Raw genomic sequence first — 288,358 nt, 5'->3', positions numbered from 1 at the left:
ATGGGCGCCTGCTGGCTACCAGTGTCCCTTGCATGGCTCTGTGAATCCAGTGGACTGCAAGATAATGCATTGGGACACCTGAGGGCACACTTCTGCAGGCCACACACATGGTATGTTGGGATCCTACCTGTCATCAAAGGAAAAAGCACGTTTGGAGTGAGGCACAGGAGTTCAGAAACTGTCCAGCCATTCCGGGCAGGAAATCTGTGGCTGGCTGGCCTGAGAAAGACCTTGGATAAGCAAAATGTAACTGCTCACAGTGGCTTGCCAAGATCTGGGTGGGAAAAACCTTCCTTTGAAGAGGATTTCCCATCTTCTCCCAAGGAGTCCCCAGCTGCTGAGCTTGCTTTGTTGCCATGGCCTCGTGTCTGGGATTTACTTTTCTCAGGACCTTGAAACCCATTCCCTTCCCCAACTCCTCGCAGAGTGTGCTGCATCCCATCTCTGATAATGCAGCTGTGTGCTCCTTCTCTGGAATCTGCTTTGCACAGAAAAGATTTCTACTTTATTTTCCTTTTGCTTTGCAGCAACCTCATTAGTTAACTTTCTACTGCAGCCTCTTCCTACGGCACTTGCCAAAGAGCTCATCAAAGCCTCCCTGTCCTGGCGCTGGGGGAGGCAGATTATTAGTCTCTCTGTGTTCAAGGTTAGAGGAGATGTTTCCTCCTCTTGTGGACTAGCAGCTCTTCCAGACAAATCTTTAGCCTCCCTATTCAAGATCAAAACTGCAGGCAGCTGGGAGGGCATTGGAGTAATGCTCATTCAAAGGCGGTGCTTTGTTTCCTTTAAGTGACTATCAGCCCTGCCTCTGATGTGCTGAAGGCAAACTGATTTCACCCTTCTGCCTCACACCTTGGGCAAGAGCAGAGGAGAGCAGCCTCTCTGGGAAGTGGCTGTGGTTACTAGTGATGTGTGGCCTTGTCCTGGGAACCCTGGGACACCCACGTTCCTCCTGCCTCCTGCCCTCCCTAGCAGGAGGTTGGTGAGACCTTTGCTGGGTCATCTCTGCCCGTGCCTGCCCAGATGAGGGGCAGCTCACAGTTCTACCAGAGGGTGTGCTTGTGCCTAGTGTCGTGCAAGTGTCAGCCTTGGCTTTAGGGAGGGCGAATGTCAAAAGGAAAAGGCTTTGCAGCTGAGGTTGGTTTGTTACTTTGAAAGCTCCCTGGGCTGTGACCCTACCTCATGGAAAGTGTCAGCATAGTGAGCTGAGACATGTGGGAATGTCAGAGGCTGAGCATGTACTGTGGGGCTCAGTAACTCTACTGATCTTGTTTCTTTTGCTTTTACCCTTGGCATCTGCTGCTATGAAGGTGTCTGATGGGTGGTAACAGTGAGTGTTTCCACAGAGTGGACTTTACAAATCTGAGATTCCTCCTGGCCCTTGAGGCTGCACTGGAATATCACATACTTAATTCTTGGCATAACTGGATCTGTTCGGTCTTGGGATGATCGAAGGAATGTGTGGTGTCCCTCCTACCTTGACAAAATAAGGCTCATAAATAGCCATATTCCTCCTGTGGCAGGGAGACTGGTGCACATACGGAGTGCCAAAGGCTAACGTAGACAAAATATATCACTGCTGGCTGTGATTTCCCAACTATGTGATGTCCTAGAGATGTGGTAGTGCACTGAGCACAAGGGATATGCAAGAGAGCAGGAGAGCCTGGTTAAATACCCATGTCCTGCACTCAGATTTCATGTGTGTATGCCTGCACTGTCTGTGGACAACAGCTGCTCAGGCCTGACTTTATTGGCATCCTGAGCTGCACAGAGTTCTGCAGCAACAGGAGTGCAGCATCTAGGAACAAGTGTCAGACTGGCCCCAGCCACAGCCTCCCTTCTCTGGAGGGGTTGTATGAGGGCAGAGCTGCATGTGGGACCAGGACCAACAGTGGCTCTAAACCCCCTTGGCCACCCAGTGAATCCACTCCAGGAGATCAGTAAGGAAAGCAAGGGCAGGATTTGCAATGATGAATAAGGAGAGGAAACTAGAAATTGAGCAGGAGATGTTGGAAGGGTGTTGGAAGTTGCTGTCAAAGTCAAGGGAGCTGGATCTTACTGGTGCTGGAAAAGAGATCAGAGGAGATGACTAGGGCAGAAGACAGGTTAGGTGGTTAGAGTCATCCCAGCCCTTCCTTACTTCAGCAGCTCTGCTCACTGCCACTTACTGCCCCAGCCACACCATCCCGGGACCTACATAGCTGTCCCCTGCCAAGGGGCTCATGTACTGTTGCAGTCCTTTGGCTGGAGAGCAGCACACCATGCACTTGTGGGGCTGTGTGTATCCGCTGTTCTGTGGCTACTGGTACCCAGCATGTGCCTCTGCTCCTGGGCAGCAGCTGGTAAATCCATTTTCTCAGCAGGTGTGTTCTTGCATTCTCTGGAAGAATAGGCTTTTCAGAAGAAAGGGGGAAGAGAACAGAGGAAAAACTGGATTGGGGGCAGGAGGAAATAAAGGGAAGTAGAAGACAGAGAGAAAAGGCAGCAAATGACGGGAAGAATTAGAGATGAAGTGTGGAAAGGACTGTGTGTCCCTGGTTGCTGTGAGCACTCAGCAGATCCTGTGGTGTGTCTGCTTTATTACTGACAGAGTTCTCCCTTCTGTCGGCTTGTTTCCTAATTGCTGGTCTTGTAAACTGCTTGATTTATGGCTCTGTTCATCAGTTCTGGCCCTTGGGTATAACATGCTTTTCCTTCCAGGCTTGGAAGTGAATAACGAATTAACAGCCCGCCTTAGGTTCAATAAGAAGCTGAGTATTCAGGGATCTTTATTGTGATGCACGTGCCAAATCTAACTGCTTAATTTTTACTTCTCATTCATGGAGGGTATTCAACGACTCCTTCCCCAGGGCAGCAGCTGCGTTGTGGATGCGTGGTGCCTTTGAAGTGTCCCACAAGAGAAGCCACCAAGGAATGGTTTCGCTGTTGGTTTGTACAGAGAACTCAATCTGTTTCCTTGCAGCTTGCTCTGAAGCTGACATTGTGTGCCATACACGTTTGTCTTGGACAAAGTTCCTTTCTGTACAGCCGAGGGATGAAGATCAAGGCAAAGAACAAACGGCCCTGCTGAGCTGGAGCCGTGACCCCCCGGTGTGCAAGCAGCCATCAAGCCAAACCCTGGCTGTTATCCCCATGTTCAGCCCTGAGAAGAGGTTTGTCCTAGACCCTGGCGTAGGGTCCCTAGCGTCAGTGCAGCTTTAATCTTTTACTGAGAGAATGAAGTACCTCTGCTCCCACAGTCCTTGATGGCAATCCAGTCCCTTCCATGTGGCTCTGATGCATGTGGCTACATGGTCACACCATGACGCACGAGGTTTATGGAGCATCCAGGCCTTGATATGATGAAGTTTGTCCATCCCTGCCACCCTGGAGGGTTGTGAAGATGCAAGCTCCCTTGGGTTCAGAGCATGTGGCTGTTCTCCTTGACCAGTTCACAGGACTACGGCCAGGAAGTAATGTCATGTTAATACAGCAGCTCTGCAGCACCACAGACACCCTTCATGAGAAAGAAAATGCCTGTAAAACAAAACCTTTGTGAAGGAAGAAAACTCTTGTAAAGAACAGAGAAACTACTGTAGAAGTGCAGGAGCTGTTCTGCAAGCATAATGCTCTGCAAGTACTAGCTCAAGGCTTGCAGGTCTCGAGCAGATAAAGTTTAAACTGACAAGTCCCCTCAGGACTCAGCAACTCTCTGCCATCCTGCCCTTGAACAGCGTCTTAGGATGCTGTTGCTATCTGTGAGCTGCTTTGTGGCTGCAGCAGGTAAATCTGATCTGCCTGAAAGGTGGAGTTCAAGAAAATGGCTTTGTGCCCTCTGCATGCTGCTATAGGAACGCGGGGATTCAACTCTGCATCACATGAGGCGGTGAGTGAAGGAGGGAGCTTGGGCAGTCAAATGGAGCATTAATATAAGGCCTGCAGCCCCCAAGGTGCTGGAAAAACACAGTTAGAGGGAGAGTTTTAATACACCTCTTAGTCCTGATCCAGTCCTCACTTGTCTGCAGGAGCTCAGCCTGCTGGGAGCTCAGCTGGATGGAGTGTTTTCTCTTCCAAGAATCCTATGGCAGTGAGACTTGCTGATGTCTGTTTTTTCTCTTAGGGCATATACAGTAAAGCAAAGCAGAAATAAACTACAGGGTACAGCATTTCTTTCCTAGTAGCATTAGCAGTACAGCTTCATTAGATCATTTCGGCCATCCTGTATGCTTTGTCTCTTGCTCTTCCTTCCTTTGACAGGTCTACAGGTGCAGGCAACTGTATCCCTGTCTGTGGAGCAGGGAATTGGTGTCTTTTGGAAGCATCTGCCAGCCCAAGCCTGTCACTGTGGTGCAGCTGTCCCAAGCAGTCTGCATGCCTCCAACTCTTGTATTGTATTCTTCAACTTCTCACAAGGCTTAAGAACTTGTCTAGCCCTTGGTGTAGGCAGGGGCCCCACATGCATGTATGCTATATGCAACAGGACACCTAATGTGATCTTCATTTTTATTTAAAATCCATGAGTTTTCCCCCGACTGCCTCCTTCCAAATAGCCTAGCGAGCCTGTAACAACACAGTAGATCTTGGAGTGCAAAGCGTGAAGACAGGACTGCAGCATTCTTCATGTGCCATGGCTGTAGTCCTTTGGTTCCTTGTGCCATGTAGTCCAGGATCCAAGAGCATGAGGATTGAAGATCAAAAGAGCCTCTTGCTTGCATTTCATGCATCCTATCACTGAGAATGTAGAATCTCTGTTATATTTCCTAAATTGCGTGGCAGGCAAGATGGTTCAGATACAATAAAAACAGCAGGTTCAAGGTCCTGGCCGTATCTTGCATCTGGCTAATTAGCCACCTGAGGCTGCGAGCCAGCAGCTGAGATCAAAGGAGCAATAGTCTGGGATCCATGTTCAGGGTGGGCAGAGGAGAAGCCTACACCCTTCTCCTCTGGTGCAAAGGTTGGAATAGTTTCTAAGCTTGGGACCAAATCACTTCGTTTCTGGATGCTGCTGTGGGTGGCAGCACAGCACAGATAGCTTCTCTTTGGACATGTTCCTACTGCTCACATTGCACAGGGGGCGTTAAATGGGATCAGAGTGAAATATTCCTCTTTAAACTCTATATTCACATAGCAAGATCCTCTCTGTCCCCTGTGACCTGTTCCTGCCTGGCTGCTGGTATGGATCTAAGCGCTACAGCATTCAATCACCTTCTGGACAATTGAACAGGAGCCATTCCAAATACCGTCGTTTTCCCTCTCCCCTGCCCGTGAGTAGGAATTATCTCGAGCAGGTCATAGCAGTGTGTGTAATAATGACTGTATCAGTGAATGTAGTTCCCGTTGCCTGGATGCAGGTAAAAAAAAAAGGCTGCTAGTAGCAAGGAGATATCTTACAGCTGAAGATGTGATCAGATGAGCGTCTGTTCCATCTTTAGAATCTTTTTTTTTTTTAAAGTTACTATATTTCAGAGCTAAAGGTTACTGCCCCTCTGCTGTCAGGTCTCTTCCTCCAGCTCGGGTAAGTAACTATGTTCATGCTTCTGTTCTGTACAGCACAAAGTAAAACACTTCTGTGTGGAAGCCCTGCTGACACGCTGTTCTTGTTCTGAGTATGATGATGTCAGGGATCTGACCTTTTGCAGAAGTCGGCTTCACTGTGCATGCCCTGTGGTTACAACAGTTGCCCCGTGATACTCCCAGCCTCAGCGGGCGCTTCTGTCCATCCAGTTGACTGCAGCTGGTATGAAAGGATAGAGTTGGGGTTTTTTTTGGGGGGTGAGCCCCTGGGTTCATGTATAAACCTCAGGAAGAATTTTGATTTTCAGGTCAGAGGTCACAACCAGGACTGTGTTCTGGACAGAAGAGGCTTCTGGACCCCATACCAGCTGGGCGAAGAGGCTCTATTCCTAGCCGAGTGCTGTATAAATGGCTGGTGTCAGAGCTGTGGGGCTGATCTGACCAGGCCTGTGTCGTCCTAGGGCAGAGAGCAGGCTGCACACATCATTTTGGTGTCTATCAGGCACCGAAGACCTGGGCCAAATGCTCTTCCTCACTTCCAAGGTTCATGATGAGTTTCATGAATCAGAGAGTGAATTCAGCCTTGAGAGCTGCTGGGGTGAGGGAATAAGGATTGTCACAACCTTCCTCATCAAGCTGCAGTCTCCAGCAACTTTATGGGTCCAGGATGCTTTTGCTCTGTGGCTTTGTTGTATCATCTGGAGGTGCAAGACTGCCCTAAAAAGCACAAAGTGCATCCCTCTAAAAATGGCCTTGGCTAAGGTATGTTTGACATAGGTCTGGATTGGGAATGCTCATGAGGAGCAAGCTGGGCTGTGACTGTCTTCTAAAACCTGTGGGGACCATGGATGTGAAATGGGAAACAGCAGCAGTATGCCTGCTAATTACTCATTTACCCCGATACATCCATCCTTCCCACAGAGGGACAAGGAGGCAGAAGCAAAGTGTTTATACATGTTTAGAGTATGGAAAAAGGCAGCTCATCCTGACTGGACCAGATTAGGGAGTGATCACAAGCATACCCTGACTGGCAGATCTGCACAAGGGCGGTCTCATGGAGTGGGATGGTGACAAGGTGTGAGAAGCAGTCTCAGCTACTGCTGGCACAGCTGCAGCTAGCTGTGATTTTTCGCCTTGTTTGCCCCACAGTGCACTTTTCCCTTGGCAGTGGCTTGGAGCCTACATCCTTTCTCCCTGCCTACAGGATTGATTGCAAACTAGAGGGAGAATCTGGTGGCAGCCCCCACAAACATTTGGGTGTTTCCCAGATCGCTCCTACTCTCTGTAGCAGCTCTCAACTTGCTTGAAGTCAAGGACATACATTAACTCACTGTCTGTCTTTCTCTCCCCCACACAGCGCATTAGCTATACTCTGGCTCTGCAGCCTGACAGAGATCTGTTCTGCTTAGGCAGTGGTTACCTGCAGGGTAACGGGAGCCTTCTCTGGCCTTTTTGGTGATAGAAATATTCATCCATTTTTAGTTCTCTTGAGCCAAGTGGGGGATGCTGCACTGCGGAGCTTGCTCTGAGCATCGTGCTGGGAAGGGAGAGCTGCTCTCACTCTGTATGTGCTCAGTTCTCCTCTCTTGCCAGCTAGACCACAGAGAGAGTTGATCAGCTGAAGCTGACTGTTAGCTCAGACAGCCCAGTCTCCTGCTTTTAGATCCGAGACTCGATCCCTAAAGCCAACCAACCCAGCAGTGGTTCTTTCTTGCCCAGAGCAAATGCAAAAGTTGTAGCTCTCCAGCTCCTGGGCTGGCAAGAGCTCTGATGCCTACAGGGCTAGCTAGGGCCATATCACCTCCTCTTCCTGACAAGTCCAGTCTGCAAGGAGACCCAAGGCAGGGAGTGATCTGTAATCATCCCTTCTCTTTGGTGACCATCCACCAGATCCCCAGCTTCTGCTGGAAGACATCACCCTGAGCAAGGCAGAGCCCTGCAAGCTGCAGGTGGGGAGGAGACGATCCCCTTCCCAGCTGGCATTGCTGCTGCAGAGATGTAAAGTTCTGGCAAGGCAGGTGCGTGGAAAGGGAGGCAACCTTTTTCTCTTGGTTGCTTTGTTCATTGGTTAGGTAACGGGTGGAAGAAAGACTTTGCCAGCTATATTAAGGAAGTTATTGTTTCGTTGAGGGCTTATTTGTTCTTTCAGGGAAGAAGATTGTGTTTGCCTTTGGCGGGGGATATTGAGCAACAGCAGTTCATTTTAATTAGTTGCTGTTTCTTTACCTTGGCTTAATTTAACTGGAGAAGATATTTCTGAAAGGAGAATTTTAAAAAGAGAAGGAGAGAAAAAAAGTCACAAAACAAAGCCCAGATTGGGGCTGGGGTCTGGGATCTGTGCTTCCAGCTTATCCCTGACGTGTACCCACTTAAGAAGAAAAGCTTTTACCATAGAGGCAGAGGATGTGCCTCATTGCTTTCCCTCTCTTCCTAGCCCCTCCATTCACTTCAGGGCATGAATGAGGGAAGTCTCTGTATCTCTGTGGTGTGATTAATGGCAATATGGAGATGAGCCTGATGTATAATGGCCCATTTCCCCAGGATAAGTCCTGTACCAGCAGCAGTTTGGCCCAGATGTCTGTGAGGGCTGTGTCTTTTTCTCTTTTATGAGAGCACCCGATAATTTTCTTCTTTCAGTTGTTCTGCCCTTGAGGTTGAGTTGCATCAGATGCTGCCCAAGCTGGGGAACAGGGCAGGCTGCTGAGCAGAGAGATGTGTCATGTAACTGGCTGTTGCTGTGAGGGTATTTAGGCACCTGTTTGACTTTAGTGAGAATTAGGCATTAAATAGGAGTTGAGGCAAGACAGAGGATCTTTCCCTCCCCTCCCTTCATACCCATCCTCTTTTATATCCATTTTTCTCTCTCACAGCCTCATGGGGAGGGAGCAGGGGGAGGATTCCCCTCTCTATTCTCCCACCCATGTCTCCAGGTTGCAGCTGCCCATGAGGTTGGGGTGGCGTTGGGGCCCCTTTCAACTCTGGCTCTGCCTCATCACCACTTCTTCCCCCTGAGCTGGAAGGTGATGGTCATGACAACAGCCGGAGAGCAGGAACAGGCAGATGGGGTTTGGCAAGTTATAGGTCAGGGCAGGGTTTGCTTTTGTGCAGGCCATAAGGAAAGGAACCCTCCTGGTACACAGAGAGTTAAAAATGTCTCCATTAAAGCACTCCCAGCTGCCCAGAGCTCTCCAGACCATATTTTCAGGCTGGCGGCACTTGCTGGCAGCCTGTTGCCCTCAGAGCGGAGCTGGGTGCCTTCTGTCTCCTCTATTCTCTCTGAGGGCACCTCCCTGCTGTTCAGGTCTGAGTGATCTGGGGGTCACTCCCACTTCAAGCCTTTTTTTCCCTTCCCTTTCCGGCTCCTTTTAACAACAAAGGTGTTGAGGGAATTTATACCTCTGCCTGGTAACAAGACATATCAGTGAGACGCTGTCATGGTTTTGTGAGGGCTCCATAGATTTTTATTGCTTTTCAGTCCTTGGGTTCCCAACCTTCCTTTGGCTTGTAAATTGCCCACAAAATGCAGACACAGCTCCTATTCTGTGAGTTCCTTTGATGATTTTATTTATATCTCTTGCTTTGTCTTGTCTTTTATTAACAGGGAGACTGCAATTAATTATTATCCCATCAGCTTCTATTTAGCCTGACAGTACAATGCAACATGCAGTGTCCAACCTTCCCCTGCCTCTGTGTGCACAAGCAGGCAGCTATTCTCGAGAAGAACAAAGGCGCTGGCAGCTTTAGAAAGGGACTGCTGCTAAAGGGCAGCTTAAGAGAGTTCAATAGCACCAGCAGAGCACAGTTGTGATATGGCTAAAGTGACCAGACATCCCAATTTAGTTGTGATGCTCCTGATTTTATCTTCTCATCCAAAGCGTATTTTAGACTGTCACTCTTCGAGTGCATATAGGCTCATGGTTAGAGCAGAGGCAGGGCTCTTGTGTCTTTTTCCCACATCTGTGACTGAGCAGATCTTTTTGCGTCTTACCCACTCTATGAAATAGAAATTGCACCCGTGAGATATGTAAAACAGTCCCTGCTTGTTCAGTGTGGGCAAAGCCTCAGTGGGAAGACAAGGAGGTGCTCATACCAAAGAGAGATGAGCAGCAGACCGGAGCGATCGTAAATCTAGAGAACGCTGGCCTGAGGAGCGGACTGAAGGAACTGGCAGTGTCTGGGCAAGAGACAACTTAGGTGACACCTGGTGATGCTCTGGCAAAGAGGGAGGGATGGATCTGTTATTCACATCCACAAAGTAGCAAGAGGGCAAGAATGGACTTAATGTACAACAAGGGATGTTCAACATAGACACCAGGAATAGTAATGGTGTGAGCAGCTTTCCTGGGCTCGAGAGGGAGAGTCTCCAGTGCTGAACCATCTTAGGAGCAGTTTTGGATACGTGTCTGGTTTGTTCTGTGAGTGTACGTATCAGAAAGAGGTGCTTCCAGGCACAACCCTGTAGAAATAATGACTGAAGACCTCAATAACAAGCATGTGTTAGACAGGCAAATGTTTGATGGTAATTTCAGGACTCATTTCCTACCTTTCCAGTCTTTAATACTAGGTTCTGTCCAAGGAATAGCAGTTTTCTCTACTGGCCATTGTGTCCTTAGAAAACCAGCAAAGCCCTTTTCACTCTTGCCTTTTTCTTCACATCTTGCAAAAAGGTTTATTTGGCCTATAGGCCCATGGATGGCATGATGATGTTGCCGAGAAGTCCTGGTGATGAGATAAAGATGTTTTGACAAGATCCAGTGCTAGGTGAGTGGAAGCTGCTGTTACACCAAATGTTTGTTCACTTCACTCCTGCTTATTTCTTTTATTGTCTCATTTGTTCATTTACAACTGATCTTGGCAGCCTTTGGCAGTGTAGCTCTTGGCCTGACCTCCCCAGATCAGCTAATGACAATGGAGCAGAGCCTCTGGGCCAACATTCTTATGAAAATGTCGGTGTAGACTTTCTACACCAGTGTCCTCTCCTCCCCAGCGGAGTCCACTTCATGCTTCAGAGGAAGCTGCAAGATTGGGCTACGATGCCATAAATTCAGCGAGATGTTTCTTGCTCCTGTCCTCCACAAATGACATGTGCTCACTAGCCTACATGGCTACCAGCCATTAGCTGGTTTAAGTTTTTCAGTCCAAGCGAATGTAGCTGTGGGGCTCTGTGGAAAATGAAGGGCATGTCTGGACGGGGAGGACAGGCAGACTGAGCTGGGTCTGCCATTGCTACTGCTGGAACGAAAGTGGCAGGAACTGCAGGGCTAAGATGCTGAGTTGGCTGGTAGAAAACTGGCTCAGGTTTAGGACTATCTAGGTTCACCCCAATTAATTAGCCTTTCTGAGAGAGCAGATTGACTGGCTTGGGTGCAGTTCTGCTCAGGTGTGCTAACCTGCAACTGAGAGTGAGCTGGGACAGTCTTGCAACCCTGTCTGGCGTTGTGAGAACTTAGCTCAGCTCTGCGTTGCTTCAGGTCTCTCTCTCCCATGCTTCGAAGATGAAGCTAAACGTAAGAGCAGTAACTCGATGTCTCGTTCCAGGTCGCCCATTTGAAAACCTCAATTAGCTGGTGAAGTGAGCTCTACTTCCACCTCCACCCCAGCTGCATGCCAGATTGTTGTGGTTTAGCCCCAGCCAGCAACTAAGCACCACGCAGCTGCTCGCTCACTCCCCCTACCCCGATGGGATGGGGGAGAGAATCAGAAGAGTAAGAGTGAGAAACACTCCTGGGTTGAGATAAGAACAGTTTAATAATTGAAATAAAGTAAAATAGTAATGATAATAATAACAATATAATAATGATAATAATAATGATGATGGTGATAATAATAATAATAATAACAACAATAATAATAATAATGTACAAAGCAAGTGATGCACAATGCAATTGCTCACCACCTGCCAACCAATACCCAGGCAGTTCCCGAGCAGCGATCGCTGCTCCCCAGCCAACACCCCCAGTTTATATACTGAGCATGATGTCACATGGTATGGAATAGCCCTTTGGTCAGTTTGGATCAACTATTCTGGCTGTGCCCCCTCCCAGTTTCTTGTGTACCTGGCAGAGCATGGGAAGCTGAAAAGTCCTTGACTAGCATAAGCAGTACTTAGCAATAACTAAAAACATCAGCATGTTATCAACATTCTTCTCCTACTAAATCCAAAACACAGCACTATGCATGCTACTAGGAAGAAAATTAACTCTATCCCAGCCGAAACCAGGACACAGATGCATTTCTACTGAGTCTGTGATTACTGTGATAAAATTGCAAATAATTCTGTCAGCTCTGAAGCATGAACTATGAGGGTTGGTCTTTACATCAGACATGTAATTACCTGTCTACAAAACTATGAAAATGTACAAGGAAAAAAAGAGGGAAAAGCAAGATCTCAGTCAAATGAAAGAAAAGCTATCATTTTCCCCACTTTTTTTTTGTTTGTTTTCTCCATTCACAGCAGTGCATAGCTGTGCTTTATCCAGCTAGGAACCTGCTCCAGAGATCAGTCTGCCTGATAAGCTGCCTTGTCGCTACTGACCCTCAAATCTATATAAGGACGTAGGACGTTATGTTTGAAAACCCTGGAAAAATTCTCAAATCTGCAAGATCTTAGAAGCAGGAAAATCTGTTTTTCTGCATAAGAAGAAGGTCTTTTTATGGTGACTGAATACTGATTTGCAATCAGAAAGGCAGTACTATTTGTTAAATGCAAGTTACTTAAATAATTCATTTTTCTTACTGATTATACAGTACGTGGTTAGCTTCAATGATCACATGTAATTAAAGGGGAACGTTTTCTGTAGCACTGTCATGACTTTGATGGTGCTGATCGAGAAGAGACTAAGATTTCCTGGAAGTCTACAGGTTATGTGCTAATTTGGGGGTTTAGGTGGAGTGGCATGTGATTCCTGTGTTTGGAGACACACCTTGAATGCAGGCAATATCTCCCAGTTTCCTAGAGGTCCTCAGATTTGACTGAGGTCCCAAGTTATCAAAACCTCTCCTTAATTTTAAATATATCCTTAAAACCTTTTGAAGTCAATGACACTTAAGTATGTGATTTGGCTTTAGGCATACACTTGAGAATTTTGCCAAATGGAGGCCGCTGGCTGGTTAGGGATGAAGCCTCACTGGTTCTTCCCCAAGGAGACATCTTATCCCATTGATTAACTAATCCAACATAACAGGCTTGAAATGCCTTGGTGACTGTCACAGTTAACTAATTTTCTTTTTAAACACAATAGGCAAACCCCTAGGACCTTGAAAAGTATTTTCCCTGAGAAACTAAATGAGAGTATACGCAGGAGGAAAAAAATATCATCTCTGGCTATATTATTTTACCATGCCAACCAGTGGGGAAGCCTTACAGAGGATTACTATGTACTGTGTAGTGGAAAAGGCTTGGTTTTCCATGCATGCTTTAATGACTGGACCTTTGTTCTACCTTTTAACTGTGACCACTTAATAACTACTTGACTCACTTTGCCCTCAGCAGGATGTTGCATGTAGCTTTACTGTGTTGAAGAACACAGTCGAAATTAAAAACGTAATTTAATGATTCAGTTGGTAACAGACAGATTACCCAATAGCCTGCCTGTGGAGTGGACCTTCATAAGCATCCTGCTATACAAGAACGCTTCCCTAGACAAAAATTAACTTACCGGCATTATGTGGTAAGTTCCCAAGTCATCTCCTCTGCAGTCTTTAAATCCCGTGTGAAAAATCTCTACTGAATGTTTAGCCAACAGCAAAATGAAAGAAAGTTCTCTCCTTTAACAAAAAGAGTTGGGAAGTGGGTTTAGATATCTTTGCACAGTGGACCCTAGGAAATACGTAAGTTGGTCTCTTCTCTGAAGAGTTCAGGATGTAAACATACAAGTCAAGACTCGAGGTGGGAGGAGAAGCCGGCTCTGAGAGGAAGGTGACATGCCTAAAGGTGGCACAAGAGGACAGTAGCAGAGCTGGAATTATACCCTAGGCCCCCAGTGTAGCGCCTGTGCACTGTGTCAGAAGCAATCCTTGCAGGCTTTAGCTGCTGCTTGAGGTTTGACACCTGCATTGAGATGTGGGCAAACCCTATGTGGAGGGACATTATTATCTACAAGCCATCATGGCGGGTAAAGAAACTGTAAGAAGAAATTTTGTGTACCCAGAATAATTGAGGAGGCCTCCTGAGCTTCTCTTCAGCTCAGGAGAGGAGGTACCCAGAGGAGGCAGGTAGCTGACAGCCATGGGCTGGGGCAAAGCAGTCAAGAAAAAGAAGAGAAAGCATGTTTTGACTGAGTATATCAGTGGACTTTAGTTCTCTGGACTTCAGCTCAGTTCTTGCAAGGAAATCTTTCCTGCCAAAAACCCCAAGCTAGCAAATACCCCCAAAGCCCTTTTTCATTGGAGAGAGATCTCTCAACATGATTGTAATGTCCATCTAGTCTACAGGTCACAACCAGACAGTGGAGCAAGGGAAACGGAGGTTTCAGTTTGAGAGAAAATTCTCAGTTGCCCTGAGGGTAGAACAACAGGTCTTTTTGCCTGGTCTCCGAAAACAGATTCATTGGACCTGACTCTCCTGTCAGGCAGGGATAGGACAAGAAATAATGGATTTGGATTGTGGTGGGAAAGATTTAGGTTACATGTCAGGCAGTTCTTCCTGTAGTGAGGATAGTTTAGCCATGCAATATCTTTTGGGGGTTGTTGTTTTTTTTAGTAGTTTTATTAGATGTAGAAGGCGATGATGCTGTCTATGGTTGGAAGCTACCAAGGTAGACCTTACTGTTGTTCCTGCTCCACACTCTCTCTTACCCAACGTGCTTTGTCAGGGTCCATAGAAAATCAGATCAGATTAAATCCTATTCTGAGTGTCTCATGCCAGGCTTAATTCCTTGTGCTGTGTCTCTCTGTGAAGGGAGTCAAGTGTCCTTGACTGTAGCAGCCCTCTCCAGAGAGATGATTCTTTTGTACCTCTACTTGTACCTGTACCCTCTGGCTCTCTCTTAGTTTGGCCCATTCCCAAAATGATGCAAAAATGTGTATGCGCCATCACAACGGAAATAACAACAGGAGGCAAAGATTCAAGATGACCATTGTTCTTATGAAATCTTCATTTACAGTTAGTTTGCAGCTGTTTTTTTAGAAAGAATAAATTTACTGTAATAGGAGTGAGTCAGCATGGATATATTGCAGGTAAATCATGTTGGACTAATTTGATCACTTATGCTAATGAAATAACTATCAGTCTATAAATCTATCTGGTTGACCAGAAGGTTTTAAGAAAACTTTGCATGGTGGATTGTAGTACAAACTCCCTAAATGTAGGTTAAAATAATCTGTTATTGAAAAGGGTAAAATACTGGCAAGATGGCAGAGTCTTGAAGGCTTGAAGCTAAGGGTGAGTGTCAATGAGGAGGTGGCTGAGGAGCAGATCCTCTGCTGGGGCTCTTCAATATTTTTATTAAAGATCTACGCAACACCGCAGCATCCTACGATCATTAAATTTGCAGATGATACAGAGCTAAAGGGATCAGACAAGACTTTCTTTGCAGAGAAATTGCTTTTTGGCAGTATGATCTTGCTAAATTGTATAAGGACGCTCAAAACTGCAATATGATCTTGACTGGACCAAGGTGCTCCATGGCAATTACAGTACCTTTAACAGAGAACTGGAGGCACCAACTGGAGTCTTTCCAGTGGAGATGGGGAGGTTTATATTGTAAGGTGTGGTGGAGATATGGGGGTGAGAGGAATCACCAGCAGGAGGACAGAGAGATAGTTCTCCTTCTTTTTTTAATCTTTTCAATCCTTAATACACTCTTGCCATAAACATTTGCACAGCAGTGATTGATAGAAAGTACTGGCGGTGGTCATGTTTTATTATAGTATATAAAATATATATTCTGTGTGTGGCTGATGTAGTAATTGTATCTGAGAGAGCTTGTATTTATGTCTCTGAGTAAGGACTCACCTGTTCCTGACTACCTGCAGTGGAAGGAGTGCGGAACCGGATAGGAACAAAACATTCTTGTTCTCATATGGCCACACACTAAAGAGTTAACTGGGAGCAGATATGCACTTCTAGTTCCTATCCTATTACAGCACACAGCAATGTTGAAGTGTAGCCATATCCCAGCCACATTTAGCTGTGTAAATATTACTTTTACCATACCTGTCATCTGAGTTACCGAACTTCATGTTCATCTGGGTTTCTGGTTTTCGGTGCTCTTCATTACATGACGTCTGGGCAACATCTTGCCAGTCCAGGCAAGAAAGGCACTTCCTCGGCTTCAGCCTGCTCCCATCGAGTGCAAGACAGCTGAGCTGTCCAGCAGGCAACACTTGATGCTTCCTAGCAGCTTTTCTACCAATTTTTAAGAGTGATGTGATGACTGTGCTACTCCAGTGACAGTGTTACATACACTCCTCTTTCTGCCACTCTGTGAAAAAAATGTTCAATCTTTGGAAGATGTACTGTAACTAGCGGCTGTTTTGTCATGTGAGACTCTGAGTAGGGGAAGAGTCAAAATAACAGGAGAGTGGTTTTTCCTCTATTTTGGTCTCTGGTTTAAATCAGCTTCTGAGGCAGCATTCATTTCTGGGAGAAGAGTGATGCTTTTGGATTGAGATTTCTGCAATGGGAGCAATCTTCTCGGGTAGCAAACACCTGTATTTCAGAGTTAGTATAGATGTTTAAAGGTGGCCAGTTACACTTACAGCATACCCAGATGCCACACTCCTAATATCTTCACCATTGAGAAGCTGAACTGCAAATGTTCAGACAGTTGTTATCATTAACAGAAGGGCAAAAATATTAAAAGTAAACCACAAAATAAATCTGTTAAATAAATCAAAGATAGAACCAAAGAAGAAATATGAAATCCCTGTGTAGTAGGTATAGCTCATTCTTACTGCCAGTTCAAAATCAACCATACAGGAGAATTTAATGATACCATTGTTTAGTGAAATTAGACTTGACACTAGTCAGTTACCTTTTATTTTGGTTGGTTAGGATTTGCAATTGTTTGACACTCATTAGAAATCACAGTAACCTGCTTTAAGGGCAGGCAAATTAAGATTCCCTCTCTCTGTACAAGATTACTCATCACACCACAGCTACATGCTAATTGGAAAATAACTAGTGAATGAACATGTCTTACACAACCTGTCATCTGAGCATGTCAGGTAACGTACCAGAGGTGATCTTGCAAAGAATTTGGTCATACACACAACAGCTAAGAAAAAACTGTTGCAGGAAATTAATGCTACAATAACTTATCAGATGCAAAAATAATTGTTAATCCTTAACGATCCTGGTAATTTCTTTATGGGAATTCACCTGACCTTCTGTTTCCTTCAGTGCCTCCAGCATGAGTACACATGGCTCCCTACCTGAACCTCAGCCCTGGCTTTTTATTCAGAGCCTGCCAGTGAGTTAGAAAAGCCCTAGGGTTTGCTGGGCCAAGCTAGGCTTCCAGAGAAAAGACCTCTGAAGGCTAGACTCACAAGACAACAGGGTAAGCTGCAAGCTCCAAGCATACCACCTTCTGTCTCCTGCTAGAGGAAATCTTGTTTAGCTAAACCAGAACAGAGTGGAATGGGCAAAAAATTTAGCTAATTCTTGCAAAGGGGCTGTGTACTGCAAAGGGCTGTCTGGGAAGCATCGTGAGGTTTTGCAGGGAGATAAGCAGATGCAGAGAGAGGCTTCTTAGCGGTTATGGCTGCATCAGCAAGCAGCAAGGTGCAGAAGGAGCAGATCCAGGGAGTGAAATGTTTGGTGCGGGTCCACTATGTGTGTTTAGGGGGATTTACTTGGGATAGGTCGGATCTGGCCCCATGGCTTGGAATATTCAATAACAGCTGGGACATGTTGGGCGGGTCTCTGGACCTCATTGTTTAGTTTTGTCTGAAAGGAATCTAATTCTGCAGTGTGGACCTAAATGTAGTAAGTGGGGAAGGTCAGGAGAGTCACCTCAGAAGGGCTGTCCAGCTCCAAAATAAAACAAATGCCAACACACCTGTAGAAGAGTCTGTAGGAAGCTGGTCAAACCAGCCTCTCATTGCTGGAAATAGCTAATGAAAGTTAATCTGAACATGCACAGCCTCTTTTATTGTTTTTGTAACATGTTCACTCTGAAATGCTTTTTTTCCAGGGAAGCAATACTTTGCAATCAGGAAGTTGCTTGTTTTGTGATTAGCATTGCTATTGCAATGAGGGAAGGGATGGCACTGTCTGGGCAGACTTCGGATCCTCCAGGGAAACTTGCATCTGATACTCCACCCGAGATCCAGTCTACAAGTGGAAAAGTTGCCTGGTTCCCACTGATGACTTTGGATTTAGGAGCCAAGAGATGGTGTGCTGTGTGGGGCACTGCATCAAATGAGAGTGGTGAGAAGTATAGTTCACCCTAGCTGTGACGTGAGTTTCCAGCCTCAGTTTGGCAGGAAGATGTACAGGTAAGATTAGCTTTATCAGTTTATTCTCTGCAATGCATTCATTTTTTTATCTAGAAAATACAACCCTTGTATCACGCTGCCCAAGTCTATGCGTTCCCTGCATATTCAAACAGAAGATGAATTTTCACTTCTGACAGATCAGCTTGGAAAACCAAGGGAGAGATGGAAAAAGGACCCTTCTGCATCAGTGTGATGATTGATAACTTTTTATTTTTGCTCAGATGCCAGGTCTGGATTTGAAATAGAAAAGTAACGTACTATTACTTCAGGAGGGGGCCCTGAAGGAGGAATGTAGAGTGCTGTGAGATGGGGCTGGAGAGATCAGACAGGAACCAGGAGAACAAAAGCCGCCACTGTTAGAGATCTGGGAGTTGGTGTTGGATGAAGCGGGGCCTCCCGCTGTTCGCTGCTCACTGTTGCTGTGGCCAGGCTGGCATCACTGTGCAAGGGGAAAGGCAGGCGAAGAGCTAATCTATCAAAACAGAAGGACAGACTTAGCTTGAGAAGATGAGCATGCTGAGCTGGTTTCTGCTCTGTTACACCCTGAAACCTCACTGATATCTGTACAACTCCCCAGCTGTAACTAGGAGCAGACAGGGATTCTTTATGCATTTTCTCCAGAGCCAGACTGGTGAGGATTTGGTAAGGACTGGAGAAACTGATACTGAGATTTTCAGTTCGGCGGGAGGGAATCTGTGTTTGCTTAATTTGGGAAGAGACAGTCATGTAACTTACAGTATGTAAAGCTTAAGCAGTGGAAGTATCCCCCTGAGCCAAGTGTAGCATTCAACGCAGCTAGGAAGAGTCTTTCAGGCTGCCTGAGCCTTTCCACAGTGCTTCCTCCATTCCTTGAAATATAAAGAAATGCCTGCTCCAAACAGTTTGTGCAAGAATTAGACTCCAGTCTAGTAATCTAGGTATTACGACAGCCATGTTTAGTCTAACCGCCTATATAATTTCTCCCAGAAGGTGAGTTAAAGAATGCCTTCTGAAAAACAGCTAATCTCATAATTTCACCTAGTTCTCTGGCGAGCTTTTCCAGTACTGAAGGGCCTTCATTACTGTTTCTGTTATGTTTTATTTCAAGGTTAAATTTCTAATTGCCAGCTTTTGCAGTTGTCTTGGAACAGGCATCGTGGTACCCAAAAGCCCCCTCTCACAATTGCCTTCCCCCATATAAGTGCCCATAACAGTAATCAGATCCTGTCTCAGTCACGTCTTTGATAAGCTGACAGGCCTGGGCTCCTTCAGAAGCATGCTGGACAGCTTCTGTTTCCCAGCTGCAGGGTCATTTTTTGGCTTTGCCTGAACTGCTTTTGTATTTTCTCTTTCTCCATGAAGGAAGGAACATAGCCTGAACATGGCTTTCCAGCACATTTTTGCTGGAGCTGCATACAAGAAGGAATGCTTCCTGCTGGGGTCTGTGATTGCCCTTTCTAAACACTGAGGGAACGCAGGAGTCCCTTTACGGCAGCTTTAGGGCTATAGCAGATCTCTGTGATGTCCTCTAAGGCCTTTTCAAAGCAAGTCCTTTCTGAGGCAGCAGCCTGTAAGCGTAACTTGCATTTCTGGTTTCAGATGTCTTACCTTGCATTTGACTTTTTAAATCATGTTTCACTGGAGTGTGGCCAACTCTCAGTTATTTCAGATCACTGTATATTGATAGTCCAGTCCTGCTTGTTGTTTCCCTACCGCCAGTCTTGTTGGCATCTGCAAACTTTGCCACAACAAGGATTTTTATAGCGTCATTTAGATCATTGATAAAAATACTGAATAAAACAGTAATGGGATTTTCACGCTTCTTTTATCCCAGATATTTTTACCCACTGTAATATTGCTGTACGTTTATTGAATCATGGCTATTGGAACATCCAGTAAATATGCCTTTGAAGAATAGCCAGTTTCCAGGAATGCTTTCCACCTTAAATGTATATTCCCAGTCTATCATGCCGCCAACTGAGGTTAAGGCTTGGGAAAATAGAAATGTTAAATGCACAGGTGTGTGTGTCACTGCCTGGTGCCAGATTGTTTGCCCAAGTGTAACCAGATCATGCCCTGTGGTATCTAGGCAACTTGCTGGTTTTTAGATCAGCAATTAACTCTTCTTTGGCCTTCAGAGGTCCAGCAGAAGGTTTTCCCATGCAGATTGCTGCAGTTTCTGGGCTGAAGGCACTATTGTTTCAGAAGAACTTTTGTTCCTGGCTTTATGAGATGTCTAGCACCTAGCTTCTGGGTTGAAGCTCACCACAATAATGCAACTTTGCTTCATGCCATCATCTGGAGAGAAAGTGACAGCCATGCTGGACATTCCTCTTGTGGTGGTGCCCACCTCAGAAAACAGTGTTAATACACATTTTGAATGTTTCTTTTCAGTTACCAACCTGGATCTCAGCAGGGAACAGGGTAGCTCTGATTGCCATGGAGTGAGCTGAATCTGCAAGCTTATCCAGAGCCAGCTGACGTGTCTGCAAGTAGGTGCCAGCGTTCCCCACACAGCAGTGCAGGCCCTGTTCTGTAGTGCTCAGGCTGCCTCTGAAACTAAGGGAGTTTCAGACTCTGTAACAGCTGTGAATGGGGAAGGCACCAATGTGGAAGAGAGATACCTTTGTCCTCCCTCAAGTTTTGTGGGTTGTTCAGGACCTCTAATGGATGCAGCCCAGGAGCTCATTTAGATTCCAGGTTATGAGGGTTGCAAACTGAGGAAATTGTTTATAAATATCCGCTTCACCCTCTTAATCTAGACTCAGAGCAGCTATCACATGACTTTGGGAGGTGTTGGCATGGTAGGACCTGCACCTTTTGCAGAGCTTCCTGAGAGGTGTTACTGTTGCAGGTAGTGACAAAGGCAGCTCTTCTGACAGCAGCTGTGCAGCAGATCTCTTTACAGAAATGCATCTCAAAATCTCAGAACTGCTTAGAGCACCCTAGCCAAATATCCCCAGGCTGGTACAGCAGAGCACGAAGGAAATTGTTGATATTCAGAACTTGGTCTTTAGCTACACAGGACCTGAAAACACGGGCATATTTGTACCTCTGGGAGAGAGGTACGAGGAAGCAGGACAGCCTTTGACATGGTAACAGGAGCTGTCCCTCACAGAGCTAGAGGCGGAATAGTCATTATTAAATGAAGGTGACTTGGCCTTCATGTTGCTCTGGTTTGCAGATCCCTGGGTCTTGAGTCCTGAACTCACGGCAGGGTTGGCTCAAGGCAACAGACTCTGAAGGATGGTTATGGCTGGGGAGCTCTGGCACTACCAGAGGGAAAAGGTCATGCAAAATAAAAGAGAGTCCCTTTGACAGGAATTGAGGAATACTTCTGACTGTACACAAATATCATCCAACTGCTTAATTTCAGGCCTATCGCTCATGGCTTACAGACAGAAAATAAGAAGGGAAGGCAACCAAAGGTAGTTCCTTCTACATTCAGCTCAGTGCAACCTAGGAAAGCTTTGGGCAGCCTATTCCCCATCTCTGTCTGCTTTTCATTATTATTTTTTATAGCCAGGAATAAGAACTTTATTGGCTTTATTCATCTCCTGTCAGATGCCCAGTCAACATCTGGCAATAGAGCAATTCCCAGAAAGTGCTGACCTAGTGAAACCCAGTGGAGCAGGAGGTGCTGAGGAAGGTCTCCATCCCCCCTCCCATCCATGACTGCCCTTTTAATTACCTTCCCAGCCAAAGTAGGATGGGTATCCCCATCTCACCCTTGCTACCTGCCAGCATCTCAGAGCACCAGGGTCGTGGGAGCTCCTGTGGTTAGAAGGCACCTGAGGAAACATCTAGGGAATGGAGGATAGGGGCAGGAGGAGCTGAGCAGGGGACAGTGCATCCTTAAAACTGTTCCTGGATCCATAGAACTGATAGTGAGGGACTGCATCCTTTCCCAGGGCTGGGGTAGGCCACTGCATGGGAAGGAGATTCAACAAATGGATCAGAAAGGAGCTGTGGACCATGTGCAGTACCTGGCCAGTGTAAGAGAGATGCATACAGCAGGGCAGAGGAGCTCAGCTCTCCCGCCTCCCATATGCCTTTGTTTGGATTTGCACAGGACTCGGAACCTATGCATAAAAAAGCAGGAACCCTTCCTGAAGGGTTTTTGATAGAGTTTCCTGCAGGTTAGAGGATTTTAAGATCTAGCAGAAGATTGAATTGAGGAACACATTTTTATTTACTTTGGTGCATACTGGACTCATAATAAAATTCAAGTGTAACAAGCCAGAGGCAAGTTCTGTTCTATTCGGAGATTAGCCTGTGTGCAGCTGCTCCAGCAGGTCCAGCAGGTTCCCTGTCAGATCCCTGGGCTCCCACAGTGGATCTCTTGAGCCCCCTTTTCCCACATGGTCCCACCCTGACTTCTCCCTCAGGTGTGGGTGGCTTGTTTGTGCTGAATTGTGGTACCTGCCTTTCCACATCTTGTGTTTTCTTTGCTCCCTATCTCCTAGATACAGGCTCCAGCCAGTCAGTCAGGGCAGTTCCCCCCTCTTCTCTGCTAGAGTCTTCTCCCCACATTTTGGTCTTTTTTTGCTGATCACCTCCACGGGAAGTGCCCTCCTGTTCCTGTGGCACTCTTGTCCCTCTGGTTGCTTTCCTCTCACAGTCTAGCTGCTGCCCAGCTGTGTCACGTGCCCTTCTGCCCACACATCCTCCTCGGCCTTGTGGCCCCTCTATGGGCTCTTCCACACCTCTACCCTGAGACAGCATCTAACCAATGCCACTTTGTGGCTTCAACTGTTTTTGTCACCTAGTGCCTGAGGGGCCTTTGCACTTCGGTGCTCATGAAGAGAGCAGAGTGGGTTCCCCTTTCCTCCTGCCCAGAAGTGGAGCTTCTCAGGGAGAAAGTAGCCAGGTACAGCTTTTCCCTCCTGGTGCCAGAGGCCAGCTGGGCCAACTGCCCTCCTGGCCTTGGCTATTCTTGTTGGGTAGGAACCTTGCCATGAAAGAAGGACACAAATGGTTGGAGTAGGAACCTTGCCATGAAAGAAGGACACAAACCCTTGTAGCCCTCAATGATATCAGGTGCCTGCAGCCCAGTCCCATCCTTGCCATTTCTATCACCCTATCAGGTCCCCAGAGCTGGCTATCTTTTGCTGTACTCTGCCTAATCAGATGCCCACTCATGTGAGTAAATGCCACCACTGGGAGCTGAGGCATCATAATCCAGGCCATAATGCTCCTTTAAAGACATTTCAGCAGCCCAATTAAGTTTCCACTTCTGTGTTTTCTTTTTCTCCCCTTTGCTTTCATGGTCATTTAAAACAAATAAAGTGAGCAGAACACAGCAGTGTGATAACCACCATTTAATTCCCTTCCCACGGGTCTCCAGATTATTTGGTGATTTTGCGGCAGCAGGGGGAACATTTACGGAAAGGGAGGTGGGAGCTTCCCACAGGGACAACAGCTCACAAACCAGGGCCCCGAGCATCTCAGAGGAAATAACGTGCCTTGGGTTTTCCTTTTAAATACCATGGATAAGGTGAATGCAGCGCCAGAGTCCACGCCTTGGAACAGAAGTGGCCACCCGCTCCCCCACTTTTGTGGCATCCCCATTCTCATTGCATGTCTCACTGCCCTCGTTGTTCTTGCATTGTGAAGTGTGGATGAAGACCAATGTTGAGGATACATTTCATGCTTCTGTGCAAACACAACATGAGATGAAGAATTCATACCCTTAGACAAGGAGATGAGAGTGTATTTTCTCATAATGAGGAAAAGCAGCCAGATTGGAGCCTGCCAATTTCTCTTCAATGCTCCCAACTTCCCTAGGAAGTTCAAACAAGCCTATGCTTTTAAACAGGCAGAGAGAAGTATATTATACTTTTTTAAAAAAAAACAACAAACCACAAATCCTTTTGGATCTTTTTTGCATTATTCTCCCAACCTCTATCTTGGTAGGTGACTTTTCCAGCTCTCCCCCATTTGATCTGCTGGGACTGCACTGGTGGTGAAGGAGAATACCATGTGTTTTATGTGTTTGCGAACAATTAATAGTGGTACTGCGTTTCACTAGAACAGCATGTGAAACGCACCCCAGGAGGGGAAAAAATAACAACTAACCACACTGTTAAGCAGGCCAGAGCTTCTGCTGTCCTGTAGGAAAACACAATGTGGGGGTTTGCTTATTCATCATCAGCAGTAAATAATGGGCACTCACCTTGAGCTCTCCTTCAGCCACTTCTTCTTCTCTCCAGCCTCTGTGCTAGCAAAGAAAGGAAATATTTACTGTAGTGTGGATGACAAATTGTGTTTTTATAGCTGTTCAAATTTTAGCTTTTGTTTTCTCCCTAAAAAGCTCTGTTTTCGTAGCTTTGGCTTTGTCTTGCCCAGCATCAAAAGCCTCTGCCTGGAGTGCATTCTGCCAGTCTGACACTGAAAATTAGTCCTGAACCATTTGCCTGAACCTGTCAACCCCACATCATAGCCATGCATTGTATATGCAGGTGGTTTGGCCTGGGAAGGATGCATAATGCACGTTAGTCATTTAATACACTTATCATCTAATCTCTCAGAACAGCACTGTCAGCAGTTTTTCTTACCCCCTGTGCAGTACATTGAGAAGAGTTTCCATCCCTCTGCCCATGCCAGGAGGAGGTATTGACTCACCCAGCACTGGGGTGGATGGCTCCGAATTCCCTTCAGCAAAGGCTACAGTAGCATCAGCTCCCCCATGCTGCTTCCCTTGTGCCTCTGTCTGCCCTGACGAGGCAGGACCCACGTCTTGAAGAGTGACTGTCTGTCCTGTGAGCCCCTGGATCCCACAGCCTCTTCACTGGGGTCAGACCCAAGAGTGTCCGCTTGACAGCTCCAACCGCACCGTGAGTCCCCAGCATCGAAGGTTCCCTTGCCGTTGAAGGTTCACAGCATCCCTTCTTTTCATCCAGATGTCAAGACTTTCCATCGATCTTGCTCAAGCTGAGTCTGAGCCTAGAGGCACAGAGGTTACAGAGCTTCTTCCCCCAGCCATCTGCACTCAAGAGTCATCCTGTCTTGTGTAATTTTCCAGTGGGGAAGAGACAGGCTGGGCAGCATGAACTGGAGACTGCCGTGTGCCTTGGAAGTCCTGACAAGTCATGAGTGGCCAAGACCTGCCGAAGCACGTTGACCAGGAGAGCTGCAGACACTGGATTCCTAAAACCTGTGCTTTACCTAACACCTTCATAAAGTTTCCTGAATTAAAATGATTCAGGAAACACATTTTCAGACTGTCAGTGAGATGCATTCATCACTCCCCTGAATATGCACCAGATTGTTAATGCTTCGGGCCAAATACCATGTCTTTTTTAATGCCTGCAAAATGTAGTGCATGTTGCTGGCTTTATATTTATAATAATTATAAAAGTAACGGGAGTAGCTGCATTCCTATAGGCTAGAAATGGCCAGGCACAGACAAAAAAAAAATGATTCATTGTTGCAATTAATGCTTGAGCTTGCACCTGTGATTAATTAGCCTGGCGATAGCGCTATGCAAAAGATCAGGGTGAGAATTAATAGCGAGACAAGTGCTGACTTTTAAGATGGTTAGACTACTATTTAGTGCTCCTTCCTTGGGCTGCCTCGGCCCATTTAATTAAAGGCAATGGCACATGCTTGCTATGCACCAATAGACCCATAGGCAGGTGGTACAGAATATTTATATAACAGCGTTCAGTAGAAAACTTCAAAATTAAATTCCCATCCAGGTCTCTAAATATAATTTTGAAATGTCAGAGATGCTAAGAAGAATGCTGGCACCGGATGAGATTGCTGTCAGGAAGAGGCAATAGCATGCCAGATTTATACTGGTCTAAATATGCAGGTGACTTTTCAGCTCTTGTGTTGAAGGGAGCCTAAAATGCTCTGATGGACATACTTCATCTGGTGGGAGGCAGAGAAACTAGCAGGAACACGTGCTACAGAATTGTACACTTGTAGGTGTCTATTGCTGATCCCTGTGGACAGCCACACACTTTGATTGAAGTTCTTTTAACTGTGATCCAGCGCTGCTGACAGGGTGGGCAAGCGCCAGGGTTTAGGTGTGATGGCTACAGGGAGCCAGAGTGGGAACTGCGGGGCTTTAAGCAGAAGCCAGTATGTCGTTCCCCCGTGATGATGTGTCTGTCCATCCACAGCCTGGCACACTGCGAATGACATCAGCATACAAATGTCACCTTGATGTTTCCTCCTCAGAGGTACCACCAAGTGTGAATGAGGAGGGAGAGAGTACGGAGAGCGTTGACAGATGCAGCCTGGTCAGATGCTAATGGAGAGAAGAAGGACGAGAGATGTTCCACTGAGATCTGCCTAGCGATAAGCTCTCTGTGGAAGGGGCTTTAGCACCTTTCCTGGAGCATCATGTCAGTGACAGGGTGACAGTTTGCCTCTCTTAAATGACCTTTTGCTGACTTTCATTTTACAAGGTATTTCTCTCTTCTTCTCCCACCCTCCTTTTCTTCCAAGTGTACCCCTTGGTGAGGAACAGCTTTGCTCTTTTTTAATAGCTGACCTTGATGGGTGAGATGGAGCAGGGGCAACTCCTAAGAGCCTGCAAGTTCCCATGAAGCACAAACTACTCTGAAGCACCAACCTTTTAAGGTGAGCCCTGCTGGCAAAGTTTCTCCTCCAGGTTTTATCCATCACTGCTTCTGCTGGCTCATTATCTTTCCATTCTGCATATTTGTGCCTCCCACCACCCCAATTTTTTTTTTCCCGGTTACAGAAGCTATTGACTGGTTTATATAGATGGGATTTAACCAGTCCTCCCCCCTGGCTGCTCCTGAATCGCTGACAAGGCCAGTTTGTCTGTTCGCACATCAATCTGGAAGCACATGCAAAGTTGTATCTTGGCTGACTTAATTGTTAGGAGCTGCAACCCAATGTCTTCGTAAATAAAATGGTTTAATCTCATGGGGCATGCCTGGTGGAGAGAGTCGAATAAATGCATCAATATGTAAATAGACCCATAAGAGGAGGATGAATTGGGACTTTGCAAAACTGATAAAGCATCTTAGGAGACATGTTGTTACTACACTTCTTGCATATTCTGATGAAGCAGACAGTAATGCTGGATCTCAGCCCTGGGTTGCAGGAGAGGAAGGGAGGGAGGGAGAAGTGTGGGCACAAGCGCACCGTGACTGAAATTCTTGTATGGATTGATTTGACTTAAATATATTCCAAGGCTGATCTAATTGCTAGTTTAGTCTCAGGCTTTGATTTTCCTGTTGCTTTCATATCTCTGCTGCCAAGTCTTTCCTGCATTTCAAGCAGCCTTATTGGGGGCAGCGTCCAGACCAAACCGAACCTCTGTTAGACCAAAAGAGATGATACCTGTCCTTACTGAACCCTTCCACAAAGCATTTGCAGCAAAGTGGGCTTGCATTAAAGGCAGTGAAGGTCAGAGTTTTGCTGCGTGGGTGTTTTGCCTGTGTAACAGCATTGGGGCTTCTTTTGGAAAACAAAGTCTGAAGCTTTTGGGACACTGTGTTCATGATGGGCCCGTGGTGGTGTGACCCTCATCAGAGATCTTCTTAGCGAATTGGGGGAGACCAGTTAGACGAAGCATAAACAGGAGAAGGTCCTGTGGCCAATTTGCTCACGCTGACACACATCCTGCAAGATCCTGCCTGCTGCAGGACTGTCTCTGTAGGTGACAGCCCTTACTTTTTCCTGCTGTGTGTCATGTGCTGCGGTGCCCACCCACGGAAGATGCTGCTCTGTGGCAGCACTGTTGCACTTCTCCCACACAGGTGGAAAAACAGAGGTTCAGTTCACAAGCAGCAGCTCTGCCTGCTGTGAGTCAGGCAAGAGGAAACCTGTCACCCACCTGGGGCACTCGAGTGCTTCTGTGCCAATTTTCAGGGAAAGGAGAGGAGGAGAAAACTCCCACTGCATTGTCTGGGGCACTGCCTCCCTTTCTGCGGGCTGAGCTCCAGCCCTTGTTTTGCAACGTGCCACATGGAATTTTATCACCTTCAACAATGAAATCTGTCACCTTCAAGCTGCTTTATTGTAATCTGGGGACTTTTGCCCTGTCTGCTGTAACCCGGCACCGGGCTCCTGCCACATAGCACTGCATTCCTCCCCGTGCCATCGCTAACATATATTGATCGGGCTCCTCACTGTAGCCAACGGTGTTAACTTTAGGGACCACATTTGTACTTGTTTTCTCACCAGGATCAGATCATTAATTGATCTTCCTTCTTTCTCTTTGCCTTCCTTCTGTTTCATGTGCATCTCAATCTCCTTCTTCCGATGGCTGCTTCACCTCCCTTCCCAGCCCCTCTCCAGTTTGGAGAATAGAAGACATGCAGTACAGCCAGTATTCCGGAGGTGATCTGATATTTTAAAGAATGTGATGTACAAATACGTGTTTTAAATGACAATGCCTTCATGTTGCATCAGTTATAAAAATACACGTTTGAGTCAGATTAACTGGCATATCTTCTCTTTGAGAAAGCAATTTAATAATAAATTCAGGGAGTGGTACGTCTTCAGGAAACACGGCTTGGATGTCACAGCTCTTGAAGTGTGGTGTTGTGGGAGGCTTTTTTCTGGACAGTTTGGGAACTGTGGCAGGATGAGATAAATTGAACTTATTAATTGGCTGTTATTATATGCTGGAATCAGAATACTTTTGATTGCTGCTTTTCTGTAGCTTCTGTTGTAGGTGTGTTTGTGTTTTAGGGGATAAGTCGGTTTCATCTGACATGCAGTTATGGACATTTGCATCCACATTTGTATGGGCTAAATAAAAACTAACCATCAGAGTTGCTTTTCTGCTAACAATCACTATACAGCAAAATGTTTGTCACTTTTTGAAAATGTCTGTTTTGTTGCAGAAATCTGAACTTTTTGTAAAATCATTTGGTCAAATCTTTGGGGTTTAGATTTGCAGTGAATAATCAATATTTGCAACAAAAGATTTAAACAAAAAAGGGTGTTTATTGAAGTTTTTCCACAGGAAAAAATCTATAACATAGAATCATGTATTATTAAATATAAAGAGGCTTATGTCTTGAGTTTCATCATGCCACAGATTATAATAGCCCTTCAGAAGCTTGAAGCAGGTTTTTTTCTCATTAAACAAAATGGTGCGTTCCCCCTGCTGCATTCATTACAGGCAGCATATTGGAAGGTGCCTGTGCCCAGCAGTTCTGGCCTGGAGGGCTGCTCTGATCCATCTCTGTCAATGCTGTGACTTATTGCATAAGCAATGGAAATATTTATTTCAAAAGTAGATGGAGAGGGATGACAGCAACATCAGAAGTGTGAGGAACAGCAAAGAGGGAAGCACATTTTCTTGGCGGCTTTTTTATACATCTGCCTCCTGAGCATCTAAGCAGGGAGATGGTGACTTTGAGAGAGGTCCTTGGTGATTAAGGGTGTACCTGATGATGGGTGCAGCCCTTCCCCCAAGTCTCCCTCTAGCCAGTGGTCTTAACCCTGACCTGTGAGAAGTCCCCCCTCTCTCTCAACTGCCTCTGCGCAGTTGCTTACGCACTTGGACATTTTAGGAAATGATAGTGGTCTCTAGGTCTGGGAATACAAGGATTTCCAGCACCACCAGCAAGGATTTTTGGGAAAAATCTCATTACTCTGTGTCCCTTCAATTGTTGGTTTTGCCAAAAGTGGGACTTGCAGGCCAGTGCTCCAAAGCATTGCTTTGGCAGCCAAGCAGACTTGGAATGAAGAAATGCTTCAGTCATGTTTTCATTCCCCATGGCCAAGTTCCAATATACAAAATGGGATTACCAGAAGTGAAATGCAGTTGAGTTTCGCCTCTGCCGACCTTCAGCAGCTGCTGTTCCAGCCCTGGGTCCCTGGAGAGCTTTGGGGATGTGCCTCCATACTGATGTGTCAGTCAGATATGCCTGCCGTAAGCCTGTCCTAAGATGAGACAGCCAACTACCAGACAACTGCAGAGATTTTGTGACAAGCTGATGGAAACCTTTCCTCCAGCAAATACAAATGTTTTGCAAAGCAAAAATAAGCAGTAATGCAAACATCATACTCTTTCCCCCCACCCCCACCCCCGTCTTTTTTTCCCTTTGCTTCAGGAAAGCAGGAAGAGGTGAGAAAGGATTGACACTTTATCCCACCAAGGACTTTTTCTAAGATGCCTGCTGGGAACACTCACTGTATGTTTCTCTTTAGGTAGTAGCTCTTTTGATTTTCTCACTGCCTTGCAATTCACACTGAGGTGCCTGGAGAAGGATTTGTTGATTGCTTATGAAATCCATTCTCCCTTGAGGATCTGCTCTTTCCATCTTGATAAACTTTTAATTCTTGCTTTCTAATAACACTGATGGACTGCATTTTATGCTTTTATGACGGTTTTGTGACTGATGTTCTTCTGCACTTGCAGGAGACCAGTAACATTTCATTTTTGACAGAACATTGGGATAAGTGCTCTGTATCCTTCTCCCTTCTTGGTCACGTATAAAGAAAGAGAAAATAAAGCGGATATAATCTGTCCGGATCTGTCAGTCTGGCTCACTTGTACTCTCTCACCATATTGCTAAACTTCTGACACTGTTTCTGTCCAGTGTGGCATATGGGCATGTGTTTAAAGGACATGGTTGGCTTACTTCTGATATCGTTCTGTTATCTTGTTTTTATTCTTGGTTCTGTACACTAATATCTGGGATGTTTGGAAGTAGCTGCTGTAACTTGGTGTGGGAGTAGATTGCTTAAATATTACCTCAGAGTCAATGTAAATTTATAGCAGATAAGACTTGGACCCCAAATGCCTTTTTTAAGCTGTTACTGTCTTTTTTCCAATTCTATTCCCTCTGCTCTTTCTGATCTATTTCCAGCAGTTTTGAGATGGACAGGACTCCTGGTTTATGCTTAGACCAACCTCATCTGTGATGATACCTGAACAATTTCTACGTGGCCAGTAGAGAGATCTTGTGCTTGCACACATGCATATATGCATGCACACAGCTACTCACCACTGGTGAAGGATTTGGCAGCGTAAGAAATTCTGTATGAAAAATGCCTACAATGATGAATTCACAGAAAATACACAAAATACTATACCCAGATAGCCAGGTAATATCATTCACCAAACTGTGACACTGTTTTCATACAGTAAATATGATTTCCCTTTAAAAATCCATTTTCTTTCCTTAGGAGAAAGGACGTTTAGAGCACCTGTACTGAAAGGGAGAAGGTGGAAGAGCCTGTGAGCATGCCCTGCTTCCTGTCCTGTTATGCAGGTTCTAAACACAGGTTTGGTTATTTTTTATATGTATTTACTTTTCCTTTCTGCTTTTTTGCTTTGAAATGTCTGCTTGTATTCTCAATGAAGAAGAGCTGAGAAATCAGGAAAATGGCTTAATAATTCAGCAGGTCATAAGCTATTTGGATTTAAAACAGTGCCTGGGAGAGAGCTTTTTACACTGCCTTGCTAAACAATCCTCCTTCTGTCACCATCTGAGGTTGCCGTCCTTTGTTCCTCACGATGTCGCCTTCCCTCTAACTCTCCAAAGCCTTCAAGGAAAGGAAAAGAATGATGAATGAGGCTGCTTTTCTTTTTCTTTTTTAAATCCCCCCAAGTCCTTCTTTAAGAAAAAACCCGCCACAACCCTTACGGGCCATCTGCCTTTGTTTTAGTTGTGCTCCTTGGGTTTGTTTCTTTATCATTTCCAGCTCCTTGCCCCTTTGCAGGGCACCGCTAAGCACTCGGGGAGGCAGCTCAGCATCCCTGGTCTTGGCTGCAGCACTTGTAGCATCAGGGCCTGCTCGTTTGACTACGGCCAGAACGATCTCTGCCACCTACAGAGTCTTTTTTCTTCCCTCTCCCAGGATCTGCAAAAGCAAAGCTGCGGCTGGTGTGCTGGGGGAGTGCGATTCTGGAAGCGAGGCAGAACAAGCCAGGCACCCTGTTGCTTGCCCATGCTGCTCCCCGGCAAAGGCGGGCAGGTGGGGGGATCACTGTCCTACCGCGTGGTGAGGCCTCCCACGCCTCCTTCACGCTCACTGCCGAGCAGGCAGGTGGCAGAGGGAGGGTCCCATCACGCTTGGGTTCCCACTTATTCCCTCTGCAGATGCAGAGGCAGGCGGGAGGGAGCGCAGGGGAGTCCCATGGTACAGGCTGACAGCTCATCCTTTCCCCTTGATTTGCAGTAAATCGAGGAGAGGGCTGCACCAAATGGACGGGTCTCCCAGACAGGCTCAGCGCCGCACACCCTGGGGACAGGCAAGGCGGCTGAGGGCCCTGAACACCTTTTTGTCACAAACCCTGGATCCATGCGAGCTGTGAGCAGGACCCACATGCCACCCTTAGCTGCAGCTCACCCTTTGTGTCCTGCCAGTGAGAATCTACCCACAGGACATGCAGGGATGGCTTCTGGAGCATTTCTAAAGCCATTTTTGTTCAGAAATTCCTGTTGTTGGTGGTTTTGCTGACCTAAGCGGGCTGTATCTTTTCCAAATGTTTCTGACATTTTTCACAGAGTAATCTATTAATGTCGCAGACAAGGATTCTGCTGACTTCAGTTTGGCTTCTGTTTCCCATTGGATGGGCTCCTGTCTTTATGGGGGAACGCCTCAAGCCAAAAAGAGAGGAAAAAAACCCCAGCCCCTGAGCTAACTGAAAACAGGCCCAAAGGGAAGCGCTTTCCAGCCACATTGCCTCTCACTGGCTGGCTTCTGTGTTCTGTGCTTGGGGACGTGCCAGACTTCAGTGCCTCCATGCTTTTGATTCCTGTTTATCCCCGGCAACATGATTGTCTATAATTGTATATAATCTCCCCCTTGTTTACTCTTCTTCCTCCAGGTCTGAACACAAGCTCGATGGTAACTGCTCCGTCTGCCAAGGCTCCAGCTCCAAACTGCTTCTCGGCATCCTCCACCTTCTTTTTCAAAAGTAACAAAGACATTTGATTTCCTCCCACCCCTTCTCCACGCGCCCCTTCGCTCTCCCCTCCCCCTTGCTGGCACTGGGGTTATTTATACAGAATGTGGAAACAATTTGCAGGAAAGTGAACAATGTAACCCAGAGTGAGGGAAGGGAAACAAGTTTATTGTGCACACTTACAGCCCCAGAAGTGAAATGCTGCTTTTTGGGGGGAAAGAGGGAGTGGACTGTTTTCCTTTCTCTCTGCTCCTTTCTTTCAACATCTCGCTGAACCACTTTCCATCTTGCCAGAGTCGGATCCAAACCAGAGCAACCAGATCTGACTGCGTGTTTTGGAGGAAGTTCAGGTTGGATTTCTCCCTGCATCAGAGCTTGATGAGGCAGTATCTGTGTACTTAATCCTCTCCGAGATTTTGCTCTTGGATCATTTCTGCGCCTGGATTAGCACTAATAAAGAGCATGTGTGCTTGAGAAGTCCTGATCCAGGCCCTGAGAGTTGTGGTGTTGCTAAAGGCATTGTTTTCTGCCTGGGTGCCATACATAGCTATTCTGAGGAACAGTTAGGCTGAAAGAGAAGATTCCTTGGGAGTGAATGAGACAGGAACTTTTTGCAAAGTGTAATTTCAGTCTTTCTCCCCTCACCCACTTAGCATTACATTTGCAGAACATCCCAGCACCATGCTAGCATCAATCTGAGTGTCTTTGTAAATCAAGCAGTTTGCTTTAGTGCCCACTGAAGAGCTGAGCTCTGCTGGAGCTTGGAAACGAAGCACTTGCAGTTCTTGGAATTGCAGGTGCCCTTTATCCATGGGTGTAAGCAATGGGAAGCTCATCCAGCATTTGATTTGGTACCACTGAGCAGGTCTGGGATCTTCAGATCTCCCTCTGCACTGGACTCAGTTACCATGAAGTCCTCAAAAAGAAGTAGTCCAAGCCCACTCATCTTCTGAGGAAGGGATATTGGTGTTGCAGAAGCAAGGAAATGTTCTCCACAGGTTACACATCCAAGGAGAGTGGCTGCCTTGGCAGGCTCCTCCCCAGGAGCTTGCAGCCTCCTTTCTCAATAGCCTCAAGACACGGGACGTGATTTGTGCAAGTTCTGCTGAGCTGGTAGGGCAGGGCCAGGAAGCTGCCAACTGGGGCATCATGTTCCTCTGTAAACCAGGCAAATTTCTGGCCCTGAACTGGTGCAGCAGATGAACTGTGATCTGATGGTACAGAGGGACAGTTAGAAGGAACCTGTAGTGGGCTATTCCTCCCTGAGATCTTGCATCCCCTCCGCCTTCCAGTACTTACTCCTCAGTCTTTGTCCATACACAAAGTGTAAAATTCCAGTGTATGTTTGTTCTGTAAAATGCCACATCAGCTCTGCCACACAGAATGGCAAATGTCTCTGTGGACAGGGTGACCCTCCTAAAGCTAACAGCACAGCACAGAGACCATCCCAAATGCTGCTGCTGCTCCCTTCCTTTAGCCAGTTCTTGGCCTGAATTAGCAACTCTAAGTGTAAAACACGGCAAGCGCCAGAGCAAGATACTTCGGTCACCTTGTGTTTTCTGATGTGATCTGGTCAGGGGCAGTTCAGCTCCTCTCTTTGGGCATTTCTAATTTTCCCTAATTCTTAGAAGGGCCAGGAGCAGCAACAATTTCTGTTTTCTCTTCCAAGCCAGGCACCAACACTGTGGACTGGAAGCCTGCAGCTGGGAGCAAAGAGTGACTGCTGCAGTCTGCTGATTCCTGTCAGCTGAGGTACCCCCAGACATGGCAGTGCAGCCCCTTTCCACCAGCTAAGCCACGCACAGGGGCTGTGGCACAACGGAGGCATGGGTCTCATAGGTATTCACTCCATCTACACCAGTGTCTGTGAGCACAGCGTGCTCCTCAACCTGGCTGCCTCCTGTCCATGCAGCTGCCTCTTGCAGAGCCTGTGGATGTCTGCAGCAGCCTGCCCAGGCATGTCACCCAGTATGCTTAGCTGACTAGAAGCGTACTGGGCTACACAGAGTGTTCAAATGCATAAGACCCTGGAGAGCCCCCTCTGGTCCCTCCTGCAGCCATGCTTGCAGGCTCAGGCTGTAAGGACAGCAGCTCTGGTTTTGGGGTTAGTCTCTGGTCACCCCACTGAAGGCATTAGGGGCAGACAGGCATTTCCAATTCCTTTCTGACTCCCAAGGGTCCCTCCTTACTCCTGGAAACATGTAGCCTTGAGTTAAACTACACAGAGAACTCTCAACTAAACAACTCACAGCAGCAGTACAGGTTTGGGCAAAGTAGAGTCTTGTAGCTCTACCTATAGAGACTTTAAAATGCAGAAACCAGAAGGATCAGTGTAATTTCAGGGAAACAGTCATTGGAGCACTTGTGTTTTTTCACTTCTGGTTCTAAATGTTCAAATTCTCATCAAAATATGGGGAAAACTCTCCTTGGAATGATTGTGCTGCTGAAACCATCGTTGGCTTTTTGGCATTTCCTCTTTCATCTTATTCTTTTTTTAAAAAATTATTTTTAGGGCTATTTAGATGAGAACAGATTTGTATTCTTCTCTTCGTGCTGCTTGCTTACCACCTGAAATCCTCATCTGCTCTTTGCAGTTCCCAACACAACCACAACCAATATCCTGAACAGAGCATTCTAACTTCAGGTGAAGAAAAGCAACAGAAGCAGATGGACTTGTAAACAGCAGAGATCTGGCTCTCCCACAGAGGTCCTTGGGTAGTGGAAAGGAGCAGGATGGTTAGTAAACACTGAGCAACTTTCATTTTCTAGGCTGAAATGTGATAATCTGGGGAGGGGAGGACAGCGTAGGAACAGCAACTATCATATTCTGGCACAGTCAGCTATTCCCAGCAGAAGCTGTTCATGTTAGAACTTGTAGCAAATGGGAGACTATGGGAAAGGGGGTATGTTTTCCAGCATCAGGGAATTTATGGGTGATGAAAACAAGATTTCCAGCAGCCCTTTTCCGATAGCATTTTAGTCTTGGTTTCTAAAGAAGTATCCTACTGTTTTTTCTGTCATTCCTCCCTCCCCGTGAATTACTTCTGAAACTGTCAGTCAATCAGAGTTGTGATTAACTTCATTCATAACCAAATTCCTATAAGTTACCTGAAAGTTTGCAGCTGGATGGAGGAAAAAGAAACCCAAAGTAGAGTCCCCACTGGTGGAAGAAAACTCAGCCACGCATTCATTCGGAGAAGCAGCAGCAGCCAGCTGGCCAGGCAGCACACGTGATGCTCCGAACTAGCATGCGCTGCCCTTTGTCCAGCCATGTGCATACAGGACGCGGAAGTGAGCAGGAACGTGGTGGGGAAGGGCAGGGGGGAAGATGATCTGTGGGATCTAATTCCCTAATAATCCGGCTTGGGTACTTCAGCTTCTCAGGGATACGCTTGTTGCTCCACGTGTTCCACTAGCGGAGCGACAGTGAAGAGAACCAGGGTGCATCAGCCTCATGGGTGAAATGTGGGTAACTGATCTGTCTGTCCTGCTGTGTCTACTCCCGCAGGTGCACCAAGGGGACAGTCACAAGGGCAATGGGCAGAAAAGCCTAGTGCTGACATAACCTGTCAGGGCCTTTAGGCTGGGTGTTGACAAACCTCCAAGTCCATCTAGCTGCCCCCAAGAAGCAGTACGTAAACTTTCTTGAAGGGACACAGATCCCTGGCTATATAAATTCTGTTTTTTCTTGTCCTTTCCTTACCCTCTGTGTAATAGAGCCTAAGAGTGAAGCAAGCAGGCAGGTGTCTTCCCCCATTAGAGGGCTGGGGACTCCTCCTTACTATTCTTTCATGCTTGGGCAGGACACATTTTCCTGCCATTTGTAGCCATCCTTTGCTTAGCAGTGAACCCAGGGGGATTTGGTTGCTTAGCTTTAGAGCCAGGAAATGAATGAAGAGGGGCAGGAAAAGAAAGAAAACCAAATAAGGAGTCTCACTTCCATAGTTTATTGAGCCTAGAGAGATTTTATAAATCACATGGTATCAGGTGTAAAAGAAATGACAGATGATAACCAACATAGAAGAATGGAGCAGCCCAAAACTCCCACAGCCCAGTGAGTCCCCAGAAATGTTGGAGAGGCTTAAACAGCAATTTAATGTGTACCTGCTGGCAAAAAGCAGCACCTCCACCTTGTTCCTGTCAAGAAGAGGTGCTGATTCATGTGATGCATTTTCTTTCCTTGGACAGGGAGGCTACTGCAGATCCTGTTGGGTGCAAGAGTCACGGAGAAAACAGACCTATGAAAGATGGTTCCAGGCTGGGATTTTAGAGAGGTTTGTGCTTGATCTAGGATTGTAGAATTGGTGTTTCTATTTTTCTTGGGGATCAGGAGGGGAGAGATTGCCAAGTCCTTGAGTCTTAATGTAAAATGATTAGAATCCTGAACAGATTCCCAGAAAGACATTTAGGGACAACTAAATGCACAAAGCAGCTTGAATATACCTACCACCACAGTTCATCCAGTCCTGGATAAAGCCTCTGGAATGGGCAGTGCTTTAATAAAGTACATCTGTATGGGGACTCAAAATACAAGAAAGAAATATCTGAGGAGGAAGAGATAACACTTTCGCCATTTCCTAGAAAGGAGGGAGAAAATGCCAAAAAGTTACTAATTTTTTTCCTGAGAATGTCTCAGCTGGAGAAGGACCACTGCAGGTTAAGATGATCCCTACAACCCGACACATGCAGAACAAGTGGTCTCACTTTATCCTGGCACAAGCAGTTCTGGCATTTCTAGGGAGATCTGTAATTCCAAGTAATAACCTCAGAGGTTAATTGAAGTCTGAAAATAAGTTTATTTGGTAGGTGGGCTAGAGGAAGGGTTAATTATGTGTTTAGATCTGTGTTGCTTTAAGCACTAATTTTGCCTGGGAAAGGAAGCTGTAGTATTGGGAATGACACCTTCACAAAGCTTAGATTTGGAGACAGAAAATCAGGGGGGACTGGTGAAAGCCCATTGTCTGTTACAGCAGATGGAAATGAGCTCTGAATTAAAAGAGTCTCTTTTGTTTATTTTGGGCCAAAGATAACTGGACTCTGCATAAGGCCTGATTTCCTCAAAACTGATGCTCAGCAGTTTTTTGACAGTCAGGCTGTCAGAAGGAAGCTATCTGAAATGCAGACTATATATGTCTGAAATTTTTTTTGCCTTACTTCTCTTTTCTGCTTTGTGTGTCATATTCTCCTTGCAGCTTTCCAGAGCAGAGTTACTCTTCCACTTGTTCCCCTTTGCCTCCTGCTGAGTCAATTCCTTTATTTTCTACCATTATTTTTACTGTAGTCACTCCCAGAATCTGGGAGATCTTCCTCAGAAGTCTCCTTGTCTCCTGAGCTTACTGCCAACTCTCCCACTAAAGCTTTTCATTCTTCATTATAAAGAAATAAAAAAGACCAGAAAAGTGTGCTCTGATGCCCATTCAGGTGCCATTACCCTGTAATTCTTTAAAAACTCTGTATGCATTTGTAGTCGCTGAGAAGTGCTAGAGTGGGAAGCCTATGGGCTAAATTGCTGTTAGCACATGAAAGAGAAGCAAGTGCTGTGGCCTGGTATCAGGCACCAGGTTCTGGTTTTGTTTTGGACACTGACTCACTCTGTGAGCTTGGGGAAATAATTTACCTTCTCTGTGCACCTGTTTCCCCACCTCTAATTGTTTCCCTGTTTAGACTAGGAGCTCTTCAGGACACAGCCCGTCTCTCGCTGCGTGTACGTACAATGCCTCAGCACAATGGAGCCTTGTCTTGGTTGAGGCCTTAGGTGTTCAAGTAATACAAACAAGAATAAAAGGTATGCCCAGACAGCAAGGCAAGCTTCCCAGACATGCTGCCCTGCAAGCGTGTCTGAAACCTGATGTGCTGGGAGCTGTCTCTGTTCCCAGTCCTTGGCTTCTCTCAGTCGGCCAGCAAAGCATTAACCAGTTCCAATTACAATGGTGAGGTGAACTGGCACGTTCCCAGTTCCACTGGGAACCGGTGTGAAATCACTAAACTCATTTTGCAAACTCAAGCAGCGCCTGATAGGAACCTCCATTCAGCACAGCTACAGACCTGCCTGGAGCTGTGCCACCTCCCTGCAGGTGAAAAGCTCCTTACGTCAGCCCTGAAGCTCAGAGCCATCTCATCCCGCTCCCAGCCCACACTGTGCACGCTTGAGCCTGCTCCAATTTGCCAGCAGAGAAACGAGTAAAAACATTTTCTCGTTTCCTTCCTTGTCTGAGGAGGTCTCTGGCTTTTCTTCTTGTCCGCTGGCTTTTGCATAGCCCCTTCCTCTGGTTGTTTGCTCATTCCCTGTATTCCATCCCATCTTTTCCATTCCTCCCTGGTTTGATACAGCATCTCGCTGGTCCTGCTTCACACTAAGAGAAGGGGTATTAGATGGATTCCCCATAGAGTATAAATTGAATGGAGGGAAGTGGCTGGTTTCCCAGCAATAATTTATCTGATTAAAAAAATACTCCCCAAACTCCCCCTCCTCCAATGGTCCTACGCCCCCTCCAAAAAGAACATTGGCACTCGGGCTAGTGTTTGAACTGTATTATTCAAATTGCTGGAAGGGGGATTTAGATGGGAAAATAACTGTCAAAAGATGGCTCTCTGGGGATTTTCTCCAGAGCGTGAGCTCTGAAATTTGGAACATGCATTGTTGTATGGATGAGGCAGAGAGAGTAAATAATTCTGAGTCAAGTACCTCCGTGATTTCTTGCTTTGCCCTCATCTAACACGTATCTTAACACAGATACGCACAGAGGCACACACACATGCTCACACACGTGTGCCCCCACACACGCATTTCATAGAAGAAGCCATTACCAGTAACTCCAAAGTACCACAAGCTGTTCCTGCTGTTCCCTTTCTCCTCTCTTTTTTTTGCCTTACTTCAGGGCTGATTCCAAATAAAAGAAGAAATCTGCTTCATAAAATGCCTGTCTCCTTGTTTGTTACCTGTACAGGTTTTATTCCTTTCAAATCAGCACTATCCAAGGCTGGTAATTTTCTTCTCCTGCCGAAGCCAACATTCCTTTACTCTCATGGACTGTTGTAATTGGGGAACAGAAAAGTCACCCTGACACCCCTCTTCATCACAGCAATGAAGCGTAGGTGGCCTGAACTATGTATTTCTGGTCCATCTGTATTTCACTGTTGCTTTTTTCTTTGCAGGAGAGAGGCAGGTATTTTACATTTCATACTGCTCCCACAGTATGCAGTGATTTATAACAGGAGCTACCTTATTAATGTCAAGGGCAGAATTGCTACTGATGTTCAAGCTGCAAGAGCGTATGAAAATCATTCAGTTAGCTATGGCATGGTCCCAGCACTGAGGGCTGTTAGCTGATGTACATTCCCCTCTCTGCTCGCAGCCTCCGCCAAGTCTGCGTGCTGGTTTCTGGGCCAGTGGGTGAAACGTGAACACGCCTATTCTGAGCCAGAGGTTTTCAACCTCGAATCAACCTTAAGCTAGTCGCCAGGTCTCAGGTTTCCTTGCTTTTTGACAGGAGTACTGTTCAGATGAAACCTCTCTCTGCTCCTTCTGGAGGATTTACACTGCCACAAGTCTTCATTTTTTCCAGATGTTTTACCTAATAAATCAAGGAGTCTCATCAGAGGATTTGAATCCAAAAGCTGTTACCATGACTTCAAAGGCACAGGCTGAAATGCAAAGAAGCAGTGCAGACATTTTATACTGCTCTGTAGTCACTGATCATGAAAATACACTCTGGTTCCAGGATTTTTTCCTCTGGATACCAAAACTCCACTGTGATTAAATAAAATGGTGCTGTGCTCCTTCAGCCAGCCTTTACTTAAAAGAATTGAGCTGCAGCACTTGCAGGCTGTATGGTTGGCCATAAGTGAGGATGGGGCTGGTCCTGAGAGGACGTGAGCACTGCCAACCCCTGTCCAAGATCAGGGACTGTTAACTCAGGTTCGAACTCACTCTGTCTTTACAGATCAATACGTGGCTGCATATTTTCTCTCACTGCTAGTTTAAGCTATTCTCACGTAAAGGATTCAGATGGCCATTCATAGTCTTCAGATGTTTGGGAGAGAAAAAGATAAAAACAGTTACATGGCTGCAAAATGGGGTTGTGATTATTCATACTGGTTTGTTCCTTGATCAAGAATGTAACTTTTTTTTTTTTTTTTAATATAGTCAACCCTTTCTTTTTACAGTGTCTACATGGTGTCATTTTCTTTTGCTGTTACATTTCTAAAGATAAATGCTCCGGCATTTTGAGAAACTGTTATGTATGTGGTTCTAATTACTTGATAGCACACTGTACTCTAGGATAATGTAATGAAGAAAAGCAGCTGAAGAAAGAAAAGATGTTCCTGTGGGTAGGTGAGCTGAAGACCTACAAGACTGTGGTTTAGTTCCCTGCTTTCCCAAAGAGTGCTGGCATGGCTCCAGAGATGCCCAAGTTAGGCTGTGTTCTGCAGCAGCTTCTTCTGGCAGCAGTGCCAAGGTAACCCGCTGTTCTTCACCCCTTGCCTTGTCTTCCCTGCCTGTGCACATAGCTGTGGGGCCACCTGCTAAACAGTTTCTCAGTTGAATTTGCCTCACTACTCCACAAACAACTGTATGAGCAGGACTGAGTGGATGGTGCCAGGTGAGGAACAGGCTGCTGGTGGCAGGAGGGAGAAGGTGGTGTGGCTGTGGGGAGCGCCTTCAGCCACGAAGAGAGGTGCCCAGGTTGAGTGTTGAGTTTCAAGAGAGGATTTGGACTGTCTCCTTCACAGGGCTGCCCTGCACTGTCTCCCTGCAAAGCCATGAAGAGGGGAGGCTGTGACAACCTCCTGAGGGTACCTACAGCAGGTGCTGTGAGCAGAGACTTTGGCTTGCGCTGTCTGAGGATTGTGGTACGTGAATAAGTTGTCACTGGGGGGCTAGCGAGGGAGGGCTTAAGCTAAACCTCTCTTATGCTGGTTGCAGCAGATATGTGGTAAACTGCTTGCGGGCCGGATCTCTAAGGGAAGTGGAGACTGTAGCACTTGGAGTACTGTGAAAATACTGTGCAACCCCCAGTAAAGAGTGTAGTTATGTAAAACAGACTTGGGATGTGAATTTTCTCCAGTTAGACCATATTCTATGTGTCCCAGGCAGCAGGAAGTAAGAGGGCATTTGGTCCTGCAACATGCTTGACCAGATCTTAAAATATCACTGTGGTTGCCCAACAGGTTTTCATATAGGATGTTTCAGAGAAGGGGATGTCCTGCTGCATTCTGGTGGAGGGTTGTCAGAGAGAGAGGAGCCAGGTACGTATCTCCTGTGTTGTAATGATACGTTCAGACTGAAAAATAACCTCATCTAAATATGAATAATAAAATAACAGTTACCATGATACAGTTTGTTGCTGCCACGGACTTCAGAAAAATTGCTGCTTATCTTCCCTCCCCCAAGATGCTGAAGCCCAGCACCCCAAACTGTCCTGACTGCCTGGGATTGGTGATACCTAGAAGGATACGTGTTGGATCATCAGAACAGAGTGGGAGCAGCACAGCTTGGCTTTGGGAGCCAAAAATAGGTACTATCATTTCGGAGCTGAAGCCTCCCTTCTTTTTCCCCACCCAGCCCTGCCTATTTGGCACATGCAGCACATAATTGTAGTGTTCACATCGTACCAAAGAAAAACCACATTCCTAAAGCAAGCAATGCGTTAAGTAGTGGACATGCTTTGGAAACGGGGTATGTTATGACATGGATCCTAAATTAGTGAGCATCAATGACAATGGTTTGCAGATTTTCTACAGGCAATGGGTATAGAAAGGAGTACAGCTCATCTGCTGCATTGCCATGTGGAAAAGCATCGGAGATGTTCACAGACGTACCGTAAAATAGGGAGCTTGAATTCCTTTCACTGGACAGCTGCTCAAATACTTGTAATTGAATGACTGAGTGATGAATGTAGCACATTAGATTTTTCTCTGGATCTTCTCTCTCTTTTATTCTGTAGCTCTGTGTGAATCTCAGTCATGCTTTCACCTTTAAGTCTACTCACTGGAGTATGTGTCTGCTTCTGCCAAACCCCCAAAGCTACATTTCATTAAAACCCCCTGATTATTCAGGAAGGGTGAAGTTTGATCTACAAAGATAATGCTCTTTGAACATGTGTGCTCCTTTGGTAGTGACTGATTTAAATGGGTTCCATTTTAGTATGCCTGTTATGCTGTTCTCAAGGCCACACAAAGAAGGAGGAATTGTGTGAGGCCATATAAATCAGGGCTTGTTATAGGGATGTCAAACACAGCTGCACCATGAGGTGTTAATAGTGAGCAGGCAAGTAGTCAGAAGCAAGTTAGAACCAACTAACAAAAGCCACAAAGCTAATCTGTCTGGTTCTTGATGCTTCCCAAAAGTGGAGTGTCTGCACACTCACGTTGTGTTCTGAGAGAAGCTTGGGGTGTTAGACTGATCCATATCACATTTTCAAAGTGCTCCAGTAATTGGATGAATAGGTTTGGTGGAACGTCTTTAGTTCTCAGTTTCTCCCATCAGGAAACATCTGAAAATGAAGCTATGTGAGCACATCACTAGTCCAGGTCTCTTCCTACTTCCAACACCAAGCTCACTCCACTGAATTCATGCTCAGCTAAAGCAGTGGAGAGGACAAACAGGCCACTGCACACACAGTAAGGCCCTGTTGGATTAAATGTCCATTGAATAGTTCATCATTGTGTGGAGGAAGAAAACTCCCAATCTTTGTGAATGCAAATAAGAGTTTACTCCTTTTCCAGCAGCACTTTGTGGGCAGAGTGGAGGGTAGCCAAGAAAATTTAACCAGATTGACAAATATAAAAAACCTTTTACTGCACACTTGAAGTGAAAGCTCTCAAGCAGTGTTTCCTGTAGACTTGATCACAGATACTGCACGCACCAGACTGTTTCTCTAGAAATGTTTACCCTCGACACGGCTGCCACAGTGGGCCCCGTGTTGCACCTCATAGTCAGGTTCTTGCAGATCCCGGTGGCCTCTCCTTACATGCGGATCATTTATGTGTAGGTTCATTGCAAGTTAAATCCTAAGGCTCTGATTCCCCTGAGTTCCTGAGTGCTGGAGTGAGAAGTGATTGGAGATCATGGTGTGCAGTCTTTGGAGAAGGTGTCAGTGCATGTGCTTTCCCCCTTCCTCAATCCCATAGTATAGGAAGCCTTGAGCACATCAGGTTTTTCGAGGTTTCCACTCACTTTCCATCACCTGCTCTTGTCTTTAAGACTTAAGGTTGCATGATGGACTATGAGACTGGAAGGCAGGTTTGTGGGCATCATCATACACAGAGTATATGATGGAGGGGGACAGTTTTCTCTCCTAGAATGATCACGCAGTCTCTGCAGCTTTCCAAATACCTGATAGTCCAGAAGAAAAACTGATCTCAAACCTCCTGAAAAATAGTGTGCTTTCTGGCCAAAATGAAGCTGTTAGAGCTTTAACATGGGCAACGAGGCTTCCTTTGTACAGAAGGAATTCAAGACAGTGGAAAGTTTCAGGGACTGAATGTAGCTTGTGAGCCAGGAACTTGGATGATCACATGAGTCCATTGGACAGACTGCACACACATGCATGCACATGTGCCTGCAAGCACATACCATTGTGGTTTCTGTATTAGTTTTTGTTATTTCTCAATATTTCCATTAATATTTAATGTATTTATCTTGGTTGCTGGTAATGACAGCAGTGAAAGTGCTGACTCTGATGTCCCTCTGGGACATGACATTGGCTTGGGACAACCCAACATTTTTGTGTGGGCCTGCAAAAAATGTTTTGCCCACTACCCTCCAACCCCAAGAACATTCCTGGCTTCTCTGATAACATCCTTAAGTACAGCACTGATATAAAGACTTCTGTGTGGATGAATGACCTGACACTTCCAAATAATATTTATTTTCCAGGACTTCTGGGACACTAGAAGCTATTTGAGTTCTACCTGGTTCTATTAAGAAGGACTTCAGCTGTCTTAGTTCTATACCCACAGTGTCCCTCCATTTCACTGATAATATTTTGGAAATAAACAAATTTGGCAAGACTAACAAGGGAATGGGAGTCCAGACCAGGACAGTCTAGCAAAATGGTGGTGCCATGGCAGCTTTTCGGAAGACAATAAATGGAATGGGAAAGGAATAGTCCTGGTAGGGAGGGCGAGCTGGGTGAACTCCAGGAAGGGAACAACAGAGGGTGCTGCAGGTCACAGCTGAGCTGAGTTGACAGCTGTGGAAAGGGTGGCTCATGCTTCAGTTAAGGTGCAGGGATGCAGTTGTGATCCTCGAGGGTGTCGGGTTGTATTGCGATGGTGACGGAAATGATTGTGGGGGAGTGATGGGTCAGGAAAGACTGAGATGCAGCTGGATAATGCCAGGTACTAGCCAGCGGGGTTCATGTCTCACTTTAAAATCAGGTCAGAGTCCTGCTTCTCATCCTAAGCAAAACGGCTGTGTTTAGGAAGTTGCAGCTCTCAAACAGCCAGCTTGTCTGTGGGAGCTGGGAGTGCTGTAGGGCAAAGGAGAGGATGCACTGACAGACTCTGTGTGCACACAGGTACCCTCCAGCTTGATGCACAAAGCTGGATTTTGCCTTTGTGAACATTTGCCAATTATAACATATCATGTGCATCAGTAGTGCCTCTAACTTGCCTTACTACCTTTTTATGAGAATAAAATTTGTTCTTATATGGTGCTTTTCATGCTTGAGGCAGTTCAAAGCGCTTCGCTAAGCACAGTAATGAGTTAGATCTGGGGAGCACAGTGGTTGTGTAGGCAAATACAGGGACTATTATGTGCTCTGCAGTAATTCACAGAGCCGCCTATGCTAGAAACTGTTTTATTTATTGAAGGGAGGAATGTTGGCTGGATCTCATGGTTGTCTTCTGGAAGTTTTTAATGATCTTTAGCTTCCGTATAGAAAGGCACTTCAGAGAAATTGGAGCCAAGAGACCTTGCTCAAGGAACACCACATGTAGCTGTGCAGCACCAAGGCAGCCATGTCTGCTGAGGCGAGGAGCCCAAGATCAGCTGCAGCCCTTGAGCCTGAGATTTACCTTTCTCAAGCATATTACATCTCTGTGAATCCTCTCAGTGCCTTCAGGCTGACTCTGTGATTTGATGTCCTCTTTTACCTTACTTTTAGTTATAAACTTTTTTATGCAGGACGTTCCACCCCTATGTCTTGAAGAGGGATTGCTGAGTTTAACAGTGACAGTGTGAAACACCATGGAAGTATTGCTGTTCTCCACAGGAATAAAGGGAGATTTAAGGCTAGATCCAAGCAGATGTCTGAAGTGAAATTTGCACAGAACTTAGGCACCTTAGTCCAAAGTCATAGTCCTGAAAAACCTGCTCTCAGCTTTCCCTGCTGCAGGAGCTACCTGTGCACTGCAGACTCTTCATTTTTAGTGTTTAACTTCTTCCTGTGCCTTCTCAAAGACATTTGGGGGTATGTCTTGCCAGACAGACCTTTCCTGCTAACCTGCTGGCCAGCCTGTGTCTGGGATTTCTCCATAGAATATTTAGGTCAAAATGAACTGGTCTGGTGGAGGAGGGCAGTATCTGCTTCCACTGGCCTGCCCGTCTGTGCTTGTGGATCCCCTGTGTATGACTGCAAAACACCATGTGCAGTCCAGTCCTCAAAGTAAATTCATGTCTTTTTACCTTTTCTAGAAAAGGCCAAATGACCCTTAGTACATTGCCCTAAGTTTTGTGGGTATATACTCATGGTTGGGGTGCCCTTCCTACTATTATATAGGCCTTGATGGAAAATATACATTATCCACTTCTGCTCTGCAGCAGTATTTCTTCAAAGGGAGCCAGCTTTTTCCTATTGCTGTGTGATGATTCTATGATTCTATGATTACAGAAGCCTAATTAAAAAAGTGAGTGGAGTCAAACAGGAAGATGCTGCCCCTCTAGGTGTTGTCTCAATGTACACATTTTCAGAGACTCATTACTTACACACTGACCTGGCATGTGCATCTTGACTCTTTTGGGCTGTTTAGTGTATTCAGCTTACTGAAGTGTTTGTCTTCATGGCAGAGGCTCTACCCTTTGGTGTCCCCTTTGCACACCACAGCAGTGGTAATTAGCAAAACAGTTAAAGAAAGAAGTATTTGGCATTTGTGATGCCCCAGGAAGCATCCCATGTTCAAGGATGGCCTTGAAACTCCTCCTTAAGCTCCTGTGAGGCCACTTATGCTGTGCCTCCTGGGAACAAAGAGAATTTGCCTGACTTTTCAACATCTCCCGCCTGCCCAGTGATTTGTGTGTTAATCTGAATAACAGCCACTACCTCTCTGGAGTTCAGGGCACCAGTGGGTTTCAAACTGCTTTGCAAACAGGGCAACCCTGCTGACATGAATAGAGCTGGTCTATTTGGAGTATAAACAGAGTCTGACTTATTATTGAATTCACTTCCTAGCAATCATAGCAGTAAGGATAGAAAGGTGTCACTTCAGGCTACTCTGGAATGGGACAGGGGAGGGCAAAACTACACCCAACTAAGACTGTAAGTAAAGACTAAATCTATCTCTAATTGAAACCAGATGAAACATTCAAGTAGAGAGTCTACAAGTGCTTTACAGAAAGTGGAAAGCAAATGCTTTTTGTGTAAGCATTAATTTTGTGCCTCACTAGGGTCATAAGCACTAGTGAGAGTGCGAGGAGAGAATTCAGCTCAGTCAGCACCGGTCTGTAAAGATCTATGTCCAGTTTTGCACTTAGTTCTGTTTATCTGGGGCTATTAATTAGCTCCTTTCAGTTTCCCTGTGAAGATCCATATGTTAGGTCAACTGAACACTCTTGCACACAAAGACCTGCCATTGATTGCTTGGGCAGCTAAATTGGGTAGGCAGTTCACTACTCAAAGGTATCTTAGCTTTGCATCCTTTTCTGCTGGGGCAGGAATACTGGGGATGACTTCAATCTTATTGTAATCTGCTTGTACACATTGCTTTTCTAATTTCATGCCTAGGTATGGCATTTCCATTACAAAGGAGTTTTGTTGGTTGAGCTCTGCTGATCTGGGTCTTTCAAAAGCTGCTCAGAGCTTCTGGTCTTGTGCTTCTACTCTTTTCCCTCAGAACATCATCTACACAGATCCTGGGCTATCAAAGCCCATGAAACAGTTCAAGTGCCAAACGCAACCCAAACGGCAGCCTGAGAAAATTATGTCTCCCATAGGGCCTGTTGAATATGCACAAACGTATGGTCTGTTTTCCTAATGTGCCTGTCAGAACCCTGCTGATGCCTCCAGCAGAGAATAATATTTGGCATAGGCCATTTTCCCCCCAACCTTTACTCCTTGCAGGAAATAGAAAATGTTCTTTTCCTACATATTTATTTGTGCTTAACTGTAATCACAAAGGGTTGCATTTTTTCCTCTTTCTGTTCTGACCCATGAGTGTCCACTTGCTGTCAGTTCTGCATTTCCTCTTATCTTTTACAGAGCTGTGAGCCTTTTCACCCCTTCCTCTAGTGTCTGCTATATTCCACGTAAAAATTTGATACAGGGGATGAGCTTTAAGATGGGTATGCTCTATTCAGGTTTACTTAGCACCCTGTGCAGGCTTCCCCTTTTTTTTTAAATCCTCATTCCCTTGTTCAGGTACCCTGGTGAAGGTGTTCTTCTAATGTGAACGAGGCTTTTCAACACAAGTATATATGCTGCTAATTTTTCAGACCATCTCTTTTGCCGTCTGTTATTTCCCCATACATTTAACAATGGATTCCTTTGGTCAGAGAGAAGATCCCCACTATAAATGCTGACTTAGAGCAGTTTCACTCACTGCCTAATTTCAAGAGCCTGCTTGTAGCTTTTGGGGGGGTGTTAAGTTCCTAGCACTGCATAAGTTGGTGTACAACTTACAATTAATGAATATCCATTTATCTTTTAGGCTGTGGTTTGCTCACCTTCTGCTGCAGTGTCACCCCACCCGCCCCGGGGCCGTAAAGTACTCCAAATGGGGATTTTGTCCACACTGACAGCTGCGTTGACATTCACGCATTCTTGATATCATCACTTGAGTTACCCCATCTTTTCCCAAAGGTGGGGACTGGGTTCTGTTGCTCACTCCACTGTTCAGTTCCATTGTGCAGGGTTTTTTTGTGCTCTACAGACCTCTACCCTATTCCCTTCTGTTGTAGAGTTTTGGATTATTGGATCTCTCTTCTCTCAGTCAGCTTTAGTATAGACATGGTGACTTTCCAGTGCCGTTTTAAAACAGATTGGTTCACTGACCTCAGACCCACAGTTTGAAAGGTTGTCTCCAAGTCAGCTGCTGCGGTGCAGCAGATCCACTACTGGACTCATTGATGCCTATGCTAATTGTGAGTAAAAAATCTACTTTTGAGTGGTTTGTTCCAAAACACAGTCAGGATCTGATCTCTTATCTGAGTTCAGTTAGCCTTTCAACACTGCAAATAAGCAGGTTAGAGAATCACAGAGCTTTCTGTGCTTAGTCCTTCTTTACATACATCATATCTGTCATTTTTAGGTGAAGCGCAAGATTTCTTAGATTTGTCACTTCTGGCATGGTAGGCATCGTCCACCTGCATCAACTGAAAATTAGTAAAAACTTTCATGCATCAGAACTGACTGTAGCCAGGAACAAGACTAAATTCTTCATCTTTCTGGTTTGGAAATTGCTCACAGTGAGGTATTTGCCTTGCTTAGTGTCAGAGTTCTCACTGCTAACTTCCTGCAGCAGGAGCCTGTGCACAGCAGGTGCTTCTTCAGGAGTCTTCTGAAGGCACCATACCCCACGGACTACTACATTTGCCAGAAACTGGATGCAATACTGAGGGGAAAAAAAAAAAAGAGAATAAGAGAATAGGAGTGTTATGTGAGGTTTTTCTTCCTGATGTCTTTCACTGGTACTTTTTTAACAGCTTTCTTTTTAAGCTAAGCATAATACATGAGCTCTGCTCTTTAGTAAAAACACACATTAACAGCATTAATAGCGGTAAACATCAAAAGCATGTTAGTAATACTGTTCCTTGTCTTCCCCTACGCTGCCTTCTCCATAAGTAGTACTTCCTAGGATGACCTGGCAGCATGAGAAGTAGTGGCTCACTGCAGATACTGCAATGACAACCCCAGAAGAACCAGATCAGTGCTACCTGGTATCTGGTGAGTGGGATAGAGGTCAGAAGGAAAAAGCTGGACTAGCATTTCAGATGATAGTTTAGACAAAACTAATGGATTGTGAAGCATCAGCCTGGAAGAGGGTTTTAGAGGCAGAATGCAGCCATTTGGGGCTAGAAAAACATTAGATTTGTGAGAAAGCTTTTTTCCCTCTGTCAAATATATCTTGTTACCTGCCTGAGAGGGCTCACATCCAAAAAGTGCCATTTCTTTTCCTCATAGAATGTAAATGTTCATTCCAGATTATATAGACATAAACCTCAATCTCTTCTCAGCCCTCACTGTAAGTTTTTGAACATGGAATGTGAGTCTTTTTGAGAAATGGATTTCTTGTTGAATATACACACTTCAATACTTTCAGAAATGAAGGGTACTTTTGATAGCCTTAACCTCTTTGTCTACAAATTCCCCATTTTAGCAATGAAAATTTGTCCCAAACATCTAAATTCTCTCCAGTTTTTGGTAGTGATCCTTTTTAGCTGAATTCCTTTGGGAATGAGAATGCATCTTGCCTTTATGCAAAATGTCCATTGCCTATATAGCATAAGAGTATCTTCCTCCCAGATTTCCCTGCCAGCACATACCTCCCACTACACTGAAGGAGGATATGCCATTTCAACCTTTGGTCCTTTAAGAGCACCCCCCCAAAAAAATGTGTATTAGTGGAGGGGGAAGTAGGTGGAGCAACAGCCTGGACAACATTTACAATGTGGTCGTACCTGTTCACTAGAAGGTGGATTAGCACCTTCACCTCTTTTTGGGCTAGGCTGCTCAATGGGCAGTGATGTTCAGAAAACCACTGATCTCTGTCAGTATGAACTAGCAACCTTTAGTTTTCTGCAGCTCCCTCTGCTCCATTTAGTATCTCTGAATGTCTCTGTGTCTCACTTGGACACAAAGTCACATTCTGACCTCTTTGAAACTCATTTCATATTTCTTAGAATCAATAAACTTCAAATTTAGTAGCAGAAATACCAAGCAGTCAATAAGTCCAGTCAAGTTATGTTAGAAGTAAAAGCTGTGTGTTGTAAGGGCAACATTTTCTTAAGGAACTGCTATTCAGGCATATTTGCTGTTTCAATTAGTCTGATTTAGTGGCTCAGTCAGGGGGCTGCAGCCTGTAGCACTCAGACTGTAATTTGATTTCTAAAGCTGCCATTCAGGTACTAAGGAAATAAAAATGTGCGGTAAAACCACATCATGACAGGAGATGTATAGATCCTGATGTGCTTAATGTGCAGCATACCTGTCAGGAAGATACAAGGGTTCATGGCATGATCACCCGCATTTCATATCCCATTGGAGTTGCATGTTTTGCTCTCCTGGCTTTGATCGCCAGTCCCCTGGGAGGAGCATGGAAAGGTGGCAGAATGGTGGTGTTTTTCCAGAACTGTTGCCCTGAAGGGATGTTTAAACAAAAAAAGAAAGTAAAATTAATGTGTGTGAAAAAGTGCCAGATTGACAGCTTTAGTGAGTAAAACACTTTACCTATTTGAAGGCTACCCACGTTTTATCTGCTAGAGCTGTCAGCATAGTACCATTCCTCAGCACAAAATATATTATTTTCTTTTTAAACTGTCCTTGTGTCTCCAAATTGCTCAGTCCTGCATCTGAGAAAGATTCAGACAGCACTAATGGGGATAAGAAGTTGGACTGCTGAAAACGAGGACGAAATCTTGGCAAATTTGTCCTGTTTTCAGAGATGCTTAAAATTTGCAAGAGGCTAGAAATGATTTAAAAATAAAATTTGTGCAGAATGATTCAAGGCATAGCTCTGCTTTCAAACTAGAAACTGCTGGGAACAGAAGCTTGTTTCTCTCAGCAAATCAGAGCTGTATCGCTGTTGTTGCTCTCTGGAAAGAGAATTCCATGCTCTCCTCTGAGAACTACATAACCAGGGTCTTGTCTGGACTTTTGCAGCATGCCCAGGCACTGCAGCATGACCCCCTGCCTTTCTTGGCAGGAAGGTGCTTTGAAAGACACCATGATCATGGTGCACAGATCATGTGGCAGGAAGTCACTGGCAAAAGACAAGTTCCCCAGGACTCCAGGCATCCTTCAGTGGCACCTTATGCACCTGGGGAGCGGAAACCGTGTCTAAACGAGGTCTTGGATCTGTTGCTTTATGGCATTGGTATCAAGATGTTTAACTTACTGGATAGAGTCAAATTAGGTCTCTGCACTTTTATGCATAGATAAATTTACGGCTAAAACTGCACAGTAAGGTCTGCAAAGCATGTGATACATGAATCTGAAGATCTGTTCTGAAAGGTTGAATTTTACAACTGTTTGAGCTTGTTTCTTTTTCAGATGACATAGTAAAAATGAAGAAGTCCAGCATCTCTTCCATGAAGAATCCATTACATTTATAGGAAATTCCTTCACAGCATTTGAAAGGGTGATGAGGTTTTGAGGAGCATTCCAGTAGGAGGAAACAGACCCAAACCTCTAAGGGCTGCCTGAGAATTGTATGAACAAGATAGTTGCTCATTACAGCAAACAGGACTCGGTCTGTATCCTGACCTATTGTCTCATGTCAGTATTCTTTCCCATTTCTGCAGAACATCATCCCTGTCTTCACTACATCATAGTAATGACAGGTGCCACTGTTTTTAAACTGTTAAATTAGTGGACTGAGGTAATTTAGTTCATATTTACTTTCTGTCACAAGGTTCTAAAACTTCCCTGTGCCTCCAGTTTCTGCCATTTAAACAGGGGGATACTTAAGCCACTATTTTCAAACAGGGGCTCCTGGAATCATTATATATGTATACTCAGTTTTAAACACCTAAAGTAGTACTCTGAGATACAAGCCAGCCATGGCCAACTGCCAGCAGCACAGGGCACTTATGGGAGTTGCAGATGTTGACATAGCAGTTGAATCTATCTAGTCTCAAATTTTATGCATGAGACCTGCTTGTCCTCCAGCTGATCCATTTGTATCTCATGCAGGTAACATGGCTTTTTCTTTCCACTTCCAGGACTGCACAAACGCTGCTGATCAGCCCCCTGACCAGTGAATGGGTCCCAGAGCTGGAGAGAGACGACAGTGCTGCGTAGCCACCAGGAAGCGTGCCTTAGCCTATTCTATCATGTGAGTGCAGGGTGTATGGGCTGTGTGTGTCAGTAGGCAGGAAATGGGGAGCAACTGTCATGTGCCAAGAATGAGGGGAACGAAGGATTCCAGCCATATGACCCAACACATCAGCTGTATCTATCAGGTAATAAAAAAGAAGTGACAGGGTGATGCTGCTGTTAGTAACTTTCCACACTGGGCAGAGGTGAGGTTTAATTCATATCTGTAAAGTGTGCTGAGATCACTAGGAGCAATGGACTGTATATTTTCCAGGCATCTCCTGTTGCTGGCCTACGATTGTTTCTTTGATTTCCCAAGCCCAGAGGCAAATTACTGTTTCTATGTGCTAAGTATCACTTATCTTCCTTTTGTTTTCAGCCTTTCTCCTCTCCACTCTTTTCCTCTCTGTTTTGAGTTGCTCTCAGACTGCTGCCATCTCACTGCCCTGCCTTTGCTGGCACAGACACCAGGAGAAAATGTGATGGTGTTTACATAGCACTGAAGCACTGACTCAAGAGATGTGAGATGTGGACCTGCTGCACTACCTTGTTGACTCACAACACCTTTCCGTGGTTCTTCTTTCCTTCTAATTTCCTGCCAGGCTAACCTTCTAGACTATCACCTCTCTGGGGAAAGGACTTGCTTTTATTTAGTGATTGTAAGGTGTCTAATACAATAGGACCCAACCTCAGGTAAGACCTTTAGGCACTCCCATTATATGAATGAGAACAAGATTGCTGGTGTCAGTAATTAACATTCTTGTGGGATTGTTGGAAATGCTTTGGGATAAACACCACCTGGAATCCTCGTCTGGCTTATGTGGTTTTTAAGCTGCAGAGGAGGCTGATCCTGTTCACACGGGAGGGCATGGACCATCTGTCTCTTCTCTTACTGGTTGTGCAAAAAGTCTTTCAGTCCAAAGAGGAGTGAAAAGTAAGAAGTGGGACACTGGAAAAGTGAGGGCATTGCCAGTGGGGAAGAATAATGGAGACTCAATTTTCAGTGTGTCTCCAGTAAGGGTCTGAGAACAAAGACTATAGGACAACCACCAAAACAGAGAGAAAAATACCAAACTAAGTGTCACTGATAACATTGTGAATGCCTGTGGCACAGTGTCATCCCATGACAGGCTTCCAGAGATGAAATCTCACTTTGGTTAAATGGATGGCCAAAATCCCGTGGACTGCATTAACACCAGGCTTTCCCCTTGGGGATTACCTGGATTTCTCTCCTTCTGAATGCCCAGACAGCCACATCCCACATCATTATGCACATTCTGATAACAAATAAATTATTTTTTTCCTTTAAAGTGTGGATTGGATCCTGTAAACCCTGCATTTTGGATTCTAGGTTCCCTCTATCTACATCTGAAATCCCTGAATAAACAAACATTGAATTAGACTTCAACAGCTCCCTCTGCTCAGCAACTGAAGCCGTTAAAAGCATTTCACACCAACTGCTCCACTTGTATTTCAGACTCTGTTAAACACTGACTGAAGTGAAGGAACTCTGTCTTCCTCTCAAACTTCCCAGGGAACTAACCTTAGTTATTGGAAGGTCTGCCTCCATTTATGACCCTCCCCGACTCCAGCGAGGAGTTGGAATTGTTTAGCTGTTGACATCAGGAATGACATAAATATATGCTGGGGTTAGAGGGTTTCTGGCAAATGGCCCACTAACCTAGAATTTGCTCTGCAAAGTCAGGAAGATGACTTTTAACCTCAGGCAGTTTGCAAAACCACATCTGTGACCAATAAATATGACACCACCCCCACCACCCCCCAAATCTAGTCCCTACTGAATGATGAAAGACAGCATACCTCGTTGGGCACTATGGTGCTGGAATCAGTATGGAGATCTATGCAGGAATAATCAGACAGGTCATCATTGCCAGAAGTCGTCCGTGGAGGTAGCTGATGCCTCTTACACAAGGGAGGCAGCACAGCAGATTAAACTGAAGGTGAGTATCCCATAGCTGTAAGTCTTAAACTTAATGAGCCAGGTCTTTATTTGTGCTGCAGCCCCTTATCCCAAAATTGCCTTAACCAGCTGCTAGAGGATGCCCAGTAACAGAAAATTCTCTGGATAACAATAAATTGGTGTAACGATTCAGCCTCACCTTACATCCTGCTAAGCAATAGAGAAACCTTGATCAGAAAAATGGACAAAACCAGAGTGCCACTGAACAGTCAAATCCTAATTGCATCACCCTTCTTGTGGGCAACAGATAACCCAGTGCAATTTACAGCAGCACTGAAGCGGCTCCAAATCTCAGCAGGCGTCAGAAAGGCTCAGTGCTAGCCTTGGGACTCAGTCGTCACAAAAGATCAGTGAAGTTGTCATTGTTCCACAGTCTTGCTTCTGCACTAAAAACAGTACGCTGCTTTGAAATATGAAGCACCTCAAGCAAAAGACAAAATTTTAATCACTGAAATTAAGGTCCTCCTCCAGATCCCTCTCTGAAGAATACTGTCTGTCTCCAATGATCATGCAGAGACTCCCAAAGAAGGTAAATTTTGAATTTAAAACTGTACAACGTCAATCTGTGAATGACAGCATTAAATCTTGGCTATAAGGCTGAGATACCTCCAAGAGGAGAAAAACACCTTTTCCACTCAACCGTGTAGCAGTGGCTGAGGTAGGTGAGGTAAATATATTGTCTCCAACTATTAAAGGGTGAGGGAATCATTTATACACATATGTTACATGTTTGCAACCTAAAGGTGTTTTGTTTTTTTTTTTTTTAATTTAAGAGTATAAATGTTTAGAAATGCATTAAGGTGGCCTGTGCAACTGTAATTTGTCCCTTTTGTGCATTTGTATTATGATACACTATTTAATTGTAATTAGATCACATGCTGTTCTTTCGACAGGTTCCTGGCCTCACTCATTGTACAGAATAGACTGTGCTAAGTAATAATTTTATTTTCTCCTTGCTGTTCACTATGTGGCCCATGCTTTATTTACTGCACACTATTCAAATATTGTTCTGAAGACAGATTTATTAATTTCCTCCTGGGCTTTTCCATGGTACTTATCACTATGGTATCCAAGTGCTTCACAAACGCTAATTCATTTTCTCAACACTGTTGCGAGAGCTGGTGTTACCCTTATTTTACAGATGAGGAACTTAGGCATACAGACAGAACAGTAAAAATATCTTTTAATTTTAGATATCCAATTAGAAATACTCATGGCCTAATTTTGTCAGAAAATGTAACATGGCAAAGCATCTAATTTAGTCAAAAGTTGAATAAATTCTCATTTACTGCAGATAGATCTGCAAGCGCTCTTCAGTTCTGCAAATCAGACTTCAAAATGTCACATCAGGCACCTAGGAACTGCAGACTGCACAAGTAGCACATCGCTGTGAAGTCTCTGTTTTAAGCACTGTGCTTTGCATCCCATAGGAGTCCTGAGGCTGAAGCCCTTTCCTAGAGCAGCAGTCACCCACCTTAGCCACAGCGCCATAGAATCACAGAATCATAGAATCGTTTAGCTTGGAAAATACCTTTAAGATCATCCAGTCCAACCATTAACATAACATTACCAAGCCCATCACCAAACCAATTAAGGGTAGAGTAGCAATTGCTTGCTTTCCCTACAGTTCCTTGCAAGGTACGTAAAATACCTACATCTGATTTTTATAGTAAATTAAGTGGAAGTTGTTTAGGCACTCACCTTGGTTCCTTGACCTTTTTTAAGCATATGAGCCAGGCTTATCCTTTTGCACCCTCATAACTTGGGAGTGTTTTACTTCACAGCCTAACTACCGTTGTTTTAATACATGTGTATTTCTCTTCCATTTAGAGATAACCTAGAAAAAACCCAGCAATTTAATCCTGTGTAGACATCAATGTAGGCCATCAGCAATGTGGAAACTTACCCTAAATGAGGAATGTAATAGTTTGCATGCGGTCCAGCACTTGAAGGGGACGAGGTACGTTCTCAGTGTATTTCAGATACTTGCTGCCAGTAGAGACATGACAGTTTTCCAGGAGGTCTTCATTCCCATTCCTAAATCCTCACTTTTCTGCTCTGCCTCCCTTCCTCAGTCTCTGTCATTCCCATTTCTACAACCCTGTCTCAAGTGAACTCCCACCTCCCGTCACCCTTGCTGCATCCCACACCCAGCCTTGGGGTCACATGTCCTCCTCCGTCACCCTGCTCCCGCTCTTCTGTCTGATCCCTTTTGCCCAGCGAATTCTCCTTCAGCCCTTAGCCAGATAACATACTGGTCTTGGTTGCCCCAGTCCTCCTGGGTTGCACGTCCTTCTCCCAGCAATTTTCTCCCATTCCCAGTCTATTTTTAAGTCTTCTCCCAACAGGCTGGCTTCCAGACTCTTGCTTATGAGCTTCACTTTATCCTTCCCTCCAGGCAGGCACCATTTCCCCTTCTAACCCCCAGTTCCCTTTCACCGCCCTGTGGAGAACCTGTCTTTCTCCAGACCCTTTGTGCCTGCCATCATACTCGTCCTGGATTCAGTTCTCGTCCCCACTGCGTGGTATTCAAGGAGCTTCCTGCTCCGTGTTTCCTGCGAGGACTGGAAGGACAGGTTCCCTGCTCGCCCTTCCAGACTTGGCATGGTCCAGAGCAGCCAGGAACTGGAACTGCAGGTCCAGCTCTGACTCCCACAGCCTTGGGCTGTGACGTGCTGGGTGAGCACGGAACTGCTGGAGAACTGCACTGCAAAGTGCTGGTAAGACCCCGCCGAGTGCAAACGGCATTTTCAGTAGGGTTTTTCTTGGTGGGTTTTGAGGGATCACCTCTGACAAATCAACCATTCTCATTTTCAGACTCGAAGATCCCTGACAGAAGGAACGAAAGAAGCAATGTTTATAATTGAACCTGAGGTATGAACTTAAGATGCTTAAATTTCAGCACAGTGGTTAGTCTGGCACTATAAAAGTGACTGAAGGTAGGATTTTATGATGGGAATTGCTAACCAGCTTCAATAGGAGTTATACTACCAGTCCTGCCTTTCAATCAGTGCTTCCATGTTCAGTATAAATTACAGTTCGTTGCTGGTAGTCCTTCTGGCATATCAGATATCAGCGTTAACTCGGCAAGCGTAATATGGAGAAACCCAAGTATCCGTCTGAGGAGATAATTATTCATCATTGTGAAAATGCTCCAGGGTATTTTTAGTGGAGGACAAAACCCCTGTTTCCTGACAGAAACACCAAACGAAATTATAAAATAATGAAGCAAGTTTCACAATGAGAAACACTTCAGACACCTGTATTAGCTGATACTTTCTAGTCACATCAATGTTTAATTAGTCGTGCACATCTCTGCATCAATATGTACAGCAAAATGCACACCTGCGTTTTGGTGCACTGCAAAATGTGTCAGCATCTGCCTCACCAAAAAGCCTCTAAATAAACAAATCTGCAAACCCTGCTGGATCAGGGATAATTTCACGGGAATATAGAGGTGTCTGCATCAAGAGGGGTCACCCTTGCCACATGCACAGAGGTTATCAAGGTAAATTTTCCTGAAATTAGTCCCCAATTCCGTAGCAGGAGTGTCACTACCAGCATAAAAGTCTGCTTGTTTCTGGAACAAATTATTATAAACTAGTTTTAAAACATTTTGCAATACAAACACACATTTCAGGGGGATGTACCCGTGTTTCATGTCTTGCAGTGCCCCAGGTGTACAGTTATCTCATGGTTACCACTTCTTGAGCCCTGGTACTACATAATTTATGTACCGAAGAGGCGATTCAATTAGTCAATAATAAAATGAGCAAGGATAGCATGCACATTGTAAAAATATAATTTAGTGGGCAGCAAACTGAGATGGAAAAAAATATAAGCGTACACTTCATATGATTAATGAAGGGGGAATGTGTATTTATAGCTCTTATTGAGTCCATTGTAAGGATACCGGATCTGACCGTAAGACTAAAACATGCTGGTAACGATGCAGCATTCAAATGATCTGGATTTGAATGGCAAATGCTGTATAAAACTAATTACCCCCAGGAGGATGAAAATACGTTTCATTTGCCTTTTCAAAGTATGTTTGGTCTTTTCTTCACATTTATCCATCCTTAGGTTTGTTGAGAAACATGGTTATTACAAAAGTCAACATCCCAAACTGAGCCGCAAAGACTCCCCCCCCGCCCCTCCCCGTCCTCCCAAGGAAAACAAGTTTCTGCAAGTTATTTGTACAAGATTAGTGAGAGATTTCCCCCCCCCCCCCCCCCCCCCCCCCCCGGTAGCTCTAGAGGCAGAACCGCCGCATCTCCCCGCCACTTCCCAGCAACACGCAGCGCGATGACTCCTTGCGTCGCAGCGACTCCTCCGTCTCCCCAAATTTGCAAGGATAACCAGACTGGCGCCTTGCAATTCGTGCGCGTCTTCGTGCACGCAACGCGTGCAGCTTTCGCAGCCGCGCTGGGCTTCGGGTACGAGAGGGTGAAATAAAAGTTTATTGCACTGAGAGACGGGAACTGTGTTGCATCGCGGCCGTTGCGGCCGTCTGCGACGTGCCACCCAGACCTGCCGAAACGCGGGGCTCGGCCGGGCGCCCCGCGCGGTCGGGCCGCGGTGCCGCCGCCCCCTCGCCGCCCGCGGAGCTCCCCTCGGTGCGGGCGGCCTCGGCGGGAGGCGGGGGCGGCCCCGGCCCCAGGGGGCGGCGGCTCGGCCCGCCCCCACGCTCCCGCCGCGTGCCGCCCTTCCCCGCGGGCGGGGGCGCGGCGCAGGCTCGCGCGCAGGCGCGCTGGCGGGCGGCCGGGCGCGCGCACACCTGGCGCGGGGGTCGACGGCGGAGGGAGGGAGCGCGTGCGCCGCCGTCTCCCCGGCAGCGGCCGGGCGGGGGGGGGGGGGGGGGAGGGGAAGGGCGCGCGGGCGCATGCGCGCGGGGGGGCGGGCCGGGGGGTGTGGGTGGGGGCGGGAGGGAGCGAGGGGAGGAGCGCGCGGCGAGCGCCCCTCTGGCTCCGTGCGAGGGAGCGGCGGAGCCCGGCGCTGGGACCGGCCCGCGATGGAGTGAGCCCGGCCGCTCCCGCCCGCTCCCGCCCGCTCTCCTCGCTGGCCGCTCTCCGGGGCGGCTGCGCCAGCCCCGCCGCCCGGCTGAGGGCCGCCTCCTCGGGGTGCCGCAGGGGCGCAGCCCGGCGGCGGACGAGCGGGGAGCGCGCCCCGGCCGGCAGGCAGGCAGGCAGGCAGGCAGGAGGAGCCCCCCGGGGGAGGGGCTGGCGCTGGGTGCCCGGCTGCCGGGCGCGGGGAGCGGAGAGATGGCGGCGGGGAGAGCCCGGCGGCTCCTCGGCTCCCTCTGGATCGCCCTTCTCCTCGGGCAGCCGGACCCGGCCGGCGCCGCCGCTCGGAGCGGCTCCCAGAGCCTCCTCGCAGGTAAGGAGCCGGGCGAGACCCTGACAGCGGCGGCGGCGTCGAGGGAAGGGGGGGTGCGGCGGGCCTGGGGGCGTGAGGGAGCGGCTGCGGGCGGCGCTTGGTGGGCGGCGGGCGCCGAGGGGGCGGCCTGGCTCCCGGGGGCTGCGGGGGGGGGGGCGTAACGGGGCCCTGAGTGCGGCGGCGCCGGCGGCCCGAGCGAGGCGAGCGGCGGCGGCTGCCCGTGCCGCGGGGTCCGCGCCGCTTGCACGAGCGGGACGGTCTCGGCGGCGGTGCGCGCACCAGCAGAGGCCACTGCACGCCTCCGTAAGCGGGCGGTCATCCCCGCCAGCGCCTGGCGCGGGGAGGCAAACAAGAGACACCTGAATCCCCTTTTTGCAGCGCGAATGTTCAGCCGGTCACCTGTGCTTCGCGCTCTGCCCGCCGTTTGCGAGTAGGAGCACGCGTGAGATGCGTAAGGGGCACAAACGGGCTCTGGCTGAGCTGGGAGAGCCGGCGAGCGTTACTGGAACCTGCAGGGACTCGTTACCGCAGAGCGGATGACGGACAACCTGTGGAGAGAGGGGAACTTGCCTGAAAACTGTGCCGCAGTAGCCCAGAAATGAACGATCTGGCAGCATTTCGGTCGCTGTAGTTCTCACACCTTTTACTATTGTTACCTTTAATGATCCATTATTGAATCCTGCTTCTTCATAGGCTACGGAAAACGTAATCTCATCCAGATGAAGCATGGTGTGCGTACGAGAAGGCTTTCTGAAAAGGCCCTTGCAAAAGACCGTTAATACTGTAGAAGGCTCTCTAGTCTTGCACTAACGTTATCTGCTCGTTTTGCAAAACGTTGGCTTTAAAAAGTAACTTATTTTTTTCCCCCTCCTTGTCAGCAACAAACTAGTAGAAAGCTTGAAAGAAAATCTGGTCTTGCATATTGAATGCTGGGATTTTTTTTTTTTTTTTAAATACTCCCCTGTAGATTGAATCCTGATATTTTAAAAGAAAGGTCTGTGCTGTTGGAATTTGGAAGAAATTGCGGGTCAAATGAGTGGTTTTTAGCAACTCGTAAAAGTGAGGATGGTTAGGCTGATATTAAATGGTGCAGTTGTCATGTTTCAAATCACATTAGGCAGAAACGTCAATGGTAGTTCTCAGCTGAGATACTACTGATGTAACCATGTATGCTGACTGCTGTTGACAAGCAATATATTTATTGTCTTACACAGTACAAGCTTTGCAGATTCTAGGTCCAAAGCAGATATATTTTTTTCCTTTTGAAAAATATTATACTTGGACTCAAAGATCTTCAGAGTATGTGTAGTAGATAAGTTACTTTTTTGATGTGTAAAATCTTACCACGTGACGATCCTTTTCCAGTATTTACTGCTCTACTGACAGCTCACTGTAGTTACAGTCATGTTGGTTGCTTTTTGCTACTTTAAAAAAATCCTTTATCGATAGTTTGAGGAAATCAGATAGATAAGTGACGTTTTATCTGTTGAAGCCAGATATGTGAAATAAGTCGGCGAAGGGGGAGTGATGTACTGAAACATACAAAATAAAAACCTTCATTGAAGCTGACTGTTAGAATGAGAATTTAGAAGTATCATTGTGGAAATCTTGGAAGTTCTGGTGAACCCCTACTCTGTCCTCTTTCTCTTTTGTGGAAGGTGCTTTTGTTCCATTTTGATGGGTACTGTCCCTTTTCATCCCAGGTAAGGACCAGAAGCTGGGCTTTCCCTAACCCTGAGGGTATACCAGTTATGTAGAGGGAGTGAGTAACTGAGGAGGGAGAGGCTTTCTTGATTCTTTGTCTCAATGAAGTTGAGATACTTCATGTGTAGTGGATGAACTTCATCTTAATTCACATGATTTCCCACCTGATTATTATTATTTTTTCTTAAATAGAGAGGATGTTCCACATACTTTCATACTTGGCAGGTGGGAGAGGGACATTCAAGTCCCTCCCTGCTTGTAGGAGGGGGAGTCGGGTACAGATGTTCCACGTCATGTGTGAAAGCGCTCCCCTTTGTGTTTTAGATGCAAGGGTGACAGTGCTGTCTTCTGTCCTGTGCTTTGCGTGAAGCTTGATCTCTTTAGCATGCTCCGAAGAGTCTTGTTAGGTTGGTGTGAAGGGCCGGAGAGGCAGAGGAACACCTAGTTTCTAGGTCCAGATGGAAGTTTAGATGTGAGACTTGTGCCTCTGCTTGTCAAGACTGAAATGCTGCTTGCTATGTCCAGAACAGTAGGTTTTTCATTAAAAAAAAAAAAAAAAACAAAAAAAAAACAACCCAACCCAAAACTGGCCTTGTGGTGTTGATAAAGATGACATAAATGAGCAGAAGTTATAGATTTGGAAGCCCATATTGTTTATATGTAGCCATGTACATTTGAGTGACATTTGATCCTGTCTATAAATAGCCAGTCATTGCTCTCTGAAGAAGAATAGAGTGTAGCTGGATTATTTTAGGAAAAAAATTAATACCTTCATTTATTTGTGTATCTGTAAACATTAGCATGTTTCCTAGTCTATTTGGTTGCTTTGCAAATAAGGTAAAATGAGCTACTGATTTTAGAATTAGGACAATATTTCACTTAGTTAAGGGAATAAAACCAAAAAAGTCAGTAGTAAGGAACAAGCATCAAATTAAGCTAAATCCTGCCTCTTGTAACTGTTTGAAACTGACTTGAGATTAGCATAGAAACTTTGATCTATATGCAATTGTATTATTAAGAATAAAACTGAAGTTGGTGTCAGTTTTAATTTTTAATAGAAAAGCTGTGATAACCTATATACACCATTAAGATGGCAAATTAGATTATTCAGAAGCAGGAAATTTGTTCTGTCTCTCCCTGCTATTCTTGAAGTCCTTGGAATCAATATGTATTTTGTTGTTAAAGCATAAACTGGCAGTTTCGGAAGTCTGCAATCAAATGCAGTTAGAAATCGGTGGGCATGAAAGCTGCACAAGACTCCCAGAACTGAACAGGTCTTTTTAGCAGCATGTTGATTACAGATCATTGGTGCAGTATGTGCTGCTATGTAGGATGCTCCTTCTAGGGTGTGAGAGTAGTGTATTGAAAGCTAAAGAAGATGGGAGCGTAGATCATCAGGCTTGCTTAGAAACATAAGGTCGTAATTTGTTTCTGTTTTGTATGCACTTCCTGATTATTTCTAAATGTATCACAAGTTAAAAATAGGGTAGAAATATTCAGGTCTCAATTACATCCCAAGTCACTTAAGCATAGGTCTCCAGTTGATATTCCTGTTTCATATAAATATGGTACGTGTCAGCCACGTGTATTCTGGGTGTTGCATGTGTTCTGATAGAAGCAATTTGCTTGCTTATAGCTCCTGTGATGTGCACAGACCAGCGCCACTGCTTACATGCACGTGTAAATAGGCAACAGTGAAAAGGTCTGTTGATGCTGGAGCATATTTCTTGCGAGGGTGAACTATTGTTCTAAAAATCTGTGAATCAAGATACCTTTCACTGGGGTTGTGGTGATGCATTGTCACTTGTCCTTGGCTATAGCGCCTAAGTTGCATATGGCTTTTGCAGCATGCGTTTTGTTAGTCATCTAAGAAGATGACTTGCATATGAAGCTATCCTAATAAACTAACATTTCAATTTAAAAATTGTAAGATGTGCATACACACCTGTGCCTAATATTTATCACTGGACAAAAATTGTCATCTTTTAAAAAAAAAAAAATCACTTGGCTTAGTTACCTCCCACTAACTTATCAGTGCAATTTAAATAAGGAAATTATATACGGTAGTTTTTTCTTTATATAAATAAGAGTATTTGGTTATTCCTGATGATAAAATGTTGTGGTTTGCAAGACATTAACCTTCAACCAAAGATTCTCAGAGAAATCTGAAAACTATGTAGGCACCTAATACATGTTTGCTGTGTTGCCAAGAAGAGGAGAGTGATAAGGAGTGACCACGGAAACGGTGTGGGAGTTTAAGAAAACTATACAAAGAGCAATATGATATGTTTCTTAACCATTACTTTCAAACTATAAAAATGTTTAACTTGTGCAACATCAGCCTGAGTTTGATATAGGGTTTGAAAGCAAATTTTTGTACCATTGCTGGTTTGGCATGGAAGTAACTTTGTGTATGAAATGTATGCTGATAATGTTTGTATGTAACTTTTCTAAACATGCAGTATTTTTATATATGCAGGATTTTAAAAGTTTCACTTTGCATTGTCTATGAGGAGGTATAACTGAAATTCTTGCCAATAACTGATAAATGCTCATTTTGCATAAGGAATCTGTCCTAGTGTTGAAGTCAGTGGAAGGGAGGTTTCACTCCACTTCTGTTTAACCAGTTTGTAGGGATTTCAGTAGCTGCAGTATTAGAATTCAGCTGGCCGCAGGGCCAAGATTGCAGCTTCTCATGCGTTCAACTTCAGTGCTAGTTACAGCATAGTTTTATTTACTTTCCTATGAATGTTAAGAACTGGGTGTTCAACCCCTGAAAAATCCACAGTCTTAGTACAGCCTTTGGAAATGGTAGCTGAGGCAGTCATCTGTGTTTGCGTAGTCTGTGCGCTGGGTTCTGGGTGACGTGATACTGCCTCAGATATTCAGAAAGGTGCTGCTTAAGATTATTGTGCTGAAATAGATCTCTGCACCTTGAATAGTTAAATATAATGCTCTGACGATATTGATCTTAAAAAAAAAAAGGCAAAATAGCTCTTAATAGAGAAAATGTCTCGGCGCTGTGGAAACAACTCATATTTTACTGATTGGATGCTATTGATTTAGTTCTCCAGTTAAATTGCCAAGATGAAAGTGGTAATCCTGATTAATTCCATATAAATAGATAAGCACAATTTGTATGTGTATAGTTGCAGAGTTCTTTAGGAAAACCGAAGCCCTGGCTTTATATGGTATTTCAGATGCTTTAAGTGGTTTCTTTTTTACCATTCCATATTCATGCTGAAGAGAATATCTTAATTTTACAAAATAAAAAGACTATCAATTCATGATAAACCCTTTTTGCATCAGTTAAAATAGCTGCTTTTTTTTTTTTTTTAATGAAATCTGCCCTTACCAAAGGAAGTGAAGCAATTGGCAATGTTCTGCTGCTAAACTTTCTTGGGAGTTTGGGTAATTCCCTGGAGTATGTTTGAGTTGTGTAGAAAGTGAACAGATTTAATGTTTAATTTTAATGAAAACTATTTAATGTCCCTTTAACAATCTGATTAAGAAGAAAATTGCTACAAAGCAAAAAGTTTGTCGGGTTTTTTTTTTTACACTGTGACTGAACAGTATCTCCACTCAGTGCTTCTGGATGTTTTGAGATACTTGAAAGTGATTGGAGATGTTAGCAGGAAAAAAATCACAACTAAATCCCTAAAGGTGCTGTTCAGAAAGGGCTGTCCAACTTGGGAACCCGCTGGCCTCCAAATACATCACCTTTATGTATTTTTTTATGGTGTTCACTGATTCTCATTGCCAGTCTTTGAACTTGCCTGGTTCAGCTTTGGTTTGCTATAATGAAATGACCAGGACTGAGTGTGTCATTTTTAGGAAGGTACTGGTAACCTATGATGTGACAATATTTTATACTTCCTATTCCTATTGCATTCTAGTTTTCATAGTTATTCACTAAGAGATCTTCTCTTGAGTTGGTAAGTTGACCTGGAAACAGTGAATTGCACATTAGAGAGATCTTTTTCCTTCAAAACGCATTGTTCTGCATACATTAGCAGTGAATTTTCTTTGCTGTGAAGTAGTTTGTGCAGCTGACTTGATACTGGGTACCACTGAAGAAATTCAGGTGCTCTGCTTATGCTGAATTTCTTCATTTGCAAATTTTAATCTGTTGATCTTCTTTTTGTTAGTGCATTGGATAGGTGTTAGCTCATATGAATGACTTGAATCATTATGAGTTTTGGCGATTCATTTATTTTGTGTCTTCATCAAAGCATAGCAGCCTGGTAACTTTTGGTATCCTCTGGTCATATAGCATTGTCCAGAGGTCTTTTTAAAGTGGAAAAACTGTTCTGGGATTAAATTACCCACTACTTCATTCATCTATTCAAGGAATTTGAATATACCACTGTTCTTTGTAGTTAAGTTAGGTAAGATTTTAATTAAGTTACTCATACAGGAGTGAATCTTACCATGTTTTTGTTAATTTTTTTTTAAGTATTGCACTAAAAACCTCAAAACTGTATACTCACTTTTTTTCATTTTTCATTTATCTGTTACAGAAGCTAAGAAAGTGTTAGTTTTTGGAAATAGCTGAGCCAGTTATAGGTCCATCAGATATTTCAGCTGTTCAGGTCACCTGGTGTGTTTTTACTTGGTGATGATGGGAGAGCCATGCTAAAGAAAATTCCCTTACCTGTGTTTGACTGCCATTGAAGGCCTGAATGTCTTAGCTGTCTTGTTTAGTATGATTAGTAATTCCTATGTTTTCGTACTTCTACCACCGCTCCCTTAAAATTTCACGTCATCTCTCCTAGTTTTCTAATTGCCTATGTACTTTATATCCTTTTGGGTTTCGGTGGGGTTGTATTTCTGCTTGATTGGTGTAGCTCTGTTGAACTTTGCCACTTACAGGGTTTTTTTTATCTTTCTCTTTGGCTTAGAAGTATGGCCAACTTCTGAGGTTTTTTTTGATTCTAGCTTTCTCCCCCTACATTATGTGGGCTCTTAATATTTTACCTTTGTTTTTATTTGATGTCTTTTTTTACATGTCTTGAAGCCTGTCACATTTTGTGACACTGGGTCAAAGCATATATTAGTAGCCAGCACAGTTGTTTTCCATTATTACTATTATACTTTGATAAATTTATCTTGTTTGATGTGCTTTTAGCTTTTTTAACGTGTTTAATGTCGGTGTTGACCTAGAGGTGAATAATACAGTACTGCTAGTATGTGTATGGTATTCTGTAGTTCGAGGTTTGTACCTATATAGGTTTAACTGGTGTTTCTTGCCTATTAAAATATTTGTTAGACTTCATGTCATTTGGAAGAGATGTTGTGCTTTCCTGCAGCTTCCATCTATTTAATGTTCTGCATGTAGTTTACAGCCAGGTAATAATGAGTGTTATTCTATAAAAGTTTTGCTTTATTTAGTGTTTTCTTTACTAAGATATTTTGAGCCATGGAAAATCTTAGTCTGACTTCACATTTATGTGACTCTATGAATACATATAATATTTTTGTGTCTATAACATAGCACTTCCTACCACATTGTCTTGGATGTAAAAGCTGGGGCCAAAATGATCAGAGATGGATTGACTTCTCTTTTATCCTACTTCTGGCAGACACACCTTGGTATTACTGATATTGCTAACAGCTGCTTCTGACTTGAGCACTCAGGGGCAACTTCCAGCTTTTTTCCGCTCAGTTTTCAGTGTAATGGTCCAGCAGCAAGCTCCCACTTGGACTGAGGTGGAGTCAAGTCCTTCTGTATAAGCCTTATCTTTCTCAGTTTCCTTCTGTAGTTAATGAACCTGAGCACTTCTTAACCCCGGTCTGCGGTACATGCATTGAAACCTTATAATGTAACTGTAGCGAGAAAGGGAGAGCCACAAATAGAGGTGTTTGAATATTCTTTCTAAAAGTAGAACAGGCTGCCAAAAGTCACTTAAGTCATTAGACCTGTCAGGACTTTTAAAGTCTCCTTAGTGTGTATTGGGAAGGGGAATATAGCTTGCTTTCTAAATTTTAAGGGCTTACTGTTGCATTGGTTAAAAAATGAATAATTGCTTGAAGCCAATGGTTGTTGCAGTGTTGTACATAGCAGACAGGAAAGCTGGGTATTAACAAGAAGATGAAATATCTTCACAAGTAATTTATAAAGCCAAATGTTCCTGTTTGTAAACAGGGAAGGAAGGAAGTGTAATGGAACTGGAAATATAGGGAAAACGGCATCCAGAAATGTTTTTTGACATGGTAGAACACCTGAACAGTTTGTAGCATACTCCCGTGCAGTTGGAATTGGCATTTTCGGTGTTGGGCTGTCAGTGCTCACGCTGCAGAAAATCCAGGTATTTTGTTATCGGTTTGTGACTCTTGTATTAGAAATGTGCCTGGGCAGATATGAAACACAGCAGGTATGAAGTTGTTGCCAAATGTTAATCCTATTTTCATGTGCTTAGTTTCAGCATTTCAAGCTGGCACTGCCATTAAAAGGAGGAGGACCTGCGTACTATGCCCTTCCATTTGCTTTCACAAGCGTTTGTGGAGGATGTAGAGAATTGGATCAGTTCCCTGATCTGCTGCACCACGTGGCTTCATGAGTACTTGCATTAGCAGAAGGGAGAGGGTGACATGAGCACATGGGAACAGTGTCGCAGGACAGCCAGACTGCTTTTTCTGGTGGGGGTAGAGATTGTCTTAGTATTGAACACAAAAAGCACTATGAACAGAATCTATCATGTGTCTTCTGTCACCATATTAATGTTTAATATTATGATGTATTATAGCACATTGATTTCAGATCTGCAGACTAAGATTTTTGTCAGAAAGTGTACATGACTGTTTTTAAGTGAATTTGCTAATAAAATGTTTCATAAAAGTTCATCTTTAGTAATGAATTCTCAATTTAGCTTTAATTACTGTTTTGGTTTTGTTACTTCCCCCCCCCCCCCCCCCCCCCAGAATCTCATTTATTTGACTAGTTCCAAAGTGGGAATAAAGCTACAAGTTTCATCTTAAAATACTTAGCCTTGAGGAAAAGAAATTTAAAACTACTAAATAGGTTACACTTTCAGAAAAGGATAGTGGCCTAGTAATGTTTTGAATGCACTAGCTGCATGCTTGCTTGAAGTCCAGAGGAAACTTCATTTAATGATGATTACCTTGCATAGCATATCATTTCAGGTGTCGCTTTGAATTTGTCACGTAGCGACAGCTGTGGTGTAGCTTTGTGAGGCCAGAACTTTCAAAATCATCCCTGTACCAGTAAGGAAATCCTGTAAGGATAACACTGAATTGAAACCTGGTTGGGAGTGTAAGAAAAGCTTATAGGTGTTGTATGGTGTGACAATATGCTAGTGAAGGTGCGTGGGAAGCAAACTTGGCAGCCAAACCAACCCCCAGTGTGTGGAGACTTCCAGCCAATTTAATAGTGAAGGATGACATTGCTCAGTTTTTCTCAGGAAAAAATTAACGTTGAAATTGAGTGTCAGGGATGTGCACATACTGGGGGGCTGCTGTGAAGGTGAGCTGTACTCGGGCTGTATAGCTGGGGGCAAGTGGGGGGACAGAAAACTGCTTCGTTCCTGCACTGTGGCCTATCTTGGTATATTTTTGGTGGTTCTGCAGAGAAGTTTAGGGGAGGGTTTTTTGAAATTACTTAGTTATTCCTTTTTGCTTAAGGAGATGGTAGTAATACAGAGGTAGAAGTCATTATTATGCTGATAGGCCTGTGTCTACCAGCCAATGTAAAGGTGCAACGCATCTTGACTTGTTTAGATGCTGATAAACGGACAGTTGCGGGGGTTACATCTGAAATTACGGGAGTATGTTCTTACTCATTTGCAATGGCAAATTTAAATACATTTTATGGGACACACTGTTTTTGTTAGTATTAAGAGGTATTAGGGAGTATACTGCAAATTTTGGGTGTGACAGCCCTCCTTCATAATTTTCCCAGGTCGCTTCGTTTTCTAGAATCTGACATGGCTTGTCTTCTGTTTGAAGTGTAAAATAGCTTACTTATCCTAATCTTCACATGTAGTTGTTTGCTTATACCTAGCAGAGCCTTAATTTTAGGTCCTGTAGTTTTTCTTTTGTTGCTATCGATTCTTTTTATTTGTCGTCTTATTTGAACTTACGGTAGTTGTTGAAAAATACCTAATACTAATTGATCAGAAACAGCTTGGATATCTGCAGTGATCTGGCAGCCATTTCTGTGTTGTGGTTTTATGTTACTTTCTTCAGATGTGGATGAAAGAAAAACCACACAAACCATAGCTACAGGAAATGTAGTGTCATATTGGAACTACTGAGGCTTTTTCAGTTGTGCTATTGAATGTAAATCAGTGTTCTTCACCTTTCAATTTGCTGTCTTTGAGTAAAGAAAAGTAGTATTCCTCATAGTTGATGTGAATATTGTAGGTCTAGTCTAAAATAAGGAGGCAGAATCTCCAAGGTAACACCACAGCATGTGAGCAGAGGTTTTCATATTTCAAATTTGAGGCTTTTGGAGGGAAGAGAAGTCCATTTCTGAACATGGAAGGAGGAGAAGCCAGTCATCAAATGCATCTGAAGCAGGATCTGATATATTCTGACTTCTAGGTAGTGCTAGTTAAAGGCTTATTCTGGTTCAACCAGATTGGAGTATCTTGTGCTCATGGTAACAGCATTATCAGCCCAAAGTCTGAAGTGTTATTTTTTAAAGTAGTGTTTTCCAGTTTCTTTATTTGCTGTTGTTGCCAGCTTTTCATTTTACTGTGGAAATCAATCTAAAGGAAAAAATAGTGTTCTTGGTAGCTGAAAGTGTCTGTCTATACTAAGTCTGATCTGTGTGTGTATTTTGATGGTTTTTTTAACTGTCATTGTTCTCTCTAGAACTTACTCTGTAGGCACCATTGGTTATGACTTCATAGCAGGGATTGAGCCTGTGCTTTGGAGTTTCATCATCTTTGCTTTCATGTTCATCATGCATAGGATTTATTACTTTAGTATAATATTTTCACGCATATCCTTTTTAACTTTAATAAATAAGCAAGGACCAGTAAGAAATAGATTTTTGCCTTTATTTTTTATCTTATGTGATCCTACATAAACTTTTTTCCCTAAGTTTAGCCTATACACAGGTCATTCATGTTTCTGCAGAAGGCTGTGAAGGGTTATAAACTGTTTCTGTTATGATTAGAGATTAATATATGGAGCTTAAATCTAGTATAGCTCCTGTAATGTGAGTAACTATCATTCTTAACTTGCATGCTGAAGGGCTGTTGGTTATTGTGAGCGCACAGAGGAGAGTGTGTGATGGGGGTGATGGTGTCCATTTAAAAAAAAAAAAAAAAAAGCCTTTGTCGATTCTGCCTCACAGCTACTGGTGGTTATCAGGTGCCTTTCTGAATTATTACCAAAAACAAAGCTAGATTCACTGGCCTGTCTTGACTGCGATTCCCTTGGGATACAAAGCAGCTGGATTGAATTGGTAAACTGAACCTCAAACCACGACGCATTCACTGAACTACCTATGTCACTAGTATCTAATTTCTTGTAACTTGTGCAGTCTTGCTGCATGTCAGTTGCATTAAGAAGGGAAAGTAGATTGTAAGTTGAGTTCATGGTTTGTATCAGTAGCCTGAAGATTGAAAATTTATGTATTTTTTTAAAAAAATGTTCAACTCTTGTTACACAACAAAATAAATAAATGGTTTTAAGATATGAAATGCACTCAAGGAGTATACACAGATTTAACTTTGTCCTGCAGTGTCAGAAAAAAGGTAGAGTTTGGTTTCAACTAGGGAGAGGTTGATGCATGTATCATAATTCCTTTTTCATAGATGTATGGTTATTGTCTGGCATTACCTGTTACCACAGATCTTTGGAAAACTGAAGGATGGAGGTCATGTCACGCTCAAAACAGCTGAAAGGTAATGGTGGAATGGAGTAGTAGTTCGTTCCCTAGCGGCCAGGAAATTGTCATGGATGTTATTGCTGAATTTTTATAACTTTCCTGTTAGTGGTTTCAAAAACAGGACTTAATCTTCTTTCAGGGCTTCCAAAGGTGCTCTGTGCGTGGGGAATTGTTACCTATTCTCTTCAAATAAGCAGAAAAATATTTCTGTTGTTAGTGCTCTGCAGTTTTTTTTGATTGTGAAACTGTAAGAGCTTCTTTAGGTAGCATTTTGGAATTCTAGTAATGAGAACACCTTTTGCTTCATCATATGGAAAATTTCAGGCAGTTTTCAAAGAGATTGATAGAAGGGATTTAGATGTTGGCTAAATGATATCTGGGTGTCGCTGTAAAAGCAGATCTGCATTAATTCATTCTTTTGCCTTTTATGATAATAATAGTTACATTTATGCGGTCTCTTGTAGCAGTTTGAATCGGAAAGATCCATGCATGTTCTGTAATTGCTTACATAGTCTTCCAAGGCTGTAACATAGCCTTCAGTGGTGTCTGCGTAGAAGCAATTTCATTTTGAGGTGCCATTTCCTAAATGTTTTTAGAATAAAAAATATAACACTTGTTTTCAAGACTTCTGATTTGCATGTAGTGGGGAAGATTGATTAAAGAATGTAGTTCTAATGTACTCTGCAGGTGCATTACTGCTCACTGTAAATGAGGTGAAAATGAAAGCATGATCTTGAATAGACAAGTTGAGCAAAAATCAACTTTTTAAAAAACCAAACCCTCTGATTTTTGTAACTGACCTGCATTTTAGTATAGCAATGAGCATATACATGACTCAAAACTAAATTAAGATAGTGTAAATATTTGGCAAAAATAGCTCATAAATGCTGTCTCTGTGTGTCTGTTTCCTTATCAGGCTTTTGGTGCAGGAAAGGAGCAACTGGACAACTCTCCATTTACAAATCATTTAGTTTACCAGAAAGCTTGAGTTCAGTAATGTATCACAACGGCATTACATGTTAATTATTTATCGTACACTTTGATACCGGAGTTCTTGCTTTAATAAACTGTTCCTGGGGGAGGTGGTTGCTGTTTCTTTTAGGTCAGCTCCTCCCACCCCTCCCCTTTGTGTAAACTCTGTAGTGCATTTCCTCAGCGTTTGCCTCTGAAGTTACTACTAAACTGGATTTCACAACTTTTTGATAAAATTAGAAACATGTTTCTGTGATAAGGGTTTAATTGCTGTGGCTTTGTCATCCCTATGTCTAACTTTTTTGTCTCTATAATAGAACTGGACCTGATTTAATTTCTCTCCTTTACATATGTTTTTGCATATTCAAACTTTGCTTTACAGAAAAGGATCAATAAAAAATGTTTCTTGTGGAAGTCTGTTTAAAACTGTTCATGACATCTGGCATCATTCTTTACCTTGCTATACTTGATTAAAAAAAGAAACCTGGTCATCGGAACTCTCACAAAAAAATCTAAACTGCTCTCGTTAATAGGATGGTCATTTTAAATTAAGCTTGTAAATTTTTGAGAAACTGTCCTGATAATTTGGAGATGTTTTTGAGCACAGCTGTAATGTCATGTAAGATCTTTCTGAAGTTGCTTCATGATTTTTGGTGTACAAAAATAAAGATTTTAGAATATACTTCTGAAATGTGGACATAAGCTGGTTTATGTCATCCACAAGGCTAAACTTCAGTAACAGCTAGGAAACTGTATATAAGTCTTGCACTTAAAATCCCTGTTAGAATTTTAATCAAAAAGTCTCTGTATGAATGTTTGCTGAATAGACAATCCTAGGCTTCCTTTTGCATCCCCCCCCACCCCACAGTGTCTGGAGGAAGTTGTATGAGATGGGTAATGTACACACCAATATAGGTGAGGGAAACACACAAACAATACAAGGAAAATTGACAGTTGGATGCAGTCTGGATGTGTAAGGGAAGCAGGGAGGTGGTGAGCTGAGCTATAAAGTGGCAAAGATGCTTGTTAAGCAACAGCACTGATATGCATAATATATCAGAATATGGGAGTAAAAGAGTTTGACAGATCTTTTAGTGTCTTCCTCTTTTCTGTGCAAACCTACCTTGGAGTGGGAATGAGTAGCATGTCGTGCTGAGCTTCAGATATTATGTGGGCAAGTAATGTGTTTCTACACAAGTCCCTGACACCCTTCACTGGGTTTGCAAACAGAGGTAGTTATCTACATTTTTTTTAAAAATTAAAATTTGTGCATCTTTAATGCTGATGTAATGCATAAATGTATACATACTTTGTAGAAGTAGGATTTCACTTGATAAAGTTACAGAAATATAATTTGTTTTTGTAGGGAGATGGTTGTATTTTCTTTGTGACTTGCTGTGAAGCTCTGTAAGGATATTGAAGTTGCTCTGCAGAGCTATGAGGTGAATAGGGCTCCTGAGAATTTGGGTGGGGAGGGGGAGAATACTCTCCCGCCACCCCAGAACTGGAAAGGATAAGGTTTATGCTCTTTCTAGCTGTCAGCAATTAGCTTTTCAAGTAAACATTGAAAGGATTTTTAAATATGTGAAGAGGAGTATAATTATGAGAATCTCACTACCTTAATGTGGCCTGGAAGCCACACTGTGATTGAGTAATTTTATTTAGGTATATTTACTTGGCTAAGGAGGTGAATGTAGAATCCAAACGTGAATACTGTAGCAAGGGCCTCTTTCCTCAGGATTGTTTTCTTTCAATTAGTGTGGTGCTCAGAGCCTTTCTCAAGTGTTCCTCATTGTAGAAAAAGTATTTTTCCTTCCTTAATGCTTTTTTTAAACCACTTTAACCCTTGACTACTCCGGTATGAAGTTGAATAGAAGAAAAATAGAGTAGCTGGCTTTGCCTGTACCAAATCTGAAATTGGAAGAGAAGTCTTGGTTTCTGATTTTGCTTGTTCTCTTTTTTTTTCTAGTGCATGCATGTGCAAGAGCAGAAGTCTGCCTTGCTTAACGCACACTTATAAACTTTGGCTGCGTCCTGCAGGCGTGTAAGGCCTTTTAATGATGCAAAAGTATCACAGAATTTTTAGAGGTCTTAATTTGTCTGAAGCTCAAAAAAAAGCCATTACCAGTTGTCATTTAGAGTCGTTACCAGTACTGTGAACCCCAAAAGATGTCCGTGTTCTTTCCTAGATGTTAGAGAGCTAGTCTGTATTTCTGAGGCTTGCTCTAATCCTGTTGCTGATATTTTCATTGCTTGACAGAGCAGAGGAATGTCTGAGGCCGCAGCAGGGGGCTGGAGAAAGCTGTTAGCCATCAATGGCAGCAAGAATTGAGCTGTGATGGGGGAAAGGCTGCTGCGCTCCCCTGCATTTGAAAAGAAGTGGCTGGAGCCCAGCAGATTTTTCCTTCCCAGGATGAGGAGGAGCAATTTACACGCGGCGCAGCACGCTTGTCTTGTGGTGTGGGAAGAGATGAAGGCTGAATTTATGCAGCTTTCTTTGCTTGAGAAATTAAATGCCTTTCTGTAACTGTGGACACTAAGGACCAGGATTACAACTAACTGCTTTACACCTGAAGTGGCTCTTGCCCTGCCATGCCTCTCTGATACTAGCTTTGGCTAATAGTTGAATCAAAATCATATCAGTTTTTAGTGGTGATAAAGTCTAGAAAGACTAAGAACTTAAACTGTTAGTTCTAACATGATGGATATCAAAGCCTTTCAGAGTCTGTTGTGGCAGTTTGTCTAGGTGGTTTATTGTTCTTAATTCACACTTGCACTGGAAGCGTTTTTGTGGTGAAGAGCTACTTTGTAGATTTATACAGAGATATAAATAAATCCTGAGTTTTACTTCTTGGCAAGAAAAATTCATATAGTATGAATACTAAGTGAATTTCAGTACCCCAAAGACAAATGCAGAAAAGCTTTTAAGAAGTAAATATGTTCAAATTATATTTCTGCCAACACAATTGATTTTGCACATGACTTAAAAATTTACTTTTTTGATGTCTGAGGTTAAACAGTTAAAATACTATTCTGGAACATTACAAAATACTGGTGTATGGACAAGTTACATGGAAATGTAGCTGCTCATTCTTGATGTTGTTTATTGAAACATTAGTCAATGGCACAGCCCTTTGATGTATCCTTTGATTGAGAAGTGTTATGAATCTGACTTAGATGTTAATGATACCAATGTTAAGTCAATTCTTTCTCTGAAAACTGAGTAGCTAATCAATATACAGAATATTTTTGTGTCAAAAAATGATTTTAACACTTCTTATCTGTCTTTAGCTTTCTTGGGTCCTCAGGACATTATTTTAACAAACGGGTAGAGAAGTGTCTCTTACATGTGTATCAGTTTTGTGGCATGGTACGGATCTGACAAAGGAATTAAATGTATATAGGCATTGCAAGAATTTTATGTTAGCTAAACAATATAGTTTTTAATATATTAAAACAGAGGGGTTTGTGAGAATACAACACAGCTAGCTGCCTTGTCTTGAAAGCTCCGAAGAAACCACTGTAATTACATTCACTAATTCAGAAGAATACAACCTGTGAGTTTGACTCGACAGCTTCTATCAGACACAGGTGTCACAAAAACCTGTAAGTACTTGTTTTGGTGAATTTGCTAGACTTCCAGTATCCATCCAAACGACTCCATGGTATGAGAACTTTAGGATACATTTTTAATTTGCATCCGTCAGAGGTAGAAGGTACTATGCATACAGATTTATGCTGCTCAATTTAGACATAAAGGATAATATTTAGCTCAAAGACCTACTTAAAAATAGTTTAAAAAGTGTACTTGTCTGTTGCTGTAGAGCAATACAGACAAGCTCACCTTGTGGGGACTTAGCAAGTAGTGAAACCCCTCATAATCTCAAAGGCAGTTCTCCAAATGAAATAAAGGTGTACTGGAAAGGCATGTGTAATAGGCCCAGGGTGCTGAAGGGTTGATGGCTCTTACTCGCTAGAGCTTAAAGAGCGGTACAGCACAATTTAAATTGAAAATATGATCGTCGTACTGAAGCAGCTGATACAGGGTAGGTGAAAAGGTGCTAATCAGATTCCTTCGTTGCATTATTTTATAAGCTTGTGAATTGAGAACGTGGTGTATACTAGTAATAGCAATTACATTTCATAGTTTGTGCCATACTGCTTGCTTGCTGTCCGAAATACAGAAGTTATTTTAGGCATTATTGGGTTCTCTGAATTAGTGTAAAGGTGTAGTTGTTGAATGTTGTCTGCAGGTGTCTGACACAGGTAATGGAAGTGGAAGCAGTGGCTGCTGATGGGGGCTTCAGTACTGCTTTATTCAGGGAACTGGTCCCTGTTAATGACAAGGACCTGATGATGAGACTAAGCTGCGCTTTCTGTCATACTGGCAAATCTTAATTGATTCATACTTGTATGCACTTCTTGTTTTCTTTAGCAGGTCTTTGCTACCTTTGTAGTATATTTTTCCTGTAGATCTTTATGTATTGTGGCTGCTGTGTGAACTTAAAGGAATTCTGTAGACATGAAACTCCATTACCAATTGGTTGGGCATTATACTCTGCTGCGCGCACCCCATCTCCAGTAGCTGTTTCTAGTGGCACTAGGCACTTTGCCTGTATACTGTTTATTTTGAAAACTAGAAATTAAAATAAAATGTGTCAGTCTTTTCATAACAGTTTTCATATGGAAATAAATCTACTTGGCTTGTTACTTTGACAAGTGGATTTTACTGTAATGTCTTGTTTCACTGTTTAGTGCAGATTATGCCATTCTTATGCATATAGTCTGGTCACATAATAGTTTATGCATGACTAAAAATTATTTTGGAGAGGTGTAGAGCTACAAGCAGTTGTCACTTTCATGAGTGTTTCTGAATGGCTTGAAATCACTATGAACTCTTGAACTGTCTTTTTTGTTCCTCGGAATATTAACTTTATTACTTGAGAAACGAGCACAATTTGTGTGCACAGAATACACAATATTTCATCCTTTCAACCTGCAATTTTACTTTATATGGAAGTCAAAATACCAAATTCCAAAACCTGAATATTCTCACGTGACTGCAGGGTGTAAGGTGACCTCCTTGGCTCTGGTCCCAGTCCAGGAATGTATCGGTTTTTTGAGTGAGACTTTGAAACAGGCATTACTTTACAATTTAATTGGCTGCATACATCTCAAAGGATATAAGCTGGTGGGTTTTTCCACTATGGAGACATAAAGGCTTGTTTCACAGAAGAGAAAGCATAAACAAGCTTGTACAAGGAACGCTATATGAACTGAGCTATACTGTATACTTCAGGGGGGAAAAAAAAGTCAGGGTTTTTTTTTTTTTTTTTGGCCTTGTGGGTTTTGGCAGTGTTGAACAAAACAGTCAATGTTCTCCTAGAAAAACTAAATAATTCTTTTATAGCTTGAAAACATATTTAAAGACCCCCTGGTCTTTGTGCATTGCTGCAAATGTTCAGTCTTACTTTCGCTGGAGGTTCTTGCTTAGTATGGTCACTGAAATCTTTTGAGTGTTCTGGTGGTAATTTCAGATGTGGGGCAGCAACCAGCTGCTTTGAAACCAAAGGCCATTGACAATTAGAGAAAAGAGAAGAAAAAAATTTGAAATGTTTTGAGGGGTAAACCCTTTGTTTTGGAGGTTTTTTCTTTTCTCTTGTTTTTAACAACTGAAAGTGATCTAATTAGTGCCTGTAGCTGAATCCAAAAGCCTTTTGCTGACCTATATTCGGACCCCTTTCATCAGCTCCTGTGTGGTTAAGATCGTTGTAGTAGTTATTTAGTAGTAAGGAGCCAGACATTGCAAGGAGGGTGGATAAGCCTTTTAGTTCTTTGAATTCTTGTTTTGCTAGTTGTTTGTTCATTCCTTACTTCAATATTTGTGTCTTATCTTCAATTTTAATCTTACTTTACTGTTTTTGACCTTCCTTCTTTGTAATCTGTGGCTTTTAATGTCTAAAAGCATCTAAATATTTGATCAAAATAAGACCTAATTCCCCTTCTGAAGAGAATAAATCACTTTAAAAGTGGCAGAAAGAGAAACCATATGCAGGCAAAATGTAGTTTGAGGGGAAAGATACAGTGCACAAGCATACACAATCAATTACTGAAACTTGGCACTAATGTTCCTGCTGCTCCCTACTTAGCCACTTTCAGGCTTATAGTGCAACTTAGGTAGTTTCCATTAATCTATTTAACGTTAAGAGCTCTGGACACAGAACTTTTGCATGTGCATTCTCTTAAAATCTCATTTTCTCCTGGTCACCTCTGTCCTGGTTTCTCCAGTTTCTTGTTCAGGTGTACTTGGCATGTTTAATTCTGTATGCCAACTGCATCAAGATGCATTTCTTAACGTTTTTTGAGTGGAGAACAGGGATATAAGTTAGTGTCTCTACAGTTTCATAATTGCAAGTAGGATGTAGTAATAATGTGTATCCTTCCTAATGCTGTTTTAGCAGAGTATGTGGCCCACATTTACAACAGATTCTCTTTTGTGAATAGCTGATGGTGAAGCTACAATATTTGTAGTACTCAAACCTGTGACTCTAGAATAATCTTGTTACTGCTAACTAATGAAGGTTGTTAAAGAGCTTTGAAGATGTGAAGTGCTGCAAAAGTGATAAGCAGTTTTCATTCTGAGGGCAGTGTTAATCAAACTGATGAATGCACAAAGGAGACTATCAATATGGGTAACATCTGTGGCAAAATAGTTATTTGCTGAAACACTTTTAGTTATGAAGTTTTTTCTTTGTGGATTTGGTAACTAATAACAAACTGGAGAAAAATTATTAGGAATTATCAGTGTTCTTCCTTTTTACAAAACCTAAGATCTCATTTTCAAGCGATTCCTACCAATTGACTCCTGTAAACTTTGTTTAATCGTATCTGAATCTTTTCTGATGAGGTAGTTAAAATATTATTTAAATACAGGGTTTCATTTAAAGCTGATTTTTTTTTTTTAAAAAAGCTAAATATTTTTGCCTACTTTAAAATCAAGATTTATATTAATGTATAACTAAATATTCCTGCAGTACAAGCCTGACATTTAAAAGAAATTCATGTGAGTAGGAGGGGGAAGTTACTCAATAAGCACTGGAAGTAGAGTTTAAGTGATCAGCTGAATTCTGACAGACATCAGGCTTTATGCTAGTGCAAGAAACAGTCACTTCAATGAAAGCTCAGTAGATACTTTGCGCAACCTTAAAATATTAATGAGGAGCAGAAAAATCAGGGCAACTGTGTCTTCTGCTCCAGTCTGTAAATTAAGAAGTGCATATGAGAAGCAGAGATTATAGGACCTTGCGATCAAAGCTGTTCATCTTACCAACTATAGAGCCTTTTGTTCAACAGATAGGTCTTGAATGTGCAGAATGTGGTAAACTTAAGAGCATTTAATGTCTATTGTTTGAAAAAAAACCCCCACAACCCCAAACAACTTTTCCATGTTTGTTTACATCATTCAAGTTAATTCTCTAGAAAAACTTGACACTGATATGAAGTAGTTTTATGTAACAAATAGTAATCATCTCTTTCTGATGTAACAATGTGTAAGAAGTAACACAGATGCATTTTAAGAAGTATGATTGCCTGATGACACACACAAAGTATCTTTCTCGATCCAAAAATTAAGATTTGGTGTAATGATTACGGGATATCATCTTGAAAATTACCGACCTGGTTTTGGGAGGGAAGGTTTATGAGAATAAAATCATTATTTTTAGAACAATCAGGGGATGGCATGACACAAGAAAACTCACTTTTCTTGTTCTTCAGAGTAATAGAATTAATAGATCGTATATCTCTTTTTTCCTTTGGTCTGACTAAGGAGAAAGGCTGCCACCTGACAAAATCCTGACTGAAAAGTTCTGGTGACTTAATTTTTTAGTTTCAAGAACAGCACTTCTATGGAAAACAAGTATGATGATTTTTTAGTAACTAGTATATTACACATTAAGATCAGTTGTAGGTAAAATTTTATTATGCAAAAATGGGGAAAAAAAAGGATCTGTTGCATGTGCAGACATGTTACTGTTTTGGAAGGAATTATTTGTTACCTTAATGGGGGGAAAGTAGGTTTTGGAGCATGAAGAAGCATCAGGTTAAATAAATCATGAAAGAAATCCTTTTCTTCCCCCCACACTGTTTGTGGTGATTTACTACATATTATTTTTCTTCTTTCAGACTTGTTCATCATCTCACTTTTCCATTTGTGCTCAGAGACCATACTGCTTACAGATGAATTATAAAAAGCCTGAGACATCAGGCATTACCTGATCAGTTCATTCTTATTCTTCTTCCTTATAGTGACAGCTTTGGCCAAAAGAAAAACCTATTGTTAGTCATCCAGAAACAGGTCTTGTGTCTGTGTTTTAGGAATGTGCTTTTAATATTCTTGGACAACTTGCCTCTCAACAAGAATTGTTGGTGTTGGAGCTGTAAAGACTGAATAAACTTCCTGAGAGGAAGCAATTGTAAAATATCCAGGAAGTTGTTAGGAAATGCAAACTTCTGCTCCTGTCTGCTAACTATATGAAGTGCTCAGACTTTTTAATAGCACCAGCCTGCACGCTTGTAGGGCTTGAAAAAAATGGGCTTGTTCTTCAGTAATAAAAACTTTTATAGACTAGATGTCAGAAATGTGACATCAAGTACTGTTAAAGCTCAGGCTTTCAAAAGGGTTCCTAACCAACCTGAGAGAAATGGTTCATGGCAGTTCTTTGTGATGTGCAGTACTCTCTGCTGCTCATAGAAATGAATCTAATTTTCATTATTTTTCTTGTTGCTCCAATTCTAGTTTTAAATGCCAGCTTGTCAACTTCACTGTACTTCTGTCTGGGAAAAATAGGCAGGAATAGAAAAGATAGACAAGGAAAGTGTAACAGAGATGCAGGCCTGAAAAGGGAGGCATAAGAGAAGATGAACTTGAAAACTTGAATTTCTGTGTGTTACCATCTAGTTTCACAGGGGCCCCCCCGGTTTTCCTTATTTGAACTTTACCTTGCCTGGAAACAGCCTTACAGTTGGTGCCTGTATTGTTTATTAGTGGCAGAGTGACATAATGTGTGTTTTGTTTGAGTGGTGGTGTTGTTTTCCCACCCCCCACCCCCCCACTTTTCCCCCCTGCCCTAGCTCTTGCCTACCAGCCAGACCTGGTTAGCCTGATGCAGGGTGGGAGTCACGGTGCTGCTGCACTGCCATTCCTCTGTGTTTTATCCTTACTAGATTAGATTGATTTTAAAAGGAAGGAGTTATCTTTTTCATGTGATTAAACACCCTTTATGTTTTTTTGTGGAGAACTGAAGTCTATGAGAATAAAGAAAATTTTTGATGATTGTGTTGTTTGGCTGCTATAATAGGTGTGATTTCTTAGTTTTTGTCTTATTGATGTAAATCAGAACTGTCAGCAAGTAAGTACATACTCTCAGGTGGAATAATGATTGCTTATCTAACTGTGAGTGTTACAAAAGTATAAAATCAGTTTGTCCTCTTTTCTTATGATAATACAGATAAGGAATAACATTTTTTATATTTGATCAATGACCATTTTGAAACTTGAGCAAGTTTGAGTTCAGATTTTTACTAAATCTGATAACATATAAAAGTGTCTCTTGAATTTGGGAATGTTCTTGAGCAGAACTGAAAAATTTGAGAAATCTCACAAGTTTACAGAGTGTGAAGGAAAACGTTAAGGTACAACAACCCGACTGGCATGTAAAACTGTCCATCTCTCCCTGCCCTACTGTCAGTTGTGTAATGTATGTTTTGTGGCAGTACTTTTACCATTTGGCACAGATGCTGTTAACTTGTTTTACTAAAAGACTCCAGCAGAAGGTTATTGAGGGAGCTGAAACATTTTTGAAGCTGCACAGTGCTGTATTTGTCATGTTAATTTTGTAGTCTCCTTCAGGGTTGTTTACTGCTGCCCATTGCTGCTGCACGGACCATGCTGCTAAGAACCCTATCTAGCTGGTTCATCTTCTCTTTCCTCTCACTAAAGCTTAGTGTGACTCGATGAGACACCAGTATACAGAAAGCAAAATCGGCGGTGGGCCACATGAAGAGAGACCGACTATCTCTAAATGTGGTCAGAGGTAGTTTGTGGATTCTCATCCTAGAAATAGTTCTGTAACTATGAGAGAGGATACTGTGTCTCTGGTGCACTCATGCTGCAAGATCTGCATTATCCCAGAGGAATGTCACTGTAATCGTGCTTCACAAATAGAAATTCTGTCTTTGTAGCAAGGGCTTTATCTGGTAGTTGCTTTGAAAATCAGAACCAGTTCATAAGACTGATGCTGGAAGCTGGCTGAACAGGTGAAAGAAGTTGCACTTAGTTGCTGTTCCTTTGTCACCTTCTGCCTTGGGAGGCAGAGGACAGGTGTGTAGTATTTGTTAAAGGTTTTCTACGAGTTCAGTTGTAAATGTAGTGAGCTGTAGACTACACCTTAAACAGGAATATGGGAGGGTGCTGTGGTTAAGTCCTTATCTGAAGGAAAGGGAAGAGCTGTCCTACCTAGCTAGTTATGGACTGCAGACTTGCTGCCCAACTCATCAGGAAGTTAGATGATACACTCAACATCAGCACTGTATGTCCATGTACTGTACCCTTGCGATCGGCGCTGCTGCTGAAAGAGGCAGTGCTGCTGTGCAACTGCAAGTGTGTTTCCACAGTTTCAGAGAGTGGAATTCGGAGTTTCTATTGCTTTGTTTTGTTTCTACAACACAAATCTGGGAGGAAGGAGGGAAGTAATTAATAGTTCTGCAAGCAATGTGATGAATAATTGTTTCAATATATTTGTAATTAACATTGAAATACTATGCAGATTTTTTGATGGTCTAAAAAGTTTGAGTTTCCGGCCTTTTTCCTCTTGAGCAGTAAGTCTTCCTCCTTGATGTGATTGCCTTTTTATTAATTTTGTAGGACCTCTTGGAAATCATTACCTTTGTCAAATTTGCTTAAAATTTGCAAATACGGACTCAGGAGTCTTTGCAAGTTGGGACTGTGTGTGCAAATATGTACATATATATGCACATGTGTACGAAATTTGCCTTGTTTACTTAAAAGCAGCTAGAAATGGTGATATAAGTATGGCTGATGTTTGGACTTGCTTGTTCTTTCCATCTCTGACCTGCAGATAGTTTTCACTGCTCAGCTAAATTATAGTTTGAACAGTTTTTTGTGTTCTTTTTTAGCTTTGGCCTCTCAGTGGGTTTAGACGTTTTAGCAGCTTGTAGAATGAGTTAGCGAAACCCAAGCTGTTTTTCTGCGCAGTTTCATAATAGCTGGCCATACTTGCTTGAACTGAACTAATTGGGGTGTGATTAAACTGATTTACTTCTGAAGAGAACAGAAATCTGAGTTCATCATTAATGAACTCTAGAAGGTCATTTAACTTGGTTCTTTTCCTTCCTTCTGCATATCTTCCTGCTTAAACTGGAAACTTTGCAGGACTTGCAGTAAAATATGTTTGGGCAGTACCATATTCAGTAATATCCAAATTTTTGAGACCTTCAGGCACAGTGCAATGTAAGTAGTGCTTAAGCATGAATGTGCAGGATTCATCTTGTCCCTCCTTGCCCCTCTCCCAGGGTTAGAAAGTAATTTGTTAAAGGAAAAGAACTTTGAAAGCTATTTTATTCTAGAATTAATAATGTAAGAAGTACTGCTAGAATTTGATCCAATATTTATAGATATTTGCTGTGCAAGAGTTGGAACAGCCACATGAGGACAGTTTAAAATTCACATTTTTAATAATCTCCTAAAGCTGAAAGAATTGTGGAGTCCTCAAGAAGAGTTTTGAAAAGAATTCAACTAGGAAGAGTTCTGCATGTTCCTGTACTGTCCAGTTCTACTTTCTGTTATTGTTGGAAATGCTTGTCTTCTACTTCAGAATTTTGCTATTTATTCCTGTAATATAATCCTCAGAGAAGGTAGTTGTGGTGTTACAGAATAGGTGAGACTTTTAGCTGCGAACCCTCATACTTATCAAAACCCATCTACCCTGTCTTTTTTCCATGTCATGTGTTGATGTCTCTTTCTTAGCCGCCTTCTCAATGGCAATTATGGGTTTTATCCAGCTGCTGTGTTAGTTTCATTTATTACAAATGCTGGGCACTTCTGTCATATTGCTGATGTGTTGATACCACTGTAGTCTAAAAAGTAAGAAAGTTCTAATGTATCTCAACTGTAATTGTTTCCTGAAATATTTTAGTGTGGGGTTTTTTTATAGGAGCTGATATGTGCTTGTTAACTGTCTTGAGGAGAACTTGCATAGAAAGCCCGCAGATGTAATGATCAGTCTGTTTTCAGTTGAAGTATGGATTCACCTTTGCATGGATCTGTGTTTTGGTGAAGGATTGGCTACTTTGAGAATCCTCACCCAATCACCAAACTGGTGCTTGGGAAGTAATGTTGTTCTCACAGTTGTAGTGTGCTAAGCATTTTCCATTTACATCTCTGATACACCGCATTTTAGGAAAAGAAACTATATGTTTGCTCATGAAATTACTATAAAGTATAGTCCAGCTACATTCTGTGCAGGGCTGAAATTTCTTGTATTAATGAACTTAGGTCTGTGAAACCTGCTTGAAGGAAGAGGAAGGATGCTGAGGCAGAAGACAGTAGAAGGTCTGCTGTTGGGACTTCAACTCTCCTAAGCTCACCTGAGAGCCATAAGTGGGCGTGGGGACATGGGAGAGTGTTCTTACCGCACTTGAATCCACAGTTTCCTTTGGATTACCCAGTATCTGGGGAGCTGCCATCTCTTTGAATTGAACTTGCAATGTGTTGAGCCTGGGGTTGTAGAATTCAAGAACTGATACCCCTATCTGCAGATTTGGAAAGGAAGAGAAAATCCCATGTCCAGAAGAACCTGTCAGTTAGTAAGTTGAGAGAGGCTAGCTTGTGCTAGTTAAGATGATCACTCAAACACTTGTGAAATTGCTGAATCACAGCAAAGACTCCCTAGGACATACTGATCTTGATGTCAGCCATGCTTCATGAATACACTTTGTCTCTCTTGACCCTGGCAGTGCAGACTGTTGGTCCATGCTGGTTCTGGTGTCCTTACATGACTTGCATCTTGGCTGTGTTACAGACGCAAGATATATTGGGTATTGTAACAACAGTGCTAATGCTAGTCAAGCTCTAAGGAAATGGGCAGCAAACTTTTTAAGGACTATTTTTGGTAATTTTTAAGTAGAGAATGCCTGAACGTAAATAGACTTCCCCATCCACTAATGAAAGGATTGGGGTTTAATTTGACTTAGTGTGTTTTCTGGTTATGCTAAATTACTTTGATGTGGCCCTTGTGGTTATGTATTGAATTTTTTTGCAGCATACTGGCTCCTCCTGCTTAAAGCCTGTGTGGACCAATGTTGAAGCAGATTTTCTTGGTAAAACCTCTGTATCTGTAAACAAATGGACAAGAAAAAAGATTTTGATTTATTAAACTGCATGTTAGTCTAGTAAATATTGACTAAATGTAGTTTGGGGCAGGGGTAAGGCTTTTGAATGAAAAGAGTAATTTTAGCCTAAAGGGAAACTTTAAATGTAGGATCTAGCTGTGTTTAAACAAAGTCTCCAACGGTTTATGGGTAGGACTACCTGCTACGCAGGATTTATTATAAATTACTGCTGTGCTTAAGGCTTGCCATGCACTGAGTTCCCAGCAGTGCCACAGGCATTGGTGATTTTTATGGAAGATTTTGCATGAGGATGAGGTAAACTTTAGTAGGTTTCCAAAATTTTTTACCCAGAATAGCTTCTAATTTCTACCTGTTTCTGTTAGCCTGCCATTTTTCTCCAAGCTTTATGCTGTTTCTCTGGAAGCCCCTCTTAATGTTTGTTGTAGTTGGTTTGAAAGTACTAGGGAGTCTCATTAAGACCTCATGCTTTTTTATCTCCGTGTCAGGAAGGTCTGAGAGACTGCCTCCTCAGACAGTAGTATTTTGTCAAATGTGTGTGTCGGGGTCAGCAAGGAACCCTTTCTCCTTTAAAGGTGTGTTTTGTAAAACCTTGAGCAACAGCAGTAGCTTCCTCTGAGCTGTACCAAAGGCAGATGTATTCAGTTACTTTGAACTGTTTATTTATGGCATAATTCACTGACTAAAATGTCCAGAAGTGATGCAGCTTTTTTAAAGGATCTGTCCTGCAATCCTCCTTGAAATAATGGCTTTCCTTCAGATTACATACAAACAAATAGTACTTATTCATAAGTACTATTTTTAATCACCCTTATTATGTATGGAAGTGCAGACAGTTGCTTGAATGAAGAACTTCAGTTATTTGCCTTTAACTGTCTTTAACAATTCACCACCTTCCGTGCTGGCTGAGTTCAGTTTGCCTGAGACTAGTTGGGAAGAATTGGTTCATCCTTTATTATTGCCAGGTGCATGGTGTACAAAGAGGTCCAAGCTTGAGCCTTGCTCTTGTAGGTGCTGCGAAGGGGAAGAAAACCTTAGCTTACAGTGGTGATGGAGTAGTTGCTGAGTGAATGAAAGGATAACACATCTAGGACAGCTAGAGTTAAGTAACCTGTCACTTCACAGCTTTAGGTGTTATAATATAAATGTGTTTAAACTGGTATTTATTTAGATATGAGTTGAGTAATAAAGTTAATACTTTTGTTGCCCAGCCAGAAGTATCAGAACTCTTATCGTTATCTAAATTTGTTCCCCTCTTCACAAAAAGGCTGCCTTTGTCTAGGAAAATAAAAACAAGCACTCTGAACACCTGTTTTGAAGAAGACCCAAAAAATTTACTCTTATGTATCACTTTAACAGTTGCATGGTTCATGACTAACATGCATCATCTCTTGTATTCCTTGAAGCTGCAAGCATCTTTTCCAAAATCAATGTGGACATTGACCAAATGCAACTGCTTGCCATAGTGCAAAAATTGAGGGCTATGTCAGTGTAAGAACTTCATGGCAAAATGAAGTGTCAGATTTGAAAATTCCCCCAAAGTATGCAGATTCAGTGCTTTTCTTGAATTTCAGGATGGAAATTTGTAGCGTTCAAATTCTACTGATAACCATTGACCTCGGAAGAAATCAGGTCATGTCTTTCAGTAACAGTGGCCTTGTTAAGATTGTATGATGAATAAACCAGCTGAAATCCAGGACTATCTAGGACGGGTTTTTTATTTAAGAAAAATGTTCTCACAAAAAGATTAGTTTAGGCTACAACTGATTAAATTTCTGTATTTTATTTCATTGTTTGATACTTAGAATTGTTAAAACAATTTAAAAAATTATCTGCTAATTTGCAAACTTTTTTTTTTTTGCTTTAAAGCCATTTGGCGATTTAATAACTACAGTACTTTAGTTTTGCAGTTATAGCAATAAAAAAGTACAGAGAGAGGACAGCGTTGAGTATAAAAATGCTGGTTTTGGCTTGCTGTATCTATCTCTAACAAGTCACAACTCAGACTTTAATGGAGGTTTTCATAAATTCATAACTGTTAGTGGAATGGATAATCTATCCATGGTGGATGACTGCTAAAGCTTATACACGGAGGGTCTGTTATTGCTTCATCTGTTTTTGAGGATGATGGATCATAGTGCCTGAGCTGATGGAATAGTATTGTTGCTGTCTTTGTTCATTGCTTTTTATTTGTTACATTAGGATACTGAAATACACAAGACTTGAACTTGCATGGTACATATCTTGGATAAGTTTTCGAGGCCGATTTAAAGATGGTAATATTTGCTGCGATTTCCATCTATTGAATTGTTATAGTAAAATTTATTTTATAAAGTATTTCTTTGAAAGGAGGAAAAAACCCCTCTGCTGTTCAGAACTCTTACATTAAGGTCATAAATAACCTTGTTCTTTTTTAACAGTCTTGTGTAAGCACATTCAACATGGGTAAAAAAAGCTGGTGTCATAGTGGAAGGGATTTTGGTTAGTCTAGTTTGTTGCTATGCTTCTGCACTACAGAGCTGTATTAATTATTGACAAGACAAGCCTAATCCAAAGTCACTGCAGTCTGAGGCATTAATTTACTCCATAGCCTCCTGTGAGTAGGGGGGGGGGGGGGGGGGGGAAGATTCTTTCTATATATGTGAACCATATTTTTGAAGCCAGAAACATTGCTTGATGTAGTGTTTTATATAAAATAGATCAGGGTGGTAGGCTAAGCTAATATAATGAAGTGTTGTGTTCATAGCGAAGTTCAGCTACAAATGTCAGTTTTCTTTTAAATGAAAACTCTCATTCTGGAAATAGTGATAAAGCTCTGCATACAGAACTGACTTTCATAGTTTTTGATGTTTAGGTAGGAGATGAAATTTGTATTTCTGTGGCTCCATTTATTCATATGTTCTCAATGTCCTGCCTCTGGCAGAGAACTACGTCGTGATTACTGAAGAGCCATCTTTATGGCTGACAGCCATTTTGCATAAGATATGGTGAAGAAGTTTAGAGAGTCTACCCCACAGTAGAGTTGAAATTAAATTATATATCGGTTATTAGTAAATTGTGGTAGTAGCACTCAAATTTTGAGTGATCAGCAGTCAAAGTTAAGGTAGGTTGGTATTTTGAGTCTTGGGTTTCAAGAGAAATTGTTAATTCTGTTTTGAAGGTTGCATTGCCTTGCTTTTTTTTTTTCTGTTGAGCTGTGCTATATTCCAGTCTCTCAATAGCTTTAAAACACATAATTTGCATCACTGAATCAGTTACCATATCACTGACCTTTTTAGTGTACTTCCCTCCCCCCAACTTCTAGATTCATTGCTAATGTGGCCCTTCATTTTAAATAAAAACTTGCCACCAGTACAGGATACAAAATAAACTGGTCAGTTGTTTCAGTTATCTTCATAAGAGTTGCTACAGAACTTTCACCTGTTTTTTGACTAGCAGCGGGATATTTCTGTTTATGAATTTTGGAGAGTTCCCTTGTTTCATGTAAACTATTTCTTAGCATCTAATCCACATCTGGAAAAAAGAAAGGTTTTTTTTATAGAGGCTGTCATGAAAGCATACTCCATGTTCTTTATTAGAACTTTTAAAAAGATTTGGACAAATTAGGGGAAACTGATTTTTGGTCTTAGTGATATTTCCATTATTTAAGGCTTTTGTAAAATTAGATGCATAATGTAAAACTGGTAGGTGCCTTAAGGGAGAGAGCAGTGGGTTATTGTTTGCAGATGCCTGAATAGGTTCTTAGATCCTCAAAGAGCAAAGGACTTACCTGGTAGGAGGTGTGGTGCTGAGATGCTGCTGCTGGTTGGACAGGGAATACTGTGGGGAGAAATTGGTTAGGGATGAAGATATGGTAGAATAAAAATAATGATGGTAAGTTTCTGCCAGGAAGTGTAAAGAGGAGATGAATGGGTGTTGGGAACTGCTGCTGTCTCTCTTCAGCATTGTGGTTGTGGTGCTCTGTGATCCTACTGAAGAGTTGGTGATACATTTCGTAGCCATGAGCTCTTTATACTCAGTCTTCCTCCCTGGTTATGTTTTTTTCCCTTGTTCCATGCTGTTTCCTAGCTCTGTCCTAGCTGCTTTCCTCTGGCTACATTTGCTCCTCTTCACCCAGCACCTTTCTGGACTTCCAAACCCCAAAATGCATTCCACAGCAGCATGTTCCACCTGTTTTCAGAAGCTCCCAAATCTGGGTTATGAGATACATCTTGCAGGAGCTTAAGGCAGAGCTTGAAAGCCACTCAAAATTGTAATACCTTCCTGTAATACCTGCTATGCATAAAAGATCCTGTTTCTACTTACCAGTGGTTTGAAAGGTACCAACTTTCTTGGGATAAGCTCGTTGATCTCCTCTCCCAGCCCAATGGATTGTGGCACCTTGTAACCCCTTCATGGTGGGAAACCGCCTGTGACACCTACATACCTGATGTATCATTCTGCAGAGGTAGTAATGCTATCCTACAGTTTCTTTGCCCATCTTTAACTTCTTGGTGTCCTGGGGGACTTCATAAATATCGCTTCCTCCAGCAAAGCTGCTGACATGAAGCAAAAGCCATCGATAAATTATTAATATGCTGCTCATTTTCTATGTTTAGGAATTAATGCAGCTTCACTTAAAAATTCTTTTCCATGGCTGAAGTCGAGTAAAAATGCTGCATACTAAGTTACATTTTAATTTTCAATGAATTATTTTGCATTTTAGAACCAGTGGTTTCAAAAACAACTAAAACTTGCATAAAAACTCCCAGTGTAACATTAGATACTGTAGGTAGGCCCTATTTAAAAGAATTCATGGTGTGTACTTTGTTAATGTAGGCTGTTTTTTAGACAGTCACTTTTATAGAGTGCAGTACTGTTTATAAGATACAATTTGTGATACTTTGAAGATACAGCTTCATAAATGTATTAAACTAGGTAATTTTGAAGTTACAAGATGTTGGTTTCATTAAAGAACAAAACAAAACCCACAAGCCAAACACCAAAACCTCTTTAAATCACCCAAGCCTGTGGTGTTGATTGCTTCTGTCACAATTATGTCATGTTATTTTTCAAGAATGTGTTTACTTTGTAATTTGAAGAAAGTGTGAAATTATATTCTTTCTCTCATTTTAGCAATTATCCAAGAGGCAAAGACATATATATATGTATGTAAATAGGTTAATTCTGTAATACTGTTACTCTCTACCTTGTCTGTCTTTTTTTTTTTTTTTTTTTTTTTAAATCTTGGACCATGCTTCAGGACTTGTTATGGGAAATAAGCACTTCTCTTTAGGTCACAGATTTGGTTCATGAAAATGTCCAACCTTATTCCACAGGCACTTTATTTCAAGCACTGAAACACTAAGAACACACTGTGAAGGTAGATGGGGAATTTATGTCTTTGAAAAGATATTAAAGATGTTTAAAAGCATCCACCCTTTTGCAAGGACAGCAAATAAGGAGAAGCAGAATTAGCCTTGCTTATGGGAAGGAATAATGAAGTGTTAGGGTTTCCTGGCTATTTACTAAATGAGCACTTTGCAATATCTTAGTCATCTCAATATTGCTTTTATTTTTCACTGTTACTATGACTTGTCATTGTAGTTTGCTTTAATTTATACAAAAGAAAATAGTGTCAATATTTAATTGCTGTGATTTGAAAGCATTTGTCCTGTTAGTGTCTCTTCATGTTATGCCCAAGGCAAAAAACCTTTAATTCACTGTAGCTTTTTTAAACCTGTTTCCTCAGTGACTGAGTGGCAGAAAACATGGTCACAGTGGGTATCAGTGTTGTGCATACACATATTGGGGTACATAATAGAAAATCATCTCTTATGTAAAACTGTGCTGTATTTCTTCTACCAGGTAGAATCCAGTGTAAACCAAGACAAGTATTGAGATGGGTATATTTAGCTGTCATGAAAATGTGGTACAGGAAAATACAGTTAAGTGTTTTCTTCTGCTGTGTTCTTGTGTAGTGAAATGTGCCAAACTGTGGATCACAGGAGCCATGGGCTGTGCTGATGGTGAGGAGCTTCAGAAGGACCTCACAGCACCGAGCAAGTGAGGAAAAGGCAGCAGGTGAATATCAGTGTAGCTTCAGCATACGTAAAGCTCTGAGGGGAGAAATAATCCAAACTGAACCTACCAGCTGCTATACTCAGCGCTGGCAGTTACAGCTCGTGGAGTCACGGTTGACAGATCTCTGATGTCGTTAGCTCAGTACGGAGTGGTGGCCAAACAAGTTGATGAAGTGTAGTACCCTGTTCACCAGGGAGAGGGTATTGGGAACGCCGTTCACTGCTATATAGAATTCTGGTGGTGTGTGCAGCTCTAGTCTCTCCTCTGCATCTCGGGAAAGAAGTAGTGAAATTAGAGAAGGTTAAAACCTGTGAGGGTTTGGTCTGGGGCAGAGAAGGCTGAGGCTGGAGAAGAGTCTGAGGTTTGCCAACTCAGGAAGGCAGTGGGTGAGGTGAGTGCACAATACTCTTCACCAGACCCTGAAGTACTACAACCACGAGTCACTTGGTGAAAGCAATAGCTTAGTTAAAAAGAGATAACAGGAAGAACCACATTACACAGTGGGCATTGAACTTCTGGAACTTGCTGCCACAGGAGGCTAGAGGCAGACAGCACATTCAGAAAGGGGTTAGGCGTTTTGATGAATAACAGGACAGCAAAAGTCTAAGCAGTGATTTACCCCTGCAATTCTTATGTAACGGCTGTAGATACTGGAGGAGTATAAGGGGAATGGACTATAGAGAATGGCCAGGCTTAGGTGTTTTCACCTAAGGAAAAAAAAAGATGCTGCTGTTGCTTTTGCTGGAAACTGGACTGTAGGGGTCTCATCCAGTGTGGTATTATCTATGTTTTCTTAACCAAAGTGCAGACAACTCTAGGAAACGCACTCGACTTAAACAAAAGTTAACCTTCCAGCTGGTTGTCATGCATGTCTCTGCTTCCTTTTATGACACTGCTTCTACACCTCTCCATTCATGGAGTTTTGTATTTTGCAAATCCTGGAGCTGTTGTGACACACTATGCAGGTTTTCTGCTGCAAGGAATGTTTTCTTTTTTATTAGTACACTGCTGTGCTCTATTAGTTAGAAAACAGGAGTGTCACTCCTCCATTTTCATGACTAGAAATGTGAACTGTTGATATACTATTGGCTTTACAATCTTGTAACATTCAGTAGCTGTTAACTGACAATTAGAGGATTTATATATGACTCCTTCCTAAAAAAAAAAAAAAATTCAAACAAGTGTGTGTCTCTGCAATGCAGGGTGTTCTGTGATGGCAAATACATCCTTGAGAATATTCCAGGTTTGACCAGAAGAGTCTAAGTGATGGGGAGATTTCCACACTTGTTGGTCATCCAGTCAAGTGGTTAATTACTGGTCTTAAAAACATAATGTCTCTAGTTAAAGCTTGTGGACAGAGGCAACACAAGGAATTGAAATCCATTCTGATGTTTTATGGCATTATTCTGTGCAAAAAATTACTGCTTTTGAGTTGCCTTCTAATTTCCTCAATAAAAATTACATCCTATGAGGTCTTCTGGAGGGACTTCCTACATCGTTTACTTTTGTGGGTTTCTGCTGTAGTAGTCTTCTCAGTTTGTAAGTTTGGTCTGTGTAGTAGGTGATGAATGTGAATATAGATTTCTAATAAGTTCTTGTCCATAGCACTGGTAGAATTCATAGTTCATGTGAAATTTGTGATGTACTGACTGAAGAGGGAGTTATGGCACATGCTTTTTCCATTTGTACTGGCAGCACTGCAGTATGTGGCACTTAGGGACACAACTTTAGTGGTGGACTTGGCAGTGGTAGGTTTAGGGTTGACTCAGGGATCTTAAATGCCTTTTCCAACCTAAATGATTCTATGATTGCTCAGGATTTGAGTTTTTTTGAGCATTAGCAGAAAAATGACAGTATTCTCAAAGTTAATGTTATAGGGGAGACATGGAATGCGTTTGCCATGTTTTTCATTAAAAATTTTGAAGCTGTGTTTGTTTTAATTGCAAATAAACTTATTTTGTGCCCTTCTTGAGGTGTCTGAAGTCACCAAAGTCTCTCACTGCCAAATGGATCAGAGATAACTCCCATGTATAAGGAGTGAGAAATTGATTAGCAAAAGCTATAAAATGAGTAAGGTTATCGACTGAAGTTAGTGGAAATGCTGGCATCACCTCCCTTGCCAGTGGACTGTATGTTTCCTTAGGCTGAAGTGCCTGTTGTAAAATTCTTTTTAGGAGATGGGAAGGCATGGCAGTTGTGTCGAATACATATCACAAGAGATTGATGTTGGGTAGGTCTGAAATGATGCTGTTTGATCTCAACCTTTCAGGCTTGAAGCAGTGCTTAGTATACAGTGTCTTTAAAAAGTGTAAGATACATTTGAAGTGATTGGTAATATAATATGGTAGATTTGAAATGGAGCTTCTAAGTCTAGGCTAGGATGAAAAGAAACTGTTTTTTTGGAAGTACCTTGTGTTTATTGTGCTACCTACACAAATGCTTTACAAAGTAACTGAATGACAAGCAGCACGTTACTGTGTCCACACACTTCAGCTGTAAATCATCTGAAGCTCAGTGCATGCTATTTTACAAGGGAGAAGACATGAGTCTGAATGTCAGACTTACTCGTTGTCTAACCTTACTGAAATACCACCGCTTCAGTGTTGGTGCACTCTCCTTCAAAACAAGTATGTTTGGTTTTCCTGATAAGAAGATGAAGTAATGTATGAGAATTGCAATTAAGGCTTGGGTCATGTCAAATAGGGTTCTGTATACACACACATCATGTCTCTGCCAAAGAGCTTCTGGTTAACTTTTAAAGAGTTAAATATGGAAAGAACAGGACATGGGAAAAGCATTGAAGTTACATAGTAGAGTTTTAGCATAGGCTAAACCCCCAAATCTTGGCCTTTTGTATTGAGAAAAATGGTGATGTTTTTGTAGGACAAGTAAACATCTGGATGCTCTGTCTTTGCTGTTGCTGCTTCATAGTTATTGCATTTGTTGCTTTTATTTAAATTTTCCTTGAAGATGCAAATTAAAACGAAAGGCAGAAATAGAATTATAGAATCATAGAATGCTTTGGGTTGGAAGGGACCTTTAGAGGTCATCTAGCCCAACCCCCCTGCAGTGAGCAGGGACATCTCTAACTAGAGCAGGTTGCTCAGAGCCCCATCCAACCTGACCTTGAATGTTGCTAGGGATGGGGCCTCTACCACCTCTCTGGGCAACCTGTTCCAGTGCTTCACCAGCCTCATTGTAAAAAAATTCTAATGTCTAGTCTAAATCTATTCTTCTTTAGTTTAAATCCGTTATTCCTTGTTCTGTCACAACAGGCCTTGCTAAAAAGATTCTCCCCATCCTTCCTGTAGGCCCTCTTTAAGTACTGGGAGGCTGCAATAAGGTCTCCTTGCAGCCTCCTCTTCTCCAGGCTGAACAATCCCAACTCTCTCAGCCTGTCCTCATAGGAGAGGTGTTCCAGCCCTTGGATCATTTTTGTGGCCCTCTTCTGGACCCGCTCCAGCAGGTCCATGTCCTTCTTGTACTGAGGGCCCCAGAGCTGGACGCAGTACTCCAGATGAGGTCTTACCAGAGAAGAGTACAGGGGCAGAATCACTTCCCTCGACCTGCTGGCCACGCTTCTTTTGATGCAGCCCAGGATGCGGTTGGCTTTCTGGGCTGCAAGTGCACATTGCCGGCTCATGTCCAGCTTTTCATCCACCAGTACCCCCAAGTCCTTCTCCACAGGGCTGCTTTCAATCCCTCCATCCCCCAGCCTGTATTGATATCGGGGGTTGCCCCGTCCCCGGTGCAGGACCTTGCCCTTGGCCTTGTTGAACCTCATGAAGTTCACACAGGCCCACCTCTCCAGCTTGTCCAGGTCTCTCTGGATGACATCTCATCCTCCTGGTGTGTCAGCTGCACCACTCAGCTTGGTGTCATCTGCAAACTTGCTGAGGGTGCACTCGATCCCACTGTCTGTGTCATTGAGGAAGATGTAAAATAGCACCGGTCCCAGTACAGACCCCTGAGGGACCCCACTTGTGGACATCGAGCCATTGACCACGACCCTCTGGATGCAACCATCTAGCCAATTCCTTATCCATCGAACAGTCCACCCATCAAACCTATATCTCTCCAATTTAGAGAGAAGGATGTTGTGTGGGACTGTGTCGAACACTTTACAGAAATCCAAGTAGATGACATCCATTGCTTTCCCCTTGTCCACTGATGCAGTCACTCCTTCATAGAAAGCCCCTAGGTTGGTCAGGCAGGACTTGCCCTTGCTGAATCTGTGCTGGCTGTCTCAAATCACCTCCCTGTCCGCCATGTGCTTGAGCATATCTTCTAGGAGGATCTGTTCCATGATCTTCCCAGGCACAGAGGTGAGGCTGACAGGTCGATAGTTCCCAGGGTCCTCCTTTCTTCCCTTTTTAAAAATGGGCACAACGTTCCCGTTTTTCCAGGGGATGCAGAAGCAAGTCATGAAATGACAGTGGTGCATCTTCATAGAATCATAGAATCATGAAAAAACCCACGAACTTTGAAACATTTCTATGCTGCATATTGCTGTGGAGTGCTGCTCTTAAAGAGCTAGTTATTAGGCTTTTGTGAATTCTTGCAGGAACAAAAGAATGGGAAAGACTGAAATGTGTGAGAAGGTTGGAGCTGTGTGCGACTGCATTGTACTTCTAAGAAAAGAAATAGACTTGTGGGATTGGAAGTGTACTTTAAATATATACAATAATGTATTGCTTATATTCTGGTGTGGGATGGTATTTATTCTAGTCCACTTAAAGGACAAAGCAACATACCTAAGTGGTTCAAATGGTAGAAGAGGAGTTAAGTTAAATGGAATTTAAGTTTTGGGTTGGTTTGGGGGACTCTAATGCAAGCACATCTATCAGGTACACATTTAGCTGAGTTTAGAGAACAGGTTTTCTCCTGGGGAAGGAAGGCTTGGCTTTGGAAACAGCTGAAAATGTGGCTTCCAGCAATGTCTTTCTAGCTGATACTGGATTAACTTTTCAACTGCAGCATTGCGAAGGTACTTTATTTTGGAAAATGCTCAACCTTCAAGAATACTTATTTCCTGAATGTGGAAAACTAATGCTGTTTGTATTGGTGATCCCCATCTTTCCATGTTGCTTGCTTGTTTAAGAGCATGTGCACATTGGGTTCATTTTTATTTTTGTTACAATTGGTTAAATTATAGCTTCAACTTTTTCAGTGAGAGTTTTGTTTTAAAGGCAAAGTGGCATCCTGGGGAAACGAACAGCTCACAGTAGCCTTCAGTTTGCATCCAGGAGTTAAGTAGTAGCTTTCCTTTGAGTGTGTTGTGGCATTGTTAATCCAGATCTGCCAGTTTTCTCTTGTATACGGTTAAAATCCCATTACTGTTCTGTGGAGGTTGGAAGTAAAGCATCCAAAACACCATTGTTGAAACTCCTGCCACCAAAAGGTTACTGCTGATATCTCCTAATCTGTACATTCTTTCACTTTTTGAAATTACACAGCTTAACCCCATTTTATAAAATACTATTTAAATTAGAAAAACCTGTTGAACTTGCTAGATATCATTATGAACGTTTGTAACTTCAAATAGAAAACTTCCTAGGCTTTATCTTTCCTTCAAGAATACCTTCTTACTGTAGTTAATACCTATTGATGTTTTAATAACAGTCTTTCTCCCAGAACTTAAAAAAAAAAAGCCTAACCCAATTTTTTTGTTTGGGATAATCTCATAATTTCTTCTGGTCTTTTTTCACCTGTTAGTGGTCTGCTGTTTTTACAGAGTGTAAAACTACATTTGAAAAGCTAGTCGGTGCCTTTTTGGACAGTTATTGAAGTTAAATAACATGTGGAGTGTTGAAAGTAGAAAGTAGGCTTGCTTAGTTTTAATGTGTTTGACACTTCTGTTTTCCGAGCCACTATCTCTTACCTCTTGTTGCTGATCACAGTTGAACGCAGACTAAGGCAGTTGCAATGTTCCAGCTGTTGCTCATGCTGCCTACCTTCAGATCTGGTCCACTAGATCTGTACTGTGAAAATGTGATGGAAGAGGAACAGGTAAATTAACCAGACAAAGCAGGTGAAGTGGAAAAATTAATGCAAGCAAACAAGATGATGACCTAAGATTGCTGACAAGTTTTGAAAGCTGATTCCTTTCTCCAGCCTTTTCATGAAAAGGAATGTGCTGCGGTTGCGGTGTTGTAAGAGCAGCAGGGCTCCCTCCTCATCCTTTCCTTTGGGGATCACTAGAAGGGTTCATGGAAGAAGTGAGGGAAGAGGAAGCCTATGGCTGCTCCTCTGTGAACAAAAGCAGTGCATTACTAATTACTATAGTCTGAATTTGCTTTGTTAAAGGTTGCTGATGTCAAAAGTCTTTTACTAGTTGTGCTTTTGTTTTCTTTTGGACATTTTAGGTTGGTAACTGTAGGGAGACAACCATGTCAGCAATGAATACGTGTTCTGTCTCTCTTTACAGCCTCTTCTATTTCTGCTCACACCTTGGAGAAAAAGGAGATTATTTTCCAGAATTAGGAAGGGAAGTCTGATTTTTAAACAGCTTAAAGTAGTAGCCTTTTCTAACGGTAATTGGGATGCATCTCATGAGTTTGTATTATATCTTACTGGCCCTGCTATATGCTGAGACAACTCTCAGCCAAGAAGAATGAAGGAAAGCAAAAATTGATTCTAAAATGAAGTGGTTTTCTGGATACCTTGATTTCATACAGCAAACCTTTCTCTTAGTGCCTTTACTATCTGAATGCATCCTCTTCATGTTGCGGACCTTATTTTGTTTCCTTTCTTGGAGGTGGAGTACTGCTCTGAACTGTGTCAGTTTTCAAATGGAGGACTCTAACTTTATTAGAGCATGTGGTTTTGGGTTTCCCTTGACATTTTCTAAAATTCTGAGGAAGTTGGTTTTAATTTTGACTACTGCCTGCAGGTTGAGACAGGAATTTGGTAAACTACTTAAATATTTTGTCTTGTTTTGACACTGTCATCTCTGTCATCTTAGTTTTGTCTTTCTCAAAAATATGATTACTTCTGGAGATCTGCATGGCAAGAGATGATGAGAACCACTGCCTGAAGATAGTTGAGTTTTTTCTTGTTGTCTTGAGTGTTTTGGGAAGCACGTATCTGTATAACCCCCTTTCCCATATGTTTTTCAGCTTTTGAGAATCCAAAAAAATAGTAAGACAATGTCAGTCTGGTCAAGGTATAGTATACAGAAATTGCAGGTGGCCCTGTAACAGTGAGTTCATTTGGTTTTGAGCTCCACAGTTGGAGCTGGGGGCGGGAAGTCAGTTATGCTAATAACAGCACTGTCCTATTGTGTTGTATTGCTGTATAGTACCTTTAGCTTGTAAAGTGGTTGAAGGAAGATAGAAGAGCATCATGATTATTTCATCATCCTTGCACTGATTCCATAAATGGCTCAAGTTTGAAAAGATTTCTTTATTTTCCATTGATCACTAATCTCTGTAAGAGGGTAAGCTACTACTGACTTAGAGTAGTCTATACTGAAACACTAGTAAAAAGGAGAACAGGGGATGCAGAAGCAAGTAATGAAATGACAGTGGTGCATCTTCATAGGAATGAGATTGAATGTGAGCAGGAACTTTCCCAGCAAGAATTCTGTTGCACGTGGAACAATAGGAACTTTTCCCTAGAAGAGATTTCCTTTGATAGATTTCTTTATTTCTTTTCACAGCTTGCAGTTGCTGGAACTACATTTGTCATTCACTTGGGAGGTGTGTGTCTCTTTGGGGAAAACCTTGAGTTTGTTCCTCCTAATGCTGCTGTGAGAAATGTTGAAATTGCTGTACATTGCTTAAAATGAGGAGCAAAGAAAGTCTGGAGACTTGTACTTTACTTTGGGTTGTGCTCTCCTGGTCCTAGTGGATAATCTCAGCCCTTGGAGGAGTTGGTTTTGTTTAGTTCAAAGGGAATTTGCTCTCTGAATGTCAACTGATGTTATTCTGCTTTGCACAAGTGACGAAAGAGATATCAGTGATGAAGATCTGTGGTACAATTGCAGGAACCACCACCCCTGCCCCAAAGTCCTGCCCTTCCTCTAGTAAGAAGGGGATGCTCCTCTGTGAGTACCCTGTTCTGTGAATAATTGCAGGCAGCTGCAGAGTATCTAGTAATAGTAGAGTACATCAGCCTTTCATGAGCATCTTCTGCAAATCGCCTACCAGATGCAGCCATGGGATCTAGGACTCTGGGCCTGCTTCTACATGAGTAGGAGGTTGAGACTGGTGATTTTGATTTCCCCTAAGAACTGCCAGGATTTCAGTAAGTGGAGTTGTGGAGAATGAGAGGGTGAAGGGATTATTTTTTCTTGCATTTCTTTGCTTTTCCTACTAAATATTTTTTTGCACAACCTCCCCAAAGACTACTAATGTTAATAAACTGGTGCTTGCTTTTTATCCCAGTTTTGAGAAATTCAATTTCTCAGTCTTGTATTTTGTGAGAGAAACTTCTTGGCTGTACTTGGTCAGAGGATACATGTTATCACCTTCCCCGCCTACCTTTATAAAATTATTAAACATTTATATTTTATAGGTGACTGGCCAAAAAGAAACCCTAGGGTTTTCTATCCTGAACAGTTATGATAGTATGCAATCATCTAAGTTTTATTGATTTAGAAATATTTTTTCTTACTCTGATACATAGCTGCTGAAATTTTACCTCACTTCCTATGTAACTTACTGTTCATAATCGTGTGTAATCCTACGAACAATAAGATTCTTTTAAGAAGGTGGGTTTACTACCTATTTGATTTCCAAGGCACCGGTTACACACAGAGGTTGTACTAAAACAACATGCAATAAAACAATTCAACATGTGAATATGAACTCAGTATGCATGTGGTTTATGTGGGTTTATTCTAAAGCTTTATGTAAGTATGGGCAGTTCTTCTACTGGTAACTTTCTTCAGTGTTTAAATGTAGTCCTGGCATTGCAAACTGATCTGTAACTTTCTGGTGAGCTAAACTATATGTAAGTTTTTACCTTCACTGCTTCTCTTGCTGCCAAATTTCTTCAGAGGCAGGAAAATCTAACTGTCGTTTCAAAAGTGTAATTTTTTTTTTAAATAATGTTGTGCATATATTGGTATGTAGCTTGTTCTGTCGTCTTCCTGAATCAGATTTTTCTTTCTTTCTTTTTTCAGTTGTAATGAATGAGTCACTTCTGTTTATAAGGATTTGGGTGTTTACTCAGACAAACCCTTGATAGGAGACACTTGACAAGATCTCAGTAAATCAATTTGTTCAGGATCTAAAAGCATCTCATTAACATTTATTTGCAATGTTCATTCTAAGCCCAGCTGCAGCTGTTTAACACACTGAATCTCTCAAAGATTTCCAGGATTGTAAGCATATGTTTTGAGGTTGTGCTTTAAGTGGAGGAATTTTGTGGGCTTTTTTTCTTTTCATTGCTGCTGTTAACAGAGATCTTTTTGAATTGAATTGCAGGCTCTGTGTCTATAATCTACATTTTTGACTGCTGAAAGCTTAGTTGGAAAGAACATTACTGCTGGAGTGGCACTGACTGAAAAACTTCTTCCTGTCATTCTTATTTCACCATTGCTGTGAGGCGAAGACTCAAATTTTAGCTGTAGTTTCTGAAATAATAGTTAAAAGGAATCGTAACGCTTTCACCTTCAACACATCCCATGTGGAGACAAGTGATGTCATTGTCTTTGGGACTTGCGGCACAACGCATCCAGAAATTACATGGCGCAGGCTGCAAGTCAAATGACAGTGCTTTATTTCAGATTGACTAATGTGCCTTGTAACACAAAAGGAGGCCAGGACTACCTGTGGCTCTTAGTGATTGATTTTCAATACAAATCTCATAATAGTCTATTTTAAAGAAGTGTAGCAGAAAACTGGTTGGATACCAACATTTTAAAAGGTAACTAATAGTGAGTTATGTCTCTAAGATTGTTAGGAGGGTAAGTTATTCCTGTTTTTATTTTCATTTCACAAACTAGACTGTAGGGAAATGAGAAAATAAAATAAGTAGAAGCTTTTTCAGGGAGCAACTGGGTAATTTAAATACAACACACCACAGACAGGAAACAGAGAATGCTCTGCACATTTTTAGTGTTGCAGTTAGTGATAAGCATGCCTGTGTGTTCTTTATTAAAACTTCACTGTGACTTTTGTGGCTACCAGTTTTTGAGAAAGTACGAGTGTGTATACAATGGTTCTTTTTTCCACTCCTGCTATAGCAAATGAAAAATGCCATACTGGCAAGGCAAAGTTGGTATTTGGCACTTACCCTTAATCTTTAAATTCCTCTCACTTCCTGCAATTTGTGCCGTGCTCTGTGGCTCACCCTAATTGAGATAACCCGGGTTTATTTTTCTTTTGTATTCACATGATGGAAGAATTACTGCAAGGCTCCAAGCTTGTTACGGCTTAAGCAAGGCTTTGCGTGACCCCCTCTGCATTTACCTGTTTGGAGGTCTTCCCCTGCTCCATCAGCACTTCCTTCCGAGAGGGACCATGGAGCATCTGCAGCCTGGTTATTGTAAAGGGCTCCCTGCTCAACTGGTGTAGCCATGGAAACAGCAGGATGGGATTCCCCGGGCGCCCCATCCCCCTCTCCGGCCTTCCAGAGCTCGGGCCTTTGTGGCTAGGGGCTGGTGGCTGCTGGTGGAGGGTGTGGGACTGCTCCCTGGAAACCCAGCCTTGTCATTAGAAGGCTTCCAAGTTAAAGTGATTTCTTTGACCTCTAGGTACAGGCAAAAAAATGGAAAAGCAGTGCTTCCTACTTTGTGAACTGTGAATACACTCAATGGTGTAGCATTCTGGAAATCTTGTCTTAACCTTTCTGGCTTGCTTTCATATCTTGTAAGCAGTTTTGTTAGGGTACTTGGAATTAAAACAAAAGAAATGGTGGGACAATAAGCTGTAGTAATTATGTAAGAAAAAGATTTTGTCTTTGGAGCTGTGAAAAAAAAACTAAAACAAAACACCCCCCCCCCCCCCCCCCCAAACAAACAAAAAAACCCCCACTCACAACAAAACAAACTAGATTTCATCAGTCCACCCTAGTGTACCAACTTTTCTGGTGAGTATATCAGAATGGAAACTACCATCAGATAGTTGTACCTGAGGAAAAAAGGCTGTGTGTCGGCAGAAGCTAGGGAAAGTTACCTGCTTCTCTAGAAATACTTTTAAAAAAAATCATTCTTGTTTTTTCTGCAAATGGGAATCACATTCTTTCACTGTAATCAGTACATGAGCTGCTGAAGCCCTCCTACAAGTAGTCTGCAGTCCAACAAGCTGTTCTAAATATTATTTTCTAAATTCCTTTCCTTATATGTGATTGGAAATACCATAGCTCATTCTAGCTGTTTACTTGGGGATTTCTAGTACTCTGGGTATCTTGCTAGGGTTGACCTAGCTTGATCAATAGTTCAGTGAAAAATTGATAGTGTGTTTTCATCTTAGATCAATAATGGATCAGTGATTTGAGGAGACTCAAAATACCACCACTACAAAATATTTCTCATGGAAAAGATGTATTTATGGCTGAAATCAATTATGCTGAAAAAATGGTCTAATAAGAAAGTTGTAATCTAGAGGCATAATTACAGGACAGGATGATGAAAGCTGAATCTTAATGTGCAGTTTTGGATTGATGAGTAAAATATGTATGATTTAGATTTTGCTAATACTTCTCCTGTAGCGTAACACAGAGGGGATCACAGTTTGGAACAGGTGCAAAAATCCAAGGTCGTATGTAAAAAGATTGAAGCAAGGAGACAGTGTAGCTGTGAAGAAAGATGCAATTTGTAAGCATGGGTAGAGTTCTGAAGAGATTTGAAGGGCAGGTGTTCGTTTCTTGAACTTAATGTTTAAATAAAATTAAAAAAGCATGCCATGAACCAACAGGAATGGCCATGTTTAAGGGATCACTTGTCCATGCCCCAGAGCAGTGATCTCATTCAGCCAAAGGATGAAATTAATTTTTGAAAGCCTTTACAAAACCTGGAGTGCTGTGCCCAGTTGCTCTTGTTCCACTTGGCCCCAGTCCTTGCCTCTTGGATCTTTGCAGCAGGCAACCAGCAGCATCCCTCTGCGAGCCAGGAGCCTGCTGGTGTTCCTGTCTGACCTCTCGCATTGCCTGACAATCACACTCTCTTGCCTGGCATTAGCTGAGGGCTTTTTTGATTCTGTATGTTAGAAAACTTAACTTTAGATCATGACTGTAAGAAGAGTTATCTTCCAGGTTTACTTTGCAAGTAGTAGCATACCATCTTTCTAGTGATAAACTCCATTGCTTTTTCTACTTTTCTGTTTTACTTTTATACCAATGGTGTTGTCTTTTGGGTATTAAATTACCCACTTTTTTTGTAAGCCTAGTTGTTAGCTGTGAAATACGAAAAAGTAGATTTCTTCCAGCACCACACACAAATAGCAGAAGGGTGACCAAATGTAGCCATGGTAGTAGATTGTTAAGGTAGGACTTAGGAGGGTTTTTTTTTTTTGTCTTAACACTGTTATCACAAAGATGAAATGATAAGCAGGTGGCAGAAAATGCAGTTTGTTTTATTTAGAATTTAATTTAACTTTAAACTTTGAAATAGTGTAGTAAAGGTTTGTAGCTCTGATTGTAGCTTGAAATTTTCTTTAGCCCCTTTGATGACATTGAAAAATCTGTCTTTATTTAGTAGCTCCACCTATGTCATTCTTTCAAGGTTACTGGTAAGCTGGAAGGGAGGAACTGAGTGATAAGGTGGGAATCTAGAGTGAATAAAATACAGAGCCTTTTTTTTTTTGCGTGTGTGTAGTTACTGAAGGTGAGGGTCTGTGGCAGTTCTTAACAATCCTTGGTGAGCTGCAGTTTAACCTTGAATTGTATAGTGGGGAAAGAGCTCCAATTTCCCATCTGATCACTTAATGAAGACTCAATTATACTTTTGGCATAGCATTTAGAGAATGATCTACGAGTTGCATTCAAAATTAATGATATTTAACTTAATCAATGAGATATCACAGGCACCTTTAGTCTAATAATAAGTTTTGACCATGTTAATACTAATTTTTTTCCCCCATGAACTAAAAGCAAGTTATGCAAATTTAATGAGCTCTTCTTGTAATGTTCCCATCAGCTTGCTGTTTGGCTGTGAACTCTACATCTGCTACACTTTTGGTTTGGTGGGGTGGTTTCTAGGCATTTGTTTTTGGTATAGAATGAACTTGTGACAGTACTGCAGACCTGGGAAGTAGCACTGCAGGTTTCCAAGGCGTTACACTTACCTGGAATCCCAGTCAGATGGTAAACCTTCAGGTTAATTAGGGTTTTCTAGTTTCTTTGTGTTTGGTTTTATACACACTCATTTCTTACTGAAAAATTGACTCTGATCTGCACAAACAATATTAACTGCTCACCAAAAGATGCTGTCCTTCCAGTATCATCATTGCCCCTTTGTTTTTGTTGTGCTTTGTGGTTGTGAGACCTTGCTCTGCTTTGCCTTTTTTTCAGTCCCCTGTTCCAGACAGGGCTTTCATTAGGTAGTGTCCTTTTAGGTTTTTTGGTCTTTTTCCATCATGTAGTCCTGCAGTGTAGCCCAAGATTTTACAAAATCTCTGGGTAATTATAGTTCCCAAGTAGATCTCTCCGATGAAATATATTCTGGTAGAAATAGCTCACCTAGATTGCCAATTTAAAATAGGTAGCAACAGTATCCAGGGTTACCTTTTTCTCTGTATATTTAAACAGTTAAACTGGTGAGATGAAGCCCAAGTTTGTTTCTCCAAATTGCAAGAAGTGATACCTTGTGTTAAGAGATGCCCTCAACCAGCACACTACCTGCTTCACTGAACATATTTATGAAGAACACTCGGACTGCTTTAGCAATAAAATTAATTTGAATACTGAGGTAGATCTAATGCCATTATTGGTTAAGTCTCAAATGATCTATTGTATGCTTTATCAAAAACCATGGCTTTATCTGCCCCATTGACAGTTCTAGCTTAATTTTTGCTTTAGAAATCATTACATACGTAATTTGTACATCTATACAGATGTGTATATTTTTATATATAAGAATATATAAAAATAAGATAGACATATATGTAACTTCTACAAGAAGATTTTTGTATGCTTGTATATGGGATGACTGTATTGTGTGCAGACGGTAAAATGATGGTGACCTAGCTCTGGGCACTCGCATAAGATATTGCTATATAATGTCTTCTTTCACAAGATCCTGACACGCTTCAGCCTGTGGCTCGCTGAGCACTGGCCCATCTGCCTGCCTGGGTTGCAGTTCCTCCCAGCAGCTGCGTCGCACTGGCCACTCTTATAGGCTTTTGCTACCAGCACAGACTCTTGTGCCAAATACTTAATGGTCCCCTCATCCCCCAACTTTTCCCTCATCTGCAACTGAAGCAGGGAGGAAGCCTTGTGTGGATTGCTGTGGCTGGATGTACTGGTCTAGGAAGGAGGTACAGTTAGGACTAAAAACTTTAAGCATAAAAATGTAAATAACTTGCCCTTTTTACTTCATGTTTACAAAGATGAAAACCACTTTTAATACATGCAAGCTATGTGTTCTAAAACTTTGGGAGACAAAGTAATTACATTTTAATATTGGCTATAAGAAGTCTCTGCTGCAAAGAAACCTTAATGAAATAAGGGCAAAGCATCTTACTTAATATTCTGTGATTTATATCCCCTCTCATGCAGGTATGATAACAGTGCAGTCAGTGAAGTAGGACCTGTGTAATGCATGTTATTGGGTGATTCAAAGCCAGAAAATCTAAGATGAACAATGTTTTACAGAAACTTAACTGTTTTTGATACATATTATGAAAAAGATAGTGAGCATATTAATGTTTTGCAACATTTGTATAGGCAGAATGGTGCTGGTCTTAAAGTGCATCACCTCATAGATCCCTCGTCTTTTGAACCAGTTCCCAACTTCAGTTTGCCCACTTCCTCTTACAATGAGATCTGTGGCAGTGGATGTTTCTGTTACAGAGCTGATACAATGATTTTACATGCTGTCGTCTGGGACTTTTTCGTGGTTAAAAGTGACATGAGTGCTTGGCTCTCTTAGAAAGCTGTATTTCATCCCTCTTATAAGTGAAAGGAGGTGGTTCAGTAGTTCTGTTTTCTCGTTGTAGTTCTTAAACAAAAACCAACCAAAAAATCTGAACCAAAAAACCCACTACACATTATTAGGCAATGTTTTCTTGGAATTTTTTGTTTAAAGTGTAAATTACTCTGCTAGAAAATATAGTTTCCTATTTGTGATAGTCATCATGTGCTGTAAATTGATTGAAATAAAGCTTTTTTTCCCCCTTAAACATAGCTTCTAAGTGCTAATGGTAGGCTTAACAGGGACTGCAGTCTAATTATCTGATTATGCTGTGATTAAGGTATATTTGAGTTAGGAAAGTTTTTCTCAGGAGAAGGTTGTATGGGCTGTTTACATAAAACCTCAGAGCGGACATAGGAAATGAGACCCAAGGAATTTTTGGCTTTATAATAGTGTCTGACAGTGGTCAGTGGTGGATGCCTAGGCAGAGCAGATCTGCCTTCAGCTGAAAATGTTTGTGGTTTTATCTTAGAGGTAGTGTTTTGGCGAATGGGACAAATTACGGCAGAAATTATTAAACGATCTGGGAAAAGCTTTGCCATAACATCTTTTGGAACTTGTTTTATGCTGCAGTGCTTGAGCTACCTTATTTGTATAAATTGCTTTATATTTCAGTGCAGTTCTATCAACAGGTATTATTTAAAATAGAAATCTTGTTGCAGCAGGCATTGACCATAATGCAAATGTGAAGGATATGCCAAAAACCTTGCCTTACTGCTAGCTAGAGACCTAAAATAGAGAAAACTAGACCTGGCAATGCATAGTAGGTTGTAGCTGAAAGGGAATGAAAAAAAGACTGCTGTTGAAGGGTGTTCAGATCCTTGTGTTCCTTGCTCATGGTGGTGGTGATAATCGCTCCTGACCTTGGAGGGAGCAGTCACATCTGAGAAGTTGTAGCACACTGTTCTCGCAGATCTGCAGCTGGCAGGTGGTGACAGCTTACTCTTGTGCTTTGGCTATGGGAAGTACAGTGGAGCTGATAGATACAGTCACAAACATCCGAACCAGTTTTTACTACAGATGAACGGATCAACTTCTGCAGTTTGGAGCTTGGCTGGAGTCAAGAACTGATGCGAAGGGGTGTTTGGGGACACTGAAGGACATTACAGTAGTTAACAGTTCCGTGTCAAGGTTCAAGTTGTTGCTGAGTCTCTTGGTCATTGGACTTGTGTGCTCTGTGCTTAGTGCCAAAACAATGCACTTAACATCATTGGTAGCGTAAGCAAAACCATAAGTACAATGTTGGCAAGCTCAACAGTCCAGCAATTGTGTTCAGTTTAGGTGAGGTTGTGTTACAGCCTCATGGTTCCTTCAAGAATGTGTTGCTTTTTTCAAATAGGTTTTGCAAAATCCCGCTTCTGGGATGAACGGCAGGTGCAGTTTTGAGTGGTATTCTGCTGAGAATCAGATCTGCCCTTCCTGTTGCCAGTCTGAATACCTAGAAGGTGTGATTTTCAGTGCGTGTTGGTATATCATGTCCTCCTCTTTGTTTCAAAGTATGGTAACAGATGGATCAGGCACCTTGTGGAGCTTTTATTGCTGGATTCCTCAGAAGAGATTTTTCCTAATGTTGATGTTATTGTGGCTTTATGTGCTGCTTCCTGTGATTTCTGTGCTTTTAATTTGAAGGTACTTAACCATAGCTCCCTGTTGTGATATGTCAGAAATGAAATAATGGAAAGCCAGTTTGGGGGTGTATCTATTGCTATGCTTTCCTGCTTTGGATGCTTGTACACTTCTTGTTGCTTGCCTTCTATTGTTGCATGTCCTTGGAGAAGCTTAAAGCTTGGCTGGCCAGATCCCTGAGCAACCTGATCTAAATAGACCTGCTTGGAGCAGGTGGCTGGGCTAGATGACCTCCAGAGGTCCCTTCCAACCTAGATTATTCTGTTATTCTGGGATATGTAACTCCTTCAGCTGTGACTTGTGAAAGGAAGCTCAAAGCTGCATCCAAATTATGTTTTGTGAAGTATTATCAGCTGAAATTTTATTTTTGGCAGTAAGTTGCCAGATAGTTTGATTCTGCTGTCCAGGCAGGCTGAAGAGTTTTTTGTCATATGCAGGTAAGCATTTCTCTTGTGAGAACACTTGAAATTTGGTTACAGTCTATGAACTGCGCCAGGGGAGGTTTAGGTTGGAAATTAGGAAAAATTTCTTTACGGAAAGGGTGGTCAAGAATTGGAACAGGCTGCCCAGAGAGGTGGTGGAGTCAGCATCCCTGGAAGTGTTCAAAAAACGGGTAGATGTGGCACTTTGGGACATGGTTTAGTCTAGTCTACCCTTGATTGGCTTAGAGTAGACTTGGTAGTGTAGGTTAATGGTTGGACTGGATGATCTTAAAGGTCTTTTCCAACCTAAACGATTCTATGATTCTATGATTTGGAAGAAATGTGAAGTATAAATACCTTGTGTCCTGTCTCTACTTAAAAGTTCTGTTCAGTAGCTCACACTTCAGCTCTCCCTAGTCAGGTAAGCTTTTGCATCTTAAAAACTCAGGAGGTAGAGCCAAAGCAGAGGCTGATATCAACGCAGTCTGCACAGGGGTTTTGAGCCATCTGTTAGATGTCTGAAATTTGTGCAGTTGTCAGTGCTGGAAACAGGTATTGCTCTGTTTTTGTGGAGTTGTTAGTTCGTTCTGGGGTTCTGTTGCCATAATTAGTCAAATTAATATTTCATCAGGTCTGTCTGTTTGTTTAACAGCTTGAAAATGAAGTAGTGTGAATTGAGTACTGTCCTCCAATGTGATATGCAGAGTTCAGATCTGGGTCCTGTTTGAGCTGAAAAATTCTGCTTCAGAGAAAAGTCTTGAAGTGGAACCTTTCAAATAGCCAACCAGGTAGCTGTCAGATTATCAGACACGGTCTGTGCATGCCAATTCACAGCGCAGGCAGGATTAGCTGGAGCAGAGCCAGCAGGTAGAAGGAAGTGAGGTTGATGCTCAGTAGTCTGCATCCAGAGTACTGGGTCCAGTTTTGGGCTCCCTGATATACCGGTGTCAAAGACTATTAAACTAGAGTGACCTTGCTTGGCCCTCCACCAGCATGGCTAGGAGCTGAAGCATGTGCCTTGAGAGCTTTGTTTGCCCTGAAGGAGTCTTGGGGTGGGGGCATGGACCTCATAGCAGCCTGCCAATACGTATAAGGAGGTTATTGAGGAGATGAAGCCAGGCTTCTCGCAATGGTGCATGGCAGGAGGACAAGCAACAGCAACCTAAATTGAAACCTTGGAAGTGAACTGTCAGCTCGTTGTGAACAGTCTGATCCTGCCAGTAGCCTGTAGCATCTATAATGACAGATGACCCATGCTGGCTTTTGGCGGGGGTGTGTGTGTGGGGGGGTGGTGTTAGTGGGCAGGATGAATATAACTAAAGGGAGACATCTCTAAGCTGAATCTAAGAAGTTGTGGGCTAAACCCATCTTGCACTCTGTCCTGGTTTCGGCTGGGATAGAGTTAATTTTCTTCCTAGTAGCAGGCATAGTGCTGTGTCTTGGATTTAGTAGGAGAAGAATGTTGATAACACACTGAAGTTTTAGTTATTGCTAAGTACTGCTTATGCTAGTCAAGGACTTTTCCAGCTTCCCATGCTCTGCCAGGTGCAGAAGAAACTGGGAGGGGGCACAGCCAGAATAGTTGATCCAAACTGACCAAAGGGCTATTCCATACCATGTGACATCATGCTCAGTATATAAACTGGGGGTGTTGGCTGGGGAGCAGCAATCGCTGCTCGGGAACTGCCTGGGTATCGGTCGGCAGGTGGTGAGCAATTGCATTGTGCATCACTTGCTTTGTACATTATTATTATTACTACTACTATTTTACTTTATTTCAATTATTAAACTGTTCTTATCTCAACCCAGGAGTGTTTCTCACTCTTACTCCTCCGATTCTCTCCCCCATCCCATCGGGGCAAGGGGGAGTGAGCGAGTGGCTGCGTGGTGCTTAGTTGCTAGCTGGGGCTAAACCACAACACACTCATTAGTCAAATTATTGTTTAGGAGGTTTTACATACTTAGCAAGGGTGAGATGAGAACTTTCACATTTATGAGGAAATGAGAATAAAAGGGATATAAGGAAATTTCTTCTAATGATGACCCATGAATTTGCTTTCCTTAAGCATTTCTGATTTAGTAATTCGGGTAATACCCATATCTATATGATAATTTAGTTAATATATGGAATATTCGTATTTCCACTCTTGCGTAAGTTCTTTTTAAACATATTTGCTTTCCTACTTCGGAATAATCTGTATTGTAAATGAATGGATAAATCTGTTTTTTCCTTGCACATCTACGTAACACTTGCAAAGCTAACACTTGCAAATATTTTTGCTAATATATTTGCAAAGCTACAGTTAGCTTTTTATTCTGAGAAAAACTGTGTCAATCAAAGCTATAGTACTTCATGGAAATTTAGGCGGTTAAGTGAGTAAACAAGCTAGATGAAAGCTTTTGTTTGTCTTTAGAAAATGAAACAGGAAGCAGTTTCATTAATACACTTTCAGAAGAGACAAGAATCTGTGTACAGCTTTTAAAACTGGTCTTTCAGTTTGTTTTACTGTACTTTCAACTGAGATCAAATAGGGTAGGGGATGGCAGTTAGACATGCTCCATTAACATCCCGTGGTTTATATTCTCAGTTCAAGTCAGGTGTACAACTCCACTGCTTTCTGGGAAGGTGCAGGAATGTCAGTGTTAACCCTGGTGCTAGTAGGGAAGTGGAGATAACCATATACCACCTGCTCCCGTTTTGAAAAAGGGAGGCATCAAGAATTGGGAGTTACACTGAGGCATTTTTTTAGCTTTTCTTGGCTTGTAAAGAGCTCACTAACAGCTTAGTAGGAATCTCTTATAGAGAATCTCTTACAGAAAAATGTCAACTGGATAAAATAACATGAATGCAAAGGTATAATAAAGCATTAGTGCAATTAGATTTTTTTCATAGATCTGTTCTGAATACAAATATGTTAGTCTGCAGTTGCCTTCCTGAAATATAGCTGTTTGATTTCATTTATAAAAAAGTAATAAAAATCCAATATTTTGCTCTACTTCGTGTATGTTCAGTGCACTTGAAATAATTCAGTTGCAGTAAATAAGACTTTTTTTAATTCCAGATCATGTTTGTGCATTTCATGATAAAGGATCAGTAAGATTTGCAAATAATTTCTATCATGTTTTGGCTCGGGGTATGAAGTGAGGTTAATTTTTATAATGGCGAAGCTTCTGAGGTAGCTGTACTGTTCCTCGGACAGCATGTTTAATGCATGAATGTAGTCCAGAGTCACTGGTGCAAACCTGTAACTCAAGTTTGCTGTAAAACAATTTTGTCATAGATAGATATTCCCTATTGGGAAGGGAGTGCTAGGCCAGCCAAAGCCTTATTCTGGTTTTCAAACACAATGGCATTCTCTAACTGTTATTGATCTTGACCCAGCCAAATTGATCCTGGAAACATTTAATGCCTTTATACAATGTGCAGAACTCACAGTTGAGAGGATGGGAAAAAATGTTTGAAACTTGTAAACCGAGTGTATTGTTGAGGTGACCCAAATGGAGAGTTTTATCCAGTGCTCACAGTTAAAAAAAAAAAATAAAAAAATCAGTTTTTACAGAGAACAAAGATAGGTGTACATGACTATAGGTGTGTGTATATATATAATTTATATAAAAGGTGTGCATATATATTTTATATATATAAGGGGTGTATGTATATGTAAATATAAATAAAAATTAATGAAAGGCATGGAGCATGTGACTTAATGATTTGTCGCTTAAAATTCACCAATGTAGTTTATGCAGACTTCTAGATGGTTGCTACTATATTATGGCTATAAATGTTCAACCTTAAAAGATCTTTACCAAAGATTGTATCACCAGAAAATTCATGTTCATGAGACAGTGCAGTGATACCCCACAACCACATATGTAACAACAAAGCATCTGTACAAGGGGATGGTAGAGCTGTTTTAATACATACACCTGTCATCTTGTCTGTCTGTACAGTGTGCTTACTGAGCAGTATAGTAATACAAAAATTATTTTTTTTCATGTGTGGCAAGCTCTTATCACTTGTGTGATTTGTTGACGCGGATTATGACAACAGGCTTCAATCTGCGAGTGAGTGCACTTGGATGTGGGTGCATGTTAGTGGGGTACAGAATCCAGATACTTTTTGCCTCTTTTCTCCATTTGATTGAAAGACAACTTAAAGAATAATGAACCTTGTGATTGAAATATTTTCCAAGGGCTTGAAACTAGGCAAGTTTCTGATGTTCTGTTTGTCTAGTGTAAAGTGCCTTGCTTATTTTTCTGTAGTTCAGTTAGTGTTGAGTGTGTGATATTTTTTTTTGGCGCTGGCTAGAGAAATGAGTTTAACCGTAATTACAGTAGCTCTTCCTCAGTGACCATCAAGTGCTCTACCCCAAGGCATTTGTCTACCTCAGTTATTACAATGCTAGCACCATCTTCAAACATGAACAGTCAACCCTTAATTTAAAAATAGAGATGGATGAGGGGCTAAAAACATTGAGAACTCTGACTACGCAGAATCTGGTGAAGGCTTTGCATGGTGTTCAGTTAGCGTGGATGCTGTAGTGCTGTGCAGTGGTCAAGAGAGACTCTGTCAGAGGCTTGTGTTTCACTAACTGGGACAAAGATGGGCATCTCTTAAGGTTTTTATCTTTAGACTGTACAGTTTTTAGTTTTGGGCTTCTCAAACAACAAATACAGCAAACCTTTACGCTCAATAGCAAATCTAAACAAATGGGTGATACTGCTGGTTTTCTGTTACTTCCTCCAGTTCCCTAATGCATTATTTATCCTCGTGCTGGTGTAGCTGGAATGGGCTGTGGTTTTCTGTGTCACTTGAAGGCACATGCTGCATCTCTGTCCCTTTTCCATGTGACTGATTATGTGCCTGTCATCTGGCTATACACCTTTATGCTAGAAAAAGTCTATATTTTGAACTCTACAGTTTGTCAACTTGCTTTTACAAGGGTAGCATTATGACTTAAATTTGTGAAGGGTCAGTTTTATTGCAACTTGATTTACCCATGTAGTGAACTCTGCCACAAATGTTGAATTCTATGGGATAGAAAAGCTAGTGCAAATATGTTTTAAAAGGTGATTCTTAAAAATATTGCAGTATGTTTATAGGAGTGTTTGTTATGTGCATCTTTTCCTTACCTTTCTACTGTTCTCATTTTTTCACTAGTATCCTGAAAGATCAATAAAATTCTCATTTATAAATTGCCAAGTTTATTATATTTGTATATATTGTGGATCAATAGTGTGATTGGGCAGTGGTCGCTTTACTGGCGTGGGACACCAGAAGAGTGACACAGGCTGTACAATTAGCTATGCTGAGCATGCAGAATTAACTGGTTGTTTTAATCTTTCAGCATGAGTTCCCTAAATTAGGGAGCCTCAAATTGAATGCTGAAACTCATATTCTTTTGCAGTCTCCTCTTCTTCACCCACCCCCCCACCCCCCCCCCCCACCCACCCCCCCACCCCCCCCCCGGCAGTTCAGAGGTGCCAGCAGAGGTTGCTGGTGGTACTCTTTCTCCAAGAGCTATTGAGCTAAAGAACAAAACCTACTTCTGGCTGTGGAAGTCCCTCAATCACAAGTGGCGACATGCTCAGAGGCTGAATTTGGGAAAGTTTTGCTGCATGTTTATTCTGTTCTTAGGTGCTCCCTAGCATCTGCTCTCAACTGTGCTGTGACAAGACACTTTGTTAAAAGGATTCTTTTTGTTCTGATCTGATGCGGGTGTTCTTCTGCTTCCAGGTCCTCTTAGATAGTCTCTGCTTGATCTAGCATTAAAAGTATTTGTTAAGAATTTTCTCTTTTATGAGGCATGACAGAGGTCTCTCTCTTCAGAAGGACACTGAAAATGATGTTCAGCAACTTGCAGTTTGGTCCTTGCTTGCATCCTTTTTTTAATGTTCAACTCTTTTTTTCACTTTAAGCTTCCCATAGAAACCAGGTTTCTTCTTTTCCTCCTCGTATGTCTTCCTGTATGCCATTTTGACTGTTGCCTGTGATTGGAGCACCCCTGACTTCATAACATCATTCCCCCTTGCCCTTCACACTTCTCCTGCAAGCATCCTTTGTAATCTCTAATCACCCTGAAGCAGTGAATTGAATAGGTGGGCTGGAGGAAATCCACAGCACGCAGGGAGATAGTTCACTGAAGTGCAACTCTTGTCTCACTTAAAGTGCATCTTTAAATGAATTTGGTACACTAAATATGTTCTGTTGGGAGCCCCATAACCTTGTTGGTGTCTGAGAAACAGTAATATTACTTTACCCTTCATGCAGAGTTCTTGGATACCACAGTGTGTTTACTACTTGGAAAATATTTAAGTAATTGGTTTCAGCAAATAATTCTCTTGTGATGTGTGGGGATTTTTTTCTGTATTTGTATTCTAAACCACTTTTGAAGTACCAGTCTGGCGCAAAAAAAAAAAAAAAAGGACTGAGGCAAGATTATCTGGGCTTTGTCTGCAAACCAACAGGGAATCCCCATAGGGAGCTAAACCTCTTGTCTAGCCCTGGTGAGGGTTTGGGCAAACCAGTTACTCAAGTCTGAGCACCCAGAGCCCTGGCAGAGCATTGAGCATGGGTGGTTTGACTGAAGCCCAAACAAGGTGTAAGGAGGGTAAGATGGAGGAATCTTTTGCTAGATGTTTAAGACCTTGCCTGCATTGTGTGCAATATGTATTTTGAGTCTTACAAATGGGTTTTCTGGTTTTTAACCCTTTGAAAGCCACTGTTTGTTTTTACTGTTGCACATATCTGAAGAGGTAAATTACATGCCTGAGTGCCCAGAAGACTGGAACTCTAGGAAAGGAAATCTGTTACTCCAGAAAAAATGGAAATTCCTTTTCACCTGCTGTAACAAATGTGTTATTGTCAGTAGCTAACATATGGTAGCTATTTCTGTGGAAAAGTCAAAGTACTATTGTTCATGATGATGAACAGAAATAAATTGTCTTCCTTTTGTAGGTGTCTTTACAGTGCCCTCTAGTAATCTTTTGTAGAAATGCTAGATATATCTTTTCTCGGACCAATTTGATAAAGAAATGAAAATGGACACTGGAAGAATTAAATTAAATAATTGAACTCTGGTCCACTGTAACTGATGTGCTTTCTGAAGGGAGCACTGCTAATATTAAAAATAAGTAAAAATTGCTTGTTGTTCTTTTCTTTTTCATACTTGATAAGGAGGAATATAAAAACTGTAAGGACCCTGAAGTCAGATTACTGTAAAATCTACCAGACCTGACAGCTGTAAATGGGGTTTCAGCCAGGGCTGTGAAGTTACAAGCAAAGAAACTAATTTTATCTTTTTGCATGAAATATGAGGAAGAAAATTGCAGGGAAATAAGACCCATATAAAGCATTCAAAAATGGACTGGAATGGGAAGAAAAAAAAAAAAAACTCCTGGCATACTGTTAATTTCATATGAAAGGTAATCACTTTGGTTTGTTTTGACAGATGAGAAAAGAGAAGTTTGACATTGGATGAAGGCTTTGTTAGGGGGTAGAGTGCACATCATTTTTCCTAGCGCTTGCTACCCTAATGACAGTCATCACCCTGTGAAAGCATCTTGGCTTTGCTGTTAGGTCATCTATTGAACAACTAATCCCAAGAGATTTTGATTAAGGTAACTTCTGTGCCTGGAGTTTGAGTCAAAAAGCTTTTACTTTATTATCATTCTAGCTTATTTCTGTCATTAACAGCAATAGAAAGGGGATATCATGTGCAAGAATGTTTTGTCCTCTGTAGCAAGTAAAACATGGTACCATTTTTAAATCCTATGTAAGCTTGAAGGGATGTGTCAGAGATTGGCTCTTTGAATGAAAAGTGATAGTTTTCTGAAATAAGAGAAATGGCTTTGGCGGTTCCACAAAAAAAGGAAAAGGTTGATAAAATTCTTTAAGTTCTCCCTCTGAAATGGTTATGAAAAGAGATTTTGCAGTTAGGATATTCAGAGTAGTTCCTTCATTGGCTTAATGCAAATATATGGCATTTGATGGTCTGACTTGCTTTTCCTTGATTGTAAACACAAAATCTCTTTGAAAGGATGTTCCTTGCAGAAGGTGAGTGGTTTGTGGGCCTCAGTTCCTAAAAGTGAGTTCTATAAAACCCAAGGGTTGTTTTTAAGCAACTTGAAAGAGATCCAAATTTTTGGTCTTCGTGATTATAAAGGACTCTCTTTCCTTGCACGCTGGGAGGAATAAAAAGTCCAATAGAACTTGTGTTTGAAGCATGGCTGGTTGACAGTTTTCTGAGTTTTGAGTATAGGTTTAAGGAAGGTCAGGAAACCCTTGTCAGAAGGTAACCATCTAACAGTGGAATGCTGGACCAGACAAGAGAGAAACATCTTGGTGGGGATTTCTTTTTGGACAAGTTGCACAAGTGTACCACTGGAAATGGTTATAGGGAGTCGTGCTTTAGGGGAAATTGATGCAAGAGGAGTTTGTGCCATCTTTTTTACTTCAGTTTTCCAAGCTTAATGGAACTGCAGCCCCTTAGTAAAGGGGCATAAGGGTAGTGACTCAGTGTGGCAGCGCTTGTTAGCTGGCTGTTTAAGGCAGCCATTGTCACAGAACTTTTGACAATTAAAAGCAGCAACACTGTCAATAGGAAAGTTGCTTCTATGCATTCAAAATTCAGGTAAAAATTTCTAACTCCCTAGAGGTGTTAGAAAGGCCGTGCAACTAAATACCAGATGTAAATGCATCTCCTAAGATGCTTGGTATTTGAGATTACAATCTGTGTTTGGATTTTGCTGTTGATCATTATCCTGTTTTTCTTCCCATTATTTAATAATATATGAGGAGATGGTATCACTTACAGAAAGAGTGGTTAGAGTAAATGCGTGGATGCTTACTTTTCAGTGTTTTACTGCAGGCACACTGTACGCTATTTGGATACTTTTTTCTTAATTCTATTTCTGCATACGTTTTTTAATGGGCTAATTTTTTTTAATATAATTCCATGCTTGAGGTCTGTCAGGAAGGTCACTTAAGATTAAGCCAACAATAATTTGTTATTAGCAAGTGAAAGGTAACTGGGAGTATAGACAGAGCTGTAAAAGCATCGTTGCAAAATGTAGTTTGCTTTACTTGAATTTGTTCTTTCTTTGATGTCTTTTTTTGTGATGATTTCTTTTTTGTGCTGTCTGAAAGGGAGGGAAACTCCTAAGTTACCAAAGGCAAAGTCTTGAAATGTGTATTATTTCTTTCTATGTTATAGTAATTCCTATGTAATGATGAGTATCTTGACTTCTGTGTTCTTGTTAGTACATGGTGTCAGAAACCTCAACTCAGTAACATTAAACCATTAGAGAATTATACGCAAAAATACTTTGCTTTTTCACAGCTTCATAATCCTAGATGGATGCCTTTTGAAAAACAAAGGAGCAAACAGGCAGAGCAGAGTTCCTTATAACTAGAAGCTGCCATATGTGTGTTGATGACAGCCTGTGTGTAGGCCTGTTGGTATTGATAGGTGCTCTTCACAATGGACCGTAAAGAATAATTTCTCTAAACTTACAGTTTTATTGAGGAGAATGATTGAGGGTATAGGTTTTCTGGTGGCATCCCAGGCTGTTAATACTCACTCAGTGTTGTCTGCTTCGCCTGTATTGTAAGGTAGCACCTGTGCACAATTGACACAACTAAAGAGAAGAACAGGACAAAAGCATCTAGCTTTATGCCACTCTCTTTCAGGAGAGTTTGCTTGAACAAGCAGTTTTCTTTCTGTCTTTCCACAGCACAGAATAAGCCCTTTTTAGTAAAGGTGGAAGAGTATTCTGTACAGGTGGTTTCCCCATATTGCAAAGAAAAGGATGTCAGAACATAGCCCCTTCCCTTGCAGGCCAGGGTAAAATCTGAGGCACCATATCATTCTTCAAACATCATTGTTAGCCCACAATGCTTAATGATGCTGGGGTGAAGATGAGTTACTCTTTTTGATGAATATCTTTGTTATAGTGTATTAAATCATAAAAAGAGGAAATCTGCTTGTGCTGAAGGAGAAAGGAAATTAGTAAGTCTGGGAAAGTCTAGATTTATACATGGCATTACTTATAATGTTACATCACTTGCTCTCCTAGATTCTGCTGTCAGCCTACCACTGGAATTATTAAAGTACCAGAAGGATTTATATTGTACATCTGCAGTCAGGGATAGCTCTTAGACTTTTTCCTTTTTTTTCTTGATGCTGAAGTGCAATATCATTTTTGTCTCATAATTTATGTTTTGCAGAGTCTTTGTGAAGAAATAAATGAAATGGTGTTTAGAGAATGCAGTTTAGAGAATTTGGCCTTGTTTTTTCAGTAGGAGTGAACTTGCCAACCACCATGTATATGATGGGGCTTTGGATGTGCTTTTTTTTTTAAAAAAAAAAAAAACATGTATCCTAAACCATATTTGGTTGGCTGATGTATATTGCTGTCATATGCACTTTAATTTGGTCAGGTGGTCTGTATTCTCCCATAAGGGAAAAATGTAATGTTAAGCATAAAAGCTATCTTTGTCTAAACATTTGTTCTGCTGTGGTATATTATAATACCTTATATTGCTTATTGGGCAGTGCAGAATGTTTCCACTTTTGTCAACGAAACAAAAAAAATTTACCAACCTGCTAATACTTACATTTTATTTAGAGATTAAGACATGTAGCAATTTATCCATATAGATAATGTGCTCCTTAGCAATGAATACTTTAACAAAACCACAAAACAAGTTCATTGTGAGCTCTTGCTGGCAGCTTGCAAAGGATAGTGTTTGTAACATCTTCAATTAAAATCTGTTTGGCTAATTCTTGAAGACAGCTTTTTTTAATGATCTAGGTTAAGAAGGGCATGACATACTGTTTTTAGGATTACAAAGGCCATTGGGAATGTTAATTAAATTCTGGTGAAAAGCCTTTTCAAAGTTCAATCCAAGAGAGCTTGGATCTTTTATCATTGACTTGCAATACATAAAAAGGGGCTTTAGTTCCTGCCAGTCTGAGGATTTTGTCAAATGCTTCTGTTTTAAATGTCAGTTTTCAAGGGTGTTATGTATGTACTCTTAAATTGCTTTGGAGTCTAACTTAAAAGGACAAGTATCATTCCCCCTCAATTGACGTGTCTTTCCTCAACATGTAAAACTAAGCGATCGTTCTTCATCAAAGCCCTATATGACTCCTTCCAATGACTGAGTCCTTGTGTACTACTAATCTAAAGTCAGGTACTGTTGATGAAAGATGTATTGGGTTGCCTTCACTTACCACTCTGTTTGGAAAAAGTGGTTCTGGAAATTATACCTGTGCTTCACATTTTCCTTCTGGATGGTTATTGCATTTGGTCCTTGTAAAATGGAATGCAGTTTTCTTCTGATAGTTATGTGAAATCTGGTGTTAAAGTCCTCTGCTTTGATTGTAGCTGATGGTCGTTGCCAAGAGTATATCACTACCAAATAGTTTTGGTGGCAACAGTGGATTAAAGTTGAATCTATAGCACTGGTAGTAGGGGAATCTTCTAATACATACTGCCATGTACCAATTTGAGGTAATTTATATGTACTTAAGCAGAACTGAGATCAGAGTGGTTTTGTCTTATTTTCCTGAATGCTATAATTTCTGAAAAGCTTGTGTCAGGCAGTTGTCAAAGATCACATTTTAATGATTTAAGTTTGATATCAGAATCATAGAATCATAGAATGCTTTGGGTTGGAAGGGACCTTTAGAGATCACCTAGCCCAACCCCCCTGCAGTGAGCAGGGACAGCTTTAACTAGAGCAGGTTGCGCAGAGCCCCATCCAACCTGACCTTGAATGTTTCTAGGCATGGGGCCTCCACTACCTCTCTGGGCAACCTGTTCCAGTGCTTCACCACCCTCATTGTAAAAAATTTCTGCCTTTTATCCAGTCTAAATCTACCCTCCTTTAGTTTAAAACCATTATTCCTTGTCCTGTCACAACAGGCCTTGCTAAAAAGATTCTTCCCATCCTTCCTGTAGGCCCACTTTAAGTACTGGAAGGTTGCAATAAGGTCTCCTTGCAGCCTTCTCTTCTCCAGGCTGAACGACCCCAGCTCTCTCAGCCTGGTCTCACAGGAGAGGTGCTCCAGCCCTCGGATCATTTTTGTGGCCTTCTTCAGGACCCGCTCCAACAAGTCCATGTCCTTCTTGTGCTGAGGACCCCAGAGCTGGACGCAGTACTCCAGATGAGGTCTTACCAGAGAAGAGTAGAGGGGCAGAATCACTTCCCTCGACCTGCTGGCCATGCTTCTTTTGATGCAGCCCAGGATACGGTTGGCTTTCTGGGCTGCAAGTGCACATTGCCGGCTCATGTCCAGCTTTTCATCCACCAGTACCCCCAAGTCCTTCTCCACAGGGCTGCTCTCAATCCCTTCATCCCCCAGCCTGTACTGATATCGGGGGTTACCCCATCCCAGGTGCAGGACCTTGCCCTTGGCCTTGTTGAACCTCATGAGGTTCACAGAGGCCCACCTCTCCAGCTTGTCCAGGTCCCTTTGGATGGCATCTCGTCCTCCTGGTGTGTCAGCTGCACCACTCAGCTTGGTGTCATCTGCAAACTTGCTGAGGATGCACTTAATCCCACTGTCTATGTCATTGATGAAAATATTAAACTGGTCCCAGTACAGACCCCTGAGGGACTCCACTTGTCACCAGTCTCCGTTTGGACATTGAGCCGTTGACCGCTACCCTCTGGATGCGACCATCCAACCAAATCCTTATCCACTGAACAGTCCACCCATCAAACCTATATCTCTCCAATTTAGAGAGAAGGATGTTGTGTGGGACTGTGTCGAACGCTTTACAGAAGTCCAGATAGATGACATCCATTGCTTTTCCCTTGTCCACTGATGCAGTCACTCCTTCATAGAAAGCCCCTAGGTTGGTCAGGCAGGACTTGCCCTTGCTGAATCTGTGCTGGCTGTCTCGAATCACCTCCCTGTCCGCCATGTGCTTGAGCATATCTTCTAGGAGGATCTGTTCCATGATCTTCCCAGGCACAGAGGTGAGGCTGACAGGTCGGTAGTTCCCAGGGTCCTCCTTTCTTCCCTTTTTAAAAATGGGCACAACGTTCCCCTTTTTCCAGTCAGCAGGGACTTCACCGGACTGCCATGACTTTTCAAATATCATGGAGAGTGGCTTGGCAACTACATCAGCCAATTCCCTCAGGACTCTGGGATGTATCTCATCAGGTACCATGGACTTATGTATGCTCAGGTGGTCTCAGGACAGGACACTTGTATCTTTCAGAAATTAACTGAATAATGAAGGAAAGCTTCTTCCCACTTGAGCACTTGCTTTGCATTTACTGTTCTAGGCATTTCCTCACCTGAAGCCTTATTAAAGATGTACCACAGCACAAAATGTGATGCAGCTGGCAGAACATTAAAAAAAAAAAAGTCCTTCTGTAGGCATGGTAGCAGTAGAAAGAAGGCTAAAGGAAGCCTTGGATTTCTTTTTTCCACTGAGGTATACCACCCTTTGAAAATGCAGCATTTGGAAAGAGTGATTGATGAGCTCTTTATGTCTTACCTTGCTGCTTTCAGATTTCCTGTATCCAGAACATGTTGTATTAAGACTTCCTTGTTTTGACTTTAAAAGCCTTTTCATGGTCTCTGGGGAAGCATGCTATAAGGAGAGGTTCCGGCAGATTTCGTCTTAACTTTGTGAACTTGGTGTCATATCTAAAATGTGCTTTCTTTGGTCCTTTTTCAGTGAGAAGAGTTGTGTGCTTATGGTCCTTCATCCTAATACTTAGAGGGTAAGAGATCAGCTAGGTTTAGCAAAGGACAGGCTAGAAGTACTTAATTGTTAAATATTTGCAAATCATCTCTCTGTGATGAGTTTTATCTTGGCTGAAACAATTTCAGAACCATTGGTTAATTTTGGAATTTGAGGAGAGATGAGGTACAAGGAGGACTAGAAAAACCCCAAATACTTTAAATGGGAGGAGAGGAGGAACTAGGGATGCATAAAAGTAGTCAGCTTGCCTTCAGTTCCTGGAAAAACTGAGTGGACAAACTTTTTTCGAACTTCTGGAAGGTAATGTGGGCGGGAGGTTTAATTGATATGGAATTGTTAAAGAAATATTTTTCAGACCATTCTAATTTCCTTAGTAGTTAAAAAAAGTTTTGTAGAAAAAAGTAACTTCTTTAACTCTTTCCTCAACCACTACCATCACATTACACTCTTGTAAGGAAATAGGGAAACGTGGTGTTAACTGACATAGGATGGCTATGAAAAGGGATGGGTAAGTGTTGAGAGAAGAAATAAAGACCGTGATGTTGAAGGCTGCTTTGTGTAGGATTTTGCACTTGTGTATTCTGAGTAAACTTCTACTAGGTATCTTTCACTCACAGCCTGGATGACAGAGTAAGCTAATTTGTTAAATTTTCACATGACTTAAAGCTGCAAGAGGGAGGACAAGGTTAGAGTTCGAAATTGGTGAACTTTTTTGGAAGGAGGAAGAATTTGGAGGAACCAAGTGAAAGTTAATACAGTTAGGTAGGAGTAGTTAGCTAGTCAAACATAAAATGGAAAAGAACAAGCTTCATGGCAGTTTCCAAGAAAAGGATGTAGGGATTACAGTAGTGAAGGGATTACAGATCAGCGTAGTCAGTAGTGTTATGCTTCTGTGCTAAAACCTAATGCCTCTATGTTGGGAGGGATGAAGGGAGTTGCAGAGCCTCCAAAATGTGTGAAATGATACTGTACCTGAACCTAATACTGATCTTGTCTCTGCTGGCGGTCTCCATCATGTTTTGGGCACAGCACTTCAGGAAGAATGTTGACTGGTTGGAGGGGATTCACAGTTAATTATGAGAGCCCTACTGTCTACCTAGTACTAGGTTTTCTACCTAGGACTAAACTAGAAATGCTAAGCCTAAAGAAAAGGCTGGAGAAGGATTTAAGTCCTCAAATATGTAGAAGACTTGGGAAAGATGAACAGCCTGTTTTTCATGCCCACAGTGGCAAAAAGAAATGTGCTTAAATCATAGCAATACTGCTTGATAGTCCTAATAATAGACAGTCCTAATAATAAAGTACTGGAACTGAACGCCTGTAGGAATTGCTGGGTCCCTACCACTGGTCTTCAAGAGCAGACTGTGGGGCGGGGAATCTGTTGGGAATGAGCAAGATCTAACTGTTCCTGTTTCTGAGCAGGAAGATAGACTTATCTTGCTTTTATTTAAGTTTCTTGGGCCAATACTAACACAAATCAAGCCACTGATGTGTACATACACACCTCCACAAAGATAAGTATGTGAAAAGAGGAAGGACTCCCTGCACAAAATATACCAATTCAGTCTTTAATAATGTGGTGTCATTTAACTGAACAATCAGTAGGTTGATGGAGTGGGAGAAATGGCTTGTTGACAGAAATAGAAGTTTATTAAGGTCTTGTATGTACAAAGCCTTTTCATGCTGAATCGAGGCTTAAATGAGGTATGACCTCAATTGGTTGGAGTGTGGATGCAGCCCACCAGCACTTCTCCAGAGTGCCCCTAACTCTAAATTGCAAAACCTTCCTGAGACTGCAGTCTAAAAGGTCTCAATTCTAGTTTAACTTCCTTCAAGGTGGGACATAGTCATTTACCACCCCTTTTATTATCTTTTTGTCCACTACTTTCTGTGTAGGAGTGTGATAGTATCCTGAGTTTAAGCAGGCTGTGCTGTGTCTTCACAGGGCTCTTGGCAAGAGCTTTTTTTGTTACCTCTGAAACCTGGCTGAGAATCTGCTTCCCATTCCTTCTGAAAGTCTGTAATCCTTTCTGTGCTGCTTTTTCTTCTTGGCATGCTCTCTCTTGACGTGCTCTGCCCTATGCTCTGTGATGTACACCATCTACAAGAAGGGCCGGAAGGAGGACCCGGGGAACTACAGGCCTGTCAGCCTGACCTCAGTGCCGGGGAAGATTATGGAGAGGTTCATCTTGAGTGAATTCAACAGGCAAGTGCAGGTCAACCAGGGGATCGGGCCCAGCCAGCATGGGTTCATGAAAGGCAGGTCCTGCTTGACCAACCTGATCTCCTTTTATGACCTGGTGACCCACCTGGTAGATGATGGAAAGGCTGTGGATGTCATCTACCTGGACTTCAGCAAAGCTTTTGACACTGTCTCCCATAGCATTCTCCTTAGGAAGCTGGCAGCTCATGGCTTGGATGGGCGTGCTCTTCACTGGGTAAAAAACTGGCTGGGTGGCCGAGCCCAGAGAGTAGTGGTGAATGGAGTTAAGTCCAGTTGCGCTGACTGGTCACAAGTGGTGTTCCCTAGGGCTCTGTTTTGGGGCCAGTCTTTTTTTAACATCTTCATCAACAATCTGGATGAGGGGATTGAGTGCACCCTCAGTAAATTTGCAGACAACATCAAACTGGGTGGGAGTGTCGATCTGCTGGAGGGTAGGATGGCCCTGCAGAGGGACCTGGACAGTCTGGACCGATGTGCCGAGGCCAGCTGTATGAGGTTCAACAAAGCCAAGTGTCGGGTCCTGCACTTTGGGCACAACAACCCCATGCAGCACTACAGGCTTGGGGAAGAGTGGCTGGAAAGCTGCCTGGCCGAAAAGGACCTGGGGGTGTTGGTAGACAGCCGGCTGAACATGAGCCAGCAGTGTGCCGAGGTAGGCAAGAAGGCCAACAGCATCCTGGCTTGTATCAGGAATAGTGTGGCCAGCAGGAGCAGGGAGGTGATTGTTCCCCTGTACTCGGTGCTGGTGAGGCCGCACCTGGAATACTGTGTCCAGTTTTGGGCCCCTCACTACAAGAAAGACATTGAGGTGCTGGAGCGTGTTCAGAGAAGGGCAACGAAGCTGGTGAAGGGTCTGGAGCACAGGCCTTATGAGGAGTGGCTGAGGGAACTGGGGTTGTTTAGTCTGGAGAAGAGGAGGCTGAGGGGAGACCTTATCGCTCTCTACAACTACCTGAAAGGAGGTTGTAGCAAGGTGGGTGTTGGGCTCTTCTCCCAAGTAGTTAGCAATAGGATGAGAGGAAATGGGCTCAAGCTGTGCCAGGGGAGGTTTAGGTTGGAAATTAGGAGAAATTTCTTCATGGAAAGGGTAGTCAAGCATTGGACCAGGGTGCCCAGAGAGGTGGTGGAGTCCCCATCCCTGGAAGTGTTCAAAAAAAGGGTAGATGTGGCACTTTGGGACATGGTTTAGTCTAGTCTACCCTTGATTGGTTTAGTGTGGACTTGGTAGTGTAGGTTAATGGTTGGAATGGATGATCTTAAAGGTCTTTTCCAACCTAAACGATTCTATGTTATTTTCTTGGGCACCCTGAACAGTCTTGTCCCATCAGTGGATTTGATCTGCTCCAGTCTGCACCAAAGCCAGGCAAGGCAAACAAGAAGCCATCCTCCCCTTTTCAAGGGTTTCCTAGGTTTTATTTGAAAAGCCAGAGAAAAAGAAAATTCAAGGTTGTTTGTATTTCTTCTGGTAGGGGTCTGGATCTGTATTGGCAAAACTTACAGAAACTTGTAAATGGGGTGGAAAAAAGGTTGATAGCTTGGGTAGAATGCTTTCTCTTGGAAAACCCAGAGACAATAAAGCAGAATATTTTAATTCTAAAAAACGAGCATTAGGCTTCTGGAGTGATGGAAGAGATTACACTGACAAACAGGTTAAAATAGTTTCATGCCGCTCATGACTCTTGTTTCTTTTCTGCCATTTAATATATTAGAGCTGAAATTTGGTACATCTGCACATAGATGTTGTTATACAAACCAAAGTACCATAAGCGGCACCCAGAAATTTTGTAATATGTTCTGGGTTTTTATTGTTTTGTGGGAGTTTCTTGTCCTTTTCTTTATCCTCAGGAAAGACGTAATCTCAAGGATTTGGATATCAACGTAACAGGTCTTCAGTCTTGTCTGAGACTGTTACTGTCACTAGGGAAACTTCAAGTCTTTCTAGGCTTTTCTTTTTTATTTCATCTTTGAATTCTTGAAGGTAGAAGAATATTTGAATGATATAACCTACAAAAGCATAATCTATCTGTTTCTTTCACACCACTCCTTCTGCCTTATCTTCAGGTTTTTGTGGAATTCTGAGTAGCAAAGACAATAGGCTTTGTGCAGGAAGGCTGGAGTCCCTCTCCAGGGGGAAGCTGAAGTGTCTTGTTAGAGATGAGAGACTTTCTGTGCAATTCAGTGATACAGGGAATCATATCAATTTGGTAATTAAGGCTATTTTAGAAGGTAAATCTGATTTCAAAACCAAACAAACCCTCCAAAACAAGCGATTGAAGAAGCTAAAATGCTTAAAGGACAAACTTTCTTTACAAGTAAAGGTCTCCTTCATATTTGTACTTTTTCTAAAAACAGTCTTTGTAATTATTCTGTGACTTAATGAAACAAATCTGGTTCTTAAATGCATATTCCTCTTCAAGGTGGTCTTAACATACTTCAGCATTTCATTATCAACCTTACTGTGAAAGATTAAACAGTTTTGAGATGAACATTTTTATGACCCTTTCTGAAGGGTTTAGTGTGTGTGGGTAAAAGCTTCCTTTTGTGAATGCATTTTAACCCTTTTCTAACAATGCCTTTCACAAGTGTTACGGATTGCCTTCACATTCTTAGGAGAAGTGCTTAAAAGGAAAAACATTCTTACCATATCATGTATTGCTTACTGCCAGATCAAGTAAACTGGTTCATGGGTAGGTTTGCCACACCAATGTCAGATAAAAATAATGTAGTATCTACCTGTGCTGTACAATGGAGAACAGGTCTTTCTTCACTGCTTTATTATATTGTCTGAACGTTCATCTTAAAGACTACATGTAAGTGGGAGACAACACCCACTCCCCCCAAGTTCAAGACTTTTTTTTTTCTTTTCCTGTTAAGAACTATGTACAGGCTTCAAAGACCAACTGTTTTTCCCATGTTTGCTCTGGAGCACATGCTAGCAGATAGCTTAAAAAAAAAGAAACCACTTGAATTGTTTAAAAAACCCAAAGTGTTACCAGTGGAGTCTCCTTTCTGGTCTCTGAACAGCCTGTGACTTCACAAAGTTACTGTTAAAATTTTTAGACAAGGGTAGTCAGTCTGCCACTTCATGCTGAGAGTACATTAGTAGACACAGTGCTTGTTAAAATATGCTTTATTCATTAGGATTGTCATTTAGCTGTTGTGTCTAGGGAAAATAGTTATTTTCTAGGCCTTGCAAAAAGACCTTGTAAGTTTGGCTGTGTGTTTGTTTTCAGCTGGCATTTTCACATGTTTCCTTTTGAGCTTGCTTTCTTTATATAAAAGATAGGAGGAATTGTTGCAGCTCTGGGTTGAAGTGACTCGCTTCGAGAGCCCTGTTAACCTTTTAGTCTGTGCACTTTAGTTTTTTGTTTGCTAGTAGATAGCTAGTAGTATTTCAACTTATGTTGCCCTCATGTTGTGTGCAAATATCCCACTCCTAGTCCCCAAGTGGAGGAAAGGTGGAATTTGTCAGAGTATAGGTGGGGAGCCTTGATGTTATTTCTAAGGTTGGCTTTAAAGATCCCGTTTTCTCTCAACCCAACATTCTGCTGATTTAGAAAACTGTTCTTTCCTGAAAGAATTTTTCTTCTTTGTTTTCTATGGATGATTAAGTTAAGACAAGTCAAAGTGATATTGACACACAGTCTTTCTGCTTGACCAAATACACCAGAAATATGGTAATTAAAATTAACTTCTTAATGGAAAGTAGATGTTAATTGTAGAAGTCTTTTGGGAATACTTAAAATGGAAAAGTAATCATGTTTATCCTGAACTAGAAGTAAAAAAAAATGTTTTATGACACTTGCACGGTGAGTTAAACTCAGAATTGGTGACTCTTTCTCTTGAGGGCTGAATTGTTCTTAATGTTTCTTAATCTTTGCTATACAAAACGAATTATGGCACTGCTGTGGTATGGCAGCCATACCACAAAAGGCCACAAAGAGCCTTAAGAGTACGTATTGTCTGTTATAAATGTGGTACTTGAGCACATGTATTATTTTGCATGAGTTTTGATGAGGCAGACTTCTGTCTGTAATGGATTGCTCAGTACTATTAACTACACTGATTCCTGTATGAGCAGATGAATATGTTACAGTGATGAAAACCTCTTTGAGTTTAAGAGAGTCCATTGGTATAAACAGTCAGAGCAGAAAATACTGTTATATAGACCACGCTATTTCTAATCTGTTCAGGGAGACAATATTGCAAGTAGTGATAGCTCTTGTGCACGTTACAATATTTTGAAATGAGGATGCATTTTATGTTTAAAAAAAATGTAGAAGGCTAACCCAAAAACTGTGTGGTCTGATTTGTGTTTTACAGGATCTCTTGTGAGAACCTTCACTCCTTTTTACTTTCTGGTGGAGCCAATGGACGTTCTGTCAGTTCGTGGAGCTTCTGTTATAATGAACTGTTCAGCTTATTGTGAAACTTCTCCAAAAATTGAATGGAAAAAAGATGGGACTTTTCTAAACTTGGTGTCAGATGACCGTCGCCAGTTGCTACCAGATGGATCTTTATTAATAAACAGTGTGGTGCATTCCAAGCATAATAAACCTGATGAAGGATATTATCAATGTGTGGCAACTGTGGAAAGCCTGGGGACCATTGTCAGCAGAACAGCAAAGCTCACAGTAGCAGGTAAGTCTCCTTTTTGTTGTTAAGTGTAACTAACAGCATGATAATATAGATGTGTACTCTGCCCTTGCAAAAAGAGGAAGGCACTTTCCAAGAAAGCAAAAGGTAGTTTCATCATTTATCAGTGAAACTGGGACTGTGTATCTCTTTTTACTAGCTGAAAGTAGTCATATATTCTTTTTGTCTAAGCGGCTTAATGTGTGGGTATTTTTCAGGAAATGCTGAAGATCAGGAAAACTGAAATGAATGGATTAAAAAAAAAAGTGTCAGGTGCATGTAATCACAATGAAGATTTACCACAGCTTAGAAGGGGAAAAGAGTAGGGTTCTACCTTCTTTATGAATAAATACCCTTAAAAATAAGTTTCTCTGGCTGCTTATGTGTTGAGATTTATCTGCCCTCTGTCATGAAACATTTGGGAAGCTCCTAAAAAGCTAGTGATATGTACAATCCCTAAAGAACTGGAAGAGAGGTGGAGAAAGCCGGAGTGCTGCGTTTTTTTATTTCTCTGTTTCTTGAGTGTCAGATGTGAACAAGGAAGTTTGAAAAGTAACAAACAATGAAAGGCTTGAAACTTTCTTGACAGACATTAAGAAGCCCAAGTCGTAACCTGACCTTTGGTATTCTGAGTAACGTTTAGACATGACTTGCTAATAGCTTTTATTTAGGGGGTAGAAAGCAGTAAGTAGGTGAAGTCTGCAGGTAAAAATAAAGAATATGACTGGGGAAAATGATCTGTTTTCAGAATGTTGTTTGCTTGTATCTTGGGGATCAGGAGTGTCAGACTGTGTTTTGTAAACTGTATAGCTGGAAGAGCCTTACAATTTCTTTGTAACAGTGAGACTTCAAAAACCAAGAAAAAAAGTAAACTAAGGCCATGTAACTAGGAAAGAAGCCTATGAAGCAATTTTCTTTTGTTTCTCTAATGATGTTTGCCAGCCTTCTTCAAACGTTTTTTTTTTCTTTGCTTAAGAAATGTCTTTAGGTAATGAATTCTTTCTGACTAGTTCTACAGCATCTCCCAGAGCTGCTGCTTACTGTCATTTATATTCTGATGTTGTTCTCATTAAGTTAGCTCGTAGCATTGTTGTGAAATGTCAGAAATAAAAAAAAAAAGGGGGGGGGAGGTTTATACCTTTAAGGAGTGACTTTCAGAGTCTCTGAATGAGAAATAAATTTCTAAGTTTGGCAATGAGGACAATAAAAGCAGTTCTTGCACACTGATCTCAGCAATTACCACCTTCTTACATTGCTGTTGTGATTAATTCTGCTGCTTTCCACATGAGATCATTCAACATCTTGCTTCTGTTATCATTCTGGTCTATATGATCATTAGGTAAGGTTAATGGGGTTAAAAATGAAGGTAATCCAAAATGTGTTCAAATCTCCAGTTCAATTTTCCTGTATTGATGTAGAAGATACTATTTTAATTGATAGTTTTAAAAGGCTCTTTAAGATTCCATCATTTTAAGTATTAAAAAAAAACCCAAAAAACCCAAACCCACAAAAAACCCAAACACCGCAATTCTGGTGAGTTTTGTTCTCAAAAAAATCTTTGCCAGAAAACTGAACAAATATAGTCTAACCCAAGCCAATATGGATGTTTACCACACAAATGGTTGCCCCTTTGTCTCATGTTGACCTAACAGCTGTATTAGGAGGTTATAGAGCAATTCCATGCAATAAAAATTGTAATTTTTTTTGTTCAGAACTAGAGGGAATGCTCTTGACGCATGTTTTACATTGCCTTATGCCATCCTATTAAGTTGGCAAGCTGCACAAGAGCATCCTCTGGCTGCAGTGTGCATAAGTTGTTGTGCTGCTCCAGAAGATTTGTCAAATGTAGGTGTGTGAAAACCTGTCTACTAACTCAGTTAAGTGCCAAGAGCTGTGTAAGACTACACAGACTTCAGTCCTTTAGTTTGGGGGAAGGGTAGCTTTGGTTGCTGAAGGCTTTGGAATAAGACATGGAATATTTAAATTCTGGTTTAACTATATTGCTTTTCTTGACCTCACTTGAATCCCTCAGTTTTGTGAGTGGTTTTTAATATTTCTTTCCCCTCCTCTTTATTTTAATTGGAAGCTTTCAGGCTGTGGTAAGTGTGGGGATAGTTAGCATAGTAAGGTCTCTCCTTGGCCTCAAGGTAACAGTTGGGAGGCAGCTAATTCCTTTCTTAATTGAGCAGTAGTATGTTGAATTCATATGGTGTGTGTGAATGTTGTACTGTGATGCACCTGATATCTTTAAAAGAGACTGTTATGAGGTGTAGCTTGCATGTTTTAACTGCTACTTACTCATTAAATAACTTCATTACCTGAAAATGACATTCTGGTGAGTAATGTAGGCCAGGGCAAAGAAAATCCAGTAAAAACATGCCGTGTTCTATCATATGTATGAATGAATACAAGTTTTGAGTTTTTAGTCTTATAACTGCACTGTTTTGCCTAACAGCTGATAGATAACGTGGAGCAATTTACCTGTAGTTAGTCTTGCATAAAGGTCTAACAGGCTGATAAATTTTGATAAATTTCTTAAATTATTTAAAGGCCTGTTTATATATTACAGTTTGATGGATCTAAAATTTTTGAACATCAGAAACTGAAGCTCTTTTATTGCAATAGGATGACAGATACTGATAACGCAAGGTGTTGCAAGGTGACAGAGGGGCTTAGTCAACTGTTGTATGAAAAAATCAAACCAAAACACATACTCTCTGTACCTGAGTGTGGACTGTTCAGACTGTGACTGAATGCTTTATGGCTTAATCAACTGTTGTATGAAAAAATCAAACCAAAACACATACTCTCTGTACCTGAGTGTGGACTGTTCAGACAGTGACTGAATGCTTTATGTTAGAGACCTACTTTCTTGGTTTCTTGCTTCAGTTTATGTTTTTGACACCGTGCTATAAATGTGTCATGGCAGGGGAAAATTGATAATGGTGTGGATTGGCATGTTTGTAGTGCGTTTAACAATGTGCTTTTAAAGAACCTTTTGCATGCATGATTATAGATGAGAAGCCTTTACTCTTGAGGTTTTTTTTGAGGTGCGAGAATCAAAGTTTCTGTGCTAACTGAGACTCCTATAGAAATTGATCTTTTCCTTCTTTAGTTTCTCATGTGATTTTAAAAAACAAGTCAGAAGTTATGATAAAGTATTACATTACGAAGAATACTCTAAATCAGCACTATTAGCCTGTAACTTGAAATTGTATGCTACTGCACCTTGAGAGTAAGTTGTTTAGTGTTATACCAGGCTTCTACTAGAAAAGATTTGCTTTTTAGAAACTGCAAACAGCAAGAAATTTGTTAGTTTTCTGTAACGATCAGTAGTTTCAGGATACATGTGTGTCTCTTTCCTATTAAGTGTGTGCTTCTACATTTTGGTTCCTTCTGGCAAATGAAGGTTGAGATTGTAGTTTCCAGTGTTTCTTTCCTTCTTTGCTTCCTCTCGCTGTGCAAACTTAAGCATGTTATCATCCTGTAAACTGGATTTGTAAAATAAATCATTTATTTCTAAAAGTGGTTTTGCTTGCTTTATTTGAAACTAGAATACAACCACACAAACATCAGGGTAGTGGAGGGAGATGGTATGGTGGTCATATAGTCCATATAATATATAGGTTTTTGCCATTATCATGATGGATTTGAACTAGGGAAAGTCAAAGGAGCTGCCTAATTTATGTAAAGGCACAACACTTTTTAACTGGTGCCTTACTACAGTATGTTTTTTTAAATTGGCTTTTGCAATGCAAATCTGTCTTTGATACTTAAGTGCCAGTTAGATCTTAAGAAGGGTGAAGGGTTGGAATAGCTCTTAATGCCATATCAAAATCTTAAATGGGTTAAATAATCAGAAAAGGCAGGTTTATATGTAGTAAAAACATAATATTTCTTTTGGAACCATCTGAAAACATTGCAGGTGTAGTGCTGTCCAGAATAAGCATTGTTTCTTCCTGAAAAGTAATACTGAAAACTATCATGGTGAAGCTTCAAGTATTGTTTTGTGTTGAAAACACAAACACCGAAACCTTGATAGACTTCCTGTTTTTCCATTTACAACTAGTAATACCTGAGTGACTTGTGTGGGTTGAGGCACATCAGGTACATACTTGGAAGAAAGATTTGGAGTTTAAGTCCAAGTATGCTCTAGCACTTCATGCTTTATCTGCAGTTCTCTGCTTTTCTGACCTGAATAAATCCTTCTCCTCCTGCTAGTTCATTCAGCTAATCACATAGCTCAGTCTCTACCAGACCGCTTCAGATCCTACTGCTGTAGCATGGCAGAGGGATTGTTGCAGTTTCATTAATAAAATTTGTCTTCACTGTTTTTCTTTTCAGAACTTCGTTTAAAACCTTTGTAGTAATATTTTTGTCTGTGAAATCAAGTATCTGAAGGTTGAATGTCAGAATGTGATGGAGACAGACTATGCAATTGCCTGTCCCTTTGTATATGGTATGGTCGTATCCATGTGATACGCAGTACACACTTTCATTCCTTCTGCTGACCTGTCTCCATCTGTGTACAGAATCAAACTTGGGGCCAGGAAATGGGACAGGGTTGTGTGGTGAAAGAAATGCTCCATGATGCTGCTCCCTCAGGTCTTGTACAGCTTGGAAGATACATAACCCCTTTGTCAGGGGATTGCAAAAAGTGAAGAAGATTCCTTAGTGAGCAGGAGACTTAAGGCCAGAGGAGGAATTCTCTAACCTGTTGCGTAGCATTGCGCAGAACCTCTCAATAATGAGGATGTCAAGCCATTGAGTTGCACTTGACCAGTGTGATTTATTTCATGTCAATACATCAGATGTAGAGTATGAACTTCACTTGAGAAATGGTTCCAAGTTTTAGCTGGCTAGATTGCCTTTTTAAGGTTTATTTGCATCTTGAATACATCTAGCTTTAGGCTTCCAAATTGATGACTAGAAGAGCTGTCTGTGTAACTGCCACTGAAATTACAGGAGTCCTGGATGATCAAATAGTGTGGTATTTAATGTAATGTGGCTTGGGGGAATTAATTGAGTTATGAGCCAGGAGATGCTGATGTCTAATCCTGCTTCTATTGCAGGCTCATTGTATGGTCTCAAGAAGATCTCCATGCTTTGCCTTTTTCTCAATGGGCTAATAAAGAATTTCTCTTCAGTAAATTTAGAGTATTACTTTTTTTTAATGTACCAAGATGCTGTAAATGAGTACACCGAGAGAAGACCATGTAGAAATAAGTAATTTTGTATCCATTACAGTTTTTGGATGATATGCAGTAGGCAAAGTTATGGCCAAGAAATTATTATCCAGGACAGGATTATTCCCTTAGCACAGCTTGTGTGAGGGAGGAGGACCTGGATGGATGTGTTCTTGCAATTAAAGCTAGATCTCTGCAAGGTGCATTATCAAGGAGGTATGTTGTGGTTGTGTGAACTTAATTTCTGGTATGTTCTAGTATTTAGCTATTTAATATAAAAATATTTTTTTATGTATAAACAGTGGTGCGTAGTTAAAAATTTCGCTCAAACATTAATTTGGGTTGAGATTTTATCTCTCCTTTTTGCCATAACTACTAAGAACTGCATAAAAGTAGCCAGGTTGTACAGTTCTGGAATTGCATATCTTTTGCAAAATTTGCCTAACTTTGTAGATTACAACTGAACAGTGTTTTATATCTTACTGGACTCTGTGTGTGTCTGTGCCATCCCTAAAGGATAAGAGAGAAGCTTGGTTCAGTGGGTGAGCAGAACAAACTATGTGCATATACCAGCTCCTCGGAGATGCAGTTAGGTTTGAAATAACAGCACTCGTTTTACTCAGTCTTGCATGTTTCCTTTAAGAGCAAGGGGGGGGGGGGGGAAAATCTTGATCTGATCTGCACGAATAAAGAACTTTCTGTATCTTGGAATTGGAAAAAAGCCCTAAGAGGGTAGATACTTCAGTGGAGGGTACTTAAGAACACTTAACCAGTAAAAGTAAGTGACATGGGTGATAAATTTTCCTTGCAAAAGTATATTTTCTATGAAAAAAGCATCTGCATTTTTAATTTAATTCTATAACAAATTAGCTTAGATCAAAATGCATTTCTTTTCAATGATGGGTAAATGGGAAAGGTGGTTTTAACAAAACTGCAGTCCGTACAGTTTCTGTCAGCTGTTATTAAAAAGTGAGAGTTTAACAGTTAAGACGATAAATCATAGAATCATAGAATGCTTTGGGTTGGAAGGGACCTTGAGAGATCATCGAGCCCAATCCCCCTGCAGTAAGCAGGGATTGAACCTGTGAACTTGGCATTATTAGCACCATGTTCTAGCCAACTGAGCTAACCCGGCTACCTTATATGTCGTTCTAAATTCTTACAATCCACATTTCATAGAATCATAGAATTTGTCCAGTTCAAGTAGGAAAAAAATCTGTGTGAGCCCTTGGACTGATCTGTACTAGTACTGGGACTGAAAGCAAAGGTCCAGATTCAGAACTGTTATAAATATTTTCAGTGTAATATTAGGAAAAACAAGTTTGTAGACTTTGTAATTTACTGGGTTTTTTAACAGTAACTGCATAAATTTGGGAGATGGGAACTGAAGTGATTGAAGTAATTTGTGATACTGAACACTTTTTGGGTATGCAGCCTGAAGAGGTTTGCTTTTGAGAGACTGTTAGTGTACCATCTATTTCCTTTCCTTCTTCCTTTCCAACAAAACCCGAACAAAATGCCAAAACAAAGCGATGCTGATGTTTTACTCTGAACTTGAATGACATGTGTACCTCTTGCATGGTATTAGAGAGTTAGGGTTCAATTTTTCTCCCGCAATTTGGTTGAATTTAGTTCTTTTTAGGGGGTATGGCAGGAGAGGACTTGGAATTGCTCATGGCTGAAATAATTCTTTTAATGAATCAGTAGAAATCTAATCAAACTGAAACTGTGTCATTTCATATGTGAAAAGTGTTGGAGAGATCAGCAGGGTATCAACATCGTTACTTCTCTAGACTTAGGACGGGAAGAAGTATTGCTTATGATCCAGGATCTGTTCCCTCTTTGGTAGCAAGTGGTCTGTCACCCTTATTTTTGTGGTGTGCATGCCAGGAATTGCTTCCTGTAATTCTTCGAGCCTGATTTCAAGTCCTTGTCTATCCAGTTAATTTATCCTGCTTTTTAGAGTGCTGTGTTCTTTCCAGCAACTCATATGAAAGCAGTATACCAAGTTATGATTTAATATCAGATAGCTTCTTGCCGCATCCAAAGCAGATAGCTGTACAGTTTGTCTGCAGCCGAATTGATTATTCTAATCCTGGGTGAAAGCCCACAGCAGGAGGATTTTCAACCTGCTTGTTTCTAAACTCTTCATTGATATTTAATGATCAAGTTATAGCCTAGGTGAAGACATTCTAATTTGCTAGTTGAATGATATTAAACCCGCTGTTTCTATTTAAAAATGCAGGTTTTCTTAAGCTTTTGTGTTTAAAGTTTATTACATCTAATATCAAATAAAATCAAACAGCCTATTTTGACTAATACCATCCTTGTCCCTAGTTGCATGGGTCAGTGAGCTAGTTAAAGCTTATTTGTGCTCACTGGAGGGTAACGAATCCTCTCCTGCAGCTATAGGAGAGGGGTCACAAGTAGATCTGTAACACTTGTGCCTGAACTTCCTGCTTTAGTAAGAATTTAATAATACTGTCCCAAAAAAACCAATCTAGTATGTATTTTCTAGAATGGAGTTAATGTTTAGTGCAATAAGAGATCTCTTACTGAGCCCAGTCAGCAAAGGGTGGGGGGATGATTATGGATCCTTTTCTCAGATGGGTAGATGCAGGAAAAAAATCCAAACTGGTGAAACCTCAGATGTCCATTGCCAGCTATCCCATTTACACGTAGTGGAAATCTCCCTTCTTGCTGTGATATCTTGTTTAAGATGGTTGTGGTAGCTAATTTTCTTGAGTCTTAAACACACATTTAAACAGCGTTTAAATCCTGTGGTCCTTCATTAAGTTAGGATTTTCTTAATTTGGCATTATCTTAGGTGCTACATTCCATGTCATTATAAACCTAAAAGATCAGTTTTATCAGTTTACCAGATTGCAACTTAAATTGTTAAGTCTTGTAATTAGCAAAGAAAAGATCCTTTGTGTGTTTGATTAATGGACAAAGTTGTCTTTATGTTAACGTATGGAAAAAAAAACTTACTGTAAATAATAAAAAATTAAAGCTCTTTGCAGTATACATTCAAATCTTGACCTGTGGTTTGGAAAATAAGGAAGGCAACATAGTAAATCTCTAGAGAAGCATGAATTCTGTGAAAGGGAGCTTCAGTGCCAAATTTCTAAAATCACTTGGGTTTATAGTAGCCGATCTGTTGATGGGTGATTCTAGATGATGATACAAAAGTAGAAGGTGAGAGCATATTGATGATGCATCAACACCCCTAAACAAGAAAGTTGGATGAACTTTGTTTAGATTAACGTTCTCATTTGTTTAATATTTTCACTCAAATATGTATTTTTCCTTATGTTCTGCATGTCAGCACCACCAATCCCTTTTGCAATTTTGTTTGACAAGTTTTTGCCTGGACTGCTCACTAAATCCCAAACTGTCAGGCAAGTGATAGTTACATGTGCAGCCTGTATTCTTAATTCTCTGCGTTTTCTAGTGTGGGACTCAACAAGATGTTTCAGCTTTAGTTAGTGTGAAAGTGAAGGGTCTCCATGCTGGCATTGTTCAGATTTTTGATCAACTGAGTATTGCATTTTGAAAATAAGAGCTTGTACTATCACACCTATCCAAATGAAAGATGACACAAAAGCAGTAAAGCTAAGAAATATCTTGGCGGAAGTGCGTGTATGATAAATTCTTTGTTTTTCATAGTAGACATTCAAGAGGAAGTTTAATGACCCTGAAAAGGAAACAAAATGGAGGAAAACTCTTTTTAATACGGAAAAATTAAGTCATGAAACTTGCTATGGTTGATTGCAGTGAGGTTAGTTCCTGGTAATGTTCTTAAAAGCATAGGATATGTCTCATCATTCACATAAGTACATGAGAAATAAAAATGTTAAATTATTAAAAAAACGCTGCAACTCCTACTTATTTGCATATATCAACCTATATTTTTGGGGGAAGCGTGGGGAAGTGTCTCTAGATAACTTGCAGGTTTCTGTAAAGGTGTTGTTCTTCCTTCTCTAATAGCTTCTGACGCCGCATTCCTGGGTTAGGTGCACTGTCAGTCTGCTCTTTTGTGACTGTTCTTAAATTGAATACATTAAAAATAAAGCAAAGGCTTCGTTATGGAGAGACCTTTAAAAAACTGTCTCTGATATGATGAGCTTAATTGCTAGCAAATGTCCATGATTCAAGGGTTAGTGGTGTGATAATCCACACCTTAGCTGTTTTTCTCCAGATCCCTTTGAGTGAACTACAGTTTTGTTGAATAATTTCTAGTTATACTCCTTTTAGTGTTTCTCTTCCTTTTCTGCCATACATCCTTGTTGTCTCTAGACATCATTTTTTTCAGCTAGATGTTTGTATCTGTAGAAGTTCTTCCTCCATTGTATTTATGTCTCCTGTTACGTCAGTCTTTTGAGGGGTTTCTTTGCCATTCATGGATTCTGAGTATTTCTGTGAAATTGTTTAGGTTATTTCCTATCTCTAAATGTCTGTTGTCAAGTACCAGCTGTCTTTGTCAATGTCTATAGAGTTGCCTGCAAAAGTTTTTTCTCATCTTTCCTTTCTTCCAGTTTCTTGATAAATTTATCATGACAGTCCTTTCTGTGCATTAATCTTCTTTGAATAGCTTGTTCACATGAGCTTTCGTAATTGATAGCTTCGCCTAGATCTAAAATTATTTAACCTGTCTAGCTCTTTTCTTTCACCAGAATATTCAGATCTTATTCTTCTTTTGTTATGGCTATTGATTTTGTTTTAGAGTAATTGTGAGCCTGTACTTTCTTTTTAAGCAGTCTATTGATCAAGACCTGAGGTTTCTTAAATGATAAGGCAATCTGCATACCTTATGTTAAGGTCTCCTCTTAAAATCCCACAGTGCTTTCCTTATTGTCCTCACTATTAGAATGATCTTCAACAGTACCAAATAAATTACCCATAGTTTTCACCCCCTCAGTTCATTTTTCTGTGGTATTCGAAATGTCTACTTACCATGTTTCTCAGTGTGTGTGTACAGATCGAATGCATTGTGGCTACTGCAGCTTTTCCTGCCGCCTTGAACTGCTGCTTGAACTGATGCTGCAGCTTTTCTGTTCATTAGCCCTTTAATTGCAAGTCCTGTTTCTGATTTTAATGGTGCTATTATTTCACCTACTTCATCAGCAGAATTACTTTTTACTGTATTCCTGTGCCATTTTTTGCAGCACTTTCTGAGCCTGACCTCTGCTGTGCCATGGATGAAACTCCCCGCCTCACCCCACCCCCCATGACATTTATTGTAGTTTATGGTTGTCATCAGTGACTGCTGTATTTTTGAAGATCTTCCTTGAATTACCTTTCTTCTTCCCATTTCATTCCTGGAATAATTTATTGATCTCTTCTTGGTATCACCTGACTAGAATTTGGATTTGTTTGTTTAGCCTTGGTCTATTCTCCAGTCTTCTTGTCCTTGTTTTTCAATGCCTTATCAAATACTGCTTCTTCATTTCTGATCTCTTTTGCTTCCTCCAAAGGGTTTCTGAGCTAGTTCTGTCAAGGAAGGCTGGATTAACTTCTTGCTTAGCATTTCTTCCTTCTACGTTATTAGTTTGGTTTGCTGGTGGTTTTTTGGTTTTGTTTTGTTTTTTTTTTAAATATAGCTGAACCTTATTACACTAGGGGGCTTTCCATAACTGCTTCACTCTTAGCTTGAGCAGCTATACATGTTCAGTTATCTTCATCAGAAATTCTGCCAGGACTCATTCTGCAGTTGCAGAGCAATCTTGTTAAGACTGAAGTTGTCTGATTTTCATTATTGTTGGTGACCTGCTGTTAAAATGTTTTCATAGCTCAGAAAGGGACAAATATGTCTGAGAAATCATAAACTAGTTTTCAGTATGAAATTCCTCATGCTGGTAGCCTGCTTAATTTTTTTTTTTCCTTCCAAGTCAAAATTATTTGATGTTCCAATTTTTTTATTCTCCCTATCTTTCATTTTGAAGTTACCAGGCACCAGATGTTCATCCTTTCTCAGAGCTGATCTTACTTGTTCGTAAACAAAGATGTTTGGTAGAAGAGTTTTCCTCTACTGCTTTTCCTCGGGCTGCAGCTAGTCAGGTTGTAAGCCTGGATCACCACTACAGACTTGGGATGTCACAGAGCATTGCAGTCATACACTCAGCTGTTTCAGTTTTTTTTAGTTAGGAACCCGTACCCCAATTGATACAATATCAGGATGTACATCATGTCTGCTCTTTATTTCTTGGGTCTGTTTTAGTACTTCGTTATTCCTGGGATTTCTGTCAATGGTAGTGTTTGGCAAAGTGGCATCATAAAGTTATTTCTAGATGTTTGATTTGTCTCTTACTCGATATTGTGCTGTCAGTCATGATTCTAGTGGTTTCACCAGGATTATCTTACTGACTTTTGTCTCACTTCTTTTCATTAAGCTTTTGTGAGAGAAGCTCACGTGGGATTATTGTGTCCTGGTTTGGGTGTAAAGAGTTGTTCCAGGCTAAGCAAAGTTTCTTAAGAAGTCAGGATCTCTATATATTTTTTCGTTGATGGACTGAGTTCAACAGGTACTCTGACCATTCTGTGTGCCGGTTCAAAACCGGAACTGATCTGTAATACTCTATCAGATTTGATCACATCAATTTGTGTTTGTTTTCTGACATCCACATGGCTGTGTTCTTATGCTGTTGTATTTCAGTTTGGGCTTCCAGGATACTAGGCTTTGCAAAGTTTACCACTGGTACGTAAAGGACAACTATATAAACACTTCCATTCAAAATAAATTCTGTGAGAAATGTTTTTGCCAGGTAAAACTTTAAAAGATTCTGATGTGTTTTACTAATCCAAACACCCTCTTAAATTCTTGTATGTGTGGTTTCTTTGTTTTGTTTTTAATTTGTGGTTCTGTGGCAAAGCTCAGATCCAAGTCTGAGAGGGTATGGTGGCAACCTCAAATTTGTGTAATCTGAGCCTGCGCTCCAGGGCATGATCAATCTTGCTCTAACTTTCCCTGTTAGAAGTTTGTTTTGACAGATGTAATTCTGTTCCTCATTGCATGATATTTTGTGTAATATTTTGCTATATCTCTCCATAGATTTCTGTATAGCTTCCGCATATCATAGTGTCATAGGATAAACGAGTTTGGAAGGGGCTTTGGGAGATGTGTAGTTCAATTGCCTCTTCAAAACAGCTCTGAGGTCATACCAGGTTAATCTGTGTGTGTTAATTGTATGTGTATAGGTAGATACGTCAATGCGTGCATTACTGAGATCATAGAATTGTTTTGGTTGGAAAAGACCTTTAAGATCATCCAGTCCAACCATTAACATAACACTACCAAGTCCACACTAAACCAATTAAGGGGAGAGTAGCAATTTCATGTTTCCTGGCTTGGTGGCTGGATTATTTATAATGAAAGTAAAAACTAGGAATCATTAAGGTTGGAAAGGACCTCTAAGATCATCAGTCCAACCATCAACCCAACCTATCAACCCAACCTATGCCCCAAAGTGCCATGTCTACCCATTTTTTGAATGCTTCCAGGGATGGTGACTCCACCACCTCTCTGGGCAGCCTGTTCCAATGCTTGACCACTGTTTGCATGAAGAAATTCTTCCTAATATCCAATCTAAACCTCCCCTGGTGCAGCTTGAGCCCATTTCGTCTCATCCTATTGCTGACTACTTGGGAGAAGAGCCCAACACCCACCTCCATTACAACCTCCTTTCAGGTAGTTGTAGAGAGCGATAAGGTCTCCCCTCAGCCTCCTCTTCTCCAGACTAAACAACCCCAGTTCCCTCAGCCACTCCTCATAAGACTTGTGCTCCAGACCCTTCACCAGCTTCATTGCCCTTCTCTGGACATGCTCCAGCAACTCAGTGTCTGTCTTATATTGAGGGGCCCAAAATGGGACACAGTATTCCAGGTGCGGCCTCACCTAACCTAACACTACTAAGTCCACCACTAAACCAATTAAGGGGAGAGTAATAATTAAAGGGTAGGGGAATAATTAATTTCTTGTTTCCTGGCTTGGTGGCTGGATTATTTTTTTAATGAAAGTAAAACTAGGAATCATTAAGATTGGAAAGGACCTCTAAGATCATCAGTCCAACCATCAATCCAACACCACCATGCCTACTAAACCATGTCCCAAAGTACCACGTCTACATGTTTTCTGAACACCTCCAGGGATGGTGACTCCACCACCTCTCTGGGCAGCCTGTTCCAATGCTTGGCTACCCTTTCTGTGAGGAAATTCTTCCCAATATCCAATCTAAATCTCCCCTGGCGCAACTTGAGGCCGTTTCTTCTCATCCTATTGCCGGTTACTTAAGAGAAGAGACTGACACCCACCTCCATTACAACCTCTTTTGAGGTAGTTGTAGAGAGCGATAAGGTCTCCCCTCAGCCTCCTCTTCTCCAGACTAAGTAATCCCAGTTCCCTCAGCTGCTCTTCATAAGACTTGTACTCTAGACCCTTCACCAGCTTCGTTACCTCAATGTCTGTCTTGTATTGAGGGGCCCAAAACTGGACACAGTATTCCAGGTGTGGCCTAACCTGTGCTGAGTACAGGGGCACAATCACTTCCCTGCTCCTGCTGGCCACACTATTCCTGATACAAGCCAGGATGCTGTTGGCCTTCTTGCCTACCTCGGCACACTGCTGGCTCATGTTCAGCCAGCTGTCTACCAACACCCCCAGGTCCTTTTCCACCAGGCAGCTTTCCAGCCACTCTTCCCCAAGCCTGTAACGTTGTACAGGGTTGTTGTGGCCAAAGTGCAGGACCTGACACTTGGCCTTGTTGAACCTCATACAGCTGGCCTCGGCACATCGGTCCAGCCTGTTCAGGTCCCTCTGCAGGGCCATCCTACCCTCGAGCAGATCGACACTCCCACCCAGTTTGATGTTGTCTGCAAATTTACTGAGGGTGCACTCAATCCCCTCATCCAGATTGTTGATATAGATATTAAACAAGACTGGCCCCAAAACAGAGCCCTGGGAAACACCACTCGTGACCGGTCGCAAAGTGGACTTTACTCCATTCACAACTCTCTGGGCTCGGCCACCCAGCCAGTTTTTTACCCAGCGAAGAGTATGGCCGTCCAAGCCATGAGCCACCAGCTTCCTAAGGAGAATGCTATGGGAGACAGTGTCAAAGGCTTTACTGAAGTCCAGGTAGATGACATCCACAGCCTTTCCTTCATCCACTTGGTGGGTCACCAGGTCATAGAAGGAGATGGGGTGGGTCAAGCAGGACCTGCCTTTCATGAACCCATGCTGGCTGGGCCCGATCCCCTGGTTGACCTGCACATGCCTGTTGAGCGCACTCAATATGAACCACTGCATAATCTTTCCTGGCACTGATGTCAGGCTGACAGGCCTGTAGTTCCCTGGGTCCTCCTTCTGGCCCTTCTTGTAGATGGGCATCACATTGGCAAGCCTCGAATCATCAGGGACCTCCCCTGTTAACCAGGACTGCTGATAAATGATGGAAAGTGGCTTGGTAAGCTCCTCCGCCAGCTCCGTCAATACTCTTGGATGGATCCCATCCGGCCCCATAGACTTGTGAGCATCCAGGTAGCGTAGCAGGTCATTAACTGCTTCCTCCTGGATTATGGGGGCTCCATTCTGCTCCCCGTCCCTGTCTTCCAGCTCAGGGGGCTGAATACCCTGGGGATAACTGGTCTGGCTATTAAAGACAGGGGCAAAGAAGGCATTAAGTTCCTCAGCCTTTTCCTCATCCTTGGTGACAATGTTCCCCCCCCACATCCAGCAAAGGATGGAGTTTCTCCTTGGCTCTCCTTTTATTATTGATGTACTTACAAAAACATTTCTTATTCTCTCTTACAACAGTGGCCAGATTGAGTTCTAGCTGGGCTTTTGCCTTTCTAATTTCCTCTCTGCATGACCTAACAAGATCCTTGTACTATTGAATTGCCTGCCCCTTCTCTTCCAAAGGTGGTAAACTCTCCTTTTTTCCTTGAGTCCCAGCAAAAGCTCCCTGTTCAGCCAGGCTGGTTGTCTTCCCTGCTGGTTCGTCTTATGGCACATGGGGACAGCTTGCACCTGTGCCAGTGTACAATTACACCCTCTCCCTTTTCCTCTGTTTCTTAATTCTGATCAAGGGATACGTTTTTAAAGCAGTGTATGCCATGTTAATTATGCTACCAAGTCTGTGTCTAACAAAGTCAAAATTCTGATTATGTACTGAAGTTTCTCATTCCTGTTGTATATTCCGCATACTTCTCACTTTAGTTTGGCCAGCAAGGATGTTTGGTAGGTTTTCCTCTCTGCATCTTATAATTCTTTTGAGATTATTCTCTCTCCCCTGACTAGTTGTCTGCTGCCCAGATTTTAGGCCAGGTTGCATTCTTTCCTGTCTAATTTGTCTAAGCAGGGGGGAAAAAAATTATGTTATGGTTCCTGTTTCTCCTTTGCAGAAATGACTGGAAGTATCTGGCCTTATCTCAATTCAGGTAATGCTGGACTTCAGTTCTCCATGAATGTTTTGTAATTATGAAGTCTAATCTATTTGCTAGTGAGATTCATGAAACATGTCTTATTAACAAAATTGTATTTTAAAACATTTCACACCTCTGCCACTCACAAATGATGCTGAATAATGTTCAAGCAAAGGAGAAGAAAAGGAGCTGTGATAATTTAATGAAGTGTCCACAGATGGCTGGACTTATTAATTTTTTAACAGGGTTCGGGTGAGAAGCTGATGTGCTAACAAAATATGCAGCATCTTTAAGATCCATTGCTTCATTGAAGGATAACAGATGTTGTAGCTATTTTAACAATAGGGTATCATGTTTCTATACTCCTTTACCTACTTGCATTGCTAAAATCTTCACGCTTCCCAAGAGGCTATTTTAATAAAGTAGTAATAGAGTTGTGGATTTGTCATAAATTCAAATTTGATTAGGTAAACAAGAATGGGGGAAAAATCAAAGTGTCTTAAAATTATAAGCAGTTTGCATAATCATTCACAGTCTCTGTGTTTGAACAGAATAGTTTAATGCAGAAGGATTGTAAGGTGAAAGCTATAGGGCAGCAGTATTTGTAGATGATACTGCTAAAGTTAGTGTTGACTTGGGTAAGTTATGAGAAACTTGTGCAATGGTAATGTTTGGCAACAGGACTTTCATAGCTGGTATATGGGAGATAATAGGTTGGGAAAAACTGTCAGCCAGTCCTGTGTTTTACTTTTTCCCTACTGCAATAGAAATAATCAGGGGAAAATGCAAGGAAAATATTTGCTGAGCACATTGAGATGCCACAAAAAAGCCTGAAACTAGCTTTGGGAAACAGTTAATTGCATAAATGTGTAATATGTGCGTGTGCTTAGAGCTATTTAATGCTTACCCAAGGTATGATGTTAAATTCCAGTCTGTGGAGTAGCAATAGCAGAGACTCAGGCACATGACAAAAATGCTCACAAAGACTTGATCTGGCAGGCTTGTGACCATGGAGTTAAGGGTACACAACCCTGCCATGGTCAGGGAAAAAGTGAATTCCTGTGCAGCTTTCTGTTGCCTTTGAGACGAGGAAGTTGTTCTTATTTTTGTTTTGCAGTCTTGATTTGGCAAGATTGATGCCAAAAGGTTAGTAGGATTCTAAAGAGGATTAAATGTGTGCATGGTAATAGCATCCATGTTAAATAAAATCAAGCATTTACAGTGACCACTGATAGTCAGTATTTAGAGCAGAAAGCAAGCATTTACTCCTGAAGTTAACGTTGTCATATGAATGAGTTATTTAGTAATTGTTGATTATAGAAGGTTTTTTTTTTTTTTCAGCCTCCTTGAAAATGATTGGCACTGACTGTGGTTGCAGAGAGACTGCTGAACTAGATTAGTGTCTGGCTCAGTGCAATGAATTCCTCCTCTTCTGGAAAATACAGGAGATGAAATGTTGGCTCCACTGCAGGCTACAACCAGAATTTTTACCATCTGCGTTTTCCAGGAGCATGGGAATTACTGCTCTTCTAGGCACATCTTTGCTTTTTCAGAAATCGAGACCATGGGCCACAAATCTCAGTAATGCTTAGACTGGGAATGCTGACTGAATGGGACAAATTTGCATTAAGTAGATTGTTCATTCACATTCCTACCATAGCTTTGGCCTTTTGATGAAGGGAGGGGAGAGACACAAGGGAAGGAGAAAATAGGGACAGAGTTGACACACACACACACACACCCACCCACCCCCTCCACTTGCATTGTCCTAGCAGAAAATTTGAAGTTTGTGGTGCATCTACTTACTGGGGGGTGTGTGTGTGAGAATTGCACTGTTGCTTATGTCTTCTCCTGCCAGTGTTTAGAGAACATTCCAGGTGGAAAATCATTCTTCCTAAATTGAGTTTATTAACCTGCATTCCTGCTAGGTTAGTAGTATTTTCCTTCAGTGTCCTAAAATCAATATGTAATATATTTGTGCTGCCATGGGATGATTAATGTATGTACAAATGTGAAAAAATTATCTTTAATATCAGAGCCCCAAAGCATCATTTATCATTATGTTCATTTAGAAAAAACAGGGTAGTATCTTCAACTGAATGGCTTGAAACATGTGGGTGAAGAGTGGGTGCTGCTTGCTCGTTAGAAATGTAACTAATTTTCATTAGATCTTCTTGCGTAGTCTTGTTGATTGAAGTGATTGGGAAATACAAACCATTGAGAAAAAAAGTATTGATTTTTTTAAAAAAAATTAACTTTAAAAAATAGTTTTAAATGTGTTTGTAGTTTAAATGGACTGAATTTGATTACATGGTAATGCATTTGAAAATGATTTTAGAAAGTTAAGGAAATGCAGGTTTACAAGTTGATTGGTTGATATTTTGAAGAGGAAAAGAGAAGCTCTGTAATGGAAAGGCTTTAGATTAATAGATGAAAGGGTATTTTTTAGTAGTATACTGCTGCAGGGAGTATGCCAGCACTCTGGGACCTGTTACTGTGTTTATAAACGGGTCTCAGAATGAATAGTAATTAAGGCTTATATTTACAGCACCTTTTGTAATAAGTACATCATTATTGTTTTGTGGTTGTTGGCTAAAGCAAAAGGGTCCTCCTCCACAATGGGGGCTTTTAAGCAGTGCAGATTGCAAATAATTGTAGAATAAGAGAAAATTACTCTTTAGGGCAAAATTATAGCCTAGGTTAAAATATGTATTTTAAACCACACAGAACTATGATCAAATAAAGGTTTTACTAGCATTTAAGATGACCTGGAAAATGAACTGTAATTTCATTGATAGTGAGTAATGAAACCATCTTAAAGCTTATTTAACCTTAACGGAGCACCTGCATGCAACAGAATATACAATGCCTGTCTTGTCCAAAAAGTGAATAGTATCAGTAAGGGATTTAAATTAAAGCATAGTTGAGCTTTATGTTAGAAATTGCAGGGATTTAGTCCTCCAGTAACATTCTCACTTGTGCTATAAGTTGCTGATATAATTGATTGTACAAGTCGTAGTTGTACAGGGTAAAGAGATTGCAATAGCCAAGGTGAAGACAGAAGTCACAGTGCTCATCTGACAAAACGAGGAGGTCCAGGACCCTCTTCCAGGCTGGTGAAAGAATTGGCTTAATATGCAAGTCTCTTAATAAACATTTCTAATGAATTGTGAATTCAGGGGCTAGTACGTTCTTACTGAAGAATAACTGATGTAGAACGTGTGTCCAAAAAGGTAAGGGGTGATCATAGATCAATTAGTCTGATCCCAATACTGTGTCCTTTTAAAAGGGATTTTGAAGGTGTGGGTAATTAAGACAGAGGAAAATGGAAAGAAGGCTAAACTGTAACATGACTTTTCTGCAGTTTGCATTTGAGCTTCTTGATGAAGCAATTGATGTCTTAGAGCACTATAATACAATGGGTATGCTGCAACACAGCCTTTTGATATGCTGTCCCATCAGAAATTTTTAAAGGTCAAAATGATAGAAATTTAAATGAGAATATTGAGATTGGTAAGAATCTGAGGTAATTATGAAAATTTAATGGGTTATATTGAGAGGGAGATTTTAAGAATGGAAAGATGCCTCGGAGACTAGAGTTTAGAAAGCTCACGTTTGACATCCTCATCAGTCATTTTGCTATAAGAACAAAGTATATACCTACAAAATTAGCAAGTGTGACAAATTTGGGAGACCTTGTTACTCTTGGTGTGGCCTCAGTGGTCTTATAGGCAGAATTAAATGATGGTATGGACTGAATAATGGTGAAACGTACTAGCACAGTGTGCAAAGTCATGCAGATACAGCAATATTCTTGGTATTTTACTACGTTGGGACAGAGGGACTGGTGATTTTATGATAGAAAAGGCGGCTAGTTGGTGGATTATAGGATTGATTGTAACCTGCAGTGTGGGGAGAGCTAATGTGATTGTTAAATCTTTTGGGAAGATCTTTTCAGTAGATACAGAGAAGCAATTTTGTTGTGTTTACACAGATGTCTGTGATCTTAAATTACAATAGGTATTTCAATTTTTCTGTTGTCTTTTTGTTATTCTGCCAGTGGTGCATGGTGGGAGATTAAGAGGTATTGGTATTAGATATCAGTTGAAGCAAAAGAGGTTCTGACTGGATTTAAGGAGGAAGGTCTTCACTGTGAAGACAGCCCAGTGGTAGAACAGGTTGCCCAAGAGGTTGTGCAGTCTCTGTCCATGGGGATTTTCAAGATCTCTGTGAACAAATCGCTGAGTAACCTGCTCTGACCTTGTAGTTGACTCTGCTCTGACTAGGTCCCTTCCTACCCAAATGATTCTGTGATTCTGCATCTTTAAAGATGGATAGGATGATTAGGGGAATGAGGAAGATAAACTAAAGATTGTAGGTTCATTAACTAAGCAGAAGGAAAGTTGAAAGAAGCTATGGGTTTTTTTTTTTATGTGAATACCTTAGGGGGAGGGAGTAATGGATAAATATCAAAGATGCAAAATAATTAATACCAAAACAAGGCCAAGATCAAAGGACTAGAAGTTGGTTGCAAATACAGTGGGAGGGGAAACTAGAAACTTTCTTCTCAGAGGAATGAAGTTGTGGAAGGAGCCTCCAGATAGAACTCCAAGAGGGGGGAATTATGTAATGATTTGGAGATAGACCTGTACAAGGTTATGGAAGGAATTACTTGACAAAACAGAAGTGAGCTGTGTGTTAGAAATGTAATGTGTAAAAATTCAGTCCAGCTATTCTGAAGGATTAGGAAGATCGATCTCTGGTTTTATACCCCCTCCCCAATTATATATATGTTTTACATTCAGTTTGTTTTCTCTATATAGCATCAGAGGTTAGCCACAACTAGAGAGCAGGTATGCTGCTGCTTCTCATTGCATTAACACTTTTGATCTGTCACATGGTGGCACATGATAGTTTGTGGATTTTGGTCTTTTGCTGTAGGTCTTACATTTAATATAGGATGTGAAGATGGTATTTAGGGGGTTTACTCAAATCTTTTATGTTGTTGGCTTTGATTGCAGAGCACCGGAGTTGGTGCTGTTGGCCTGGTTCAGACTTATCTTTCTATGGGAGAAATACATGTAAAAGTTTTATGAAAAGTATGTATTAAAATTTGTGCTTAAGTGGGTGCTGATAATGAACCATTCTACAGTCCATGTAAAGTTTTTCATTCAAGTGAGAAAAGCCTGAACATGTGACATGAGATGCTGCTTCTCCAAAGGTTTCTAAAAAAAATTGGAGAGCAAAGACCAGACAGTTTGAGACAAACAAACAAAAAAACCTGTGGGATTTTCCTGAAAGTAAATAGGGATTCAAGCTGGAAACGATAGAAGGTACCATTTAACTAAAGAAATGCTTGTTATATATTTCACTGCCTAAGAAAGAATTTAGTAAATATGGACAGAGAAAACTACGTAAGATGGAATTCCAGCACTAGTATGTAACTGATAAACAGCATGTGGTAATACGCTTTTCTAGGAAGTTGAGGAACAAGAGGTAGATAACTGTTCCTTTTCCTCCCCTAAACATTGAAGAGTCATGCGGTATTCCTTGTCTGAATGGTTGTTTATTATCCCTTTTTAAAGGAAGAAAGAATTGCAATGCACTGAACTAGGTATTTACAAAATAAATTTAAAAAATCTAGACGAGATTGGTCATATTACTGTTAAATCCACAGTGCATTCTTGATAGATATGTGTTAAGTGAGACTTGTAAAAATATTAGGTTGACCTGTTTGGAAACGAAAACAATGTAAAAGAATCATTGTCACAAGATACATGAGATTTTTTTCCAATTAGGTCAGACTTCTGAAAATGAAAGATAATGGGTAAGAGATTTCCCCCTTAGGTGTACTAGAAGTGGAAAAGGTGAGAGCTGACCTAAACTGTCAAAGCCTTTTTCATGTATAATCATGACTATGAGGTATCACCTGTTCAGAGAGCTTGTGTTTGTGTTTTCTCATCTGGGGTCTTATACAGTTGGCCTCGGCCCATCGGTCCAGACTGTCCAGGTCCCTCTGCAGGGCCATCCTACCCTCGAGCAGATCGACACTCCCACCCAGTTTGGTGTCATCTGCAAACTTACTGAGGGCACACTCGATCCCCTGATCCAGATCATTGATAAAGATATTGAACAAGGCTGGCCCTAAAACAGAGCCCTGGGGAACACCGCTCGTGACCGGCTGCCAACTGGACTTAACACCATTTACCACAACTCTCTGGGCTCGGCCACCCAACCAGTTTTTTACCCAGCGAAGAGTATGCCTGTCCAAGCCGTGAGCTGCCAGCTTCCCGAGGAGGATATTATGCGAGACGGTGTCAAAAGCTTTGCTAAAGTCCAGGTAGATGACATCCACAGCCTTTCCTTCATCTACCAGGCGGGTCACCAGGTCATAGAAGGAGATGGGGTGGGTCAAGCAGGACCTGCCTTTCATGAACCCATGCTGGCTGGGCCTGATCCCCTGGTTGACCTGCACATGCCTGTTCAGTGCACTCAATATGAACCACTGCATAATCTTTCCTGGCACTGATGTCAGGCTGACAGGCCTGTAGTTCCCTGGGTCCTCCTTCTGGCCCTTCTTGTAGATGGGCATCACATTGGCAAGCCTCGAATCATCAGGGACCTCCCCTGTTAACCAGGACTGCTGATAAATGATGGAAAGTGGCTTGGTAAGCTCCTCCGCCAGCTCCGTCAATACTCTTGGATGGATCCCATCCGGCCCCATAGACTTGTGAGCGTCCAGGTAGCGTAGCAGGTCATTAACTGCTTCCTCCTGGATTATGGGGGCTCCATTCTGCTCCCCGTCCCTGTCTTCCAGCTCAGGGGGCTGAATACCCTGGGGATAACTGGTCTGGCTATTAAAGACAGGGGCAAAGAAGGCATTAAGTACCTCAGCCTTTTCCTCATCCTTGGTGGCTAATTCATGGGTGGTGGGTGGGATGTTCCCCCCCACATCCAGCAAAGGATGGAGTTTCTCCTTGGCTCTCCTTTTATTGTTGATGTACTTACAAAAACATTTCTTATTCTCTCTTACAACAGTGGCCAGATTGAGTTCTAGCTGGGCTTTTGCCTTTCTAATTTTCTCCCTGCATGACCTAACAAGATCCTTGTACTGTTGAATTGCCTGCCCCTTCTCTTCCAAAGGTGGTAAACTCTCCTTTTTTTCCCCTGAGTCCCAGCAAAAGCTCCCTGTTCAGCCAGGCTGGTTGTCTTCCCTGCTGGTTCATCTTACGGCACATGGGGACAGCCTGCTCCTGCGCCCTTAAGACATCCTTCTTGAAGAATGCCCAGCCTTCCTGGACTCCTTTGCCTTTCAGGACTGCCTCCCAAGGGACTTTCCCAACCAGCAACCTGAACAGGCCAAAGTCTGCCCTCCGGAAGTCCATGGTAATAGTTTTGCTGCCCCTCCTCTTTACATCGCCAAGAATCGAGAACTCTATCAGGCCCAAGACGGCCTCCAACCACGACATCTCCCACAAGCCCTTCTCTCTAAACAGCAAGTCAAGCGAGGCACCTCCCCTGGTAGGCTCACTCACCAGCTGCATCAGAAGGTTATCTTCCGCACACTCTAGGAACCTCTGAGACTGTTTCCTCTCTGCTGTGTTGTATTTCCAGCAGATGTCCAGCAAGTTGAAGTCCCCCATGAGAACAAGGGCTAGCGATTGCGAGACTTCTGCCAGCCGCTTATAGAATGCTTCATCTATCTCTACATCCTGGTTGGGTGGTCTATAGCAGACTCCCAGCAGGACATCTGCCTTGTTGGCCTTCCCCCTCATCCTTACCCATAAGCACTCGACCTTATCATCACCACTGTTGAGCTCTGTACAATCAAAACACTCCCTAACATACAGAGCTACCCCACAGTCTCTCCTTCCCTGCCTATCCCTTCTGAAGAGCTTATAGCCATCCAGTGCAGCACTCCAGTCATGAGAGTCATCCCACCATGTTTCTGTGATGGCGACTATGTCATAGCTATCCTGCTGCACAAGGGCTTCCAGCTCCTCCTGATTGTTGCCCATGCTACGTGCATTGGTGTAGATGCAGTTGAGCCAGGCTATCGATTTCACCCCCAACATTGCCATGCTGCCCCTGGGCTCCTCACTAGCGGGCCTGGTTATATCCCCTTCCCCCTTTGAACCTAGTTTAAAGCCCTCTCAATGACTCCTGCCAACTCATGGGCGAGAATCCTTTTCCCCTTTGGAGACAGCTGATCTCCATCAGTTGCCAGCAGGCCTGGTGCTGTGTAAACCTCCCCATGATGGAAAAAACCAAAATTCCACTGATGGCACCAGCCTCTGAGCCACCTGTTAATCAGGTGAGTGTTCCCATTCCTTTCAGCGTTCTTTGCTGCCATTGACGGGATTGAGGAAAACACTACCTGTGCTCCTGATCCTGCAACCAATTGCCCCAGTGCCCTGAAGTCCCTCTTGATTGCTTTAGGACTTCTCTCTGTAATCTCATCACTGCCAACCTGTACAACCAGCAACAGGTAATAATCTTGGCTGTGTGCAGTAGCATTGAATTAGGTTACCAGAGCCTACTGCTTCCCAGCAGACTCTATTCTCATACTTGAATAATTGTACTAGGATGGCTTAATTTGTGCAACCCAGAGTCCCACTTTCCATCTTTTATATTGAAGGCACACAGTATGCTGACTTTAAAGAAAAAAATCCTTATAGGTACTTGAAGCTATGCGCTATTGAGAGGAAAAGGTAAGATGTCAAGAGTGCTGAGGTATTTCTGTTGGAAGATCTGACACTTCCCCATTAGGGGAAATTGTCTGTTATTCTATGAAAATACTTGTGGTGGGTTGACCTTGGCTGGCTGCCCACCCAGCTGCTCTCTCACTCTGCTCCTCAACTGGACGGAGGGTGAGAAAAGATGAAAAAGTTTGTGGGTCAAGACAGGGAGATCACTCACCAGTTACTGCAACAAGCAAAACAGCCTTGACTTGGGGAAGAGTAATTTAATTTCTTGGCAATTAAAATAAATTTGCGTGGTAGGAAAACAAAGACAAAAACTAAAACACCTCCCCCCACCTTCTTCCCATTTCCCAGGCTCAACTTCACACCTTCATTCCCAGTTCTTTTGCCTCCTGCTCCGCCCTGGTCTCCCCAGGGCAGCAGCCAGAGCTGCTCCTCCTTTTCTCCTCCTGCTCTGACCTGGCTGCTGCAGAGCTGTTTCTCACACTTTCCTCATGCAGCAGTTTGTCCCTTTCTTGGATATGCTTTCACAGAGGTGCCACCTGCTTTGCTGGCTGGCTCAGCTGTGGCCTCTGTGGGGCCACTGTGGAAACGGCTGGAACTAGCCCCAGCAGTGTCCTGCATGGGGAGTCCCCAACCTCTTCTCACAGAGGCCACCCTGGCAGTTCCCCCACTGCCCACACTGGGACACAGCCACCCAAAATAAACATGAAGCCATTCAGTGGACTTTGGGTATTTCTGGAGGACATTTTTACTCAGAAGGTGACTGATTTGTTGTGCAGCACTGCTGGGTTGGTGTGGTAGTGGTACCTTTGTGTTATGCTGTGGAGAAACTCAGTTCTTGGGCACACTAATGTGAGAAAGATAAATACTTGCATATGAATAAATGCAATTTTTACCTTATGGTGCTACATGTAAGGCTTTTTGTAGATGAAATCTTCAAAGGGATATCCCATTCCCATTGAATTTCAGTGAGATTTGGTCCTTGAACACCCTCAGGCTCCTTTTTGTGGTCTAGTTAAATTACTGTGAAGCTAAACCTTTACTTAGACATGGCTGGTGACAAAACTGCGGAAAATACTTTTCAACTTCTTTGGCTTAAGTTCTTAACTGCTGAACTTCTAATTTTAAGATAGGAAATCTTCTAAGTTGACAGGAAAAAAAACATCATTATAAGTAGTCCTGTAAGTAGTAAATTAAGATGTCATATAGACAATAAACTTGAGAGTGGAAGGCATATAAGAAGCCTTCTCCTCTCCTTGTTACTATCTCCTGTGTAAGTACTAGAGGGCATCTGTGTTCCACTGCAAGTGAATCAGTGGCTCCTACAGAATATGGTTCAAACTGTATTTATTTGGATGTACCAGGCAGAGAGACAATCTTGATTTTTGCCACTTCTGTGCTAAATACTCCTTAAGGATAGGAGCAACACTGGAGAAGTGAACAGAGGTTAGCTACATGTCTCTTCCCATTTTTGAGGACTCCGAAGACTTCTGTTTTGTTGTTGACACCTACTTGTTTCTAAAACTACTTTAGTTTTTAAATTGGTACTTTTATTATTGGTTTTATCTGTCCTTATACCAGCTGTGCTTAGCACTATGCTATCAAGTATTAAGTTTTTGAAAGAGTTGGAGAGTGGCTTAATTTTTTTGAACTTTTTTGAATCTTCACTTGGACTTCAAAACTTTGGTGTCATCTTCAGAATACCTCTAACTTTTTATTTTTCTAACTTTTCTGTTTGCATTTTCAGGCCTTCCCAGGTTCACCAGTCAGCCAGAATCATCGTCTGTCTATAAAGGAAACAGTGCAATCCTTAACTGTGAAGTCAATGTTGACCTTGCACCATTTGTAAGGTGGGAGCAGGATCGTCAGCCAGTCTTTCTGGATGATCATGTATTTAAATTGCCAAGTGGAGCTCTAATTATTAGCAATGCTACTGATATGGATGGAGGACTCTATCGCTGCATCATTGAAAGTGGTGGGACCCCCAAATACAGTGACGAAGCAGAGCTCAAAATTCTTCCAGGTATTAATCTGTTTTTCCTTTAAAAAAAAAATAAATAAAACATCAGTGAAGTGATAGGGAGGGAAAAAACAAGAATACTTATAAAGGGGAACATGTGAGAATGCAACTGTTGCATTTTTGTATATTTTAAGTGGAACTAAGTGTAATGTGTGCTGTGGAAGTTGGTGATTGGGGGTAGGTTTTCTTTTTTTTTTGATTTTTTTCTGTGTAGCTTAAAATGAGTGCAGGCACTTAAGCTAAAGGATTTTGGCCCTTGGGAAGACTAACCTATATCTTGCAGTTGGGAAACAGGAAAGCAAAATCAGTTATTAGTGTCTGAGCTGTTTGTAATGGTTGGAGATAGGGTGGAGACATGAACATATTTTTTTGCCATATTTAATGGTGTAGCTTTTAAGGGCTTCTTGGGAAAGACTTTTAAAAAGTCACTAGTGATACGCTTCAGTTGTGACATGTTACAAAAATAGAATTGACTGTTTACAAAAGTTTAGGGATTTCTAAGTTCCTCAAGCTTGAATCCCATGTTTAAAATAGTGTTCAAATTTCCAGAAGAAATTGGTGCTTAGTCCCTCGCTCTAGGGATGCTTAAGCTGAGGCACTTCTAATTTTCCCAATGTTTAGGAAGGTATGATTCTTTAAACATTGGACCCTTTTGGGAAGTCTCCAGACCCCAAAAAGGGGGGATGACTTTTTATTTTGAAAGGTTTACCTATGCCTGTTGTGCTGAAATGTTTATATTTTTTTAAGAAGTCCAGTCCTGATGTAAACTGTTTCCACATTTAGTGTGTTCTGTTTCTAATGACAGTATTGCAGAGAGCTGTGTGTCATCAGATGTTCTAACACAAAGTTTTGAAAATTGACCAAGAATAAGACAGGAATGTGAATCGCACTTTCCCAAACTAGGGAAATACAGGCTGTGTTTTGTATGGGGTTTCTTAATTATTTCCAGAACTTCGTGCTGCCTCTTCTGAATTAGTCTTCATGTTGGAATTCAATTTTTATTGTTTGGAGAACTGCCAGAGAAGTTTGATAAATTTCCATCTTCGGAGGTTTTCAGGGCTAGGCTGGGCAATGTCATGGTTGGCCTGACCTAGTGTTGGCAACAGGTGGACTTCAAGATGGTGGTTGCACTAGGCATCTTCAGAGATCTCTTTCAATAAATACTTCCATTTCTCATGACTAATGTCACTTTTCTATTTCAAATGCTAAAAAGTACTTTAAAATACCCCAATTCTACAATTGCAACCTTCCTTCTGTTAAAATTCAGGTGTTTGCTAGGCTTTGGGAATTAATCATGCTTAAAGTAAGAATTTGTTTCATTAAGTTCTTTGGACTTTCTCAAAAGAAAGGCTCATCTCTCCTTCAAGTAAGGCTACGGTTTTTGAAGAGGAGCACTTTTGAAAAAGATCCTTAATTTAATTATTTTAGTTTGTTTTGCCTTCATGTTTCTGTAGCCCCTCAAATGAATGCTTAAGACTTTTATAATTTTTGGCAATTGAAGATTTACTGATAAACTTCCATATTGTGTTGACCTTTTGAATCCTTTTAGCCCCAGATGTAGTTTACTTGCTTTTGTAATGTTTTGCTGAAGGTGATTAAAGGTAACTCTATTAGGGAATACAAATAATGCTCTTTCCTTGCTGTCTGGGTTTTGGCTGGGATAGAGTTAATTTTTTTCCTAGTAGCTGGGGCAGTGCTGTGTTTTGGATTTACTTTGAAAATAATGTTGATAACACACTGATGTTTTAGTTGTAGCTAAATAGTGCTTACTCTAGTCAAGGACTTTTCAGCTTCCCATGCTCTGCCAGGTGCACAAGAAACTGGGAGGGAGCACAGCCAGAATAGTTGATCCAAACTGACCAAAGGGCTATTCCATACCATATGACATCATGCTCAGTATATAAACTGGGGCGAGTTGGCCACATCGCTGCTTGGGAAGCAGCTGGGTATTAGTCAGTGGGTGGTGAGCAATTGCATTGTGTGTCACTTGCTTTGTATGATGTTGTTGTTATTTGCCCTTCATTTTCTGTCCTACTAAACTGTCTTTATCTCAACCCATGAATTTTACTTTTTTTCCCTTGATTCTCTCCCTATCCCCCTGTGGAGGGGGAGAGTGAGCGAGCGGCTGTGTGGTGTTTAGCTGCCTGCCGGGTTAAACCACAACACTTGCTTGGTCATGAGTCTGAAAGTGTTGATAGTGAAATCCCTTCCAGCAGGTGTGTGTGTGGTTTTGGTTTGGTTTTTTGTGTGTGTGTTTTTGTTGTGGGTTTTTTTTTTTTTTTTCTTTTAAAGTGGGATCAAACAGAAAACTCTCTTAATCTTGAGTGGCCTTTGAGTGGCCCCATAATTGATTGTTTGGTCTGAGATGTATTTGAAAGAAGGATTCGAATTAATCTGTTCTTCATTCGTTTTATTCCATTTTTAAATCGTTGTCTGATGTGTACCTGACAGTGAGCCCACTGCTTTGCTTCTAAATCTTTGAAATACACCCAACACACATTTGCATCACACACTTGCATCCACAGATAGTGTTCTACTTTTTCTGATAGCAAGCTTCCATAGAATGTTCAGTCTGCCTTTCATTTTGCTACCTAGCAAGCAGGAGGATACATTTCTGAGCTCTGCTACTTGATAGGAGGTGCTTTCAAATAGAGGAATGCAAGGGGGAGGGGAGAAACCACTTAATTTTTGAATCCAGTTTCCACTAACCTGAGAACTGAACTCCTTTTTGTGAGCTTTGAGCATTGAGTTCTGTCTCCAGTGAATCATACTGACTCCTCTCCCTAGTGTAGTGATTGCTTGCTGGCACCCTTACATCCATTTTTTGCAACTTGGCTTGCTCCATATGCCACTCCAGGTCTCTCACTGCGTTACCTGCCTGTTCACACACGGTCTTATTTCTGTAGCAAGCAGACTAGTTTCCTCTAACAGGGAATGTGGGCAGAGCTGCTGTGGTAGTTTGTGTGTGGGCCTGAGACAGATGGTGTGATCCAGGTCTGCTCTAAGTTTGGCTCCCTCTGCCTGGGACAGTTCTGAAACATGATTTCCATCAGGCCTGGTTCTCTCAAATACCCTGGCAATCTCACCATGTTATACCTTGGAGCACGTGCATGCTCTTAGCATAGCACTGTAAACACTTGGTTATTGTTTTTAGCACTTTAAGCTGAAGAACACCAAACCCACCAACTTTTCTAGAAGCTCCTGTGAGTATCGCACAAAACCCTCTCCAGCCCAATTCAAAGCAAAACCAAAACTAATTCGGAGGATTCACCATGTCCATAATGATGGAAAACCATGGTGGATTTTTGTTTTACTATAAATCTTGTGTTACTTCAGCATGCAAATCATCTAGTTATTTTATTTTGCTTAGGGTTGACTCTCTACTGCAATGATTTAATTTTCTAGTCTTTAAAAGCACTTTCTCAGGCAGCTACCTGATGAAGTCAGGTGATTGCCCAAAGTTGGCTGGACAAAGTCAAACCTATACCTTTCTTTACTAAATCTCTACTAGTTCCGGTTTCAGACCTGTAGGTTTTAGCTGAAATTGTTTCCCAGGGAGTTTGAGGAGTCAAAATCCCAGCAGTGGCAAATCAGTTTGCATGTCTGGAGGAAATGGTAAAGAGCTGTTCACATGGGAGGCTGGGAGAGTCTCTTAGAGAAAACCGTTTATGTAGGTAAGATGATGATTCAATCCTGTGAAGATGTAGGAAAGAAATAAAGATGTTTCATTTGTTCTTTTTATTATGATCATCATCTGATTCTGCATCTGGTAACAGCTTTGTCATTTCCAAAATATTTGCAGATCCAGAGGTGCCACAGAGCTTGATGTTTGTGAGGCAGCCCTCTTCACTTACTAAAGTTACTGGGCAAAGTGCAGTTTTTCCATGTGTTGCCGTAGGATTTCCAACTCCATATATCAGGTGGACAAGAAATGAAGAGGAGCTTATCACAGGAGGGTGAGTAATGGCTAACATACATATTTTTATGTAATGGTAGGAATCCAGCCAGAGTTATGATATGAGAGCACAATTTGCTTTCTACTTAATTTTAATCCAGGAGAACAGAAGCTAGTTTTCAAACGCTGGAGGGCTTCTAGGCTGAGTGTTATGACAAGTAAGGTAGTTCATGAGACTTGTGGAACAATCTCATAGTATTTTTTTTTCCAGACACCTGAAACCAAGAAGTGTTATTTGCAACAGGAAGGTTATTAAGAATATGTTACTTTTAGATTGCCACTGGAATAAAAGAAACAATTAAGGGAATAAGGAAACTGCAGAAAAGCTAAGACTTCTTCATGTTGGCATATTAGGTGTGTGAAGTCCTGCACTCTCATTACTGTTTCTGCTATGAAGATGTCCAGTATGCATCTAAATATTCCATAAGAATTTAAGAATAAATGTTTAAAGCAGAGTTTCATAATTTTTCATTAAAACAGAATATTAAAATCTTGGGTATGATTTAAAAAAGTTGTGGGCTTTCAGGAGTGCATTGAGTGAAAACTACTGTATTATATATTGTCATTGTTGGTGTATTCATTCAAAATAATGTGGTTGAAAATATGTATAAAAAAGCAGAACAAGTCTTGTCAAGAAAAGCTATCTTTTTATCTATTTAATGAACATACTTCCTAGAACAAGAAAACTACAAACAGATACTTGAATGTCCCTCAAAGTCAATGGTAAGATTAATGTAGAAACAAGTTAATCGTGAAACAATGAGGGATAAAATTATATGGTGGCATGGTTGATGCAGAAAGCAGCTGAAGGAATACGCAAGTCTCTGCAGTACCAACGATAGTAATATATCTCTTTTTTGTGTCAACTCTTAAATTAAAAAATCCAGGGGCTAATAATTTGAACTGTCTTTATCTGGAAAATGCAAGCTTCTGTGGGTAGTGACTAACAGTTCTAATACCACGGAGAAATGATGTTGATGTCAATCTGGTGCCACATGATTTAGATTAATTTTTGGTAAATAAGAGAAATCATTCATGTACAAAGGATGGTACAGGCTCATTAGAATTGCACAATCAAATGTGATGAAATGTCAGAATAAATGTGCCTGGTAAGATCTTAATTGGTTTTTCTTCTATGTAAAATGATGTCATGTCATCTTTAGAAATTTTTGCTGCCCTCCCACCCCATCCTTCTCTAGGTTATGTCACATTCAGTGCACAAGGAGGTTAAAGCTCACTTACTAAAGCTCTCCTTTTTCTTTTTTTTTTTTTTTTGATACAGAGCCCAAATTTTCAAATCCTGCTCTGAATACAGTGCTGTTAATTCCCTTATGAGTTTTTCTGTGCATGTTGGCATGATAACTTCCAAGGGCTTCACAAATTTTTTTTTTTCTTTTCAAAATTCTAAGTGAGCAGTTTTATTGGAGAGCTGAGGCATAATATTAGTAAATGTATCTGATCTTTATATATGCACAATTTGAACCATGTATGACCTGATTTTTCAGAATATTTAGCATTAGTTTTTAGCATTATGTCCCTCTGTTAGAAGAACAGATTCTGGCTGACTTTGCTGGAGGTACAAATCCCTCTATGAACTGTGTGTCAAGTTGTCAGTATGAGCAGTCAGAATAATGCTTGCTCTGTGCTGTCACCAGCTCTTTGCTTGAAGCCACTTTTTCTTGAGCGTCTTTCCATCATCACATGGACACTGTGGTGGGGCAGGAGCTACAAGGCTGTCAGTTTTCCCAAACACAGTTTTACTAAACATTCCTTTATGATTCCTGCAAAAAATGAGCTGTGCATGTTCTCTGCCAAGCCTAAGGAAAGCCTCTTGCCAAACTGAAAGCTGCAGGTGCCTGTATGTTCTTTGAATACGCTGGTTGTTGCATCCTCTGGATGTGTATTCACTAAGGAGGATAAAGCTGGAAAGACAAAGAAATATTCATCTTCCATTTGAAATAAATGTTTTCTTCTGCTGAAAGATAGAACCAAAAAGGAGTAAATAAGGGTTTTGAACAATGAAATTGTATTTCTTTTGACTTACTGTTACTTACAGAACCTTTCTGGTCTGGCTGCTGCTGAGTGAGTAAAGTTACCTTGCTGATGAAATTGATTTGTAAATATTTTTAGGTTTTTTTTTATTCTTGTTACAACACTTAGCTTTTTTCCTTACAATGAATGTGTGCTCATTATAGAGTTTACTTTTAAGATAGGTAAAGGAGAAAATTTTATTTCCGCCCCTCCCCCCCACCCCTTACTCTGTAGGAGTAAGCTTACTTCGTTGTTCGTTAAAGTCATCAAACTGTGCCGGAACTCTTGAGTCTGCTACTCATGACTGTGGCTTAACAGAGAAGAGATTCAAACAGCAGACAACAAAAAGTTCTTAAACTTCATTTATCTTGACAGGTGGTGTATTATTCTTTTGAATAGAGTAACTGGAAAATCTCTAGAACTAAAAATTAAGATTCTTTTTTGGAGTAAAGCCTGCAGTTAGACTGCTGCAAAGTAGGTACCTTAGCTTATTATGCATGGTCTGTTAATTTAATTACAAATTAAATAATTTAATTTGTATTAAAATCCCCTTTTGATATAAAGGTAAGACTTTTCTTATTAGTATGGATTTTCTTTATCCCAAGAAAAAAATGATCCTTTTCATCTGGACAGGTTTTAATACCTTCTGCCTGGGAAAAGCTCTTAAATCATGTTTTTTGTCTACACACACACTACACATTAGCATACATATATGTATGTATACACACATGTATATACATATATTGATGCATGTCTGTGTGTATGTATGGGATTAGAAAACAAAGCTCAAATAGCATGGTCAGGTATGTCCCTAATTTTTACCCCTTATTAAGTCGTTTAGGGACACACCCTTGTTTTTACTTTTGTCTTTTTAACTGTGGCAATTAATGTAATGCAAAACTAAATGTTTTCCTTTCAAGCTATATTGCTAGGGAGAATATGTACAGGAGCCTGCATTTATAGGAAAAATAGATTATTTTTAAGGATTGGGAGTGATGGGTTTTTGGAATTGAATATTTGTTGTAAGATCTGAAAAAAGGGAAGGTGTTAAATTTTGATGGATTATTTGTTGAAGACTGCAGTAAGATTTATGCTAATGAATATATATGAGTAAACTTTAATGATGGCAGTCTCAGCACTTATTCAAACAAGCAGCCTGTAATGCAATATATTGTGAAATTAGTTGCTGTGATAAAATATTTTCCAAAGTAATTCAAGTGAAAGAGAAGGAAGCTTTGATTGTTGAGTGAGGAACTGGTGAAGTTAATACAATGCTAAAAGTTTCCATTGTAGTAAAACTGTTACAGCTTCAAGGAATCATTTCAGACCTTGTTAACTTCAAGATTTTGAAGAAAAAAGTGATAGTTAGACTGCTGACTTCTGGTTACTCGTAAAGAAGTCCATCAAAGACGATGAAGTAGCCAGGTTCCACCCAGAACTTGAGGAACTCTCAGTCCTCAGAAGCTGAAGAGTAAGAAACTATTCGGAGGAGGGGTCTCTGTATGCTTGCACCATCCGTTTGCCCTTCTCTAGGCATTGCTGTCTGGCTTTGGTCTATTCCTTTGAGGCCTTTCTCACTGTATTCACAATTTCAGAGATAAAAAAATCACGAAGTTGAAAATTGGACCCGATAACCCATCACTGGGAAAAACATTTGACTTGTGACTTCATTGAATTGGCTTACTAGTCAAGCTAATAATCTTCATGATACATAATAATTTACTCAAAACTACATTGCTGGGAAAGAAAGAAAAAGGCTAAACCCTATTCTAGGTTGAGATATATGGTGCCAGTGCTTGTAGCTCCAAACGAGAGCTTCAAAATACGAAGTGAGCCTCTAGACTCGGACCAAAGCAGAATAAATAAACCCATTGTATGCGTGTTTGTATAATCTTGTGGTATAGGATGTACTGCTTATAGTTCTTTAGTTTAGGATTGGCACTATGAATGCACACCCGCCCCATCACACATGTGGTTCAGCAATGAGAATATGCATTCTACTTTTTCAACTGGATTTCCTCCATAAACTCAGAATGAATGATCTCTGCCAGGAACGTAGAAATACTGAGAGAAATGGAAGGTAGCAGGAAAAGCTACTGAGGCATAAAGCTATTTGAATATATCTTATGTCCTTTACAGAAAACTTTCTAAAGTAAAATCTGTCTTATTGTCAATATTACCTGATATAAAAGGCTCTAATGGAAATGTTATATAGAGGTTGAATAGTTTTTTCAGATATTGCCAACTCTGAACCTTTCATAATTTTTTTTTTAAATGTCGTGTCTGGCTAAGGATCTTACTGCGTGAGGATCTGTTTGTTAGCAAATGCAGGAGTAATTTTGTGCTTTTGATGATTCTGAAGTTGAAAAGTGAAGTTTCAGGTGGGGTGGCTGCCAAGATGGATTTTCAGAGCTTGGGAGACAGGCACTGAGTTTTAGATGTTTGGAATATGATGTTCTGCTTTGAAACCTTTCCAGTGTGTGGATCAGTGTGTGCTCAAACAGCATATATTGTGTAACTTGATTTATATTTGGACATTTATATGGAAGAAAATACAAATGCATGTACTGCAACAAATACTTTAAAAGGTTACGGTAAACGAGGTGGTTAATCTGAAAATAAACAGTTGAAAGGACCCTGAACAATAACATTACATTTTAATAAGGCTATTGAAGTACAGCTAACTCTTGCTCTTATTGGGCTGTTGAATTTAGCAAAATTTTCTGTCATTGAAAAATGCCTACAGAAAACTGCAACATGGTTGTATGGTTAATCATTTTCTAAAGTGAGGAGATTACAAAGCTGAGGTTGCATGTGCAGCATTAATTTTATACTGTTGCTGTATGCTTTCAATTGAAGTCTTTAATTGTATGATCACATGCATATTCTTAATGCAGGGTTTTTTCCTTAATACTTCACACAAATGTGTGATATTTCTAATGTTACATATTATTGTTTGCCAGGCACTCTGAGTGATTTGTATTAAGTGAATTACACTTGCCCAACTCAGTAAAGGTTAAACATAGCAGAGTAATTATGGAGATTTTTCTGGTAGTAGATTCCACAAAATAATCTAATTTACTCTCTAATTTTATCTGCTGTACTTTACCAAGACTGCAAATAGATTATAACATGTTTTGGGAATAGTAATTTAAAAGAGTTAAAAAGAAGCCAAAACCTCAGGGTATAACTGTCTGTCTGAATACAGTAAATTAATAAAGGCTCACTATATTTTGTGATAATGAACATAAAAAAGATGTGTGAGTTAGGTATCCAAAGTAGCTCATGTAACTGTGCATTATGAGCGTGTAACTGAGGGCCGTATGGAATGTGTATAAAAGGCTTGAATTTCATTTTGCTGTTCTCTGACACTTGAATGATTAATCTTTGTTATTTTTAATGACACTTTAAATTATCACTTTTATATTAAGCTGATTCTTTGTCTCCAGTGTCTGAAATCTGATTGCTTCGCTGTTTTGTGGAAATGCTTCATTGTTCTTACAAAATAAAGATGTTTTTACTTTATTACAAAAGCAGTTTTGCTTTATGCCCAGAATTATTCCACAACTAATACATAAAAAAGGAATCACCAAGACGTCTGGCAGATCATTTTTTTCTTCCGTGTTTTTAACAGTGGTGACCTCATATTAGATCACATATTGGTAAGCTCTGGATTCAACTCTAGGTTTTCTTGAGGAAAATAATCAAAGAGAATAAAAGTATAGCACACAATTTAGATGTCTGAAAACTATATTACCTTGTTTCTTGACAAAAAGGAGAATTCATGTAAATACTACCATGTTGCGTGAGATCCTGTATGACAAACTTTTGTTGCCTAATGTGACAAGGTCTAATAATTTTTTTTTTTTCCATAGTTTTATTAACATCTTAATTGCTGGTTAGTAACCATCATAGTCTGCTGCCTCACCATGCATGTTACTTCACTTTTCCAGAGGCTGGCTATGGGAAAAAGAGCATAGTAAGACATGTGTTGCTTTTAGATGGATAACGATGGAAGTTGGTGGATATCCGGGAAAAGGCACTATATGTCATCAAAATTACACTAACATTCTGTATAGTCTTTTATCATTCCTTTGCAATTTTGTCAATCTCACCTTCTCACATCCAGTCAGTTTTTTCTGCACAGCCTTCCTTCTTGTTTTATATCCTGACTGTCAGTGATAGATCTAGCACATTTATCAATTGGCTCCATTTCTTTCTGTTTTCATCTTAGCCTTCAGCAGATTATATGCTACTCAGATGAATTTAATTTGCCACGAATGCTAAAACAAATAATCAAAGAAGCTATTTTACATAATAAAAGAAGATACAAAACTGCATATACGGATGTGTCAAAGTCCAGACTTGCCTTACTCATTTATTTTTCTTTAGGCTTGGTTTTAGTGCAGCCTTAACATGTCTAACATGCCATTCTCACAACTAAGTTTCAGTGACATTGTTTCTGTTCACCTTGACAGTGTCTGGAAAGCTCTTCTGTGTTCGTGGACTGCCAGTGTCCAGATGCAGACAAAGAGGTTCAAGAACCAGGAAGAGCATTGTTTTCTTAGATTTTTTAGATGGTCTTAAAACTTTCTTGGATTGTCAGATTTGCCTTGGAGGTGGTGTAGTCCAAGACTTCTAGGTTCAGTTTCTTTGTGTTAACTTCAACAGACTTGTTTAATCTAATGAATTTACCTGGATAGAATACAGGTAACTAGAATACAAGAAAGTGGGACAAGAGGGGAGAAAAAAAAGTGATACAGTTTCGGCAGCTCCTGTTCACATCTCCTTTTACAGATTTTTCGTGCTCGAGATAGGAGATGGATCATCCTTCATTACCTTTGATTACCACTAAAGCTCCTGTTTTTTCCTACATGTTAATTTTTCATCTGATCCGTGATAGGAGGCTTCTGCCTTTGTTTTGGCTGTAATGATGGTAAAATACATATAAAAGTAATCCAAGATGTATCTTCTCATATTCTTACTTTCTGTTTTTGAACCAATTCTTGCTATTTTCCTCTTAGCTAGGATCTGTTTGCAGTGCTATCCACATACTCCTCTACTATTTCTTCAGGCGTTCCTTTTCTTAAAGCTCACAATACATCCCCCCCGCCAACTTATATAGTCACTCAAATTTCCTACACTTCTTACAAAACAAACTTTTTGTAGTTCTTTTGTTACTATATCATGGAAACAGGATGCCTTTCCTTATGGTATGCCTGGGTAGGATATGTCCCTGGATGCTTTTAAGACTGGTTTCTTTCACTTAATTCCAATAATGATTTTTTTTGTGCTGCTTTTAAATGTATTGAATCAGAAATTTGACCAATAATTATAGTAGTATCATAAATCAATATTAATGTGGTAATTAGGTGAGTCAAAAGGCTTTGTGTCCTAACAACTTACCTTTCCAAGCAGGTAAGAGCATTGGTTCTACTAACATAATTCTAGTAAAATTTCAAATGGAGAAAGCAATTAGGTTGATTTTTGTACATTGGCCAGCCTATAGAGACCAAAAAAGTTAATTGTTGTAATGTGCTATTCAGTTAATATTTCGAAAGAATTCAATCCATTCCTGCCCACTAAGCCATTGGTTGATAATGCCAGAAAGGAAGACATGAGGTAGACCTCACACACACACACACACACACCCCCAGCAGCAAATAAGAATGGTTCTGGATCAACATCCAGTCATGATTTGTTGTCTTGGCTTGGGGTTTTTGCTAATGTTACTGGTATTTTATTGTGGACTCTTGGAGTGATGAAGAATCTTGGAAAACTTCTTGTTTTACAAATTTGTATCACATAAAGGGAAATGATGGTTGCAATGGCAGAAAAGTACTGAGGGTACTACATGTAGCACAAAATGCTACGTTTAGCATAAAAAGCAGATAGTTAAAGGCTGAATTATAAACCCTCCCCCCACCCTTTACATGTCAAAGGGAGAAAATTCTATACAGAAACTTTGCCAACTTGTTGAATTTGTCTTTTGAATTTTTTTTAAACCTGTATCTTATTCTGAAATCTTACATCTTACTGAAATGGCTATCTTTTTACAAAAAATCAATTACTATACTTTATATAATATACATTGCCATTCCTTGTGTAGTACGGGCATAAGTCTGGCATGTTATAGTTAATTTAACTTTTCAAGCAGTAAGTCATTTCAGCTGTATCTGCAAAATGTTTTGGGTGGTGGTTTGTTTTTTTTTTTATGATGTGGTTGTGTTATTTCATTTTTCTTAAATTTTAGTTGCTATTGTCTAAATACCTTGGATCACAATTGAGAAAAACTGAAGATGAAAGTGGAAGATGATGAGCTACTTGGGTGGAATTAATGCAGTTGAACTTAATTTTAAATGTGATACCAAAGTATACAATTTGACCATCTAGTTAGAAGTTCATCTCTAATGTGGCTCCTCGTAAGTGGCACCCAGGAGTATTATATATAAACACTCCTTCAATTTATGTAGACTTTTCAAGCAGAGGACTTGTGTGTGCTTCTCTGGTAACACTTTAAAAAAAGTCAATTTGTCCATCAAATCACCCATATGTTCTGTTTTGCACAGCTATGAAAGATTTCTTCTGCTTGCGGGAGGCAGTCTGGAGATCAGTGATGTTACAGAAGAGGATGCTGGGACGTATATCTGCATAGCAGATAACGGAAATGAGACGATTGAAGCTCAAGCAGAACTTACAGTTCAAGGTAGGCTGAATATTTAATTTTCAGAGAGAACAGATCTCCATATGACTTTTCACAAGAGTTTTATTGTGTGATCAGTTAAAGATCCTGCTGGTTTTTGTGCACCTTCTTAAAAAAACAAACAAACAAACAAAAAAACCCAACAAAAAAAAAAAAACCCAAAACCCCCTCAAAAACCCCACAAACACTCCCCCAAAACCCCCCACAATTCTGTTATATAGTGTTACATGTTACTCTGACCTCTTATCCAAACTGCTTATAATTTCATAAATATTCAAATGAGGAATTTGCTTATATAATGCATCTTGAGCATGGCTAAAAGCTGCTGTATATGCTCATATAATAGTACATGTGATCAATGCCATATACTTTTCTAAAGGAGGGCAAAGATCACAGTGTGGCTAGTCACATCTGCAAATTGACATACAGTATTACTACTTAGGTCTTCCTTGAAAAGGGCATATATAAAGTATTTTTCATAATCCTTAAATATACTGTTGTTTTTAAGGACTTTGACAGAAGATAAAAGCCGAGATACTGTAGTACCCTGATTCATTGTGTGTGTAACTGTCTTGCTTACTCTTGAAAGCTATTTTTACTAGAAACAGCACCGAAATGTTAATAACATGGATTTAAAAACATCTTTCTTTTGTAACCTGTGCAAATAAGGTAGACTTCTGAAAGTGCAGGGTGTAGGTTTGGCTTCTTCACCTTTCTTACATTTCATGAGGAAATCTGTCTCTTTATTAATTGGATCTTAATATTGGTTTAAGATTCTTCTGCTAGAATTTACTGGCATGGAAGAGTGGTTCATATATGCAAGTATCCTTGTAAGAGCTTGTTTTACAATGGATTGTGGTATTAGAAAGTTTGTCTTAGAAGTATGTCTGAAGGGATAAATTTAGTCACTGAACAACCATTAAGGAAGGTTTATCTGTAGATGAAACAGTTATGACAAAAAAAAGTATTGTTTTACATTGTGAGTTATCCCATGAAATGTTATGTAAAGGCATGCTAGCAGAATTCTTACTTCTCTATCAACAGAAGTCTGACAAATTTTGGTGCTCAAGGCATAATATATTTAAGGTGATATATTTTCCATGTCTTACGTGGAACTTCAGAAATACAGCTGTCTTTCTGGTATAGAAGAGCTGGAGAAGGTCAGTTGGGCTTTTAAAAAAAAAAAAGTTAAGAAAGGGCAGTAAGTTTTCAAAGAAAGTTGATCATTGAGCTGCTTAGTATTGAACAGCTAAATTCTTCCTCTTTAGGGAAATCAAGTATGAAAGAAGGTTTATATTAGCATCCGCAGCATTTCTGCATTGTCACAACTATATTTAGCCATGTCTGTGTAAAACTGAACAGTAACAAGGTGCAGAATTTGTTTCCGAACATGTCAGGGGGAGTTTTCTCCTGACAGTACGTTGTCAGTGCTTGCGTTGCACTGTTACCTGCTACCTGTAGCTTTACCTTGCATTTTATTCCCCACTGGTCTTAAGACTAGCTTTCTGAGCATGTCTTTTGCCTTCTGTAGGTTACTGGTACAGAAGCATTTTAGCTAGCTCTGCCCTTCTTTAAAAGTTGGGGAAGAATATCTGAAAAATGCATTCTCCGTGAGGCTTGTTCAAATGCAATATAGCTGTACTTTGACTCGAAGCGTTCTGAAAGCCAGCAAATTCTAGTCATGCAGAACCACCCCCCCCCCCCAGTTTTCTTAGCTTGTTTCTTGGGCCAAAAGAATGGAGATAGGTGCTTTGTTTTTTTAAATACATGCTTGATGCTTCATAGCACTTTATGATAGTTTTATGCAACTCACTGTGTGCTGTGTTAATTCAGTTCTAACCTATATATTTTACAGAATTGGCATGAGGCTTTGAATTTTTTAGGCAATGGCACAAATTAATAATATTAACAATATGATGTAATCAAGCTAAGAAAGTAATCAATAAGACTGAAATTATAGCCTTAATTTAGGATATATAGCCAGGTCACTTGGGGGATGAAAGTGACTTTGAGATCACTCTTTGCTCCTTATCTAAACTAATGTAAGTGATTTCTTTATTTGGTTGTAAATATTTAGAATATGTTCTGCCAGGTTTTTTTTGTGCTGCAGTTTTCTTATATGCCTGGCACCAAAAAAAAATTCTTTTAATGCTTGAATATTAAAATTTATTAAAGATTATACAGAATGCATTTTGGAAAGTTGCATTTGTGATTTTACTACTTAGTTCTAATCTTAATTCTACTTTTCTGAGAGGTCACTGTAGAGAGTAATTGTATTTCTGCATTACTATAATTTGGTGAAGGGTTGAATAGTTTGAGTAACTGTTATCTGATCACTGTATCATTTTCTTCTAGACTAGAAAAATTGTCATATCTTCCTACCTAATAACTCCATGATTGTGCTTAATTTAAGCTTCTTATGTCATTCTTAGAAATTAGTCTGGCAGAAGTTCATACAAGAAATCTGTTCTTTGGGTATTTAATTCCCTCGTCTCATCCCTTTTTCTGCATCTCTCTTCAAACACCTGGGTTTTTTTGTTTGGAGATTTCAGTAGCATACTAGAGGGTTGTACTAAGGCAGTCAATCTTTTTTTCCTTCTATTAACATGTCACGATGGCAATTCAGTGAGACATTTGTAAATCTCTACTTAAGTGTGGGTAAGATGGCATTGTTTGACAGTGTTAGGACATTTAAAGTGAAATGGCGTTCCTGTTGATGCCTCTTAACTGAGCACTTTCCTTGCACTGCCAGGTATGGATTGACTGAAATTTGCAGGTAGTTAGAAACAACCTGCTTCTTCCAGTTGTAAGCTTAAGTTATGCACAGAATAAAAAGAATGCTCGTTAAATGTTGCTTTGCTCCAAGACCAGTCTTTCTATATTCTTTAACAAGGATATAAAAACCTGGAAGCTAACATGCTTCTCTTTGATGTGGCACCAGTGGCAGCAAGCTGCCATGCATCTGCTGCATTGGACTGATTACCTGAATACCCATTGTTCCATGGCAGTAAGGATGAAATTGCTGAACTTCATCATTAAAGGATAGGGTGCTGTGAAGATGCACATTGCCCCAAAGTGAGGAGACACCTTGAAGCAAACTGACAAGACTGCTCTGCATCAGAGAGTTGCAGAAAATAAAAGTTGCTGGTTATGTGTGTGCAAATTGGAGATTTCATGGACCCTTGTGTCATGCACCAAATTTTTGACTTGCACATTTCAGAAGTGGTTTGAATATGGAAGAGAACATGAAATGTCCTGGAGGAAGATAGTCTCAGCTCCTAAAGCTTAATATTTCTGAATCCCATCCACATTTGAGATAGTCTTTAGGGACAAATATCAAATGGATAAAGTGTGTGTACAGCTTTGTACTTACTCACTTTTCCTTGAGTTAATCTTGGGTGCAAGAAGCGTATGTCATCACGGTCTCAGGCCGAGCACCTTGAAAGCACCTTTGCCAGGGTAGGTTACTGCCCATGAAGGGAGGCAATAATTTGGTGCCTGAAAAACTATGGTACAAAGTAAAATTTCCATGAGCTGTGTTGACAGTGTTCCTTTCTCTTGCTGTCAGCAGGAGGAATGGTGCTGGGTACCAGATTTATTTACAACACATGTAATGAATTGAGACCATTGGAAAAATTTGTTTTGCTCTCATGAGCAATGAAAGAATCTGTAGTATTTCCGTTAGATAAGAGTGGAAAGTGATGAAAGAAAAGCTGGGGAAACAAGTAGTAAATGTATTTAAAACGTAGTCAGCTGGCTTCTGTTCAGTCTAAAACCTGCGGCCTGGAAGAGCCATAGTGGCAGTTAAATACTGAGAAGGTTATAAGTTCGTGCTTCATCTGGGAAATATTTCAAATTTATTACTGTGCCCAGCACCCCTGGGATTTCTGCAAATACTGTGACGTGAGTTAGATCACTGCATGAGCTTCCTGTCGCCTGTCTTGGTGCTTAGGTTGTAGATAATGAATTTAGAGGGATTTTTCTCTTTCAATTGAAATATTTACTGCAGTTAATACTGAACCAGAAAATAATGCACAAAAAAATTTTCTATTTTCATTTTTGTTATAAAATTGGTATGGAAGCTCTGTAGTCTTTAAAATAAATGAATCACTGTATTTGTGTGAGAAGAGTCAAAATTGCTCCTTTTTTTGTTGTTGTTGTCTATGTTACTACCTTTCAATGTTTTGTTTTTTTTTTTTTTGAAGTTGTGGAAAGTTGGCTCTTGAGTCATCTCAGTGGACATTCAGGACAGCATTCAGTGTCTGATAGCGTATCTTAAATACTATGCATTAAATGCCTTGCTGTGTTAATGTACCAAAATTAAAAATAAAATTAAAGGACAGGTTTATTTTGGGCATCTGTAGTGATAAATTAGATGTTGCACGTGGCGGTAGGCTGATCACTACCTCATTTGTGCTGCCAGAGCAAATTGTATGGAAAAAAAAAATGCAGAAGTGGTGTTTTGATAGAATTATCAATTTTGTGCTTTGAAAGGATTGCTGGAAATATTTTCAGTGTAGCTGAAAAGCCTTATGCTAATGGAAAATCCGTATTCTAGCAAAAAACCCATATATTGCAATGTTGGTCTTGCAGTGTAAGAAAACAATGTTTTTGTGCTTTCTGTACAAGGGCTGGGTACTAATCTGGATAATAAAAGAAAGCTAGATAAAGTCTATATTTTGTCTAGCCAATAGGTTTTAAATTAATAGTCAGTGACACAAATCAGATTTGAAAAGATGATGTTATTACAGCACAGCAGAACTGTAGTTTGTTGAGGGTCTAGACTATCCCAGCTGAAACATTCCTCTGTCAGTGTAGCATACCTAATGCATTGTCACATGCAAAACCATCTCAGATGGTGAAATTGAGGGTCTCTAGCACTTGGAGCAAGGTTTGGCACACCCAAAAGAAGGAAAGAAACTTAGCTTTCATGAATCTGTGAAAGTGTGCTTAGGTCAGACTTTGAGAAGTGATCTGTAACCTTTGTAGTTGTTCTGCTTTACTTTTCATTTAGCTGTTCTATTTGCTGTTCGTGTAATGGGTGTTTCTAGTACAGAAAACACTTTGCTTATTGATGGCAGGTAATTATTTTAAGTTTTTGTATTTGAAGATGTTAGCTTAAAAACTAGTTGTGATTATGCTCCTATTAATACTTTTTTTTTCTATTTATGGGTTTAATTACTGTTGTTTATACTTGGGAACAATATAGTCTCAAACTGTTTTTAAAGCCTCATCAATAGCTTTAAAAATGGCTCCCTGTTACACTATTATTGAGAAACAGGACTTTGGTCAAATAGCTCCCTTCCTGTCATTACAATGAGGTGAAAATGTACCAGGAAGCGTGAGGTAAGTCAAAATGTGTGGCCCTTTCCCTGTAACTTTATCTTAAACATCTCATTTCAAACATTTTTTTTTAAACATCTCAAAAATTGTTGAAAAAGAACTGTTTCTAAACTTACTGCATAGGAAACAGGCTGACTCCTTTGTTGCATCATTATAATCTGTATCAGTGACAGTTGCCTTCTTTCCTATTGAGGTTGAAAAGAGGCAGCATTCAGTCCAGTCTGTTAACGTTTCCTTGTTTTGCACAAAGAGCAGTTTTATTCAGTCTTATTTACTAACCAGCCTGAGTTAAACTTGTTGAGACTTTCTTTAAAAGCAAAACAAAACAATTGTAGAACGAAGAGCCTTAATGTAAAGAATCTTAGACTTGTCTCCCAAAAGTACATCTGACCAAATCTTTATCTGTGGCAGATGCTTTGATAAGAGATAGTGCCATCCTTCTCAGGAAGCTGTAGACATTTGAAAAGCACATTAAATCCTGTAGCAACAGAATAATATGTCTGGGTGACTCTTATTTTTGCATTAAGCTTTCATTATTATTGGAAACAATTCTAGGGAAGAAATTTGAACCAACACTGAAAATTGCTAAAACCTTTCTCATACCTTCTAGATTATCTTTATTGATTTCTGTTTCTAATTAAGTTCAGTGCTGTATCTTGATAATAGGCTGCACTTCAATTATAGATTCAGAAGATACTGCACTAAACCTGATGCTGTCAAAGGCTCATACTTGGGGCAAAGTATTGTTTTTTCTGGCTATCTCGGGACTCCAGTTGGAGGAAGATGTTAATAGTAAAAAATAATACATCAGCTTTGTGCATGTTATTTCTTTCCCTTGAAACTGTAATGTGACTTTTGTTAATGATCTTTGTTCCATAGTGATACAAAAGAAACACAGTAAGTCAGAAGAGTCTGATGTGGGCAAGGTGTATAAACTGAACTCACCGTAATTTTGGTCAGTACCATTGCACTGCACTGTATTATCTGAAAAAGACTTTCTAATAGTCCTTACTGCTGCTCTTAAGTATAGTTTAGTGTTTATGGAGTTGTATAGTTTACTTGTGCATTCAACTAAATATGAATATAGATACTTTTTGAGTAATTTTTGCCTCTGTCACATTCGTGTTCAAGGGTAATGTGAAAAAGTTATAAACAAATATTCAGAAACATACATGGAATGGGGAGGAAGGAGATTGTAGCATTATTTTAAGACTACATCACTTGCTTAAGCTTTACCTGGTGACCAAAAATGCCTATCTACATGAGATGCATAATTTTTAATACTAAATACAAACTTCCATGAAAATAAATGGTTCTTTGCATCATGCAAAACATCACATTTTCATTTTGTCTAAAGATACTGTGATTTCTGTTGTTCACTAGTATTATGCAGGACTTGGGCTCAGCAGAACCTCTGATTGCCTCTGTAGCTGCTCATTTTCTAAATCTTGCTCTGTAGTCAGTGAACCATTGTAAATTTTTTTTGGTATGTTTTGATAATTTTTCTAAGACCAGGAGGAACATTTGTCCAGTTCTTGCTGTATTTCAGAAGCATAGGACAGTAAAGCTTGTTGAGGAGAGCTTGCCACAATTCTTAGCAGGGGCACAAAAATTTGTTTCTTTAATCATATTTCCAAAAATGATGAAGGAGCTTTGGCATTTTGAAGGAGGATTCCCTTGTAGCAGTGCAAATGTTTAAAATTTGGTGGTGGTATTATGGAACAACGAAAACTGAATGTTGTAACGAGAAGCGTTGGGCAGCCTTCACAAGCAATGATCTCTGCCCTGCTGCTTCCTCTTGTTTTTCAGTGTTCAAAGGGGGCAAACACTGCATGAAGCTTAGGGCTGGGATGGTTTTCTGACCTTACCTGGGGTCAGGGTTGAGCAGAGACAGCTGCTGTCTGTGCCTTGTGCTGTGCATGTGAGCAGTGTCAAACTGCTGTGGTCAGGGCAAGTACAGGATGATTATTGAAACTTGATAGTGAAGACAGGGGTTATGTGTGTGCCTTGCAGAGGTGCATCCCTTCTGGTATGAACCATCCACAGGTCAATGAGGTGGTGTGAAGGCTTCACAGGCTAGGCACTCATTACAATAACAGATGTTTTTTGGTTTAAACTGTGCTGCAGAGGTATGAGTGTGGTATGTTCAACTATCAGAGCATGATATCCACCCATCAACAGACAAGGATGAGGAACTGGAAATGGGTGTACCATCTCTCTCAAGCTTCTGGCACAGGATATGAAAGGCTACGTTTGTCAACCTGCAGTCAATCCCACTCTTTGATCATGCTGTGACTGGAAATGTCATGCCCCTGCTGCATCCAGAAACACCACCTTGCAGCACGTGCTCTTCCCAGCAGCGGTGACTTCCTGCTAACCAGCAGGAAGGACAGTGGATGTGGCAGTTCTCTGGGTTTGGACACTGTCCTGAGGACAAGCTCTCTGGAGCAACCCAATGGTGGTAACAATGCAGTGCAGGTGGAGCCAGTCTCTAGATAATAGTGCTGCAAGATAGGCTTTTTCTCTTAAGAGTGTCTTTCTGAGTAGTTGACAACCATTAATCATGAGGTTGTTCTGCATGAAACATCTGTAATTCAATAGACAATTCAATTATATTTGGAAAAAATTTCTTTGTGTTATGTGGGTGGTGCATAGTTTTCAAACAGGTTTTTGTGGCACTGAAAAAATTGCAAAACAGCCCGAAATGGTTAAGTGTTAATGAGGACAAAGATTAGATCCTTTTGGCTAAGTGCCAATAAGTGCATTGCATGAGGGTGGGAGGTAATGCCTCCAGAACTGCACATGCAAGGCAAATGGGGCTCACTTTGAATTTAAAAAAAGCTTTGTGATTTATATATATATATATGTATAAAATATACCATTAAGAAAGACAAACCCAAATTATCGGTAACCCATACAATTCACACAAATGGGTTTCCTTGTAAATGTTCTTGAGTAATCCTTGGGGATAATGAAAATGTTACTAAATTAAACAGCAGTGTCTTAAGTATCTACAGTGTAGAAACTGATACTGAACTAAGGGAATTGTAAAAGCTGGTTTCTCTTTCAGCTAGACTTTCTAATAAATTAAGATCATATTAACAAGGGTTTGAACCAGCTGCTGCTTTATGGAAAGAAATACTTTCTCCCACAGAATGGCTTTTAAAAAAAATAAGCTAAGGTTGCTATCAATACCTTTGGCCTAGACAGTCAATTACAGAAAATGCATGTTTTTGCCTAAGTTTCATATTTAGATATATTTGTCTAGCGTCTGTGCTAAAAATGTAGTTTGGAGCAGGATTTACCTGACACAGGATTTACTACCCTGGTTCTGAAATCAGTTATGTGATGAAGTATGTAACACTGCAAATTAGAAGAGACGCGTGCTGCAGTACAGGGTGGGCAGTCCTGCATTAGTCAGCCTTCCACTCCCTTCCAGGTTTTCATTCAGTATGCTGCTTCCTTGCACAAAAATGCCCATCTGAAATAATACTGTTGAGATGACTTTTTAATTTTGGGAAGACATGCAGTGAAGTCTGCCATCTCTATTTTCTATATGGAATTTCAGCTTGTTTCTGGATGATGTGTTTTCCTTTAGATTCTTTGGAACAAAGAACTCTAATTCCATGAATTTTGTCATATCATGTACATCATGCATGAATATACATGGTACACTGTATGAAGCATGCCGTTAGGTTCCTTGTGTGTTAGGCAGGAGGAATAATTAATACTGGGTGGAAAGTTCATCCTCTGCACAACTGACCTGATGTTTTAAATGACATTTTTTTCATACAGTGATGTAGGAAAGGTAAGCCAGTTGGGTAGCCCAACTAGTTCATTGTTCCAAGTGCTCTTGAATACTTGATAAGGATTGAAGGATATAGTAGATATAATCATAAACTAGAGATAGACTATAGGTTTTTTATTATTGGTTTTATTCCATATCAAAAAGAGATGACAGTTAGAATTTCAATTTAAAAAATCAAAGCTGAAAGATTCAGTAGTAATTTTTAAGTTCCATATGCCAAAGACTTCCAAGAAATTTGAATGTGTGAACTAAGAGGCTCATTAAAATGCCTTCTTCCTCTAAGTGAGAGCTCTTTTTATAGAAATTGTGCCCTAAATGGCAAGTATTTTTTTCTATATATCAGGGTCATCCTTCCATGTTTAATTGGTTGAATCAAGCTTTAAGTTTGATTCTTGCATTTATGGGTTTTAAATTTTTTTCTTCCACTTCAACAGACTTTTGCATTGTTTTTGCATCACCAAATTTTGTGATGAAATCTGAGGGTGATGTTAAAATGGAAATGCTGAAGAACATGATGCAGTACTTGAGTCTCTAGAGAGAGACCATACCATAAAGTATAGATATACTTTCTTTCAAGTTAAATTTTTATGGTAGTTAAGCTGACTCTCATACCACCAGATAATTTATGTCCCTAATGGGAGCTAGATTATTGCAGTTACTAGATGTCTCATTATAAAAACTATATAGTCCTTGGCAGGGAAGTTTACCCCGAAGTTACAACGATGAAACAATTCAGTGATTTGTTGTAAATAGGCGGGCTGTTATCTGTGGTGACTTATTCCCTATGCAGTCTTGCAGTTAATTAGTTTGTCTTCATTATGAGAATAATTTAAAAGAAAAAACACCATGGAGTTGTGATTCCTCAAGTAAACACAGTTTCTTTAGTTACAGTGTCAATTTAACTTAAACGTGCTCTTTTGTAGTAGATGTGAAGACCCTTGAGGCAGATGTGATCTGTGTAATGAAGTTGTTATATGCTCTTCAGTAACACTTCTGAGGCTCTCCCTTCAGAAAGGTGCTGGAAAGAGGCCTATAAGAAAATGCAAACAGGATCCAAGACACCAGATAGAAGGAAACCAGGCTCACAGCAGGCTAGTTAATGGTTAGTAAATGGCAGAAGGATATTTGTATATTGAATATTTTTCTAAACAATCCTGATTTCTGGCAGCTCTGTTAGTCTTGTTTATTTTCAAGTGCTGACTCAAAGTTTTCTTCTATGGTCTTTCTCTTTTGCATTCTTAGGTGTAGTCTCAGTATAGTCTTAAACAAAGCATTTTACAAGTGAGGACATAAATTGCTATACTGTATGGTAATTCAAAACACCAGTGTGCTCTAAAAAGTGGCTCTAGAAGTGGCATTCCACAGGTTATATGCCTCTGACTCACATCAGATGGTTTTAGTTTCAGTAAAGTATTTAGTTCTGTAAATAAAACTCAAGTACAAGGGGGCTTTTTGTGTTCGTCATAAGTTACAATACTTGAAAGGCCCAATATAAACCTCCAGGATTGCTACTGTAGCCTTACTGTCATTGGTTAAGTTAATACACAGAATGTAGACTTACTAAAGAGGTCTCTTTATGAAAGAATAAATGTACTGCCTGCAACAGTGGTAGGCATGCAAGTTGCAAAATCTTCCCCAAAAGTGTTTTTTATCAGTAAAGACCTGGATCTGCAAAGACAAGGAGCCAGTTCACTTAAGTAGGACAATTTATCTTTTTCATAGCTACATTGCGGAGTGGAATTGTACTGGAAGGAGATAGGAAAGTTTTAGTAGCCTTCGAAAATAATCACACTTCATGCTCTATAACTCATCAAGCTCAACAGTATTTTGGAGCTCCAACTTCAAATTAATTTCCTTTTTTTAACCTAATGGAATATCTTTTACTAAATGGATGATGCACTTCATGTGCATCAAAACTGGTTGGGTGGCCGAGCCCAGAGAGTTGTGGTAAATGGAGTTAAGTCCAGTTGGCAGCCGGTCATGAGCGGTGTTCCCCAGGGCTCTGTTTTGGGGCCAGCCTTGTTTAATATCTTTATCAATGATCTGGATGAGAGGATTGAGTGTGCCCTCAGTAAGTTTGCAGATGACACCAAGTTGGGTGGGAGTGTCAATCTGCTGGAGGGTAGGATGGCCCTGCAGAGGGATCTGGACAGGCTGGACCGATGGGCTGAGGCCAGCTGTATGAGGTTCAACAAAGCCAAGTGCCGGGTCCTGCACTTTGGCCACAACAACCCTGTACAACGCTACAGGCTTGGGGAAGAGTGGCTGGAAAGCTGCCTGGCAGAAAAGGACCTGGGAGTGTTGGTTGACAGCTGGCTGAACATGAGCCAGCAGTGTGCCCAAGTGGCCAAGAAGGCCAACAGCATCCTGGCTTGTATCAGGAATAATGTGGCCAGCAGGAGCAGGGAAGTGATTGTCCCCCTGTACTCGGCACTGGTGAGGCCGCACCTGCAATATTGTGTCCAGTTTTGGGCCCCTCAGTACAAGAAAGACATTGAGGTGCTGGAGTGTGTCCAAAGAAGGGCAACGAAGCTGGTGAAGGGTCTGGAGCACAGGCCTTATGAGGAGCGGCTGAGGGAACTGGGATTGTTTAGTCTGGAGAAGAGGGGGCTGAGTGGAGACCTTATCGCTCTCTACAACTACCTGAAAGGAGGTTGTAGTGAGGTGGGTGTTGGCCTCTTCTCCCAAGTAGTTAGCAATAGGATGAGACGAAATGGGCTCAAGCTGTGCCAGGGGAGGTTTAGATTGGATATTAGGAAAAATTTCTTCATGGAAAGGGTGATCAGGCATTGGACCAGGGTGCCCAGAGAGGTGGTGGAGTCCCCATCCCTGGAAGTGTTCAAAAAACGGGTAGATGTGGCACTTTGGGACATGGTTTAGTCTAGTCTACCCTTGATTGGTTTAGTGTGGACTTGGTAGTGTAGGGTAATGGTTGGACTGGATGATCTTAAAGGTCTTTTCCAAGCTAAGCGATTCTATGATTCTGTGTTTCTATGTTTGCTAGTCAGTGTACTGTCTTGAGAAGCTGGAGGCAAGCTTTATACAGAGCAAAGAGGCTAGAAGTGCAATTTAAAATATGTCAGTCTTCTGTAATGAAAATCTCTTTTGATATGAGTTTAGCAGTTCATAGCTTCTGAGAGTTGAGTCAATGCTGTTAAGTGTACATTTTAGTAAACTCAAATGTTTTACTGTAAGCTGTGTGTGACGCTTTGGGGAGAATTTTTAAAATTTTGCCATTCCTATCCCCTTTGGGCAAATAATTTTTCTTCAGGTTTTCCAGTACATGTATAATTAATGTTTGTTTACTGACAATGTCAACAATAACATAGCTCTGATTTATAGCATTTATCTTTTGCCTGTTTGCTTCCTCTCTAGGACATCATGAAATGCCACGTAGACAGAATAAACCGTATCTTAGGAAGGTGGTTCTTGTGAGAAGATAAGAGAATAATAGAGTGCATGAGCACTATCCTGTTACATTCTCTTTGCAGAAAAGACGTAAAGCCCAAATCATTGTTCTTTAAATAATTAGTTGAAACTTTGTTTTGGACAGCTATCCAAGAATTTGCATGGAGTGGGAAGGGAAAATAACCACTGGAGGCTTTGTGGAGATGAAGAAGGAGGTTTTGTTATGTAAGATCAGGCTTCTGAGATTTCATGAACTGTAGTGTATCTGTCCTTGCCACTGACTGTAGATTTCCTTCCAGTCATATACTTAATCTGAATGTTGCATGGTTATTGCTCTACTAATTTGCTTAAATTATAATTAGTGCGATTAACCATTATAGGAGTCATTTTCAGAGTTGCTAATCGCCCTGCTACTCTTTTTGAGTATAACTGGAATAGTATAGGCATGAACTTGGAGGATTACAAGCAAAAGAATTGAGGATTTAAACAATTAACCTATTAACTTATGTACAATTTAGCTGGATTGTAAGCAAGTGCAATAGAATACAAGGAATAAAGCTTTTAGGAAGCCTCTTAAGTGGTTTCCGTTGACTGTTTTCTCTGTATTACTGTAAATAAAGCTCTGCATCATCATATTAATCATACTGCAACATTAAATCAGTAGTTTGAGCACTTAGGTAAAATATCGTGACTTCAAATCTTAAGCTGGGTTCTCTTGCAAAACTTAAACTTGGTTTCTTTAGTTTCACATTGGATTATAATTGTTGATCATTGTTTTCAAAGTAAAGGAGAAATTTCTTTAAAGTGCAGAAAAATGTTACATATGAAGGGGAATAGTTTTTTTTTCTTGTTTGCCTAGAATACCTCAGCTATGTAAAACTTTATTTGAAAGAGCACTCCTCCCTTTTTATTAAAATGGTGATCCATTATTGTACCACCTTACAAACAAATACTAAATGTTATAAGGTATTCGTTAGAATTACACACCAGCTTTTTTCTAGGGAGGTTCTAGTGCTTTATTTGTGTTAGTGGTCACTATTTAATTTACTAAGTGGAAATGTGAGTAACTGAGACTCTTATGTCATCTCTTCCTAATCTAATAGCAGTTACTAGTTTGTATCAGTATTGTGTCAATGTTCTGCAGTCTGCTATTTGTGTTTGCAAGGAAGAATTGTTTTCTAAACGAGTGCAAACTTACAAAATTTCTTTGATGGATTTGAGATATGCTGCTTATCCATAATACTTTCCTTGATTTATCTACCTTAAGGAACCCCAAATTTACTGGATTTTATTTAAGAAAAAAGAACTTTCCTGAGATACGTGCTCTCCTGAATTCCAGTTGCTTCCTGTGAGCTATTATAACTGAAAAGTAATGACTCTTGTACTGGGTAGTGTTTCAAGATAGGCAAACTGTAAAGGCAAAACAGTCTGGCAAATTTATAACTGTGCTTTGAAATCATGCTGGGTTTCTGCTTTACTTTTGTGTTTTATTTGTTTTCCTTAGACTGCGGAAATAGAGCCTGGGACTTAGTTATTTTGGTTTAAGTTTGAACCTAACAGACTGCAGACTTAGTAGAGGACTTTAGGCAAGTCGTGGCTATCTCTCAGCTAGCCCCTCGCCAAAGGGGGAAAGCGCTGTAACACACAGCAAGACTTTCCTATATTCGCTTAAGCTGCTATTTTGAGACCGATACTTGCAGTGTGATAAGAAACACATTCCCAAATTCCAACTTCAGTAATTCTAGAGAGCTGAAAGATTAGTTAGAAGATGTGCTTTTGTGCAACTAATCATACAGTTTATAAAGATTGCTTAAGTTTTATTTTGTACCTTTACATATTTGAGTTGTTAGGATCCTATTTGTTTTTATTTTTTTATTTTTTTTTAAAGGGAAATCAGAACATAATATTTTGGTACAGCACAGTGTTTTAGTGGCATGGTGTTTCTGTTCAGTCATAGAGAAGTTGAAAGCTTGCCAATGTGATGCCCATCTACAAGAAGGGCCGGAAGGAGGACCCAGGGAACTACAGGCCTGTCAGCCTGACATCAGTGCCAGGAAAGATTATGGAGTGGCTCATATTGAGTGCGCTCAACAGGCATGTGCAGGTCAACCAGGGGATCGGGCCCAGCCAGCATGGGTTCATGAAAGGCAGGTCCTGCTTGACCCACCCCATCTCATTCTATGACCTGGTGACCCACCTAGTGGATGAAGGAAAGGCTATGGACGTCATCTACCTGGAATTCACTAAAGCCTTTGACACTGTCTCCCATAGCATTCTCCTTAGGAAGCTGGCAGCTCATGGCTTGGATGGGTGTACTCTTCACTGGGTAAAAAACTGTCTGGGTGGCCAAACCCAGAGAGTTGTGGTAAATGGAGTTAAGTCCAGTTATGGTGATCGGTCACAAGTGGTGTTCCCTAGGGTTCTGTTTTAGGGCCAGTCTTTTTTAACATCTTCATCAACAATCTGGATGAAGGGATTGAGTGCACCCTCAGTAAATTTGCAGATGACACCAAGGTGGGTGGGAGTGCCGATCTGCTGGAGGGTAGGATGGCCCTGCAGAGGGACCTGGACAGTCTGGACCGATGGGCCGAGTGCAACTGTATGAGGTTCAACAAAGCCAAGTGCTGGGTCCTGCACTTGGGTCACAACAACCCCATGCAATGTTACAGGCTTGGGGAAGAGTGGCTGGAAAGCTGCCTGGCGGCAAAGGACCTGGGGGTGTTGGTCGACAGCTGGCTGAACATGAGGGTGTCTGGAGCACAAGTCTTATGAGGAGTGGCTGAGGGAACTGGGGTTGTTTAGCCTAGAGAAGAGGAGGCTGAGGGGAGACCTTATCGCTCTCTACAACTACCTCAAAAGAGGTTGTGTTGAGGTGGGTGTTGGTCTCTTCTCCCAAGTAGTTAGCGATAGGATGAGACGAAATGGGCTCAAGCTGCACCAGGGGAGGTTTAGATTGGATATCAGGAAAAATTTCTTGACAGAAAGGGTAGCCAAGCATTGGAACAGGCTGCCCAGAGAGGTGGTGGAGTCCCCATCCCTGGAAGTGTTCAAAAAATGGGTAGATGTGGCACTTTGGGACATGGTTTAGTAGGCATGGTGGTGTTGGGTTGACGGTTGGACTGATGATCTTAGAGGTCCTTTCCAACCTTAATGATTCCTAGCTTTTACTTTCATTATAAATAATCCAGCCACCAAGCCAGGAAACATGAAATTGCTACTCTACCCTTAATTGGTTTAGTGGTGTACTTGGTAATATTAGGTTAATGGTTGGACTGGGTGATCTTAAAGGTCTTTTCCAACCTAAATGATTCTGTGATTCTATGAAAGATATTCCAAATCCATCCTGCCTCTAACTCAACTCATATTTAAATTTGTAAGACACTTGATGTTTCAGCACAGTGAAATGTTTTTTAAGGTTTGCCATACCAGCTCAAATATAATGTAGAGTGTCCAAGATGCAAAATGGTTATTCCCTTTAGTCACAGACTGTGCTTTATGAGTGAGTTTACTGTAATGCCACTTGAACAGCTCTTCTAGTGTGCTCCCTTGGTAAAAAAACCTGCTGATGAAGGCACCATCATCGTTACCTTTCCCAGCTGACACTTCCATCAGTATTGTATATATGTGTTAAACCTCCTGTTGCAAGATGTGGCCGCTACCAGATCTGATGCCCGAGTTGTCCACGTGTTTGCTTTGATGAAAAGGAGTGTGGCTGACATGGGACTAGGAAAGGGGAAAGAAACTAAGTGGTGGAGCAACCTATGGGATGGACAGGAATGGGGGCTTTTGGTCACAGGGCTCTAGAGGCTGAACAAGAGTCTGCTGTCAGGGCCAGAGTATGGCTGTGCATTTAAAGTCCTCTTTTTTTAATGATAACACTGCCAGCAAAGGTGTGTGACAGTTTAGTTTTATTATGCACATATTTTTGTGAGTAAAATCAACACAGCAATACAAGAGTAGCTGTGCTAGACCAAGCAAAAAGCGCAGGTATTCGCTATCTTGTTCTGAACAGTGTCCAAAAGCAGATGGCTCAGAGAATTTAAGTAAAGGGCAAGAATGCTTGTTGCTTCTCTTGTGTAATGTCTCATTCTCCAGCCATTTGTAGATTGGGGATTTTCTGAGCTACATGTAGTTTCTACATTATTTAGCAATTCTCAGTAGAATTCTATTAATCTGTCTTCGGCTTCTGTGCCCATGCCCCGCCCCCCCGACATCTTGTGTTTGCAGCATCCTGTGACACTGGGAGGAACAGCACCTTCTTTTTGTTTGTTTTGAACCAATCTCTGTTAACTTTATTTGATTTTTCTTTTCCTAGCTTGCATGGGAAGAGGCTGAAGCAATCTGTCCTTGCTCCCCCACTATACCAGATATGGTTTTATAGGCCTTTATTGTATCCTTTTCAGTTGTTTCTTTTCAGACTGCAGAGTCTTAGCTTGTTTGCTTGTTCCTTATATGGAAACTGTTATTGAAGTGGATTGTAATTAAGGTTATTTTGGGGATTTGTAAATTAGAAGGGACTTTGGTGTGATGATAGGCCTGCATTCGTTGATCTGGAAATGAAAGTGACTGGATAACTCTTACTTGATGTGTAAAGCAAGCCTACAGAATTTGTATCATTACAAGCCAAAAAAAAATGGAAAAGCATAAACTCTCCATCTTTTTTTTTACTTGATCAAAAAAGAGTATTTTTCCTAGTAGGTGATTACTGTAGGGATATGCCTGGTTCCTGCAGTAGCGTGCTGCTGGAAGCTCATATTGCACTTTGGTAAAGATGAGAGGGATCAGTGGAGCAGTGGATCAAATCAATTATTTTTACTGTTTGGAGACCTAGTGTGGTTTTTTCCCCTCATGTGATCTGAGGAATTCTGTATTCAGTGAACAATGGTTTAATATTTGAAATTATCTTAAAATCTATGCCTTTTCTGGCCTTTGCCAGCTTCTCAGTCTCCAGCACACAAATGTGCTGGCCCATTGTGAAGGCTGCACAGAGGCAAGTATTCAAAACCCAGAAATTTTAAGGCTAGCTGTCTTTAATTTGTCACCTCCTGCTTCCCCCTTGTTATGGGATGAAGTTATGAAAATCTTAAAATATGTGTTCTCATGCTGTTTCTCCACAGGGTCTTACTGTGTTATGCAGTGCAGGAACTTCATAGTGCTACTTTATTGAGAAAACACTCAATATATATTTTTTTTTCTTCAGTGAATAGTACTGTGATTTATTTATTATGCTCAGTTCAAATCCATATTTATTTCTGTTTTGGTATTCAGCACCATGGAATCTGAATCATTCATAAACACTAATGAATGTATTTTTGTACTCTGCTGAAGTGGTATTGAATCCATTTTAAAAATTGACTGAGAAAAACAGAGAAAAATTAAGATGAAATGTATCCAGCTGTTTTAGTGCCCAGTATGAGACATTTAAACATTGATTTTTTTAGGATATGCATCTCTTAATATGTCCCTTTAGAGCTGTTATTGGTGTTAGGCACCGGAGAAGGGTTGAGCAGCTCTGTTAGTCTGTCTGGCCACTGACCCAGATCACAAGGCTGACAGATTGCAGTCACCTGTCAAAAACTGGATTTGCTTTTTAAACATCCCGCCCAATTCCACCAGTGAGGCAGGGACAGGGAGGCATCTGATTTTCTAAGGCCCTGTTAGACACAGGACCGTTCATTCCTTTTTCATGGTGTCTTCTCCAGCCTCTGCTCACCTCCAGCAGTGAATGAGTTGGAGTTAGAAGCTTTCATACTGATCTCTGCCACTCAAGCCGGGAGGGTGATAGCCACCCTTCTTCTGTGCGCCCAGCTATGAGGGGGCTCTTTGCTGGGCTGAGAAGAGCAGATGGAAGTGGGAGGTGTATGTCCATTTGCTGAGGACACGGGAGGGAGAGGCTGGCCTTCTTGAGCACCTCCAGCCTCTAATGGGGGCAACACTTGCAGAATTTCTTCCATGTGTTGTCCTCTTCTTTCCCTGATGTCCCAGCCTGTCCTGACCTTTCTTGTATGCTGCATTCATCAATGTCGTTTTCTGTGGTACTTACTCTCTCGCGTGTCCTACTAAATCCTGTTCTTCAGGTTTTGGGTCCCTTCAGATGCCTATTCCTTGCTCAGTTGATATCTACTACTCTGCCTCTTCAGTCAGTTCATAACCTTTTTACCCTTTTTCCTTTGCAACCTCTCTCATTTTTTCTGTCTCCATTAGTCCTTTTACCTTCCTGAGATCTTTTATGAATCATAGTGCTGTCAGCACTCCCATCACTCTTGCCATCTTTGTCCAGCTGGGCCATTTCTCTTACTGTGCTGTCTCCCTCCATCTGTATCTGTCTGTGCCTGAACTTATCCCGCTTGTCCCAGCTTTCTCATGCCATTCTGCAGTTCTCCAGTCCCATGTCCTTTCTGCAGGCATCTCCCTTCTCTTGTACATCTTTGACAAAATGAAAAATTTAAAAATAAAGTCCACTTTTTCCTTCACTGATCAAAAAGATCTGAACAATTGTAAACTCATGCAATTCAAGGAAGAAAATACCTGTGGAAAATTTGCCATATTACCATTATGGCAAGTTATAAACTTGTTCTTACCACAGCACTCAGGTGTCCTTCACTGTAGATGGAGGCCTCAGATTTACCTATAACAATAATTCAGAAAATAACCAAGCCTTCATTTTACAGTCTGCTGGAAAGGCTTATCCTTAGCTGTCGTGACCATTTACTAGCTTTATGGCAACACTGCAGTGTGTACAAATGCATTAAGTGTGGTAATCATCTTTAAAAAGTCTTATACAATAATAAATGAATAACGATAAACAATGTGATAATGCATTTTACTGAGGACTAAAACTTTTTGGTGGATGTGTTTTGTTGGTGGATGTGTTTGAACTTGTGTGTCATGACACATCTGCTATGTGGCAGTTGCTTTTAACATACCTTTCAGGAAAAAATTGCTATACCCAGAATAACTATCCATAAATGCCAGAAGTAATGTTTTTTATTTTCCACAGTGATTGAAGCAGTCCTGCAGATCCTTTTATTGAATAGTCTCAGTATAGATGGAGGATCCATGTTAATGTTTTATTTTAGGTAATGGCATTTTAGAAGGGGAAGGGGGGGATCTAAACAGAATCGTCTCCCAAGCTTCTCTTGCAGCTTCACTTATAAGAGGTGGTGTGATAGTTACTGAAATTGAGGGTTTCAGTTGGAAGTGGCTTTGCACTGAAAACTGGAAACAAGGGCCTAAAGGGTACAGGCCTCCATCTTGCAGAGGGCTGTCTCTGCTGCCTCTTCACCATATGTTCTTTGTGTGGAAAACTAAGGCTCTGGAGTTCAATAAAATTTTCATTGCCTTTGGTGCTGCTGTAAGAAGTTCAAATTTTGATGAGCGTTCTTGTTATTCAGATGTTTCCATGGTACTTGTAGTAGATTCAGGGTCAAACAGGCTTGATTTCTCCTAGAAGGACTGGGGAAGGAGGGCTTAGTAAAACAGAGAAATAATGAACGTGACATTTTTGCGCTACTGATGCTTAGATTAAGGTTTTTCCTTCTAAAAATAGTCCTTGAAGTTGCTTAGAAGGCTTGCTTTGAATAATCATTAATATCCACTGATAAGCATTGTGAGTGAGCTCTGTTTTAATTTCTTATGATTGATAAGCTTTTACATCTGATCTGGATATCTCATGGAATCATAGAATCGTTTAGGTTGGAAAAGAGATTTAAGATCATCCAGTCCAGCCAATAACCTAATATTACCAAGTATACCACTAAACCAATTAAGGGTAGAGTAGCAATTTCATGTTTCTTGGCTTGGTGGCTGGATTATTTATAATGAAAGTAAAAACTAGGAATCATTAAGGCTGGAAAGGATCTCTAAGACCATCAGTCCAACCATCAACCCAACACCACCATGCCTACTAAACCATGTCCCAAAGTGCCACATCTACCCATTTTTTGAACACTTCCAGGGATGGGGACTCCACCACCTCTCTGGGCAGCCTGTTCCAATGCTTGGCTACCCTTTCTGTCAAGAAATTTTTCCTAATATCCAATCTAAACCTCTCCTGGTGCAACTTGAGGCCATTTCTTCTTGTCCTATTGCTGGTTACTTAGGAGAAGAGACTGACACCCACCTCCATTACAACCTCTTTTGAGGTAGTTGTAGAGAGCGATAAGGTCTCCCCTCAGCCTCCACTTCTCCAGGCTAAACAACCCCAGTTCCCTCAGCCACTCCTCATAAGACCTGTGCTCCAGACCCTTCACCAGCTTCGTTGCCCTTCTCTGAACACGCTCCAGCACCTCCATGTCTTTCTTGTAGTGAGGGGCCCAAAACTGGACACAGTATTCAAGGTGCGGCCTCACCAGCACCGAGTACAGGGGAACAATCACTTCCCTGCTCCTGCTGGCCACACTATTCCTGATACAAGCCAGGATGCTGTTGGCCTTCTTGGCCACTTGGGCACACTGCTGACTCATGTTCAGCCAGCTGTCTACCAACACCCCCAGGTCCTTTGCCGCCAGGCAGCTTTCCAGCCACTCTTCCCCAAGCCTTTAGCGTTGCACGGGATTGTTGTGACCCAAGTGCAGGACCTGACACTTGGCCTTGTTGAACCTCATACAGTTGCACTCGGCCCATCGGTCCAGACTGTCCAGGTCCCTCTGCAGGGCCATCCTACCCTCCAGCAGATCGACACTCCCACCCACCTTGGTGTCATCTGCAAATTTACTGAGGGTGCACTCAATCCCCTGATCCAGATCATCGATGAAGATCTTAAACAAGACTGGCCCTAAAACAGAGCCCTGGGGAACACTGCTTGTGACCAGTCACCATAACTGGACTTAACTCCATTCACCACAAGTCTCTGGGTTTGGCCACCCAGACAGTTTTTTACCCAGTGAAGAGTACACCCATCCAAGCCATGAGCTGCCAGCTTCCTAAGGAGAATGCTATGGGAGACAGTGTCAAAGGCTTTAGTGAATTCCAGGTAGATGACGTCCATAGCCTTTCCTTCATCCACTAGGTGGGTCACCAGGTCATAGAATGAGATGGGGTGGGTCAAGCAGGACCTGCCTTTCATGAACCCATGCTGGCTGGGCCCGATCCCCTGGTTGACCTGCACATGCCTGTTGAGCGCACTCAATATGAGCCACTCCATAATCTTTCCTGGCACTGATGTCAGGCTGACAGGCCTGTAGTTCCCTGGGTCCTCCTTCCGGCCCTTCTTGTAGATGGGCATCACATTGGCAAGCCTCGAATCATCAGGGACCTCCCCTGTTAACCAGGACTGCTGATAGGTGATAGAAAGTGGCTTGGTAAGCTCCTCCGGCAGCTCCGTCAATACTCTCAGGTGGATCCCATCCAGCCCCATAGACTTGTGAGCGTCCAGGTAGCATAGCAGGTCATTAACTGCTTCCTCCTGGATTATGGGGGCTCCATTCTGCTCCCCGTCCCTGTCTTCCAGCTCAGGGGGCTGAATACCCTGGGGATAACTGGTCTGGCTATTAAAGACAGGGGCAAAGAAGGCATTAAGTTCCTCAGCCTTTTCCTCATCCTTGGTGGCAGTGTTCCCCTCATCTCCAATAAAGGATGGAGATTCTCCTTGGCTCTCTTTTTGTTGTTAATGTATTTGTAGAAATATTATTTTATTCTCTCTTACAACAGTGGCCAGATTGAGTTCTAGCTGGGCTTTTACTTTTCTAATTTCCTCCCTGCATGACCTAACAAGATCCTTATACTGTTCTTGAGTTGCCTGCCCCTTCTCTTCCAAAGGTGGTAAACTCTCCTTTTTTCCCCTGAGTCCCAGCAAAAGCTCCCTGTTCAGCCAGGCCGGTCATCTTCCCTGCTGGTTCGTCTTATGGCGCATGGGGACAGCCTGCTCCTGCTCCCTTAAGACTTCCTTCTTGAAGAATGCCCAGCTTTCCTGGACCCCTTTGCCCTTCAGGACTGCCTCCCAAGGGAGGATATAGAAATCTTTTTTGTTATCTGTTCTGTTTGTCATGAGTTCTTCCTTAATTGCAAAGTTCACCTTGATAACAGCATGTTAATCCTAAACTGCATTCAGAAGTTTTCACAGATGCTGTCCATACACAAAGGGTGGGCTCAGTCCGAAGAAAAAGGAAATAAATCTTTGGTATTTAAAATTAAAAAATGTCATGGAGGGGTTTTACTGCAAGCACTGGAGGGGAGATGACAAGTGCAGAAGATACTGAGGCAAACACTCCATATCCTCACATAAAAGGAAACAGAAATCAGCACAGCCTAAATAGGAAGAAGGAAAAAAACCCCTAACTAGTCAGTGTTAGACTGGAAGCAGGTTATGTGTTGGAAGAAGGACCACTGAACAACATCACATTGCTAAGATGGTTTTATTAAGTAGACCAGCAAGGGATAAGCTGTGTCAGGGAGAGCTACATGCTGACACTCACTGACACAGCAATGGAGACTTGCCACACTTAGCACTCCCGTGAGCCTGTGACGGTGAGCCTGGGGGACACAACATGCCCCTCACCAACCTCCAAGTCAAGCTCTTGGGCTTTAGCTTAGCTGCAAAGCCTAACAGCTCTACCTTGGCATGAGCTATGTGGGGTTGGATATCTGCCCAAGGGTCTTTCTCACCAGGTGCTGTCCATCACATCAGGCCATGATGGTATCATGGTATGCCTTTCCTGCAGTTTCTGATTAAGTTTCCCTGTCTGTTGTTGATCTGTGGCCTGTACCAAGGCTCATTGCACTCAATTCTTGTTTGCCTTGTCCTCCTGGCTATGGTTCATCACACTCAGCCTCTCTGCTTTACTCGCCTCTTATCCAGAGTGAAGCTGTGATAGTCTTGTGTCATTCCACATGTTGGTCTTGCTGACAGCTGGCAAGTATGGGTTTTGTAAACACACACACAATTATTCATTCATTTACGTTGTACATCATTAGTCTACAAATGGTTTAAGCTTTCATGTGTGCATTCACCTGTTGTGTGCAAAACAATTACAATTTAAGTTAGTATAGGACAAGCACTTAACTTGCTAGTGGGTCCTAATACTCATAAGGCTTATGAAAGCAGCTTTTCATTGATAGTTGTACACAGTGCAGTGTTTCATCCGTGCAGAGACTAGCTGGGGAGCTTCTGGCACATCTCCCATTGCTCAGACTGTGTGGGTTATTGCCATATTGCACCACTCGATCCATTATGGATGCTGTGGATCAGAGTGTAGTGGCTGTACAACACACGCCTTATGTCTGTCATCCCAAGACATGTTAGAAATAAAACTGCGGGAGGGCTGTGCTGTTACCACACCTGCTCTTGCATTTCTGTTGGGCTCTAGTTGTGGTTCACCCACAGGAACAGTCCCTCCAGGTGCAGGCCAGTTTGATAGAGTATGGCAATATAAACCAGATAAAGATTATAAGGACAGCCAGTGTGTTTGCGTGTTGTTTTATCACCATAGGCTTGCCAGTTGCGGAGACAGCTAAGTTCATTTTTCAGGGAAATCTACAGAATACAGAAAATTCTGTAAAACAACAAAAAAAAGGCATCTACCAATGTTTATTTTTTTGACTAATATTTTCAGGGATTGCATGTAATTTTCTACCACATTCATCTGCACCACCTCGCAAACATGATGCCAGGCACTGTAGTGTGCCCACATACTGCTCTTTTGCCACCCTAAAGGAAGCCTTTGCTAGCTGCATTGCTTCAAGTATTTGTAAGCACATCGACCTACCATAGTATTGATGTGTGCTGTGTGATGTCACAGTGATTGAGTCACACCTCTCCAGGCCCGAACCGTGTATTGCAGTGAGGTTGGATGAGGCTCCTTGAGGGTGGCTTCTTTCTATGTGGAAAATGACACTTTCTGTTGCTCTTGTGACACCATGCAGCACAGTTAACTCATGTTCTTCCACATGTGCTGTCCCAAAAGCTATCTGTATGCAGTACTCTGGGGCTTGCCTGTGTTCTTCACCGATTTGTATCATGGAGGGTGATGGGGAACTAACACCAGACAATGTGACACTGATAAGCTCAGTTCAGTAAGCAGACCAAGCGAGTGATCAAGTGAGACATACACCACTATCAGTCTAGTGTGTCAGTACAGTTGAGCCTGGGAAGGTGTTATGTAGGAGCCCAAGAGAGCCCAAGGAGGAACCATTATGTGTTGGAGCTGAGCTGCTGCTGAAGAACCCAAGACAGACTGGTCAGAGGGAGAGTTGAGTCTCCCCTGAGCTCTTCTGCACCTGCTCACCAGGGTGGTATTTGGGTGGGTTGGGGTAGGTGATGTGCATGAACATAGAAGTTTCTCAGCCACGGACTCTTGCTTGCTTGGTCTGCTTGATAAGTTGGGCTTAGCAGTATCGTGTTGCTGGGTGTTCATTCCTCCCGCCATGACCTTATCAAGTTCCACCCAAATGCTAGAAGTTCATACAGGTAAGAGGAGATGTAATGCCTTGCTTTCATGAAGGTGGTGATACACTGGGTTTGAGATTTTTTTAATGCAGAATCTCTTTAAATTAATATTCCAGACTTAAATTTGAAAACCACAGTATCAGGGCTGTACAACTGATGGCCTCTCCAGGGTGGTGACATGGATCATCGCCAGCAGCATTTAGTCTTATAGAAGGGGGATCTACATAATGTCGAGGAAGCTTACTAAAAACGAAATGAAAAGGCACAACCAAAAAGGTTAAATATTTGGTAAGTGGCATGGCATTTGTTTTAAGAAACTGTATGAGGCTCACAATGAATGCCTAACACCTGTCAAAAGTTATACTGGAAAGATAAAACGCCCCCCACCCCCAAAACCCTGCCAGAAATCTCCTAACAGCAAGGTAAAGAAAATTATTCTTCTCATGTTTATATGCAAGTAAAAGAATACAAAGCTGTCAATCATTTGCTAATAACATAAAAATATTCTAAATTTTTTTTTTCCAAGCCTGCCAGAGATAAGAAGCCTGCCAGAGAAAGCGTAGGGTCAAGAGATGATTGAATGTAAAGAGAAAGGGGTGAGAAGATGGCCTGAAGCAGAAAAGTGAATTCTTGACATCTATGTTTTCTGCAAAATTGGAACTTTGGGTTTTTTTAAAATTGTATTTAATTTTTTTAAAAGGGGGGGGGGGGGGGGGGGGGACGGGACTACCTGAAATTGTAGAGCTAGTAAAATGTATTTCAGAACAAATCCATAAAGTGAACAGTAAGAAATCATCAGGACCAGATGGTATTCACTCAAAATTTCTCAACGAGTTTAAGTGTGAAATCCTGAGTTACCAACTGTGCTGTGTAACCTATCACTTAAATTGGCTAATCAGACTGAAAAAAAAAAAATCAGACTAAAGATATTTGGTCAATGTGACATGAGGTTTTTTAAAAGTCTTTTGAGGGAAACTGGGAGGCTGTGGATGAGTTAATCTGATGTCTGGACCAGTTAAATTGACAAAAACTATAAAAAAATACAGTGTTGTTAGACATGTGGGAAATATCATATATTGGATCTATTTGTGTATATTTTGCAGGGAAAGAGCCACATCTTACTATTGAGAACCTTTTGAAGGGTTTTCTGAGATGTTGGGGGCTCTTCCCTTTCGAGAGCACTTCTAACTGTCTGTCTCACTAGGAGTCTCAAATGGTGGTGCTCTGGAGTCAGAGGGAATGACCTCGTGTAGATAAAAGAGAATAAATAAATTGTTTAACAGATAGAGAATTAGAGTGGGACTGAGGAGTTTGTTTCATCAGCTGTTGAACAGTTGGCACTGTTCAACATCTTTGTTGATCCCCTGGAAAAGGGGATTGTAAGGTGACAAACTTTGCTGTTGCTTCTGAGTTGATTTGGGTTATGAGAATGAATGGTGACTGTGAGGAGCTGCAGAAACACCTTGTTGTGTAAGAAACAATTAAGCAATGAAATGGCAGGTAAAGTTCACTGTACTATATGAGTGGTATATACAGTTAAACATAGTTCTATAAATTTATATAGCAGTGGTCTCTGAACTGCCAGGTTTTGCACAGGAATAAAATATTGGAGTTATAATATATAGGGTTTTGGAAAATGCAAGATCTTAAAAACCAAATTAAACCTAAGGAATTGTTAGGAAAGGAATATGTACCTAAACAGAAAAATCATTATGGCACTGTCTAAATCTGTGATGGTCCTATATATTGAATGCCGTGAGTAGTTCTTGTTCCCTCCCCTCTTAAATGTAGCAAAGCTCTTAAATGTAGTAAAGCCAAAGAAGGTGTAGAGAATGTAACAAGGAAGATCAAAGATATGGGGAATGTCGAAAACTGTTCTTTTCTTTAAAATTATGAGTGCCATGGGGAAAGCAAATAGGAAATGAATGCTTGTTTCTCTTCAGTTGCAAGAAGCAAGAGATATCATGTGGCTGAGTGACTCAAAGACATACAAAAAATGGTAAATTTTCTCAGGAAGCTTTGCATGGAACTTATTGCTGTGAGCATTAGGGCTGCTGAAGGCTTACTTGGATCCAGAAAGCAGCGAGAAGATTTTTTTAAAAGCAAAATCTAACCAGGACTAGTAAACATAAAGGTATCTTCTCTTTCTCAGGAAGTCCCTTGTCCAGGGATTGCTCGACGCTGGGAGAATGTATGGAGATGTATTGCTTTTATGCTTTTCTTATTTTCTTTCCTTGATACTTGCAACTGGCTGCTGTGTGGCACTGTGCAACCTTCACTGTGTTTTTATGTTCCTGGATGTGTCCTGCTGATAAGCAACCATTGTTCATCAGTTACCAGGGTATGGTTGCTGTGAAAGCAGTGCAAAGCAGATGCTAGCTACATCTTTAGCAGATACTTGTTAGGTAAGCTAGTTTCTCTAAACACTTCTCACTATTGCTGAACTGATCAGCTGACAATAATGGACATTTTTTACACTTACCTTTGTATAGATAGGATTAAAAGAAGTGTGGATATTGTTGCAATCTTGCCAAAGGTTTAATGCCGGCATTCATTTAGTGTACTGAATTGCACCCCGCAAGTGAAAAACATAAAGAAAAACATTGCTAGTATATAGGATGCTCAGAGAACTTGCTGTAAGTTTCTGCACCTGGAAAATTTCCCAGACAATTCCATTTGTGGGTATGTGCACATGACCTCTAACTGTCTGCAGCCCAAATCCATGTGCTAAGCTCACAGCTCTTAATGAGAGTTTTTGCTGAATGTGTAGAACCCTGCATATTTAGAAGCTGGTAATGGTTGCTTTAAAAGACAATTTTTTGATTTTGCTAAAGCTTGTACTGAAAAGAAGAACCCATTTTCATACCAAAGTAGAAGAGTGAGCAATTAATGTTTAGAATATTATCTTTTTTAGGACAGGGCAAGAATCTAGATGTTACTCCCATGTAGAAGTTCTTCCTGTGCAAGAATGATATATGTATATATATACATACACACATGATTTTTCTTTCTGTTGCAGTGAGTGTTTATGTGTTAATCTCTCTTACCTATTTGAGATGTCCAATTGCATGACTGCTTAATCTTGCCTTTGCTCAAATAACTGAATCCAGGACTTCATTTTTCTTCTGGAGCCAATTTTCTGAGTCATTGATCATTTTCAGTGCTTTCTTGTAAATCAGAGTTCATATTTTCCTTGAAATGTGGTGCTCAAATAACACAGTCAGCTGAGGCATTAGCGCATGTTGGATGGAAGAGAGGAATCTTAGGAGCTGCTGCTCCTACCTCCTTGTATGATCGATTCTTTTCATACCAGTATGATACTGGGAGTCATGTTTAGTTCATGGTCATATTTGTAATCTCTGATAAAGTTTTTTTTATCAGACCTTTTTCTGCAAAGTTTATTGCTATTACTTCCTATTCCATAAAAGTACAGTTAATTATTTCTCCATGGAAAAGAAATGAACATTTATTGAATTATATCCTGAGATTTTTATTCTATCTTTCTAACTGAGCAATATAATTTTACTTTATTATTATCCTATACTATTCATCCTTATCTGGCTTCTTGGTAGTTGTAATATAATTTTTTTTTTTTTTTTTTAATTTCTGCTTCTGAAATGTTTTTAGGGGCTGGCCTCTGAAGAACAGTTCACACTTTAGGAATTTGTGAATTAAATCTTTTCACTTTAAATGTAAAATATTTGTGTTCAAATGCGATTCGGTCATCCCCTGCCCTTGTCCCATCACTGAAATCACACCTGCATATAGCAGATGCTTCAGTGTTTGTGGAAGAAGCTGTAAAGCACCAGACAGTCCACATGAGCAAAAACGTAGAAGAACATTGAATACTCATTTGTGCCTTTTCAGCTAATGAGCAGAGTCTAACATAGTCTACCAGAGATCCCATTAACAGAACAAAAAAGCAGTCCCTTTTTCTTTGCTTCACCTGGTAAAGAAGTGGGGAAGAATCCATACTGGTCAGGATGCCACAGACAGGGAACCACTGATCTATAGGTCAATTAGCTTTAATTGTCTAAAATGTAAAAAAAAAAAAAAAATAATCAATTGTTTACCTGTTAAAAAAAGATACAGCCAGTCATTATCTTATTAGGTAAGAAAAATAATGTAATGTCACTACCAGAGAAACTTTGACCTGCAGTTTCTGTTCATAAACTGGAACTTTGGTTTTTGCACAATAAAAAAATGCTGTGCATGTAGTAGTTAACATTTTTATAACCTTTTTGTGTCTTGGTACAGTGATTTTTTTTTTTAATATTCATTTGGCAGTTTTCTGTTCTGTGGATATTTCTCTAAAAAGATTCCTTTTTGTCAGCTTTTGTTTGCTATGCAACTTTTCCAGCTGCATATTAAGTGTGTTTTAAGGGCATGACAGCCCTGCTCAGAGGTTGGGAAGACTTTTGACTTTCCTGTGACATAGTTTTGGGTTTTAAACCACCTCCCCTCCCCACCCTCCTCCCCCGCCCCTGAGTACTTACCCATATACCTTTGCCATTTTTAAGAAAGAACATTATAATTCCCCATTAATCTTTTAAAGTGTAATTTCCTTTTTTTTTTTTTTCAGGATACACTTGAAGAAAAACAGCTAATTTATACAACTATAATGTAGAACTAAAAGATGATAAAAAACTTCCACTGTTAAACAAGACTCTATATTTTACCTGTGTTTTGGTGGGAATGGCAGGAAGTGAAGGATGTCATGCTATTTAGGAGCAGAATCAAAATTATGGAAAAGCATGTATTTAGAAGGCCAATAAGCTTGCTAACTAGTTTGTAATTACACTTTGATAACATTAAGCAGAAAATGTTTTCATAGACTTAGGTGAATATAAGATATAACTGAGACATTTCACAACTTGTCTCTCTTTAATCATTTAATGTTATAATTTATCCCGAATTTGTTTACTTTCGTTGTTTGCCGTGCAATACTTAAACACTTCGCATTTGTTTTTAACATAGTGGGTCTGCTCCATGGGTGCTCCCAAGTACTATGATAATACAATTAATTTAAAACATTTTCATCAATCTGTCCTACGTGTCGTGCCAGCTGGCTGACTGAAATTAGTTGGTTTCAGCTAGCTGACCAAGGAGATTGCTATTAGTTTAAATAAAATGCACTCTGTATGTAATGCAGTCTTCTCTGGGCTTAGCATTGAAAAGCAAACTTGTGTCAAGCAATGAAATGGTGTCCTGTGGTCTGATTTGGAGATGGAACTATCCACTAAAACACCCTCCAGTTTGGCAAATTTGCAAAAAAGTTCAAAGATTTTAATACTGTCAAACATCTTATTAAAATAGAAAGCTTTGTCCCTTTCCAGGTAGGTTTGGAGAATGTCTTATGTATTGCAGTGATACCATTGAATGTGTTAATACTGATTCAAGGTGTGATTGAATGGATTAACAGGGTGTCATCGTTTAACCCCAGCTGGCAACTCGGCCCCACACAGCCGCTTGCTCGCTCCCCCCTGCAGTGGGAAAGGGGAGAGGATTGGAAGAGTAAAAGTGAGAAAACTCATGGGTTGAGATAAAGACATTTAATAGGTAAAGCAAAAGCAAGGAGAGTAATTCATCTGCACAGAATGGGGAAGGTGATAGAGGGCGCAGGGAAACGGCAAAACACTGTAGTGGAGGTGATATCTGCCTTTTACAGTTGATCATATATATGTTGTCTTTGATGCTATGCTTGAACCAACAGCATATTTATTAATGCTTTTTAAAAAGAGAGTAAGTCTTTTCAAAGTATAGTTTGCAATCTGTGTTTCTGTTGCATCAAAATGAGACTGTTCTTACATGCTTCATGTACAACAGACAGTGTTTTAAACATATTAGGAAGTGAGATAATGGTGCAGCTGCCTGTCTTTTGAGGAGTACTAGATGTATAATGCTCAGTTCACTTTTGAATACTTTTTTAAAAAAAGTATTTTAGACTTTTTTTTTTTCTTTAACTATGGTGATATAAATGGCCTGCCTGCTTGAGATCGCTTCTTTGCTTCTGCAAGGTTTTCTCTGTTGCCCAAGTCTGAATATCAGAAATCACTGCTTTGCCACCATTAGGGTTTTCTTTCTCCTCCTGGGGAGTAACGTGGAGGGGCTTTGACTTTTGGGAAAGGTTAACATGCATAAAAATGAGATCTTATCTAGAATAGCAGCATTTTGATTTGGTTATTGTAGGAGAAGGTTCATTGTGCTTGTAACCAAGAAGGTTGAAAGTTCTGATTAGTTAATTGTGCAGACCTTGAATTTTTCCTTTTCTTGTGTAGTTACAGCTCAGCTTGATGTTTCAGGTTTGAAATGGGATTGCAAAACCAGAAACCTTTGTTCTTAACGTCAGTGACTGTAAGACTGAAAGGAAAGCTATTCAGGAGATGGAGAGGAGGACTGAATGTAATTAATTTCTCTCATTTGAAGCAGTACAGATGGCTGAATTGAAAATAGATTCTTTCGAGTATGCCCCTGAAGGCCACAAAATTTGTCTTAATGAGAACAGGCAAGAGCTACTGACCACTGAAAAGACATTTGAAGAAACAGTCGTTCTGTAAAGTTCAGAATAAATGATGCCACTTAAATACTCTCCACATAGCTATTCAAAGGTTTCTAATCCTTGAGCATTAAAAAACAGTGCACAGACAATGTGGATCCTAAGCCAACATTTTTTATTATGAATTTGCTGTGTTGGGTCATGCTCATCATGCACAAGGATGAATCAGATAGAGTTTCAGTCCTGTATGGCAGTGTGTTGCCTTTCACCACCTTATCCCTGAAGAGATGGAGGAGCAGAGAGTTGAGGCTATTTGTTTCCATTTCCTTCTGATCCACCTGTATTCACAGAATAGGATCCATGCCCAGCATCCATTCCTGTTTCCACTTCAACTTCGGTGCAATTCCTTTTGCATAAGTGTAGTTCCTTAGCTCTTCCCATCATTGTACAGCTGTTGGCTTAAAAAAGCCTATTATTTTTCAAATATTTCACCTTTACTGGGATTTAGCTTAGAAGTTTGAATCAACTGCTGACATATTTAGTTTTTTCTTTTTTTTTTTTTTTTGATGACTGTTGTAATCAAACTATTTTGTGTTTTAAATCTACAAAAGGGTGGAAGATACTCTTGGATAGGGACTCTAAGGGTACTACGGTGCATGTGAAATTTGTGCAAGCATCTTGCAATTTAAAAAGTTGTTATTTGCCTGCTAACATTAAGAGGGACAGAAGAATGGGCTGAGCTGCCAAGTCATTGTCTGTTTGGTAACGGAACACATAATCTTCCATTACAAATCTTATCTTATATGCTATTTGGCTCATTTGATCTCTGGTTATCAATTTAACTTCTCTGCCACAAACATCTGTACTTGCATTGCGTTAATCTGTGTGAATGGTAAACATTGACGTAGTTAAACTATAAAAGTGTATTTTAAAAGCATTTTTTAATTCATTAACTCGAAAGTAAATGATAATAAAACGAGCACTTCTCATATTATTATCCCTTTGTAAGCAGTTTGGCATTTGCTCCATAAGCCAGAAAAGCAAAGTCACTTTGAAAAAATAATGTTTCAAATTCTTAATTTCCGAAATCAAAAATATTTGAGAGTGGGTAATAGGATATCTAGTTCAACTCTCATTTTTGTGGCAAAAGACATTGAATCTTATGATTCGATATGAATGCCTGCTTGTGGATGATGCCCCAAGTTAAAGCAGTATCAGTTGCTAAAGCTATTTGAGTACTTTCCAAATGTCTTCATTACAAGTTAAACATTAGTGGGGAAAACAGAAATAATTCCATAACTTTGCTTTGCACTAATTTTGTTTCAGATGTGGTGGTCGATCAGTTTCCTTATGGTGTTCCTCCCTCCTCTTCCTCACCCTCTACTTGACTCTCAACCTTTCAGATTGGCGATGGCCATTCCCAAACTACTACTGTTCGTTCTTCTATGGTTCGATTTTTGGTTTGTTTTTAAAAAGCTACCTATTTTCTGCTGGGTATCATGGAAGTCTCTTACCTCAGAGAAGGATGTTGAGGGAAGTCTGAACTGCTGGCAACATATTCAAAGAGGAAAATATGCAGAATACCACTAGAGATATCTGTCTCCAAGAGTTTGTGATAGGAACTTCCCATCATACAATCTGTGCTGGGCAGACGACGTGTGTACTCTGAGGAGTAGGGACTTGCTCTTTCTGATGCTTCTTTTATTGAGGGAGGATCTGATGTGTCTCCTCTGTGATGTTTATGCTCATCGTTTCTGAAATAAAAGGGTATCTAAATATGCTTTTGAAAGAGATAACCATTAAACACATAGAAGTAAATGGAAACCTGGATAAAAATGTGGTTTAATTAAAGGTAAATTGTATGGTAATATTTCTTTTGATAAAGTAACTAACTTTGGCAAAGGCAGTCTTGAACCCAGAGCAGGTATTTTTTATGTTAAGAGCCACTTGTGATTTTTATTGAACTTCTCTTAGATATCCCTTTTCTCATCCTTGAGTTTTACAGTATAGCTATTCAGTACAGCAATTTGCATGTTTTCTGAGGTCAGCAGGTTAGTTTTTTTACAAAAGTTTTGTGCTTTTGACAGTGAATGTTATTGGATTGTGTTTATTAGGATTCCTGTAATAAATTTAATGTATTTTTGAAAAAAAATTATATATAATATGGCTAAGGAATTAAATGTTAGCCTGTAAACAATATTACGAAAATAAGGTGCATTGTAAATTCACAGGAAAGCTAACTTTTCATGTTTCCAATTTCTATGCTCCCTTTTTTCAACTATGTAAGCACTTCAAGAATTGATGTGTGTGTGCCTGTATACATATGGAGAAAGAGATTGAAAGGAAATGAGAACATAAACTATTGATCAAGCAGACTGGAACAAAATTACTCATTAGTTAAAAATGGCTAACGATGAGAGAGCAATGATCTATCACAGGCTGACATCAGTATGATGCATCTAGGAAAGGGCAAATACAGTAGCAGAATGAATTGGGCAAGATATGTGCTGTAGTGATAACACTGTATTTATGCCATTTTTCAAGTCACTGGTGAGACACATCTGAAATTGCATGCAAATAACTGAAATTCTACAGGCCACAAAGATTAATTCAAACTAGAGCAAATACAGAGGGTCTGTGAGGAAGGTGTGGGTGACTTGTCATACCAGAACTAAGCAAACATGACTTCTTGAGCCTGCCAAAATAAAGGCTGGGATGTGGGAAGGGAGTGGAGAAAAAGTACAGCTCACAATAAATAAAAATGCCAAGGATAAATGCCAGGGGTAATAAAAATTTAAAATAAAAGGCACTGTTTTCATAAAGAATAAGTAATTGCAATTTGGCCACCAATAAATTCAGAAGACAGTTTTCAGATGTCAGAGTTATATACAGTTATAACAGCCATCTGATACAGATAGTAAGTACAAAAATATCTAAATCATTTTAAGGTGGAGTTTATGGCCTTTTTGGTAAATTTATGGAACTGATTATATGAAAGGGATGTCTGAAGTCATAGGCAACTGGACTCAGCCCCATCCAGATTTTTGCTCCTATATGAGAGATTTAGAGCAGTGAACATCTATGTACATCTTTATGTAGTTTCTGGTATAGGTTTATGTGCTTATCTGAGAGTTAAGCCGTCTTCTTACTCTATAAGTAAATATTTCCATATGTTAATGTTCTCGTATTTAATTTGTAATTGAAAAGTTGAGGGGTTTTTTGAGAGCTGCTTGTCTCCAGATAACCTGTATTTAAAAATATTAGATCCACCTATAAACCTCTTCAATCATTTCATAGGAAGAAGTAAAACATGATCTAGTATTCCTTATTCCCTAGCATGAAATAAATCCCATTGATAGGTGAAGCATGTAAAATGTTTGCCTAAACTCTGCAGCCCTTCCATATTGACTTTCTTTGATAAATATTAAAGGACAAAAGGCCACTTTTGACTTTCCTGGAACTTGAACAATCAGACCTGCCAACATAAGTAAGCAAATTGCTCTTATGTTGGTGAGTGTAGTAAAAACAAATAAATAGGTAAATGTTCTTTATAATAGATGATATTCAAATTGTATGTGCCTGCAAACAGAAGTTGAGACTCCTCGTATGCAGCTGGATGCTTCTTAGTGGCACATTTGTTCATACAAGAGGATGCTTTGGGGCTTGTATTACCAAAAAAAAAAAAAAAAAAAAAAAAAAAAGAAAAAAAGAAAAATCTGTACCTCTGAGTTTTTATGGATTTTAAATATCTTTAATTAATCCTACTCTGAGTACATAGGGACACTTAAAAAGGCAGCCAAGGCCCAGAGATAACAGCTTTGGTGTACATGTCTTAAATGAAGAACCTTTCTGTTCTACTGTGTTAAACAATACACATCTTTGGTCATACATATCTGTAATATGTTATCAGTATGATACAAAGGAACGTGTAGTCCTGTACATAGTGTTTCTTGGGCTTACACAACCAGAGAAGAAAATCTTTGGCTAAATACAGCACCATGTATTTGATAAGCTGAGTTTCTTCACAGAAACAAAAGGCAATGGTACCCTAGGAAAGTTTCATCTTAGTTTTGTGTCCATTCGTTCTAAAAAGTTTTTTTTATATAATTTTAGCTTTTGGTACCTACTGACTTCAAGTATTGAGTAGAAACTATCTGAAAAATTTCTGTTGTATCAACTGCAGAGTTTTCTCTGAATAAATAAATTGTTGCTAATCCTGATATACTCTTGTATAACGTAGCCTGACTGCACTACCACTGTTCTGTGTTTTATGGAGCTCCAGATGGACTTACTGGGCATCAAAGTGTAGATTATTGAAAATGTTCTAGACAGCCGTTTTCATCGTAGCCTGATCTTTTTAGTTTCAAATCTAACTTACTATCTTTCCATTTTATAACTTAATAAACTTTGCTCAGGAAGGGGTGAAGGCTTTTGTATAACCTTTCATTGTCTTGCTGGGGAGCTTATCCCACAAGATTCTTTATTTGTGAAAGGGGCATAAAACAGTTGCACAATTAAGCATGAAATGGTTTGCTCAGATGAACTGAGTTGGCGAAGGAAGAATGTGAATGATGTCTGAAATCCACTGCCTGCTGTGGTCTCTTTAGCATGCAGCAGTATGCCTACGGCAGGTAAGAGACTGCAGCGTGTTCTTCAACCATGGAAATACTTTTTTTCCAAATGGCATCTGTGTCTCTTGGTTTTAAAATACTTTTTAACTTTACACTTTATACATCTTGGCTTGATTTCTTCTTTCATATACTCTCAAGAGGTCATTTCAAATTAAAACGGCTGGCTGTTTAACTGGCCCAAATGTAATTTTGAAATAATACAGAGCTTGTACCAGCTTCTATCAAACCCTGATCTGAAAATTTCTGCCAGCATTGCTACTGTTCATACTAGAGTTCCTGAAGCCATCTTCTTCTGTGTTGAGTCTTACTGTATGCTTGCATAGGAGCACAACTGATGTGTTTTTGTGGATGCTAACACTCTTGTCTTTCTTCCATTTTATTTGAAGTTCCTCCTGAATTTCTGAAGCGGCCTGCAAATATTTATGCTCATGAATCTATGGACATTGTGTTTGAGTGTGAGGTGACTGGAAAACCTACTCCAACTGTGAAATGGGTCAAGAATGGAGACATGGTGATCCCAAGTGATTATTTCAAAATTGTTGTAAGTATATCATCTGTTTTGCAGATTTTTAAGCTGTTGATCTGTCTTTTGGTCCTCTAACACACGTGCATGGAAACTAGGCTCTTTTATAGGACCAGCTTCCTATTTTTGTACTATTGATGTTTGGGGCCTGGAAGAGAAATGGTTTGTCAAAACCTTTAATGTTCCGTAATTCAGTTGTTTTACTGAAACGCTAAAGCATGTTGCTTATATTGAATGAGTTGATTTCTTTATAGCTTAGATTTTCCATGAGAGACAGATGCACACACAATGACAAAACATACTTTTGTTTGTTGAACCTGTTCAAGTGCAAGCCTGCTGTGAACACTGACTGACTGTTTTCTGCAGTAGTCTGTGATTGATGAAAATCGCATTTCAAACAGGAGATTAAATATAAATATCACTGAGTTGTGGATCATGAGTTTTGGCACACCAGTACTTCTAGAGGGAAATTTTAGATGTAGTAAAAGTCATTATTGAGACATGGTTGAGAACTTAATGTTTGTGTAATTAGGTATACCTGGGGTTGTAGGACTGTAACAGTGAGCTATGCAGTTATATTCAGTGCTTAAAATATCATAAAAATATGCTGTGGAAATGTTATGACTTGCCAGTGATATGTGATGCTAGAAAATGATAGCCATTAGTAAGAGCTTCTGCTGCTTTTTGATACCGTGTAATTTGAGAACTCAGTGCAGAAGAGATGAAATGTGACGGGAGCTCCAAATATACTTTTCCATGTTACTGTTCAAAAGTTTCTCCTGTCATAACACCACCATTGTTTTTGCAATTGCAACCCATTTTTAAGTGTTGCATTTTTCTTTACTCTTCAGAAAGAACATAATCTGCAAGTTTTGGGTCTGGTGAAATCAGATGAAGGATTCTATCAGTGCATTGCAGAAAATGATGTTGGAAATGCACAGGCTGGAGCTCAGCTGATAATACTTGACCTTGGTAAGATAAACCGTGACAGTACAGTGCCAAAAGATGAGGAGGAACAATTTCAAGGGACCTTTTCCACATGATGTGTTAGATGTAACTCAGCTAGACTAGGATGGTTTTTTTTAATCATATGAGTAGTTCAGTGTCATCTTCCGTACACTTAAAGTTACTTAGGAGAAATTAAGAAATTCTGTAGGATTCACCCTGTATTTTGGAAAATCTGTTGAAAATATGTAGTGCAATAATAAACCATAGCCAGAAATCTGAAACATTGTTGCATGCTGAGATTTAAAAAAACACCAGGATAGCAGAAATGAAAACAATCGTTGAAATTACAAAAGTGAAAAATAAGCAATTATGGAGCGCACCGCCAATGAAATATTTTATACCGAAGTCATTCCAGTGTCAGAATCTTTTTCTCTGCTATTAGTTCAAAAAGTAGTGAGCTTCGTAATTTCTGCAAACTGCAACTGCAAATTTTTTTTTGAGATACAGCTGCAGTTTAAGTTAAATATTTGTTATTGTGCTTCAGTCAGTGGAATTACTAACAATGCTCACCTTCTTGCAATGTTCTGCATTGCACATTTTGGATGTTAAAAGAGAATAATTGCTGTTATGATTAAAGACCTACTATCTTCCAGAAAAAAAGGTAGTACCAATATCGTTGCTAAGGAATTGGCTTGTTTTGCTCTTTCAGGAACACAGTTCTTAAAAATAATTTCTAAGAGCACAAGGAAGAAAACCAATAGTAAGGGGGATGAGGGGAGAGACAAGTCATACAAGAAAATATTAATTCTGTACTTTTGGGGGCTTTTATGTTGCCTGTCTTTTTGGGGGTATTGTTTAAAATTGTAATTTCTTTTTTATTTGGATGGAAAGGATTTAGGAGAAGCAGTCTTACGTATGGTCAGAGGCATGATTTATCTTCACACTTGCAATTTTAACAGATGTGAATCTGCTAGACCTGGTTTTGGCGTTCAACGTACAGAGAGTAAACTGTTATGAGCGTGCCATAAAGAGAGAGATTTTCCATTTCTTTTCTGATTGTCTTGTAGAGTAGTTGTGCTCTTATAACCTCTTCTGAATTCTCGTTTGGATATGGGTATGTTTCATTGCTGGCTGAAGAGATGCATGTACTTTCCACAATTATTTGGGGAATGTAAGGTGCCCTCTACTGGATTCAGTAGCTTTAATACTATAGAGCCACGGGATTTCATCCTCTCCGAGTAGTGTTAGGCGTCTGGATCCAGCAATGGCCTACTGTCATCAGGTTGCCAGAATAATTATTAAAAGTAATTTTATTTCTGCTATATGCATGAATCACCCAAGTAGCTTCCAAATCTTTCAAGCAGAAGCATTATTCCATATTTTCCACATTTGAAAAATACTGAATAATTAATGTACTTGGGTTTTGAAGCCCTGCCCAAGTTTGTACCTTCACCCAGTTCCCAGTAGTGGTTTATAAATTACTATTACTGTTATTATTTTAGTTCCTGTGGTCTCATTCTTCTTCCTTTCCCTCCCCTGTTGTTTGTCCAGTGGTTTCTCCTTCCTGTTCTACTCTGGCAACCTGTCCTGTTTTACTAGAGGACTTTGCCTTATAATGCTGTCCTTTTTCTTTTGCATGCTGCCAAAGGATTATGGATGCAGTGTTGATGGAGTCTCATTTTGGGTGTAAAGATACACCCCCGAAGTCATATCGTTCTGTTACATGGCCCTCAGTGTTTTTAATAATGCACTCCCTGTGTAACACTGATGCATTTTAGTTGTTGTTTTCCAACAGTAGAGATAACCACATGGTACATCACTGAAAGTGCATTTTTTGTTGTTGTTGAATAGTGGCATAACAAGTAGCATAACTAGGAATGAATGTGCTGTGTCTTAGTTGTGTTATATGAAAACTGGAATAATATACACAGTCGAAGAAAATACAGATATTTGATATCTTATTTTAATACCTTATCACAATATGTGAACAGCAAAGAAGGAAACAATATTCAGGGAAAGAGGGTGAAGGTATCTTATATAGTAGTTCTTTCATGACCTTGATATGAAAATTAAAAACACTAATTTGAGCAAAAATTATTCTGGACACTTCAGTCATTAATACAGAGAGCTTTCTTTTTAAATTCATACCTGATGATGAGAAATACCTACTTTGCGATTTGAAAAGTAATTTCAGTAAAAAAATGTTGGATTAAGTGTTCACCAGAGTTCTTCATCCCAATTAGCAGTATGACCCTTCCCTTGCTGTTCTCTGTTTTCTCCTTCTTAAGCTGAATTGGCAAACATCTGGCTATTTACAAACTATTTCCAGTTAGCCCTTTTGCTTATTGTATCAAGTTGGTCTTTAATAAATTAAATTTGTATTAGAAAGTAGGAGTTTCTCAGAGAGGCCGCATGCATTCTTTATGGGCCAGTGTTGAAGACATGGACCAAGACTGTTGTGTGGGCATCTATAAATGGACTACAGCATTGATTGTGGTATGATTGACAAGGAGGAAGGGGGTAGCTGGCTGCCATCAGAAATGAGTTTGAGTAATTGGAAAAGGCAGAGTTACTCAGACTTTGAGGGAGACATGCTGAGAAAGGTTAGATAGAAATAAACCAATAAAACTGTTTGCACTTTACATATTCTGTCAGAACTTAATTGTCTGTACATTAGCTTGTTTCAATCTGAACCCTTCATAAGGAATTTTTCCAGTGTGTTGGTTTTTGCTGCCTAGACTGATACTGTTCCATCCATAGCTTTATTGAGGTGTACTGTAAGGGGTTTTGAGTGGTCTGAAAGTAAAATGCCACATCTGTATTTTCTTCAGTCTTAGATGGTAGCATAATTTTTAAATACAGTAGGCGCAAAGTATATCATGTGATTATCTTCTACAGGAAAAGGTTTTCTGTATTTGGACATAGATTTCTGACTTCACAGGTGATTTTGGTGATTCATCTTGTATTCTTCACAGTGACAATTTTGGTGCTTGAATGTATGTGACTGTATGTTGTTCATAGCCACACAGACCAGTGTATATGCAGACTCTCATCTGTAAGAATAAGCTTAATATAATTGTTGATCAGACATAAGTTTCTTTTGGGTTGGTCTTTTTTGTATTTGGGGTGAATTCTGAAAGGCTTGCAGTATATACGGAAGTTATTTGTGGAAAATATTAAAGAATTGACTGGCTAAAAAAGTTAGGGTAATTTGAAGGCTTGTTGGAGTGGCTGTTTTATTTTCAAATTCCATAATTCTCTGTTGATAAGCTTAGAAAAGAAGACTGTACTTGGAAATGGATTAGCTGTACAGAGAGACTTTGGCCTTTTCTGGAATATAGAAAAGAATTGTGGCATTGAGAGAGGAGATTTTAGGACAACTGTCCATAATTGAGAAGGTTAAAAGGGGGAGGAGAGGGAGTAGGATTCAGGTAAATGGTCTGAGTTAAGTGCTCTTTTCCTACCAATATCCCCTGTACTTTATTTGAGGTGTAAAATTCTGAAAGACAGTTGAAAAGCATCTCATCTGCTTTCAAAATACTTTGAGATTTGAAATTGTGTCTGTATTTCCCAGACAGTGTCCTTCCCTTGGAGGCTAAGTACCTTTGGGAATTTCACTGGAGTTGTGGCTCTGCTGCCTGCTTTGCCTTTTAGGGAGAATTTAAGAACTACCTAAAGAAAGGCAAGCACATCTATTACTACATTCCTCTGCATTTGCCCTCTGCCAGTGTTTGGCAATCTCAATGCTCCTCTCTTTGCCTTACTGATTAGAAGTTAGGTGGTCTTTTCTTATGTCCTGCAGATGCCACCACAGAGGACTCTTGCATATCCCAGTGAGAAGGAAGAACCTTAGTTGTGCCTTAGGAATGACTTTCTCAGCAACCTCAAGATCTCTCCCCCCTCCTTTTTTACACAAAACCAGCCTTTTTTACTTACAATTAGATCCTGATGGGTCAGCCTCTGACCTTCTCAATTACAGATCGGATATACTAACATGCTCAATTATAACAAAGCTATTTCTTGTCATTGTTTTTACAGCATTATTTTGTGTGGTCTGTGAAAACCTCAGTAATGGATACATTTGGGTTTTCTTCGTGGAGGTTAAATGCTAGTGATAAGACTGAAACACTCAGCCAGGACCTGTTTCCTGGCTTTTTCCAGTGTATCTGGTATCGCTCAGAATTGCCATTTGGGAACTGAAAAAAGAACAGGTGGTAATAAGTAAAAGGAGGTGCCTTTGGGGGAGGGAGGCAGATGGTTCCCTGTCACCCCTATGTGATAGGCGTTTGACAAGTACTCAGGCACCAAAAAAAAGGAGTGATTCTTAAATGCTGTATAAAGAAAAATCATAGACTGTAAACAAATATGCCATGTTATTTAGAGAACAATTTCAAAACATTATTTGAGATGCACTGTATCACCTTCAAAATTCCAAAGTAAGTGTAGTATAGTGCGTGATTTTGTACTTTTATACCACAAAAGTTAGTGTTTGCCATTCTGTGCCATATTTGCGAGTTGTATAGGAGTGAGATCTTAAAGTGAATGAACTGAATATGCTGTTGGTATCTAGTAGTACCCCACAACAAGATTTTTTGTAGTGGAACTATCCATTTCTTTAAACTTAAATTCTTAATGAAAAATAGTTTACATCTAAGCAAGGATATTCTGCATGTGAATTAATAATACCAGCATGGGAAACGAGGAGGAGGAATTAGAACTCTGCATATAGTCGCAGAGCTGTGAGGCTTTTGGGATTGCAGAGACATCTTAGGATAGCTGCAAGTGATGGATACAGGCTCTTTCGGAAGGACAAGGTGGGGAAGCGAGGAAGAGGGTCACACTCTATGCAGAGATCTGATTCGAATGCATGTAGCTTTGCCTTGGAGTGGGTGATGAGCCAGCCAACAGCTTATGCAAAAGGATCAGAGGATAGAGGGACAACATTGTCCTGTGTGTTTGCTAGAGACCAGCTAATCAAGGGGAAGAAGTAGATGAAGCCTTCTTTACACAACTGGAGGTTGCAGGCCTGGTATTTATGTGGGTTTTTTAACCATCTGATGTGTGGGGAATGGCAGCTTGATGATGTGGTAGGTAATACAGGCGGTTTCTGGAGCAGGCTGAAGAGATTTTCTTGATGCAGGTTGTGACTGGATGACTGATGGAGATGGTATGTTGCACCTGCTGTTCAGGAAGAATAAAGAACTGGTCAGAGATATAAAGGTCATAGCAGCTTTGGCATTTGATCTTGAAGGATGGTCTTCTCAAAGCCCAAGAATGGTCTATTCCAAAGTGCAGGAATTTGAGTGTGTGTGGCCAGGAGACCAGTAGGGATAAAGGAGCTCAAACACAAAAAGAAAGTACATAGAAGTTGGAAGCAAAGGCAGAAAAATGGATATTGCCTGGATGTGCAGGGATAGAACTAGGAAGGACAAAGCTTATCTGGAGCTGGAAACATTTCAGGGAAGGTTATGGAGCAAATCCCCCTGGAAGCCATGTCTGGGTATATAAAGGACAAAGTGATGATGACTGGGAAAATCCAGTCATTTACCAAGGAAAGACTGTATCCAACTATCCCAGTAGCCTTCTAAGTTGAAATGGTTGGCCCTGTGGTTGAGAGGAGAAGAGTGGGTATCGTTTACTTTGCCTTTAGCAAGGCCTTTGACACCATTTCCAGTTGTATCCCTGCAGCTAAACTGAGGAAATACAGACTGGATGGGTGGATGGTGGGGCGTGTGGAGAGCTGACCGGCCCAGCAGGCTTCCAGCGTCATGGTGAATGGGATGAAGACTAACCAGCAGCCCAGGTAATGAGTGGTATTACCCAGGGCTTGATTCTGGGACAGAGCGGGTTTCATATCTTCATCAGTGACCTGGATGATGGGACAGAGATCATCTGTAGCAGGTCTGCAGGTTATACCAGATTGGGAGGAGCAGTAGATATATTGGCAGAGAGAAGGACCTGACAGACTGGAGAATCAACACTGACAAATGTGGAGTCCTGCATTGGAGCGAGATTGACTCCATGCAGTAGAGGCTGGTCACCAACTAAGCAAGCAGCTTTGCAGAAAAGGACTTGGTGGGATAGGCAGGAGGTCAAGAGGTGTTTCCCCCAACTTGGCACTGGTGAGACCACATTAGGACAGTTTTAAGCTTCCCAACACAACAAAGACATTTGCATAGTGGAGCCCCAGTAGAGACCTACCAAGATAATTAGGGAGCTGGAGCACGTGGTGTACTGAGATGTACTGTGACTCTGAGAAAAATGAGTTTGATTATTCCTGAAGAATGGAAGCCTAACAACATCTTTCTGCTCAGCCAGCTAATGGAGGGCATAGAGCAGACAGAGGTAACGGAGAAAGACTGCAAAAAGGGAATTTCCGATCAGATAAGAGAAAACAGTTTCACGGTGAGGGTAGTTGCAGTCGGAATAGGTTGTGCCTGGAGGTTGTGAAATCTCTCTTCTTGGAGATATTCAGGACACACCTAGACAAGGCCTTGAGCAACCTGGTCAAAGTTGGCTTTGCTCGAGCGAGGGGTTGCATAGATGAACTCCTGAGATCCCTCCTAACTAGTGGTATTCTATGATTTAGAAAAACTGCCAGTCTGAGAGGTGTGAATGGACCCTATTTATCTCTTTGTATATAGTCTTCATGTAATAGTCAAATTACAACAATTTTGTGGTATATATTTCCATGCTGATCTCCTTATGAGGAACATAAATGTCTGGTATCGGTGGCACAGTTTGACATTACAAACCAAATGTTATTAATGTGTAACACCACTTCAGTTGTACTGTATGATATTAATTCCTCCACTGAATTGCCTAAAGTGAATCCTATTTCTGAGAGAGTTTTAAAGACATCATTTATTGACCTAAATTTGTCCTCTCTTTCTGCAATTGAATTCTGTCCAGGACCATTGCTTCATGATTAATTTCATTTTGAGTTGATAGTTCTCTGCCAGAGTTTGTCCATGAGCTATCTCAGGTCTCATAGCAGTGAAATGAGGTGGACAAGACTCCTGGTAGGGTAGGGGGGGTGCTTCCCTGACCTGCAGCAGGGTGGGGAACATCAGAAGTCTGATCAAAGTTTGCTGGGGTCAGCACATTTCAGCTAAGATTGTGCTGAAAATCTGGCATTTCTGTACCACAAGTAGTATTTGATTGTTTGAGGTTACTTCAGGCTGACACAGACTCGGAGATTTCAGTGGCTCAAATTCCACTCTTAGAAGCTATTTCAGCTCCCCTAGACTGACGCCAATCAAAAAAATTTCCAGCTATAATTGGATTTCCAACTTCTTGTTATTCAAACCTTGGACCCTTTTTGCTTAACTTGTAGAGTGTTGAACCATGGCTTTTTTCAGGCTGTTTCTCCACTTTGACAACATGCTTTGGAATTCTAAATGCGCCCTTTGGTGTGCTTGTAGCCCTCCTGACTTTGCATTCATTCAAACCTTACGAGCATTTGCTCTGTCATCTGGGTTCTTAAAGTAGTACATTGAATCATATGGAACTCGGCATCCCCTCCTGTACACCCCAGTTCAATATCACCTTTCTTTCTGACACCAAAGCACTGAGAAATATTCTGCTTGTGATTTTTCCAGCCAGTTATGAATCCACTTTTGTAGTAGCCTCATCTGGAACGTATTTGCTTGCTTTTGAAAATTTCACGCAAGGCAATGTCAGAAGCCTTATTTAAATCAAGTTATATGAAATACTCTATGTTTTCCGTATCTGTAGGTTCCATTATTCTGTTGTAGGAGGCAAATATAATTTCTTTTTGACAAATTTTGGCTTCTGCTGAAAGAAATCCAAAAGTTGGCACTAATGGGCTTGTGCTCTGATTTGAAAAACTCAGTTGCACTTTGGGGTATTTTCCATATGTAAAAATTTACATGAATTTAACTTCTACCCTTGTCTGGTTCGAGCCCAGAGGCAGACAACTTGCATGTTCCTTCAGGACCTATTTTGAATGATTTCACAGGTATCAAATACAATTTCTCAGGCTCTCTCACATCTTACAGAGGGGATTTTTTTAGAGTGTTTTGTATGCAGTCACATACTGTGAATCAAGAATGTTTAGCGTTGTTGTCAAGGGTAATAGAGTAAATATTTTCTCAGTCCATGGAATTCTATGGAGTTCTTGGAGACTATAGAAGTACTTGAAAAATATGCAGGGTATTGTGGATGAAATGTCAGAGCAACATGAAAAGAAAGTCCATTGAATAAAAGAGAAAGGAGTCTGTTGGGTATTCTTCCTGAAGACTGTTCTGTTTCTTCACTCAAACAGAAGTGTCTTCGTGTTCTTTCTGTCTTGTACAATTTTATGTGTTTTAATGCAAGGAAAATCGGAAGAGGTCCCTGTGGTTTGCATGAGTGACTTTCAGAAGGCTTAGTGTCCACCAGAGAAGAAATGATTTGTAGATTAAAACTGAATAGTAAGGCTGCAAACCCCTGCAGCCAAGAAGTCAAATATTCGGTAAAGAGGAACAAGTACTCTAAAGAAATGGCATTGTGGATCTCAGGGGAGCAGGAAATAGTAATGAGCCTGGCAGCAGGTCTGTGCAAAGGGCACCCAACTCTGCTAGGATCGAAAACCTGGTGAGATTTGAGAGATCCCATCTGGTCTCATATGGGGAGAATATCCAAAAGTAGGAGGATGGAAAATCCACTACAGTGATTATCTTTAGAGAGAAGACTAGCAGGGGAATTTCCTCTCCCCTCAAGAAATCTCCCCACTTTTGTCTATCGTATATCAACATACATCTATGTGGGGGTTTTACTCAGCAGACTTAAGGCTTTTTTTAAGGTAAGCAACCAGTTGCCATAATAAAACATGATATTCATACAGTGTTTATCACACTTTATGTAAAAAATTGTCTCTCAAATTTAGAAAATACTACAGAAGGTTATGGGACTGTGATACTTGAGCCAAGTATCTTCTATATGGTATATGCCATTGAAAATAGTTTGCCTATTTGTGGCAGTTACTGTATTGTAAAACCAAGTCATTTCCTCATTTGCCACTGTACATACACATAAGCTCTCTGCTCTTCTGTGTGCACGCACATATTCACATGTATAAAAAGATTTGCATGCATAAATACTCATCTTTTTAAATGAAAGTGTTCTAGGATGCTGTAGATACTACAATTCTGCAAAAAACTCTAAAAGCAACAAATGTTACAAGTATGACCTCAATACTGATGGCATAGTGAAGTTTTTAAAAAATAATGGCAATGCTTGTGTTATAAGTAGGCAAAAGGTTTTCCAAACTTGCTGCCTCAATTACTGTCTTATAATATCGAAATGGCTTCATATGAATGATAGGTGAACAGCTTGTAAGTCTCATTTTGAAAGTTGTGTTTTAGGAACATAAACAGCATCTGAAATTGCAAACTGACTTTAAACAGTGTCTTGTAAAGCCAAAGCCAAAGTCTATTTTGTTACTGGTTGTGTACACTTCATTGCTAATTTTCTGTAAACATAACAGTATGTTCTCCTCTTTAATGCTGAAAGACTTTTTTCATTTTTATTTTGATTTTAATTTACATTACTTCGCTAGTCTTCCTCAGTGAAAGTCAGCACTTACGTTTCTCATGGCTGCATGTATGTTGAAAATTGCCAGAAAGCGGTTTTAATTCAGTTAGTTTAATTTCTTGACTCAATCCCAGTTTAAAAAATGGCCTTTATTTATTCCCTCTTTACAACCCTGCTTATATATAGTCTTATTGAGAAGTCCAACTGATTAAACTACACTAGATGACAAACTTCTTGAATTTCAACTTCATGAAATTGGGACCTGAACAGCTCTCATATTCTGTGTTCAATAGACTATTCATGTTTAAAGTTGGCATGCACTTTAAATAAATTGCTCTAATTTAGATTAAATTAGTAATAGATTAATGTTTGCCAGTGCACGGTGAATTGCAGGAAGGCATAACAAAATTGATAGGATGCTTTGATTGTGCTTATTAGTTTTCATTTCTTGTTTTATGACTGTATTTACAGTTGACTTGGCAAAGACAAGGCCGCTTGCTCACTCCCCCGCCCCTGGTGGGATGGGAGAGAAAATCGGAAGAGTAAAAGTGAGAAAACTTGTGAGATTGAGGTTGAGATAAGAACAGGTTAATAATTGAAATAAGATAAAGTATAATAATAATAATAAAGAATATGCAAAGCAAGTGATGCATGATGCAATTGCTCACCACCCACAGACTGATGCCCAGCCAGTCTCCGAGTAGTGGTCGCTGCCCCTGACTCCCCAGTTTATATACTGAGCATGATGTCATATGGTATGGAATATCTCTTCGGCCAATTTGGGTCAGCTGTCCTGGCTGTGCCCCCTCCCAGCTTCTTGTGCACCTGGCAGAGCATGGGAAGCTGAAAATGTTCTTGATTTAGTGTAAGCAGTACTTAGCAACAACTAAACCATCAGTGTGTTATCAACATTCTTCTCCTACTAAATCCAAAACACAGCACTATGCCTGCTACTAGGAAGAAAATTAACTCTATCCCAGCTGAAACCAGGACAAGGTATTCGTATAGGATTGTGTGCACCATGACTTAGATTTAAGTCTGCTGAGTGCAAATATGGGTTACGGTGATTGCTACTTACGCAGTTTTACTTTGAAACACTTGGACTGTGTCACCTGTTTAGTTTTGGTTTTCATGAGTTAAATTAATTGTTAAAAGGTACTTGTGTTTAAAGAAATTATAGGTCATATTGTAAAGAAGAATAATGTGTAAGGAATGTTAGGTGGAGGCAGAGAAAGAACCTGTAGGAGCAAAAAGCTTCCATGTATTTTGAGAAACATTCAACACATATTAATAGGTTTTCTATCCTTCACCTGGATTTATTCTATACTTATTGTGCTACAGCAAAAGTGGAATGAACTAGGATGCATATGCAATGTATGACAATTGTGAAACAGGCTCAAAGGCTTTGAGTCCCTGTTTTATATCATCTCTTCTGGGTTATCCTGAATTCCCAGTAGAGTTTCTCTGTCCAATAAAAGTCTCTTTGCCACCAGAAAGGCTAATAAAAGCAAATACACTTACCGTAATATCACTTACCAAATCCACCAATTTTATTTTCCATTTGTCCTCTTATATTCTATAGAAATTGTTTTCTGTCAGCTTGGCTACTACCTTACTAGATAATATATTGTCAGCAATGGTTATTACAAGGAACCAAAGCTGTGCAGCTCTGAAATGGTATTAAGCAAATGTGAATGTATTCAGTGTGACCGGCTGCAGTTGTTAGTGATGGTTGTTTGTTCCTCTGCCTATATATGGCTTCTAGTTATAGATGAAAATAAAAATAATAAGGGTGAAGAACATCAGATATAGGTGTAGGATGTGTTTATTGTATCATGATGGGTGTTTGGTTTTAGTGTTTGGTTTTTTTTTTTTCTTGTTTAGATGAAGAGTATAATGGCAGGATTAGCTTTATCTTGATACCTGTCATGACTACCAAAGGCATTTCTTCAGCCTTTATTATTCATAAACAGGGTTGTGAAGATTGACAGAAGTAGCCTTAATTTGTAATTGATCCTAGGCTCATGTTGTAAAGGAAAATATCAGATTTTGTCAGTCTCGCACCAGAGGGGGGAACAAACGTGTGGATATGGTCTTTATTGGTTGCTTATATTTCAAAGTTGCTAAATCATACAGTAATATCAGAGACATCTGAATGCCATTTGGAGAAAAAGGAAAAAGGATTGGTTTACAGTTTGCTTGCATATGTAATAGGATTTGTACAGCTGAATATCCGAATCTGGGAGAAGACGCTTTCTTCTGATGTCATGCATTTTTCCAGCAGTCTTGACAAGATAACTTGAATAAGCTTATAGGGTTTATACCATAAGGAAATCAAATAAATCTAACAAATAAATAAATCTAACACTAATTTTTAATAATGTGCATTCAAATTTGCCTAATTTAAGTATTGAAACTAACTGCAAATTGTCACTGTTCTCACTGCATTAGAAATAATCTGGTGTGGTATTTTCTTTTTTTTTTTTTATTGTTTCCCCTCTCCTATCGCCTCTTTCTGCTCCAAAAAAAAAGGAACCTAACAGTTGTGGAGCCAGAGTCTTTAAAAGACAAATGGATTCTGTATGGTTTTCCTGTTGACACATTATTACTGAAGGTGCTAAAGGAAAATAAGGAGAAAGGGGACAGTCATACCTGGGTCTGCTTCTCTGGGTCCAAGTCACAGAGCTAATATGGGCTACTGTGTCTCAGCAACGGACGTTTCACCTTGGGACTAGAGTCAGTGTCCTGTCTCATTCTTTTCTTCAGCACCATTTTACATACAATTGCTTTTTAATCTCATTGGTCAGGAGTTTTTAACAGTGGTCAATGACTGGAGTAATCCACATTGCTGTAGACTTCACTCATATACATTTGGGGAATAACCTCAGATTCTTGTGTGCTGTGATGTGCATACCAAATTCCCAAGCCTCTGTGCTAGTGAAAGAAGTTGTATTTTAAAAATGCTGATGGGGTTTACTATTTCTGTTAGAATTAGAAATTTGAAGTAAAGAACATTACCTGGCTCTTTAAAAATAGAAATTGAAAAATCTTAATTAAGAGTACATAAGATTGGCTTGCATATCCTTTATATGAATTCCCAAACATCCTAATACCTCATCTAGTTTCTATAAAAACAGTGTCTGAAGCAGCCTGTAAATGGTAAGTGAGCAGCAAATACATATGGTCTTTAACAGAGAAATGCAGTGGAAATGAATACAAAAAACCCCCAATACCACATCTAGAAGTATTGCTCTATATATGGTTATAGCCTAGAAGAGGAGAGGTGGGGTTTGCTTGGTATCTTCTCTCCCTTAAAAATAATTTGTACCAACCTAAATGAAAGAAAAACAGAATTCACTAGATATGTATAAGAAACAAGTAGTTAAGTAAGTCTGTGTTTGATAAAGAGATTAGCAGACATGAATAACATTTTGACATACAAATAGCATGTTCAGTCTCATGTGTTGCAACTTCAGCTTGCCGGAGTTGTTTAAAGTGTCAACAGATCGCAAACTGAGGGAAATTATCTTTCACTTCTAAGTTAGTTCTCAGAGAAAACCATGTAGGCTAACAGTCAGCTAAATCCTGTGTGTACTGTAGCCACCTCTGGATTGGCACACATCAACTGCAGATACCCTAAATAGGGAGATGGACATCTTATCCAGAGGAAACTTTGAGCAGTGTTATGGTCATTTAAATAAAATGCTTCAGTTTAAAATCAAGGTTTATCAAAGTTATCTACAAGAAGGAGTGTTGGACAGTAGCAGAAACTGCACCTTGTGGATTAGCAACTGCAGCTGGAGAATGGGTTAATTTATTTCAGTTTAGGCTGTTACTGAGAAAAGAGAGAAAGGGAGAAATTACGCTGTGGTGTTTCTTTGAAAATACATCCTTAAATAGTCAAGTAGTGTGGTTTTGTCATGGTACCGGTGTATTGGTACTGCTCTGGCATCAAAACAGTGATTTAGTCATAAACCTGGCTCATTGAAATTGTTATTGTTAATTATTTGTAGTGTTTACAGAATTGACAGCATCTGTGGCCCTGTTACCTTGGGTATGCAAACAGTGAGTGAAAACTGAACACCACTGCAAAAAACATGAAACGTGAGATGGAAGTGAAGGTGTGGGGAAATGATTTACTCGGAGTGATAAAATGAGTTATTGGCAGAGTCCCAGTGAAACTTTAGACTGAGGGAGCAATCTTGCCTAACTCTTCAAATATGCAAATGAATGGCCGCTGTAAAAATGAACACTTTCCAAAAATATGCAGCATTTTTATTAGTAACTATTCCATAAAGAGCCTTGCTCAAATGTAGCACTTCTGCTTTTGAAATAATTTTTTTTTCCTGTTATTATTAAAGTCAAATTACAACATATTGTTGCAGGGTGTACTGTTCTTGAGAGATTTTTATTCTGCAAAGAGTTCAATTTATGAATATTTACATTAAGAGGATAACTCTGTACAGGGTTCTTTTGGAGCATTTACATGCGGGTTTTCTGCCTTGGGTTCTATATGTGTGTTTTGTTTAGGGTTTTTGACTCCCTTTTCTCAAGGAGTGGTCGTTTAAAATAAAAACTTAGATCTTTTTTAAAAACGAAATACTACTGAATTTTAAGATTATGTCCATCATTTTGCAATATGTAGTTATGGTTTGAATTTCTTTCCAATAACAAAATCTGTTTAAAAGTAGTTGGTTTTAAATTCCTCAGGGATAGATAGAGATACGTTTGGCTTTTTTCCTTCTTTTTTGTAATGTGAGTCTCATGATCAGAATGCATGCAGGGATTTTTTTTCTTTGCATCCTCCCCTGAAACACTGGTATCTGATCTAAACTGTGGGGTTCCTGCTTAGGTCTGTAGGAGAGGCTGCCTTCCTCTGCAGACTCACCTCTGCGTGTAATGCGTCAATAAGGTCTGTCACACCTTTTTAATGGTTGTTTTATGAGACAGGAAAAAATCAAATTGTTTCCTTTACACCAAAGCATTGCATCGTGAAATGAAAATGGGAGGAGTGTTCTTTATCAGAATGGATTTTATGACTTCCTTTAAAAAACAGGCTCGTGGTCAGAACGTGTTTATCAGTATATTTATATAGTCACAATTTATTCAGTGCCCATCATTGTATTACATCAGAATATAGAACCAAATGAATGCTTAAAAATCATAATCAGTGGGTATTATTTAGGAATTTGCTTGTTATGTATTTTTGGTGAGCTTTTTGCAAGTAGTATGCATTGAGTGAAGAGTAAATAACAGTTCTCATTCCCAGTGGTAATGTAAATTAACCTAAAGAAATTTTTAAAAAAAAAAAAAAAAAAAAAAAGGTGTTTTGCCTGCCTGCTTTAGCCAAAGAATGTTGGCATAGAGAAATAAGTAAGCAAGCATCTCCATTTCATTTTATGAAGAAAATGAGGGTTGCTTTTGTTTGGGGGAGGGTCGGTTCCTCAGGATGGGGGGGTTGCATTTGTTTTTTTAAGTCTGCTATAGACAAAGTTGATTGAGAGTGAGCTGTGCCTGGTTCTCGTCCTCAATCCTCTTCCTTCTTTGAGATGATTCAAGGAATCATCTTGTGTGAAAAAGTAGTTAGTTGATTCAGGATGATAAAGCAGCAAAAAGTTTTATAGTACTGAAAAGAAGAGCATAATTATGTCCGAATTTAACTCCTTGAAACGGCTTCCCCGTAGGTTCAGATGAATGCCCACCTCCCAAGGTAGGAGTGGGAGATGCTCCGGTGGGAGCTGGGTGCTCCTCCTAGCCCAGCTGGGTCCTCTGACTGCACCCACAGTGGTTGATGTTGTCTGTGTCCCCTTGGGCAGCTTACTTCAAACTCTTTGTTTCAGGAAACAGTTTCAGGTGCAGCTGAGACCATCTAATGTCTCTCTCTATCCCAAAGGGAAAGTCTCTAGTTCTGCCACCTCCTTTGAACCAGTTCTGGTCTCTGTCATACCCTCTCAATACCTTCAGCTCTCTTGTAGCCTGCATGGAAAGTTGTATGCTCTTTTTTCTGGACTAATGAGGCGAATTGGCTTTGCGGTCTGGGCCAAAAGCCAGTCCAGGGCTTTCTGTATGTATATATGTAAATACAGCCAGTTCTACAACATGCCAGGGACAAGTGGGGGAGGGGAATCTCTCCCATTCAGCAGACATAAACTCCCAGACAATGTCACCTCATTTTCCCATCAGTCAGTGATTGTGTATTATAGTCAAAAGTAGTTAAAATTCTACGGAAGTAAAAGCATTGGTTTTAATAAGACCAGTATGTAAGTGCATAGGAAAAATGCCCAGGGTTGAAAATTGCAGGCAACTTAGAGGTTTCTTTGGCCAGGTAGAGTGATGAAACGAAGAGACACTGAGATTCTGTTGCCATGTGAACATGTTGTTTTTTTAAAAAAAAAAAAAAAAAAAAAGTCACTGGAAAAATACCATTATCAAAGCTTCTACTATTTTTCTGTGTGTTTTGGTACCAAATGTCTTTTATGTGTGATGGTAAGCACTACTCATGGATTTTCAGTTAATAACAGCAAGTAATGTATAAAACACTGCAATATAAACCATAAAAATTCTGTATGGTTTAATTTCTGAGCCCGTTGTCCCTGATCTGTAATACACCACTGTTACAGTCGTGCAGGCATGAGGCAGTCTTTATGGGGTCAGTTCCTCAGCAGATGTGCTTTGCATTTCTGAATGGTTCATGCAATTTTAAGGTTAGTAGGCTTTATGTCCAGCTGGCCACAGTTGTGCTTTCTTGTGGGCGTTGCCCTGAATGTTCTCATGTGTTTTCTTTTTCTGACAAATTTCCTTATATAGCAAAATCACACACAAAGTTCTGCAGTTCAGATTGTCTCATGAAGTGCAATTTTGTATACAACTATTGATATAATTTTGAATTTTCTCTGAAATACTAAATTTTGTTGTCTTTTTACAGTCGCGTCAAGCAGACATAGATCTGTGTCTTACACCACATAAATGGAGGTGCTGGTGGTTGTCATTATGAAATCCAGGAGATTCAGGAAATGTATGTTCATTATATACAGCAGAAATTAGTTTAATATGCTCTTCTTTCCATGTCTGTTCACTTTTTCAGTTTTGCATGAAAGCACCTCTTAGTAGAGGAGTAGGAGTCTGATAGATTTCTTTTAATTAGTTTTTCCAAGGGAAGGAAATAATTCAGTAGTTACAACTGATCTATTGAGACAAAGTACGGACTTCAGCATTATGGCCATTTGTCCTGTAAGAACTTACTAGGGCCAGTTAACATGTTTTTCTTTGATTATGGTATTGTGCAGGGAACTACTGGGAATACCAAGATGATGTCCCTTCTGTCCTAAGTTTACGAATTAAGCATTTGAAGAAGGATGATGATTTGATACAAGTAAAAACACAGGGGAAAGAAAATAGGAGAGAAAGCAAAATTTTAAAGGATAGTTGTATAGCATGGACTTACACATTTTATTATTTCATAGTTATTACATTGCAACCAGTTACTGCTGTATTTTTTGGATACTATGAGGGAAAGTGTACAAAAGAAAATAAATGTTTTCTGACTATGACTCTTTGAAGTGTCACAGCTTCTTAATCCTGATCAAAGTTGAATCCTTCTGTTCTGAAGCAGGAGGAATGATACCATATGCTAAAGCTCAGATTTAGGAGAACAGTGCATTAGGTAAAGTAAGAAAAATGTTTGAAAGTCTTGATTACCTTTCCAGAATCAGTTAAATAGCGATTTATGTGAAGAATATTATTTATTGAGTAAACGGTTTTATCCGAATACCCCAAGTCAAAATTAAATATATCGGTACCTCTGAGGTATTTTTTTCTTATGGTATGCAGATAAAATATTAAAGGTGTTTAGAGAGCTGAATGTCCTAGGCCATGTTTTTTCCAACAGACTTTTTGACAAAATAGTAATTTGCTATTGTTAGTCTCTGTTGCTGAAATCAAAGATTTAGTTACATTTAAAAGCTATAAAATCCACTCTGAAGTCCTTATAAAGAGGACTTTCTTTTCTTCTGCAACAGTATATATTAACCACTCTCTGATGCCCCAGATTCCTCAGTTGTCCCCATAACTGATTCCCGTTGCCCAGGTCTATCTTGTTCTCCACTTGCTGCATTATCTATGTCCTGACGGTGCATCCACATGAAAGTTTTCATTTCCATCAGGAGAGCACTCATGGAATTTCCCATCCATGCATGCTCTTCACCCATTGAATTGCATCTCAGAGTAGTCTTGGATCTTGATGTCTTTGTCTTTGGAATGAAACTGAGCTGGAAAATGCAGCCCGGTCCCTGTAGGTTGTTCAGGGTAAGAACTAGGCCAAAGTGAAACCTGTAGAGTCCATATGATGTGGGTGCTCTCAGAAGCAGCTGGTTCACCCTCCGGTGCCTCTCCTGCTGCCTTCCGATGTAGATGTAGCCTCAACCATGGTTTAGAAATCCCTGACGCTCTCATTTGAATGGCACTGTAACTGTGACACTGAGCAGTTGAGTATGGCCAAGAATAGTCTAAATATGACCACTAACTAGTTCTTAAGGTGTTTATGCATCTTAATTTCATACATTTCAGTACTGCCTTCATGAGGTAGGTTGTAGCAGTGGCAGACTCGTTACACATATGGGGTAGCCAAGGGAACTGGACTCATCCCAGGACATTCAGATAACAGCAGCAGAGCTGAAGCAGATAACATTCCTATTCTGCCTTTTCTTTGTGTAGTATATCCAACGGTATAATTGGAATGTTATTGCCCAAAGCAGGAGGAAGCTGTGAATATGCCAATAATGTGCCACAGGAGGAAAAAAGGAGGAAAAAGGAAATCTAAACCGGAGGGGCAGGACAACATGGAAAATATTTCTAATAATTAGCTAACAAGTAGAGCATTTCAATTACTAGTTTTCAGGTGTGGCATGTTTGACAGAGTTGTTTTTAAAAGATCACACCAGCATCCTGAAATGATGATGATAGAATAGCACCACAGACACGTGCAAATTGTTTGTTATCTCACTGCGGTGAATTATGCTAATAGCAGTGAGGGTCATTTTTCCTACATGATTAAAAGCTGGGTACCACATTAGTGTATAAAATTGATAGGCACCCGTAGCCTTTGCCTCTTAGACTTTACCAGTTCAATGTTGGTAAAATTAAAACATTGTGCTTTTGCCAGTGAAGGATTCAAGTTATAGAAGTCATTGATGGTTATTCGTTTGTTTGAGTCCAACTCCTGTTGGGTATTTGTGCACTCTGCAAAACATTTTGATAAAACAGTTGCAATAGGTGAGGTCTGCTCAGAAGAAACCCTTGGAAACAGCAGCTTGACAGAAAGGACTTGGGACATTAGCAATCCAGACGTGTGTCCCCGTGTCTTTATTCTGCACAGCAAAACAAGGTGGAAACCTTATGGTTTGCAAAACACACGTCTGGTGGGAGAGAGAGAAGGAATATTCTCGTACACTGGATCAGTGGGATTCGTGCTAGGGTTGCCTTAGCTGGAAGTCTTGGTGTTGCACCTGGGCAACACAGATGCGCAAAGCTACATGTTGGAATCCTGTACAAGGTATATGTACCATGGGTAAAAATAATTACTAGTGGAAAGTTAAGACAATCCTACTTTCTCATTTTTCTGCCTACCTCACCCTGTTGGTGGATTGCTGGGTGTCCTGCAATGATTGGGTTTCAGTAATTGAACATCACCATTTGCTAGCCATTTAGACATTGTTCTGTTGCCCAGGTTACTACATAAGCATTAGAAAAATTATTGTGCAAAGCAGAAAAAGGACTGCTTGAAATATTTTGCTTTGTTTTAAACTCATTTTTGTTAGCTTTTAACTTTGTTAGATGCAGACAGATAAATTAAGTGGCTTTCCCTGTCTATTGATCCAGAATTGAAACTGTATTGCAACAGTTTTAATGTATCCCCTTAGCAACATTTATTTAACCTTGGTCTCCCCCTCTCAGTCCCTGAATGCAGTGGAGCCACTGTTTAAGGAGTGATTCATTTTATGTTAGCTGTTTTCCTGACTGATTTCTTTCAAATGCTGTTCAAGACAATGTGCTGTATCTCGCCTGTACAGCCTTTGTGCAATGCCAAATTGAGGAATGACTTTTTCTTGATCCCTTAGAAAAACACAAACTCAGAAAAACTGATATATCAGCAGTGGTTGAAAAGATAAATCTGTTGTATATATGTCTGGCATGTAACAATGTCATTCTTTTTCCATGTTCTTAGCATGTCACTTGCTGAATATGCTTTTTTTTTTTTTTTTTTTAAAGGAGGTTAATGTGAAACTGTGTAGGAATAGGCCTGCAAAGAATGTTCCAGAGTATAGTTACTTTTTAAAAAGTGATGAAATGTGTGTTAGAAAGGAGAGACTTGTTTTGCATGTTACTTGTTACACCATGCTTAAAAGCTTGAAGTAATAAAGCTGCTCCCTTATTGGCATTAAAACTAATTTTAGTGTATTTACTCATTAACACAGCTCTGCACTGCTGAGCATTCTGCTCACACGGCTGTGTACAAATCGGTTTGTAATGGCACTCGAGGCATTTTGAGGAAGAATGGGGGAAAAAAGGAAAGGAAATAACCTAGTCTTCTAAATACGTTCCACAGCTATCAACAGTACCAAATTGCTACCAAGCTGGTATTTAATTGCAGCTTTCAGTGGGTGAGTTTTCCTGCCTATTCATTGCTTACCTTACTTGTACAACTTACGAGTCCTTTGTGCTTTTATTTGGTTTACAGTTTATTTTTCGGACGCCACTAGTTTTCTGTTGTGTTTGACCAATCTACCTATAATGCTGTCAGAAGGAATATTTCTGGTGTTGAGTCTTGCGTGAGCATAAAACTGGGTTTCTGTTAATCTGAGGAATCTTGGCAGCTCTCCCAGACTCTTCATCTTGATGCCTGCAGATTCTTCAAGCACTGTGCAGATCACTTAAGTACAAGATGGATCTATTTCATTATATCGGAAGACAAATACATGAGTATGTGGGATGTGTTTTAGATTAAGCAGATGAATTTTAAAAATTTATCAGGGGAATATTTTTCCTTAGAGAAATTTCAGCAATTTTGTTTCAATTTAATTATTTTAAAAATATTTGTATTACATTTTAACTAAGTAGAATTAGTAGAATTAAGATGGGTAAGATGCAGCTTTTGCATCAAGAACATATAATTTGAAGCAGATGACCTGACAATATTACCAAGACACATAAGAGAAACCAAAGTATTAATGTAAGGTGGTGGAAGTTAAGTGGTTTGCATTTCAAGCTCTAAAAAGACAGCTGCTATACTGAAGAACGGCAGTCTAATACTGTTCTTTGTAAGTCCATACAGTAGAAATTAATCTCCTGCAGCCTTCCTAGTTAAAATGAACAACTGAAACGGTGGTTATAAGGAGTTTGTGTATTGAAGTAGCAACTGCCTGTTGTGCTAGATAGGAAGTGTCTTAACTTTCTTTTTAAAAAATGGAGGTGCTTCACGTGGTAAGTAGTTTAATAAATGTGTGAAGCAATCAATCAAAGAGTTCACCAAAATGGCTCAGAAGATGCTACTTCAGAAGACATTTGGCTGATGCAGCTGCAAAACACAAGTTCGTTATTATAACAGCTTCCCTGCAGATTATTCCTCAAACTGTTTCATGGTTTTAAATAATATTGTTAATGTAATTAGCTAATAGAAGGGTAGGAAATTAAAGCTGTCTGCAAGGGGAAAATATTCAATTGAAGTGTAAAGTGAAATTTGAAATGAAGTGGGAGTCAATCAAGCAGGCACTCTGGGAAAGATGCTGAAAACTACAGGCACCAAGGAGGTTTTTGCAGAGTACTTGTTCCTCAGTGGCAACATGATCCGGAAGGAGTAAAGACAGGTGCAGGGACTAAGTCTCCAGTCCAAGGGAACTATTAACATGGGCTCAAATTTAAGCATGGGAGAAGCCTGGCTGATGAAACTGGGACCATAAATGTGACACTGAATTGGCACTCTAATTGTCATTTAGTAGCACAGAGATGATAGTTGGGAAGATCCCTGACCCTGATGCAGGACTCCACATTTGTCAGTGTTGAACTCTGAGGTTCCCACCAGCCCACTTCTCCAGTCTGTCTGGTCCCTCTCTCTGCCAGTGTATCTACTGCTCCTCCCAGTCTGGTATAACCTGCAAACCTGCTACAGATGATCTCTGTCCCATCATCCAGGTCACTGATGAAGATATGAAACCCGCTCTGTCCCAGAATCAAGCCCTGGGTAATGCCACTCATTACCTGGGCAGCTGGTTAGTCTTCATCCCATTCACCATGATGCTGGAAGCCTGCTGGGCCAGTCAGCTCTCCACACACCCCACCATCCACCTGTCCAATCCAGATTTGGCTTTCCTAATTCCACCTCTGCATGCCTGGGTGGTGTTTCTGTATTTCATTTGGTTAGCCATTTTGGTCTCTGGTTTTGCTTCCTTTACACTTTCTGTGCTTAAGCGGGGCCAGGAGTTCCCTATTCAGCCAAGCTGCCTTCTTGCTGTGCCCATTTGTTTTCCTGCATGTAGGAAAATGGATCATTCTGGGGTTGTGAGCGGTTTGTCCCGGAAGATCAGCGAGCTGTCCTGATCTCAGTTGCCTGTAAGGGCAACCATCCATGTGACCATGCTCAAGTTTCATCTCCTGTAGTTCAGTGTCTTGATTATGCTAAATGCCTTCCTCAGTTTCCTCAGGATCTTAAATTCTACCATCTGAGGGTCATTTCAGCTAAGGACGCCATTGACTATCAAATTTCTGAACAAATTTTCCTTATTTATGAATACCAAATGTAGGAGAGATCTCTCCTGCTGGGTCATCCAGCACTGGTGTCAAGAAGTTGTCCACAACGCACTTCAGTGCTCACTGCTCTGAGAAATGGTGATGTAGGTTGGAGTAAGGTTATAGCGGTAACTGTAAGTGCTGATAACTTTAGCTAGAACCTTTTCTGCCCCGAGATGCTGCTGTAGCTCCTTGGTATATTTTACTGTACCATCGAACAAGGGGTGGAGCTGTGTAATAAAATATCCTGTACTGAGTAGTCTGCAATAGCAAGGTTAGCCTTCGGGGCACAGGGGCCCTCCCTGAGTCCAGAAGAACAGCTAAAACATGGTGCATTTCTGTAAGAAACTTAATTATGTGTACATAAAAATAGTTTAGATTTTGCAGTGAATGTGAAATTAATGGTGTAGTCTGTTGATAGGGAGGGGGGTGCTGGAGAATACTTAATTGTGATCTGTGGCTGTTAAAATGTGGAAAAGATAATTAAGAAGATATTCTTGAGTACTTGTCTTTCTGTGATCTGTATTTTCAATACCAAAATATGTACGTCCCTAGCTCTGGGAGTCTTGCAGAGTTGTGTAAAGATACAGGGATTGAAGTAAAAAGTCTTGATTTTAGTGTCAAAGGAAGAAGAAACATGTTATTGAAATGTAATTAAACTGGTGATTGTATTTACACCAGTACTTGTTGGGGGAGTGAAGCTTTCCCGGTTGACAGGATGGGCATATCTGGGAGAGGAGATGAAATGTGAATGGGAGCTTCAGGAGGGGTGGAAGATGCGATGGAGCAGTAACAGGCACACCGGTGCAAGGAAAGGGGAGGAGGACATCGTCAATGTCCCCGTAGAGCTGGGCTTCATTTGTGGTGGCTGTTGGTCCCAAGAAATACACCCTTGTCTTTGTGGTACTGTGGATGGTAGTGTTTCATATGAAACAATGAAGTGTTTCATAGTTCTGCCCACACACCTTGATTACATTGTGCAAGTCTGATACAAGCAAATGGTTTGTTCTTCCAGTGTTGTCAGTATTTGCCTGGGAAATAGAAACGAAAAAATGAGAGTTCTGCCAATTCAAGACCTACGTGTGAGATGATGCTTTGGTTGACGAGGTTTTTTAGAACTTAAAGTCAGGTTTTTGATGATAGACTTCTCAGTGCAGCTGAGACATTCTTAGTGTGTCTGCCTGAAGGTTTGGTTGTTCAGATAACATTTTCTGGTTTAGTCAGGTTTTTTGTGTGCCGTTTTCTCCTTGTCTATTGAGACACAAGTCCACATCTTCTGATAGTACATTAAGTGGAGATGCTGCAGCTCTCAACAAAACCTGTGTTAGTCCTGAACTCTTTCTGGGGAAAATCTGAGCTGTTTTAGTTAGCTTCCATAATTAAGAAGTGAATAAAGGTATTTGGCCACATAGATTCCCATGTGGAAAATGTCATCGGGTCTCTTAAGCTTGGTAAATACTTAAGAATCCAGAAAAATTCAGCGTAGCCTGAGCTTTAAGTTTTTGTTACTAATTGTGCTTCCTGTAATACTGTGTGGTAATTGGGGTCCAGCTGCTCAGAATATTACTATTAGATTAATGGATGGATTGCTTTAATAGGATTTGGAGAACAGCTATTTGTACATTACAGCTTGTGCTGTTAACTTGCCAACCTTTTAATGCAATAATCCTGCAGATTTATCCTAGCTTTAAAGTAGTAATACAGGAAGACGTACATAACTTACCACAAAATGTTTAAGTCTTCGTATAATATGAAGCAAGAGTTGTTTATGCTTGTTAATATCTTTGTAAAATGATGTATGTTATGAGAAGGAGGAAAAGCATTGATGGAAAGAAAACAGTGATCTTGGTGAAAGTTAGGAAAAAGTCTCTATTTCCACTGCCATACCAAGTTTGTCACCACATCTTAACCACTGGCAGTAGTAGAACCCAACCAGCTCAGAAAGCAGTTACTATGTGAACTGACTTCAGTCTTTAATTGCACAACCTGGATGAGTTTGCACTTCTTTAAATGAACTTTGTGCGTTCTGTCTGTCATTTTTTTATGATTGAGAAAGATTAACTCTGCATGTTAATGAAATAAAGTAGAAAATTGGGTCTGGATGTATTTTTTAATAAATAATACAAGTTGGGATTTTTTATTGGTAAATGTTTGGTGTTACATCTGGTTTACAAAGAAGTGAAAGTATTGTTTGCTGCTGGTATGTCCTCTTACGAGGTCATATTTTATGCTCAGTTTTCACCCTTCCCTTTCCCTTGCCTCTTCCATTACAATGGAGATTTGGTCTGCTTGCTTGACAGTGACTTGTCCTTTAATATTTCCCATTAGTTTTCAGTAGTTACCTTTGCCTGCATGTCAGCCTTCAGTTTAATGGCCTTTTTTGTGTGTGTTCATTTTCTTTTGTTTCCCATCGTGGTTTTGTTTATTTGTTTTGTGTTTTTTTTTCTGTTTCCTTTTTTAAACCGTGGTGATGTTTGCCCTTCATATTCCCCAATGTTTGCACATGACAAGATGTTGCCATCCCAACATTACCTCCCACTTCACTGACCAGTGCCACTAATGACCATCTAGCACCAGCTACAACAGGACCATTGCCTTCAGCCCCGCGGGACGTTGTGGCCACCCTCGTCTCCACTCGCTTCATCAGACTGACTTGGCGGACTCCTGTATCAGACCCTCAAGGAGACAACCTCACCTATTCAATCTTCTACACCAAGGAAGGTATAAACAGGTAAAGATCTTGATGTGTAAAATAGGTCATGCTCTTTCATGACTCTTCTTCATGCTAGCTTTGCTTAGAAGCACTATAAACCTTAAGTCTTTAATACTCAAAGCCTTACAGGTTGCAGAATCCAAGGGGTAAACCTTAAGTCTTTAATGCTCAAAGCCTTACAGGTTGCAGAATCCAAGGGGTTGTGTTGCATTCCCTCCTGCACCCTGATGAGAGGATTTATTTGCTTCGTTGCTGCATATACGTATTCTTATGGGCAATGCTTGTGCATCATTTTGATTGACTGCAAACAGTTGCTACCTGCTTTTAGCAGACTGCTTAGAAACTAAGAGCAAGCATAGACTGTAACACCTCTTCAGGAACACTGACACTGTGATAAATGCCATCCACCACAGGCACAGAAACATCCTCCAGATAGTCCATGTGCTATCGAGAGCGAGCAGTCACTTCAGACTTCAAAATCCTGTAAATATAGTCTGATTCTAGAGAATCATGTGGTAGGTGCTGGTTAAATGTTGTGGTAGGTGCTGGTTAAATGTTGTGGTGGGTGCCGGTTAAATGTTGATTCTCTTCTAGTAATCCCTGTAAATAGAAATTTCAGGAATGTGAAGCATTCATAAGTTTTTGACCTATTATCCCAATGGTTTAGTTCAATATACCCCTTTTTCTTCCCGATGGGATCTACTGCTCAGAATTACAGTTTCAAATTGTTGTGATAAGTTTGAAGAAGATGGAGCTAACAATCATTTTGAGCAATGCTTAATTAATTGCAAATTAGCTTGATTATCAGACTCAAGAGAAAATGATCTGTCTACTCACTGACTGGAGCATAAGACTCAAAGTTAAGAAAATCATTTGAAGAGAATATAAAACACACTACTGCTTACGGTGAATTGCCAGTCTTTCTTAATTCTGTGGATAAACATCCATCCAGGCTCGTGGTGATTAACTGAGGCAATTAGTAAACTTTTCTTTGCCTCACAAATGTTGTTGTTCTACTACTTCCTTACTTTGGTAATATTCATTTTTATTGGAGATATTTTAAGTGAGACAGGAAAAAAGGTGGGATGTTGCCAGCTGTTCTTGCTTCTCTCCTCTCCTCCTTCATGTTTCTGGTTGTAACTGCTCTACCTGCTGGGGTTTTAGAAAGTAATTTGCAGGAAATGGCTTCTTGCCTGTCCCTGTACTGCTTTTGAGGAAACAAAATGTATCCCCTTCCACTACATACAAGACTATAGAAAGCTAAAAAATACTCCTCTTGGGCTAAAAGCATGCGCAGAACAAAGGGAAAGAGGCATCTCATAGTTTGTGGTGAATAAATTAGGAAATTACAGGACAATCTGCAGAAACTGCTGTTTCCAGTTCTTGCAGAGCAGCCCTCTGGGCTTGGGTTAATGTTGTCCCCAGAAAGTTTACATAGCAAAATACTTAAGCTGGTGCTTATACGTAAGCAGGTGGTTTCATTGACTTCAATGAGATCTTTGTTTGCTTAAGTGCCCTTCTGGATCAGGGTTCAAAGCAGGCTCTGAAAGCTTTTTATTAGCATATATTCACTATTTTCTCAATTTCACTACTCCTCTGCGTTTTTGAAATTTTTTTGTTATGCCTCATAAAGACAGTTGCTATCCAATATTTCACAGATTGGTATGAAAATATTGTGAAATCCTGCCATTGAACCTGGATTTAGAGAATGAGAACAATAAAATTTTAAAAAAGAAGAAAAGTTCTGTTTACCATTTTGATGTTACATGGTACTTTTTGACCAGTTGGTTGGGCATTGTGGAAATACTGGTTGGTTATTGAATAAAAAATAGATGAGCGTGTCGCACGCAACTAAGCAGTCAGAAATCAGAAAATTTTGAAGTCAGGCTTGGATGTGCAACCCTCCTTTCTTAACATTATAGAACACTGCTTAAATGATCACTTTGTAGTCCTTGAATTATACATGATTGTGTATCTTTGCTGTGGTTTTAAGTGCATATGTACCATCTCCTCATACTATTATATTTTTGCCTACATGTACCATTTTCATTGCATGCATTACTGGATCCTTTTAGTAACCTAAGCATTGTCTCTTCCTCACTTGCATTTGATTCTTTGCCTTTTAAATTGGGCTTGTGAAAAATGAAAAAAATACATATAACATGGAATGGCTTAGCTAGGTATTCTGACATCTCTAAACCTTCTTTAAAGGGCTGCAGAGAGTCATCTTCATATTGTGAATTGTAGGAGCACTTAAATCTCTCTGCAGTATACAAGGTATGTGGTTCCTGAGGTATCAGCTGCCTCAGCAACCGCTGATTTATGTTCCTTTTATTTTTATCTGTTCAGTGAAAGGAGATGCACACAGAAACATGGTAAGGTGTTCCTTAACTTTGCCCTTTGAACTTCTTTAAAGGACTGCAAGGTGAGCGGAACGTGATTTTCGCCCCCGTAATCATGGGGCACTCCTGTGAAAGGCTCTTTCTGTGCCCCATGCCTCCCCTTTATGCCACCAGCAGCTTCAGGGGCTAAGGGGTGCCTTCTGCCCTCTGCCCTCACCCCCAGAGAAATTACATGTTTCACATTTTAAACTCAGTGTGTGCCTGCAGAAAAGTGTTGGCCCCTCAGTTGAATGTTACAGAAGATTTGTAAGCAGCAGAAAACAAAGAATTACAGCAAAAATGCAAATGCTGCCAAAGTTGTTGTGGTTGCTTTTATCACTTCTGAATGATTAAAGATGGTTCTGATAGTATGTAGTGTCTGCTCAGGAGGAGTGAGTGAGAATAAAGATTGGTAGGACTTGGAAGTTACTCTCTAAGGGAGAAACTGAAACTATCCATTGAAGAGGAGCATTTCAAAGCATGGACATAAGTTGTGAAGATTGGAATCAGCAGAATGTCACCAGCTGGTGGCATGTCTTCACATTGGCTTGTTGATGTCAGAGAGGCTTCTATTGAGGCAGTTGCGTATGAATGAAGTGGGTGTCTCATGACACACCTCTAGAAGAATGAAAATAATCTGATCAGATAGAAATTACTGTCTTCCTTACAGATTATATAGTTACACAGTTATTTCACCCTTGTGTTAGGTATTCCAAATTGAAGACAGTTCCCCTGAAAAGGGTGTGAAAATTTAAATGTGTTGGGGGGGGGGGGGGCAAAGGAAGGTTTAATTCTGTGAAACTTTAGACAAGCACTCAGCCAGAACTCCTCCAAACTTTCAAGATTTGGACAAAAATAGAAGGAACAGCTAGCACGTTGCTGGTACAAGAGGGTAAATCACACATGTGAGATTCAAATAATACTAAACCCATGATTCAATGTAGTGTGCTTCAGACACAGAAAATGGAGTTTAATTGTGTGTAATCACGCTGTCAAAATGTCTCTCTGAGCTCACTGCCAGGCTCTACAGCTGACATGGCTGGAGCAGACAGTATTTGCTTTTTAATAATTCCCTGACGGTTGTTTTTTGTTATAAGTGTAACTTTAAACTTTACATTTCCAGATGAAACTGTTGTTTCTGGTTTTGAACCATAGGCTTTTTCCCTTAGGTACTTGATAGCTATTTTAAACCTTAACTCTGGTTTACAAAGCTCTTTAATTGGGGATTAAACTGGAATGAGTTAGAATAGTCATAATGTTCTGTAGGGTAATATAGTTATTCATATAGACCATCTGTTTTGTTACCTATTATGCCTACCTAAACACATCAGAGCTCGTAAAAGGTGCTCAAGGCTCCCGAAGAAAGGGCATAAATGAGAGATTCATGTAGCACTTAATTAGATTAATCTCAACATATTTTTAACATGCTGTTGTGAGGGAAGGCACAGTTCCTAGTTATTACTGAAAATAGCAATATTTTGATGTGTCTATTTATTTTTTGATAAATGTTGTCTTTCCATTAAAATAATTTTATTTTTTTTGTAATTTTAAATAATAACCTTGGATTGCTGATTTTTTTTTCTAGATAAAATCAGTGAGTGTATTTGCATGTGAGGCAGAAGATGCAATGTATTTTGCATGTCAATGGGAAATGAATGTTATTCCACAGCTGTGAATCAGTTGGCACTTACTCTGGGTTTTCAAATACCATCATTGTATCTAAGACATGTCTTAAAGGAAACTATCCATTTGAAAATGTGTTTTTCCAGCAAACATTTTGCACTAGCTATAACTGGAAAAGTTAGTGAGGGAAAATATTTATCTTTTTCCCTGCCCGCCCCCTCTTTCATTCTGTGGTGGGTACGATTATTTCTTTAGTGTGTGTCTCGCTTCTTTGTCAGCTTCTTCCTTGCAAAAAAACCTTTATAAATATTAGAAGAAGAAAACTCTTCTGTAAACATTTTTAATTAAAATATGCTATAATGATGCTGCTCATTTAACGATGGAAATTTAAAGAAGAATCTGAAATAAATTAAGCTGCTTATGCGATGCCATTTTTGCTCAATTTTCATGAAGGAGAATGTTCTGGAAAATGTGTTTAAATAGATCTTTAGTTAAAGTAAGGGTTTTGTTTCCCTCTGTATAGATACAGTGTAATAGTGCAGAAATCAACAGGGATTTCAAGATGTTTTCAACCAAGTTATGCTAAATCAACCATACCAGTTGATTTAAAAAGAAGTAAGTTAAAAAAGGAGATTTTTGGCATCATATTTCTGTGATATAAACTAAAGCATAATGGCTGGAAGGTAGGAAAGGGGAGACTGTGGAATAATTTTGCCTAGGTTTCTGCATTAAAAAAGATTTAATAGCAGCTAATCATTGGGATGAGAATAGTCTGCCCTCTACTGTAGAGCTAAACAAAGTCTAGCAGACAAAAGAGGAAGAATTGTATTCAAAGCAGTCACATTTCCCCTTTATTTTCTCAGTGGGGAAGTGTTTGATTTCTTCTTTTGTAATACTGCTTTTATTTGTATTTACAGGGAGGAGGTAGCTTCTTTTCAAGAAAGGACAAGTGTGTGGATGTCATTACCCAAACGTAGCTCTGTGAAAGTTTATGTGACAACAGCAATGTGTTGGAAATAAAGGCTGTAGTTAGTTGATGATTAATCTTTTAATCTTCCCCTCAATCCTGAGCTTGATAAGAACTGATCGAGTTTCCTGAACTATGCTCAGCACAAGACCGTGCTTCCACAGGAGGGAAGTAGCAGGTTCCCCTGTGACTGGGAGGTGCGATGGAGGTTCACTAAACGCAGGGCAACAATCCTTCCAGTTGCCTCAGTTCTCCCAACTGGATTACAGCTTTCAGCTTGCAAAATGTCGGCCTTTTTGCTGAGCCTAACATAAATGCTTGTTCCTACACAGCGCGCTCTTTCTTTGGGCTCTGGCAGACAAACTGGGGGGGTCCAGTAGCCCGGAGCTGTCTCCTCGGCATTGCCGGAGGTGAGCATCTTCATGCCAGTCTGAGAGGAGCCCCCCTCACGGGCCTGATTCCCAGTGCACGATACGAGCATAAACCGCTGCTGAAGGATGGTTTCGGATCGCACATCAGACTGAATGAGAGCAGCGGAGATGCGGGCAGGCGCTGCTTTTTGTTGACTCCACTACTTGTGGATAGCATAAATGCCACAGCTGTCTGCCTGGGTGTACGCAAGTCAAAGACCGGGGATGTTTTTAAAAAATCTAAATATTAGGGAGGAACTACGTAAAGTTTGGAGGCAGAAGAATACATTAAAACAACTTCTTTGAAAAATACTTTGAAAAATACACAAAAAGCAGCCCCACAGTATTAACAAAAATGCCTTAAATATCGCCAGTCTCTGTGTATGCTGCTTAAATATATTTTTTCTTCTGGCTTCAGAGTAGTAGGATAAACTGTCACTATGAATTATCGCCTGCTGTTAAGAGAATAACAAAGAAACTACTTAGAATTTTCTGATGTTGAGTATAATTTATTCTTCACTGCATATTGCTTTTTCAAAGAGAAGTTACAAAATTAGAAGCTGTTTGTCACCAGCAATTTGTGCATATTTATTGTTTTATTGTGTAGTCTGCGCAGTACAAATAACCACATCATTAACACATTAGATATATTCAAACAGGATACATCTTAGTAGCAACTATTCCCTTATTTACCCCTCAAAAACCCTCTTACTAATCAACGATTTTTTTCTGTGCCCAAACCTTTCATTTCCTAAAGGGAACGCGTTGAAAATACAACTCGTCCTGGAGAGACACAAGTGACAATCCAAAACCTGATGCCAGAAACAGTTTATGTCTTTCGAGTTGTGGCTCAGAACAGGCATGGCCCCGGAGAGAGCTCAGTACCGCTGAAGGTGGCAACTCAGCCTGAGGGTAAGCTGTGAATATTTAAGTCTTCTTGGCTTTGGGATTGATTTTTTTGTTTTCCCCATTCATGACCTTTCCCAGAATAAGTTGATACCCTTAAAAGTTGCACTTGCAGACCATAGTTCCAAAATGATTTTTCCAAGTTACCATGTTGGTATGCTTATATGATTTAGTCTCACTTTTAGAAGAACTGATAAAACATTCCTAGTTAAACTGTCTAAAGTTTCTGTTACAAAAGAAATACTTCTGAGTTCTCATTAACTGAAACAGAAATAAAGAAAACTTTAAGAAAATGTGAAGTGTGTGATTTGTTAGGATCATTTAGGACAAAAGGAACCTGACCCAGGGAGCAGGATCTCCTTCAGAAATTTGGTCTCACCTTTACACCCCCCAATGAATCCATGTGAAATGCTGAAATGTTAAAAGATACCCATCTTTTAACTGGAGTTGATTAATAGTGAAGTTGATGCTAAAATAATTAGCTACTGAAAATGTTAATGGTTAGGCTTGGTGACTAGCAGTTTCATGCTTACATTTCAGTTCAGCTTCCTGGTCCAGCACCCAATATCCGAGCGTATGCCAGTTCACCCACCTCCGTTACTGTCACCTGGGAAACACCATTGTCTGGCAATGGAGAAATTCAGAACTACAAGCTCTATTACATGGAGAAGGGACAGGACACTGAACAGGTACAGAGCCTGGCTCTTCCTGCGTGATATACAATGCCATTAACAGCCTTTTTTCTTCTATGTGACGTGTTCGTTTTTCTGATAGACCGAATCCTTTAGCCTGAAATATGGAAATATTTAAAATTAAAAATCTAGCATGAAATATATGTTTTGGAATTAAAGCAGTATTTTATGTGATGGCTTATTTAGGTATTCATCAGCGTCAAGGAGCATTTGGGGATGTCCATCATATCACGAGATGAAAACTCAAATAATAGCTATATCATCATTTAATAGTTCTCGTTCAGATAGTGTAAAGGATGCTTGCGTGGGTTTTATAGGTTGGACAGTTTTATTTTAGTGAAGTGGGCTAATTACTGATTTTAGCATCATCCTTAATCTGAACTGTTCTTGCTTCTTGAGTTCTTTGATCTAGTGATTGATATAGACCAGCCGGGCTAGCTCAGTTGGTTAGAGCATGGTGCTAATATTTTGATAGTGGTGAGTGTCTAATTGATCAAATTTTCTTATGATTCTACTGGAAGAATCCAGTATGTTCTGTGCAAGTATAGGTTGCCACCTGAGAACAGTCACAACTTTGGGGGGATTCGTCCCAGTCATTTACTTTCCCATCCAATTGCATATGAATATGACTCCAGCTTTAGAAAAAGCTAAGGGGAGAATATTTTTGTTAGCATTTACAATAATTTTTGACAGAAGTTTTTAAATAGGAATGTTGTATTCCTCAGATAAAATTACCTTTTCTACTTTTGCATCCTACTATTCACAATACAGTAATAATTTTTACTAATAGGCAAGTTCATCAGATCCCTTTTAATTTACAGAACCAGTGTCCATGTTATGATTTAAGTCAGGTAGGTAGAATTTTCTCTTGCAAGCTCACTGTTAGCATCTTTACAAGTCCCAGCTGTATATAAACTGTGGGTGCTGCAGAAAGGTATCATTCCTGCTTTTGACTTTATTACTGTACTGGAAGTCTAAGACATTTGTAACAGTTGCAGACCTGATTCTGACCTTGACTTGTATGTATGTATGTTTGTTTATGAACAGGATGTTGATGTAGGAGGACTCTCCTACACCATTAATGGATTAAAGAAATACACAGAGTATAGTTTCCGTGTGGTAGCCTACAATAAACATGGTCCTGGAGTCTCGACCCAAGATGTTGTTGTACGAACGCTGTCCGATGGTAAGCTGCTTTATTCCAATTTTTTTTTTTTTTTTTTCAGGAATTATGTGGCAATTTCCTTTAAGTTAAAAATTAACTTAAAAAGAAAGACTTCTGTGGGTTTTGTTCATTGTTGCCCTATTTTATTAATAATGTAGTAGTTGTGTATGGCCATGCGTGCTGAAAATTCCCCAGAGGGTTTCCAGATTAGGTGAAGGAAAATTACTATACCTGATTCTGATTACGCAGCAATGGTGTCCTTCATTTCAACATCAGTAGTTTATTTCATGGGTTATTGAGCCTACAAAGTATTAAGAGTGGACAGAAACACAGTTATATTGAAGGCAACAACTCCAAATTATTTTTTAGCTTCTATAGTATTTTTATATATGAGCAGACTTTTGCTTTTGTAGTGTTTTCATTTTAATTGTGGTCATATGGGAAAATGCTGCATGCCTTTGTTTAGACTCCAGCACAGACACTATTAAATCAATTGCATATAATATTGAAAGCAGGAAGTGGTAACGGTATTTTCTATAAGGCAAATAAAGAGGCAGTGTGAGCGAATACAGATATATGAACAATTGTAGAATGATCAGAGTTAACATTATCTTTTATTTTTTATAGAGAAGTTTATTTATTTATAAGAACAGTCAGACCAGAAGTGAGCCTAGCCTGGAAACCTCTATCCAGGAGTGAGCGAAAGCAGAATAGATGAGCAGAGAGGACTATTGTCCCAAATTCTCTGTGTGTCCAAAAGTTTGTTTCTGTGGGACTTCTTGACTCTGCTGTGGTTTCTGTGTATTTATTAATTCATTTTCTCTTCCATGAAACTCTGTCAGCATCCTCTTTAACCCATGTCAGCTTTTATCATCCACAACATCAAGAGGAAAAAGATTCTACAAATAAATTTTCTGTGAAAAATCACCCCATGTTGTCTGTTTTGAACCTGCTGTATGTTAGCATCATTTGTTACCTGTAGCTGTAGTGCCTGAAAGAGTGAATAATGAGTGTCCACCAGCCCTCTCTGTCCCACTCTTCATTTTACAGACCTTTGCTGTATTCTCCCTCATTTGTCTCTTTTCCAGATTCAAAAGTCACAGAAATGGTTAGCCATTGCTTTTGTGGAAGCTGTTTCAACCTTCAGTGCCCTTTTCTGAACTTTTTTTCTAGGTTTCTTTTCTCCTACGTACTTTTAAATATGGAGGTAGAGGGGGCCAAAATTGTATCAGAGATGCAAGTGTGTAATTGCTAGCATTTGACTGACTTTTTTGGCTCATTCTGAGCACTGAGGTGACATTTTTGGGGCAGACTAATCTTGGTGGAATTGGTCTGCTTAGAGCCATCATTTTGCATGTAGAGGCAGGATCATATTTTCCATGTGTGTAACTTCATCTACCATGAATTTCATCTGTCATCCTAACATCCAGGCATGAAATGTCCTGAGGTCTTTCTGCAGTCCTTTACCATCAGATCTTGTCTGTACTAATGCTTGTCACCTTGCTGCTCATCCCCCTTTCATCACTTACGAATGTGTTGAGCAACAGGGGTCTCAGCACATACCACGGTGGAGCTCCACAGGTCATCTCCCACCACGTATGTTCCTAACTTCTCTTTCCTTTCTCTTAACCAGTTGTTTACTCAGGCAAGGGCTGCCCCTCATTGCTTCATTTCTTAAGAGCTCTCCAGCAGGTTTGTGACGCAGGATTTCCCTTTAAAAAGTGAAAAATGCATATATATTATTCCTCTGTGTATCTATGAATTTCATGCTTTATTTTAGCTTCAGTTTATTTGCCTAATGCAGGTTGCTGACTTATTACTTGATAGTTTCTCAAACAGAACCCCTTTTAAATACTGTCATCAAATTTCCCATCTCCCGGTATTGAGGTAGCTTGTGAGAGGTTCCAGCCTACTGTAAGTCATGCAACCATTTTGTTCCCAAATTCCTTGAGAAATCCTGGATGACTAGCATCTAACTCTGGCAACATGCTGCTGTTCGTTATGTCTGACTCCTCCATAATCCTTTATATTGACATTTCAGTTTGAGAGATCCTTTAAGTCTCTTGTACAGGGTGTCATGGAAACCTCCTCTTCCTTCCACTCAGTACGAATGCAAAGAAGTTAGTTGTGTGGCCTTATGTTTTTCTCTTTCTGTCATACCCTGACCATCTGCTAACTCTACAGTTTCTCTAAAGGGCTTCCAGTTCCTTATTTGTTTGAAGAAGAATTTATTATTAGTTGTAATTTCATTTTCAAGTTTTCTTGAAGTTCTTTCTGGCCCAACTTACATTTAGACATTTAACCTATTGAAATTTATTTTCTACAGCTTTCTGAAGGATGTTGTCTTGCTGCTTAGAATCTTATAACCCTGCTGCTTAACTGTGCTGTTCTCCCCTTCAATCTCTCAAATCTTTCCGGATGGAAGATGCACATTTTCTTCTTGTGTTTTCTTATTGTTGCGTCTGTAAGCAATAACCATTGTTTTCTGCAGGGATTTCATTCTGAGCTTCCTTGAGCTTCCATTTAACAAACTTCCGCAGTTTTATGTAGGTGTTTGCTCCTGATCTAAGTATGTTATGGTGGTTTGTTGCAGGATAGCTCTTCAAGTACTACGATTTGAACCAAGGTTTATGTGCTGCTCATAAGGATTGCTTCTCTTCTCATGGTCTTCCTGATCTATAGGAAGCAATCATGTATCACAACTAGAAATGTAATCTCTGTATCACACCCTGATTGAGGGCATTTCCCTTACCAACTCGTCCTTGCAGTCTCTCCGAACCGTCAGCATGTCGTGGTCCTCCTGCCTGGATGGTTACTATACAATGTAGCAAACTAGGCTATGCTTTTCCTATTGAAGCATGGAATATCAGCCTACAAGAAATCAATTTTATTTCTTGGCCTGGTTAAGTTCTTAATCTGATTTGTGTCTAAGCTTACTTTGACATAAAATGAACTGTGCACATGGCGAGATACGTGTATATGAATATATTTACATGCATGTATCCTTTCCTGTGTCCTACTGATGGTCTTTCGCCAAGTTTTCAATATATGCATTAATTATTAATCACTCCTTGTGAAACCCATGACTTATTTTTACGTTGTTCTGAAAGTAGGCACCAACTGTGTAAAACAAACGGGGCCAGGGCGGGGTGGAAAGCTTAGCTTTATTTAATTTCCTCCTTGTAACCTGTGTTCTTGCTTTTTGAGGGACATAGCACTTAATCCTTCCGTCTGGTGATTTCAGACTCAGTTCAGTTGGCAAGAGAGAAGGAAAAGCACATCCTCATCGTCTCCATTTCTCTTGTGGGATAGTGGGAGAGGCGTATTTATTTAAGCACACCCCAGCATACCTTTCACTTTACTGCAGGGCCACTTTCACTTTATGCACTCAGGAGTTTCCTTAGGTATTGTTGTGGCTGGTTATTTGGAAAGTACATTATTCAGGCTGGAACAATCTTTAGCCCTGTTGTGCTACTTCCCTGTCCTTATGCTTTGCTGGAGCCTCACCTTCCTGCCAGGGAACCTTTGTGAGTCTGAAGTGCTGTGACAAGGATTTCCTTGGTCTCGGGTTCTCTCTTACATTGCCTTTTTGTCTAATGGACTTTCACTGTCATGACCAGCCAGTTGCTACAGCTAGTAAAGAAGTAACAAAGAATGGAGGTTTAAAAGCAGAAACCATCTTTGCAATGTACTTCACCTCCTCAGTAACACAGGGACATGTTGACTCTGAGGTTTTTCTGTTACAGAAAATCATGATAACAAAAACCATGGCTAGAATTTTAAATGTGGGTTCCCAGAATCCAGCATGTAAATTAAAGATTTGATTTTGGAAAGTACTGAATGTCATCTCTAAGAAAAGAGTTTATGGGAAGTACCTTTGAATATAAAGCATTTTTTATCTAGATACCTGTGATAAGTAAAGACCTGAATAAAAAGTGAGTTCGTTCTTTGTGTTGAAAATAGGTAAACCCCCTTAGCTCGTCACTGTATGTCATAAAGTACCTCTGGTAGAATTTTGTAGTTACTTTATATAGTGTCTCTAACCAGAATGGTTTGTATTTTCATAATGAATGATAGCAGAAAGTAGTTGTGTATAGAAATACAGTATATGGAAATTCTGGAGTTGTAATTCCTTTAATGTTTCTAGTCCCCAGTGCTCCACCACAGAATCTGACACTGGAGGTACGGAATTCCAAGGTAAGATGTGGAGAATTTCCTGTTGGTAGAGGGTAAACAAAAGGTTGGTGGGTCTTAGATGGACCACAATTTAGAGCTGCTTTGGATTTCTTTTCTACCACACTGCTTTTCAGCTATTTGTGTATGAGTTGCCCAACAGGAGAATATCTGAATGTGGGGCTTGAAGCACTAGAAACTTCAATCCAGTTGTGGATTGTACGTAACGGAACGCAGTGAAGATGGTGGCAATGTACCAAAACATGGAGGCTAATTATGAAAGAGGTTTAATCAGATGCAAATACCTTCCTGTTCATTAACTATTGTTTACAGTGTGTTTGCATACACATGCACGTTTATAGTGTCCTGGGCAGTTTAAAAGAGAAAATTGTATACTTAGTCATTATGACTTTAGTGATTGTGATTGGAGATCTTTTTAAAAAAGCCATTTCTAAACTCTTTTCCAAGTAGCTTTTTCTACTGCCTGTATGATTAAAAATAAATAACTTCCTGCACGTAAACTACAGTTCAGATAACTTGTACCCTTTGGAGAAAATACCAGTCCTTAAAGATAGATCCTCAAGTAAACCATATCTTAAGATAACCTGACGAAAACGAAAGGGAAACCCAAGGGGCCATTTGTGCAATTGGAATCAGAAGCACTAATAGGATTGAAGCACTTTGAGGTGAACTTCTGTAGGCACATGTATGACCTGGGCTGCTGCTGAATCATAGGTTTTTTACTTTTTACAGATAGCCTGTGTTTTACTATATGAAAATGCAGTATTTTCTGTATGCATGTTTTTTATTTTGTGTTTCATGAAATATTAGCACTAGAGTAGTTTCTCTGGCTGTGTGGGAGGCGAGGACTTTGTAATGACCTTCTGCCTTCCACAGAGCATCATGCTACACTGGCAGCCACCTCCTGCGGGGACACACAGCGGACAAATCACTGGCTACAAAATTCGCTACCGTAAAGTGTCCCGCAAGAGTGATGTAACAGAGAGCATTGGTGGGACCCAGCTTTTTCAGCTAATTGAAGGTGAGCTATTATTTGTGAGCATTTGTTATCAGAAAGGGAAGGGGTTTTTTAGGTGCTTTTAGTGGGCTGAGGTTCAGAGACATGTTTATGTAGGGTTCTTGCCTTGGAAGAGAAAATGAAAACACTTAAAATGAGTGTTTGTAGGTTATGAGGTAGTGTGGGCTGGCTAGTAGTAACCAAAGTCTAGAGGCCTGTTTTCTCGCCCTAATTTTGCCATTGATTTGCTAAGTGGACTGGATGGGTCATTTTAAAACCTTTATAAAAGGCACAGAGGTTGCATGGAGAAGATGGTCCTGAGCTCACTGTTTGTCCACATGCCAGAAATAATGTATGGAGAAGGATGCCAACGAACTGCAGTCTGGCTGGGTGTTTGGCAGACTCCCCAGTTTGCATGGGGATATAATGTAGGTGTGCTCTGTCACATGTGTCTTGTTGCAATGCTCACCAACAAGCCCAGCTCAGAGTCCTAGGAACTTCTTACCTCAGGCATCTGTGCAAATCATCCCACCTAGTTTCACTGACGTCAACCTTTTCCCTTCTTTCTGGCATGAATGTAATATATCCTTCCTTTATTTTGTACGCTTAAAAATCCAATCTAGTACATTACGTAGTATAAATTATATATTGTTACCAGAACTAGAATTTTGTTTAGCAGAAATAAACAGTATATGAGACAGGAGCAAGACTACATTTTGTTCATTTGTTTTAAATCTCTGTAAATGAACAGTTGGTCAAAAGAGAAGAAATTGTGACTCTCTAGAAAATGAATTGCACTTTTTAACAAGATGTTTTGATTTGTTCTCAGAAACTCCAGCTGTGACTCAGTAAGTTTCAGTTTTCTCACAGAGTAGGAGTTGATATGTGCCTGTAACTAGAGTATATTTTTGTCAGCAACAAAGCCTGTTTAAGAACATATCAAATTTTGGGTGCATTTTCATACTGCTTTGATTATTGATTATACACTCTTATATACAGTAAATAAACTGTTTGCAGAGTTTGGTCACTTGCTGTCTACACTCTACACCTAGGTTTAGTTATGGATGTGGGTGGTTCTGTACTTCAAACTAATTAATAGCCAGAAGTTAAAGCTGGCTGCAAATAGTACCTCACAGACTCTTCCAGTGGCCCACAGGGACAGTCAGCAGAGTGTCACAGGCCTGGGTGTCTCCGGTCACAGTTTAGCTGTTACACGCTAATTGGTGTCAGCTTCCTTACCAGAGCTGCACTGTGGGTAGCGCTTCTCCATTCCTGACCTCATGTTACGCTCCAGTGGCAATGGTGGGGTGAAAGGCTTTTTACCGTCAGGTTATACCTGTATTTTAATTAGGAACTGTGATTCCTGTGCTCACAGCTGGAATTCCTATGTTGGTATCTTGGATACTCTTTCTCTCTTAGGTCTTGAACGAGGTACAGAATACAGCTTCCGAGTTGCTGCCTTGACTGTTAATGGTACTGGACCAGCTACCGACTGGATATCAGCAGAAACATTTGAGAGTGATCTAGATGGTAAGATCATAAGTCTGAACATATTTGTGACATCAAAAACATTAGAATTCATGGACAGGGCACAGTAAAGTTTGATTGCCTTTTTTAAAGGCAAACCTGAATTCTGTTCAGTTGTTCTTACTGTATTCTAATTATGCAATGTGCTTTATGATTAAGTGAAATTAATTTCTATTTTAACACAAAATTCTTCCCAAGTCAATTAAATGGCTTGAAATTAAACCTTGCTTCTACACTTTCTAGTACTGTATGTTGGCATTATGTTTTTTTCTGCTAAGAAATACCCAGTTATGAATTACAATGTCAGTGCTTCAATATTTAAATAATAATACATTATAAGATTTATATAATATTAATGGCTCGATTTTTATATTGTAATAAAACTCTCCTTGTTAATTATGCAGGGGTTGTGAAACAAAGGTAGGAGGACTGTTTTCCTTGAGGGAAGTAAAATAGTGATTATGTATTGCTGTAGCGCCTCAGTTATGCTAATGAAACCATGGAAGTATACCTCAAAGAGTTCAGAGTGGTGACTGGATATTCGGAGACACCGTGCACTGATTGACTAGAGGTAGTCCTGTTGGCTGCAGTTTGTAGTATTAGTGCCTGCACTGTGGTTGCAGACTTGGAGTTGTAAACCTTGTTGAACATGAGAGAGATGCCACAGTATGAAAGAAACAGTGGAAAATGTTGTTGTCACCCATAGACCTTTGCAATCTTACCACTATGTTTCATTGGTACCATGCTCTCTTAGAATATTTTTCCTGAATTTTTTTTTTTTGCTTAGACTCTTTCTAAAGCGAACATTTGACCCTCAGTAATTGTTATTTTGCCACTTCAGAAGAAAAGGGAGAGTGATTATATTTTCAGTACTGATAGACTAGTATAGACCATATCTTTCGTCAGAAATGAAGTATTTTCCACCAAAGCTATATATTCATCATATGTGGTATACAGAACCATGTTAACATCTTGGTTTTTCAGTGTAGAGTTTAACAATAAAAGCAGAAAATATTCTGTGAAAAATTTTGGTCTTTGATAGCTGGACCAGTTGTTTTGTTTGGAATAATTTGCAAGTGGGAGCCTGATTCTTGCAAAATTCAGATGAACAAATTTGTATCTCCCAGAATCTGACTAAAAGCAATTGAAATTGAAGCAGAGAAGTGCCATTTTTAAAAGGGTGGCTGGGGCAGATCTCTTTGGAACTGCCTACATGGAGCTGGTGATTCTGGATAGACTGTTCCTATTTCAAAAAGGCATTTAATTAGTGCTGTCGCACACAAGTTACCTTACACTTCTTGCAGGCCAGTCTCCCTCTTGGCTTTGTTGAAGTAGTTGGAGGGTCATTCTAGCTTAATGCCACAGGATCCCGTAATGTCTTTCACATCTGTGTGGCCTGAGATTCAGTTATACTGGCAGCTGGAAGACAGAATAATAAAAGAGCTTCAATATTTGCTCTGCACTGTTGGAAGATTGCTTCAGCAGTCAGCTGATTAAAGCCCTTGAGAGCCCAGTCTTTGTGTTATGCAAAGTTGACGCTTGACTTCATACTTGTTCTCTTACTTCTTACTCCATTGCTTAATCAAGAGCAGCGCAAAACCCAGTGTTAACAGTAGAGTTCAGTTTTGTAGTTACTTAAAATTTACTTTTTAGCGTTGAAATGACTTGCATCTGTGTGTCTGTCTAACTGGATATGACACAGCCTTGCAGCTTTGAGAAACCACTAGTTCCCCAGACTGAAGTAGAGCTCTGTAAATGGGCAGCACTTACACAATGTAGTGAAAATGTACTCCGCTCTTGAATTAGAGTTAACAATACTTTGCCAGCGGATAGCATCAGGATTAAATTTAAATAGGGCAGAAGGAGGGAGAAGAAAAGAACCTTTTCATTCTGTGTTGATTCTTTAATTTTAATTTTTTTCAAGTTGGAATGTTGCAGTCTTTCAGGAAATCTAACTTTCTTTATGCATATTCTTTACAAAGAATAAAGTAATAACAGTTCACAGTTAAGACAATGTAACATGGTATTCATATCATTCTGTATACATGTATGAGATATTTGTGTATATGCATACTGGAAATAAGATGTATATTTTTTGCTTTTTTTTTCTTTAGTAAGCGCGTGGATAATTTTAATACCATGCAAATGTATTTACAGTTAATCTTTAATTTTCCAGGTTCAATAGAGATGTAAGGCATAATTCCTTTTTATTCCCTGGCTGCTTTTTGAATTTAAATGGAAAACAATTCACTTTATAGTGTCATCAACGTGAATGGGAGCCAGACTTGTTACAACTTAGTGTTAGTAGGGCTGTGTAATTTTGCAGAGCTGGTGCAAGTCCCACCAGGAGTGCATATGCAAGAGGTGTTAAACAGTTGTGCAGAGTTTACCCCTAATGCACTAACTTCTGTGCAGTTAAAAATGTCATCTCTTATATTGCAATTCTGTAGCTTTTCTGTATTTAATAGTTGTGAACTTTAATTGATCGGCTGTGTCAGCTGGAGACCATAAACTCCCTGGGCTAGCAAGCCAGTGGCGTATTATGATCCAAATAATCCTGTTGTGGTGCTTTATTAAATGTTTTTAGATAAATGCAGCATGTTTCATTAAAATGAAATCCCTGCAGGAAGCAGAACTCTCTGAACTGATTTTATTTTAGAGTGGAGAACTCAGCTTACTATTGCACAGAATTATTTATAATCTGTCAACATATAGCAGGCTCCAGTGGCCTGACAAAAGTACTTATTTAATTTTTAAGAAGTTAAAACAAAGGTATGAACATTAGTATGTACAGTTGAGCTTTTCGATTGCTTTTAAGTTGTAATCAACATTGGAGAAAAATCCCTTTAGTAAAAATATTAGGAGATTACAGTGGCGTATTGTGGAAGTCATTGTGTTACTAAGGATCCACATTCCATGTCTCTGTTGGGTTGTGACTAGATTTGTGTTGCTTGTTGGGGGTAGGATTCAAGCACTTGATAGAAACTCTCTGAGTATTTTTTGATCTTGTGGTATGGTTGTGTAGTCTCTGCGTACATTTTGTGAATTACGTTAAAGAGACTCAAGGATTTAAACAGTGACAAGTGTAGGACAAATCACAACAAACCTTTGCAGCACATGCAATATCCAGTTTACTGACAATTCTTAGAGGTTTGGAATATTCTGTTTAATCCTACAGTGAGCTCAGGAACCTTTCTTTAATCATTGGTGTGTTTTCAATATAATTATTTTAATGCCCACAAGTAAGTAATATGATGGAACTAAAAGGAGATTGCTTTGTGGAGGGGAAGGATGTGATAAATTTAATGCGTATTTTGAAAAATTACAAATTGGAGAGAACATGCGCAAACATCAGAAAAATCTGCCTTGAAGCAGATGTGATACCTTTCTTCAGTACGACTGTCCTTTCTTTTAAAAAGAGGGTCTATTAAAATATATTAGTATACAAAACTATGTTCATTTTCTTCTGCTTATTATAGTTCTTTGCACTCTCCTCTCTCCTTTAGAGCGTACTCATTTCAATACAGACAGACAGTAGCAGTGCTACATTTGACCTTACTAGCTCATAGCTCTTCATGTAATTACCTTTATTTAAGAGAAGTCCTTTAAATCCATCATTTTTCTTTAACAGAAACTCGTGTTCCTGAAGTTCCAAGTTCCTTACATGTCCGTCCGCTTGTCACCAGTATTGTAGTAAGCTGGACTCCACCTGAAAACCAGAACATCGTGGTGAGAGGCTATGCTATAGGGTATGGCATTGGCAGTCCTCATGCGCAGACCATCAAGGTGGACTATAAACAGAGATACTACACCATTGAAAACTTAGGTAAGGAAAGTCAATTAACATCAGTGCCCAAGTTTTACCTCTCATTTATGTTGCTGTTTTCTAATTATGGTATTATAAATAAATAAAACTACAAGCATGTTTGTAAGAGGATCTTTTTGCTTACTTGGATATTATACCAGATGCCAAACTGTTGATGAATAAACTCAATTTTCTGCTGATAGAGAAAGAGGCAGAGGAATAAAAAAAACCCCAAACCCAGAATCTGAATTTGAAGCGTAGTGCATTTTGATTTGATGCTTTCCCTTTAACGGTTATTACAAAAACTTTCTTCTGAGCAGCATTCTCTTATTCTCCTTCTGGAGCTGCGGAACAGGTGGCTTCAGGCAAAAAAGAAACTTAAAATGTCACCAAGATACAGTGGCATCTACATTAAAAGAAAAATACAGAATTGCTCCTCCACAGAACTCTCTGTGGTAGGTAAGATATCCTGAAAGCAAAATAAATACTAGTATTGCGACCTATTGGGAAATTCCCTAAAATTGGAGTTTTGGATAATATTATATAGTAGGGCAACTTAAAATGTTCATTTTAAAATGTTTTTCCTCACTACTATTTTGACTGGACTTAAGGTAGATTTGTTGTGACTATAGACTTCCACTGTATGAGAACTATTGAACACTAAAAGAAGGTCTGTACAGAGATTTTCTCAATTCAAATTTAGTCTAGTTATTTCATGTATTTCTGTTAAAAAATAAAATAGTGAACAAAGAGAAAATGGAGAAACAGAAAATAGGAATCACTAACAGGTTGCACTAAAAATATATTTAATTTCTTTTCCCCTTTAGACCCAAGCTCCCACTATGTCATAACTCTGAAAGCATTTAACAACGTTGGTGAAGGAATCCCTCTCTACGAGAGCGCAGTGACCAGGCCTCACTCAGGTAAAGGCGAGGGGCTGCTTTTAAGTTCTGCACAGCTGAAGGTTGTTAACATGCCTCTCCGCACAGCAGCTGAAAATGGGATGATGCATGATGTAAGAGTGGTGTTTTTCAGAGTCATCAAGTACACTCTGTTTCTTTAACTGATTGGCCTTACTGGTTCAGGGATTGCCTCGCATGTTTCATCTGTTTAATAAACCACCTAAAATTGGTTTGATTTTTAAATTACAAAACTTACCCTTCAACTACTTATAGATGTTCTTATTCAAAAAGTTACCATTACAAATTGTGTGGGTGCAGTTCTAAAGGCCCATATTTTGTTTTTTATGGACAAGTACAGATTTTTTTTTTTTTTTTTGGTCTTACACTGAGATTTTGAATATGATGCCTGCGTTTTCTTTGTCTAAGTCGCAATCTGCAGTCACACTAAACAAGTTCTTGGCATTTTTTTTTTAATCTTGTCATACATTAATAAAAGATTTTAAGCAGAGAAATTTCTTTGCAAGTGAGCGATTACTATGCTATGGCTCACTGTGCTCCCTACTGGACTGTTGACTTATTTATTTTGTGTAGATGTTAACACTTCTGTTTAGTCTTCTGAAGAGCAGGAATCCTTACAGATTTTATAGAGGATTTGGAATGGCAGTTTCTTCAGTTATTGCAAATTTATATAATACCTAGAACTTGATTGCCATTAATGTTCTTTAAAAGGTGATAGGTGTTCCCTGTAATTTTTATGAAGTGGCATTTATCCATCTAGAAGTCCAGCTCTTTTTCCTCCTCATTGTTTTCTGGAAGAGGAATCAGTGGACATTCTGAGGCAAATAAAGTCAAAGTTAAAATTACTGTATGTTTGGGGTTCTTAGGCCATGGTTGAATGCACTAAACACTAATATGATTAGGTGTGTATATATATTAGCATATATATGTTGTCTTATTGCCTTAAGAAGGGAACACTATGCAAGAGTAATTTTATTAGCCAGTCTTATGTCACCTATTAACTCTGGCTTTTCTCTCTTTTTCTCCATTTCTCACCTTTCATTTCATTGTACTACCCTGCATTTCCCCTTTTTTGTTTTTGTTTACATTAAAATGCCACCTTCTCCCTTTTTAATTATAATACACTACTTTTTACCCATCAATTCCCTAGACACTTCCGAGGTTGATTTGTTTGTTATTAATGCTCCATACACTCCAGTGCCAGATCCATCTCCCATGATGCCACCGGTGGGAGTTCAGGCATCCATTCTGAGTCATGACACCATACGGATCACTTGGGCAGACAACTCTCTGCCAAAGAACCAGAAGATCACAGATGCTCGCTACTACACAGTTCGCTGGAAAACCAATATTCCTGCAAATACAAAGTACAAGGTATTGGAGTTTCAACAACACTAACACAGCTGCATTATTTCAGTGAGAAGTTTCATGACAGGGTTAAGTGAAAGTTGAGACTAACGACAAGCGCTTAGAAAACAGTATAGAGGTGTGCCCAGTTTTATTTGAGATGCCGGGACTGAGTTCACATCAGTACTGCGCAGTTAAATCATCGCTTCAAAGATTCTTCTAGATTTAGTGGAAGTAATTGTTTTTGTGGTATCTTTTGCATATGTATGTGAAAGATTGAGACGGCATGTTGTGTGTGAGTGAATGGAAGAGCTGGCTTGGGGAAGGCAGGCAAACATTTTCAGAATTACGTTCTTCTGTGGAACCATGGACACGGTGACAGTTTTATCCTTTCTACTTCACCCTTACACGATCGCTTTGTATGACAGATGTGGGCTTACCTTTAGAGGAGCCAATAATGCATTAATGATAATGCAGTATATTTTACTAATGGCTTCTCTCCAGCTAGCAAAAGAATCTGAATTTGTGGGGCAAGTCATGCAGGGAAAATATTTACCCTGATGGTTTTAAGTTTCCTTTTACAACCTTTTCTGTTCATACAAAGCTGATAGTAAACCTTTCCTTTGGGAACTGAGTGGGTGGAAAATATAGAACAATAACTTCATGATATCCCTGCCTTCCTTGATTTTCATCTACTGTTTTGATTTGGAGACTAAATTTGGGGTTCGGTTTATGGGTTTGGATGTTTGTAGTTGGTTGGTTGGATATTTTTTTTTTTTTTTTTTTTAAATTTTCAGAGTTAGCTGGAAGCTTCTGAAATGCTGACTGCAAATTTCGCATTTGAAATGAGACTCAAAGGAAATGGTTGTTAAAATATCCAGCTAGTGGAGCTCCCTTTATGCTCCTACAGAGCAATCTTGTTACAAACCAGATTTTTTTTTTATTGAAATGAATAGATGTATATATGTGTGTTTGTCCTCTAAAGGCAAGTTATTTATGAACCCACATTCCTGAGTCATGTGCAGAGGATGTCTTTAGAGTGATTTATATAACGCTGCAGTTTCATTAGTTAAATGCTTAAAAAAACCCCACCCTCAGTGGTAAATGAAATACTTCCACCGTTCTCAGTGCTGGTGGGCAGTGGTCAAGAAGCTTTATTGTGGACCAAAAATTATATGTAATAATGGAATATAGTTCAAAATTACTCACTGTAAAAAGCATTTGCCTGAAAGGACATAAGTTTGAGAGCATTTGGTCTAATCATTTGGATAGGAGTTGTGTCACTCTAGAACATATAAACACAGGAACAGATGTGATACAGTTCCTGAAGCTAAAATACTCCACTGTGCTTTGAACCATGTAGTTTCACAAATGTGGAGCGGAGAGCATTTTTCAAAGGATCTTTGGTGGTGGAGCAGAGTTGTCCTACTTGCAGGCTACCTGTGATTTATCAGTGTGCTCTCAAGCCTAAGCTAAAATATTAAATCTTATCTTAGATCTTTTAGGACTTTATAAAAGGAAAATAAGTTTTACAGGGTAGTATTTACGAAGTTTGTTTCTAGTAGGTGAGCAGAATTTCGTACTGTGGGATATCTTGTGATCTAAAAAACAGTAAGTGGTGTTAAAAAATGAAGAAAGCAGAGAAGCCTAATGCTCCAGTTTAGCCTTTCATGTGTCATTTACATTCAATTTGATGCACAGTGAAACTAAAAGATAACGATTTTCAAAGCCATAGATGAAAAACACAACTTTAACCTGTAAAAAGGACTCCAGCTGCCACATGTGACTGCAGCTAGGAGCTAAAAAGTACTATAAACAGAATCAAATGCTTAAATGGTGTCAGGAATTTCCACAGGTATTCTGGAGAGGAAGAGATGGTGTGGTTTTCATAATGCAAGACGCTAGGAAAAGATTTCTCCTTTGGATATGCCATTACATAATTGTCCAGGCCAAAGGTCTTCTCAGTTTCTACTGAAGCATCAGCTATTTCCTAATGTCCCTGAGCTGCACTGCAAAGAGCTGGGAGACAATGCTGCTTGGCACTTCGAGAGCTGATGAAAAGCTCTTCTGAACACATGGCTTCATGTTCATACTAGGGAGGTTGTGCTCAGTCAAGCTTTGTGACTGAACTAATGAAAGAACTGTCCTGCCCTATGCTTAAATATTTGAACCATTCAGCCACAATCACATTTACTTTGAAACTACACTGAGTTTTGTATTGAGTGAATGTTTAAAGGTAATGGAGGACTTGATTTTAATTAGGTTTATGATGTCTTTATTCTCTGTCCAGCTCTGTGATGTCTAACTGGCAAAATGCATGTCTGTGAACAAGGAAAATACTTTGTACAAATCTAAGTATCACTTGGCTTCAGTTTTCTGAACCTGGTGTGACAAAAAAGCTGTCATTGCTATTTGAGAAATAGGGGGCTTCTTTGCAGAATTTGGACTATATTATTCATAGAGTCTTCAAGGAATGTAGATGGCGTTTTCCTTGAAAAAGCATTAGCTGAAAACAGTTGTTTTCTGAAGGTATTAGTTATTAATACAGTTGTTGAATGGCCCTGTCAAATACTGAAACAACTAACTCTCTATGTTTAGATCACTGTAGGTCAAGGTAAGGAATATACATATATGTAGATTTTTTTTTTTTGTTTCCATAAGCCTCAAGTGCTTTGTGTTTATGTTCAAGTCATGTATAACAAATACCAGATAGTTTCACTTGAAGGTTGAAAAGTCTGCCTAAATGGCTGAGTTACCAATTACAATATAAATCATGTGTAGTTTCATTGTGTGATCCTAGATAACCATTTTCTCTGAAAAAGTCAACATATGAATAAAGCTTCATTGTCTTCAAGTCTCTCAGTACTTGCACTTTCAGTTAATTTTTTTAAAGGTTGTTAAAAATATACTGAAAATTCTAACAGGAATTTGGAAGGGAGATACAGATTTCAGGAAGGACTGTTATTGTTAGCTATGCTTCATTGTTTTCCCTAGCCAGATCAGTTAATGAAATGCTGTAAATTAAACCCCCCCAAGTAGACAGTGGTATGGCCTGCTGCATAACAAGTGTGCCCTGGACCTTGTATTGCTTTTTATATTTTTTATAATTTATAATTGACTGCTATTAAATGCTCTTGCTGATTGCAGAAGGAATTTCTAGTTTAGGATAAAACAACTGCGCATTAATACTTGATTAATAAATTTGCATGACAGAGAAAATATGTTACAGAATTAATGACTGTGCTTATGAAAATGTAGCAATGCTAAAATGTTTTAAACAGTTACCTGAGACAAGGGCATTGGAGAGCTGGTGATTGATGGTTTTCAGTTCAGAAGTTACTGACGCTTTGTTTTTCTTTCAGACTGCAAATGCAACCACTTTGAGCTATTTAGTGACCGGGTTAAAACCAAATACCTTGTATGAATTCTCTGTGATGGTGACTAAAGGTCGAAGATCAAGTACTTGGAGTATGACAGCACATGGAACAACTTTTGAATTAGGTATTCCTTTGTGTCTTTCTGGAAGGGCCAACGTTCCTGACGAGATGAATAAAGTCGAATCTGCCAGAATTCTGGAGGAGGGAAAGCACGTATTTAAAATGATTATGCTGATGAATACTTGCTGGGGGCTTCTTTTCTTTATAGTTGAGTCAGAAATTCTGATTAAAAAACAACAACATACTTCCAAATTCAAAGGGATGATTGCATGCAAAAGAATTTACATCAAATTACAGAGAAGTACTGAATAATGTACCACAGTTCATGGACAGGAGAGAATAAAGCATACGTTTGAAACATCTCAGAAATAGCAAGTTAATAGCAAACACAAAGAAAATACTTCAGCAAATAATAATTAAAATTTGCTATAATTATGATGATAATTATTACAGAGTGAGGAAGTGCGTGAGGCAAATGAATAAAAAAAAAAAATCCCAGTAGAAATTAAGACATCCAAATCAGACCTACATTTTTGGTCTTCAGCAGGAATTGCCATTGCAGTGCTGTTGAAATGACGCACTCTCAAAGTACAGAACAGAAGAGGGTTTGTAGCTACTGGGTGGAACTTGGGCCCACGGAGTAACTGCGAGGTCCAGGGCCTGTCCCTCATTAGCTCTTTTTATCCTGCAGTGTTAAATGATGTTTGTGCAATTAAATTTACTGCTTATTATGCTTAGGTTTCTGTCTGTTTGAACTGGAAGGACAAAAGAGAGCCTATCCAAATTACCCTGTAGTTCTCATGGTAAATTAAAATACAACAAAAAAAAAATCAAGTAGGCAAAGAATTGGTGAGATCATCCAAATATTCTATAACAAGACATAAGAAAAAGCAAAATCAGAAAACTCCTCACTTACTCTGAAGTCCCATAAACCCTTCGTGAGCTTCAGTTGCTTTAGTTTTTGGTGAGAATCCCATGATGTGGAGTCAGCTGCCCTTCTGACAACACAAGTCTGGACCGAGGCTCCTTTCCCATCCTGATTGCTATGCCCATCCCATGTTAAAACACTTTATTTGGTATTTTTGCTGACACACATACAATTCTCATCCATAACTCTATGCTAAGAGCACGCACTGTAAAAGCAGCACAAATAAAATTCTTAAAAGAGAATTTGAAACTCAAAAAAGTACAGGAGCAAGGGCGAGATACAGGAAGTCTCATTTCATTTAAATAGAAAGTAAATTTCTAGTCGGTGTGGTTGTAAAGAACATTTGCAAATATGACCTAAAAGCTTGGGAACTAAGCAGCAAATGAAAAACCAAAAAAAGTTAAATATATTTTCTCATAACAGATCTTGTGATTTATATTAGTTGCCAAATTCCTGAGTGTCTGACTCACTATTTTTGAATACTCATGAGTAGCAGTGTTGTATAGGACTTGCTCCTCAGCTAATGCTGAAGAAAAATACGGGATACTGGGTTCGGTGTTCATCTGTGAATTAGTAATCTCTTGAGGGATAGTCCTGATTTTTTTTTTTTTTTTCTGAAGCTTACTATAGGGCCTTGAATCATGCTTTACGTCTGAACATTTGCTGAGCATGTTTTTAAGTATTTGGGGTAATAGCTACAGTAACTTTTGAGCTTTTGCTATTCCTGGTTTCCAACTATTATTCTGCACAGGGATAATAGGTAGCCATCTCAGAGGATAGACAGATTAATTTCTACTAAGTAATATACATAACGCTCTTCAAATGCAGAAAGCACTGTGTAAGCACTAAATGTTACTATTATAGCATTAAATATCCAAGGCGGATTTACTTTGCTAGAAGTTACCTAATTAGAAGTCTCATGTTTTTCATAATGTGGCATTGCAAACTGTGGCTGGTTAATGCACCTTTGGAGACGTTGGCTCTGTGCATTTGAAAGCCATTAATCTAAGACCAAGCTGGGTATTTTAGTTCACAGCGAGAAAGGTCTCAGATTTCAGTCTTTCGCTGGAGCAACTTGTGCCATTTCCTGAACTTTAGGCAGGAGGAGGCTGATGGGAGAAGGAAGTGCTCCCTCCTTTCTTTCTTTCTTTCTCTCAATGTTGCTCTCTGGCAACCCAAGGAAAAAGGTTGGACAATTGTGTTCAGCAAATATTTCTGGATTTCAAATGCTTCTGTGGTGCAGATTTCCTTGTAAATTACAAATAATTCTTCAGTAAATTAAATCAGCAATTATGGATTATGATTCTAAATCTCTGGTGGATTTACTTTGCTGATTCTGTTTTAAGTGCCAAATTGGCGTTACTAGGTCTTGGTCCCACCATAAACCTGAAAATAAGGAGATACTTCGTATGCCTGTGCATATAAAATGTATTTATTTCACAAGTTCATGTAATTTTTATGATGACCAACAAAATTCAGGTTAGAAGTTGTTGACCCCAACTGCTAGGGTTGTACAAAGATGCCATGTTTTTGAAGACAAACGGACTCATTCAGTCATGAATCACAACATCTGTTGACAGAAGTGTTTTAGAAACAGGTAACTCCTTACAGAAAAGAGATGCTGCACACCAGATGGCATTTGCCAGTTGAATGGAGTAAATCGGTAAGACCACTACACTAGATGGTAGATTTATTTGAAGATTGAACATTCAGAGTTTTTATTATTGTACCTGTCTTTTTTCAATGGTAAAACAAATAAAAAGCGAAGATACTGAGGTTACTTGTTTATATCCAGTGAAATTGGGCAACCTGTTTCTGATAGTTTGGTTTTTGTTTGTTTGCAGTTCCTACTTCTCCTCCCAAAGACGTGACTGTGGTGAGCAAAGAGGGAAAACCTCGGACAATAATTGTTAACTGGCAGCCTCCATCTGAAGCCAATGGCAAAATTACAGGTGCAGTTTGCATGAGCAATAAAGGCAGATAAAAGATGCCTGATTAACAGCAGAATATAATCTGCATAACTATGTGAACATGTTCCATACTTCATTTAGCCTAGAGGTAGCCAAGAGGTCTATATCTTCTTTGTCAATCTTTCTAGTAGCTCAGATTAATTATTTACTTTTGTACCTAGTAAAAATATATTAAGATATAAACTAACTGCAGTGTGAAATTGGAGTCAAACCAGAAATATAATTGAACGTTTAAATATCTCAATAACCTTTGCCTTCATCAGCTTGTGCTATTCTAATAGCATGCCTCCAGAAATGTATCTATAATGCCTCTGGCCCATCAGTATTTTATTTAGAAGAATCTATCCCAGTGCTCTTTGTCATCTTTGTTTCATTTCTGTGGCACAGAACAGACTTAAAGGCAGTTTATTAGTCCCCTGACATAATCATTAGGAGTAAACTGTTGTTTGCCTTTCTAACTGCATCACTTTTGCGTAGGATAAATCATTTTACAGAAAACAGTAATTACTGTTTCTTGTCTGTAATTTCTGTTCAGATTCACATTTATAAAGACTTTTTGATAGAATTCACTTCAATTTTCCTTTTTTACCTCCAGGCTTTAGGCTTAAATCAGGTTTTATTGGCATGTAGTTTGCAGTGTATGATTTGCTTTTGTTCTGAGAATTAACTATGGTGCAGAATCAAGCCTTTGAAACCTGTCACCAGCTGGCATCTGATCGGGCAGTACTGTAGCCCAGGTGCTAGACAGGAGACTGAAACTAATTTGATCCCTCTGAAAAGGCAGAACACTGGAGACTCTTAAACTTCAGTAATTACAACAAACTTTTAAGCAAGCTGTAAGAAAGACCCCTAAAAGGCAAAGTGGCACTATGCATGCAGCACAAAGGCTGCAGGTAAGGCAGTGTGGCTCTGACAGGTACACTGTCTTTCTGGTGTCAGTGCTAAAAAAAATAGGGCTGGAGGGGTTGTGCAACACACCAGTGCACTGCTCTTCTGTATCATCGAGTGCCATGTGTGTCTCACAAGTAGAGCTATAAGGATGCAACACTAACAGACAGCAACTTACTCTGCACCAGAATGCCTGAGCCGTTTGCATGTCTCTGCATGCATATATAGCTGTTTATGTGTTGTGTATGTATATTTTTATATTGGCTATAAAGCCAATTCTGCATTATTATCAACAAGATGCTTCCTCTATATGAGAAGGAAGGTTTGACTGGAGAAATGAGCTTTTATCTTAACTGCAGGTTAAAGGACTTGGTTGCTAGTGGTCAGTGAGGGTCATTCAGTCAGGTGTGAAACGTAAGGCACAAATATCCCCAGGTTGTGTATGCTCTTAAAAAGATAATCCTATCATCTTACATCAAGTGTATACATGAGAAAGGGAAGACAATGTACAGAGAGATCAGCATTTACTTGCACAATGTGATTAGCAAAATTAATCATACACATTCAATTTTCCAGGTAAAAAAATCTTGCAATGTCTATACTGTGGAGGAGAACCTTACATTTATTCATACGTGTTGAATGAAAACAGATAGTATTTATTAGGTTTTTGCATAACCAGCAGTTAACAGCTAAAAAATAAAAGAAATCATTCTGTGGTAAGCCTGAGTCCACCAAACATTAGATGCAATTTGCCAGGGGAACAAGGCAGTTTTCAGGGAGGTGTGGGCTGAGTGCCCTCTGGTGGGAAGAGCCACCGCCAGCAGGAGAAGCAGACTAATTATTAACTCATCTCAGTTCATTCTGTGCATTAAGTAATGCTGTAAAAACTAAGTGATGATGTAATTCCATGTACCAGATAGCATGTCTGTGGAATACTTGTCTTTTCAGCTCTAATCTCCTTTTGATGTGGATAGGATGGATGTGAAATACTGAACTGTGCTAGTCTGGATTCCAGATGCTTGTGTGTCATTATAGTTGCTGACTAATTAGTACAGTCATAAGTTAATCCAGTAGTCTTGTGCCACGCTACTATACATAGTGCTTTTAATTGTGACTATGTGTATATATATGTTGTCCCTTCTTAGACAAGTTACAGATATGTTGCTTTGTGACCTGTACAAGTAGCAATTTATTAAATCTACTCCCCAGTAGTTAACTATGCCACCAAGGAAAGAAATAAAGCATGCCAGACCTACAACTGGCGTTTCAAGCGTCACCCTCCAAATTATGTGAATTTGGGGTATCAGTAATATTTTCAGTTGGTTTAATGAAGTGGAAGTCACACTGGAGAACGTCCCCCCTTCCTTACTGTAACCCCCAGATTAGTGCTCTGTGGGACGAGGGAAGCAGCAATTTGTGCATGAAGCATCTGATGACGCAGCCCTATATTGGTGCAGGTATTTCTTTTATGCTGGTGCTCTGTGGTTTTTATATAACAAATGTTATAAAGCTTTTACTTCCTATTGGTTTGTATGTGCAGTATATTTAATAACAGATCATAAACATTTCCCATACCTTTTTTGTGTGGCATGCAAGATAACTTCAGTTCTCTTCAGATTATTGTCGTCTTTGTTAATAAACTGAAAAATAAAATAATTATAAACTACTGAACACATGTTCTTTAGCTGTGCATGAGAATGTTTTGTTGTTTTAAGGTTAAGTTTTCTATAAATATTAATACTTTGAGGATGTTTTGATAATAACAGCTTTATGTTATTTTACATTATTTGGTCTATAAACAGGTAAAGAGATGGAAATGAGGAATTTCTCCATATTCAATGAACAGCAGTCAAAAATAATTTTGATATTTGAAATGGCTTTTTTCTTTCAGCATATCCTTTTGAACAGTTTAAAATTTAAGATGGGAAGGCTGTCTAGTATATGAATGCATTTTTAGTCTTTGAAAAAGTAAGAATACACTTTCAGAAAACCCATAATGATTTAGCTGTGCAAATTTCATTAAAAGTCAATAGAACATTTTCTGTGAGATCTTATGACTATCCTGTTCTTTTATGTATGAAGTTCCTTTGCTTTTTCTTTTGAATAGGGTACATCATTTACTACAGTACGGATGTGAATGCTGAAATACATGATTGGGTTATTGAACCCGTCGTGGGAAACAGACTGACCCATCAGATACAAGAACTGACCCTTGATACACCGTATTACTTCAAAATTCAGGCCCGCAATTCGAAGGGCATGGGGCCTATGTCTGAGGCAGTTCAGTTCAGAACCCCAAAAGGTAAACTATCATATATATCTAAATATCTTCCTCCTCATTTTCTGAATGTAGCCTCTTTAAGGATAAGATACCAGTAGCATGAATTTTATATTTAAACTGGAAAAGACAGGACGACAATAGAGTTTGACTAGAATGAAATGTTCTATTGGAACGATCTTGCATGTAGTTAATACATACGCAAATGTTGCTGAGCTGTTTGATTAATTGTGTGGTTTCAAAATTACTGGTGGGCACTTAGGTCATCTAGTTACTAATGCTGAGCATCCATGTCCTAAATGTGCTTTTTAGAAAACCAGTTTTTAGTTGCTTTAAAATTCTAGGTCTTGTATGTCACATCTGCTCATGATGAAATGGTATAAAGCAGCAGGCTATGGAGTTGGTAGCCAGTGCACAACCGCTTGCTAGTGACTTGTATGATATAGTGGGAACTAGTGTGACACAACAGGCTCTTAAATCAAGAACTGCTTGGTGATGGGTAACTAGTGAAATAGTATGAATGCACGATAGCTTGGAAAAAAAGTACTCTAAGGAGAGGTGAAAAATAAAAAGTTATGAGTAGATTTTTTTCACAGTACTTTTTCTATATGAGCATTGGTGGTTAGAAATGAGAGCCCTAGCTAGTCTACTTATGCTATGAGAAACTTTAAATTCTGTCTCTCACTCCTTCAAGCCTTGTGATCTTTCTCTTGTTTTTTCCTTCCCTGTGCTTGTCTCACTAGCTGAATCCTCAGATAAAATGCCTAATGATCAAGGTAAATGAATAGCCACACTTTCTTTTTTATTCCATCCTTCACACATTTTGTATTCCCTGTCCATGTGCTGTTGCATTTCCTAAATGAAACAAGTATCTGCTGCTCTAACTGTAAATGAGCAAGTTCCTGTTGTGCTTTTAATAGTGGAAGAACTGGAAGTCCTATTTGTGGTTTGGGTGTTGGGAATATAAAGTGATCTCTGTAGGCAGATGTCACATGAAGGGACAAGTGGGTTGTGCCAAAGCTGAATCATTCTGTCAAAGTTAATTTGGATTAAGTGATACTCCTGCCAGCCTCTGACCATCGATGCAAGATCTCAGTACCAGAGGTGGAGGATCAAACAGTTATCTAATTTGTACAAGTGCTGTTTTGTGAGCTCTACATCTATAATTATTTTCATAATAAAGGAAAGTATGCCTGCTCTAGAAAGCTTTTTTGCAAGAGAGTTTCTGCTTGTCAGCTGATTTAGACTCCAGACTCTCCTGAAGAGCACAGCATTAGCTACTAAAAGCCTTAAGATTTTAAAATGCTAGCTTGGAAAATGGTAACTTTGAGTTTACTACATTGAATTACAAGGTGAATGTCCCAGGGCTATTTTTGCTTTCTTCCAAATAACCTACAGGCCCAATAAAAAGGGAAAGAATTAGTCTGAAGGGATGAGTTTAAAAGGACATGGGCAAGCAGCTTAGACATACAATTAAATAGATCCTAAAGGGGTTGAGAATGAGCTGCTTTATTTTTGACTTGCTTTTCAACTTGTTACTTAGAAGTAATTTATTAAATATGCTTTTACCTTCTGCATACCAAATAACGCTGATACTAGACAGTTATGGAGTAAATTCATATCCAGACTTGTGTAACAGAGATGATAGCTGAGATTCAGGCTTGTCTGTGGGGAAGCAGATACCCACCATGTCATTGTTAGTGCTCAATTGCAAGAGGAAGGGAATAGGGGAACATTAAAAGTTTATGTAAAATTTGCTGTTTTCTGTTCTGCACTATTCTAACCTCATTTCAGCAGATAACTAAATCTTCTCATCCGTTGTTATCATCATAAAGTAACACATTCTTCTAGTAACAATGTGATAAATTTGTATCAAATTATATAATTTATAAATCATAAAAGCCAAAAGAGTTTTGTTGCAGAATTCCTATAAGAATACTTGGAGATTATAAATCATGGCAGTACATTAAATGTAGAAAAGGAGAAGACGAGCTGAAGAGCAGAAAAGCCTGCTCTGTGACAATATCACTGACTTGCAGAATTGTGTCTTTCAGGAAATGGTAGGCAAGTTATTGAAGACTGGGAAGGAACAAAACTATAATGGGATTGACTCTGTGGCCTTAGTGGTTCTTTTTTTTCTCTCCTCTACTTTAATGTTTTTCTTCTATATTAAGCACACTGTATTGCTCTGCCACACACTTCTATAGCACAGAGCTTGTATTGGGAGAAGTTAGTGGCTGTTGCTGTCAGGCTTCAAGGAGTTGCACTGGCCTAGTACAAAAGCAAAGGTTAAGGTATCTAATCCTAGTAAAACTATCCTAAAGTAACACAAAATTAAAATATGTTGTCTGGCTAACGATACCTAATGGGTAACATGGAGATTGACAAGCTTAAAAGAAAAAAAAAAAAAAAAAAAATCAGTTTCAAGTAAATGTTATCTCAATCTGTTCCTTAATATGGAAGGAAATGGAAAACCTCAGCAACAAACTTTGTAATAGCCTAGAAAAAAGGCTGCTGTCCATACAGGAGATGTAGCATGTGCATATGCTTGTTCAGAGCACATCATGTAGAAGCCAGACTTACACTCCATGTTGTGGTGGTGACTGGCCGCTTCTGAGAGAAGCGCTGAGTTACAATCTTTATGTCCACATAAACTGCAGAAAAGAGCCAGGTCATCTTTCAGGTTGCGCTGCATAAGAGATGAGCTCCCCAGAATTTAAAGGCTAAACTGTTGATCCCTGATTTCAGGAATTAGATACTGAGAAGCGTCTTGGTTAGGTACCTAAATTTCATTGTGTTTTGAAAACTGGACTTTGTATCTTGTGGTTACCTTTTTTGGAAAGTGTCTGCACATTTTTGGAAATGTGCAGACACTGACACCGCGCAGTCGGTGCCAGTATCAGACATCCCTGAGCTGCCATGCTCTACGAGGATTGTGCGCAGGTAGTTATTCCCAAGGATGTCTATAGCCTTTGGAAATATGACTGCTTGCCAGGATACTGCTTTCTCCATATTGCTGCCTTGCAATGTTTTTATCGTCTGAATATGACCTATATACTTTGTCACATATACACACACATATGGGGTGGGAATATATAAAATCTGCAGTTGGCTGTGTGAGTATATGCATTGTGCAGGGAGTGCAGGCCCTATGATAAACCTCACCGACTCAGTGTTACACCCACATGTACCACATGATCCCGGGTGGTCTGTGCAGGTGACTTTGTATATCTTATTATCTACTCCATTATTTTATGTTATCTGTTAACTTCAGAAGCAATTATTTTAATTTTCTTTCACGGTGTTATTAAGGATATTGAATTACACTTGGCCAAGCACAGATCTTTGCAGAACTCAATAGAAATATCCCTCATGAATAATGATTCTGCAATTATAATTCTTATTCTTATCAGTTAATTAGTTGTTAATCTTGTTAATATGTGCCACATTGCTTTTTTATTATGCTATTTTTAACAAAGTGTTGTACAGTACTCAGTAAAATGTTTTATGGAAGTCTAAATATAGTATGTATGTGTAGTTACTGTTACCAACTAAATTATAGTCTGACATTTAGTTTGTTTGAAAATACCTGCTTTCAATAAAACAGAAAGATGCGCATAAAGTATGCCACCATCTCCTATCTGTCACCTTTTCCATGATCTTGCCTGTGTTAAGGCTCCAGCTGCTGCACTAAAAATGTATAGCGTGTCTATTTGTCCTTTTAAAATATTGTCAGTTATTTTTATTCCCCCCTTCTCCCGCAGCTTCTCTGTTGCTACAACATATCTTCAGCACCAGGTTCAGTGATTCAGAGAATTCATCTAGGGTTTTTGTGACATCTTTTCAGTGCAGGTTTTCTGGTCGTACAGATGTAAATATATTAAATACAAGCTGTTGAAAATTCTGTTAAATTATTTCATTGCTGCTGCAAAATTATTAGTCCAGTACTTCAAAAAGAGAACACATTTTCACTGAATGCAGTGTCCTTGCTAGACTGGCAGGTGCAATATGTCTTTTTCATTATAGATTTGTCCTGCGATACATCTTTTCCATCATTTTAGGCTACATCTAACTCCTTGCTGTATACATGTAACATTCCTTCTTACTGCCCTTCTCAGGGCTGAATCAGTAGTCTTGCTGGTACCTTTTGGTGTTTTTACCAATTGTCTTTATTTCACAGTGACTAATTTACAGGCTTTGACTTCGGGTTCACAATTTCCATTTGTTACACATCCTTTAACACTTACTACGTCTTGATTAGAGTGGATTTTTAACTGAGAAAATCCTTCTCTTGATTGTGAAACTGCCAAATTTGCAGACACTTGGGGGTTTTTTGTGGGTTTGGCTTTTTGTGCGTAACAGTATAAAAATGTGCAAAGTATTATGGATTCCTGTAACAAGAGAAATGCTGTTCTTTGCGTCTTGCTGTATGTTTCCCCTACTTTTATCGTTCATGGTAATTCAGCATTAGTGCATTTTAATGAAAATACAGAAGTGAAAGAACCAGGGGTTTGTATATCTTTATCTGTGGGAAGCATTCTGCTAACTCAGGAGAGGTCTTAACATAAGAGATGAACTTGTGACTTTGTGCGTCTTGCTGTGGCAGCAAGTGATCTAAATTAGACCTGAATTATGCAAGGGGAAGTACTTGTTAGAGTAAAAAGAGGACAGCATTTCAGCTGGTAGGGCAGCTCTTACATTCAGCACCTAGGAGCCCACTAGCAGTAGCTAATTCAGTTCAGGAGGGGCTGTGTAATTTGCCTCAGTTTGTAATAACTGAGGAACAGACATGTTTACTTCCATTGTCAGCCTATAAACATAAAGCTTTGAAACAAATTAATTTGTTTTCCCAGGTTTCACCAAAAACATTTTTGTGATACTTTATTGTCACTTGTGGTGAAGGTGAAACAAACAGAAAAGAATGGGGAAAAGTTGAAGGCAAGTTTTTATGGGTAGGCAGGGACTTAATGCTACGTTTACTGCGCTTTTGATCCTCCACTTATTTCCAGTCTTCCACACTTACTATAATTAGATATTAGGAGAAGAAACCTGTATACTGTTATGTACTGTTTCAAGATTATTAACTATCTGTGTAAGTGTGGCAAAGCCATTTGCCTCAATATATACCTGTCTATTACTGCAAATAATTTTTATTACATTTTTAAAAATGAATACTAGTAGAGGCTCCTAAACTAGGAAAATAGTAATGCAGGAAACTAATTATTAAATAGCTCTTTTGAAGAAGTGGTTCTCTTCTTGGAGAAAACAGTTGTTGTTCAAAGCCAAATCATGTTGTAGGGGAGAGAAAAGGAGGCGGGGGGGAAATGCTCACAGTGGTTCAGAGAAGTTCTGAAAGAGCTACCTTAGGAAATGCTGAAGTGTGTGTTTATCTGTACATGTGTGCATATATATGTATATAAAATTACCACATATATGACCTTTTCAGCTTCAGGATCTGCAGGGAAAGGAAGCCGCCCAGTGGACATAGGACCGGATTACAAACCACCACTTGGTGGTAAGTGTTGTTATAAAGCTTTTCAATTTAAATGCGGTATCTTTTGGTGTTTCACCGAGTGTTGCTATATCCTACTGAAAATACTGATTACATCTGTTCCAGTAACGTTTTCTCTTTATGATGATAGTTGTTCCCACTCAAGAAATTGTATCATACTTCTGTCATAGTATTCTTGCCTACTGTGTGGGGTATATGGAAAAAATATCATCACGTGCATTTACATTTCAGTCTTGATAAGCAGATCTTGTTCCCAGTTTAGTTTTAAATGGCTGCTAAAGTGCACCAGTGTAAAATTAGTTCAGTAAGAACATACTAGGAAGGGAAAAAAAAATCTTAACTCATTCTCCTTATTAGCACTGCGCATTGCGGAAGCCTTGCCCTAAGGTAACGCTCATTAGTGTTACACAAAATGTGTTTCTTTTAGAGGAAGTGACTACTGTAGAACACTGATACCAATTCATATGATTATTGGGTCCAAGGGGATGCCTGTAGTGCTGTAGTTTTAGCAAGGTCCCAGGTTAACTCTCCTTAGACTCTAAAATACTGATTGGGGTTTTTTTTATGATAACTATTTGAGCAGGGTGAACATAAGTCTTTATCCACTGTTAGCTGGAAATGGATCTATAAAGCATCTTATGGATTTAAAAATTGTACAGAAACACAATTGGCAAATGACAAAAAAATAAGGAAGTACTTAACTTGAAATCCTAGCAGACAAACCATATTTCTCATTCTGCTAATCTGTATGATTCTAGAAGTCTTTGATGGGCACTGCTTGCTTTTGATGGGGATGTTTTCTAGATAATAAATAACCCCTTTCTCCCATCTGAAACTCTTACAGGCAGTAACAGTCCCCATGGAAGTCCTACTTCTCCCTTGGACAGCAACATGCTCCTTGTAATCATAATATCTGTTGGAGTGATCACCATTGTGATAGTGGTAATAGTTGCTGTCTTCTGCACTCGTCGTACAACTTCTCACCAAAAAAAGTAAGATGTCTGGGTGGCACTTTGCCCTGTCCTACCTTCCTCACTTAATTCTATTATTTAATCTTCTCTTTATGATGCTTTAGAGTTTATTACTTTTAAGTCTTGTGGGCTATAGAAATTTTGTTCTGACAACAGATCAGTAATGGAGTTTGAATTCTTGTGTTCAGAAGACAACATGCATCAATACAGCTAAGTTATCATGCGTGCGATGATGATGTTCTGTTTTTCCTAATGAGTGTTTCAGAGTTCACAAACCATCAAGAGTTTACAGGCAAACTGGGGCAATGCTTTCATGTATATCTGCACTTGCTCCTCTCTGAGGAGAAATGATTGTTTAAAATATTGTTTCCAAACATCTGTTTAGACCTGTGAGAGCTCAACAGCTCAGGCAGATTCTCACTTCTGTTCTTAGCAGGTACTTCACTGTGTGGAGTAGGTTTACAAGCTGTGCATGATAATACCCAATTTTTAGATAGATTACTGGAGTGGAATCTGAATCTGGTGCTGGGCTCCTTAGAAAAGTGCTCCAAAATCCAAAATATAGGTGTGTATCTGAATTATTCCCTCATTTAGAGCATCTGAATTAAGACTGTAGCAGCAATGCTTCCATTTATAGGCTCCTGAAGGTTGTTTGTGCATGTTCTTTGAAAGAACTGAACAGAGCTGAAGGTCTTTTTTAAGTTTGAAAAGACTCTGTTATGCAAAACAGAGTTTTAAGAACGTGATTAAAAGCCAGGCTTAGAAGATAATCTCCACTTGCTTTGCTGAAGCTGAACCATCCTGCAAAAATGCAAGTTCTCCAGGAGAGGAGAGCAAGGATACATGGGTGATGGTCTAGCAACTGGGGGGTGTGCTTGGGAGAGGGCAAAATTCATGGGCCTGTGCCCAGGAGATGTATTTTATTTTCAAAGAGCAGAAATAACCCTGTGAAATCTTGCCTTTGTTTTCCCAGTTTCTAAATGCCACCTTTCTTACATGCAGCAATCTACCACCAGTGAATAACCTTCTGATCTGTTTTACTCTTCAGCTACAGTGCTCAAAGCAGGGTGCTGGCAGCGTGTCTGGCTGCGTATCACCTACACAAGAGGCTTCGTTCATTGATATTTTCAAAATTTTATTTAGTCATTTCTTAGCCATTTCTAGCAAGTGTGCTACCCAGAAGGGACACCTTCCTCCATCGTTGCCAAGGTCCAAAGTGAGGAGTGCGTGTGGAGGGCAGTGCTGGAACTCTACATTTTACTTTTCCAAAATTCCGTCATGTCAAATGTCTGCCTCACAATCAGTTTGCTGCTGCTGCTATTCAACAGCGATGAAAAAGCATGTTTGTTAGATGTGTCTAACGTGAGCAGTGGTAAAATGAACATTCTTGTCATTAGTCTTTAGAGTTAACTATCCTGTTGGGATAATTGCCTATTTGCACGCAGCTATTCTTTGAGGTTGTTTGTAAGCCCTGGAGTATGGGCATAGCATGATGTACGTATACTTTGTGTTTAGAATATTCTCTGAATAACCATAAATACTGGAAACTTAATTTTTGTTAATGAAAGCTTAGACTGTAGAGCACAGTTCTGCAGCATGTGGTAGCATTTGAGACAAATTTCATGGCATCAGAGTTGCAGAATATGCTTTGCGATGTCAGATGTGCTTATATGTAAAATTCAAAGCTTCCTGCCCAGTGGGTAGCTTTTGTTCAGCTGGATACAGGATCTGAAGGAAATCTCAGTGAAAATTTGCCTTTTTCAACAAGTGAAAGGAAGCCTACATCTAACTACATCATCTAACAACATTTCATTTGTTTTGCTTCCCAAGGAAACGAGCTGCCTGCAAATCAGTTAATGGCTCCCATAAGTACAAAGGAAACTCCAAAGATGTGAAGCCTCCTGACCTCTGGATCCATCATGAAAGACTGGAGCTAAAACCCATTGATAAATCTCCAGATCCCAATCCAATCATGACAGATACCCCAATCCCTCGCAACTCCCAGGATATCACCCCTGTTGATAATTCCATGGACAGCAATATCCATCAGCGCCGGAATTCCTACAGAGGTGAGCTATCCACGAGTACTTTGACCATGATGTTTAAAATTAAATATATTTTACTATTTATATATTTGTTATATATTTAAATATATTAAATATATTTGTATCTGGTGAAACCACTTTATTGACATATTGCTCAGTTATCCTTATCTTTTTTTTTGTTCTTACTTTGCAAGTAGTGAATTAGTTTTGTGCCTAGTTTATAAGACTCTCTGAAAAGGATGGATCGCATGTTTTAATGAGAAAATTGAGTGCCCAAGAGTTAAATTATGAATTTCCCTTGGTAAATACTGATGAGTAATCAGAAGATCATCTAACAAATGTTTCATATTAAACTGTTGAGATGTGTGTGACATTTTTTCAGCGGTCAAACACACAATTGGGTGTTGGTGCTTTAACCAGCTATTGCTCAGCTCTTGAGGTGTGGGTGAGTTTTCACTTGGTGAGTGGTTAACTTGTTACTCCAGCACATCTTACCCATATGTGTGACTCCTTGTACTGCCACTCATTGCCCAGAGCTGCACTGCCAGAGATTTGTGATAGTTTCTCCATTGCCCAGTAATCTTTACCCTAACTGACCTCTTTTCCACCTTCTAGTGAAGGATGAAAGAGCTGTTTTTATTGATTATGAGTCACAGAACTGCTTACAAACAGGACAGCCCAGAAATAGAGGAGGATTGAAATCATCTGGTATGGTATCACAGAAGTCTTGCTGCAGTGGTAAATAACCTTGAGTATTTTTCCTTCAGGGCATGAGTCAGAGGATAGCATGTCCACATTGGCAGGAAGAAGGGGGATGAGGCCCAAGATGATGATGCCTTTTGATTCTCAGCCACCTCAGCGTAAGTCAACAGCCCACCTACCAGCTGGCTTGAAATTGGGAGCACCCAAACAAGCTGTGTTGACACTGTATGCACAGGCACACACACTCACATACTGTCTTCCTACTTACTTCTCCTAAGTAATTCTGTCATATCTGCAGTGGAAAAAGTTCAAATAAGGCATCCTGAATCCCTTATTGTGAAGGCAGAGTTAGATCCAGTTAAAAGGAAAAACTGAATAGCTGTATTTGAGCGAGCAGGAGGCATGCTGAAAAAATGGGGAAGAGTTAGGAAGGTGTCCAACAGTCTGTCTGTCCCAGTCACCAGCAGTGGCAACTGCAGGTGCTTTTTACAGAGAGCATGTGAGCCTGGCTGCTTTTTATAGTGCATTCCCTTTGTAGTCTGCCAGTATCCAGCTGTTACATAGGAATTTGTCATGGTTTAGCCCCAGCTAGCAACTAAGCACCATGCAGCCGCTCACTCACTCCCCCTGCCCCAGTGGGATGGGGGAATCGGAGGAGTAAGAGTGAGAAAACTCCTGGGTTGAGATAAGAAAAGTTCAATAATTGAAATAAAGTGAAATAGTGATGATGATGATGATAATAATAATAATAAAAAACAAAGCAAGTGATGCACAATGCAATTGCTCGCCACCTGCCGACTGATACCCAGACAGTTCCCGAGCAGCGACCGCTGCCCCTGGCCAACTCCCCCCAGTTTATATACTGAGCACGACATCATATGGTATGGAATAGCCCTTCGGTCAGTTTGGATCAACTATTCTGGCTGTGCCCCCTCCCAGTTTCTTGTGCACCTGGCAGAGCATGGGGAGCTGCAAAGTCCTTGACTAGCACAAGCAGTACTTAGCAACAACTAAAACATCAGTGTGTTATCAGCATTCTTCTCCTACTAAATCCAAAACACAGCACTATGCCTGCTACTAGGAAGAAAATTAATTCTATCCCAGCTGAAACCAGGACAGAATTGTAGAGAGTTGATAAATCTCTTTCAGGTTTTTCTCCACTGTTAGTTTTCTCCCCAGACCAAATTATCAAAGCCTTTTAGACTCCCCTCATGAGGCAGCTATCCCCTTTATCGCTTTAGTTGCCATTTTCAGAACCTTCTCTAACTTTACTACATGCTTCTTGAGATGCTGAGAGGCCAGAGCTGGACACAGTACCACCAAGGTCTTACAGAGCAGGAAATGGTGTCCTCTGCCTTGTTCTTAATACCTTCTGTGCTGAATGAGGTACTATATTCTGGTGGCTTTTTTGGCTGCCATTGCATATTGAGCTAACGGTGTCAGAGATCTGGCAACCATATCCCCAAAAACTCTTTGCTGAGTTGTAACTGCCAGCTCCGAGTGCATAATCATGTAAGTACTGTTTGGATTATTTTCCCCTTGATGTATTACTACTGTAATAGCTTATTTAGCTATGCTAAAGTTTACCTGCCATCTTTTTGCCTGCTCGCTCAGTCTTATGAGGTCCTTCTGGAGTTCCTTGCCATCAAAATAGCATTTGACGACCCCAAAGACCTTAATATAATTTCCAAATTTGAAGATTTCTCTGATTGCTTCCATGTCTGGGTCACTGAGAAAGATAATTGATTAAAACCAGTCCCAGCACTGATACCTGGGGAATCTCCTGCTGACTCTTCCTCTGGAAAATTGATCATCCCTTCCTTTCGCTTCCTATCTGTAACCAGCTTTCAGTCCACAAAAGAGTTTTCCCTCTAACAGCAACTTAATATTTTAACTTTGGAGTGGAGCCTTGTCAGAGCTTTTTCGAAAATGTAGCTGTGTTAGATTCACTGTTGCCCTTTAGTTTCATATTTACTGGCACCGTCTTAAAACTCTGAGGTTAGTGATGCAGGATTTACTTTTACAGGAGTCAGGCTTACTCTTTTCTAAATTACCATGTTTACCCTTATCTGCAGTGGTCTTACTCTTACACCGAAACATTAAACATTACTGCTCTCCCCACTGCATGGATAGCTGTTTGTGAAGCAGTTCTTGACCAGCTGTAGTCTACAGTCCATGCTCATATGGCAAACCAAAATCAGTATGGATTGATGCTAAAATGCAGTAGTGGCTCAGGAGCAGCTTCAGAAACAACTCGGCTGCTCATCTAGTAGGAGAGAATTAGAGAGCTGGGGCAATAGATCACCACATGTCTCAGTGCAAGATATCCCCACTTGTGACTAGTCCCCTAATTTACTGAGCAGAAGACATGGCTCTGAAGGAATAACACTGCTCATCTTTTGGAAAGGATACCAAAAGCCTGCAATATGTACAGTAGCTTTGCTCCACAATGTGTTTATTGTACTAATTTAGTAGAAAGTGGATAGACCACTGATAGAGGCTGAGGTTTTGTGAGTGTGGCAGAGCAGACTCTTAAATGAGGAGGATGTCTGGTTTGTTATTTCTTATCTGTGTATTTCCCTATCAGTTAGTGGTGATTTGAGCAGAAGTGTTGAACTGAAATTTTGTTGAGGGAGTAGAAATATATTTTAATTATTATTATGAAATATTTTAAGAATTAATATATCTAGTTTTCAAATGATGACTCTGAGATGGAAAGGGACTTGGCTAAACCTCTGAACAACTAGACTGAAACCCTGACTTGAGAACATAAGTAAAAAGTACAAAAGTTAACATGCAGTGACATAACTGTGAGGCAAAACTACACAGTCCTTATCTGGTCTGAGCTTTAGACTTCCCTGAGCACTATGTTCGTGTTCAACCCTGTAGCCAGGTAATTGCTACCACAAGCTCTTGTGTTTTATGGAATGGTATCAGGCCAGTCCATTATGTTTCAACTTTCTAACTTTTTACTTTATTTACCTGAAGTGAGTGCTTGGTTTTCTTGGCCTCTATGTGCTTTTTCAAGTGTCCTGATGACCCGATTAGCTCAGTTTGTGAATTTTCGATTGTTTCCTTGTTTTACAACCTTTTCACAAGAGTAGTATCTTTTTTTTCTTGGTTTTAAAACAGTCTGATGCTCCTTGTTTTCTCCCAGTTTTACACATATGAAGGAGGAGCAGAGGATACAGTTTTACACTTATCTTTCCTCCCATTAGTTTCTTAAAAGTTTTGTCTGCTGTCAGATATGGGTATCTAACAAGGGACATGGCAGCTATTGGATTCTCATGGTTTCCTGTCCCATGCCAGGTGCGGGAACATCATCATGTTCAGACTTGTGTGACCCTGTAACAAATTCAGACTGCAATAAGTCTTCCCCTGTGCACTTCAAAGTGTTTTTTCTCTAAATGGGATGCAGCATTGGATACATACAGCATAAGATTAACTCTCGCAGGAGCCAGTGCTGAAGTGTGCTGAGTGCTCCACCGAAACAGCGTACCAAAGAACCCCTCATACTGTGTTATTCAGTGAGAAAGATACTCAGCAACTTATATAATCAGTCCCACACAGGATGAAAAGATGTACAGTTGGCACAAGTGATACAGTGGTGATACGTATCTTAGGGAGGTAGGATATTCCAGTTCTACTTTTTGATGGTATTCAAGCTGTGCGATAATGCTGGCAGATACAGTTGTGGATATGATTTTCCCTTGCAGCACTAAACCCAGCTGTGACATCCCTTTTTGATACCAGTCCTGCTGTGTTCACTTGAAAAGCCTGTCTGTTTTTGCCCTCTTTATTAGATATTGCCTTGCCCAGAAAGAATGAAACAGACACGGCTGGCTTATTGTGACAGGGTTAGCATGATGCACTAAATGTCAGGAAGGACAATGTAAGGTCCTCTGGTGCCTTAGGGATGGAGATTGTTTTTGTGACTTTGACGTTCTGTCTTGTTTGCAAAAGCTCTGAGGGCTTCCAACTGTAGGTTTCTATTTTACAGTAAGTGGAAACATTAATTAATGTCTAGATACCTTCTTGCAGAAGCTACACAGAAAACTGACACTGGTACATGAGGCTCTTTCTCAGCAAGCAACAGAGAAGGCAGGACCATTTAGTGTGTTTAAGTCTGTGCCTGCAGGTACCTTCCTATTGTGTTTTTTTCCCCCCATTCAAATCTAGTTACTTACCTTTTAAATACTAAATTACCCTAATTTAGTATATTCAATTTTAGTATACTTTACAGTAATGCAATAGGAATGGTGTATGCCTGGTTAGTTCCTTCTTTGAGAACTGGAAAACCAAGATTCTATGACAATTAGGAAGTAAGGAGCTATTTCTTTCTTAACACACCACATTTCTCTTTATCCATTTCTTCATCTGAACTTTTCCTTGAAATTAAACAGTGCATCATGATCTTCATTAAGAGCTGGTGGTACAACATACTGATTTTTGACCTGTAAAGCTATACATGATTTAGGTCTGATAACCCAGCAAATTATTAGCAAAACCCAGCAGTTTAAGCTGGACGGCCCGGTGGCAGGGTAAACTTTCTGGGGACGTGGCTTTTCACTGAATCAGGTTTTCCCTGCATTTCCCTCCTGTGTTGAGACTCTTTCTTTTGGATGATTTTAAGCAATTCAGTATTTTAGTCTGTCATAAGAACTAAATTCTGCATGCTTTTCCTCCCAGCTGGGGAGTAGTGAGAGTTTGTTTTGCTGTTAGCACAAAAGGGCGAGGGCAAAGGATGATTTACATTAAGTATAAAATCCATGTCTCTCAAACAGGAAGAAGAAAACAGCAAGATAAAAAAAGAGGGGAAAAAAGAAAAAGAGGCATTTGGTTTGAGTGTATTGGAGCAGAGCTTTACTAAGTCTGCACAGAGCCTTTGGTGTCTTGTCTTTGTCTTGCATTATTTAATTAACCAAAGATGCCACATTTGGTTACAACATTAAGAAATTCAGTGACAGCCAGAAATTATTTTGGAATTTGAGCTCATATGTCTCCTGTATTAGGTCTGACATTTATAGCACAGCATGAAATACATGGAAGTTCTAAAGGGAGCTGAGCTTCATTTTTCTCAAGTGTAACAGAAAGTGCTTGAAAGATACAGCCATGAGAGATGCACTTTCTGCACAGGAAGATGAAGAACTCTACCTCTTTTGGGGGTTTTGTGTCTTGGCATGGAGGGAGCTAAAGTGCTGGAGCAGAGTTGGAAAATTGGTATTGAAACGTCATCTTGGTGTCATTGTAATCTGCTGAGCGATTGGCTCCCCTGTTCAGTGGCTCTGTGGGAGAAGGGAGGGTTATGGTGCATTTCAGTACATGTGCATGCTTGTCTGTATGTTAAGCATTTTTCTGTCTTATATTCATTCACAGCTGTGATTAGTGCTCATCCCATCCATTCACTCGATAACCCTCACCATCATTTCCACTCCGGCAGCCTCGCTTCTCCAACTCGCAGCTATCTTCATCACCAGGTCAACCCGTGGCCGATTGGCACATCCATGTCCCATTCAGACAGGGCCAATTCCACAGGTGAGATATAAATGATCAGGTAGATTTTGCTTGTAATGGAACAATGAGTGAAACGTGGAAATCAAAACCTGAAACTTAATTTGGTCAGTCTCCGTTGTGGTGTTCCATGAGAGGTGGAGTGATGGGTTTAAGTACAGACTAAATCCTTGATAGATTGAGTTTTCTGTAAACAATTTCTTGTGTATATCAGATATTGATCCTTGAGGAACGTGATGATGTCCTTGGAAAAGGTGGCTTAATGTTTTATACACAACTTCAACAGGAAGATTCCTTATTCTAAAGCCTTCAGCCCTGGAGTCTGAAACGTCAGATTAAATCTAATTTGAGCTACTTAATATGATAACTTTTTTCCTAATTACTTGTGTTTAAAACCGAGAGAGGACAAAAGTCCAGACTTTGCTACTGGGAGCTGACATTAGTGTATCTTCCTGAAGCACACAGAAAATTGTGGTGATTTCTATGCAGCATTTTCAGGCTTGAAGCACAATCATTTGCAATAGTTTTCGTAATGTCTCCAGTGCTCTGAAAAATTCTGAAGCAACAGTATTGCTAAATTGCATGTAGGTGACATCTTGAGATGAAGTGAATTCTGAGCTTCTCTAGTTTAAGGTCTACATTTTAATTAAGGTGCCACAGCCAACAGCGTTGTTTCCTTATGAAACCAATTCATGAGGCTGCAAGTATACAGACAGATGATATGTTAGAGGCAGAGGTTTCCCTTGTTCTGTTTATACTGCTGAAGCTCTCACAATCCAGATCTTTTCCTGCATATGGTCTGAGTAGGATCACAATGCCCTAAATTCAAGATACCATTATCATTGTTCCCTTAGATCAGGGTGGAGCCTGCTGCAGACAAACAAATGAACATTTTAGCTTTCAGCAAGTAAAGGGATTTCAAGTCTATCTCAGAAAAAAATTTGGCTCTTCTGTATGCACTACAGTAATACATGCTTAATGTACACCTATTTAAGAATGCCAATACTGTGAAATACTCAAGGGTAAAAAGAGAATGAAGATTTGTGTTCCATGCTGTTTATCTGAGGTCTTATTACATGTAGCTGTTTCAGTGCAAAACTGTTGATTTGGTATTATGCCTGTGGAATCATTCAGTTCTCAAGCTTATTTTGTTATTAGACAGCCTTTGCCTTTACCTTAAAACAGGACAGTTACACAGAATTGGTGTTATTTCCTACACAGACAGTTAATATGTGAATTCATTTCTTAGCTTGTAACAGTGATCTTGGAAAAGGTGCTTGCAAACGCTACTGTTTTGTTTCCATCTGACACAGAGAACATGTCTGTTAAAGAAAATAAACCACTCTTTTTTTTTTTTTTTTTTGTCTCGTCTGTTGTAGAATCTGTTCGAAACACACCTAGCACAGACACCATGCCAGCTTCCTCGTCTCAGGCGTGTGCTGACCACCAGGATCCTGAAAGCACCACAGGGTCTTATCTGACTAACGCGCAAGAGGAAGATTCGGCTCAGAACCTCCCTACAGCACATGTCCGTCCTTCCCACCCGCTGAAGAGTTTTGCAGTGCCAGCAGTGCCACCAGCTGGTTCCACGTATGACCCTGCATTGCCAAGCACACCGTTACTGACTCAGCAAGGTGAGTGGGGGAAAACTGGCAAGGCACACTTGCCAAAAAGAGAAAAAGGAGATTTTAAGAAGAAAATGAGGGAAGCCCCTTAAGGGGCGGGGGGTAGAGTTGGGTGTCAAAGGAAATATGTCAGAGGCTCGTGAATTTTGTTGGTATAATTTTCAAGGCCCTTTTCTTTTAGGTACATAGATAAACTAGACAAGAATTCAAAGTCAGCACTCCGTAATTTGAAGTGTTCATTTTCCTCTAATAGAATCCTTTTTATTCTCCCACTTTCAAGAGCTTTCGGAATAGGCAAGAGAACTAATTAACTGAGGCATAACTATATAACACTTTATTTTAAGCTCCTAATCATCCAGTTCACTCAGTGAAGACTGCATCAATTGGGACCTTAGGAAGAACTCGACCTCCTATGCCAGTGGTAGTTCCCAGTGCCCCTGACGTTCAGGAGACCACCAGGATGCTTGAGGACTCGGAAGGCGTAGGTACTCTTACACTGCCAGTGGCTTCCTTTGGCAGTGCTTATCAAACTGTGGTGAATCTGTCTTTATGGGATACTTGTAAACTTTAGTAATGTCCGCACCGAGACTTTCAAAGGCAGAGGATAACAAGGCTTCTGACTTCCACCAAGTGCCATTGCCTTTAACCCATATAAAAAAATTCCACTTCTACACAAGGCAGTAAATTCAGAGAATAAGCACTTAAATTGGAAGTACTAGTAGTGCTTTCTAAATCTGAAAATTACTTAAGAGCATATCTTCATTCCTAATTACACAACACTAAATGGATGCAGTGCTTCCATCTATTCCAGTCCACTAGGCCCACTCAGTCAAAAACTGAAAAACCTTTGGCAACTCTTTGGCTATTATCTGAACATAGAGTAATGTTCTGTGAGATCTCCTTTCTTGACTTATGCTCAGTGCTTCTGGTTTCTGCTGCCCTGTCGCAATTACAAGAAAAGGAGAGTAAAGACCAATACCATCTATAGCACTAATCTTTCCATTCTTTACGGTACATAGCGCCTAATGGAGCTTCGGTGTATGCCTTGGGCTTCTATACGCAGACTTCTGTACTGAAGCTGTAGAAGTGCCCTGCACATGTTTTTTGCCTGCTTATCTTGATGTAAAGAGCATCTTTGTTCACAGAGCTGAATGCCTCCAACCGTGCCATTTGCTCTTCTGTACAGCTTAAGATGTTGCGTTCATGCTTGCTTTGAGATGTCATTTATTTCTGTCTGTTTTGCAAACATACTGTGCCTGGATCCTATTAAAGTCATGCAGCTGCAGCTTCCTGTGCTGCTGCAGAGCAGCCAAAGTGTCATTGCAGATGGAAAATGTAGCATTAATGCCAAAATATTTAAAGCTATCATCCCAAATATGTTTTTAGATACTCATATGAAAGTGTTCTGACTACCTGGGAAAAATGCAACTGTTGGGCTGCTTTGGAAACAGCTTTTAAGTGAGGATGTTCTGGGTGTCAGGCACTGGAAGAGCTGTTTTCCTTTCAAACTGCAAGCGAAGAAGTTACTGTATTAGCTATTGTATTACTTCTACAGGAAATGTTTATTTTGAATTATTTTTTCTTTTTTTTTTTTCTTGTTTCCTTATTGTCCTTTCCTTTTGTCACATTGTTTTTGTCACCCTCTTGATTTTATTTCTGTATGCGCTGGTCTAAAAACTATATGCATGCTTGATTTGGTGCCCTTCTGCCTAGTTGTCACTCCTACTTTATTCTTTTCTTTGGTTGGTACCAAAAATATACTCATTAGTTTATTCATCAACAAATTTTTAATATTTAAATACAGCCATTAATAAATTTCTTCATTAATAAATTAGTACAATATAAAGACACCACAGCACACTAAACACTAGTTAAATTATGAGTTTTAAAGATTAGGATTAGATAGTGATTTGAATTGATTCTGCTTATTTTTATGAGAGCCTGTAGGAATGAGTGTGAGTACTTCCAGCTCACTGCTATTTTGTCATTGTCCATAGTAGGGAGATAATGCGTTAGACACAGGACAGAGACAACTTCTGGTACAATCTTAGATTGCTTGGTAAACTGGAAAGTGCCTGCTGTCTTAATTTCTATTTAAATGAAAGAAAAGGTTTGTATCTAGAAGCAAAGGAAGTGAGATCACAGTCAGGGTTGAGGGCTCCACTCTGGGAAGGACTCCAGTTTTATGGTATGCAATCAGCTGAGCAGTAGCTTTAATATTAGACTCTAGCCAGAAGGTCTAATAATGGACCTTAAATATATAGAGCGGAAACTGTCACACAGGAGTTCTGTTGCTTCTGATTCGGCATTAGCAGAGCTGGTATTGGGATACCACGTGTAGCCTGGCTCGCCTTCTGTGAAAACGATGTAGAGAGTGAAGAGGGTTTGGAGAAATGCTCCAAGAACGTAAGAGGTTAAAAACTACACAGTACTGGGAAAGACTTGGTCAGCTTAGAAAGGCTTTTGAGATGAACTAGTTCATGGTATCTGTCTACACACATGAACAGCTCTCATAATTCTGTTATCAATGCAATATAGGTGAAGCTAGACAATTGAGGCTAAAAATGGAGTATGATTTTTAGCAAGCATAATGATTCTCAAAACAGTTTTACTGAAGTGATTCCTTCGACCCTTTTTTCCAGTTAAGCTGGGAAGTTTTTTCTAAAACATCTACTTTGGTTCAAAGGAAGCTGTTCTCCTGAAGCAGGAATTGATACAAGGGAAACAAATAATATGATCACAGTCTTAAAAATCAGTGAAACTATGAATCACTATTGCAAAAAGATCTGCACTTACAATAGAGAGTTGTTTCAAGTTACTAATTTCTGTAACTGTCGATAAATCTGCTTCTGCTTATTCATTTGTCAGAGTCACAATCTATACCAGAATCACTGACCACTTCTTATTTTTTATTCTGTACCTCTTTAAAGAAAGCGAGTCACCTTGTCAATAACTTTTTACATCTCCCACCACAGAATTATGAACCGGATGAGCTGACCAAAGAGATGGCCCACCTGGAAGGACTTATGAAGGACCTTAATGCCATCACTACAGCATGACCACCTTCACCAGGACATGACTCCAAACAGTTTCACAAGTCTTGGGACTCAGCCTTGGAACACAAGGAATTGTACAGAGAAGAAAGAAAAAAAGAAAAAAAAAAAAAAAAAAAAGAGAGAGAAAACAGAAAGAGGGACAGCACATGAGAGCATACACAGAAAGCAAATGAACCAACAGGTGCATTTGTTCTACAGCTGGTCAAAAAGAGGTGACCTTTCTTGTCATCATCCTGCAATGAAGTCATTGCCAAGTTGAATTCCATTTACCTGCTGAGACCATGCAGGATGGGACGCATCAGGCTGAAATCTAGCATCCAGACAAAAGGGAAAAAAGTGGACTTCACGTTTGTTTCTTTTTTTTCCTGGTCAGGTTTTGTCTCAGTGGTGTGATTGCCCTGCCTTTTCAGTGTTGGACATTCGCATTTATGTACAATTTTATTTGTGTTTTTATTTTATCTTTTTTTATAAAAAGGAAGAAATATTGTAATCAAAAAAAGAAGAAAAAAATGTTGTTTTTCACAGCCTAGACTGACGTTTGACTGCTTGTTCTATTGTGTATGAAAATTCATTGCCAGTGTGGGTTGTTCTGTTTTGTTTTTTATTCTGCGTATAATTACGTCCCCTTCTGGCAGTTAATCCATGGCCTTTTGGGATGCTGCACTGCTATTTGTAAGCTTTTTTTATTATTTTTATATTATAATTATTAAAAGCCTGACTTTCTCCTCTCATCACTGTGAGATTACCAGTCTGTTTGAATTGAAATGTAATTTGAAAGGCTTGTTTGTCGCTTTTTGTGCAGTTTCAATATTTTGAGTGGGGAAAAGTAGATGGGGAAGGGGAGGGGATCCAGTGGGAGGTTTCATTATTGTTGTTTTCCTGTCTTTCTACATTGATTCGAAAGACTGAAGAAAAGGAAAGCATCTTCTGTAACGTCCTTCCTTGTAACTTCAGCATACTGTGTCTCTGGTTACTGAATTGCAGTGAGAGTCTCATTTAGAAACATTTAAAAAAAGATTCCTCCTGTAAAGTAGGATTCCTTATGTTTAGATGACACTACAGCTTATTTTGGCAACAGTGCTCTGTTTTGTTGTTGTTAGTTTAAAGATCACATCATGAAACTTTGAAGTGCAGATTGAGCGCTCATTCCGCATGGAGAACTTAGCACAGGCAGCAGTGCACAACACTTCTCTGCTGGTGGTGCTTAGGTTTGATCTACTGGGACCTCCCAGAAGCAGAGAACTGTGGACCTCTTCGCATCAGCAACATACCGTGCCATACTTTTGAGAACACTACATGTCCACAGGATCCTTCAGCAGCAAGTCCGACCCCAGTGCAATTTCTCTATCCCAGGCCATTTAAACAAGAATCCTTCTCTTAAGGATTCTTCAGAGACATAAGCAAGGCAAAAATGTATTTTTTTACACTTTTAAAACCATTTGAAAAGAAAAACAGTATTAGCATCTCAGGTGCTGTTCACATATCTGTCTAGAAAGGAGGGAAAGTTAAAAGGGAACTTCTATATGAGGGGAAGAAAAAGGTTTTTTGTTTTCTCCTTGTATGATTGCCTGGCTCTGCCATACTCTGAGGACAAATGGCATAAAAAGAGGGACTGTATTTTAGTAAAAAAAGAAAAAAAACAATGCCCAGCTGCCTAACAAACTCATGTGCAGTTTCACTTTTAAGACTAAAGGAAACTCAAAACTTCCTGATGATTCAGGTGGAGAATCTGTTCCTCCTGAGCAATTGGATTTCTGATCTCAGAAGCTTAGTGATAACGATGGAGGAGGCACAGGTAACTGGCATTTCAGGTGCAGGGCACTGCTGCTGTAGTCCACAGTGCCTCTGCTACCTGGCTGCACCTGTTGGAACATTAACAGGAAATACTTAATACTGCTTAAATTCAAATTTTAAAAAAAACCAAGAACTTTGCTTCATTTATTTTCTTTTATCCATTTGACTAAAGCTAAATTTCTGGGCCCATTTTCATAGTCCCTGTCACTAAGAGAAGGGAGAGCCAATGAATCATCCTGGAGAGCAGCAGGGGTTTGGGTTGTAGTTTTACTTCCTTTCTTGTCCTGGACTCTTGTGTTGTCATTTCTAGGACATTTGCTGGGTTTATTTATTGGGGGCGAGTGGGGGGTGGGGGGGACATCAAATGAATTGGAGCACCATGGGCCACCTGGATAATTGATGTTTGGACTTCTAATCAATACAATTCAGGGCAAAATAAGATACAGAATATGTATTAAAATAATAAAATACGCACCCTGTCCTGAGAGGAAGGGGTGTATGTTTTCCTTTGCCTATTTTTTACCTATACCCAAAGAAATATCATCGTACATACACAGTATTCTTAGCTGGTGGGTCTTTGTGAATATTACTTATGTATAACACCATGAATATTAATATTGTCATTGAATTTGGGGAGGGGGAATATTTTTAATGATAAAACAACTGTTCAAAGTTGGTTTTTTAAGGTTAAACTAAAAAAAACATTTATTCAATTCAGTGTACAATCTGTATTGCACTTTTTCACATTTTAATGCTACGTTTTGTTACATATCCTGTGATTTTAAATTTGGAACATTGTGTATCCTTGTAGTGTCATAGTCAAGCTGTTAAGTGACAGCTTCCCTCAGAGGCATTTGGGGAAAAAAACCAAACCTGTATATTGTTTTGATTCTCATGTAGAATAATTTTGAGGACTGCTGTAGACGTCTACCTTTCTGTACAATTTTTTTGCTTTTCTGTAGTATTTGCTGTATACTCTATGGCTTTTTTTAATAACTTCATGTTTATTATTTTGTATTGGATATCCAATACACTTTTTTTAATCCAATCAAGTTCTGGTCTGCTTGGAGAGTTTGTTCTCTTTTTAGTTATTCCTATACTTTTTTTTTTTTTTCTTAATTAGTATGGTGACCAGGTTTGGAATTCTACTCGCGCCTTTTTTGTTGTGGTTTGGTAGGTTGTGTCCTCCAGAGAAAGAAGAACGACTGTTACTCCCCTCCCCGTTTTTGTGCAGACACTGGACATGGCTAACTCCCCTCCATTTCAAAGCTCAATAGCAAAAGTATCACCTTCTTACAGCAAGCATCAGAAGGCAGGGTTTCTAATCAGTGAAAGTGCATTTAATAGCCTTAGTAAACCAGTAAATCACAGAAAAATAATGTGATAATTCTTTGAATATAGCCCTTTCGGTCTAGAGATTTTAAAGTGCAGTAATTGATATCCTTATTGTTACTCTCATGCTAACTGCAGATTCTTTCTTTCAATACTAGAGACTCACACTGATCATCAGCCTCTTCACTGCAAGCCAGCCACTTTCCCCAGTTACTTGTGTCCCATGTCCTTGGCAGCATGAGACCATTCATCATCCTGACCTCTGCAAAGCGGAATCCCAGCTACCACATTGGTTTGCACCCCCTGCTCCCCTCCCCCCGCCTCCCCATTGTGCTAGTCAGGTGCTTCTGTTCACTCATTAAATTGTATAACCATGCTGAGGTCTCAGGTGGGAACTGGACCCCAAAGGTCTCCTGAAGGGATGACATGACCCTGGTCAGGGACTTCTCAGCCACGCTGGAATTGTTGGGGTGTGTGCAGGTGTATATGTACAGGAAAGGAGAAATCGGGAGGAAAGGCATTAATCGTTAAGCTGGGAGTGTCACAAGGCACGTCTGAGATGCAGACAGGCAGAGCGGATACAGCAAAAACCCCTGCCCTCTACTTAACCTCTAGCTTTAAAAGCAAAAGGCTATTTCTTGCTGGGTTAGTCAGTGCGGATAGCTTGCTGTGCTCTTTGCTTTGCAGAGCAAGCCGGATGAAAAGGCGGTGGTTTTGTGAGGCGTTTATCAGGAGCCCGGTGCCTGCGGGCAGCGCGGGACAGGGACACCAGGGGGCAGCGGTGGGTCGCTGGTCAGCAGAGCTGCGCGGCGAACCCCCAGCCTGCACCCTGTTCGCATCCTCCGGAGAGAGGAAACTTCAGCCTAGGTTAAGGACACTAGCCTTAGTGCTTGTTAGTAGCAGTTCGGTAAAGAACTCAAGCTGCAGACCATAGTTTTTTCGTGCCTAGCTGTGGCTTTCCTTGCTGGCACTTTGGCTTCCAACGCAGAAGCAAGGGGTTGCCTCTACCACCTTCAATAAGTTGGTGCGACGCTTGCAGGCTTTTTCCCATTAAGAACAGCCACCTGTCTTAAGACGAACTGAGACTGGATTTAAACTGACTCGCAGCAAATCACTGGTCATCTCAAATAAAAGCATTCCTGTAGGGGCTCAATGTGATTTAACTAAACTGCCTTTGATAAAAATCTTAAACCGTTACAACTTTTCTGTGGGGCCAGGTCTCCTTAATAAAACACAGGCTTCAGCCAGGTTACACGTCTCCCCTTACTACACAGGGGTGTGAACACATACAGCCTGTGAGACTCTCTAGAACCTTCCATAAGCAGAAACGGCAAAATTCCTGCCTCCAAAAAAAATCTTGCAAGCTCTCCAGTGTGATGGACACCTTGGAAGTCCAGGGGCCAATCACCCTAGCAAGCAAATGCGCAGGGCTGACAGGGGCAGAGGCAGCAGACAGGACCAGCAGGTTTGGAAATGGAAAGCCAACCCTTGGCAGGCACAAGGTGGAAAAGTGGCAACGAGAACCAGAGCATAAGTGTGAAAGGGTGGCAAACACCCACAGCTCCAGACCGTACACCTGCCTTTTGAAAAGGCAGGAAAAGCCTGAATGTGATACAGTGCCAGGGAGACAAACTAAAATCCAATGGTGGGCAGCAAAGAAGGATTCAGCCTACTCTGAGTGCTGCTGGGCCACCTTGCTGTGGGGGGTGTTCTCCACCAGCTGAGAGAGGCTCTCTGATCAGGACTCCCTACAGACAGGTGCCTGACTCATTTCCCCTCCACAGGCAGGGCTGGTAGCAGTTGCACTGGGACAACCCCCACCTATTCCCTGTCCTTTAGTAAATGAGAATCAACTTTTTCCAGTTACTTCCCAATTTCAGCTCATGTTTCCCCACGTTCTTCTAGCACACACTGCCTTTCCTCCAGACCTTCCCCTCTGTAGGTACAATGGCCAAGACAGCTGGCTCCCATAGAGCTGCAATTTAGAGCAGATGCTGATTTTCCTTGGTAATTTCTTAGGAGGGAATCCTCTGTTTCCCAACCCAGCTGCTTCAGGACATCCCACCCTCAGCTGGCTGCCAAGTGATCACTGGCTATGGGGATGCTGCAGGGTGCTCTGCCCACAAGGGTTGCTCTTGGTGGCAGTTTAACCACAGCCCTTCTGTTGAACACACAAACGCACCAGTAACACCACTGACAGCCTTGGAAACACGATGTAGTGCTTGCTCTAGTATCTGCAAATCCTCACCACCTGAACCAGACACAGGACAGCCCTGGTTACAATATCCTGCAGCAACTCCATCACTGCAAAGGCTGGGAGAATTAAATGAGATGTTAGAGATGTAGCAGTGAAATCATCACACGTTAACTTAATCCAGATCAGTAGTACTCACCCCTAGTGGGCTCCAGGCAAGGGAAGAGCACTCACTGGACTGCTGCAGGTTCCTCTACCTGGAGGTTTTGCTGTATCCGTTTTTTCCCTTCTTTCATTTTAGGCTGGCTGTCACGTGCCTCCATCTCCTATAATTTCATCATTCTGTAAAGATGGGGCTGAGGTCTTCTGTCCTGGACTGCAAACCTGAGGGGAAAGACCAACATCCATCTGTAACCTCAGTCACTGTCCCTGGCTGGCAGGGCTGCTGCAGACAGAACTGGTACAGTCAAATATGTGTGTTGGAAAGCCCTGGCCTGACTTCAGGCCCCACCTTAGGACCCTTTCACAGAGAGCATGAGACTGCTGCCAGACCTCAGTCTCCCAAGGGCACTGCTAAAGCAGACACCCAGGTCCCATCTGGCAGCAGGGCTGGGGGACTAGGGTGGGGGCACCCAGCTCTGGGGCTGCAGCACCAACCGAGGGGTGGGGGGTTGCAGGATATGGAGGTTTGTCCTTGGGCTCAGTAAAGCCCGGTTGTGATCAGACACATGCTCTGTGCCCTGGCCAGGGATTGCCCAGGGACGGATTTCCACACCCAGCATCCTCCCTGATGCCAGCATCCTTTTACATGAGGAAAACACTAGACCCCATTTCTCCTCCATGGGCACCGTCGCCATGGTAACAGCATCTACTTAATCTGGCCAAGCTCTGTGCTGATGATGGTGAGGCCAGCTTCCCTCCTGCACAGGGGTTTCCTCACAGCTCCTGTGCTGTTTTATGAGGCGCAGCCCTGGTCCCACGCTGCTCTTATCGGTCTGCTCACTGTCTGCGGTGAGGATTTGGAGCCTCATGACAAAAAAACCCTGTCACTGGAGAAGGGTGCTGAAGTATTGGCAGTGAGCAGCTGCCAGGGAAGTCTTCCCCAGGGACTCTGCACTACTCCGTGGTCCCATCCATATTGCCCTCTGCCATCACCCCTCAGTCTCAAGGGTTGCCCCTGTGTTATCCCATGTGGTGGTGCCACCGCTGTGCCCCAGGTAAAGCCACCCCCAGAATGCTCTGGGCCCTGCTAAGCCCGGGGACTGGGATCTCTCCGGCACCTGGGCCATGTCTTGCCCTCCCCAGCCCAGACCCTTTCATCTTCCTCTGTCTCTGCCTAGCTGCTCTTGCTCCTCCGGAGCAAACCAAAGGTAACTGTATGTCTCCAGCCTCTGTTGAAGAGGCCTGTGGCCCTAACCCCATCCCCCTGCCCCAGACACCAGCCACACAAGGAGGTGCTTCACAGTGGCTCCTTTGGCTGCATTCCCTCCCTGACCCCTACAGCATTTGGGGTCCTCCTTTTCCCAGC

The 288,358-nt window shown here is 40.6% G+C and overlaps 1 protein-coding gene across 1 annotated transcript; it reads left to right on the top strand.

Moving 5' to 3' along the window:
* The first annotated feature begins 60,207 nt into the window (after positions 1 to 60,207).
* NEO1 (neogenin 1) lies at positions 60,208 to 281,513 on the top strand. Its single transcript, XM_075713990.1, has 29 exons — positions 60,208 to 60,322; positions 129,751 to 130,068; positions 156,120 to 156,395; positions 160,195 to 160,348; positions 168,948 to 169,084; positions 205,539 to 205,693; positions 206,527 to 206,647; positions 231,452 to 231,671; positions 237,792 to 237,946; positions 238,481 to 238,629; positions 239,680 to 239,818; positions 243,945 to 243,994; positions 244,868 to 245,012; positions 246,408 to 246,518; positions 250,147 to 250,341; positions 251,148 to 251,243; positions 252,391 to 252,614; positions 255,950 to 256,088; positions 258,797 to 258,904; positions 261,918 to 262,112; positions 262,832 to 262,864; positions 267,535 to 267,603; positions 268,445 to 268,592; positions 270,402 to 270,640; positions 271,384 to 271,476; positions 276,695 to 276,853; positions 278,209 to 278,463; positions 278,799 to 278,935; positions 281,430 to 281,513. Exons 1-29 carry the CDS (start codon positions 60,208 to 60,210, stop codon positions 281,511 to 281,513), a joined length of 4,419 nt encoding a protein of 1,472 aa, XP_075570105.1.
* The last annotated feature ends 6,845 nt before the right edge of the window (positions 281,514 to 288,358 follow it).

Source organism: Pelecanus crispus, chromosome 7, assembly GCF_030463565.1.
Source record: "Pelecanus crispus isolate bPelCri1 chromosome 7, bPelCri1.pri, whole genome shotgun sequence".
NCBI lineage: Eukaryota > Metazoa > Chordata > Aves > Pelecaniformes > Pelecanidae > Pelecanus > Pelecanus crispus.
The sequence above is the reverse complement of the archived record's forward strand: the minus strand, read 5'-3'. Positions and strand labels throughout refer to the sequence as shown.

What these genes read in the sequence shown, in the direction of transcription:
- NEO1 (XM_075713990.1), top strand. Translation starts at nt 60,208, where the DNA reads ATGGCGGCGGGGAGAGCCCGGCGGCTCCTCGGCTCCCTCTGGATCGCC. An exon ending in AGCAAAGCTCACAGTAGCAG is followed by an intron (nt 130,069 to 156,119) that starts GTAAGTCTCCTT and finishes TTGCATTTTCAG; the next exon opens with GCCTTCCCAGGTTCACCAGT. An exon ending in TTACAAACCACCACTTGGTG is followed by an intron (nt 267,604 to 268,444) that starts GTAAGTGTTGTT and finishes AAACTCTTACAG; the next exon opens with GCAGTAACAGTCCCCATGGA.